At 39.7% G+C, this 288358-nt stretch overlaps 6 protein-coding genes, 1 long non-coding RNA gene and 1 pseudogene across 8 annotated transcripts in view; 5 read left to right on the top strand and 3 right to left on the bottom strand.

Annotated features, from left to right (window-relative positions):
- The first annotated feature begins 22885 nt into the window (after positions 1-22885).
- On the top strand, positions 22886-24565 carry LOC128606800 (uncharacterized). The gene is made up of 2 exons (XM_053623234.1): positions 22886-23691; positions 23794-24565. Exon 1 carries the CDS (start codon positions 22984-22986, stop codon positions 23611-23613), a length of 630 nt encoding a protein of 209 aa, XP_053479209.1. The 5' UTR covers positions 22886-22983; the 3' UTR covers positions 23614-23691; positions 23794-24565.
- A 12431-nt stretch (positions 24566-36996) lies between these two features.
- On the top strand, positions 36997-136798 carry alpk3a (alpha-kinase 3a). The gene is made up of 14 exons (XM_053623889.1): positions 36997-37498; positions 37787-38044; positions 39073-39194; positions 42457-42574; positions 42796-44203; positions 89489-91871; positions 128592-128739; positions 129000-129127; positions 129222-129257; positions 129344-129615; positions 129851-129939; positions 134766-134983; positions 136315-136363; positions 136456-136798. Exons 2-14 carry the CDS (start codon positions 37914-37916, stop codon positions 136796-136798), a joined length of 5445 nt encoding a protein of 1814 aa, XP_053479864.1. The 5' UTR covers positions 36997-37498; positions 37787-37913.
- Positions 136799-174206: 37408 nt separating this feature from the next.
- LOC128607199 (uncharacterized) lies at positions 174207-177075 on the top strand. The gene is made up of 3 exons (XM_053623890.1): positions 174207-174315; positions 175833-175982; positions 176385-177075. The coding sequence occupies exons 1-3, from the start codon at positions 174207-174209 to the stop codon at positions 176996-176998; spliced, it is 873 nt and encodes a 290-aa protein (XP_053479865.1). The 3' UTR covers positions 176999-177075.
- A 20827-nt stretch (positions 177076-197902) lies between these two features.
- slc28a1 (solute carrier family 28 member 1) lies at positions 197903-212483 on the bottom strand. The gene is made up of 19 exons (XM_053623235.1): positions 211837-212483; positions 211583-211662; positions 211396-211469; positions 211134-211225; positions 210860-211049; positions 210455-210596; positions 209876-209989; positions 209475-209567; positions 209294-209374; positions 209135-209215; positions 207784-207909; positions 206988-207118; positions 206720-206888; positions 206440-206625; positions 206292-206321; positions 206064-206145; positions 205034-205132; positions 198457-198562; positions 197903-198322 (listed from the first exon to the last, which is right to left on the bottom strand). The coding sequence occupies exons 1-19, from the start codon at positions 211940-211942 to the stop codon at positions 198208-198210; spliced, it is 2097 nt and encodes a 698-aa protein (XP_053479210.1). The 5' UTR covers positions 211943-212483; the 3' UTR covers positions 197903-198207.
- A 13050-nt stretch (positions 212484-225533) lies between these two features.
- LOC128607200 (uncharacterized) lies at positions 225534-228338 on the top strand (annotated as a pseudogene).
- LOC128607202 (protein NYNRIN-like) lies at positions 228098-230146 on the top strand. Its single transcript, XM_053623891.1, has one exon. The coding sequence runs from the start codon at positions 228518-228520 to the stop codon at positions 230144-230146; it is 1629 nt and encodes a 542-aa protein (XP_053479866.1). The 5' UTR covers positions 228098-228517.
- A 47815-nt stretch (positions 230147-277961) lies between these two features.
- On the bottom strand, positions 277962-279306 carry LOC128606806 (uncharacterized). 2 transcript variants are annotated; one of them, XR_008385748.1, is made up of 4 exons: positions 278656-279306; positions 278265-278561; positions 278134-278181; positions 277962-278049 (listed from the first exon to the last, which is right to left on the bottom strand). It is a non-coding gene; the product is annotated as an uncharacterized LOC128606806 (long non-coding RNA). The 2 variants fall into 2 exon arrangements; XR_008385747.1 differs by having other exon boundaries at positions 278265-278342; positions 278484-279306.
- Positions 279307-281150: 1844 nt separating this feature from the next.
- Positions 281151-288358, bottom strand: part of sec11a (SEC11 homolog A, signal peptidase complex subunit) — a 38331-nt gene continuing 31123 nt past the window's right edge. The window contains exons 4-6 of the mRNA XM_053623240.1: positions 281745-281864; positions 281611-281668; positions 281151-281515 (exon numbers count right to left, since the gene is read on the bottom strand). Of these exons, the coding sequence (XP_053479215.1) occupies positions 281465-281515; positions 281611-281668; positions 281745-281864 (229 nt within the window). The 3' untranslated portion in view covers positions 281151-281464. The remainder of the gene's footprint in view (positions 281516-281610; positions 281669-281744; positions 281865-288358) is intronic.

Consider the following 288358-nt stretch of genomic DNA (forward strand, 5'->3'; position numbering starts at 1 on the left):
AGAACTAAAGATTAAAAGTGTTAAAATCGGCATTTATGCATATGATTAAGAGGGACTGAGTGGCAAAGCAACATTTAATCTGCGATAATGTTGTAAAAATAAACTTTAAAAAAAAAAAAAAAAAGCTGACTGAGCTTGCGCTACAATTATAAATAAGATATGAGAATGGTGAGATTATTGTGGCGATAGGTCAGGGTGTGACTAAAACAGAAATGGGGTAACCCCCCCCCGTTTTAGAAATGTATAAAAGCCTGTGCCATGACTATATTCTTCCGATGATCTGCAGACGTCTCGACTTTGTTGCATTTTCAATAAAGTCTGATTTTTTAGCATCTTAAACCCCTTGACTTTAAAGTTTTTTTTACCTTTGGATAAGGAGATTTTCCACCACATAAAATTGGTGTTATCAGCAGGATTGGAAAAAAGGCAGAAGGGGTGAGAGGCCACAGCGGGCCGATTTGGGGTGATTTGCACAAGGCTGCCTGATGAAGGTAGATAGATAATTAGATAATTTGCTTGTGTGGTTTGCTGTGGGTCAGCCTGGGGCAGTAAGAACACACGTAGGCTTCTCCAAATTAAAGAACTAAATTGAGCAGAGGGGTTTTGGGTTTTGGTACAGCTGCATGCAGAAGGTATTTTGCTGTAAGAGGGCCTTGATCTATACAGTGAAGTATAAATGAGATAAAATACAGAGAAAAAGAGAATAAGAGTATTCAAAATCATGAAGCATGCAAAATCCTGTGAATGCCACTCTCTGCTGTGTAATTTGGTAAAGAGTGAGCTCGTGTACTGCTGTGCTAGTGGATAGAAACTAGGCAGAGGTTAAGTGGTTGGCACTGTTCCAAAAAGGGTACCAGGAAGAGGTCTGCATAGGCAGGTTACACAAGAGACGTGTATGAGTAAGATAATAAGGGGTGTAAGTCTTGTAAGTTTTGTATGTCTGATAAATGTTTAATGTTGTTTCTTTGACTGTTATTTAAAGTGTTTTTTTCTGCTTTGATTTCTGTCTTTTTTCTTATTTCTTTTGTGCTTGTCCCTAGCTTGGGGGCTGTGAGGTGGTTGTTTCTCTTCTGGGTGAGTTCCTGGTGGGCTTGGCCTACCTGACCCCGAACCATTCACTGCGCCTGCTGTGAGGTACTCTGTATCACCTATCGCTGGCTCAGAGTATTGTAAGCACCACATCGATCTAGCAATTGAATGCTCCAATGTGTTGGGTCAGCATGTCATTTGTTGGGAACTGATTACTCCATTTTGAGTGTTGTTCTCTTGTGTTAAAGATATCGGTCTCGTGGTGCTTGGCACTGTGGTGTATGGTGGATTGGAGTCATCTCAGTGTGTGAGTGGGAGTGCATGGGTGAGGTGTCCTTGCTTGGCAGGTTCCAGTGCCAAGTGTGGAGGACAACATGCCTGGAGCCTTACATTAGGAGACATCACTATCTTTTATAGTAAGAAAGATATGAGTTCTCAATAAAGGAATAAAGTGTGTGTGAGCGAGCTCCAGACATAAGGAGACAAAGTGTGAATGTATGTATCAAAAACTTTGTATTGGAGAAAGGAAGTGAGTAAAAGAGGTATACTTATATGCTGCTGTGTACATGAATATCAGACCGAAGATTCCTGTGTAATAGAAAGAAATGCAGTTGCTGTGTGTGTTCTGAAAATTACAGAGCAACCAAGGAGCTGGTTTTGTAAATATTTTGGAAATTTACCTGTCGTTGTTCTGATCCAAATTTCGATCCAGGTAAAGGGCCTGTTGTGTACAAAAATACTCCTAAAAAGTGGATGTGTTGATTTTTTGGACACTCTCCCAATTGCTGTCACTGACCCAAATAGGGAGACTCAATCTTTGTTGAGCAATCCATGAATTTATATGTAGTATATTGGGGAGGAAATCCATTTAGACCTCTTTTCAACCTCCTGATAACAGGAGAGATTCCGAGTACACTGTGCCTTATACCAAACATTACGCTGAAAGTCTGAGAGGACAAGCATTTAGAAAACATACTGGGTGTACAGTAGCATGTATTAGGCCAGTCCAAAGAACAGATAACAAATTTGGAAGGAAAAGATTAACACAGCATAAATTGGTAGGGGGAAACAGGGTAAAGAGAGTGACTCTCTTGCATTTTTACCCCTGAACTGAATTCTCAATACCCTTTTTCTCGTTAAGACTTTATGGTTTATTTTTCATGCCATGAAAGCATTGTAATAAAAAAGAAATAAACGCCTAGATCGACTAAGCAGGATCAGTTTACATAATTGTATAACATTTATATACAAGGTGGTCCTAGCCCAGACTGTAGAGAGACACTCACCTGACTTCATACAGAGAATTTGCACACTCTTGTGGAACAGTAGTGATTAGGGCTAGGGTTCATTGAGTGGTAGACGATAGGAGAAATTGGTTCACAGGAAATTTTAAAATAATTGAATTCCATTTGGGAGATCACATAATTTGGACAAATAATGAGGTGATAAGTCTGATAAATCAATTCAAATATTTTGATACATCCAAAGGGACACACCTGTGAGACCAGCCTGGAATTCTACTTTCACTGGCATCGAGCTAGAAGTCATTTTTGTACATGAGCATATACAAATTTAGAGGGAAGCCTATTTATGAGAGGAATTATTCCTTCAGCTATAGAGGCACATCAAACTGAGACTTAAGTATTACATGGCTGCAGAATTACTTCATTTATTGCGGGAAACACAGGGAGTTAACGATCATATCTGGAAAGAGCGATTTAATGAGGATATCTTGGGAAAAGACAACTACTGACAGGAAAAAGAATGAGTATTAAGTGCGGTTGACCAGGACCGGTTGACCAATCTAAGAGAGGTAGAAGAAGAATGGCCTTGTGTTAACTGGCAAGGACTGATGGAGAGAAGCTGGACAAATAAAAGGAGAAAGTACTAGAATAGTTTTTCACCCAAAGCCCTTACTACACTTTTTTAGAGCATCTATTGTTCAACATGTTGAGCCATATTTGAGAATAGGGGAAGAAAGGGGCTATAAGAGAGGAAGAGGAGAATCTGGCGAGGCTATAAGTAACCCTGAAACCATCAACAGTGCTGAGAAAAGTTTATTGGGTAAGAAAAAGAAGAACAGCAGAAGGAGAGTTAAGGCCAGTAGAGGAACTACCTTGAGAGGATTATTGGTGATCATCATACCAAATAGGGACAAGTACAGAGTGTCATATAAACCAGCAATAGGGAGTTCTAGAATTAGGGAAGAAACAAATAGGATAAGAACACATATGTGGAAGAAAGATTGGTATGATGATTTACTAGGGAGAAGGCATCCTCTGGCTGAGGTAAAAATTCTCTGCTGAGAAGTATAACAGCTAACTAACTTAGAGGATGTAAGAGAGGAAGAAAAAGAAACTGGAAGACATCAATCCTTGGTGACACATATAGAAAATATCTATGAAGTCTAATCAATATGTGTAACTAACATTTGGATATGTTAATGAAGTGTATTCAATATGTGTAACTAACATTTGGATATGTTAATGAAGTGTATTCAATATGTGTAACTAACTTTTGGATATGTTAATGAAGTGTACTCAATATGTAACCAACATTTAGAATTATTACTTAAGCATAATCGAATAATCAATATTGGTTAAAAAGCAGAATCTATATGTATAATCAATAGTTAGAAGCATAATCTAAATCCATAGAACAATGTTTGATCAAGTTATATTCTGAGTGTGTATTGAGTTGGATGAACTCTGGTGTCTCACTGTACACTAATTGTTCTTTCTGTACCAGCCTGTATCCTCCTCCACAGAAGCAGGTATAATTTTGAGGCCGATACCAATTAATGAGCTAGGGTAAGGCTTAGGAAAAAAAGGCGAGTGTGGATCAAGGTCAGGACACAAACCTGTGTGAAACCTTTTTTAAAAAATGAAGAAACCATGACCTCAGGAAATCGTAACTGCGCATGCTCCACAAATTTAAGATAGCATAGACATGGATATTTAATTGTGGCAAAGAAGATTGGTCTGTTTTAATGAAGAAAGGCAAAATCCCACCTACAATGACTACACTTTGGAGGAAGGTATATAAAATGTGTGTGTGCTTGCATAATTCGGACTCTCTGCAGACTGTCACACTTTATTGGTTTTCAGTAAAGTTTATTTACTTTTTGACATCTACTAAACTCTGTCTCTAAAGTTTTTGACTTAGGCTAAAAAGGTTGATTTATCCACGACACACACTTGTGGAACTAGCAGAGTCAAATCAATTGCATTGGGTAGTGATATCAGTGGGAGTTTTAGTAGACATTTACTTAGATTTGGGAGTGCAAGAAAGGTTTGAAAGAGGTAAAGGAATAACTGGAAGGCAGTTAAATAATCCAGAAATTGAAGTCTCAGTGGCATACCAGCAAAAATAACTTGTACACCATGTGAGCCAAATACTGTTGAAGGACTGACATTACAAAAAAATCTTAGTGACTCTTATTCCTGACTGTGACAACAAAACATCCCCCAGAAGGTTAGGAGTAGGAAGCCCTAGAATACAAGGACCAATTATGGCATCCACTCCTGTAGAACTGCTGGGGTCCAGATACCCATTATGCAAAGAGTATATAGTTAAGATCTCAGAAAAATGGCAGAACTAAATACAGAACTAAATATATGAAAATAAAGTGGCCAAAAGAAGTGCCATTTGATATGGTGTTGTGCAAAGAAATGGAAACACTGATAAAGAACTACAAGGCTAAGGATAAAAGTAAATTGAGAGAACTAAAGAGGGAAAAAGAACAGGGAGTCCTTCAAAAAGGAAGGGGACAATTTATGGAAAAGTATGAAACAGGTGAGAATAATACTGAAAAGGAGTTATTATAAAATCAGAAAAAAAGATGGAGAAAGCATTTGCCAGACCACCTCCCTATGCGCCACCTAATCTGCGTGCACCGCCCGGCTGCCAGTTCCCAATTATAGGAATAGGTTTCACGGGACATGCAGATCATAGAAAAAGAAGAGGTTGCATCTAGAGAAAGGAGAGGGAGTCCAGGTAAAAGGAAGGATGAAAAACAAACAAAAAAACAAAAAAAACCAGTAATAGAGCACTTGAAGGGTTAACAGAAAGGGAGTTACAATGTTGAGACTGAAAAAACTGAAAAAACACTGAAGATGAAGGAACAGATTATGAAAATGAAGGAGAAACTGAGCATGAGGAGATTGAGGAGGAAGACATGCTAGAAAGAGCTAAGAAGCAGTTAAATAAGGAGTTAACTGAGTCAGAAAAGTGTATATGTAAGGCAGAAAGAACACCCAGGGAATTACAAGCAACAGGGAGGCAATTAAGAAGCAGAAAGATCATTGAAGCAACAAATGTTACCAGAGCTGTGGCAAACAATGATAAGAATACAGACTGCGAAAAATAGAGCATAAGCAAATTAAAGGTGCAGAGCTGTAGTTTGAGGATATTGAGGAGAGAGAAAAAACTCCGTTGGGGGCACAACCCAGATTGAAAGATCTCACTCCGTTACATATTTGGAGATGAGAAGAGGGAGACAGACAAGACCCAGCTAACATGACAAAAGTACTCTCCATTCTGGCTAAGGGTGCTGTTATGAAGTAGACTACACACAGATGATGTTGAACCCAACAGCAGGAAGGTTTATTGATACAGCAATAACAGAATGATTGAATGATATGACGACGGAGAGGGAACAAAACTGAGCTGCAAACTCAACATCGGGTGAGTAACACAGAGCAAAAACAGAAGATGATGTACTAAACTGAGAGACAAAAGGGAAGTAGTAATCCACAGGCAGTTGAGGATGATAATATCCAGATAATCCACAGAAAGAGAAGTATTGGAGAGATATTATCCACAGGCAAATGATGAAGATAGTAAATGCATACGGAATGTGATTAATGACGGAAATGATACTTCAGAAAGTAACGCGGTCTATACTAGTCCTATATGAGACTTGACGGGAAACGAACGTGAGAGTGAGTCTTATAAAGAGTCCTTGATAAGTGTGTGATTGTGTGCAGGTGATTGTTACTAGAAGTCCGGCGATAAAGAGCGGTGCATATAAGGGGAGCCTGGTGTCGGTGTGACAGTCGGAGAGGGGGAGCCTGGTGTAGTTAGTGACAGGTGCACAGGCCCAGTATGTGCCTTAGGCCACACAGGATCTCGATGGGGCTGATCACTCACCTTCCTAACATCCACGAGGGGGCTGGGAAATGGATCACGGTGTTTGAAGAAGAAACAATGGGCAAACTGCTTGTGGTGGGAGATATTAAGGCCCTCCTGGCCAAAGTTCTTGGAGGAGCTAAGATAGCTGAGATCCTCACAGCGGCCTACATGAGAGGGGCTGTGGGCACTCCACAAATGGATGGAACTTCTTTTGATCAGCACTGCCCAAACTTGTGGCAAGCATTAAAAAATTACTACACATCATGAGTGGACCCCAGGTCTCTGAAGGGAGAACAATTGGAGGAAACAGAGAACCCCACCATTTATGTTCAAAAACAATTAAAGAGATGGAAGCAGGAAACAGAAATTGACCCAAAAGGAGATGCTGTAATGACCACATTGTTCAGAGAAGCAATATTGGATGCTATGCCACAGGCTGTGAAGAACAAGCTAGAAGATGTGGTTAGTCTAAACTGCAAAACACAGAAGGAGTTTTGTGACCATGTGACTCATGCAGTTAAACAGTATAGAAAGAATGAACAAAAACTAAAAAAAAACAAGAAAGAGAATTGCAGAGAAAGCTGGCACAGCTACAACTTAAAGAGGTAACAAAAAGAAGCAAGAAAAAGACTCAAGCTCCTGTTAAAGACAAAGACAAAGACAAAGAGGAGGCAGGACCATCAGCAGTGATGGCTCCTGTGAATGCATCTCCTCCACCTGCTGTTCAATCAAACCCTCTGGCAGCTCCTTCTGGTCTGCAGCAGTCCCCTGCACCTGTCATCAATGTCTACCAGCATCCAAGCAACATGAACTGGCAGAGAAGGCCACCGCTAAGAGGACAGAGAGGGAGAGGCAGACCCAATCCTGGTCCTCTAGTAGTATGCTGGGGATGTAGACAGGCAGGACACAACAGGAATGGCTACCCCACCAATCCATCAACTGGATTCCCAGGGGTAGAGGGGAGGAGTGTTGGTACCACCCTAACAAGAACCTCCACAAGGCCCAGTAAATCTGTGGGATGGGCCAAATCAGGGGAGGGTCAGCTTCCAATTTTAACAATTAACGCTGAACAAGAATCTGATCATGCTGTAGGTTAAAATAGAGGGCAAAACTACATCCATGATGGATACACTGGAGCTGCTTACACATGCCTCTCACCTTCCCATATCTGGTAAGTTCACCAAGATAGTAGGATTCTCGGGGCAAACACAACTAATTCCTCTGACTGTTCCAGTTTGTCTACAACCCAAAAATCACAAGTGTCAAAATACCCATTTTAGTGTCAGAACAAACTCCAATCAATTTGTTAGGGAGAGATGCGCTGTTTAATATGGATCTCCAAATTTGGTGTTCCCCAGATGCAGTGTATATAGATAGTAGAGGAGCTAAAATGCTAATGGTAGCTTTCAAACCAAATGCAAATGTGTATTGGTTGGGAAAATTAGGAACTAATGTAGAGAAAAGCATTTTCTTTTCAAAGTTTGAACTTTGCCGATGTTCAAACTTTCAAAGTGTTTGATTCTGGAAGTAGTGAAGAACAGACTCTGGAAATTCGGTCGAACCTTTTCCGATGTTAAAACTTTCGAAGTGCTCGACTTTATAAACAGGTTCGTATGCATTCGAGTGTGTGTGTGGGGTGTGTTTGTGCTCGGGAATGCATCAGAACGGGGTTTTTACGTTGTTGACCTTTTGACCTAGGCCTGACTCAGAGTGCTTCATATTCTACGTGAAAGGAAAAGATCGTGTGTCCCGGGACCGAGAACTTGAAAAGCAAAACGGTTCCTTTTTCTGCATCGAAAAAAAACCCGGCTGTACATCCGTTTGACATTACCCAATATTGAATCTTTTCATGTTCTAACATTTTTTCTATTCTTCCCAAAAAAGGGTGAGCTTTTTTCGGCGCGTTAGGACAAACATCAGCCATGTTGTAAGATCGCACACGTTGTTCTAAGTACAGAGTATTATAAAACCTAGAGGGATGCTCGACTTTTATAAGCAGGTTCGTATGCATGCGTTGTCTGTACGTGCACGTGTGTGTTTGTGCGTGTGTGTGTGTGTGTCATATTTTTGTTTGGATGTGGGATACACATGGCCGTACCATGTATGGTAACGTTTCTGTCACGAATGGATGGGAACCAGATTTAACATAACTATATATATTTTTATGACCTACCTCAGAGAGTTTCATATTCTATGTGAAAAGAAAGAACATGTGTGTGCAACGTGTGTGGGGTGGAAAAAACACGGCCGTACCATGTATGGTAACGTTTCTGTCACGAATGGATGTGAACCAGATTTAACATAACTATATATATTTTTATGACCTACCACAGAGTGTTAGAAAGAACATGTGTGCAACGTGTGTGGGGTGGAAAACATATGGCCGCACCATGTATGGTAACGAATGGATGTGAACCAGATTTAACATAACTATATATATTTTTATGACCTACCACAGAGTGTTAGAAGGACCATGTGTGCAACGTGTGTGGGGCGGAAAACACATGGCCGTACCAGGTATGAGAACATATGTGTCTGGAATGCATGGGAATCAGATTTAACATAACTATACATATTTTTATGACCTACCACAGAGTGTTAGAAGGACCATGTGTGCAACGTGTGTGGGGTGGAAAACACATGGCCGTACCAGGTATGGTAACGAATGGATGTGATCCAGATTTAACATAACTATATATATTTTTATGACCTACCACAGAGTGTTAGAAAGAACATGTGTGCAACGTGTGTGGGGTGGAAAACACATGGCCGTACCAGGTATGGTAACGAATGGATGTGATCCAGATTTAACATAACTATATATATTTTTATGACCTACCACAGAGTGTTAGAAAGAACATGTGTGCAACGTGTGTGGGGTGGAAAACACATGGCCGTACCAGGTATGGTAACGAATGGATGTGATCCAGATTTAACATAACTATATATATTTTTATGACCTACCACAGAGTGTTAGAAAGAACATGTGTGCAACGTGTGTGGGGCGGAAAACACATGGCCGTACCAGGTATGGTAACGAATGGATGTGATCCAGATTTAACATAACTATATATATATTTTTATGACCTACCACAGAGTGTTAGAAAGAACATGTGTGCAACGTGTGTGGGGTGGAAAACACATGGCCGCACCATGTATGGTAACGAATGGATGTGATCCAGATTTAACATAACTATTAATATTTTTATGATCATGACCTTTGATCTAGATATAGAGAGTTAGAATGTGTATCTTTTTGACCTTTGACCTATACCTGTCAAAACTAAGGTTACAATATATACCAACTATTTCTCTCTTATGTGTATGTTATATACAGGAGATAGGAGGCTGCTACCCTTGTCTATGTAATCTATTATCTAGGTTGACCATGTTAACTTGTTTGTTACGAAACAAGACTTGGGCAGGAAGTAGGCGCTGGAGTAAAGTCTTTATTTACACTCGAAAGTGACTAGTACAGGAAACGGGAAAACGGGGTCAAAACAGAAACAAGATTTGAGGCATGAAACACTAAACTTAGAACAAGACTATGAAACAATACAGCGTAGCACAATAATCCATCCACCTGTGTTACACCAGTACTCATCTAGCGTTTAGCTATGGCATGAAACAAGAAACTATATATGAAAACCATTTAACTAAGGCTATGGCACGAAGCTAGAACAAATCATGGAACCACTACCGTTTAGCACATTTACACAGATACACATTAAATAGAACTGAGGTGTGATACACGAAATAAAAGCATAGAAACATTACCGCGTAGCATGTTACACATCTAACTTCATTACCTCTAATACTCGTTTAACTATGGCATGCAACTATCGTGTATACACTATGACATGAAACTCTCGTTTAACTATGACTTGAAACTATCGTTTAACAATGACATGAAACTCTCGTTTAACTATGACATGAAATTCTTGTTTAAGTATGACATGAAACTCTCATTTAACTATGGCATGAAACTCTCGTTTAACTATGGCATGAAACTATCGTTTAACAATGACATGAAACTCTCGTTTAACTATGGCATGAAACTAGGAACAAGAAACTAGACAGGATATGGAAACTTTACTGCGTGACACCATTACACCTATCGGTCTGCACTTTAATACCACGCACGTGCGCAGCAACGCGAGGGGTTTAAATAACCAGTCACAATTACCTTAACTGTTGACAGCTGGTAACACTTGAAAACACACCCTCGCACCTCCGCCAATAACTGAACAGGGAGGGGACAGAACAGAAACCAAAACAAGTGCACATGTCCGTTGTAAACAAAGTCCTATCGTCCATGCGCACTTCAAGCACGTGCATGCGCGCTCTCCAGCTGTCCGTGCACGTCGTCGCCGCAGCACCATCTGCCAGCGATATTGTGACATTGTTCCATTATTTACTACTGCCTATAAGGAAAGGGAAAAAGAAGACAGACTCCTTTTGTTAATTGTATAAAACCAAAAAAACAAAAATGATATGTGTCTTATGTGGTTTATAAGTCTACTGCCTTGAGCTGTCAATCTTGCTAATATGCTCTTAAAATAATGTTTCATTATATTTAGGATTTTATTGCCGGTGGCCAAGGAGGTACCCAGCAAACACAAATGCGCTTTCGACGAAGTCAAGCGAACCCCTGCTGTTGAAATGAAAGGTACAGTTAGTCGAAAAGAGGCTTGATCACGACTAAAAAAATCATCGACATTGAATATACGTAGAAAAGAAGCTTGAACAATGTTAACATTCTTGAAACGCTATATTACTTTGAAATTATGAGAAAAAAACTGATTAATGAAGTTACTGCTGTATAATTTCAAAGAAATATATCTAGATGTGATGGTTCATTGTTCACTAAGATTTATTTTTATTTCATTTTTTGATAGTGTATTCTCCAATTTACGGGAACACGAAATCTCTTGCATACGAAACTGCACATACGAAACCAAACATACGAAGCTAAGCACGCGCATGCGCAGATATCGTCCCTAAACCACGTTGGATTTCATTGTATATATAGGCTATATCTTGAACTGGTATGTTTGTGTTATATATGAATGGATTGTTAAATAGATTATACTCTAGGCATTTCCATGACGTGTAAAAATGTTGTTTATTTTATATACCTGAATAAAAGATTCTGAAGTTGCAATCTTTTCATTGCTAATACGTGGTCGAAATCGCGTTTAATAAATACGAAAGTTGATCTGATAGTGGTCGATATCGTGCCTGAATGTAAGCGATAATAAGGGACAGTACGCGATGGTTTCGTCAAAATCACGTTTCGTTTCGACGTATAATATCTGCTTAGAGCTGTTACATTTAGAGGCTTAGTTTCGACGATAAAATCTGTATAAAAGTGTCCCCGTTTTACGGCTTGAATGCGGCTTGATTATACGTCATATCGACGATAATCTCTGTGATTTTTCGCTGACTATTCAACGTCGAATTGTTTGCTAGGTAATATATAATGCATATCTATTAAATATACTAGTTTCAACTGATTGCTGGATGAATAGTTGATCCGAAATACTAAATTAGCAAATTTCCCCTTCTGAGCTGATCTGCTAGTCTCTCCTACATATTTGGTGGCGAATGCAGATAATTTAATTTAAATATCTAAACTTTCCTTATATATAATGGTGGAGAACGCAACAGCTCAGTCTAAAACAGCTAATTTTCCCTACATGTATTTGGAATGTCCTACGTCCCTACGCTCAGACTGGCACAGATCTGGACCAATACAAGCAAAGCGATATATCAAGCAGAGAACAATACAAGTAGTGCTACCATACAAGATCCATTAATTGAGTTCCAGAAGAAGCAAAGTGTGCAGAGTAGAGTTTGTAAGTGCAATTTTTTTTTTTAATGAAAAAAAAAATATAGCAAATTATTCACCATTGTGCAACATGAATACCACGCCAAAAGAACTTACACTCCTCGACTTAGTAAAACATGAGTTACATTATTATTATTATTATTATTATTATTATTATTATTATTATTATTATTTATTTATTTATTTACTTAGTTAGTTAGTTAGTTAGTTTTTTAAATGAACGAGCTTTGTTAAGAGTTTTCTGACCTGGAGCACACAAAAGGCTACATATAGCATTGAAAACAGAAAAATCCATCTCCACAATTAAAAATAAAAATAAGACAAAGCTATGCTTGACAAGCATGGGTTTTCACAATTCCTTATGACAATTAAGTCATTTTCCAACTATCAAGATTCTAAGTAAATCATCATATAACATACCCCGTCTCCTTTTCTGGATCACACAATCTGGAAATATTTTTTAATGATACAGGTCTAGAAGTTCTAAGTGATTTACACAACGGGCAATCTGGTAGATGCCCAGAATATTTGCAATGCCAAGCTTCGGGCTGCTCCACAATTTTTTAAAAACACTTTTTTTAAAAACAATTTTATAAAACACTCACAGCAGTCAAAACAATTATGGTAGTATAATCAGTCCCACCGGGCTAATACCCTTACTGTTTGTGCAAAAGATGTGATCACCCACACAAGATTCAAACATCCAGTGAAATAGCAGAAAGAACTCTCCAAGTTCTGCACCACCCTGCTCAATCTGAAGATCACACACACACACACACACACACACACACACACACACACACACACACACACACACACACAGAGACAGACAGAGAGCTGTGTTTTTTTCTCTCTCTCTCTCACTCTCCCTTAATTGCAAGCATGTCCATGCAGATAAGAGCCCACACATACACTGAGGCCTTCACTCACACTTGTCTCCAAAAACTAATTTTCAGAGCTTATCTAACACACCTATTCTCCTTATTTACGGAGTATTTACACATACATTGGTTATGCAACATTCACACTTATCTCCAAAACTAATTTTCAGAGCTTATCAAACACACCTGTCTCCTTATTTATGGAGTACTTCAAATACACCTTATTCTAGTTATCATTCAGTCACATATGACTGAGAGTGATTCCCTAATGTAAGGCTCCCAGAACGCTGCCCCTCACCTAAGTGGAATCTCGCTTGGCATGGACACCCCACTCATTTCCAGCACCGGGGAGAGTCTAACAACTATACACTGCTGCAGCTTTAGAACCCCACAACACTGTGATCCTTGCCACAGGAGAATGTCACTCAAAAATGAAGAAATCAGACACGCTGATTCAACAGATTTGGTTGATCTGATCACGCCCACAGATCACGCCCACAGAGAGCCGTGGATGGATCAGAGTCACGTGGCCAGCCTGCCAGAAACTCACTCAAGAAAAGAACCGTACAGCCCCCAAACTAGGATCAACTGCTCAACAAAAGTAATATATAAAAATAAAATAATAATAAAAAAATAAAACAAGAGTCGACTTCACAGAAGAAAAAAAAGAAAAAATACTTAAACCAACATTCAGCACATAAAACTCTCAAACAGCAAATAGGCATAAATAACATATAGACATACAAGACTTACACCCCAGCGCATATAAACATAGACATACAAGACTTACACCCCCCAAATTACTTCATGCTATGTCGTTGCTAGGGTGTTCTGGGCGGTTTAACATGGATTAGCATATTGCTAGCATGTTTTAGCATGTTGCTAACATGAATGAGCATGTTTTAGCACACTGCTAGCATGAATTAGCACTTTGAGAGCATGGATTAGCATGTTGCTAATTCATGCTAGCAACATGCTAATTAATGTTAGCAATGTGCTAAACATGCTAGCAACATGCTAATCCATGCTTGCAAAGTGCTAATTCTTGCTAGCAACCTGCTAATTCATGATAGCAGCATTCTAAAACATGCTAGCAACATGCTAATTTATGCTAGCAAAGTGCTAAAACATGCTAGCAAGATGCTAATTCACTTTAACAGTCTTAAAACATGCTAATTCTTTCTAGCAATATCCTAATTCATGTCAGCAACATAATAATTCATGCTAGCGATGTGCTTATTCATGCTAGCAACATGCTAATTCATGCTAGCAATGTGTGAACATGTTAGCAACCTGCTAATTCACACTAGCAACATGCTAATTCATACTAGCAATGTGCTAAATCATGCCGCTGTAGCATCAGCTGAGGTGGGGATGAAGACAGTTATCACAATGACATGCGAGAACTCCCATGGCAGGTAATATGTCCACAAGATAACCGCTAGCAACTCAATATCCTTAGTGCACTGCTGCTCTTTATCCCTGATATGCCCAGGGTTACACCATCTCTCATTCACAAACATCGCTATTCCCCCACCCTTACTCTTACTGTTCTCCTTTGCTCTCCTGTCAGATCTCACAAGTTGAAATCTGTCCAGTGTAACCAGTGAATCTTTACTGAGTTCGTTCAATCATGTCTCTGTGAAGCACATGATGCTACACTCCTGGTACTCTCTCTGCAGCCTGGTTAGCGCCGTTAGCGCTTGCATTTTATTGGAGAGAGATCTCACATTCCCCATAATAATGGATGGAATGAACGGTTTGTATCGCCTTTTTCTCTCCGGCTCTGCTTCCCCTCCTTCTTCTCCTAATTTCCTCGGGGATCTCCCAGTTGTACAGTCCAAAAAACAGAAAAATAAATATTGCTAACCTCCACAATCAGAGCTGCTGCAACAGGCTAACACTCATGCGGCGCCTCCTCACCTGTAAAATTTGCATGTTTTAGCACATTGCTAACATTAACTAGCATGTTGCTAACATGAATTAGCGTGTTGCTAGCATGATTTAGCATGTTGCTAGCATGTTTTAGCATGTTGCCAACATGAATTAGCATTTTGCTGGCATGTTTTAGCATGTTGCTAGCATGAATTAGCATGTTGCTAGCATATTAATTAGCATGTTGCTAGCATGTTTTAGCACAGTGGTTCTCAACACAGACAGGGCATCATTTGGGTACTTGGTATATTTTAATGCTTTTCAAATAGAATGTGCATAAATGAAAAAGCCCCGCGTTCTCTCTCCCTCTGTATTTTCTTTTTGCTGGGGAGAGGCGGAGCTTAGCCTGCCTTTTATCTAGCTGTCAGTGCAGACCAGCGTGGCCAAGTTAGTGACTTTTCAGACTTTTTACCAGTACACTGGCAAAAGCGACATTTTCAATTAGTATAAACAAATTCATAATTTTATTGCCACAATTCTGGTATAAGTCATGACACTGTTGGCTTTCTGTGTGTGCAGTGACATGACTGTGTAACTGCTGGTGAGCAGGGGGATGGGAAAGGGGTGGGGTTTGACCCCCCTGCTGGGCAAACAATTCACACCTTTCCACACTAACACAGGTACCTAGATAAAATGGAGAGCACAACTAAAGCCTTTTTGATAGTAAAACACCGTATACAACCGCCACAATAAAATTCTAACATTTAAACGTAAGATCAGACTTTTATAAATTACCTTACATTACCTACACAGACGAAAATCCAGTTCACTCGTGGTTTTATAAATCATGCACATTTCCATCGGTATACAGTTCATCAACTTTATTGAAGAAAACAAACGCAAAGTTCCATATTTAGTCACAAATGTCTAAATATACATGTATCCCACCCCTCTAGAATTTAGTAATTAGTGCTGGCTCAAATTTAGCCTGTTACCCAAAAACACTTAAAATTCAACATAGAAGCAAATACTCACATCTATCTCCGAACCCAGTTGGAGATAGAAAAAAAAGACACCAGCCGTGAGTGAGAAGAAGCAAGGGTCCAGATTTATTGGTTCCGTTCCACCACACTAGATCCACACCGATGAGAATTCTCAGAAGTGATCTGACACCCAGAGCTCAAGCTCCAGTATTTATACTGTATTTACACAGTAGATAACCAATATATTTCAAATAGACTATTATATCAATACCAATAGGGTTAAAAAAGAGCTCATCTACATTACCATTATGTTTTGAAAAAGGCCTTTCCAATTTACCATTAGGTTCTGAAAAAGGGCTTTCCAAGTTACCATTATGTTTTGGAAAAGGGCTTTCCAAGTTACTGTTATGTTTTGAAAAAGGGCTTTCCAAGTTACCATTAGATTCAAAAGTGGAGAGACAAAACAATTTAGAGTGACCTTGGGGGGGGGGGGGTTGACTCAGCTACCCTTATAAATGGCTCCTCATGGTTTTCTCTTAAAATTAAGGCCTTCCTTGCGAGACAAGAATCTTCATCATCTGAATTATGAGTAAGTTACATTTTTCTGTATTTCTAGTTTATAATTTATTTTCATATTTGCTCTATATCTCTATTTTATATATAGTTATACTATACTGTACTTCCTACTTCATAATATCACCCTAATATCACCATAATATTACCCTTCTACTATCCTACATATCCTACTACTATTTATTTTTATATTTTATTATTCTAAGATATTACCCTTATAATATCTTAATACTCCTTTTTATTATTCTTATAAAGTTATAATGTTATGTGTGTGTGAGAGAGAGAGAAACAGAGAGAGTGTGTGTGTGTGTTATGTCTACATGCCCGCCCTTGACTGTACGAGAGTGTGTGTGTGTGTGTGTTATCACTCCTCAGCTCTTATACTTTTTTTGTCTTTTTGACTAATAAACCATAGTGTGTTACTCTTAAAAGATCTTTAAAGTGTGAATCCAATTCGTCAATATCCGCCTAATACTGCTTCTGTGTGTCTAGGTGCCCGTCGTCATTCCTTCTTCTCCCCTTTACTGGATCTGGATCTGGATCTCGATCTGGACACTCATTATCAGCTTGCGCATCTCACTGCTGATATCATGGTGCTACTTAACTTTCTTTGCAGCACCCCCTCTGGAAATGGAAATGCGGGGTCCCCCCCCCTCTCTGATACAGAATCTACCCCGTGAATGTGTGTATTGACGCCTCTACACAACCAGAACCTCCCTCCAGCTTTCAGTCTGAGGAAGATGTCACCTTCTCTGATCTGGGCTCTGACCATTCTTCCCTCTTCTCACCTGTCAGTCCGCCCCACTCTCAGTGGTCTTCTCACTTCACCTTTGCTGACTATCCCATGTCCCCAGGACGCACCCCATTTTCTTCCCCCTACCGCTCTCCTCAAGATTACGCACCCACCAGTCCTGTGAATTATCAATAAAATTACATATTACTCATACTAGGTCTCCCTCATGTTTAGTTCATGTCATTTTTATCCACAACATTAGCCATACACTAAAGGGACACACATTCAAAAATAACATTATCTGCCTTGGCTATGCTGAACAACCCACCTCCTAAATTTTAATAGGGCAGTCTAACTTGATTGACACCCACATGGACCAATTGTAGCCACTTCTAGCTTTCAAACAAAAAAAAGCGCCTAGCGACAAATCCAGCGACTTTTTGGACAAAGCTTAGCAACTTTCCAAATGTCGCCAGTATTGTCCTGCAAGCGCGAGGTCTTGCTTTCCTGCTGCACTCACACCTCTCTCTGCATCTGCATCTCTCTCTGTTCAGTGAGTGGCTGAGAGCCGGAGATTTAACAATGTCATGATTAACGAGATGTGCCCTTCATCCCAATTTCCATAATTTGTATGTGAATGTTTTTAGAATGCAAGATGAATGGAATGCAACATGTTTTACATGTAAAATGGTACACGTTTTTACTGGCTAGTTCTCTTATTCAATGTACTTATAGTGTTCAGAAACATTTTTGATAATTCATGTTCCATACCTGTCCGTTATATAGTTTTATAAAAGTCATAAGAAGGCTACAACAGGGGGAAGAGCTTTCTCTTACAAAGCCCCACAGTTATGGAACAGCCTTCCAATTAATGTTCAGGTGTTTAATTCTAGGCTGAAAACATATTTGTTTACTCAAGCTTACCATGAATAGAGTTTCTTTTACGCAAAGTACACAGTCTTATCCATCATGGGATAGTAAGTGTACCTAGCAATTTCTCCCTTTCTTTACCTCCTTCTCCCTCCTTCTGTCGAGCCACACATGATTTTATGGAGATGCCAGTGATCCTGACCCTTTCTGCTCTCTGGACCTGCCTGATCCATCCTGATGCCCCACAGCCTGGAGATGAATTAGCATGAATTAGATGAATTAGACTACATTCCCTCAATGTAAGTGAATGGGAGTTTTGGGGAAATTTTATCGTCCGCAACGGGAATACCGGGGGTTCGATCAGTTTGGAAAAATAGAGCCTGACCAGTGTGATCAGCCTGAAGGACTGTGCTGTTTGACTGTGAGTTTGGTGGAAGTAGCTTGAACATAATAAGCTTATAAAGAAAATCAGTATGTTGGCTTTCTCAAGCCAACATAATAATAATAATAATAATAATAATAATAATAATAATAATAATAATTACAACATTATTAAACAATTAAACGTTATTAAACAACAACAACAACAATAACAATAATAAAAAGACAATCAATTTTTATATGGCACCTTTTGTGGCCATGCTGGAAATAATTTGCATTTCCTAGCCATTGCTTCATCTTCACCATAACATCAATATAAAGGGTATCCCAACAGTCTCCATACTTGGGGGAAATTAAAAATTGTTTAGCAAAATTTGTTCCAAAATTTTTCATTCTTGAGTTTATTTATTTATAATTTTTTTTCAGATAGCCTCGAAGAATGCCTTTGACAAAAAAGGAATGCATTGAAATCATTCTCATGGCTGGATCAGGAAGCTGGCGCAAGGTTGCAATGGACAGGAAACATGGCAAGTGTGTCCTATCACAGCAAACCAGTGACTACATTTCCCATCCTGCACTGCGGCCTACAAACATGGCCGCCATGGACTGCAATTCCCATTCTAATCACGCACACCTGCATCCAATCTAACACACTTCACAGTATAAAGAAACTGGTTTCTAACAATGTCTTTGTGAAGTATTAGTGTTATCACTGTACCAAGAGATTATACCCGGTTCCTCGTTTTGGCTCATAGTTCTTGATCTTGGTCTCGTTTCTCATTCTCGATTCTAGCCTTGCCCAGTTTATGCCTGTTTACCAATTGCCTGACCCTTTGCCTGTGTCTTGACCTCACTATTGTCTCGTTTTGTCTGCCTGTCTCTCTCTCTCATTAAACTCTTATCTGCATTTGCATATGTCCTAACCTTCATTATGAGGAATACGTGACAGAATACTTTGCGACACGATGGATGCAACAGTAAGAAGGAGGAGACATCATGGCAAGGTAATAAGGAACACCCTACCAAGACTCAACTCTGTCAAGCTTCCTCAATGGGTTGCCATGCATCCCCCAGAGCCATATGATGGTTTTTTGGCTACGCTGAGTATTTTTTTGTTTGAATTCCAGTTGCATTTTTTGAGCCTGGCACACCCCAAGCCTGACCAGAGGCGGTGGCTAGGTTTCATACTCTCCCGGCTCGTTGGCCAAGCCCGCCAGTGGGCGGAGCGTCTGGCCTGTACAGATTCCAAGGGTCTGCACAATGTAACTCAGTTTGTGGGACTATTAATAAAGGAGTTTGGGAGTCCAGAGTATGCCCCCAGCCTGGAAGAGTGTTTGGGGAAGGCCTGCCTCAAAGATAAACCTGGCATGGCGTTCACCACCTATGGGTGACCTCCTCCCCAAAGCTCCTGTCTAAGACCCACTATGTGGTCTTAGCAGCCGAGCTCTAGCCGAAGGTCAACGTGGGGACCTCCTCCCCAGAGCTCCAACCTGAGACCCACGAGGTGGTCTCACCTGCTGAGCTCCAGTCTGAGGTCAACATGGTGACCTCCTCCCCAGAGCTCCAACCTGAGACCCATGAGGTGGTCTCACCTGCCGAGCTCCAGTCTGAGTTCAACGTGGCGACCTCATTTCCAGAGCCCCAGTCGGAGGTCAACATGGCGACCTCCTCCCCAGAGCTCCAGCATGAAATCAAGTTCCTGCTAGAGGTTAACGAGGGGACCTCCCAAGCCATGTTCCTGTCTGAGGTCGATGAGGCGACCTCCCACGCCACGTTCCCATCCAAGGTTGACGAGGCGACCTCCCAACCTACGTTCCCATACGAGGTCATTGAGGTGACCTCCCATGCCAAGTTCCTGTACAAGGTTGAAGAGGTGACCACTCAAGCCAACTTCCTGTACAAAGTCGAAGAGGCGACCTCTCAAGCCAAATTCCTGTCCGAGATCAAAGAGGCGACCTGTCAAGCCAAGTTCCAGTCTGAAACCAATGTCACGACCAACCAGGTTCTGTTCACGCCTGAAACAAACGTCACGAGCAACCAAATTATGCTCATGCCCGATTCTGTTGACACGACCAACCAAGTGCTCCTTATGCCTGAAGTCGACGTCACGACCAATGATGTTATGCTCACACCAGAGTTGCAGCAGGATTCTTGTGAACGTGTTTGACATGCGGTGTGTGTTTGGAAGTGTAAATTCGTGTCCCATTTGTTTGAATGCATCAAAAGTAGTAATAAGTTTTAAAATATGCCTGAAATTCTCGTCTGCGTTGGCTTACTGAGCGATTTGGTTAAATGAAGAGTCAGTTCAACTGATTCAGTTAATTCATTCAAACCATCGAAATAGGATAAGCGGCTTTGGTAATGATTCTTTAATTCAAAATCCTCTTCTTGAATCGTTTGAGTCGTAATCACTTGATCGTTCTGCACGTGTGCACAGACCGTTTTGGAAATCCCGACACAGTTGTAGACACTCGACAGAAATTTCATAAAGTATTTTATATTTTCTGGGTCTAAAGAGAGCAGAAGTAATGTTGTTCCAAATGTTTAGGCTAACGTGTTCTACATATTATATTCGACTAGTGAACTGTGTTGATTTGTATATTTAACCCAGTTTAATATGGCCTGCTTTGTTCACTCAAAGACAAGTAAATCTGTGTTATAATGTTCAACAGCAGAGTTCTGAAGAAAGATTTTGAATGCCTGTCATTCCCCAAACAAATTTGCAGTTGAACAGTCTGTCTAAAAGAAAAAAATTAAAACACACAAAATAAATTTCCTGCAGTGTGAATAAAGCCTTTATGTTGCTTTTAGCAATCATGTCTAGTACTCTCGGGTTCATTTGACACAATTTACTACATTTAAATGCATTTTGAAAATTGTTCCACATGGCCTTGAAAATGTGGAAAGTGTGAAGATGTATGCCAAATAAGTAATCTACAAATGTAAATGACTGTATTTTTTTTTTTAAAGGACCATTAATCACAATTATAAAAGATGACACATCAGGAACAAAATATCAAGGTTTTTTTTCTCCTTTTTATATTTTTCACAATGGTTGCATCACTTTTGCTACACCATTTCGACTGTGTGTGTGCTACAAATCACTTTGAGGTAAACATTTTAAGGAAGCCACTTTCATCTTCCTACAACAATTGGTGATTTGAGGTGAAGCTTCTTGTTATGTTACTGTGGTCATGGATAACATTGCAGGGATCTCTGTAATGCAACTTTGTTTCTGTAATTATCCTTACTAGCCTTTGCGCTTTTGTGCTTCTGCATCTTCTTTTGGTGCTTTATATTGCTTTTATCATTTTGTTTTTAAATAACAGTGATATAGTGTATTGGCAGAGCTCTAATCAGAAGAAGAGGGCAGGAGTTCTACACGGCCTACCTTATTTCATGAGGGAGAATCCAAGCAACTTTTTCTTAAAATTTGTGAGGTAAGATGGTAAATATTGTTTATTTTTAGGATTCCTCAACAACATTGTTGTTGGTATTATTATTATTATTATTATTATTATTATTATTATTATTATTTATTATTCTCCTCCTTATCTCCCTAAAGTGCCCAAAACACAAGATCTGAATGGTAAGTTTTGTAATTTGGCACATTGATACGACAGGCCACGAGTGACTGCCACACAACAACTGGCCCACATAAGCCCATAGGTGGTGCTACAGGCCACGGCCAAATCTACCTGATTTTCCCTTGGCCCCATAAGTCCAAAACGTCTGAAAATTGGTATATGTGCCTTATTTCTCATCGGGAACAAAAAAATCCATTGGGACCCATAAAGTCTGCCATGATATATTTTGTACACTTTGTCCAAAACTACAAAAATCTTCTCCTTGTGAACTATAGGTCCGATTGACTTGAATTGTGGTACATGTGTGGGATACATGTCTTTCTATAGGGTGATAAGCAATAAGGAATCAAATAAAAATTGGCCGAACTGTTTACATATTGGTGAATTGACATCTGCACACATTTCTTGTGTCCATAAATCAATGGGACATTAACCTTTGGACTTGATATGTGCCACACACAAGACACTATAGTATCTTTGATAGTTACATTATGTTTAATTATCTTTATTGTCCACTAGATGGCACTGTTTTTCTTGGATCAAGCCAAAGCACACTTCATTCAGATTTATGTTATAGCAGCAGGAATAAATTCAAAATGTTAAAGTAGTGTTGCATCAGCATGAAGTAATTCTCCAAAATTCTCAGACTCCTGATTTTTCTTGACAATGGTCATTTGTAGAAAACTACAAAAATGAACTTAAAATCTGGCATTGATCCAAATGTGTTGAAATGGTGCATCTGTGGGATATATTTCTACACCATGCAGCATCAGGGTGGAGAGTGAGAGTATCTGGCAACCTGAAGTGTCACTGAGGAAGCAGCACCCTTCGAGCTAACGCTATTACATTAATTTCTTCTAATCTCTATACTTTAATTATTTACCTTACGTTATACAAATATAACTGACACTACTTTAGATAAAACAATCGTAACGTTGCGCTGTCGCTAAATTTGATCTGTTTTTTACAAACATCCGCGACTAGCTTACGACTAGCTTGTAGCCCGTAGCCCGCTAGCATCACCTACCGCTAGCCTTGTTTACGTTTCACATTTCTCATTTACCGCTGTTCTGTTTAAAAAACAAATATGTCTGCTGTCTCTCCGGTTTTGAGTGCAGATGAGGACTCGCTCGAGCTTCATATGGTGCGGCTGGAACTGGAGGATGTGGGGAAGCAGATCCGCGGCCTACTCGACAAGCAGGCCCAGCTGCTGGAGCGACAAACTGCGTTGGAAACATCTTGTGCCTCTGCCCACATATCCAAGGTAAGCACACAGCGTGGTATTTCCACTCCCAGCCCCTCTACGCCGTGTGTTTCTCTGTGCAGGGACCGTGCACCTAGGACTTTCCCAGCCGTGGTCTCCGTCACGCCGGCGCCAACACACCTCGGGCCTTGGGTGAACCAGCGGCGGAAGGCGCAGGCTGGACCCTCTCCACCTCCGGTGTTCGAGATTCCAACCAGGAACCGCTTCGCCCCTCTCCGTCAGACCAGACCCAACGCTGTGATCGTCGGGGACTCCATTGTGCGGAACGTCCGTGTAGCCTCATCTAAAGGTAAGGTGCGCACACACTGTTTTTCTGGTGCTTGTGTCCTTGATGTCGCTGCGCAGGTATCCGGGATCCTGAAGAAGGACGAGTGCATTGGAGCGGTTGTGCTGTACGCGGGGACGAATGACACCAGGCTGCGGCAGACGGAGGGACTTCTCCAGCCTGATTGAGACGGTACGAGGCAGATCACCCACCGCGAAGATCATCGTCTCTGGACCTCTTCCCACATACAGATGTGGAGCAGAAAAGTTCAGTAGACTTCTAGCATTAAATGATTGGTTTGTCTCTTGGTGTAATGAGCAGAATCTGGTGTTTGTCAATAACTGGAATCTGTTCTGGGAGCGTCCTAGGTTGTTTCGTCCTGATGGCCTGCACCCCAGCAGCCTTGGAGTGGAACTGCTGTCAGACAACATCTCCAAGGCGCTACACTCCAAGTGACTGCCTACCATAAGTACATCTTCCAATAATAACAACATTCAGTATAATCAATGTTCAATTAAAAATCCGGCACCGGTAATACATACTATAGAGACTGTGTCTGTTCCCCGAGCTATACAAATATATAGAAAATCTCGGAAAGTCTATCTTCGTAACCTAATTAACATAAAATTAAATCATATTGAATGCACAGCCAGCACTTTTGATCTGAGGCTAGGACTATTAAACATTAGATCTCTTGCATCTAAGGCTCTTATTGTTAACGACATCATTACTGATCAGGAATGTAATTTAATGTGTTTAACAGAAACTTGGATTAAACCAAACGAGTACATAGCATTAAATGAAGCCAGTCCTCCTGGATACAGATATGTACATCAGCCTCGTTCAACTGGTAGAGGAGGAGGTGTTGGTCTCATCCATAGTAAAAATCTAGTCGTCACACAAAAACCTAAGCATAAATGTAATTCTTTTGAAATTCTTTATACCAGTATAAGTTATGTAGCCACAAAAAATAAGTCAATTCCTCTAATTATTATTTACAGACCCCCAGGGCCATATACTGAATTTCTTAGTGAATTTGCAGACTTTGTCTCAAACCTGGTTGTGTCTGTAGATAAAGCATTAATCGTCGGAGACTTTAATATTCATTTTGATAACCTGGAAGACCCTCTAAGATTAGCGGTTGTGTCCATCTTAGATGCAGTAGGGATTAATCAGAACGTAATTGGGCCTACTCATAATGGTGGTCACACTCTTGACCTCATACTAACATACGGACTAAGTATAGAAAATATTATAATTTTTCCGCAGTCTGAAGTTGTCTCAGACCATTATCTTATCTCGTTCATAATACGTATTGATCATAATATTGCCACCTCGCCTCGCTACCGCGTAAAACGTACCTACACATCAGCTACTGCACCGAGCTTCATAAATAACCTCGCAGAAACATCAATTAGATTTGGATCACCATCAGATCCCATAGAACTCGATCAGGAGACTGAAAGCTTGGAGTCAACACTCCGCTACACGCTAGATAGAGTGGCTCCACTCAAAAGGAAAATAATTAGAGAATAAAAATTTACACCCTGGTATAACGATCAAACGCGAACCTTAAAACAGACAACTCGACAATTAGAACGTAAATGGCGTCAAACCAAACTGGTGATATTTCAAACAGCATGGAAGGAGAGCCTACTGAAATATAGGAAATCTCTTGGCGATGCTAGAAAAATCTATTTCTCCACCTTAATAGGAGACAACAAAAACAATTCTAGATTCCTTTTCAACACAGTAGCAAAATTAACTAGGAATAAAACCACTACAGAGAGAAACACTCAATCATTACATAGCAGTGAAGATTTCATGAAATTTTTCATTGATAAGGTTGAAAATATTAGACGTGAAATACAGGCCATTAAATTAAAACCGGACAGTACTGTAACAAACCCATTACATGACAATGTAGCAATATCAGATCAATGTTTAGAGTGTTTTGCTCCGCTTAGAGAGACCGAACTAGCTACATTAATCTCTTCAGCCAATTCATCAACTTGCATACTAGATCCCGTACCTACATGTTTGTTTAAACAGATTTGTCCAGGAGTAATTGAACCACTTTTAAATATAATCAATTCTTCCCTAAGCACTGGCTATGTACCTAAATCACTTAAATTAGCAGTTATTAAACCCTTGATTAAAAAACCTGATCTTGACCCGTCTCAATTGTCCAGCTATAGACCAATATCAAATCTCCCCTTCATCTCTAAGATTTTAGAAAAGGTTGTAGCAAAGCGGTTATGCTCGTACTTAGATAGGAATAACATTCATGAAATGTATCAGTCAGGATTTAGACCTCATCATAGCACAGAGACAGCGTTAGTTAAAGTAGTAAATGACCTTCTACTGACCTACGATCAGGGTTGTGTCTCGCTGCTTGTGTGACTCGACCTTAGTGCAGCTTTTGATACTATAGATCACACTATTCTCCTTGATCGATTAGAAAATGTTGTTGGTATTAAGGGAACAGTCCTCTCCTGGCTCAGGTCTTATCTGACCGATCGTTATCAGTTCGTAGATGTAAATGGTGATTTCTCCATGCGTACTGAGGTTACTTTTGGAGTTCCACAGGGTTCTGTTTTAGGCCCACTGCTCTTTACTTTATATATGCTACCCCTAGGTCAAATTATTCGTAAACATGGAATTAGCTTCCACTCTTATGCTGATGATACACAGTTGTATGTTTCAGCGAAGCCAGAGGACAGACAGAAGCTTAGTAAAGTTGAGGATTGTGTAAAGGACATTAGACGTTGGATGTTAACTAACTTCCTTCTACTTAATTCTGATAAAACAGAAATATTTTTATTAGGCCCACGTGTAGCTAGAAGTAATCTTTCTGATCACATGGTTACTCTGGATGGTCTTTCTGTTTCATCATGTACAGCAGTTAAAGACCTTGGAGTGATTATTGACTCCAGCCTATCATTTGATGCTCATGTACATAATATTACTAGGATAGCTTTCTTTCATCTCAGAAATATTTCTAAAATAAGAAACATATTGTCACTACATGATGCGGAAATACTAGTTCATGCATTCGTCACCTCTAGATTAGATTACTGTAATGCCTTACTGTCTGGATGTTCCAGTAGGAATATAAATAAGCTCCAGTTAGTCCAGAATGCAGCTGCTAGAGTCCTAACTAGAACTAGAAGATACGACCATATCACACCAATATTATCAATACTGCATTGGCTCCCAGTAAAATCTCGCATTAACTATAAAATACTTTTATTAACCTATAAAGCACTAAACGGTCTTGCGCCACAATATCTAACCTTTTGGTTTTATATGATCCACCACGCCTACTTAGATCAAAAGGTGCAGGCTATTTGACGGTACCTCGAATAGTGAAGGCTACAGCAGGGGGGAGAGCTTTCGCTTATAGAGCCCCACAGTTATGGAACAGTCTTCCTATTAGTGTTCGGGACTCCGACACAGTCTCAGTGTTTAAGTCTAGGCTTAAAACGTATTTGTTTACTCAAGCCTATCCTGACTAGATTCTGTTCTACTACTTCGCAGTCATAATAATTTTTTTTCTCCCTCTCTCCTTTCGCCGAACCCCACACGAATTTATGGAGATACTAGAGATCCAGATCCTTTCTGCCTCTGGATGGAGCTCAAATCTTCTCTAATTCCAGACTGCTGGGACTACGGCTGCTCCTAAGGCCATACAGACTTCATATAAATCCATAATGAACTTTTTCACACTAACTGTTGTTACCCAGATGAGGATGGGTTCCCTTCTGAGTCGGGTTCCTCTCAAGGTTTCTTCCTCTTAAAACATCTTAGGGAGTTTTTCCTTGCCACCATCGCCACTCAGTGGCTTGCTCAGTTGGGATAAATTCACACCTTTAATATCTGTATACCATGTTGATATTTCTGTAAAGCTGCTTTGAGACAATGTCTATTGTAAAAAGCGCTATACAAATAAAATTGAATGGAATTGAACCATGTCCATTTTGAAATGGTCCACAATCTTGAGAAGGAATCTGCCATTGCTGCTTGCAGCTATATATATATATAGCTGCTTGCAGCTATATATATATATATATATATATATATATATATATATATATATATATATATATATATATATATATATATATAGCCAACTGATGTGGAAGTCACAGTTAGGGGCGTTAAGGTGGGCATCCTGACTGTGAGTGAGGATACCAGACATGATGGTCTCTTCCCAGCTGATGTCCTGAATGTTGCTGTGATAGTGGAAGGGGAGATTGTTTCAGAACTAAGATGTTCCTAATGCTCTTGCTATACTGCTTGGACTACTCTATTCTGAACATTGAGCATCCCAAAGAACCATGATATACCTTTTGATGTACTTCTGAGAATTTTCATGAAAATTGGAGAGCTGCACAGCAAGAGTTCACAATCAAACTAAAGTTTTAAATATTTTTCCTTTTTTTTTTTTTTTTTTTTTTTTACATAGATCTAACATTTGGCTTCAGAACACATTAATTTACATGGTGGAATTGCATGGAATACTTTTATGCTGCCTTTATCTGCTGATTAGACTGAAAGTTCTTTCATTTGCATTTTATGGACCTATATTTGTGTTTTGATGAAGACAGAAAGGCATTCAAATCATGGATGACCTGAGGTAAATTATCAGTAAATCTTCATTTTTGGGTGAAATAACACTAAACGACTTCTGATTATAATTACACATTAGTTTGTGTGCTTCAACAATATTTTATTAGTCAACTTGTGTACAAGGCTTATACTGTTTTTTGTAGACAATAAATGTAGTGAGCCTTTGAAGTGTGATAATGGTGTGTTTTTTGTTAGTTTGATATGTTTATTCTCATTTTGTATACAATTTTATTTATTTAATGTACTAATATTGAGCACATCTAACTTAAATGCTAGTTGAGGCAACTTAAATTGCAAAATGACTTAACTTAAGTTACAATGACTTTTTTTTGTTAAGTGAACTTTTCTATTAAAGTTAACAAAACTCAAAAAACCAATGGAACTGATTATATTAAGTTGAGTCAACAATTTCTTTCTTTCTTTTTTCTTTTCTTTTTTTTCTTTTTTTACAGTGCACTCCAGTGCAATTGCTGTTGATCTTGACCGTTTATTTGATTTCTTTGCCCTCAAACTGGAAATCTCATCTTCAGGGCCAAAAGCAATATAGCAAGAAAGAAGTTTTTGATATTAATTAGAAACAGATGCAAAATGGCTCTGTTCTAAATTATTTATTCCCACTGCTTAACCTCATTTCACAATGAATGCAATGACAGTGACATAATAATGATTTCATCTTGTGATGACTCACTTTCCTCTTGAACTGTAAATCAAAATGAGCATTTAAAGAAAATATGTAGAGACAATATGTATTTTGGCTTTCCTTGATTATTCCAACATCATTTGTTTATGTATGCTTCTTCTTCTGCAAGAAAAAAGTTAAAACCGAAATTGTCTTTCAATGTGAAGAACCTTATGTTATTTACAGTGTCAGCACAGATCAAATACCTCTAAATCGTCTTGATGGGATGATCTTTCCTACATGGTTTTCATCAGAGTCCTCAACATGAGAGGTTTCCACTGCTTTTTGGGCCCGGTGTTCAATTCAATTCAATTCAATTTTATTTGTATAGCACTTTTTACAGTGGTCATTGTCTCAAAGCAGCTTTACAGAAACATATAAACATGGTATACAGATTTTAAATGTGTGAATTAATCCCAATTGAGCAAGCCGGTGGCGATGGTGGCAAGGAAAAACTCCCTAAGATCTTAAGAGGAAGAAACCTTGAGAGGAACCAGACTCAGAAGGGAACCCATCCTCATATGGGTAACAATGGATAGTATGAAAAAAAAGTGCATTCTGTATCTTGCCAGATTGTAACTGTCTGTTCTCAAACTTTTGCTTAATATAAATTATATAAACAATTTATATGATAGGAATGGTATCCAGTATTTGTTCTTAAAAAGAACCTTGGTATTATTTTGCATACTTCACCTGTGTCAGAAAATACTCTGACTGCATATTTTGCCAATAGCTGTTTGTCTGGGCAGGCACATTTTTTTTTTAACATGTTCCCAACATTTGAATTCGGCCAGTAGCAAAACAATACCTGTCAGACAGAAACAAGAATGTTTGCTAAATTTTTATATGTATGTAGTTTACCTGGTTTATCATTTGTTTTATAAAAAACACACATGGACTAAATCCTACCCCATCGTTCCACTCTAACCACAAGGATGGTGCCACTTCAACCTCATTTTGCTCAATGAAATGAAGCACAACATAGCGCAGATGAACCTGTAAGTAAAGTTCAGATAAATCTGCATTTTCAGCTTGCAATACACAAATGAAATGTAGAGAATTACCTACTAAAAGACGACCATTGGCTACTTTCTCTAACCTCATGTTTAAATTAAGTCTTCTGATGTTTTTTCTTGTTGTACTCTAAACATCCAGCATGAAAAAATATGAGATCAATAGGAGTTCTTGTCTATTTCCACCACAGTCTTCCACCAACAGACGTTAAGGCCGTTATGTCCATTAAGTATCACTCGCATGGTGCATTCCATGCATTCAAATGTATTTTATTCCCGCGCTCAGTCAGGACCTATAATGATAATATAATACACATGACGATAACTTTCATCTTTCCTGTTACAACACAACTTGAGATATGCTTTCATCTTTCCTGTTACAACACATCTTGTTTCCTTTCTATATATTATACATATTAGACAGGCAGAATTTGATTATATAGGTACATAACAATGAAATGTCATAATTAAACGCAGCATATTGCTTTTGGTTTGGCTGAATTGTAATTTTATGTGACAGTTGAACTTGACAATTCATCAAAGTGTAACCAATGTATGTTTTCTATAAATGGAAAGTTTATAAATGTATGTTTCCCTATTAAATTGAGGCTTGTTGTTGTTTACTCCAGACTCTCAGGCTGACTATGAAACATCCTGTTTGTGAAGACACAGATGCATAACAGTGGAGGATTGCGGGCTAGCATACTGACATGCGAGTCAAAATACATAATTTTCAACCATATATAACATTTTCAGTTTAGGGACATTCAGTGTCAAATTTCCTGGCTAGATTGTTTGAATTTGGTAATATTTGTTCAGCAACTGAGAAGGGGAGCTTCTGGCTAGGGTTAAAATGAAGTTTAAAAAGTAAGCAGAAAGAAAGAATAGGCAACTTGGGCGATATATGGGGAAGGCATGAACTGAAGTTGATAAGCCATATGACACTGTGTGTGGCACGATACCAGTAGTGCACTGAGTAGGCCCCATAGTAACATTATGTCGCATATGGCAGGGCATTATGAAATACAGGTAAGTTATAGCTTGTGAAGGATGCCTGGATTGGAAGACAAGGATGAGAGATGTTAGAGGGGATCCCTTGTCCAGCTGAAGCAAGATGGATGCTGCCCCACCACCAGGAGATGTTCTGGCATTAATGGGTTTAACATCTGGTATGCTGATTACCCCGTAGCTAAGGTTGAGGCTGTTGTTCAGTGTATACATGCATAGTTTATGGGGAAATTGTTTAGAGAGAGCATTCACACACAACCTAACAACTGATGCTTAGTACTGTCTCATCTGTTTCTGTGTTCCAGTACCTAGTAACATAGGGTTTACTTCCTGGCTTGAAGGATGAAGCTTTAGGTAAGCAAATTCAAATGACACACCACTAATTGAAAGCTTATAAAATCAGTTTTTAAAATCCTTTCTTGATATTTTAATAGCATATTGGTTAGGGCTGCAGTGGTACATGTATACGTATCTGTGTAAACTAAATGGATATGGGGTGTTCAGTACGGAACATGCAGTCACACGAATTTAATACAAGTGTTAGTATTTATGTAACAAATATATGTATTTATGTAACAACTTCATAACCCTCAGAACCGGATCGGAGTGCCAGACAGACTCTAACACACAGATGAGAGTCCCACTCCAGAGCTCTTTTACGCAGTAGAGATAACAAGCCTCAAAATTTCACCACAGGAAAGACAGTATGTGATGCTAGCTTGCATAGTACGGACGACAGGCAAGAAATGGACATAGTGATTGGATCGCAATCTGGGGTTCCCCGTTGTTACTGACCGCGTTCCAAGGTACACCCTTTGTAATTATTGCATTTACAGACTCCCTTATACCCTATACCTATATGCAACTATATGCTTTCACTCACATTACACCCCTGCTATCTCTTAGAGCTGTGGAATATAATCAGTTTTGCTATGCTGATGTGAATGATTTTGCATCAATGCATAAAAATAAAAAGAATCTATTTTAATTTTTTTTAAATTAAATAGGCCTATCATACGTATTAATGTACTGTGAAGCATTCAAGTAAGAAATAATACAGAAATTGAATAATCAAATGTATTATTTCTTGAATGTTTCTGTTAAATAGATGTAAAATGAAAAAAATTTAAGTACTGATTATTTAATTTGTTTCTTTTTTATACTGTTTTTATTTTACTGGTTATTTACATTCTTTTTTGTTCTTTTTTTTATAACAAAGATTCAAATAATGCATCAAGAATCACTTTATAATTGAATAAGTTGTTAGTATTTTGTCTTCTGGCAGACATGTATCTTATTTAGCGTCTGAAAGACAGTACGAAATGAAAAAAAAAAGATCTTTAAACAAAATAATAACAATCCATTCGGATGCCCTACCTCTGGATGGAGCTCTCATCTACTCCAGTTCCAGATTGCTGGGACTACGGTTGCTTCTAAGGCCAAACAGGCTTCATCCGTCCATCCATCTTCTATATTGCTTTATCCTTTTCAGGGTCACGGGGAAACCTGGAGCCTATCCCACGGAGCATCAGGCAAACAGACTTCATATTAAACCATAATGAACTTTCCTTTACTTTTTCACTATCCATTGTTACCCAGATGAGGATGGGTTCCCTTCTGAGTCTGGTTCCTCTCAAGGTTTCTTCCTCTTAAGATCTTAGGGAGTTTTTCTTTGCCATCATCACCACCGGCTTGCTCAATTGGGATAAATTCGCAAATTTAAAATCTGTATACCTTGTTAATATGTTTCTGTAAAGCTGCTTTGAAACAATGTCCATTGTAAAAAGCGCTATACAAATAACATTGAATTTAATTGAACTGAATTTTAAAATGAGCTTGGTCTGTTTCTCCAAATAAATTGGAACACTTTAGAAGACTTGGATTCACTGGAGTTATTGATTGTGCTGCATTTTAAATTCTGGTCACTTTGGACCTACAGAGCTGAGACACTCTTCTGAAATTATTTGTATTCAGCAGCACAATGCAAGTCAGACCAATGTGGTAAGGCACGAGGGTAAATGAAGAGAGAAATTTTATTATTGGGACAACTGTTTTTTTAATTGTTTCTTTAATTGTGCTTTTACACCAGCATTTTTGGTGTTTCATCGTAAACATTTCAACCCTTTTCTGTGACATATGCCAAACAATTTGTGTCTGTAGTGTCAATATTTGTAGTTTTGTCCATATTTATAGTCTCATTTGTTTACATTTTATCAAGCTTATATTATTATATCTTTACCCTTTATATAGCTTTATACAGATTATTCAGAAAATATTTTGATGGGAATATTATACTTCCATCCATTATTATGCATGAAACTGTTATTCTTTATAATTATAATTATTATTTTGGTAAAAAAAAAAATAAAAAAAAAAAAAAAAAAAAAAAAATCACCTTATGTTGCAGCCTGATCAACAGTTTGTCAGTTTAAATGGTGGGTGTAGAAAAGTTTGCATGAGGATGTATGTCTTACCTGTAGCTTCTTCATTTTTCTTTTCCAGCAATTTCAGTATTGGACTCATTTCCATCCTTTTTGGCCTCTCCTTCACTTGCTGTTTGGAAATCATTGCTTGGCTCTGATTCAGCAACTGTCATTCTGCATTTCTATTTCGTTGCTTACATTTTGAACCCTTAGCAATAATAAAAGTTTTCCATTTGTGCATTCAAATGTGTTTTTCTTTGATTTAATGTGCTTGCGTGGGTATTTGCTACGTGACAATTATTTATTTCACAGTACTTCATATATAGGAGTATGCAAAGAATCTGCTACTTATAAACATTGTCATATTAATTAAAATTCAATTAATATATAACTGCACAGTGATGGATTCTTTCACTATTGCATGAATGTATGCACTGTGATTTAGATTATGAAGCACATATTAAATTGACAGTATTTATATGTCATAGGGAAAATTAGGTGGGGAAAATTATTTAATGAAAAAAATGACAAGGTGTCAGATGTTTTTATTCATTTTAAATACAATAGAATTATTATAGTACAAATATAAACAGGTTTAATTAGATCTTTGTAATATAATCGGTAATGGATAAATTATAAAGGCCATATTTTACACAATATTAAGTAGTTTCTAAACCAATATTAAGAAAAATATTTGTTCCATAGTAGCTATTAATTATTTTTATTAGTAAAACCATAGCAACGACAAATAGACATGTTTTTTTCTTCTATTTTTACTATGGTTTATTTGCACTAAAACCATAGCAATGTCAATCTGCAAAAAAAACCTTGGTTTCTGCATACAATCCATTATGAAAATTAATTTAAGGGATGTTTTTAAGGAATAACCACATTCCTTAAGGATAAATCCATGGCTTTGTCTGCCAGTGAACATTATAAACTGGACCAAACATAGACGTAAGTGGACGTCCTCGGAATGTCCGCCAGCTAATGTTATAAACTTGACCAAATGCGGAGGTCCTCGGTGCGAACGTTATGAAACGGACCAAATGCGGACCTAAGTGAACATTCCCAACGTCTGTGGGACGTCCCCTGTTTGCTGGGTGGAGACTTTGGGACACCCTGTACTAAAAGTGAGTGACAGGAGCACCGTTGCCAACAACGTTCAATGGAAAGTCGCTAAATGTCACTAGATGATGTCATGCGCTAATTAGCATATTCATTACATCATTGCATCGTATTTGCATTCTGCCTAGTGTCAGGTCTTTACATCTGTTTACTTCTTTCCTACTCTCTGTGCTCATAATTTATTTTTATACAACTGGCATAAAGTTTGCTTGATGTCGGAGGTTCGATATTTGCAGATATGCGCAAATCAAGGGACCGTCTCTAAAGTTACATACGACATTGGTATGCATGTTTCTAACTTCAATAGCTATGATGCACATCTTTCAGATTTTATATATTTACTAAAATAAACTATGAAATCATATATAAAATTTGCCATGTATTTCACTAGCAAATGGGCTCATACACAAAATATGCCATAATTTAAAGCTCAATAGCATTTGAAGAGAATGACTTACCTGTCACAAAAACAACTGTATAGTATCCATGCAGGTGTTAGCTGTAACACACACCTTTTAGATTTTTGTTATTTAACCCTAAAATGCACGAACCAAAAAACCTACACAAACTGACATTTTTGGTAACTGAGTGCAAGTTTTTTAAAAATGTAAAAAGGGAACTGTTTACAGTCTAATTTATTAACATTATTTACAGCATTTCCAGTCACTTTTTGAGCCCTGTTGAACTGCTTCTCTGACATGGAAAGGCGTGCCACATGGAACCACCTGCAGTGGTGACATTCAATCTGAAAAAAGATAATAATAAACTTATCAAATTGCTCAGTAATCAATTATTCTCTCTCTCTCTCTCTCTCTCTCTCTCTCTCTCTCTCTCTCTCTCTCTCTCTCTCTGCCCACACAGTTCCCTATACAGTTTTCAAAAATGTCGGTTAAGTCAGCAAGGCAGTTATCTGGTGGCCAGCTGACAGACATAAAATGCAGAAAACAAATAAACATCTTTGAATTATTAAAACATTTGTGTATTGTCAGTACTTTTACTTATTTCATTTTTTGTGTGAAGAAAACAATTAATTCCAACATGGGTCATTTTGACCCCCCTTTATGAATTAGTGTAGGTTTTTTTGGTTTATGCGTTGTAAGGTTAAATATTTAAAAAATCTAAAAGGTGTGCATCTAAAAGGTGTGCATCATTTCAAAGCTGTTGCTCTTCACTAGCAAAACCCAGATTGTTTTTGTAACCGTGACGTTGTCTGACAAAATCACCATACACATAAGTTAAACACAACGGCTGTGCTGTGATTTTGGCCATATTTACATGTAAAACTATCATTTAGAGGTTAAGTTAGAAGCAACAGAATGTCTTCCTTATTTTTTTCCTCTCACACTGAATGTACTGCTCCTCTCTGCCACTGAACAGAGTAGCTGCAGTGAGAGGTGCACCTGCGGGTAAAAATCGCTAAAGGGGCCTGAAAAGTGGACCGGACCTGTCCCTGTCAAAATGAGTGAGTGAATAGTGGGAGGAGGAAGAGGGGCTGCAGCAGGTAGTAAAAGTGAATGGATTATATTCGTGTTCTATCGAAAATAAACAGCGATCTCATATATATTTACTTTTTATTATTCAAGCACCACTAGATAAAAATGGCTATTTTCAAGGTTTTACAATACTTAAATTTCAAAAAAGCCCAATTCACATACTTCAAGCTCCTTGTACAAACCCTGTCCAATGGAGAATTTCACATGCATTGCAAAAAAAAATAAAATAAATAAAATAAAAAAATACATCTTAGCAACTGGAAATACCTAGAATATAGTCAAATTTATCTAGTATTTCTTACTAGAAGATTACAATAAACCAAATATAACATTATTAAACCTATTTCAAGCCATTTGTACTCATTTCAAGCTTGAAATAGTCTTGTTCTATTGACAGATAATTTTGGTCATTTTAAGCATGTATTTCTAGAAAGAAGCAAAAATATCTGCCAAGATAACTTGCTAAGATGAAATTTTTTTTGCAATATATTATACTGCTGTTAATGCATTTGTATCCATTTTAAATCCAACTTTAATCCACGAATGTCCATTTTGCGCATTAAGAGAAACTGTTTTTTTAATTATTGTTTTACCCAATGTCAGTGCTTAACATGTTAATGCTGTTTAATGGTTTTGATAAACATTTTAACTTACTGGTTTTTATCTCTGGTTTTCCATATCGCAAGACAGAGAGAAAAATAAATGTAAGTTGATAAATTTGGCAATTTACAATAGCAGAAGGAAAATGATTGAAGCCATGCAATATTATAATGTCTGCTATGTTTTTAAAAATCTTTTAAAAGCAAGCATATGGTTAGACTTAAAGTTTTATAGCTCTATGCAGAAGCTATGCAGAAGCTGTGCTTTGTACAATTAAAAATCATGAACTAATTTTTGATGATATTGTTTAACAAAATGTATGTTTAAACATGGGAACTTTAAAGGTCCAAGAAATACCTGTTTAATAAAGGAATGTTAAAATGCAAAGACTCTCTCTCTCTCTCTCAGTTTGTTTCTTTCTCTTGACCAAGTTGTTGACCAAGAGTGTGTGTTTGTGTGTGTGTGTGTGTGTGTGTGTGTGTGTGTGTGTGAGAGAGAGAGAGAGAGAGAGAGAGAGAGAGAGAGAGTGAGAGAGAGTCTTGCATGGAGTGCATGGAAAAATGTGTTTCTGATAGAGTCTGTAACCAGAGCCATTTTATGTTTGGAAAATGAAGCAACAGGTCTAGAGCAGTGGCCAAGTATGTTGACGCTGGAAGGGAGCTGAGGGTAGTGAGTGGCAGTATCATCTGAAAGGGGTTGCTCTAATTAAGGTTGAATGCTGCTTTTAGACAGGTCACAGTCCAATCCCCTGGTGAAACAGACCCCCTCCACCATCCCTGTATAAACTGTAACCTATGTTAGAAGGAACTGTCTGGTCATCTGGAAGACCAGATCATAGGAAAAGGTTATTAAGCTGCATCATTTTGCCTGTGATCAGCGGCTGTGTATAACACTGATTATAACTCTTCCTTAGAGTGTCCTAGCAAGTGGCTTTGGAACAGTGCCTAGATTCAGAAAATGTGATGTGCTCTTGCACCTATTTGTAGGCTTGCTATAAATAGGGCCCTTCTGGCACCACATGCTCAGCCATGATTGACAATTGCAGAGCTTTGGTCCAGCGAAAACAGACTCTAAACGACTAGAAAAACACACAAATGGTGAGTATTTATAAACGTTATAATGTATTTTTGTAAAGTAATGTAAAGTTAAAGTGGACATATATTTGTTCAAACTATAACTGCACACAACCTTAAAAGTAGCTATTCAGTTCTATTTATAACTTTTCCAAGTGCTCTGTCTGATTAAACTTGTATAGATTGTTTCTTAACCTGTGTAATTGTCTTATTAATAATCTGATGTTCATTTTATCACCATTACAATGTTTGAAAATTTGCAAGCCTAAAATTCCATTCACTTTGTTAAAACCGTACTTTTCCTATCAGCAGCTCCAGACTCAGTAGAGTGAAGTATTTTTTACTTGGAGTTCAGTAACAAATTCCAAAGCATCGGAGCTATTCTACAGGAAGCCACCATTTTCATTTGGATTATACAAACCAGTGTATTTTCTGGACAATGACATCACGGAGGCCAATAACCCATTCATATTCAGGCAATGGGAGATATGGTAGTCAAAATGGGGATGATGTCCTGTCACCACGTTTAGATAGCCGCAACTACCTCTCCAGTGTCCGGCCTGAAAACAGGTAGGAGAGCCTTTGTCTTGTCCAGTGTGGCAGAACAGATACTGGATTAGTTGATGTTTAGGAGCCAAATACCATACTATCATCTGATTATCATGTTATCAGTTTGGGTGGTCAGTTATTACTGTAATTATTGTACAACTATGTACAATAATTACAGTAACCTACTTGTACGAATTATTCTGCAGTTTCTAATAACATTTTCCCTATACACAGTAAAGCATAAATAAATATCTTGAACTGAAACTATGTTGGTCTTGTTTCGTTACTGCCCTGCTTCAATTTAATTATTATTTCAATACTAGAAACAGCATAATAAATATATTTAAAAATATGGTACTGCTGCTACTATACTGATACAATACTGATACAATGATAAAAATGATTTATATTAATGATATGTGTCTCTGAGGAATATCAGTAGCAATTATTTAAAATTAATACAGATTGCTGACATTGCAAATAATATACCCAAATAGCAATAGAAGGATTGCTTAAGTAACTACAATAAAATTTAGATTAAAGACACATGGAGATACCTATGTCTCATAAGTTGTTTGGTCTGCCATTTACTAAATAGCTACTCAATTCACAGGTATTCAAACTACAAACCAATGAGGTAAACCATACTTTAAAAATTATTTTTATACTAATGGCATCTAACAAAATACCCACCCCAACCCTTGTATTTCCTAAAACAAAAAGCAGACAATTTAATTTGAGCTGCAGCTGGTACTGTGGTTGCTATACAAATATTTAAGTTCCACCAAAAATATTTCTTGTTTTCTAATGCTGTGAAGGTATTTATTAACGCAACTTCAGTTTACTGAATTCACTACACAATCTCCCCAAAGCCATAGCAATGTAAAATCAATGACCCCCAAAACCCACCCACACCCCCATATCAATCCTCTATATCTAGTCATGATTGGTTGTAACAGCATTGCTGAGTGGTTTAAAAAATGCCTGTACATTGAAATCACAGATAACTTGTGAGTTAATGATCAATTTATATGGTTTTTCATGTTCAGGAGTACATTTTGTACTGTCATGTCCCAGCTGACAGAAGAGACTCAGCCATGTTTTGAGATGACCATCAAGTCCAAGGCAGTATCAGAGGCGTGCAATGTGAAATTCACCTGTGTGGTCACAGGTAGGCCTTCACTGCTGTTACGTACTACTGGATGTGTATGTACATAGATTGCTATCAAAAAATGTATATATCGAATTGCAAATATTTAGAGGTTTTGAAATGATAACTTTTGATCAGCAAATATGAAATGCAAACAAAATCATTATTTAGGTATGTGAATATGAAGAATCTTGGATCACTGTTTTGTAAATTTTTATTTGCATGTGATCTTTTGCAGTCTTTCACATCCTCTCTAACAAAACTTTCAAATGTGTAAGTAAGCGATCAAAAGCAAAAAAAGAACTGTAATCATAAACCACTGCAGGTGAGAGGTTGTTCTTCTAGCCCAGCATAAAAATGACTGCTGGGGCAGTGGTACTTCAAATGTTAAGGCTCTGGGCTACTACTCAAACGGTTCAAATCATAGCACAACTGACATTGTGCTCCGATTCTAGCTTCTCACAAAGCTAGGATACAGTGCCCCTAGAAAGTATTCACCCCTAGTGAATTATTTCTCTTTTTTCTGTGTTGCAACATCAAATTTAAGTATATTAGAATGGGATTATTTTTTCTGAACATAAAGCAGTCAGTCCGTCCACCCCCCCAAGTCTCTTGCATGAACTACAGCTTTGGGTTGCCTGTGCACTCTATTTGAAAGGATGGCCTGATCTTGGTAGTGTCTGTGTTTTGCCATAGTTGGGTTTGCCATACATATTTTGTTATACTGGATTTCACAGTGCTCTTAAGAAGGTTGAGAGCTTCGCTGACCTTTTTATAAACTTTTCTAGCTTCTTTCCCCTTAACAACTGCATCTCGAAGCTTCACAGGCCGTTCCTTGGTCCTCATGCCAGCAGGACTAATCTGTCAGTGATATTTATTGTGCAAGCATAGAATTGGACACAGGTGCATTTTAAATTAACACAGATGTACCTTCTTTAGCATATTTGGTGTGATCCCTCAAGAAAATTAAATACAAATCCCAATTTAAAGTATTAAAAGAAAAGGGGTTGAATACTTATTAAGCGTTAAGCATTTTTTATATTGTGTGTTTTTAAATAATTCTGAGGACATCTAAATAATTTACATCATTTTATTTCTGTAGAGAATCACTTCAAAAGGAGCAGAAAAAATATCAATCTAATATACTTACATTTCATGTTGCCAAACAGAAAAAGAGAAATAATCACTAGGGGATGAATGCTTTCTGGCAGCACTGTATGCGAAGAAAGAAATTCATTGTACTGTACAGTGGTGCTTGAAAGTTTGTGAACCCTTTAGAATTTTCTTTAAATCTACATAAATATGACCTAAAACATCATCAGATTTTAACACAAGCCCTAAAAGTAGAAATAGAGAACCCAATTAAACAAACGAGACAAAAATATTATACTTGGTCATTTATTTATTGAGAAAAATGATCCAATATTACATATTTGTGAGAGGCAAAAGTATGTGAACCTCTAGGATTAGCAGCCAATTTGAAGGTGAAATTAGAGTCAGGTGTTTTCAATTAATGGGATGACAATCAGGTGTGACTGAGCACCCTATTATTTAAATAACAGGGATCTATCAATGTCTGATCTTCAAAACACATGCTTGTGGAAGTGTATCATAGCGTGAATAGAGGAGATTTCTGAGGACCTCAGAAAAAGAGTTGTTGTTATCAGGCTGTAAAAGGTTACAAAACCATCTCTAAAGAGTTTGGACTCCACCAATCCACAGTCAGACAAGATTGTCTACAAATGGAGGAAATTCAAAACCATAATTACCCCTCCCCAGGAGTGGTCGACCAACAAAGATCACTCCAAGAGCAAAATATGTAATAGTCATTGAGGTCTAAAAGGAACCCAGGGTAACCTCTAAGCATATAAAGGCCTCTCTCACATTGGCTAATGTTAATGTTCATGAGTCCACCATCAGGAGAACACTGAACAACAGTGGTGTGCATGGCAGGATTTCAAGGAGAAAGCCATTGCTCTCCAAAAGGAACACTTCTACCTGTCTGCAGTTTGATAAATATCATGTGGACAAGCCAGAAGGCTATTGAATATACATTTTATGGATGGATGAAACCAAAATAGAGGTTTTGGTTTAAATGAAAAGCATTATGTTTGGAGAAAGGAAAACACTGCATTCCAGCATAAGAACCCTATCCTATCTGTGAAACGTGGTGGTGGTAGTATCATGGTTTGGGCCTGTATTGCTGCATCTGGGCCTGGACTACTTGTCATCATTGATGGAACAATAAATTTTTAAGTATACCAGCAAATTCTTAGGAAAATGTCAGAACATCTGTCGGTGAACTGAATCTCAAGAGAAAGTGGGGCATACAGGAAGACAATGACCCTAAGCACACAGGTTAAAAAAAAATAAAGTTAATATATTGGAATGGCCAAGTCAAAGTCCTGACCTTAATCCAATAGAAATGTTGTGGAAAGACCTGAAGCAAGCAGTTCAAGTGAGGAAACCCATCAACATCCCAGAGTTGAAGTTGTTCTGTACTGAGGAATGGGCTAAAATTCCTCCAAGCCAATGTGCAGGACTGATCAACAGTTACTGGAAACATTTAGTCGCAGTTATTGCTGCACAAGGGGGTCACACCAGATACTGAAAGCAAAGGTTCACACACTTTTACCACTCACAAATATGTAATACTGGATCATGTTCCTCGATAAATAAATGACCACATACAATATTTTTGTCTCATTTGTTTAATTGGGTTCACTTTATCTACTTTTAGGACATATGTGAAAATCTGATGATGTTTTAGGTCATACTTATGCAGAAATATAGAAAATCCTAACATTCAAGCACCACTGTACATCGGTAACTCTAATGGCAATAAATATTATCTTTCCCATTTCTGATACACTGTAGTATTAATAGTGTTTTATCATCATTCTGAAGTTAAATAATCGTTCATTTTAATATGCTTTCAATTCTGTATTTGCTGTATTTGAGGATAATGAATGGAAGAAAACAGCTAGCTTTAAAAACTCTAAGCACTTTTGACGATTACATTTAATGCTGCAAAAATAACAGACATGGCAAAAACTACAACAAACAAACAAACAAAAAACAAACAAACATGAAGTTTCCTTCTCATTAGTCCGTACATTTTTGGTTGTACAAGATGTTAATTTCTCAAAGTTCACTCTACTACATAAATATTGACTACACTGTCTGTTCTTTCAATATTGATTGATATTGGGGAAAAACAGCATTTTCCTGTTACATTTAAGTGTTCATGCAACAATTTCTTGGATTGTCTTCCTATTCATAGGCTACCCAGTTCCTGAGCTGACTTGGTATAAAGATGACATGGAATTAGACAGATATTGTGGTCTTCCCAAATATGAAATTTTCCGCAATGGCAAAATCCATACACTCCATATCTACAAGTATGTTGAGCAGAACTGACTTTCACAAATTTTCTAGTAGATGGCAATACTTATGTAACCTTTCTTATTTCAAAAATGAATAATCATAAACCTTTGCATTGTTTGACCTTAACATTAGCATTAATTTAACTGGATTTTGTTTAGCAGTGTGATATAATTCCAAATCTTGGTACATCATTCTTACTTAATTACTATATATTGATTTGTCAATTTCTTTTTAGCTGCACAGTGGATGATGCAGCTATCTATCAGGCATCAGCCAGGAACAGCAAGGGCATTGTCTCTTGTTCTGGGGTATTAGAGGTGGGCACCATGAGTGAATACAAAATCCACCAGAGGTTCTTTGCCAAGCTCAAGCAGAAGGCTGAGCTAAAACGAAGAGAGTTAGAACACAGTTACTGCCAAGAGAAGGAGAACATTCTACAGGAGCAACTGAGCAGCAGCCAGAACAATGTTAGATGGACTGATGGTCTAGTAAACAACTTATCATCTGTCCAGGTCGGAGAGGACAATAAAGAAAAAGAGGGGGAAATAATTGATGAACAGCCAGAAGCTCTTAATGACAAGTTGAATAGGCTTTCAGTGAAGGTCCACAAATATCCGATGAGATCTGATAGAAGTCAAGAAAATGACAGTCAGCATATGAGCTCAGATGTAGGTCAAAAGAATGTTAATCAACAGCTTATCTACGATTCGGAGAAGGCAGAAATTGGAGGCACCACCCTGTCTATGAAAGAGAAAGTAAGCAGAAATAGTATCATGATCTCCAATGGATTTGATGAGGCTTTTACCACTCAATCTAGCCAAGCTGCAGGAGAAGGGAAGGATACACATGAGGGAATGAGCCTGGCAAAGATCTTGGTAGAGTCCTTGCAATTAAAATTTGGTGAAGAACAGCAAAAGACTACACTTCAGTCACATGAGATCATAAGCATTAAAGCCAGCACCATTCAAGAAAGGGAAAGAGAAAATGAGGTTGACCCAGAGGAGGAAAAGATGAAAGCTGAAGGAAGGCATCAGGAGTGGGAAAGTTGCTGGGAAGGAGAACAAGAGAGATCATTGGGAAAAGAAGAAAATGTTAAACAGCTCGAGTCTGAACATAGAACTGAAGTTGCTTCTGAAACAAAGATAGTATACAAAAAAACAGAATATCAGCACAAGTCTGCACTCAGCTCAGTGTTTCATTCCCTAAAGGATATATTCTTTGGCAAGAGTAAAAAATCACCTGAGATCTCCTCTAAGAAAGTCACTGACATAAGTGTTGAAAAAGAAATCCTGGCTGTTAATACAGAAGCACATTGCCATTTCCCACAAACACTGCCACAAAAATATGACACAACATCAGGGGTCTGTGGTAGCATACCAGATCAGCTTGTACCTGTGGAAACAGAGCAGCAAAATCAAATTGGAAACCATTATGTAAATACACACTTTTTCCAGGAAACACCTTCATTGCATATTAAGACTGAGATGGAGAGTTTGAATTTGGATAATCACATTCATGGGTTTACTACGAATTATATCAAAGATATATCCCAAGCTTCTAAGATACATCATGAGAGCGTAGAAGAGGAAAACAAAGCTAGCCCAGAAACACTTCAAAAGAACACCTTGTTGACAAAGCTTGAGGTGAGTTTATTCCTACTTCTTCACTACATTAATATTTATGTCCATTATGGATATGCATTCCAGAATACACCGCCAATGTAAAAATACCAACCCAAAACAAGCTATGTGCTGTATTTACTTAGTGGCTTAAAATTTCAAAATTTCTGACTAATTTCAAAAGCCAACTAGCTCTTTAAGGCCCTCATCAGTAGTGAAGGGCGACTGTAAAATGTGACCAGTGAGAATACAGGTGCATCAGTGCATCAGCAGTTCTCATGAGCAGCCACTCAAAGGGCATGACAGGATCATTAGTGTCAAACTACCATATTATTTCATTTACACACACAAAAAGTATATATAACAACATGCAGTACTATGGCCCAAGTCGCTCTTTGTAATTCAGAGCAGTCATTCCATAATGACATTGATGTCCACTGGTAAGCACAAGTGAGAATGTTTAAAACTAATTTTGGCTCAGAGAAATGGACTAAAATGGAAGAAAAATTTTATATAATCTTAGAAAACAGTGACAATTCTATTTATTTCAAGAGCTTCTACTTTTATTTCTCTGTTTTTCTAAAATCAAGTATTATTTTAATCAATGTCTTTTTCAATGAAATAGATCTAACATAGAACAATTTTGATATCTTCAGTTGTTCCACTAGACACAATACACAAGTTTTCTATGCACTTGCTTCAACATAGCTCTATTATTTTATTTATTAAAATGTACAAAAGAAAAGCACATTTTTTTCAGTGCAAATATAGTATTTTCTTTTTAGAATTTCTGATAAAAGGTACTTATGATAAAATACATTAACTACAAATCTATGGGAACAACTACAAATCATGAAAGGTCTCAAGACATAGGCCAACAGGTCAAGCCAAACAAATATGTTCTTAATCTGGATTTCAGAATGGATTTGAGCTCTTATTAACAGAGTTTACTGGAACAGTAATCTAGATCTTAGGAGCAACATTATCTGAAGGGTCTCTACATAGGACCTTTATGACACAGTGATAGAATTGCATAAACCATTTATAAAGCAATGCTGGGAAATTTATTTATGCTATGGCAATACACTTGAGAAGACATTAGTGGTTTAATATGACTTTGTCTTTACATGTAAGAGAGTCTGGTTGAAATCACTATAATTTATTTGTCCTTTTCTTGCAAGTTCCTATTTGGTGTTTACTAACAGCATATTCGTGACACTGAGATCATACTCAGTGAGAGTATACATTGATACTTAGTGCTTTATAAGAATGTTAAAAATGCAAATTTGAGTATGATTTTACTTTAGTTTTAGTTTTAGTAAGGGCATTATAGTAATTAATTTGGCTGGCATATGGGTTTCGTAAATATGTGGAGTCATAATAGTTCCAACAGCTAACAGGCCAACAGCTTTCTGTTGAGATGCTTTTCTATATGACAATAATTAATTCCAAGACAAGACTGAAAACGTTACAGATTAAACAGAGGGGGTAAAATAGGGCAATAACAATAGGGTAATTTTCTTTTCTTTTTTTCTTACTGTCCCAAAATTTTAAGCACTGCATTCCATCGACCACTCACTTAAATGAAAGGACAGAAAAGTACCAAAATAGATCATGGTTTAAAAAGGTTTCATTTTACCACATAAACTATGATATAACTATTGTTTCTACCCATTGGCTGTATTTCATTATTGCCTTGTTGGAACACAATTTTTTTATGGTAAAATATTTGGTTTGTGATGTCCCAAATACAACCCCAATTCCAAAAATAAAGTTTGGACAGTATGGAAAATACTAATAAAAACAGGAGAGGAGTGATTTGTAAATGTACTTTGGCTTGTATTTAAACAAAAAACATATAAAGACAAGGTATTTGATGTTTTACCTAATCAACTGCATAGTTTTTTTTGAAGGTAAACATTTATTGTGAAATTGATGAATGCAACATGTTCCAAAAAAGTTGGGACAGGGGCAATTTAGGACTAATAGCGATATGACAAATTGAACTAAGAAGGTGATGTGAAACAGGTGAGGCAATCATCTAATCATAGTATATAAGGAAGATCCAAAAAAGGCCTAGTCCTTCAAGTGCAAGGTTGGGTTGAGACCAACAGATGCGTCAGCAAACAATCCAACACTTTGAGAACAACATTCCACAAAAACAAATCGGTAGGATTTTGGGCATGTCACCTTCTACAGTGCACAATATAATTAAAAGATTCAAGGAATCCGATCAAATCTCGGTGCGTAAAGGGCACGGCCAAAAACCACTTCTGAATGTGTGTGATCTCCGATCCCTCAGACATCACTGTCTTAAACACCGGTATGAGTCTGTAATGGATATCCTGACATGGGCTCGGGAATACTTTGGCAAACCTTTGTCAGTCAACACCATTCACCGCTGCATCTACAGACGCAAGTTAAGGCTTTACTATGCAAAGCAGAAGCCATACATCAACACTGTGCAGAAGTGCCGCAGCCTTCTCTGGGCTTGGTCTCATCTGAGACTGACAGTAGTAGAGTAGAATCGTGTTTAGAGGTCCGACAAGTCAACATTTCAAATTGTTTTTGGACAAAGCAGCCATCATTGATGTCGGGCCAAAGAAGAAAAGGACCATCCAAGCTGTTATCAGCATCAGGTCCAAAAGCCAGTATCTGTCTTGGTATGGGGGCCCATGGCATGGGTAAATTGCTCATCTGTGAGGGCACCATTCATGAAGAAAGATATGTACACATTTTGGAGCAACATATGCTGCCATCCACATCAAAATAAGGCAACGAAGGCCGCATACAGTTGGATGAATGGGGGAAAATTCCGCTTGCTAAACTTAACCAACTGGTGTCTTCTGTGCCCAAATGCTTAATAAGTGTTATTAAAAGAAAAGGTGATGTTACACAATGGTAAACAGTCGACTATCCCAACTTTTCTGGAGTGTGTTGCAGTCATCAGATTTGAAATGAGTGTATATTTTAAAAAATAAATTAAATTCACAAAGTAAAACATAACGTGTTAATAATGTGTTTTCAATATAGTCCAGGGTGAATTGAATTGTCAAATGACTCTTTTTGTTAGTTTTTTGCATTTTCCATACTGTTCCAATTTTTGGAATTGGGGTTGTACCTGACCACATTACACTGGGAGTTCTGGCAGGGTTTAAACAAGTTCTGAGGTGACACATCTGTTCAGCTTGTTCAGCTATTAAAAGCTCCACAACAATGTGAGACAGAGAAACCTCAATGTTCATATGCAGATAGATAATTTATTATGTTGAAAGAAGATATGCAGCTTTTGTTGATATTGTTGCTATTTTCTTTATACGAAAGCTAATTTCTGCACAATAGACAGACTGTAGTCAACACTATGGGACCCTAACAAACAAGCTACTAGACCCATAAAAACATTTTCCATCTCCAGTTGCAACATTAGCCTTACATAAATCATCCGGTATTACTTTATACAGAGGTGCTAATATCAACTGTTTAGCTACAGCACTTTTGACCCTTAGCTACGGCAATACAGAAGATACATGAAAAGTACACTTTTATTCTTTTTTCAATTAACCAAATGTGAATAAATTTCACTAGAAGTTTCATTCAAATTCTGCCTGGCCATATACATTTTTTGTGAGCCTTTTAAGGGCCATACAGTGGGGGAAATAAGTATTGAACACGTCAACATTTTTTTCAGTAAATATATTTCCAATGAGGTTATTCACATGAAATTTTCACCAGACTTTGGTATTAACTCAAGAAATCCACACATATAAAGAAATCCAAACATTAAAACCCATAAATGTCTAATAAAGTGGAATGACAGTAAAAAAAGTATTGAACATGCTTACTGAATTTTATTTAATACTCAGTGGAGAAGCCTTTGTAATGACAGCTTCAAGATGCTTCCTGTATGAAGAAATTAATTGGCTGCAGTATTCAGATTTTGATTTTATTTTTAAACATATTGTCTTTAAATCTTGTTCACTTGGATTCAGTCAGGTGATTGACTGGGCCATTCTAACACCTTGATTTTTTTTTTTTTTTCTGTGATACCAATTGAGAGTTTCCTTGCTGTATGCTTTGGATCGTTGCCCTGCTGGAAGGTCCACCCACATCTCATCTTCATCATCCTGGTGGATGGCAGCAGATTCTTCTCAAGAATCTTCCGGTAAAGGGCTCCATTCATTGTTCCTTCAATTATATGCAGTCTGCCAGTACCATGCAATGAAAAACAGCCCCACACCATGATGCTTCCACCTCAAAACTTCACTGTTGGTATAGTGTTTTAAGGGTGATGTGCAGTGCCATTTCTTCTCAAACATGGTATTTAGTATGACAGCCAAAAAGTAAAATTTTGCTCTTGTCTGACCAGACTACACTCTCCCAGTATTTCATAGGCTTGTCTAAATGAGTTGTAGCAAACTTTAAACGAGCTTCGACATGCCTTTTCTTTAGTAATGAAGTCTTGCGGGGTGAGCGTGCATAGAGTCCATGGTGGTGGAGTGCATTGCCTATTGTTTTCTCTGTGACGATGGCACCTGCTGCCTCCAAGTGTTTCTGGAGCTCTTTCTGAGTGGTCCTTGGCTCTTGGGCTACTCTTCTGACTATTCTTCTGACTCCCTGGTCAGAAATCTTGCGAGGAACTCCTGTGTGTGGTTGGTTGATGACAGAGTGATGTTGCTTCTACTTGCCGATCATTTTACCCATCATGAGATGTTTCTTGCATGACACCTTGGTAGCAAAAAGCCTTTTTATAGACCATCAAATTACTAACCCAGTAGATATTAATTTCCACAGATAGTAGGTATAATTACTTTCTAACTGCTTATGGATTTCAGATGGTTCCTTGCCTTACCTTGCCTTGGAGAACTGCTTTTTCTTAGCGTGTTTGATACTTTTTTCTGTGTCATTCCACTTTATTACACATAACTTTATTTATGGACTTTATTGTTGTGAATTCTTAATATTTACAGACTTCTTGAGTTAATACTGATGTCTGATTAAAATTTCATGTGAATAACCTTATTGGAAATATATTTACTGAAATAAATGTTGACGCGTTCAATACTTATTTCCCCCACTGTAAATTAAGGTGATTATTATTATTTTTTTGTTTAATAAAAGTATTATTAAACATCCTACTGATGACCAACAAAAATCTAGACTCTGACAGTAGAATAGGACTTTTATTTAGGAAAAAGAAGAGCTAGAAGAAACTGTTCAATTGTATGGTGAATTCAGATATACAGGGATATTTTTAATTCCAACTTCTCTTGGCTTATTAAGCTTTTAAACACATGATCCATTTCTAAAATCCTCAAGGTGTTGACTATCTACATATGAAGGAAAAATATTAATATCATATTCTGAAGAAGCATGGCTTATGCTTAGGTCACTTAGCACTGACTGAAAGCCATTTGGTAATTTGGGACATGTGTTCATTGGTTTATTCTTTTAATTTCAACCACAATTGCATACTTAAAACATTAATTGTTTGTAGCATATTTAACAATAACACCAATAAATCACATTTCATAACAGAACTTTTAAATCCTAATCCAAATCCATCAACATATTGTAATATTTTTTGAACACAGTAGATTAAGCAAAATTGACACATGGGCCAAATTCCCTTAGTCATTCATAACAATGGGTAAGACCAAGGAATATAACTGTGATGTGTGGCAAAACTTCTTGAGCTTCACAAAATGGGAAGTGGTCATAAGAAAAAATCACAAGCATTGAAAATGCCCATTTCCACCATCAGGGCAATAATTAAGAAGTTCCAGTCAACTGGAAATGTTATGAATCAACCTGGAAGAGGACATATGTCTATATTCTCTCAACGCACTGTGAAGAGGATGGTTCTATGGTCAGGTGAAACGAAAATAGATATTTTTGGCAATAAACACCAGAGACTGGTTTGGTGCACACAGAAATGTTGCCATATGGGGAAGTACCCCATGCCCATGGTTAAATATGGTGTTTTTTTTTTTTTAATGTTTTGGGGCTGTTTGTCTGCCAGAGGACCTGGACATTTTGTTAGGATTCATGGCATCATGGACTATCAAATATCAACAGACATTAAATGAAAACCTGATTGCCTCTGCCAGAAAGCTTAAAATGGGCTTTGGTTGATTCTTCCAGCAGGGCAATGATCCAAAACATACATCGAAATCAACACAAAAAAGGTTTACTGACCACCAAATCAAGGTCCTACTATGGCCATTCCAGTCCCCTGACTTGAAACCCATAGAAAACCTTTGGGGTGAACTGAAGAGGAGAGTCCACCAGCACACAGGGCGGTGGTGGGAATCAAAACCCAAGCCTTGGGGGTGCGAGTCAAATGTGCTAACTACTAAGCCTCTGTGCCCCCCTACTCTTGCTCCACAATATAATATTTGTGGCAAGAAAACTGGTTTGTTGTCAAAAGTGGAATGCTAGTTACGCCACCCACTAATAAATGTTACTGTGCAAACCAGTAGTAGGAACACCTACTCGCAACTTCATAGTACAATGACTGGTGAATTGCAGCGATAAAATCACTGTATGTGTGAACATACCTATCGTAGTAGAGATTGCTGTTGTAATATTACACAGTAGGCCTAAGTAATGTTCCCAGTCCGCCTTATTCCTCTGCTTTTTAATAAGTTACACCATACATAAAAACACGATTTAATGCATACAAAAAATTATCAATTCATCAAATATAGTGAGGTGTTTCAGGCATTCCTTCATGCATTTATTATATTTCTTCATTTTTCCTCTCCAGTAAAAAAATAATTAAATGCCCTCTACTAATATTGGCACCTTTGGTAAATATGAGTAAAGAAGGCTGTGAAAAATGGTCTTTATTGTTTATCTTTTTATCTTTTGTTAAAAAAAATGCAAAAAAACTCTCACGGATATTAAACAATTGCAAACACAACACAGGTTTATATAAAAAAAATATATTTGTTAAATATCGGTGTGCCACAATTATTGGCAGCCCTATGAATTCATATGAGAAAAATATCTTTCAGGTATATTCCCATTGATATTTTACTTTTTTTTAGTACTCCTGGGTGACTAGGAACAGTAAATTGTTCAACCATGACTTCCTGTTTCACGGGGGTATAAATATGAGGTAAAACATAGGCCAAATTCGTTTAGTCATTCATAACAATGAATAAGGTATTTATGTTCTTCCTCATCAATCTGGGCATTTTTCCCTACTTTGTGTCATATTGTGTGTTTTTTTTTTTTTTTTTGAAAATTGTTCAATAAAAATGCTTTTTAATATTAAACACTGTCACTCATGTGTTGTCTGTATAAGATCATTTAATTACTAGAATGACAGTAGACATTTGTTTAGACAAGTCTCAATATAATGTGAGCCAAAGTTGGTGAAGATTGGACAGTTTTTTTAAAATCGTTATTGTATCTATTGATGGCGATTCCACAAAATTTGTTGCATAGCCTCAGGACATGGTCCTGTAGATGCCTACTAAGATTTATGTCTTGTTTGTAAAGTCGTCGGTGAGATACTGCCTCACTTTCTGTTTGATGGCTTCAATATCAGATTTGTTGGCCCATTATGGGCAAACTATTTGGAGTATTTGAAATTCTTTTAATAACTTTTGTCCCAGTTGGTCTGAAAATGTATGCCAAATTTGGTGTTGATTGTACATGATATGTAGGAGGAATAGCAAAAATCCAAGGTGGTCAACAAAAAGTACACTTTGACTTCAAATGTTGGTTTGTGTTCACTTCAGCATATTCCAGGGAATTCTAGGAAAAAAGAACTGTGAATATAGTACAAATTACTCAAATAATATACAGAAAAAAATGAAGGTTGTTACAGTTGACCACCACAAGGTTGCACAGTCATGAAACGTCTTGGGTACATTCATGTCATGGTCCTAAAGATACATATCAAGTTTCATGGTGATACATATATACATTGCTGAGATATACCCCCACATCCTGTTTTCTGAATTTGCTAGCATGTTACAGGAGAACGTTTGGAATATCAAAATTCTTTTGATTCCTTTTGTTCAGACAGGTCTCAAGATGATGTGAGCTGAATTTGGTGAAGATTGGACAAAATGTGGAGGAGGACCAAAAATGGCAGTTAGATGTCTGCATTTTTAGCATGATATTGTACCTTTTGACCAGTAGGTGGCAATCGCACGAAATTTGTTGCACAGCCCCAGCTCATGGTCATGGAGATGCCTACCAAGTTTTGGTTAGTGCACAAAGTTGTTGCTGAGATACCTGTTTGGCAGCTTCACTTTCAGATTCATTGATCAATTATAGACAAACCATTTGGAGTATTCAAAATTCTTTGATACTTTTTGTGAGACTTACTCTGAAGTCTGTGTGCCAAATGTGGTGATATTTGGACAAAATTTGTAAAAGAAATGGTGAAAAAACAGCTTTTGACATAATCCAAGATGGCAGAAAATATGTAATTAGGCAGAAACTGAAATCATAGGATGCACTGAATTCATTTCAACCCAGGGAATACAGCAATGCCTGGCTCAAAAAGTTATGACCATAAATGTATTTCCAAATTAGGCCCAAATTTGACCCGAAGGTGGCGCTAGATCGTTGGGAGCACGTGGCCCAAATTTGGTCAGGACGTTCCTCAGACCCTACCCAATGAGGGTGTCAAATTTTGCAACTTTTTACAAGACAGTTCCATGGGCTCCCATAAACACACTAGCCAGAAGAAGAAGAAGTAATAACGCAATTATAGCAGCAATTACGAGGCCAACCACAACAGAGGCAGAGTAAAGAGATAAGCAAGCATCAGAGCATAGTCATGATTTTACATATCAAGTTTCAGTGTAATACGTTGTAATGTTGACAAGAAATGGCATAAAACACTTTGCTGCACTTATTGTCAATGTGTTATATGGAAACAGTTTTGCCAGCATGCTCTGATGATGATTTATGTGAAATTTAATGAAGATTGGATAAATGGTCTAGGAGGATTCTGAAAAAGTAGGTTTTTGACATGACTCAAAATGGCGGACAGATAAAATAGCCTACTGTGGAAAATGTAGATCACTGGTTTTAGACCAACAGTCTGGTCTTTCAACATGAAATTCATAAGTTATTGCATGGACTGAAGATGATCCTATTTGAAATTTGGTGAACATCAGACGAATGGTCCAAAAAGCAAAAATATACATTTTAATATGAGCACTAGGTGGTGCTGTTCCAAAACTGTGCAGATATCCTCACGTCAAGATGGCTATGACATTTACTAAGTTTGGTCTGAATATGTTAAAGCTTTACAGACATTCCGTTAATGCTTCAAGGCGTGCCTTCAAGAATTATTATTCAAGAACAGTTTGACTAATCAACTTGAATTCCATAACTTTTTATCAGCATTGTCTGAAGATTATCAAACTTGATTTTGGTCAAAATGTCTAGGAGGAGTTTGAAAAAGTAAGTTTTTCAGAAAATTCAAAATAGCGGAAAATCTAGTTGGCAGAAATTGAAAGCATGGTATGGAATAAACCTTGCCAAGGAATCAGAGGAAAAAAGAATTTTGTTTCTAGCCATTGTGGTTCAATGGGCTGCCATAGACTTGAGCAGAAGAAGAAGAAGAAGAAGAAGAAGAAGAAGAAGAAGCTGAATAATAACTTGAGGTCAGATGTGAAGTTTTATTTCATTATGAAGAAGCATTGCAAAGATATGGCCTATATTTTTATTTATTTATTTTATTTTATTATTTATATTTTATTTATTTATGGCCATTTTCTAAATTTTCTGACTCTTAGGTGGTGCCGTCACAAAACTGGGCAAAGACCCTCAGGTTATGGTCCAAATGATTCCTACCAAGTTTCATTTCAGTACGCAAATGTTTTGCCCAGATATTGCCTCACATCTGATTGGTGCCTTTGCCATAAGATTTGTTGCTGTGTCAGTCATTTGCATTATCAAAATTCAATTTGATAACTTTTGTGTGGCTTTGTCTGAAGTTTTATATGAGGAAGGTTTGGTAACAATTAGAAATACATTATAGGAGGAGTAGTGAAAAAAAAAAATAATTCAATGAGTTTCAAAATGACCAACAGGACGTACACCCCAATTTTTTTTAATGTTGGTGTGCATTCATTTTGGCCTATTCCATTTAGCACAAGTTCTTCAAAGGATATAAAAAAATTTAAAAGCTACTATAGCACTCCACCATTAAGTGGCACTAGAGTGAAACTTCTTGGGTATGATCAGGGCATGGTCATGAATATACATAACAAGTTTGGTGCTGATATATAAATGACTTAGGACTCTGTATTTTGCTTTTGTGGGCACATTGTGGGAGAATGGTTTTCAATTTTGTGCAGACAGGTCGTAAGATGATATGATCCAAATTTGATGATTTCTGGGTGTAATTCGTAGGAGGAGTATCGAAAATACTGAATAGATTCAAGCATTTTCTACATGTCATTGTAACTTTTGACCTCTAGATGGTGCTGCCATGAAATTTGTTGTGTCGCCTCAGGTCATAGTCCTGTAGACACCTACCAAGTTTCATATCAATGTGTAAAGTTGTTAATGAGACTTCCCTGTCATGTCACTTCCTGATTGGCGATTTTATCTGTGGATGTGTTGGCTTGTTACAAGCGAACATTTTTGAAAATCAAAATTCCATTCAATAACTTTTGTGTGGATTAGTCTGTAGATCTTATGAGCCAAATGTCATGAAATTTGGACAAAATTTGTAGAAGGAGTACTGAAAAAACTATTTTTTAACTTAATCCAAGATGGCCAAAAATCTGATTAGGAAGAAAGTGACACCATAGGGCCCATTGAACTCAGAAAGAGCCAAGGAGAGTAGGGAAATTTTGGCCACACAGTTAAAAAGTTATAGGCATAAACATACTTTGAAATTTGGCCAAACTTTGACCTGTTGGTGATGCTAGAGCGTTGGTAGCTTGGGGCCCAAATTTAGTGTGTTTGTAGTCGAATGTATCCTAACTTTTTAACACATGGTTCTATGGGCTGCCAAAGACACCCCAGATCAGAATAATAATAATACAGTGGTGCGTAAAAGTTTATGAACCCTTATATACTCAGCAAAAAAAGAAATGTCCTCTCAAATTCAACTGCTTTTATTTCCAGCAAATTTCTTAACGTGTAAATATTTGTATGAACATGTTGGATGTTTATGATTTCTGATAAATCATTTTGACCAAGTAAGAATAACTTATAATTAATATGAAAACATACCTTCTTTTGACTATTTTCAATGTTTATATACTTGGTATTGTCATGTAAAGGACACAGTGGAGGTCAGGACAGATGCAAGTGCAGATAGCTTTTATTAAAGAGAGGCAAGCAGACAAATCCAAATCATGAGACAATAGCGTGGTCAAAAAACAGGCAATAGGTCAGGCAATCAGCAAACGGGCATAGACGAGGCAAAACTTCAGGGTTACGCATGTAACCCTGTTCCCTGAGAAGGGAACGAGACGTTGCATTTAGCATGACAGTATGGGAACGCCTTGTGCGTGTGACCGGTATCTGAAGCTTATGTAAAATCATGCCTCTACTTATAGGCCTGCCATGATCAGGTGACGTGGCAATTAAGCGCGTCGCATGATATATATATGGCACCTGTGAACCACGCCGCCAGCCCCTATTATCTGAAGCGAAGACGCAATTCACAGGCCTGCCCTGGTATGACAGTGCTATGCAACGTCTCGTTCCCTTCTCAGGGAACAGGGTTACATGCGTAACCCCGACGTTCCCTTTCAAAGGGAACTTTGACGTTGCATTTAGCATAACAGTACGGGAACGGGAATACCCACTCTGTCATACCGAGGGTACGGCCTGTTCAAAAATACCCAATACCCGGGGTGGAATGGATATCCAGGCTGTAATAACGAATGACTGTGTGTGGCGTAGACCACCCTGCAGCCGCATACACATCCTGCAAGGATACCCCTTTGGACAAAGCCTTCGAGGAGGCGACCGCCCTAGTGGAATGAGCTCTTATGCCCAGAGGCGTAGCGATACCGCGTGTCGTAAGCCCTAGAGATTGCTTGCACTATCCAAGTAGAGATGCGCTGCTTTGACACAGCATCACTTTTCCTGTCGCTGCCAAAGCAGACCAGCAGCTGCTCCGACTTACGCCACTGGCCGGAGCGGTGGACGTAAGTACAGAGAGCACTTACTGGACACAGCAGGTGCATCCTCTCTTGTTCCGGTGTGAGGAACAGAGGAGAGCAGAAAGCCTGCAACACCACAGGGTGGGCAGCCAATGTAGGCACTTTAGGAATATAATCCGGCCTAGGATACAGGAAGGCCTTGGCTAATCCAGGGGTAAAGTCAAGGCAGGAAAGGGCAACAGAGAGAGCTTGTAGACCTCCCACTAGCTTGAGAGATGTCAGGGCCAATAAAAGAGCTAACTTTAGAGTCAGAAGCTTCTCAGAGGCTGACTCTAAGGGCTCAAATGGGGCCCCTGACAGACCTTCCAAGACCACAGCAAGGTCCCAGGAAGGTATGCATGGCCTGGATGGATGGGCCTTAGCCATCTGACACCACGCATGAACCTCGAAGTTAGAGGATGTTGCCCCACAGAGGCTCCATCAACAGGGGCATGGCTGGCCGAAACGGCGGCCATGTAACCCTGATTGTAGAAGGAGCCACCCCGCTGAGAAACGTTCTTGTAAGAACTCCAGGACTGTAGTTATTGCGCAGTTCACTGGGTCTAGCTGACGTTCCTCACACCACAAGACAAAAAGCTGCCACTTGAGTACATACGATTTCCTTGTGGATGGTGCTCTAGCATTTAACATGGTTTCTACAATCTCAGTTGTGAGACCAGAATCTATGAGCTGGTGCCCCCCAAGGGCCAGACCCACAGTTTCCATAGTTCTGGCCGAGGGTGATAAATCAGCCCTCCGGCTGGAGACAGTAGATCCACTCTAGGGGCTCGAATGGTGCCGAAATGGCGCCGAAATGGTGGCCACGTAACCCTGATTGTAGAAGGAGCCCACCCCGCTGAGAAATGTTCTTGTAGAAGCTCCAGGACTGTAGCTATTGCGCAGTTTACTGGGTCTACAGTGGATCCCTGCGGACATGAATCTCCCAAGGAGTGCCATCTCGCAGGGATATTATTCCTCAGAACCATGTTCGAGCTGGCCAAAAAAGGTGCTACTAGCAGACTGTCTTGGCGAACTCTTGCTAGAACTTGTGGGACCAGAGCGATGGGGGGAGCAGCACACAGATGTGACCTCGGCCACATGTGTGGACTCCACCCCAAAGTCTCCCAAGATCCAGCTTTATCTTGCTCAGTGTTGATAGGATTGACACTACGCATTTTGGGGATAGAAACGCCCTCATCATAGTAGAATCCTATAACCCCTAGAAAAGTTGTCCACTGCACCGGGGAAAGCATACTTTTCTGAGATTCAACCTGAGCCCCAAGCTCTTCATGTGGGCGAGAACAACATCTTGATGTTGAACCGCCAGCTCCCTGGATCGTGCTAGAATTAACCAGTTGTCCAGGTAGTTTGGTACACAGATGCCCTGGAGTCCCAGTGGAGCCAGAGTGACATCCATGCACTTTGTGAAGGTGCGAGGGGATAAAGCTAGTGATATTCCTATGTGGAAATATGCACCTTTTAGATCTATCGCCACAAACCAGTTCTCGAACTGAATCTGTGGCACGATAAGTTTGAGCGTCAGCCTCTGAACCTGTATGTCCGAAGAGTACGGTTCAGATGACGCAGATCTAAAATTGGCCGCATACTCCCACTTTTTTGTGGAACAGGAAATAACTGCTATAAAAACCTCCCTCCCTTAGGGAACGGGGTACATGTTCTATGGCCCCATTGTCCAAAAGGGAGCTTACTTCCTGTGCTAACGTCGGGCTCTGGTCTGTGCTGACTGCTGTGGTGAGCACACCTGTGGACGGGGGGGGGTCGAGCTATAACTGGACCCGGTAACCCTTTCTACGGTAGACAGAACCCATGGAGACACATTTGGCAGTAGTTGCACGCTGTCTGATGGTTTTTTAGTGACATTAACTATTCCACATTCTATTGGAGGGAAGCATCAGATTTTTGTTGCCCTGTGACAGCTCGCTGACCAGAGAACACTGAAAACTTGGGGACCGCCTTGGCTAGGGGAGGCCCTACAGTAGCACTGGGGGCTACCTGCCCTAACAACCTCATGGCCCCAGATGCATCCCTCCACGGCCCCTCAGGACCGCTCTTCTTTGCCTGCTTGGCCTTTATGACCGTTCTCAGATCAGGCCTAATAGCAGATCGCGACTGTGGCCGCCCGGTTCCCCTGGCTGTCTGCGGGGGTTGGCGGGCTGCCATACTTGCCTTCTGGGTCTCCCTCACACTAGTGCTGGCCCAGGCTCCACTCGTGGATGCCCGGGTGAGCTCGAGACAACAGGGAAGGAACTGGCCTTTTTTTTTTAATGCCGCCATATGTCGAGCTCACTCAGCAGGTCTGCTTGGTAGGCCTGCAACCCTGTCATTGTCTGCAGTGACCCCCAAGCAAGACCACTACTGCATAGGCTTGCCCACCAATGCCAAGGTGGCCTTACATGGCTTGGATGCAATCCGGCCCCCGTAATTATCTGCCATCGGTGGAGAGAGGTAGCTCGCAAGTGCCTCCTCCACCTTGAGCATAGCTAAATAGCCATGTCGTTCATTCCTACAATGGCCGAATAATCCAACATCGTGGGGTTATGAATATGGCTTATGTGTGGTTTTCCCCCAGAAGCCTGAGATTTTGTCATAAACTTTTGGAAGACAGGTGAGTTTCTGCAGTGTGAGGGATTTACTTTCACTGGGTAATCACTTCAACCAGCTCTTTATATGCTGCTCTCAGTTTTTAACACATCCTTCTAACTCCTCGGAGTCAGAGAGGAATTATTACCCTTTTGGCTTTCCATAGCGGAAGGAGGAGTCGCAATGCGAGCTCCAAAATCCAGCGGACAGCCGAACCTGGAAGACAGAGCAAGAGATAGAGCAGCGCTCGTCTCCGGCTCCTCTTCCGGATCCATAAGAGATCCCCCGAACCTGAGACGGCTGGCTGCCTCGGCAGTGGTCGGCCCAGATCCGCGAGGCTCTGAAACCCGACTCGCTTCGGCTTCCGTTTTTTTTCGAGTTGAGCGCGAGTCGCGAGCCGAGCTGCGTAATGTAGGCTTTACCATGCACAGCCTCTCGAGGCTGCCATAGCATACTACACCGCTAACGCTTCACCCAGAAAGTGTGCACTTTTCCCCGTGATGAAACGGGAGCAAGCCGTAACACACTTCTTGAATTCTTTCTCGGTCATTACTTACCTCTTTTTTCCTCTAAAAAAAGAGATAGAAAAGTTCAGAGATTTTGAGAAAATATAGAGCAGAAATGAAGCGTTTTTGTCACACAAACAACAGACATGCAGTCTCGCTGAAGATAATAAGGCTGGCGGCATGGTTCACAGGTGCCATATATATATCATGCGACGCACTTAATTACTTTTATTTTACCAAACAAAACAGTGAGAATCAAGAAGGTAATCATGTTGAATTAATGTTCAGTTTTGTTGATGTTGTAAACTTTATGTTTGTATTATAAACAAACATAAAAGTTTGTTTTAAGTGTTAACTATCATGAAATGCCTTAGTGCTAGCTATCATGAAATGCCTTAGACATTAAAGAGTTGGGCTTGGACTTCCGCCTACTGCTCCGCCTAATGCTTCCGCCAAAAACCTCATTATCATGCACCTTTCAACTATTCATTTCAGGTTAATGATAATAATAATTATTTTGTATTTATTATTGTTAATGGCAATGGTAAACATATTGTTATTTGTTATAATAATAATAATAATAATAATAATAATAATAATAATTCTTCTTCTTCTTCTTCTGCTTCTTATTATTATTTTTTACTATGATTAGAGGTGCACATTTACATTTTGAGACATCAAATGTCGTGCCCCTGCCAACCTCGCCGCACGACACTGGTTAGCATTGCATGAGAACAGAGTATCCAATCACACACTAGAATGGGGTAAGTTGAGTGGTTGAGTGGCAGAAGGAATTCATAGGAATCGTGCCCAATCCTCTGGGTTGGAGGTGCAGAAAGAGCAAAGAATTCGGCCAATTTCTTGGTTAGCCCATCCTACCTGGTCATTGGCTTGGGGGTGATAATGCGATGTTAAACTTATGGTTACCCCCAGTTTCTCCATAAAAACTGACCCAAACACAGGAAGTAAACTGTGGGCCCTGGTCACTTACAATGTCTTTGGGTATCCCAAAGTAATGAAACACATGATTAAAAAGAAGCTCCACACTGGGAAAGGCTGAAGGAAGGTGACTGTCGTCTTAACCTGAGATTCTGGCAGATCAGTGAGGAAGTCTACAGCCAGGACCATTAAGGTACTGGTAGTAGAATATAGTGGAGTTTACTGGCAAGTAGAGCTCGAGGCACTTTGGTTTGGTAGAACATGACAATATGGTTCAGTGAACATCTGCCAGCATATTTGGCCACCAATATTTGTCTCGTAGCAGATGATAGGTGCACTGGGTTCTGGGGTGGCCAGTAGCAATGGAGGTTTGAGTCAAGGTGATGAGTCTGGTTCTCAGAGAGGCTGGGACAAAGAGCTTGTTCAGAAGGCATGATGGAAGGATTCTTTCCTGATGTGTGTTGGCTATGGCCTGATCCAGGAACAATTCAATTGAGCCCATGACACAGAAGGGGAGAAGAATGCACTCTTTATTGTCTGCGTCAGGTTCAGCGACATGCAGGAGGGACGATGCATCAACTTTGGTATTTTTGGAGCCTGGACGATAGAACAGGTTAATCTGAAACTGGGCAAAAAACAAGGACCAGTGAGCTTGTCATGGGTTCAGGTGCAGGAATATTTGAGGTTTTTATGGTCAGTGAAGATGACAAATAGGTGTTTGCCCCCTCAAGCCAGTGCCTCCATTCCTCTAAGCCTAGATTTACTGACAACAGTTCTCTGTTCCCAATATCATAATTCTGCTCAGCTGAGGATAGCTTTCTGGAGATAAAAGCAACAGGGTGTAGCTTGGGCTTATCTAGACACCTACCCCATTTTCAGGATTGGGGCTGAGGTGAACACGGTCTTGAGGTGGGTCAGCTTGTTCTGCTGCAGGATTCCTTAACAGGTGGTTGGGTCATCGATGCAGCAATGAAGTGAGGGGGTGAGTACTGGAATTGAAGCCCTTAATGAAGCGTAGATAAAAGTTAGTGAAGCCCTGGAAGCATTGTAAGTTTCTAATAGTACTAGGCATGGGCCAGTTGACCACCGCAGAAACCTTTGGCTTATCCATTGACACTCCATTGGAGCTGATGACATAACCCAGGAACGAGATGGTGCTTTTTATTGGAACTCGCATTTTTCCCCCTTCACGTATACCTGGTTTTGAAGGAGGCACTGGAGGAACTGGCGGACATGGACAACATGGGTCGCATAGGATGGAGAGTAGACTAAGATGTCATCAATATAGGTGATCACAAATTTACCCAACATGTCCCTCAAGACATCATTAATCAGACACTGGAATACTGAGGGGGTGCTAGAGATCCCATATGGCATGATGCAATACTCATAGTGGCCAGAAGTAGTGCTAAAGTCAGTCTTCCATTTGTTGTACACCATCCCTCCCCTATGCCGGCAAATGTGTGCCAAATTACATGCATTACAGAAATCAAGTTTTGTGAAAAGCTGGGACTAAAGACAGAGGGTACCAGTATTTCATTGTATACTAGTTGAGTTCTTGATAGTCAATACAGGGCCAGAGTCCCCCTCCTTTCTTTTCCACAAAGTAGAACCCAGCAGATGCAGGGGGTGTAGAAGGTCTGATGTACCCCTTGCTGGAGTGCCTCACGGATATACATCCTCCATATCCCTTTGTTTGGCTATTAATAAAGGCTAAACTCGACTGCGGGGGGGGGGGGGGGTGTTTCCTGAAAGTAGCAGAATAGCACATCGTAGGGCCAGTGTGACGGAAGCCGACTGGCATTGGTTTTTCTGAAAACCTCACCTAAGTGCTGGTATTCAGGGAGAATGGTGACGTCCTGGTGACATTCTGGGCTTTCAATGGCTGTGAAAGCGAGAGTACGGTTGGGAACCTGGAGATAGTGGTTCTGACAGTAGGAGGACCAGTGAGTGAGTTGTTTCTCAGACCAGGAGATTTGAGGATTGTGTAGTTCCTTCCAGCAGAGGCCTAGAATCATCAGATGCTTGGGTAAAATTGTGACCATGTGTGGAAGGGCCATGTGTGGTGAGTACTGGTGCTGCCCCAGTTGGTTCTCCATCAATGGCCTGAATTTTCATGAGGCGTGCTAAGGGTTGTTTAGGGAGGTTGAGCTGGTTTACTGTCTCCTAGTCAATGAAGTTCCCATTTGCCCCAAGTCAATCAGTTCTGTCAGTGCAAAAAACTATACCTGAGTAGTTTATCATGACAGGCAAGATAAAAGCTTGGCATGAAAGGGAAGGAACTCACCGGATATGAGAGGGATTCGGAGCTCCTGCTCATGGCTGAGGTAGTCTTAGATCTATGGGGTCACTGTCCAATGAGATGATCTGGCTGGCCACAGTAAAAACAGCAATATTCCCAACTTCATTTCTCCCATTCTGCTTTGCTGAGCTGGGCCTGTCCCAGATGCATGGTTTCTTGGGAAGTGTTGGGACTCTGGGAACCAGTCTCAAATTTCCATGTTATGCCATGATATTTGAGGGATGTGGAGGTGTATGTAGGGAAATCCATTTCAGCTGCATTTATTTTCCCTTGGGTTACAATTAAGAGCTCCTCTCGTTTCCTTGCATTCAGGGATATGGTCAAAAGGTTTTATGCACAGGCTTTGACAAACATGATGACACATATTTCCAATACAAAGGAGGACCGAACGCAACTTTATGGGTCAAAACAAACTTATCTGCGAAAATAGCAGCTTTGGACAGTGTATCAATTTTCTGCTCATTCAAATACACCACCAGTGATTCTGGCAAACATGACTTAAAATCTTCTAACAATATCAGTTCCTTCAGTTGTTCAAAACTCTTCACACCGCTTGCTGAGCACCATTAATCAAACAAGGAGGATTTTTCCAAAGCAAACTCAACATAAGTTTGGCTGTCTGATTTAACAGAGTTTCTAAAATTTTGCTGGTAAGCTTCTGGCACGTGCTGATATGCGCAGAGAACCGTAGCCTTAACAGTGTTATATTCTAAACTCTGTTCTAATGTGAGGGCAGGACATGCTTCTTGTTCTTTACCAGATAGTTTACACTGCAATAACAACGTCCACAAACTTTTTGGCCAGTGTAATACCATGGCTATTCTCTCGAATATGCCTTGGAGAACTGCTTTTTCTTAGTGTGTTCATTACTTTTTTCCTGTGTCATTCCACTTTATTAAACATAACTTTATTTATGGACTTTAGTGCTGTGAATTCTTTATATTCCCAGATTCCTTGAGTTAATACTTATGTCTGATGAAAATTTCATGTGAATAGCCTCATTGAAAATATATTTACTGAAAAAAATGTTGATGAATTCAATACTTATTTCCACCACTGTATAAGTTTATTAAACTGCATATGCTTAAGAAAGTGCTAAATTAATTATTCAGATGACATTAATATGAAAATGGCTATCTATATAAATGCATAAAAATTGTTCAGAGTAAGTGCAATTTACCAAGTCTAACAAATAATACAAACACTGACCCAAGTATTGAATTATAATTTCTACACTCACTGTGAAAAATGCACAACTTTTAAATGCATAAACATAATAAAGAGTTTTAACTGCGGCTAACAAGAACAGAGCTGAAATCATAGCCTTTGGAAATCAATGGCCTGAGGGTGTGATTTCATTTTGATAACCCATAACTTTACTCAGTATATGGTCTTTGTGGTCATGTAATTTTGCGAGTTTTCTTTTCTTCCTTTTATAGAGTGTCGATCAAAATTTTAGTCTCGACTGTTAATACATATTGTCAGATTTCCCCTCACCCAGAGCGAGCAGCACCCTCAGTCAAGTCAATCACTTTGTTTAAGTTGACACGTGTGTGCAGTTTTGGTTTTTGTCCTGTCTCCACCCCTGTATTGTAATTGATTGTTTCCCAAATGTGTCATGATCACATTCACAGCTGTTCTATGTTTCCCCGTTGATTAGATGTATATTTATACCCCTCGTGTATCTTTGTTAAGTGCAAAGTATTGTGTTTCTGTGTTTAGCTGCCAGTGCTGTACAGAGCCTTTGTTCATTGTTTATTATTCATGTTTTTTTATCCTTCTTTTGCCCTCATATTTTCGAGATTCTTGTTTTGCCTAGTTTTGCCTGTCTGTTGATTGCATGACCAACACCTGTCTTTGGATTTGATATTGCTCTTATATTATATTGGATTTGTCTGCCTGGCACTCTTAAATAATACTTTTACTGCATTTGCATCTGTCATCACCGCCATTACATGACACATATACATAATGCCATTCTACCCAAATTTCCTTGCTCTCATCTTTCAGGAAATCACTCAATGAACACACATAACAAACAACACACATGTTGGCCACTGTTAACACACTACTAATAATCACACACCTATATTCATAATCAGTCATACTCATGCATGTTAAACAATCAAATGACTAATTGAAACTTTGTGGTTATAAGCATGACAATTACAGGATAACACATGGAAGGAAATAGGCAATTTCAGTTCTTGCAGTTCTACGGAATGTCTAAATGGTGATAAGGTCAGGGTGAACTGGGTGAGAGAACAAAGGGCTTCACCTTTGTTGATTGTTCTTGGGAAGTTATCAACTTTTATGGATGAGGGTCAGGAGGGTCATCCTGTAGGTCAGTCATCTGGTCTTGGCTTGTGGCTTAGATCAATTACTTTGACAGAGGGTTGCTAATCTGCGATGGTTCATCTTTGTGTCTTTCCTATCACTTGCCTGATTTTTCACAGGACAGTGAAAACCCAGCAGTCAGCAATAAGCTGTAATTAACTTGTCACCTCAATGTCTGAGCAATGGGACTCATGATTTATAATTCATGTGATGGGTGATCTATGCTGCTTGTGTGTTGAGGTTGTTGTAGAAAATCTCTTCAACCTAAGTTAAAAATGTAAAGAGACAATGGATTATGGATGTCAAAAGATCAAACTTTATTTGAAGTCAAATAAAGCTGAGACTGCAGAAAGTGTCAACTATACAATAATGCCATGGGCATTTTATATTGTCTTCCAACAGCAAGCTCAACTAGGCAGCTTGTACTTCTCCTTTTTTTGGAACAACCTGTCTTCTCACCACCATTAACCCTTTTTATTTATATACTGTTTACAGTTGTGGCGTAAGGCCAGTAAATTGATTTTTAAAATAGGTTTTATTCTTACAAAGAATAAATCATATGTCCAAATGTAGTCTTTGGCCACCACAGTGTCCTATTTTAACATCCTTAGCCCTTTACATTGTTATCATTCACTTTTTTCCACCTCAGGTCGGCCTTAGCTCCTTAAGCACAATGGCAGACTTTTCCTAAGCCAAGTCGGTCTCAGAGCTCAGACATAAGGGTATACTTTCCCTACTTAGGCTCCCTAAACCAAGTCTGCTTCAGAGCTCAGGCACAAAGACAGACGCTTCCTATTATGGCTCTCCTATGAGCATTACTATGACATAATCTTATACAATGATTACACATTACACAGGAGATTACACAGGAGTTGACTGAGGCATGAGGTATGGAGTCAAACATTTCCTTACATGACTATGCACATACTATGTCTTTAGCTGCCACGGTTAAATGAGGTTAAACATTCCTCTACTGGAAGATACAGGACTCTTTTAACTCAGTACACAAATCATTTTCCAACTCAATATATACTTATTTCATTTACTTGATTTAAAAAATACTCTATAAGGTCCTATAAACTGAACAATTAACCTATTAAAGAAATACATTGATGAAGTTAAAAAGTTGACACTGATAAAGTCAATGATAATTTAATTTAGAAGTTGACATTTAGGGGTTAAAACATATAGTAGTGACATACAGTAGTCTGTTCAATGACTGTCCTTTTATAGACTAGTCAAGAGTTTGCACAGTTACACTGGGTACACTGGGCATTGAAATGCTTGTGACAAGACTCAGATTTAAACATTGACAGTAAAAAAACTTATTGTCATGAACAAACACATATTTGGACATTAAGGCTGAGATAATGCTGTGATGTGATGGTAAATGAGAGTGATGTACAATGAAAGAGGAAAGTGATGTGCTAATAAATTATTACAATGTCAGAGTAAAAGTGACATGTGCTATTGAATTTTTCCAGTGGCAGAGTAAAAGTGACATGTTCTATTAAACAAGGAAGAACAGTAAATACAGGTACAGTAAATAGTAAATGGTAAATCTGAATAGTAAATATCTAAGTGTCTGGGAGTGGCAGTAATAAAGTGTTGCAGTGCTAATTGAAGGACTACTGGCTGTTAAGTAGTCTGATGGTTGGAGATAAAAACTGTTCTTCAGTCTGGTTGTCCATGATTGGATGCAACAAAAGTATCTGCCAGACGATTTGCAAACAGGAAATGAGCAGGCCTTCCTCAAAAAGTGTGTTTGGTAAATGTCCTGTAAGGCCAGGAGTTTGTTTCCAGTGATGAGCACTGCTGTTCTCACCACTTTCTGAAAAGTTTGGTCCATCATTCCATCAATCATCCCTGAATGATTTTAATCTAGCCCCAAATGTTTTTTTTGCCTGGAACTGCCCAGGGTTTTACTGAAAATGTGATAGGATTTAAGTAAATGTTAGTTGTTTAAACTTAGAACGGCACAATTGCTGTTTAACAGGATGCTGACTGCTTTGTTGTAATTGGTGCATTTTTATTTGAATTTCATAAAGGTCTATTACACTTATCTATAAACATGTATTTGAACATACAGAAAGTATGCTATTTTCTTTTCTTTTTTTTATTTACCCATGGAAGTCCATCATCTTCAATTTATATTTAGCAGGAATATTATTTCAACCAACACTGTTAGACTGAATCCCACATGGATTCCTTAAAAAAAAAAAAACTACAAATGCTATCTACATATAGTTTAAAGGCACTTCACTCTGTTTGGGATTTTCCCCGCGCATAACAGCCCGCAATGCTATGGCACATGCTTTCATGTTGTCATGTTTGTTTACTTTGTTTGCCATGTGTGTTTTCTTTTGATTCACGTGGACTAGCCTGAACTGCAGGCAGGCAGAAATGTTCTTTTTGGAGAGCAGTGGGTTTCTCCTTGCAACCCTGCCATCCACACAATTGTTGTTCAGTGTTCTCCTCATGGTGGACTTATGAACATTAACATTAGCCAATGTGATAGAGGCCTTTAGTTGCTTAGAAGTTACCCTGGGTTCCTGTGCGAACTCACAGTCTATTAGACATTTTCCTCTTGGAGTGATGGTCAACCACTCCTGGAGTTTCACACCATTGCTGCGAGAAGTGGATGGAACGAACCCGTGATGAAAGCAGCTTTTTGCAATGAACTGAACCCAGAAGTGCTGACGGAGTTAGCCTGCTGCAATAAACAACTCACCCTTGATTCACTCATTGACCTATCCATTCATCTCGACCGCCCGCTCCGGAGCCGTCGCTCACTATGGAGCGAGGAAGCCCCTACTACCACCAGCTCCACGTCTGAACCGATGCAGCTGGTGCATGCTCAACTCACTGAAGAAGAGAGGGAGAGGTGGTGCAGAGAGTTCCGCTGTTTGTACTGCGGACAGAGTAACCATCTCATTCGACAGTGTCCCCTTTGAGTCTGTTCTGACACCAGGTACAGTGGGAGCTCCAAACCCCGCTTCCAAAGGGTGAGTCCCTCCCAGTTTTTCTCTCACCAAGCCTTTGTTCTATCAATCATAGTATAGTACTCAGGTGTATCTTCTGTCCTGACAGCACTGATTGACTCCGGGGCTTCAGGGAACTTCATCGATCAGGACATCGTTAACCAGTTCAACATCCCCGTTTGCCAACTACTACAACCACGCAAGATCCAGGCCATTGATGGAGCTCCCATCAGAGGAGGGACCATCTCACACTCTGCAGAGCCTCAATCACTCCAGATTGGTGCCCTCCACAAAGAATTCATAACCTTCTACCTCCATCAAAAGCCCAGACCATCTAGTTCCAGTCCGGATTCCACCAGAATATTAGGATCTCATGGAGGTTTTCAGTAAAGAGAAGGCCAGCAGACTACCAGCACACCGCTCATGTGACTGCTATTGAGCTGCTCCCTGGAACCTGTCCACCTCATGGAAAGGTTTATCCTCTATCAGTGGCCGAACAACGAGCTATGGAGGATTATATTCAAGAGGCCCTCTAACAAGACCTTCTATGTCTCCTGCTTCTGCTGGTTTCTTTTTTGTGGAGAATAAAGGAGGCCTCAGACCATGCATAGATTACCAGGGCCTCTACCAGTGTACCATAGAGTATTGCTATCCTCTGCCTCTGGTTCCTGCAGCCCTAGAACAGCTCAAATCAGCAACCATTTTCACCAAACTAGATCTTTGCAATGCATACAACCTGGTCCAAATCAGAGAGAGGGACGAGTGGAAGACAGATTTCAGTACCACCTCTGGCCGCTATGGCGTATGGGCTCTCTAGCACCCCCTCTGTGTTCCAGTGTCTTATTGACATCTTAAGCGACCTATTGGGGAAGTGTGTCATCACTTACATCAATGACATCCTGGTGTCCAGTTCCACTGAAGAACACGTCCTCCAAGTTTGTCAAGTTTTACAAAGACTCCTTCAGCATCAGCTCTATGTCAAATCTGAAATGTGTGAGTTCAATCAGCACACCATCTTGTTCCTGGGCTACATCATTAGCTCTGAGGGAGTCACCCTGGACCAAAGCAAGGTGAAGGCAGTTGTGTAATGGAATGTGAACTGTAAATGACTTGCAACAATTGCTGAGCTTTGCCAAATTCTACAGACACTTTATAAGAGGGTTCAGCTCTGTAGCACACCCCATAACGTCCCTGCTGAGAGGAAAGCCTAAGCATCTGTCCTGGAATCCAGCCGCCGAAGTGGCACTAACTCAACTCAAAGAAGCATTCACCATGGCTCACATCCTCAAGCACCCTGATCCTTCCAAGCCCTTCGTCATGGCGGTAGATGATTCGGAGACTGGAGTGGAAGCTATCCTTTCATAGAGGTTTGTAGATAAGCCAAAGCTTCACCCAGTTGCCTTCTTTTCTAAGAAGTTGTCTCCAGCAGAACGAAGCTATGATGTGGGCAACAGAGAACTCTTGGCTGTCAAACTAGCCCTGGAGGAGTGATGACATTGGCTGGAGGGAGCAATGCACCACTTCATAATTTTCACAGACCACAAGAACCTCAAATACCTACGTAGAGACACCTCATCAAGCCCTCTTTTCACTGGTCTTCTCATGCTTCCAGTTCACACTCTCTTATAGACTGGGGTTCAAGAACATCAAGGCTGATGCCATCTCCCACCTGCACAGCAGAAGAAGTTCAAGAAAGCCATGAAGAATTAATTTTATCACCTTCATGTGTTGTAAGTTCCATGGAGCAGGAATTGGATCAGACCCTCGCATGCATACCGCAATCTCAAATCCCATCTTCAGGTCCTCCAAGTAAACTGTTTGTTCCTGAGCAACACAGGCTGGAGCTCATTTCCTGGGCCCACACTGTGGTCACCAGGGGCCACTCTGGTACCCAACGCACCTACCACCTGTTGTGGGAGAAGTACTGGTGGCCCAACCTACTTAGAGATGTGCATCACATATTGTCTTCATGCTCAACGTGTGCCCAGTCAAAGGTTTCTCGAACACTACCAGCCAGCAAACCCAACCCTCTACCCATACCTGAACACCCCTGGTCACACCTCTCCATCAACTTAATCACAGACCTGCCAGAATCCCAAGGCAAAATGACCTTCTTAGTGGTCAGTCACCAATTCTCCATATCCCTACATCTGATTCCACTGCACACCATTCCATCAGCCTTCACAATGGCTGAGCTACTCTTCCAACACGTTTTCAGATACTTTGAAATCCTAGAGGAGATTGTCAGTGATCGGGGACCTCAGTTCATGTCTAGGGTACGTTCCAGTTTCATGGAAAATTTGGGAATAACTGTCAATCTCACTTCAGGCTACGACCTGCAAGCTAACAGTCAAGTGGAATGAGCCAATCAGGAATTAGGGCGGTTTCTCTGGACATTCTGTGCAGTTAACCCTGAAGACTGGGCCATCTTCATCCCTTGGGCCAAGAATGCCCAGAACTCCTTACGTCACTCAGTAACTCAGCTCACCCCATTCCAGTGTGTGTTAGGCTACCAGCCTCCCTTGTTCCCATGGAACGCCAACTCCACCGACTCTCCGATTGTTGACCAGTGATTTCAAAGAAGCAAATGAGTCTGGGAAAGTACTAACAAACATCTAGAACAAGCCACACGCACCTACAAACAAAATGCTGATCGTTGTCACAGCGAACATCCCCAATGCCAACCAGGTGACAAAGTCTGGAAATCTGTAATATCACAGTGAACCAGCGACTCCATTTCCCAGAATGCACCGCAGACTACAAACATGGCCGAAGATGACTACAACTCCCAAACACACACAGACATGTTCACCTTCTCTAGAATACTTATGAGACACACCTGTTACTAATCACACTCACACTCACACCATGCTTTAAAAGAGACTGCTCACACATTACACGTTTGAGAAGTAAAGGTTCATTTGCCCTAGACTCTGTTGTTACCAAGCCTTTCTACTGTGTTGATGTTACTGGTTTTGATTCGGCTTTGCCATTGACTGTGATTATCTGCCTTACCTGCTCTAGTCTACTTGCCTGATTGTTTGACCTTTGCCTGTCCTCGTTTTTGAGTTTTGCCTTGCCCTTTGGGCTGTTATTTCTCATTAAAGTTGCAATACCTGCATTTGTTTCTGTCTTAGCCTCCATTACATGACACACACATTATATATATATATATATATATATATATATATATATATATATATATATATATATATATATGAAGCTACCATTGCAATGTTTTCTGTATTGAAATCAACTAGCTATTCACTGTTGGTGGTAATTTCTGTTTTCTTTCAAAGTATCTACCAGCAAAAAGATAGTGATTTACTTCATTGCAAAGTTTGGTAAGTATTATAGCCCTATTGTGCCCTGTAACACTGTTTACAGTTGGTTGGGTTTGGTACAGGACTGCTAAGTATGTTCGTGTACTGTTGTGGTCCAGTGTCTGTTGCGGGGTTAATTTTACTCTTCTTTTCACAGTTAGTGGGGTTTGATGTAGGCCTGCTAGGTACGTTCGCTTACTGATACAGGCCAATTTGTTTGTTTGTTTGTTTCATTTTTTTTACCTTTTACAGCTGTTTGCAGTTGGTGGACTTGTTTTTGGGGGACATCATGGCTTCTCCATGTTGCCGGTTTTGCCAATCAGCAGTGGATCCCTGTGATGGACATCAAGAATGCCCCTTATGCCTGGGGATTACTCACTTAAAGGAGGATGTGGATAATCCCTGCAGTGCAGCTTGTGACCTGCCTATGGAGGAGCGACTATGCTGCATTACCAGCGTTTACAGCTCTGTGCCTGAGTAGGTGTTTTTTCCACCTGATTTTTTTTTTCTCTGCAGATGACTACAACTGGGAGCTGTAACTCTATTAGCTGGAAACCACAATTGGACCACAGCATGAAGCCTTTCCCAGTTCAAGTTCAAATTTGATAACAATACCAAAGAAAAATGTAGCTACAAGCAGCAATGCTGGGAAGCACCATGAGCAGCACAAGAAGCTTTGTGACATGTTTTTGGTTAGAGTCCGATGAACAGTGCATGAGGAGTTAGAAAAAGTCATTTCAATCATATGTATATATATATATATATATATATATATATATATATATATATATATATATATAAGAACAGCTACTTCTTAGAAAATTTGTCCAGTATGTGGTGCTGTTCTGGAACTGCTCAGGTAGCATCTGAGCATGATGGTTTTCATGCAGGAAAGCATTTAAGTGTTATAAGCCAAAAAAAGTTTTTGCTATCTCCTTATCAGTAGATGGCAGTGTACCAAAACTCTGCAGGTTACCTCAGGGCCTAATGATGATGATTACATGTACCAAGTTTTGTCACAATCCCTCAAAGCATTGCGGAGATACAGCCTCGAGTTAAATTTTGTGCATTCTTCAAATTCGTTGAAAACACATTCAAAAACAGTATGGTACAGAACAGAACAGATATCCACTTCCTCTTGTACCCACACCACTAGAACAACTCCGAGGGGCACGTATCTTCACCAAACTTGATCTTTGAAGCACCCATAACCTCATTGGTATCCATGAAGGGGATGAATGGAAAACTGCCTTCCTCACCACTAGGAATACCAGGTTATGCCATACAGCCTTGCTAATGTACCTGCGGTCTTCCAGGCATTCATCAGTGAAATCTTCTGAGACTTCTTGAACCAGTTTTTCACTGCATACATTGATGACATCCTCATCTGTTCCCAAACCAAGCAAGAACACTTCCGACATGTCAAAACAGTCCTAACCCAGCTCCACCAGACCCAACTCTATGTCAAAGTGGAAAAATGTGAGTTCCATGCATCCAGCACTATGTTCTTAGGCTACATCATCAGCCACTGTATCATCCTGTAGTTGTTCTGGGGCTCAGTCCAGCTTAGGGGGCCAGTCTGGGCAAGGATCATGGGGATCTCCTGCCAATTCAATGTACTTATTCATGTCATTGTCCATAGTTGTCCCTTCCACAAGAGACATTTGTTTGACAGTGGCTTTAATCACAAAGGACCTTAAGATGGGCACAACACAACAAAACAATAGTCCTCCAACAATTATTACCAAAACCGGCATTATTCCCATTTTTGACAACCAAGCTCCCCATTTTCCAAATATAGACTCAAACCAGTCCCAAGAATGCATGTCTCTCCCCGCATTTTCAGTAACTTCATACCGTAGCCTTTTCAGTTTGTTAGGAATAAATGTGCAGCACTGATCCCCAAACATTACACAGATGTTTTCTGCTAGTAACCAGTCTAAGGTTTGTCAGTTTTGCCATGCCATTTTACTTATAGCATTTAACTGTTCTGCTAAAGCTGACAAGGCATCATCTGTGTAATTATTAAACATTTGCTGATTATAGTAAATATAATTAATCCATTCTATGTTTTTGCTGGGAATTATACAGACTAGTATAGACTCAAGGCCTAACTTTACTTCATCCCTAGACTTGAACTCATTGGGTATACCCCTTGCTTGCCCTATGGAATCTATGTACACTTGAGGATCTGGGGTGTAGGCCCTTTTCACTCTGTGATTTCCCTTTGCAGTTTCAGCAGGTTGTTCAGGATCCCAATTCATCATAATGATCTCTTGAATCATTCACACCCTAACACATATTTCTGTTCACCCTTTAGGTAATGTGGCCCTTAAATGCTTGCCTCCACAAAGCCACCAGAAATCTGCTACTGCTGCACTCTGCTCTTCATATGGGTGTATTGTAGGGAATGCCAATTTTTGTGGCATTATTACCATCATATTCTCTGGTACTGTAGCTGTTGCCTGATATACAGCTTGTTTTATCACATCTATCTGCCCAAAACAGTCATTACCTAGTAGCCATGTCAAATCATGTTTACCTTTAAAACATTTGTACTCAAGTGTGTAATATATTTCATACACTGAAGGAGTCTCTCTTTTCTTACTTGCTATTCGCACATCTAAGTGTTGTCACCAGCCTCCCCATACTGATGAATTAGTATTTATGAAACTCTGAATGCCCTAAGAGGGATAGACATTCAGCAGGACAGTAAAGCCTTTCAGAACTGTTCATTTGACAAAACTGCTGATTAAATTCAGCACATTGTCTGTAATCATACAGGTTGAGTACTACTACAATCCTTTTTAAGGGTTATGGTGTAGATAACAAACAATTATTGAGTCTTGACTTCCTTGCTGTTTATATTGCCCTCTTATACGAACCATTGACCTGTGTTGTTTTTAATAATTTCTCTTTCTTTTTACTTTGTGGAATAGAAGCTGATATTACCATAGTGGGAATGGTTTCTGTTTCGTTTGTGTTATTAGTGCTGAGTAATCTTATTATAATCTGTATGTCAATATAGGAATTAGTCATGGCTTGGGGGCCACTTGATGGCTGAGAAATCAATTGTAGAAAACCCTGCTGTAAGCTGATCAATATCAAACTCAGCACTAGGATCAGGCTCACGCTCCTGTTCAGTAGGGGCTGCCAATGGTTCTCCTTCCCCCTCTGCAGGCATAGCAGATACAAAAACAGGTACAACAACTGGATCAGTGTCTCTCTCAGGTTCTGCTGGGGCAGGTCCTGGTTCATCCCCTCCTCCTTCATGGCTTGGGCCTGCTTCTGGTTCTCTTTCTCCTTCATCTACACCTTCCCCTGCCTATTCCTGACTTTGCTCTGAAGTATCAACTGCCAGACCTTCCTCTTCTTCAGCAACCTGATCTTCTCATCTCCTAGGTCTTAGTCTAGGTACTCTGGTACAATGGTTCAAATGATACCAAGCAGTCCTAGCTTCCACTTGTACTGCTCTTGGGGTTCCTGCTACCACTTTTTATGGGCCTTTTCATCTGTGTTTGTTCTACTTCTCTACCTTCTCCTCTACCACCAGAACATCCTCCGGCGTCCGAGATACATCAGTAAAAGATACATCTGTAAATAATACAGTAATTGGAAGGCTCTTCCATAACTGTGGGGCTTTGTAAGAGAAAGCTCTTCCCCCTACTGTAGCCTTCACTATTTGAAGTATGAAAAAACAGCCTGCACCTTTTGATCGAAGTAGGTGTGGTGGATTGTAAAAGACCAAAAGTTTGCTCAGGTACTGTTGCACAAGACCATTTAGTGCATTATAGCTTAATAGTAGTATTTTATAATGAATGCAAAATTTTACTGGGTGCCAATGCAGTGTGGATAAGATAGTGGTGATGTGGTCATTTCTTCTGATTCTAGTAAGGACACTAGTAGCTACATTCTGTTGCTTGTTTATGCACCTACTGGAACATCCAGAGAGTAAGGCATTACAATAATCCAACCAAAAGCATGAACAAATTTTTCTGCATAGTGTAGTGACATTATATTTCTTATCGTATCAATATTTCTGAGATGAAAGAAGGCTATCCAAGTAATATTATCTACATGAGCATCAAATTAAAGACTGTAGTCAATAATCACACCAAGGTCTTTTATGGTTGCACATGAAACAGAAAGGCCATCCAGACTTACTCTGTAATCAGAAAGCTTACTTCTAGCTGCATGTGGTCCTAGTAGAAGTACGTCTGTCATAATTAAGTAAAAGGTAGTTAATAAGCATCCAGTGTCTAATGTCCTTTACACATTCCTCAACTTTATTAAGTTGGTGTCTATCATCTGGCTTTGCTGAAATATACAACTGTGTATCATCAGCATAACAGTGGAAGCTAATTACATGTTCACGAATAATTTAACCCAGAGGTATCATGTGTAAAGAAAAAAGCAGTGGGCCTAAAACAGAACCTTACTACACCTCAGAATAAAGTCATCATTTACATATATGAACTGATAAAGATCCGGCAAACAAGACCTAAGCCAGGAGAGGGCCGTTCCCTTAATGCCAACAACACCAACATTTTCTAGTCTACCAAGGAGAATTGTATGATCATTGGTATCAAAAGCTGCACTAAGGTCAAGCAACACAAGCAAGGAGACCCAACCCTGATCAGAGGCGAGTAGTATTTACCACTTTAACCAGCGCTGTCTCTGTGCTACAGATGTGCCCATTGAAAATGCATATCAAAAGTAAAGCCATCCTGCGATTTCATGCGGTATCACACACATGATGAGGGTACAGGAAAGACAAGACCAGTAGGGGCAGTCATGTTTCATTTGAACAAACATGGCTTGCTAGTAGATACAGTAGTTCTGCCAGGACATATACTGTATACAGCATATATCTTTTACCAACCAAACAGTGCTGTGTCTTGTACTGAACCCCATGATCTGCTTGTACTTGTCCTGCGTGCGTATCCATGATCCTCTCTCAGAACCGTTTTGCAAAAAGCAGAACAGGACATTAAACGTTGTCAAACCTGAAAAAAATGTAATGTGTGGTTGGTTAGATTTAAGAAAAAATATTATGTATTTTTTACATAAAAATATTAAGTTTCTCATCAAAACTTATGATAAACCTAATTTAAACAAGTTTTTAATTACAAGATCGAATTATATAAAATGAGCGTGATCGAGTCACGTAGAAAGTTACAATAACTATAGCGTTTAAATTAACATGGCTCAACTGTGTGAGCTGGAATAGCGCAGTGGTAATGTGTTGGGTGTAGTATGCCAGCAACTCAGCCTCAGCTCAGTTGCGTGTTCATTTAAAGAGCATTTTAAATTTCATTTTCTTTTTCACTGTAGAAAGTTCCTCCAAGTAGCATTGAATAAATTCCATCTTCTCCTTTCTTGCCAATGGAAACATCATTTGTTCTTTTCTTAGTTTCAAATAGTTTTAAATAGTAAAACTATTTAAAAATGGTTTAGTGATATTTTCAATGCCATGAATAAAATTAAACTTCACCTGAGCTGAGGATTGAATCCCTGGTGCTGGCGTTTTGCAATAGCCACATTAGCACTGCGCTATTCTACCACACACATTTTACCCATGTTAATTTAAATACTATAGTTATAATACCAGAACTGTGTGACTCGATCAACATTAAACCAAATATTCAAACATTTTATGTATTCATTTAAACATGTGACAACATTTATTAAATGTGTTTTACGGAAAGTGAATATTCACAGTGTGATCTACATATCCTGAATATCACATATAGTGAGAGGTGGGTAGTAACATGCTGCATTTACTTCATTACATTTACTTGAGTAACTTTTGAAAAAAATGACTTTTGATGGTATGTTTAACTGGCCGTTGTTGTTTAACTGAGCATTGTTGTTGTGACTGGGGTCTTTCTGTAGGTCTAGTGGTTCTTCATCAGTCGGGGTGTGTGTTGGCTTGATCTGTTTCTCCTGGGGGTGGTGTTTGGATTCCGGTTCAGGGCAACATCTTTTAACATCTTGGCAAGGACAGGAACAGTTGCTTTAGGTATGTGAGGTCCTGTATGGGGTGATGTGGTTCACGTGAGGTTTGCGTGCACAGGCTCAGTAGAGGTTTGCATTTACCTGTTGGATTATGTCTGGGTGGAAGTCTTTCCACTGTAGCAGTGTTGAGATGGGGATTTTGGCATTCAGGAAGGTGGGTGTGGCCACCGCCATGTCCAGGGACACACACACAAACATGCAAACAGAAAGAAGAGGGAGAGAAAACACCGGAACACTGGAAACATGGTGAAGGGAAACATGGGGAAATACACGAGTGCTCCGACCAGCACTATGACACCTGCAGGGATTGGTGTTGAGACCACTCTTCTATATCATCTACCTGTTACCCCTTAGATATATTCTCAACCATTATGGAGTGCATTTTCACAGTTATGCAGATGACACTCAGCTTTATATGTCCACTAAACCAAAAACCTCCCTGTTCTCACTACCTGTCTTCAGGACATCAAAACTTGGCTGGCTAATCATTTCTTAAAACTCAATGACAACAAATAAATAAAAGTGAAGTTCTTCTGGTTGGCTCTAAGTCCACACTCTCCAAAACTCCCCCTATCACTATTACCATTGACGACAGCACAGTTAACATTTCCTCTCAAATAAAAAGCATTGGTGTCATATTTGACAATTTACTCTCTTTTCATTTTCACATCAATAATATCTCATATATTGCCTTCTTCCGCCTTCGCAATATTGCAATATAATAAAAAGTTTTCATAATGGAAAATGACGTCATCGTCGCAACCAAATAATCTTGAGCTATTTGCCCTTATGGTTCAAATGTTATTATCATAAACATGAGTGCAAATTTGGACAGTTGGTGGCGCTAGATGGTTTGAGTTAGAAACTCCAAATTTGCAGTAGTAACAGATCAGGATGTCCTATATCTGGGTTCCAAGTGTAATAACTTTCCTGCAAGCAGTTCTATGGGCTGCCATAGACTCAAAAGTGGAAGAATAAGAAGAAGCAGAGAAAACTAATGGACACAATAGGTGCCTATGCACCTTTGGTGCTTGGACCCTAATAATAGGAACACTAATGAAAATAATAGGGGCCATCACCCATTCTGGGCTTGTCCCCTAATAAATATAGCTGCAAGGAGCAATTAAGGGGCCAAGCACTAAAGAGGCAAAATGAGGCGCTAAACAAGCATGGCAGGGAGCATCAAATCCAACTGTAAAAAAGAGCAATTTTAGACATTTGTATATGATTTTAGGCAAAATGGTTGAAAAGTCATAAATACAATCCATTGTTATATGATTTAATTGCTTATCATGTTTGACCAATAGCCAATAAATGTGGTGTGGTCAGGGTGGGGTGTCAATGCCACACACAAAGTTTGGTGTGATGCCAAAGGATTGCAGAGATACAGCCTCAGATTCAGTTTGGCATCATGCCATTATTTTGTTGATGCGTAAAATGAGAATGGTTTGGTCTATTAAAAAGCTTTTGATAACTTTTTGCTTGCATGGGCTGAAGATGATCTGAATCTAATTTGGTGAAAATCAGATGAACTGCCTAGGAGGAGTTCAAAAAAGTAGTTTTTTTTGGAAAATTCAAAATGGTGGAAAAATTTTTTTTAACAGAAAATGATGTCATAGGGTGCAGTTCAATTGTCTTGAGCAAAAGAATAAAAAAAAGAATCTTCTTTCTAGCACGTACGGTTCAAAAGGTATTAGCATAAACATGAGTGCAATTTTGAGCTGTTGGTGGCGCTGGTTAATGTTGATGCTGTGTGCATCAATTAAGGGGCCAAGCACAAAAGAGGCTAAATCTTGTGATTTTTGGCCAAACTGTTCAGAAGTTATAAGCAAAATAAGCCATTTTTCATATCTCATGACCACTAGGTGGTACTGTGTCGAAACAGTGCATGTACCCTCAGATCATGCTTGTGATGACAGCTACCAAGTTTCGTCTCAATAGGCTAAAGCATTGTGGAGATATAGCCTCACATACAATTTGATGTGCTGTTTGTTGAATTCATGCATGTTATTCAAGAATGGGTTGACCAATCAACTTGAATTCCATAACTTTTTGTCTGTATGGTGTGAAAATGATCTAATTTGATGTTCGTGAAAATCGGATGAACCGCCTATGAGTTCAAAAAAGTAGGTTTTTTGGAAAATTCTAAATGGCAGAATAATGGAGGAAAATTTTCATAATGGAAAATGACATCTGTGAAATACCTCTGATTTTAGATGGCGTCATTCGAATTTCTATAAGAACGGCAGGTAAAAGATCAGGTCAGGCAGTACTCCTTCGCCAAAATCCTGACGACAGTTTTAGCATTTTCCCTCGCGCATAGAAAAGCCTCAACCCATTTAGAGAACAACAACATTCTATGCGGCATATGGGTAAAATCTACCTGCAGACATTCAAAAGGCATCAAATGGCCTCTGCTTTACAGCAGAACTAGCAGTGTTGTTTTGAAGACATATTAAGCACCATGAGAGATGTGTCTTTATTTGAGGACGTAAGTCACGTTTACTAAATTTGGAGGTCATATCAGACAACACTCCTGATAGAGAACTATGTGAGACGCCGTCTGTTTTGACGATTGTGAGAGCTGTTGGTTTAGCACAGGAAGAGATTAGACTGTCGACTAGTGTGGAATTTGAGATTGGCAGGCTTAGAACACGATCCGTCTACAAAAGCATACTTACTGTTAAACAAAGGAGTATCAGACAGATCAGATCGAATGCTACATGAAGAAACAATTTCTTTTAAACAATCATGATTTTCAGGTAAAGGAATGGTGTCATCCTGTGAATTTAACAGACAAATTTAATGGTCAAATTTGCGGTAGCACAGAGAATAGTTTCATAACCACTTCTGCGCTGAGCCTTCATGTGTTGTGTTTCAGTGCTGGATAATACCTGAAGGGCCATGTGAAACACCAAAGGGTGACAGAAACCAATCATTCTGCATCTATTACCTACAGAGCAGCACTCCCAGCCACTGCCCAGCCACTGCCTGCAGACAGCCGGGTAATCCAGCATGTTCCTGTGCTGTAGAGTGTTCATGAGTGGGCAGATGGTAAAGGTTTCGTGTAGTCGGGCAGACCCAGGGCTGGAGAGGAAAAGCAGTTTTTAAATGTTTAAATGCAGAAACAGTCTCAGGTGTGTGTGTCACTGGAGTATGTGTCCCAGGAGTCAAAAGTGGATCGAATGTTCTACAATGGCCCTGAGCTGTTTTATAGCGGGCAGCTGAGAAGTCATAAACAGCAGACATCCGGCCGTCCGACAGCCTTCTCTGTCCTTTTGATAAGAGAAAACCCAAACATTTGACTTCTGTCTTACATAGGTGCAATGTTGTATGTGAAACCTTGAATACATTGTGAGCCAGATGTTCTAGCAGTCTCACGGTTGCAGTTCAGCAGCTTCTGACTCAGCAGTGATAAGGAGATCGTCCCGTATTGCAGATCTTGTCTGAGTCTCACCACACGAGAAAACACGGGGTCAACGTAGCCCTTTGACAGGCGTGTCCAGGTCAGCTGGCATCCCCTTGCGTAAATGCAAACAGTGGCTGAACACTGAAACAACAGAGCACAATCTACCATGCTAAACCACGCATGGTGTGAAGCTATTAATGTAATGCAATAATGGAAGGCACATTAGAACAATAGGAGAAATACAACATTGAAACACAACTTCCACCTGAGGTCTTGTGTTGAACAGGCTTAGGCCTTAACAGGCGTGTTATACTGACTTACACAGGGCTTCAAAACACCTTGCTGTAACAGAGAATTAACAATAATAATCAATATCAAGGGCTTTCGATTCAGACAAGGGATATTGTTTTACATATACAGGATGAGAATGTTTTGACTTAGCTGATAGGACATTGCATGTCCTTGTGGTCTGCTCAGAGAGTTAGACAGAGTCTGTAACCTTGGATCTGATCTTGAATAAGACACATTCTGACACATTGAACAGCTGATTTAGGAGATGTACTGCGTTTCCACAATCAGAGGTTTAGAAATTTAGAGCCCGAAAATGCAAAATTAAAAGGACACTCCACATTTATGCGTGAAAATTAATTAATGATCCAAATGTTATAATAATTTGTACTCATATTCAGAACAGTCCCTGAATATTATATACAATGGCAATAATAAGAAAGTCTTTCATTTACGTTAAAATGACGTATCAGCGTTAAAATGACATATCAACACGCCGTTCTATCTGCGAGAGCAGTAGCAGGGCCCTCTCTCGCGCGTTCTCCCCCTCTCTCACGCGCTCTGTGTTTAGATTAACATCATTATGGAATTCAAAACACTTTCATTTAGTTTCCAAACAGGGAAACACACGGAATTCAAATTAAAATTAAAAGAGCTACGTTTAAGTTTGATTGGCACACTGGGTCACAAGAGCTCTGTGGCTCTCTATTGATTGTGATAATAAGAAGGAGGTGGAGGTGGAAATGTATCTGATTGATGGTTTGATTGGGACCTCGCCCCCCCTGCAGCAGCGGGGACGGGAGATGGGCCATACATATGAGGAGTGGGCTGATATTGACCAGGCTGATAATATGGGACAGATTGTGCAGGAAAATACTGCAGGCCATCTCTTACCATAGAACCACGACCACGGCCACCTTGACCTCTCTTTTGCTGCTGATCTCGTTTTTTTAGCGTAACAGTTACAAGCCCAGTGGCCAGGTTTCTTACAACAATGACATGATGTGCCTAAACAATAATCCGGACCAGGCAATGGGAGATGAGCATGACAGGACAGCGCTTGCGCTGGGTGTGTGGGCGGTTTAGCATGAGTGGGTGTTTGCTTCGAAATTGGAGCAGCAGCGGGGCTGGAATTTAGGCTTGGAACTTTAGTTGTACATGGTGGTGCCCGAGGTGTCTTATCATTCACATGAAATGTTTTATAGTTTGTCTTTTAAATTATAATGTTTATTCCATAAAGGGGAGTAGGCGAAGCCATCCCAAATAACATTTCGCCATATACTCATAATCCCAATCTGGATCACCTTCCCCGTCATAAATCGTTCGTTTGATCTGAGCAAATACACGCGGCTCAAAGTAGCCACGGAGTGAAATAATTTGAAGCTGCGGTGCGCATGCAACTGATCAGCCATGTAAACAATCTAAATATGGAACCGTATAGAATCCCCCTAACACGGTCTCAATCCAGTCTCTTGGTGTCATGCCAGGAGACGGAAGAGCCGGGCTGGACGGAGACCCTCCTATAACTTGGAACACAACACGCACAATAACACAATAATACTAAACAAACAATACTACGACACAAATATAACACTCTCTTAGGCAAACCACACAGACAGTTTTGCAAATTATTCTACAAATATAAAATACAATTATTAGATTAGGTGGGCATAACGTTACAGAGGATCATAGACCAGAGTACAGATTATCGGCGACAGATAATCACTCACTTCTCTAGTTATAATTATGGGTATGAAATTACACCGCATCAGGGAGGAAAGAAAAAACACTCACCTGGCCCGGAGTAATCCCACATCTGACACCAAATTGTTAGATTTCCATGTATCCCAGGAATCTCAGATTATACCTGTCAGATCTTCCATCATGCCTTCCAGCCTGTTCTACAATTACTTCTATTAACATTTAGTTCTTTCTATGAGCTAGAAAGTGTGATTTGCCTCAGAGCATTTCAGATCGATCTGGGGAGCCTAAGTGAACACACATGGACACATGCATGCTCAAATAGACATCCGAGTTTATTCATGCAAACCAAGAGTATTTATACACATTGAAAACAAGCAGTGCGTGGATGATTTCTACTGGTCCAGGTGTCAGACAGATTTAAACAAAACACACAGTACATAGTCATAATACAAAATAAGTCCTGCGTCATGTTGACACGGAAATATATAATAATATAATCAAGGATAGCAGTTGATCAGCTTATTTAAAGAGGTAATTAAATGAATACATTAATCATAGGTAATTGATAGCAGTTCATAATATAAGAGATAATTTCCTTTCAACATCATAGGGTGCACTTGAATTATCTTGAGTCAAGGAATCCGAGGAAAAGGAATCTTGTTTCTCGACCTTACAGTTCAATAGTTATTAGTAAGATTCTTTTTCCTCTGATTCCTCTGATCCCTCTGATTTCTTGGCTCAAGACAATTCAATTGCATCCTATGGCATCATTTTCCATTATGAAACTGTTTCCGCCATTTTGATTTATTAGCACCGAATTTCATAAGTTTTTCCGCAAGCATTTCTATGGGCTGCCGTAGACCCGAGTAGAGGAAGAAGTAGCATTATAGATGCAAGCAACAATTAATGGTCCAAGCTCATTAGCTAAACAATCATGGCAGGGAGCAGTTGTGTCTATCAAAAAGTTTTGAATAAGTTTTTGCCAGCATGGTCTTAAGATGATCTGATTCAATTTTGGTGAAAATCGGACGAACCGCCTAGGAGGAGTTCCAAAAAAAGTAGGTTTTTCAGAAAATTCAAAATGGTGGAAAAATTTTCATGACGGAAAATAATGTCAATCAAATTGTTGATTGAAAAGAAGAAGAAGAATAAAGAACACTAACAAAAACAAAAGGTGCCTATGCACCTTCAATGCTTGGCCCATAATAATAATAATGATAAGAAGAAGAAGAAGAAGGTGCCTACATGCCTGTGGTGTTTGGGCCTTTATAACAATAAGAATCAGAATGAAAACAATAGCTGTTTACACACCTGCATTGCTTGGCCTATAAATATAGCTGCAAGCAGCAATTATGGGGCCAAGCACTACAGAAGCAAAGTAATTAGATAAGCAAGCATGATTTTAGCATGGTCATGATTTTATAACAAACCATTCAGAAGTTATATGCAATTTGCCATTCTGTTATGAAAGAACAGTTTTGAATATCAAAATTCCTTTGATAACTTTTGTTCAGACAGTTAGATGGAAGCCTTTTTAGCATGTTCTTGTTAATTTTGACCAGTAGGTGGCACTGTCACAAAATTTGTCGTACAGCCTAAGGTCATGGTTCTGAAGCTACATACCAAGTTTTGTGTCAGTGCACAAAGTTCTTGCTGAGATACAGCCCCAATTCCTGCAGATGATGTGTGTCACATTTGGTGATGATTGGACAAAATTTGTAGGAGGAGTAGCAATTTTTAAACAAAATCCAAGATGGTCGATTGGAAGTACATTTGAATTTCAGATTTTGGTGTGCATTTACTTCAGCTTAATCCAGGTAATTGTAGGAAAAATTAACTGTGAATTTAGCACAAACTTTTAGTGATATAATGAAAAATACTGACGACACATATCAAGTTTCATGATGTATGTTCCACATCAATGCATTGCTGAGATATATCCTCACCTCCTGTTTTTTTTTTGTTTTTTTTTTTGCATTTGGTAGCTTGTTACAGGAGAACAGTTTTGAATATCAAAGCTCTTTTGATATTTTTTGTTCAGATAGGTCTCAAGATGATGTGAGGCAAATTTGGTGATGATTGGACAAAAATTTGGGGGGGGGGGGGGGGGGTTGCAAAAATGGCAGTCTGTTGTAAGCATTTTTAACAGGTAACTTTTGACCAGTGGGAGGCACTGTCACATTTGTTTGTTTCATAGCCTCAGGTAATCATCCTGAACACGCCTACCAAGTTTGTGTCAGTGCGTAAAGTTGATGCTGAGATACAGCCTCACTTCCTATTTGGCGGATTCACCATCAGATTTGTTAGCCCATTACGAGCAAACTGTTTGGACTATTAAAGGTTCTTTTGATCCATTTTGTGAGGCTTAATGTGAAGATGATATGTGATGAATGGACAAAATTTGTAGGACAAGTAGTGAATTTTTTTTCTCCACTTTTTTTCATACCTTATGAGCACTAGGTGGCACTGTTCTGAAATTGAGCAGGTACCCTCAAGTCATGATGGCTATGCAAGATACAAAGAGTGGTCTGAATATGCAAAAGCATTACGGAGATATAGCCTCACATGCATTTTGGTGTGCTCATATTCAAATTACTTGGCACATTGTTCGAGAACAGTTTGGTCTATCATAAAGCTTTTTCGATTTTTGGCAGCATGGCGTGAAGCTGATTTGATTTGATTTTCGTGAAAATTGGATGAATGGTCTTGGGGGAGGTCGAAAAAGTAGGTTTTCAAAGCATTTCAAAATGGCAGACTGGAAGTTCGGCGCACCATTAGACCATTAACATAATTCTCAGCATTACCAAGGAATCTTGTCTCATGAAAATAAGCAAAAGTAGTCAAAAGCTATTAGCATTTAAAAAAAATTACATTATAATTTGTTACTGAAACTTGAATACCATCAGGGCATGGTGTAATGACCCATTATTATTATTTTAGTAACACTTTTTGTAAGAGACTATTCTAGATTTCTGGTTCACTTTTCTTATTGAACTTTATTTTACTTGTCTTTAGAACTGAATTTTGTGGTTTAGGATAATGCAAAGTGATGCTTTATTTTTGATTAATGCCATGGTCTGTGAACACTTTTTTGAGGCAGGAGAATGAATACCTAATCTTCCACTTGTCTTTAACCCTAAGGAGTCAACGGAGGCACCTGTGGGATCACTTGGATTTTTTTCTAATAGCAACGAGTTAAAATACTCTGTCATTTATGGTCCTACAGAAAAGAGGAAGACTCCAAAAGACTTTATCATTCGAAACTGTAAAGGGTCTACATTTATTCGTGTCCACTCACAATAAAAACAAAATGTTGTGTTAAAATACAGAAAACAAACAGGATGCACTTTCCACAGCATCCATCTCTGTGAACTTCTATCTGGAGTGTGTCATAAAAATGAACCGAAACACAGTGTATAATTGTTGCACAGAGATGAGAAATATGGCTATAGTAACCTGGAAATGTCTAAATTTAAATGAACCAATTCAAATCAAGAACAAGTATTCTCTGATTATGTAATGTGCATGAAAATAACAATAGGTACAGGTTTTCTGTCTCAGCTCATTAGCGCTGATCTAGACACACCCACCCGCAGTGTATACTATTCATATGGTAATGATGTGGGTGAGCCATACAAACTTTGTTAAAACCCCCTACAATGCAATAAAAATGGCATCAAGCTTAATCATATTAATTGAATTTTCATCACTTTTGGATGACGGCATGCTACACACACGAGGAAGCGCTCCAGATGGTCCTGGACAGTGAGGAAGAGTTCACCTTTTCCTTTCAGAGATTGACTCTGATGATGAACGGTTGCATTTTGAAGAGCGACTTGATCCAGCAGAGAATATAATTTCTGATGAGTAAATCAATTATTTTTTACTTACATTAGTTAACATGTTATTTTTAGATATGTACATGTTTTAGCAGTTGGGCTATTTCCCAACTATATTGCCTGACTGAAATCAGTCAGTATTTCGAGTGAAATACTTTGTCCTGGATATAGGCAATTTTCATTACATCTAAATGTCATACAGAATGTACAAAAATATTTCAATTTTATGCTGTATAATATGGTAAATATATGATATATAATATGATAAATAAAAAAAAATATGAATGTTTAGACTACAGTACCATCCACTAATATTGGAACCCTTAAATATGAGCAAAGAAGGCTGTGAAAAATTGTCTTTATTGTTTAAGCTTTTGATCATTTGATAAACAAAACCCCACAAAATACTGTGTTATTAGTGATGTCAAACAATTGCAAACAAAACACAGGTTAATCAACAAAAATATCTTTGTTAAATATAGGTGTGCAGCAATTATTGGCATCCTTTTACTCAATTTAAGCCTTGCCAAGATAACAGCTCTGAGTCTGAGCCTGTTGAGGTTGGAGAATACATGGAAAGGTATCTGAGACCACTCCTCCATACAGAATCTCTACTTCAAAATTTCGAGGTCCACACTGCTGGACTCTCCTCTTCAGTTTACCCCACAGGTTTTCTATGGGTTTCAAGTCAAGGGACTGGGATGGCCATGTCAGGACCTTGATTTTGTGGTCAGTAAATCATTTTGTGGTGATTTTTATGTATGTTTTGGATCATTGTCCTGAAATTGATAACATTTCCAGTTGACTGGAACTTCTTAATTAATGCCCTGATGGTGGAAATTGGCATTTCCAATGCTTCTGCTATATTCTTATAGCCACTTACCATTTTGTGAATCTCAACAACCTTTTTCCACATATCACAGTTATATTCCTTGGTCTTACCCATTGTTATAAATGACTAAGGGAATTTGGCCTAAGTGTTACCTCATATTTATAGCCCTGTGAAACTGGAAGTCATAGTTGAAGAATTTCCTTTTCCTTGTAACCCAGATGTACTAAAAATGTAAAATATCAATGGTATTGTACTTCAAATATATTTTTCTCATATGAATTCATAGGGGTGCCAATAATTGTTGCACATCTATAATTTTGTTTGGATAAACCTGTGTTGTGTTTGCAATTATTTGATACCCATGAGAGCAGAGTATTTTTGTGAATTTTTTTTTTTTAAACAAATGCTCAAAAGGGAAGTGGTAGCTCAGTGGTTAAGATGTTGGACTTTTGTTTGGAAGGTTGTGAGTTCAAATCCCAGTACTGTATGCTCTGTAAGCAGTAAGCTGCTACTATTGGGTCCTTGAGCAAGGCCCTTAACCCTCAATTGCTCAGTTGTATGAATGAGATAAATGTATGTCGCTCTGGATAAGGGCATCTTTCAAATGCTGTAAATGCAAAAGGTTAAACAGTAAAGACAACTTTTCACAGCCTTCTTTACTCATACAGTATTTACCAAGGGTGCCAATATTAGTGGAGGGCACTGTATATTTAATTGGCCTAGTTTTAGCTAGCTTATGACCAGTGTTTACTGTAAAATACTGCCTCATCAATGGAGCAAACCGCTCCATTTCCAATTTTTTTTCTCCAGAATGTGGCTGCATCACTCTTGCCTTTACATACACCTCGCACTGGGAGGGCACGCAAGTGCACCACAAAACTTATGTTTTTTTAAATGATTAATTTCAGTTTTTTTTTATGAGTGGGCAATATTTGTATTAGTCATTGTGCAGGTTACATATATGTTCAAATCTGTGTGCTCAAAATGACCCTCATGTTTTATTAATTTTTTTAAAATAAATTGCCCACTATTTTGTAAATAACAAACAAAAACATCTTTTTTTCATTTAGTCTCCTCAAATTCTTTCTTTTAGTTTCCACAGTGGCATTCCACCTTGATAGACCCATTAGAGGGTGGGTCATTATCTCCCCATTTCTGATAGACATCAATATTCATGACCATTGACACTCCCTCACATACATCCTTTCTAAAACAAAAAGTGTCACAAAAAAGTTAAATTATTGCATTGTTTTATGTGAATGAATGAACAGGATGGTTTTCACAGCATGTTGTAACAAAGACTGTGGTCTAAATAATCCAGTACTCAAAAGTCTTGTGAAAATCCCATGTCCATAATTTTTTTTTTTTTGATTTTCTCAAAAATATGTACAAATAGATGTACATTTTCTCAAACATGTACATGTTACTCACATATTATTGTAGTGCAATTTGTGCTGAATATAGTATAATGAGACTTTTGCTATTAATATGCTTTAAGTAACTGAAATAATAACAAATGTCATGACATGTCAAAACATATTCAAAAAAAACAATCCAAAAATCTCTGAGACTCCACACTGTGTTAATCACCAACTTTTCCTTTTTTGAACAAACCATACCACCACTTTCCTAATCAGATCAGAAAGTCTGTAATATTCAGTCCTTTCTGAGCAAATGTGTCTAGCGCTGTAATCTCTGATCCATTGAAAATGATTTACATAAATGCATATAATTACATAAATGTTTGAACTGCAACAGAGCATCTGCTATAGAAGTCTCAGTGGTTGAAATGTAGAGTCACTGAATTACGGCTAAATGTTTTCTACCAATCAGATCTGCTACAGTACTTTTTCAAGTACTCAGTTCGTTCAATTGAGGGATCCACATCTGGATCGCAGTCCCCCAATTGGTCTAAGTAGAAGAAAAAAGAAAAAAGAATCTGAAACTTTCAGATCAATTATGATCCACAATACAATTTTGATTTAGATTTGGATTACATTTATCGCCAAAATCCATATGTTTGACAAACCTGGTTTAGGATGCATGTAAGTGTTTGCAGTTTGCTATTACCAACTGTGTCTTTATGCCTCAAGGCTTCAGATGACCATGCAGAGCCCAACAATGATGAGCACATGGTTCAGGTGTGTCATGAGACTGCTGGGCAGGAATGCACTGTTCCCACTGATCAAAGAATGCAAGATGTTGGAGAAATGCAAGCTGTGAAGGAACAAGATGATACAGAAGACTTGTCAACAGCTACAGTGATGTCAACAGCCTCCATGCCACAGCCAAACAGGGCAGAAATGGAAAACTGCAAGAGCTGTCCAGAAGGTCAAATTTCAACACCAGTCAGCCAAGCAACTCTCCTGGTACCCAGTCAGTGTGTGCACAAGGATGGTATTAGGGTGGACAAGAGAGTAGCAGAATGTAACCCCAACAAAGAAAGTGAAGATAAGATGGATGTGGCAATAGCAGATTCAACAGATTCCACAAAGAATTCTGAGACAGACACTGTTGATGAGACAGAAAGATTAACCCCAGTACTTGACATGAGTCATGGGGAATCTTATATAATGGAGAGTAACATTACACAAAATAGAAATTCTTCTGTGGTTCTTAATAATTTTGTAGAAAATGTGCAAGGATTTGCAGCAGGCTCTGTTAGACATTATACTAGTAAGGTGGAAACTGTAAGTAGCATTGGAAATAAGGAGAATAACATTGAAACAAAGAAGGTTGATAGTATTGGAAAAATGAAGGAGAAGCAAGATGAATGTAAAGAGAAAAAGATAGGTAATGAAGCTGAGCAGAGAGGTCATACCAAAGGAGAAAGCACAAATTTTATCTCAGAGCAAAGTACTGGAATTTCTAAACATAAAAAGCAACCAGAAAGTGAAGGACTAGAGACTCATTTAAATTTAAGGGTAGTAGAAAAAACAAAAATACATACAAAATTACAACCAGAAAAGGATACGATTGAGTCTAGGGACCAATCTATTGTCTCTCCAATTATAATTCTTCCTGACACACGGGAAACAGTAATAAAAAATGTAGCAAAGATGAGAGCTATGCCATTTACCCCAGAAATCAAGGTTACAGTCCAAGAAAAAGTCAAACATGAAGAGCCTTTCAGTGTCCCTAGAATAGATGTTCTATTATCAGAACCTGAGAGAGTTATCCATCCACTGGTTCATGAGGTTGCACTTATGCAGAGAGGTAATGAGCCTTCTTCTGAGAAGCCAATGGGCATTGGTCCAAACAAAAATACCAGAGATGACAGAGTGGTGATAATTGCAGATCCTGTAGATGTTACACCTCCTCAACATGAAAAGAATGTTAACTGCTTTCCATCAGACCAGAGATCCATAGAAGTTAAAACTGAAAATTTAGAGGCTCAAATGGGTGATAGAAAAGAACCATCCAGAGTCAGTAGTGGTTGGAGTCGAGGAAATGATAGCAAAACTATCCCTATAATCAGTATAGCGTGTGCGGATGATATTACATCATTCTCAGAACAGGAGAAAGAATATGGAAAACCTGTCTTTCATGATACAGTTCATACAGACAGTGCAGCTCAAACATTTGTCCCCACAACACAAGCAGAAAGCAGTGCAGAAAACAGTATAAAAAGGGAGGTAGTACCAGAGTCTTTGACTGTGATACTTAGAGAGGTGGTGGGTCATTTTGACAGTGGAGCCAGTCATAAAAGAAATCAAGTAGTAGAAAAAGCAGCATTGCAAAAAGACGGAACTGAGAGAAGGAACTTGGTGGAGACTCAACTGAGCTCTGATGTCTCCTCAGCATTATCACCAAAAGCACTACAAAATACCACTGCCTGTGACACTGAGGTCTGTTCAGACAAAGAATTAAAAGTGGAAACTGATGCTGACAGGTTCCAAAGGGATAAACCTGCTATGGAGAAACTTGGCCTAACAACCCCTGTTGGACCAACACTTCCCCCACTCAGTCCAGCCAGTTTGCATAGGCTTATGGCAAAGAATAACCCTAACTTGGAAAGTCAGGTTTCTACTGTAACCATATTAGGGGATGGAAGTGAAAAGAAAGGAGAAGATAGTGGAGGCAGCACACCCACATCCACTCTATCCTGTGAGAGCAGCCCCAAGATGAAACGGCGAGACAGCCTCACTCTTATCCCCTCTGCTACCCCAGAGGAGCTGGCATCTGGGGCGCGCAGAAAAATCTACCTTGCCAAAATGAAGTCTGAAGACGAAGGCTCAGATACCCAAAGCAAGAGAGACAGCCCATACATGTCACCCAGCCAGGCACGCAGGGCTGCTTTTTTGCAACTTCAAGGTGGGCAACAAGCACAGTACATGGAAAAACGTTCACCTTTGTTAGGTCGCCGTAAAACCATGGTGGAGGGCCACAAACCTAAGGAGGAGCCTTCAGAGGATACTAACATGCCAAACACAGAGAGAAAACCAGCAGAAAAAGACATGCTGGACCCCTACAAAGGTAACAAACTTTTCCACTTTATAACAGTGCAAAGACAACAATATTATTAAGTCAAAGACTACAACATTGTAAAAATAAAATAACTTTGCTGTACAATCAGAATTCAGTTTGCTACCAAGTTGCTACCTTGCCCTATTGCATTACCTTGCATACATTTGTGTTTCACATTTACATGTCATTTTTACATTTTCTATGAAGTACTGTCATTCAACAGTAGAATGTCTGTTATATAGAGAACAGCCTGTGATATCAAGGAACAAAGAATGTTGGCTAGGAAATGAATATGTATTTACTAGACCACAATGATGTAAAAAAAATTCTGAGATTTTATGAAGGTTAAATAATATTCAAAATATTATGTTACAGTGGGGGAAATAAGTATTGAATGCATCAACATTTTTTTCAGTAAATATATTTCCAATGAGGCAATTCACATGAAATTTTCGTCAGACATTGGTATTAACTCAAGAAATCCGCACATACAGTATAAAGAAATTCAAACATTAAAGTCCATAAATGAAGTCATGTGTAATAAAGAGGAATGACACAGGAAAAAAGTATTTAAAAAAAAGGTATAACACGCTAACTGAAATTTATTTAATACTTAGTGGAGAAGCCTTTGTTTGTAATGACAGCTTCAAGACACTTCCTGTATGAAGAAATTAATCGGCTGCAGTATTTAGGTGTGATTTTGTCCCATTCTTCTAAACATATTGTCTTTAAATCTTGTTCAATTAGATTCAAGTCAGGTGACTGACTGGGTCATTCTAACGTCTTGATTTTTTTTTTCTCTGAACCCAATTGAGAGTTTCCTTTGCTGTATGCTTTTGATCGTTGTCCTGCTGGAAGGTCACCCACATCTCATCTTCATCTTCCTGCTGGATGTCAGCAGGTTCTTCTTAAGAAACTTCTGGTAAAGGGCTCCATTCATCATTCCTTCAATTATATGAATTCTGCCAGTACCATGCGATAAAAAACAGCCCCACACCATGATGTGTCCACCTCCAAACTTCACTGTTGGTATAGTGTTTTAAGGGTGATGTGCAGTGCCATTTATTCTCCAATCATGGTGTATAGTATGACAACCAAAAAGCTCAATTTTGCTCTCGTCTGACCAGACTACACTCCCCCAATATTTCATAGCATTGTCTAAATGAGATGTAGCAAACTTTAAACGAGCTGCGACATGTCTTTTCTTTAGTAATGGAGTCTTGTGGGGTGAGCGTGAATAGAGGCCATGGCAGTGGAGTGCATTGTCTATGGTTTTCTCTGTGACAATGGTACCTGTTGCCTGCAAGAGTTTCTGGAGCTCTTTCTGACAGGTCCTTGGCTCTTGGGCTACTCTTCTGACTCCCTGGTCAGAAATCTTGCGAGGAGCTCCTGAGCGTGGCTGGTAGATGACTGAGTGATGTTGCTCCCACTTGCGGATAATAGCCCCAATGGTGCTTACTGGAAGAGTCAGAAGGTTTTTAAATACATCTGTATCCGATTCCATCAATATGTTTCGCAACAATAAAGTTGCTAAGGTCTTGGGAGAGCTCTTTGCTTTTACCCATCATGAGATGTTTCTTGTGTGACACCTTGGTAATGAAAAGCCTTTTTATAGACCATCAATTTACTAGCCCAGCTGATATTAATTTGCACAGATAGGAGGTATAATTACTTTCTAACTACTTACAGATTTCAGCTGGTTTCTTGCTTTACCTTGCCTTGGAGAACTGCTTTTTCGTAGCGCCTTCAATATTTTTGTCCTGTGTCATTCCACTTTATTACACATAACTTTATTTATGGACTTTAATGTTGTGAATTCTTTACATGTACAGTTTTCTTGAGTTAATACTGATGTCTGGTGAAAATTTCATGTGAATAACCTCATTGGAAATATATTTACTGATTTTTATTTTTTTGACGCATTCAATACTTATTTCCCCCACTGGAGATTACTTTATACTACAGCACAGTTGAATTCTTGAATCTGAATAGTCAGAAGGTGTGGATTAATTTTATATAATCGCAGGCTCAGACAATAGTTCTGGCAGTAACATAAAAAAACAGGTAAATACTAGTTAGGTAAAGTTTGTTATGACAAACATTGATGTTGGCTTGACAAAGTCAGTCTGAAAGTTTGAAACTTTCATAAAGTTTCATAAGCTTGAAGATAGTTTAAAGTTGAAAGACTGAGAAACAGAAAGAAAGATGGTTACTGGTAGAAAGATAGATGACAAATAGTGTGATATAAGTAGAACGTTAGATGGAGTAAGAAAGTGACATGCAGGTGGATGGAGAGAGAGTGTTATTCGTAGAAAGACAGAAGTGGTGTGAGTTTTGACAGTTAGAGTTTGAATCAAGAACACTCTGAGCCAAGCTCTGAACATTCTGTCAGGGTAAGTGTATGGGAGTTTTGGAAATGTTTGATCATCTGCTACAGGGTCAGTTAGGATCAGTCCAATCAGTTAAAATAAATAAAGCTTGATAAGTCAGAACAGCCCGAAAGGCGGTACTGAGTTTGGTGAATGTAGCTTGAAAAGTTTAGGAATTATAATAGTCCAAAAAATTAAATGGACGTCAATGGGAATTTGAGCTTCCATAGCAGGAAACTTTTTAATTCTGATCAGATAGCAAAGTCATAGCACACTAAGTCAGAAGAGGCTGAAGGTCTGTGGAGAGTTCGGTGGTGCAAGCAGCTTAAAAGCTCTAGGAGGAGTTGCATTAAGTAATTTTTGCTCTCAGAATAACAACCAGAATTTTCATTTTGTGAAGAAAATGTGAGTGGTGTTTGCCTGTGCAAAATTTGACACCGACAGTCAGCTGCACATGCCAGTCAGTAGGGGGAGCTACATGTGTGTAAGCATTGCTGAAGTGTAACTAACTTGACCTATATCAGTAGCCATAATGATTGTATTTTAAACTTATGTTTTTTTATATAATAGGCTTTATGTCAGTCTGTTCACATGCATGTGACATCACTAGAATACCCATAATGCAGTTATCCTCATTGAGCCAGGTGTTTTAATGTATCACATGTCTATCTTGCAGTAGTTTTGTGATTCCACTTGTTATGCGGTTACTGTGCATGGAATATGCATGTGACATCACTTGAATGCCCATGATGCAATTTTCCTCATTAAACTGAGAGTTTTGATATGTTACATGTCTATGTTGCAGTAGTTTTGTGATTCCACTTATTTGGGGGCTTAACATGCACGTGACATGCATGTGAAATGCATGTGATGTCACTAGAATACCTGCTAGAAAATCTTCAGGTTCTTTTCAGAGAAGAGGTGTTTAGTCAAAGCTTTCATTTCTAGGAGACTAGAGCAATGAGAGAAAAGGTGTCTATCGTCCCGCTGCACACCTCCTGCTAAAGCACATTAGAGAGTTTCCAAATGCCACACACATAGTTCATATGGCAAGGTCTCTGAGTACAGAAAGATTACTCCTTATCATTCTCATTTATATATATATATATATATATATATATATATATATATATATATATATATATATATATATATATATACACACACACACACACACACACACACACACACACACACAAACTATCTGTGCCTAAGTATTGTAACAGTTGGAACAGGAGCAGACCAGTAGAGGAGATATAGAAACAGGAAGAGTGTGACCTGATTAATCACTGCCCTATTAGGTCCCAGTGGGACCTGTACACACTCTTCCTCAGGGAGAGAGTTTGAGGACAGGTGAAGACCTCATGAACCTTAGAGTCCAACGACAGTCACCTGGTGAGGCCATGCTTTTACGGTACTGTAGGTCTCAGATAATTGCATAAAGCTCTCTCCCCTACCGAGGGAAGAAAGCTTTATTCTAAGGGCATGGCAACATAGGCATTGTCAACAAGTCCTACCACTGAGCAGTCGATAAAGGAGCAGAGACAGAGTAAAGCACATGGGCCAAAGAGGCACATCAGTAAGAGTACAACAACAATAGGAATTATCATAGAAATATTTAGACCTAACCCTCCATAGAGAGAATGCATAAATCCCCATGATTGCCTACTGTGGTCGTTGAGATAGAGTTGGTGATTAACTGCTTAATTTTTTTCTAGAGCCTCAGTGATGTTACAATGAGCATCATCATTGGGCAGCACATAGGTGCAGCTCTGATCACCCACCATGGCACAAATGCCACCTTCTTTGACTAAGAGAATGTCAAGGGCCATACAATTATGAATAATGAGGCGGAGAGTAGTCAGCTCTTGTTTAATCGATGGCTACGGTGGTAACGTTAGCAAAAGTAGAGAGTCTATTTTGAGTTGTTTCAATTTGATTCCATGTCTGGGTTATATCAAACTGAGGGAAAAAAAGGAATCCAAGAACTTAGACCAGAGGTGGCCAAACTTTTTCCTATGAAGGGCCACAAATCAAACTTGATTGAGGGCCGTGGGCCGAAAGTAAACATTGCATTATACCAAACTGTATTATATTAAAATTAAAGTTGGCATGGTTCTCCTCATTTATGATTTCATAATATTTACAAATAATGAAATAAATAGGAAACATTAGTCTGTAATCTGCGTAACTAATGCAGTTTTATTTTCAGAGTTTTATAGTTCAATGAAACTTATAGTATATTGAAAACATAGAAACAATCCCATTTATAGTACAACATGTTCAATGCCTAATACAACTATTCAAGCTATAAGCAATACAGCCATATTCCTGCAATATCAGTGACCTCTAATGAAAGACATGAAGCTGGTCCTTATTTTTCAAAAGTTTTTCCAAATTGGGCTGCAGCTGACTTACTGACAAAGTCAGGATATTATGTAGGTGAGAGTCAGTTAGTTTGCTTCTCAGTTTAGAAGTTCATAAGACTGAAAGTCTGCTCACAGAGGTAGGTACTGCCAAACAGAGACAGCATCACTTGTGCCTGTTTGCAGTTCTTTGGGTACCTGTTTGCTGGGACACATTTGTAGAAGTCTGTCAAGGGAAGGGACCTGAACTTGTGTTTGAGTTCTGAATCACACTGAAGATCAATTAGTTCCATCTGAAGATCAACACTGACTGTGTCCACACTGATCGTGAAGGGTTGAGCAAGCAATACAAAGTCAGTAGCATTGTGTCTGAAGTCCTCAAAGCGACTGTCAAACTCCTGGATAAGGTTGCTGAGAACAGCATCATACTCGGGTATCTTCTCTTTCATCATGCCTGCCTCTCTAAGACCGGGAAAATGGGCTAAATTTCCTGGATGTGGGGATGAGAGAGAAAGAGAGGAACAGTGTGAGACTGGGAGTGAAAGAAGAGAAAAGCAGGCATGTAAAAACAGAGGGAGGCAAATAGAATAAATAACTGACAAAACAAGGAAATTAATCCATGATAATTTAAGAGAACTTTGACACAAATTTTATCAGCGTGATTAACAAAAAAACCCAAAGCTGACACCACTGGTTATAAATGCAAATTAAATATAGTATTAATAATAATAATAATAACAACTGCACATAAAACTTTTGTCAATATTATAGTTGTGAATGTTACCTGCTGAGAGGTGTCTTCTGAGCAGCAGTAGTTTTTGTTTGAAAGCTCTGACATGATCAATAAACTGGATGATAATCTGGTCTTTTGCCTGGAGCTGAACATTTAAAACATTGAGCAGCCCTGTGACGTCCATCAGGAAAGCCAGGCCAGAAAGCCATTTCTTATCAGTGGGCACTTGAATACTACCAATCTTGCTTTCCTGAAAAGCTCTGATCTCATCATGCAGATCAAAAAATATCCTGAGAACTTTTCCTCAGCTCAGCCATCTAATCTCCTGGTGGTACAACATTACCTTGAACTTCCACTGAGAGAGCACCTTGGAACGTATATCATTCACAATTTTGATGACGTCACCCATGACATCCATAAGTCCGATGGATTTGGCACATAGCTGTTCTTGATGTAAAATACAGTGGTACTAATTTCCCCCCACATTCACTGAGTTCCTGAGACACCAACATATCAAGGCCAGATTTCCTCCCTACCATCACCGGGGCTCCATCAGTTGTAATGCCAGCCATATTCTCCCACTTTAATTCATACTTTTTTAACACTCTCTCAACAGCGAAAAAAGATCCTCTCCTTTAGTAGTACTAGAAAGAGTCTCAATGCCAGCCAGCTCTTGTGTTACTTCAAAATTTTCATTTACTCCACGCAGAAATACCAACAGCTGTGCAGAATCAGATATATCGGTGCTCTTGTCACAAGCTATTGAAAAGGCAGCTGCTTTAGCCTTGATTTGCTCGCCGATGTCTTGGGCCATGTCCTTTATGCATCTGGTAACAGCGTTCCTTGACAAGCTGATTTGCGAGAACATGCATATCTTAGAAGGGCACACTGCTTCTGCAGCCACTGCAAGGCACTCTTTGACGAATTCTCCAGTAGCGAAGGCTCTTCCACTTTTAGCAATTAGTGCGGAAATCTGATAGCTGGCCCACGTGGCACTTTCTTGAGCTGATGAAGGACGTAGCAGCACGCCCTGCTCAGAAGGAAGTTTAGCAAGTAGCTCGTTAGCCTTCTGTTTTTGCGCCTCGCCGCTGTACTTTGAGAAAGCTGAAGAATGTTTTTTTCATAATGACGACAGATATTGTACTCTTTCAAAACAGCAACTGACTGTTTGCGAACTAGACACACTGCCTTTGAATTGATTTCAGTAAATAAAAAAATCATCTTTCCAAACCTTTTAAAATTATCTTTTGTCTGTGTGCCACTGCCTGGATCTCTCCATTATTACCTGTTTGTTGAATGTCGCAAAGCACGCTGGCCTTGAAGTACACATGTACATTAAATCAAATTCAAATTCACTTATATTCTCTACATTTAATTTCAATTTACATTTTTTGTAGCTCAAAAATAAATAAAAAAAATGTTATGTTAAATTAGAAATGAAGATCAGCGTCAAAAATCCCCCCCCAGCCCCCACCCCACCCCCACCCCCTCTCACATATGGCATGGCGGGCCAAATCAAAAGTAACCACGGGCCAACTTTGGCCCGCGGGCCCTAGTTTGGGCATCTCTGACTTAGACCCTTTAGATTTTATCTGGTGTTCAGGTGGAGGGAATTCATTGTCAGATTTTACTGAGTGCTTGAATCTACCAGCATGGACATAGGAGATAATGGTAATTGGATTACTTAAGGACGTAAAGGCACAGACACCAGACCAATTAAAAGGAAGATAAAAGTAGGCATTAGAGCCACAGACTCAGTACCAATCTTGGATAAATAGGGAGCCAACCCAATCGAGGTGGAGAAGTGAACACAGTGGAGTTGTTCGTGGAGAAGTGGCACACAAACAACTCTGATTATAAGCATTAAAGATAAATTTACAAGAGAACCTGGACAGGGTGCCCAGTTCCTTCTTTGCTCTTGTGCAGTTAATGCATACTGGGTAAGGGTCACTAGGCTTAGCTACAGTTATATGGGCTTCATGTGATCCAAATCCTGACCTTGAACAAGAACCATTGGATATGACGAGGAGTGATTAGCAACGATTAAGCAATTGCTATGAAAGTGGCCAAAGTGGAGACCCCACATGGTGAGACTAGCACCAGCCATCCTCACGAGCATAGAATTAAGCTTAGGTACAATCAGTGTTGGGTAAGTTACTCAAAAAGTAATCCACTACAAATGACTAATTACTACTTTAAAATTGTATTTTGATTACATTATTGATTACTGCATGTAAAAAGTAATCAGATTACTTTCAAAGCCTATACAACCTACAAAAATACACTACAAAGTGAAACTCATAGTTCTTTCAGTAATTTTAGCATGTGTTAATGTATGCCATGATCAGAAAAAGTTGGATTTGTCATAAAACTTGCCTTGGGTGTTGTCACTGTTTGTAGGACTACCAGACTGATAAAATATAAAACTTTTCTAACTAGGCTAGTTTGGTGTTGCTAGCCAATGGGTGGTTGTTAAGTTCTTCTCGGATACCAGTCAGAACCAGAATTTGAACACTGCTCTGGCTGATTTCCTCTTGTCTGTGACTACGACGCACAAATAAAAAGAAACTACATACCTAGGGTGCAAGGAATCCCAGTCACAACAGACAAGAGAAAAATCAACGTGCACGCTGTGACTGGACTGCGGACACGTTGATGGTGGGAAACAGTCCAAATACTCTCCTACACGCCAATAGGCATGCGAGACCGGAAAAGGCAGTAACTCTGTGACACGATTCTCAACAAGGCGGGTCTATATCCATTTATATTTACATTTTCATTTATTCATTTAGCAGACGCTTTTATACAAAGTGACCTACAAATGAGGAAATACAAGCAAAGCGATGTATCAAACAGAGAACAATACAAGTAGTGCTACCATACAAGATCTTTTAATTGAGTTCTAGAAAAGCAAAGTGCGCAGAGTAGAGGTGTAAATGCCAGAGTAAGTTTTTTTTTTTTTTTTTTAAATATTATTATTATTATTATTTTTTATAAAGGATAATGTGGGGTTGGCGTTTTAGGGGTTAGATAGGTGTTCACAGAAGAGGAGGGTGTTTAACTGTTTTTTGAAGATAGTGACAGATTCTGCTGTATGGATTTAGGTTGGAAGTTCATTCCACCATTGAGGGACAGTTAGTGTGAAGGTTCTGGAAAGGGACCTTGAGCCACGCTGAGTAAGCACTACTGAGCATCGGTCATTAATCGCAAATTGCATGAGGGAATGTAAGCCTTCAGGAGAGTGTTGAGGTAGGAGGGTGCTCTTCCAGACAAGGTCTTGAACACTACCTCTAGCCATGATAGGCTCACTCAGTAAACACTAATCAACCAATAGAAGCCAGAGATTAACACCCATACCGCCACACTTATAGTTAGCAATTTTTCTGGGATGAAAGAAGGCTATCCTAGTAATATTAGCGTCAAATGAAAGACTGGAGTCAATAATCACACCAAGGTCTTTTACTGCTGAACCTGATGAAACAGAAAGGTCATCCAGATTTACTATATCAGAAAGCTTACTTCTAGCTGCATGTAGTCCTAGTAGAAGTACCTCTGTCTCGTCAGAATTAAGTAAGAGGAAAATAATAAGCCTCCAATGTCTAATGTCCTTTACACATTCCTCAACTTTATTAAGCTTTGCTGAAACAAATGTGTGTCATCAGCATAACAGTGGAAGCTAATTCCATGTTCACGAATAATTTGACCCAGAGGCCTAAAACAGAACCTTACGGAACACCAAACCTTACCTCAGTATGCATAGAGAAGTCACCATTTACATCTACAAACTGACAGCAATCAGTCAAATAAGACCTGAGCCAGGAGATGGCCATTCCCTTAATGCCAACAACATTTTTTAGTCTACCAAGGAGCATAGTATGCTCGATTGTATCAAAATCTGCACTAAGGTCAAGCAACACAAGCAAGGAGGCCCAACCCTGATCAGAGGCCAGTAGTAGGTCATTTACCACGTTAACCAGCACTGTCTGTCTGCTATGATGAGGCCTAAATCCTGACTGCATAGCTGCTCTGCTACAACCTTTTCTAAGATCTTGGAGATAAAGGGGAGATTGGATATTGGCCTATAGCTGGACAATTGACAGGGGTTGAGGTCAGGTTTTTTAATCAGGGGTTTAATAACTGCTAGTTTAAACAATTTAGTTCCATAGCCAGTGCTAAGGGAAGGACTGACTATTTTTAAAAGGGGTTTGATTACTTCTGGAATAATCTGTTTAAAGAAACATGTAGGTAAGGAATCTAGCATACAAGTTGATGTTTTTGATGAAGAAATTAATTAAATTAGTTTGGTGTCTCTAAGGGGAGTAAAACATTCTACTTGTTGATCTGATATTGCTATATTATTATCTACAGCGTTAGTTATAAGACTGTCTGGTTTAAAAATATTAGTCTGATATGTCATATGTCTATGATGCAGTAGTTTTATTATTCCAATTATTTTGGCAATTAACATGCATGTGATATTGCTCGATATTCATGTGACATCACTAGAATACCCACAATGCAATTCTCCTCATTCAGCCGAGCGTTTTGATATGTCACATCTATGTTGCGGTATTTTTGTGATTCCACTTATTTGGAGGGTTAACATGCACGAAACATCATGTGATTGCATGGGCCATCACTAGAATAACAATAGGGCAATTCTCTTCAGTCAGCCAAGCGTTTTGATATGCAACGTGTCTATGTTGCTGTAGTTTTGTGATTCCACTTATTTTGGGGGTTAACGTGCATATGACATCACTAAAATACCCATAACGTATTTCTGCACAGAGTTGAGGGTATTTTCATCCACCAATGCTGATCGTTTTGATGTATGACATGGCTGCAGTAGTTTGGTGATTAGACTGGTGTTTATGTTTATGGCATGTTGGCTCCTGCTACTGATCTCTCAATTAATGTGTATGGAGTATATTTAATGCTATGCAAAATATGCAAGAATGGCGATAAAAGTAATCGCATACATCTCCCAAAAATTACGAGCAATTAGAGGTATGATCCATGTCTGAAAGTCAAACGGAGTGGAACTAGATAGGTGCTGAAGATTCCCTATGGAGATAGTAAATCTAAACAGTGTCTCTGTTAGTGTGTATTGCAAATCCCCACGGGAATTCCATGAGACATGCACATGGGGCTCAATTTCCAAATGGTCTTTCCTGATTCTCTGGACCAAGCCAAACACTTGGACATGATATTCATTAGAGATGCACCGATACTAAATTTCTCAGCCGATACCGATAACCGATTATTTAGAGTGATATCGGTTGATACCGATAACTGATACCGATAGTTCTGCCTTTTATGCCTTATTTTAAATTAATAATAATTAATTCCACAGATCAGAAATGAATGCAAATAAACACTTTATTCTCTCCATTTCAACAAGCTGTTTCATAGTAACTGGTCTCATAAACAAAAAACACATTACTCTAATTAACTCATTTCACTGCTGCTACTTCCGGTGTAAAATTTTTATCAGTGCAGAGCTTACAAACTGCAGTTTTGTCATCATTCCACACAAGAAACATCATCTTTACAAAATCAGTGTGTTTTCCCACCCTCTTTTTATTGACACGATACAATCGGCCCTGATCATCAGATGTTTTAGAAATAGCCTTTGTCGGCTGATACATCGGTGCATCTCTAATATTCATGTCTGTGTCACTGATGGTGTGGGGGTTAGAGAAGTCCAAAATTTCCCATTATTGCCTATGGGGCGAAAATTCCAAAACGCGACATAAATATGCCAGGTCTACCTAAGACGTATGAGAGGATATGTGATACGAGCATGTCAGCCGAACAACATCCAAGCTGTCACACCCGTGTTTTCTTCCCCATTCATTCTCTATGGGACAAAAACTAAAATAATAATAATAATAATAGTTGAAAAACAATAGCATGTGTATCAAATGGGGCCACAAACATGACACAAATGATGTGGGACTAGAAAAAAGTGTCCCAAAGAATAAAAAGAAGAAGTAGAATTTAACCCATTGTATTTAACTCATTGAGCCGAGTGTTTTGAAATGTCATGTCTATTTTGTGGTAGTTTTGTGATTCCACTTAATTTGGGGGTTAACATGCAAGTGACATCATGTGACTAGAATACCCATAATGCAATTCTCCTCTGTAGCAACTCAAGGTTGTGACTAGCTGAACACAGACACCCAGAGGCAGGAATAAGTGAAAAAAGTTCTCTTTTATTTACAAAAGTGGCATGGGAAAAGGGGTGCTGGTAAGGTGCGGTGTTCTTGTGGCAGGCTGCCCAGCATGGTTGCAGGACCCAGGTGCAGCTATGGTCATCCTAGAGAAGGCACTCAGCAGTCTGCAGCCAGGAGAGCATCATTCTAGGAGCTATATTCTTCATCTACATGACAGAGAGAGAAAAGTGACAGCGGGATCAGTAGAGGAAACAAAGCTCACCTGGCTGACTCTGCATTGCCCTTTTATACTTTCTGTGTTTCTGCAGGAGGGTAGAGAGCCACCGCTGCAATTATTCCTCGCCAGCCATTTGTGATTTTGCTACCTCACATGGCTGTGATTGCTTTGCTCTGCTTTACTCCCCAAAACAAGGGTGGTGCTGAAGTGGAACTGTCCTTTCAGACACCTCGGGGGCAGTTGTGCAAGGAGTGTGTTGTTTTTGTGTGTGGGGCTGTGTGCCTGCTGTCACAGTACCACAGTACAAATTTTGGTGTTAGAGAGCTGGAATCATTACCTTTGCTCCCCCATGAACTACATGGCCAACGTGCTTCACCTGGGACCGCCCAGAAGATGTGAGCTTGGAAACGGGGCCACAGTGCCGGTGTACGGACAAGAATGAAATCCCTTGGGCTAAGAAATCCGAAGCACAGCATTTTCCTGTCCAACACTGAGTCTCTGGACAACAAATTGGATGATCTCAGAGGACAACTTAAATTCCAAAGAGATCTACAGAATTGCTGTGTTTTCTGCTTCACTGAGATATGGCTTACTGCAGGTACACTGGACTATGCCATCCAGCCTGAGGGTTTTTCAATGTACCGCACAGATCGGACTGATTCACTGGGGGAAAAAAGAGGAGGTGTATTTTGTCATTTTGTCTTATAAATAACGCATGGTGTATGAATGTGGAAGTAATCTCAAGTCTTGGGAGTAATGGAATACATGTAATGGTGTTACGCAATCAGGATACAGGTTACATTATCAGGATACTGATAAATGTAATCCATGTAATCCAAAAAAAGTAATCAGATTATAGGTACATTTTGTAAAAAAAAAAAAAAAAGGGAATAATATCAGGATTATATATTTTTTTCATTTAAAACCAAAGAAATTAATCTTTTGACATAACACAATATAGACAGCTGTTTGATACAGTGGCTGTATTCCTTGTTCATAGAGGAATATCTCACAATCTCACAAAAGTGAGTACACCCCTCACAATTTTGTAAATATTTGATTATATCTTTTAATGTGACAACACTGAAGAAATTACACTTTGCTACAATGTAAATTAGTGAGTGTATAGCTTGTGAAACAGTGTAAATTTGCTGTCCCCTCAAAATAACTCAACACACAGCCATTAATGTCTAAACTGCTGGCAACAAAAGAATTGTTGCTGTACATAAAGATGGCCTAGGCTATAAGAAGACACTGAGCTGCAGCACGGTGGCCAAGACCATACAGCGGTTTAACAGGACAGGTTCCACTCAGAACAGGTCTCGCCATGGTCAACCAAAGAAGTTGAGTGCACATGCTCAGCATCATATCCAGAGGTTGTAATAGACGTATGAATGCTGCCAGCATTGCTGCAGGGGTTGAAGGGTTGGGGGGTCAGCCTGTCACAGCTGCACACTGCATCAAATTGGTCTGCATGGCTGTCGTCCCAGAAGGAAGCCTCTTCTAAAGATGATGCACAAGCACACAAACAGTTTCCTGAAGACAAGCAGACTAAGAACATGGATTATTGGAACCATGTCCTGTGGTCTGATGAGACCAAGATAAACTTATTTGGTTCAGATGGTGTCAACCATGTGTGGCGGCAACCAAGTGAGGAGTACAAAGACAAGTGTGTCTTGCCTACAGTCAAGCATGGAGGTGGGAGTGTCATGGTCTGGAGCTGCATGAGTGCTGCTGGCACTGGGGAACTACAATTCATTGAGGGAACCATGAATGCCAACATGTACTGTGACATACTGAAGCAGTGCATAATCCCAGCATGTATTCCAGCATGATAACGACCCCAAACACACCTCCAAGACGACCACTGCCTTGCTAAAGAAGCTGAGGGTGAAGGTGATGGACTGGCCAAGTATGTCTATAGACCTAAACCCTATTCAGCATCTGTGGGGCATCCTCAAACGGAAGGTGGAGGAGCACAAGGTCTCTAACATCCACCAGCTCCGTGATGTCGTCATGGAGGAGTGGAAGAGGACTCCAGTGGCAACCTGTGAAGCTCTGGTGAACTCATGCCCAAGAGGGTTAAGGCAGTGCTGGAAAATAATGGTGGCCACACAAAATATTGACACTTTGGGCCCAATTTGGACATTTTCACTTAGGGGTGTACTCACTTTTGTTGCCAGTGGTTTAGACATTAATGGCTGTGTGTTGAGTTATTTTGAGGGGATAGCAAATGTACACTGTTACACAAGCTGTACACTCACTACTTTACATTGTAGCAAATTGTCATTTCTTCAGTGTTGTCACATGAAAAGATATAATCAAATATTTACAAAAATGTGAGGGGTGTCCTCACCACTTTCTACAAGTGTGCTGTGAAGTCTGTCCTCACAGGGTATATTGCATCCTGGTATGGCAGCTGTTCCATACAGGACAAGAAAGCTCTACAAAGGGTTGTTAAGACAGCACAGAAAATCATTGGCACACAGCTAGGGTGAGTTAGTTATTTAGACTCACTGTCCAATATCATTATTGTATACTGTCATTTTTGCTACTTGACTTTCATTACTGGCACTCGCACTTTATTGTCTGGCAAACCTTTTTTGGGTTATTATTGTTATGTCTGTATATTTGGTTATTTTGTATTTAGTAGCACTGTCTATTGAATACTTTTGTCTTCTCTATTGTCTGTGGAGAAGCAATTCAAGCAAGAATTTTATTGAATTTTGTACATCATACTTGTACATATGAAAATAAACGTTGTGAATTGTGACTTGTGGCCAGTCACTAGTCTGAAATGCTGACCTACCAGGTAATAATGCAGGTCTTCTATTGCGAGGGCCTCTATCTCAACAACTGTGTACTTCTTCTCTGAGGGGATCAGCTTGTGGCTGATGTACAGGACCATGTGTTGTTCTCTGTTAAAGGTCTGCAAGAGCATGGTGCCCAGCCCCGTCTCTGAAGTGGCGGTGTGGACAATGAATGGGAGGTGGAAATCTGGGTTGTTTAGGACTGTGTAGCTGGCCAGTGCCTGCTTCAGTCTGCCATGGCAGACTATCACACCTGGTCTGGCTGTCCCTTCTTGGTGAAATCTGTGAGGGGGGAGGCTACAGAGGACAAGTTAGGCACAAAATGGTGGTAGTGTCCCACCAACCACAAAAAGGCATGTACCTGTTTCTTCGATGTTGGATGGAGGTATTCCTTGACTGTCTTGATCTATGTTTGTTGTGGGTACAGTAGTCCCCAGCCGATTCTGTAGTCCAGGGACTGTGCTTCAGCCCCAGATGGCACTTCTTTGGGATGGCCATCAGCACTGCCTTCTGGAGCTCCCCCTGGACCTCCTCAAGGTTCTGTCTGTGGTCTGATCAGGTGGTGGAGTGGATGATAACATCGTCCAGGTATGCGGCTGTTAACCATCTCTGTGAGCACAGACCAATGTCCTTCAATCGTTTGAATGTTGTGGGTGCTCCATGTAGCCCGAATGGGAGAACCAAGTACTGCCATTGGCTGCTGGCAGTGCTGAATGCAGTTTTTGGCTTCGCGTCTGGAGCTAATGAGACCTGGCAATATCCCTTCATTAGGTTGAGGGTGGACACAAACCAGGCTCTCCTGAGTCACTCCACCAGGTTGTCCTCATGGGGGAAGGGGTATCTGTCAAAGTCAGATACCTGTGATGGGTTAGCCATTTACTTTGATGAGCAGGGTGGGTGCTTTGGGGAGGTTACCGGCATGTAGTGTGCACCTGGCCAGTCAGGGTTTGTTGGGTGATGGGTCTGGTTTAGTGGGCATGACCCCAAGCTGGGTTCTTGCCGCCCTTCTTTGCCGAGTTCCAGGGTGGCTAAGTTGCGCTTGAGGGCCTCTAGCATCTCTCTGGGGTTGCTGGGGTTTTGCATCATGATGACTTTCTGTTCGTTGGGTGGTAGAGCTCACAGTAACCTCTCAGGGACCTTGGTGGCGGTTTGCTCATTGGGCTGTAGTCAGTTTTTGGTTGTGTGCAGCAGGCTGTCCATCTGGGAAAAGGGGTGGCTTTGGGCTAACAGGAACACAGGTGGAATGGATGAGAGGCTACACTGGACCAGAATTTTGTGCACAAGGATTATGGACCAGTAGCTCTTCTGTGGTTGCAAAGAGGCTCTGGACGAGTTGCTGGATCACTGCCTGCTGTGGAGGTTAGTTTCTGGGAGATGTTTCAGCATGGGATCCATGACTGGGTTGCGGTGGGCTGGGTCTGTGTTCATGTTCAGGCTGCGATGGGCTGAACAGAGACATGCAGAAACAGGAATACATGAAAAAAGTGCTATTTTATTTATAAAAGTGGCAAGGGAAAATGAGTGCAGTGTTCATTTGGCAGGCTTCACAGCATGGAGGCAGGACCCAAGTGCAGCTATGGTCATCCCGGAGAGGACACATGGCAGTCTGCAGCCAGGAAAGCATCATCATCGTAGCTGTCTTCTTCATCTGCATGAGAGTGAGAACAGTAGCAGAAAAATAGCTCACCTGGCTGTCTCTGCATTGCCCTTTTATACTCTCTGTGTTTCTGCAGGAGTGTAAAGAGCTGCCACTGCAATTATTCCTTGCCAACTGGAGGCAACAGAGGTCCTGAAGTGGTGCTGGCCTTTCAGCACCTTGGTGACAGTTGTGCAAGGAGTGTGTTTTTTTTTGTCATATTCTCATTGAGCTGAGTGTTTTGATATGTCACATGTCTATGTTGCGGTACTTTTGTGATTCGACTTATTTTGGGGGTTACCAAATATGTGAAGTCAAGTAAAATCATGTGAAATCACTAGAATACCCACAATGCAATTCTCCTTATTGAACTGAGTGTTTTGATATGTCACATGTCTATGTTGCAGTATTTTTGTATTTCGACTATGAAAGCTGACTGAGCAGACTATTTGGTTTTGAAAACTAGTTTTCAAAGCATTTCAAAATAGTGGATAGGAACTTCGTCAGACCATGTCATAATTGGTATTATTGTTCCCGCCATGAGCCAAGGAATCTTGGTTTGTTGACAATAGGCAGAAGTCATTAAAAGCTATTAGCATTTTTTGAAGTTGCATTATAATTTTTGACCACAAGGTGACACTGAAACTTTTTCAAAGGAAACGTCTGTTCCCTTTCAAAGGGAACTTCGACATTGCATTTAGCATAACAGTATGGGAGCGCCCTTGCGTGCGTGACCGGTATCTGAAGCTTGTGTAAAATCATGCCTCTACTTATAGGCCTGCAATGATCAGGTGACGTGGCAATTGAACGTGTTGAATGATATTTATATGGCACCTGTGAACCATGCCGCCAGCCTTATTATCTTCAGCGAGACTGCATGTCTGTTGTTTGTGTGACAAAAGACGCTTCATGTCTACTCTTATTTTCTCAAAATCTCTAAACTTTTCTATCCCTTTTTTAAAAAAAAAGAAAAGAAAAGAGAAAGAAAGAATGAGCGAGAAAGAATTCAGGAAGTGTGTTACTCCTTGCTCCCGTTTCATCACGGGAGGAGATGGACACGCTTTCTGTGTGAAGTGTTTGGGCGTGGAGCATGCGACTGCAGCCCTCGAGGGGTCTGTCTGTCAGCATTGTGAACATTTCACAATTACGCAGCTCCGCTCTCGGCTCGCTCTCTTCTCATCCGAAGGGAGTTGGTTTTCAGAGCCTCACGGATCTGGGCCGGCTACTGCTGAGGCAGCCAGCCGGCTAAGGTCGTGGGGTTCTGGAATGGATTTGGAAGAGGAGCCGGAGACGAGCGCGGCTCTATCTCTTGCTCTGTCTTCTGGGTCCGGCTCTCCGCCTGACTTTGGAGCTTGCGTCGCGACTCCTCCTTCCCCTATGGAAAGCCAAAACACTCTCGATGGCTCCGAGGAGTTGGTAGACGGTGCCACTGCACCAAAAACCGACAGCAGCTCTCAAGCATATAAAGAGCTGCTTGAGGTGATTACTAGGGCAGTTGAAAAGTTGAATATAGACTGGCCCAGGGAAGAGAAAGTGGCTCGTAGCAGGCTGGATGAGAGCTTCCTCTCCAGTGAAAATAAATATAAATCTCCCTCACACCGCAGAAAACTCCCCTTTTTTCCAGAAGTGCATGATGAGATATCACGCTTCTGGAGAAAACCATACACTAGCTGTGTTTATAACCCCGTGACGTCTGATTACTCAGTCATGGGGAGTGAGCAGCACGGCTATTTAGTGAAGGTGGAGGATGCGCTTGCGAGCCACCTCTCTCCATCAATGGCAGGTAATTTAGGAAGGCCAACTTTATCCTCTAAGCCATTTAAGGCCACCTCGGCGTTGGTGGGCAAAGCCTATGCGGCAGCGGGTCTTGCTTGTGGGTCACTGCATACAATGGCAGTGTTGCAGGCCAACCAAGCAGACCTGCTGAGTGAGCTCGATAATTGGGCCTGAGGCAGTGGCAGAGCTGCGCCGCGCCACAGATTTATCTCTCCAGGCGACCAGACAAATGGTCCGTCATATCAGCCGTTCTATGGGTAGCCTGGTTGTGGCAGAGAGGCACCTATGGCTCAACATCTCAGGGATGGGGGACAAAGATAAGGTCTCCTTGCTTGGATACTACTGCCAAATGTGTCTCCATGGGTTCTGTCTACCATAGAAAAGGGTTACCAGGTCCAGTTCAGAGATCGAACCCCCTGATTCAGGCGTGTGCTCACCACAGTTGTCAGCACAGAGCAAAGCCCAATGTTAGCGCAGGAAGTAAATTCCCTTTTGGACAAAGGGACCATAGAACATGTACCCCGTTCCCTAAGGGAAGAAGGTTTTTATAGCCGTTATTTCCTGGTCCGCAAAAAAGATGGGAGTATGCGGCCAATTTTAGATCTGCGTAATCTGAACCATACTCTTCGGACATACAGGTTCAAGATGCTGACAGTCAAACTTATCGTGCCACAGATTCAGTTCGAGGACTGGTTTGTGACGATAAATCTGAAAGATGCATATTTCCACATAGGAATATCACCCAGTCACCCAGAAGTTCCTGAGGTTTGTGTTTGAAGACAACGCATACCAATTTCAGGTTCTTCCCTTCGGGCTAGCTTTATCCCCTCGCACCTTCACAAAGTGCATGGATTCTGCTCTGGCTTCCTTGTGACTCCAGGGCATCCATTTACTAAACTACCTGGATGACTGGTTAATTCTAGCACGATCCAGGGAATTGGCGGTTCAACATCGAGATGTTGAACATGAGGAGCTTGGTGTTCAGGTTGAGCCTCAAGAAAAGTATGCTTTCTCCAGTGCAGATGACAACTTTTCTAGGGGTTATCTGGGATTCTACTATGATGAGGGCGTTTCTATCCCCAACACGCGTAGGATCGATCCTATCAACTTTGAGCAAGATAAAGCTAGGTCTGGGCATCCCCTCCAGTCTCTAGGAGAGACTGTTGGGCCTTATGGCAGCAGCAGCCAACATCATACCATTGGGCCTATTGCACATGAGACCATTTCAGTGGTGGCTGAAAAGTCATGGGTTTCATCTGAGGATGAAACCTCTGAGAATAATCAGTGTCACGCGGCGATGCCTATGTGCTCTGAGTATTTGGAGGTGTCCGAAGTTTCTAGCCTCGGGTCACACTCTAGGGGCGTCTCCTTATTGCAAGACGGTAATGACAGACGCGTCTCTCACGGGCTGGGGTGCAGTCTTAGTTGGTTGTCCAGCTCACGGTCTTTGGAGCGGCCCTCATCTGGAGTGGCATATAAATTGCCTAGAGATGCGGGCCGTATTCCTAGCACTGAAATTCTTTCTTCCTCAGTTGAGCGGTCACCATGTGCTAGTTGTGTCAAACAACACAGTGGTGGTCTCATATATCAACCACCAGGGAGGGTTATGTTCACGCCCCCTGTTCAGGCAGGCACAACTAATCCTTCTCTGGGCAGAGGAAAAGTTCTTGTCAGTGACTGCAATGTACATTCTGGGCAGCCGGAATGTAGGGGCAGACATCCTGTCGAGGCAGGGGCTGAGGCCCGGGGGTTGGAGGCTCCTTCCACAAGTGGTGGAGTCCATATGGCGGAGGTTCGGACAAGCGGTAGTGGATGTGTTTGCCTCCGAGGAGACAACACACTGCCCGCTGTGTTCGCCCTCACTCCTCCCGCACCATTGGGGCTGGACGCCATGGTGCACATGTGGCCGAGGTCACGTCTATATGCTTTTCCCCCGATCGCTCTGCTCACACAAGTTCTAGTGAGAGTTCGCCAAGACCGTCTATGTCTGCTGCTAGTATCTCCTTATTGGCCGGCTTGAATATGATTCTTGGAGATAAATTCCCTGCTCAATGGTACTCCTTGGGAGATTCCCATCCGCAGGGATCTACTGTCTCAAGCCGGAGGGCTGATTTATCACCCTTGGCCAGAACTATGGAAACTGTGGGTCTGACCCCTGAGGGGCACCAGCTCATAGATTCTGGTCTCACAACAGGAGGTTGTAAAGACCATGTTAAACGCTAGAGCACCATCCACAAGGAAATTGTATGCGCTCAAGTGAGGGCTTTTTGTCTTGTGATGTGAGGAACATCAGCTACACCCAGTGAACTGTGAAATAGCTAGTCCTGGAGTTCTTACAAGAACGTTTCTCAGCAGGGTTGGCTCCTTCTACAAGCAGGGTTTATGTGGCCATCGTTTCGGCCAGCCACGCCCCTGGTCATGGAGCCTCTGTGGGGCAACATCCTCTAACTTCGAGGTTCATGAGTGGTGTCAGACAGCTGAGGCCCATCTGCAGGCCACGCATACCTTCCTGGGACCTTTCTGTGGTCTTGGAAGGTCTGTCAGGGGCCCCGTTTTCAGCCTCTGAGAAGCTTGGTAGCTTGGTAGCTCTGGTAGCTCTTCTGCTGGCCCTGATATCTCTCAAGCGAGTGGGAGATCTACAACCTCTCTCTGTTGCCCCTTCCTGCCTTGACTTTACCCCTGGATTAGCCAAGGCCTTCATGTATCCTAGGCCGGATTATATTCCTAAGGTGCCTACATCGGCTGCCCACCCTGTGGTGTTGCAGGCTTTCTGCCCTCCTCCGTTCCTCACACCGGAACAAGAGAGGATGCACCTGCTGTGTCCAGTAAAGGCTCTCTGTACTTATGTCCACCGCTCCGGCCAGTGGCGTAAGTCGGAGCAGCTGCTGGTCTGCTTTGGCAGCGACAGTAGAGGTGATGCTGTGTCAAAGCAGCACATCTCTAATTGGATAGTGGAAGCAATCTCTATGGCTTATGAGGCATGCGGTCTCGCCACGTCTCTGGGCATAAGGGCTCATTCCACTAGGGCGGTCACCTCCTCGAAGGCTTTGTCCAAAGGGGTATCCTTACAGGATGTGTGTGCTACTGCAGGATGGTCTACGCCACACACATTCATTCATTATTACAGCCTGGATATTCATTCCACCCCAGGCTCGAGTGTCTTGCAGTGACCCTTGGCCTTGGGTCTTTTTGAACAGGCCATACCCTCGGTATGACGGAGTGGGTATTCTCGTTCCCATACTGATATGCTAAACACAACGTCGAAGTTCCCTTTGAAAGGGAACGTCTGGGTTACGCATGTAACCCTGTTTCCTGAGAAGGGAACGAGACGTTGCGTAGCTTTGTCATACCAGTAGAGGCATGATTTTACACAAGCTTCAGATACCAGTCATGCAAGCAAAGGTGCTCACATACTGTTATGCTAAATGCAACGTCTCGTTCTCAGGGAACAGGGGTAACCCACACGTTTTTTTTTTTTGTTGAACAGATATTGAAATTTTTTGTGTTAAAATGTTTTTATTTGGAATTACAGCAGAAAATCATTTGTAACTACACTTTTCTTTGATGCAAACACATAAAACTTACACACAATTACATACCAGACAGAAAACACACCCAACTCCTCCCCATAACCTCCACCCACAGTGCTCCACCCATTAATAAGAGCAGTTATATAAAAATAATCTGAAAACATATTAATCACCAGTTTGAAGAAAAGAAATAAGAGGATAGATTGTATCAAATAATAATATTTTATCCATTAAGATGTACATAATTCTTTCTAAGTGTAATGTTCCAGTTAATTCTGTCAGCCACATTTTAAGGGTTGGACCTTCCTTTATGGATAACTGGGTTGTGACTACAAAGTGAGCTACCTGTGGGTGATAAAAGAATTGTGTTAATGGAGTATGGAAGACATTCCTCCTGCTCCAACACCAGATAATTCTCCCCTACCTGTGGCAAATCAATCCATAGAGTCTTAGCTTTCAGGTCCGCAACCCAATATTAATAAAGAAAATTAGGTAGGGTGAGCCCTCCTTACTTTAAGTGTTTACAGAGGTGCCGTTTGGAAATCTTATGAGCTTTCTAGTCCCAGATAAAAGGAATCAGGATAGAATCCAAAAAAAAAAATTTAGGCAGAAATACAGGAATGTTCTGCACCATGTACAGAAATTGTGGGAGAAATATCATCTTAATTGCATTCACCCTGCCCAGAAGAGAGATAGGAAGCGTTCTACAGAACTTGACCATGGATTCAAGCTTAGGCAACAGGGGTTGAAAATTAGCATTTACTAAAGTGAAAACTTTTTTGTCCCCTCAATTCCTAAGTATGTGAATTGTTCTGAAGCAATCTTAAAGGGCAAGTGATAAAGCCACTTTCAGACAGGGACTGGTCTTAACACAATTTTCTAAATTAATTTTATACACTACAAATGTACTGTAGGAATTAATCATATTGAGGATATTTGGAATGCTGATATTGGGCTCAGAAATAAACAAGGTTATGTCAACTAAATATAACGCTACTTTATTATCGGTCTCTCTTGTTTTGTAGCCTTTAATACAAGAATGGACTGTAATAGCCTCTGCTAAGGGTTCAATGGCTAATGCAAACAAGACTGGCGACAATGATCAACCTTGTCTTGTACCTCTATGTAACTCAAAATGAGAGGATATTGTATGATTTGTGGGAATACTCGCACACGGACTAGAGTAGAACAACTACATCCACAAAATGAAATTATCCCCAAGGTTAAACCTCTTCAAAACCACAAATAAATAAGGCCATTCAATTTGGTCAAACGTCTTCTTCGCATCCAACAACAGAATGGCTAAATCCTGCGTGCATGATGTTGAAAAGACGCCTAAGATTTGAAGAAGAATTACACTTAGGTATAAAGCCAGTTTGATCTGATTGCACCAGGTTTCCAATTACAGCGTTTAATCTTCGTGCCAAAGTTTTTGCCAGAATATATTTTTTTAATATTTAGGAGTGAGATCGGCCTGTAAGAACGCACCTCCTTCGGGTTCTTTCCCTTTTTCAGAACCACAATAATAATTGCCTCATCTAAAGAGGGTGGCAGAGACTGATCTATAAATGCCTGGTTGTAAACCCTATTTAAATATGGTGATAGCAGCTCGTTATATACTTTATACAGTTCATTACAAAATCCATCCTGACCAGGAGTTTTGCAGCCTTTTAGAGATTTTATAGTATCCAATATTTCTTTAGTAGTAATTTCTGCACCTAGCTCGTCAGCTTGTTCTTGATTTAACAAGGGAAAATTCCATTGGGCTAGAAACTGAGCCATAACTGTAGGATCTATACTTCCCTTAGACGAGTACAGTGATTCATAAAATGTCTGGAACCTACTATTAATATCCCCAGAGGAAGTGAGAAGTTCTCCTGTGCTCGATCTAATTTTGTATATTGTACGTTCAGATGCTGTTTTTCAGAGTTGTCGAGCTAAAACTTTGAGGTTTATCACTGAATTCAAAATATCTCTGCTTTACATATTGAAAGGATTTTGAAATTTTAGAGGAAAGAATTTGGTTCAACTTATATTAAAGCAGACAAATTTTTAAAATACTTTTCACTACATGGCTGTTTGGCATTTTCCAGATCAATTTCTCAAATTTGAACTTCTAATACCTCTGCTTCAACCCTGCTTTTCTTTCTTTCAGATGCTTGATAGGAGATAATACACCCCTTAATGTAAGCCTTAAACTTGTCCCATAGTACCCCACAGATACAGTGCATCTGGAAAGTATTCACAGAATACACTTTTCCCACATTTTGTTATGTTACAGGCGTATTCCAAAATGGATTAAATTCATTATTTTCCTCAAAATTCTACAAAAAATACCCCATAATGACAACATGAAAGAAGTTTGTTTGAAATCTTTGCAAATTTATTAAAAATAAAACACACACACAAAAAAAAACAAAAAAAAAACAAACAAAAAAACATTTACATAAGTATTCACAGCCTTTGTCATGACACTCAAAATTGAGCTCAGGTGCATCCTGTTTCCACTGATCATCCTTGAGATGTTTCTACAACTTGATTGGAGTCCACCTGTGGTAAATTCAGTTGATTGGACATGATTTGGAAAGGCAAACACCTGTCTATATAAGGTACCACAGTTAACAATGCATGTCAGAGCACAAACCAAGCCATGAAGTCCAAGGAATTGTCTGTACACCTCTGAGACAGGATTGTATCAAGGCACAGATCTGGGGAAGGGTAGAGAAACATTTCTGCAGCATTGAAGGTCCCAATGAGCACAGTGGCCTCAATCATCCATAAATGGAAGAAGTCTGGAACCAGCAGGACTCTTTCCATAGCTGGCTGCCCGGCCAAACTGTGTGATCGGGGTAGAAGGGCCTTAGTCGGGGAGGTGACCAAAAACCCGATGGTCACTCAGACAGAGCTCCAGCATGTCTCTGTGGAGAGAGGAGAACCTTCCAGAAGAACAACCATCTCTGCAGAACTCCATCAATCAGGCCTGAATGGTAGAGTGGCCAGATGGAAGCCACTCCTCAGTAAAAGGCACATGACAGCCTGCCTGGAGTTTGCCAAAAGGCACCTGAAGGACTCTCAGACCATGATGAAACAAAGATTGAACTCTTTGGCCTGAATGGCAAGTGTCATGTCTGGAGGAAACCAGGCACCACTCATCACCTGGGCAATACCATCCCTACAGTGAAGCATGGTGGTGGCAGCATCATGCTGTGGGGATGTTTTTCAGTGGCAGGAACTGGGAGACTAGTCAGCATTGAGGAAAAGATGAATGCAGCAATGTACAGAGTCATCCTTGATGAAAACCTGCTCTAGAGCACTCTGGACCTCAGACTGGGGCGAAGGTTCATCTTCCAACAGGACAACGACCCTAAGCACACAGCCAAGATAACAAAGGAGTGGCTACAGGACAACTCTGTGAATGTCTTTGAGTGTCCCAGCCAGAGCCCAGACTTGAACCCAATTGAACATCTCTGGAGAAATCTGATAATGGCTGTGCGCCAATGCTTCCCATCCAACCTGATGGAGCTTGAGAGGTCCTGCAAAGAAGAATGGGAGAAACTGTCCAAAAATAAGTGTGCCAAGCTTGTAGCATCATTCTTAAAAAGACTTGAGGCTGTAATTGGTGCCAAAGGTGCTTCAACAAAGTATTAAGCAAAGGCTGTGAATACTTATGTAAATGTGCTTTTTTGTTTTTTATTTTTAAAAAATTTGCAAAGATTTCAAACAAACGTCTTTCATGTTGTCATTATGGGGTATTGTTTGTAGAATTTTGAGGAAAATAATGAATTTAATCCATTTTGGAATAAGGCTGTAACATAACAAAATGTGGGAAAAGTGAAGCTCTGTGAATACTTTCCGGATGCACTGTATATACACAATATACACAGAGCAGTTCAAGAACTGGCTCCAACCCAGAACAATGACAGTGGGAAATGTCTACTACCATAGCTTTAAATATATTTAAGAGGAGCAGGCTTCAAAGACTGAACACTGACATTTATTGTATTTGTTTACAAGGTGGAACAGGTTAACGGTGTTTTTTTTGCATACAGCCTGTAAAGTTAACTGAAAATATTAAATTTAGTTTATCAGAAGGTAATTTAATTTGTCATGGCTCACACTATGTTCCAAAATTCTGTCATAATTGACAAGCTCAAGTTTTCTCACGGCTACTTTTGCGTTATATTGTGGCACATTAACATTACCATCTCTAAAAACCTAAACTTCAACCGTACTCCTAAATTTTTGGAATTTGGTGCTCCTAAAAGAAATTGTTACTGTAGAGCCCTGGTATAATTCAACTTGGTATGCCTGACAGACTCTAATGAGTTTTATGGCTTTATGCCAAACTGTTCAGAAGTTATAAGCAAAAATGTCCTATTTTATATCTCATGAACACTAGGTGGTGCTGTTCCAAACTGTGCAGGTACCTTCAAGTCATGATGGCTATGACATATTAGTTTTGTCTGAATATGCTAAGGTGTTATGGAGATATAGTCTTATGTCCATTTTGGCATGCTTGTGGTCAAATTCATTTGCACATTATTCGGGAATGGTTTGACTTGAATTCCATAAATTTTTGTCAGTGTGGTCTGAATGAGGTCTTTTTTTGATTTTGGTGAAAATCACACAGGGCACACTGTGGCTTCGTGATTAGCACGTTTGCCTCACACCTCCAGGGTAAGGGGTTCAATTCCCACCGTGGCCCTGTGTGTGTGTGCGCGGAGTATGCATGTTCTCCCTGTGCTGCAGGGGTTTCCTCTGGGTACTCTGGTTTCCTCCTTAATTTTTTTTCAGAAAATTCAAAATGGCAGACAGCAAGTCTGGCCGACCGTGGCATAACTGGCATCATTCTAGGCATGACCAAAGTAGTCTATCAAGCCCAGTAGCATGACAATAATCAAAAGTTCTTAGCACTTATTGAAATTGCATTACAATTTTTTTGACTAGAAGGTGGCACTGAAACTTTTTAAAAGGATATGTCTGTTTTGCTTTGTTTTATTTTTAATAAATTGTCAGGGAAGAGAACTGCACAGGCTGTTGTTATGAGCCCAAGTGCTGGGATCTTTAATGATAACAGCAGACCCAGATGAGTAATAACAAACTTGAATGATAACAGCAGAATATGACAGCAACGGAAGGGTAGTAAAATAGTAGACTATTGATGAGTACAAACAGAGGTAAGTATATCAAACTGGAGAAGATAATAATCCACAAGGAGAATGAGGAAGGACTACTACTGAAGAGCAGTGCAGACTGAGTAATCCTTGTTGTGACTAGACAAAGGGGTGAGTTTGAGCTGATTATTGTTGGAGTCCTTGATGAAAATAATAATTGATGGCAGGTGTGTATGGTTAGTAATCCAGAGAGAGGGAGAGGAAAGTGGGAGGAGGCTGAGAGTCTGGTGGAGGCATGACAAGAATTGCATGGGTTATATGAGAATGGTGTCTCTGTATGAACACTTTTATGTTTCTACCTCAGCACATAACTGTTCATTTTATTATTGCTCTTGACAGAATAAATAAATGAACAATAGATTTAATCATGTCTGCTCATTTGACAGATGTGTGTTCAAAATTAAGACATAACAATTAAGATAACATTTAATCATTTTTGAGTATTTCACACATTTTTGCAAACTATTTTTTTTAAAAAATAAAACTCAGGATATTAAGAGTAACATGGTTCTATGCATTTGATGTAATTTCTATTCATACTTTTATTACATTCAGCCAATAAAATTGATGGAAACTGATGGAAAAAGATGAGACTTAAAAAAATGTATTATCCTGTGGCTCCCTCTTGTGGGAAACATTAGCATTACAGCCCTTATATGTCACTCAGATTTAGATAAATGGCTGATAATATAGAATTTGCGTTTAGCCCACTGAACATCAGAAATTCATGAAATTTCGCAATTTAATCAGACTGTCCTGTTGTCCATGTGTACCAAGTTTCATGAAGTTTGGACATTGCATTCACAAGATATAAGCAAATTAGTTATTATTTGCCACACCCACAAATATATGGGTCTATATCTCCAACGATTTCATGAATCAAAATTCTTTTGATAAACTTTTTCTGGGGTATCTCGAGATGGTGCATACCTAATTTTGAGTGAATTAGACAAACGGCCTAGGGTGAGTTTAAAAAGTAGCTTTTTCAGAAAATTTGAATTGCAGATACAATTTATATATAAAAATAAAAATCAGATATACATTTTGCAGTGTTTCATATGAAGCAAGAATTGTGTGCCAGCATGCACGGATGCAGAGTTATTAGGAAACATTCATCATATAGTTGTGGAGTTATAGTGGTTCTTCAGTTTTAGCACCCCCTATAGGCAGAATTTGATGCAACTTTTGTGTCCTCAGAATCTCCTGTTATCTGTTAATCAAGTTTTGTTAAGTTCGGACATTGTGTTCAGCAGATATAGATTAATTTGTAAAAACCTGACCAATTAATTAACTTATATCTTTACAATGCCTTGATGAATCAAAATTCTTTTGATAAACTTTTGTCAAAAGGGTCTGATGATGTATGGCAAGTTCCATGTGAATCGATGAACGGCCTAGGAAAAGTTTGATTTGAATGGCGGATAAACTTTATAGATAAACATATAAATAATAAACGGTTGTGGAGTTATTAGCTAAAATGTAAAGTTGCTTATTGTAGTGCAATCTTGTGACTGATTTTCACAAAGCTCTGTAAAAATATTTGTTTTCATAAGAGGTACGAAGATATACATTTTTGTAATGGTAGGCCATTTGGACTTGACATTATTAGACGCTGAATTTGATTGACTGCTGGCGGCCATGTTTTTTTATGTATCCGACTAATATTAGAGCATACATTAGGACATCCAACAACAAATATGAATACCAGTTTTCAACTTCATTGATCATATGGTTGTGGAGTTATAGTGAATTTTCTGTTGTAGCACCCCCTATGGGCACAATTTGGTGAAACTTTGTGAGCCTCCTCAGAATGTTTTGTTGTCTATGAGTGTTATGTTATATGGAAGTATGAGATGGAACACATGGATCAACATACACATTTGAGTTTAACAAACTGTTCTACCTACATATATGTCCGAGTAACAACAATTGTTCCCTTTACAGAACACCTCCCCTGTTAAATGAAGACCCCCCCTTTAACCATTTCTCTTTACAAGGCAAAATACCAACTCAACACATTATCTCTCAAACACATTTCAGAACCATTCTGTGATTCTCTGCATCACATATTGAGAATCAGTTGTTCTGTATCAGTGTCTGGTGTATTGTAGGTGTTACTATCAGTCTCTGTATCTGGTTGTGACACTTGTTCTGGCTGATGGGGATCATACAGAGGTGAGCATGGTTTCTCCTAATCAGTCCATCTTCTGTTCCAATCAGATACGATCATGGGGCTAGTGTCTGCCACATTACAGTCCCATGTGTTTCCTCCAACGGCAACCAAATTCTTTGCCCTGGCTGCAATACAGAAAGGGGTGAGATCTGTGACATTCATTATAATACTGCTGCTGCTATTTCTTTCCTTTTGTTTCCTGTTTGTGTTTGGGGCAGCTGTGGCTCAGGTGGTAGAACAGGTTATCCACTAATTGTAGGGTTGGAGGTTCGATTCCCGGCCCACGTGACTCCACATGCCGAATGTTGTTGGGCAAGACACTGAACCTCAAGTTGCTCTCGATGACAAGTTAGTGCCTTGCATGGCAGCTCTGCTACCACTGGTGTGAATGGGTGAATGAGACAGTGTAAAGCGTTTTGGAACCGCTAAGGTTAAAAAAGTGCTATATAAGTGCAGACAATTTACCATCATCTAAACTCTCTAATTCTAGGCCATTGTCGAGACAACATTTTTGGCAGCTGAGGTAAGGTAGTGCTTAACTGCCTTCCCATGAGCAGGTGCACTGGTGAATACCCATTCTTCAATGTGGAACGATATGTCAGCAGTGCTTTTTCCATATCTCCTCTTCCTTTCCACAGACCCTTGACTGTGCTCACCACCCACTCTGCTTCTCCATTTACTTGTGGGTACAACGGACTACATGTTATGCGATTAAATCCCCACCCAATTGCCAGTCTTGGAGAGAGAATAAATGTATTGTGATCCATTATCTGACACTACTGTCTCTGGCATACTGTGTCGACTGAACACCTCTTTCAGTGCAGATATGACTCTGATTGAGTTGGATACTTTAAGTCAAGCTAACTCAATATACCGAGAAAAATAGTCAGTGACAAGCAGATAGGTCTCCGTCTCCCAACAGAAAAGGTCAGTGATCAAGATCAGTTGATCTATTCTGATGCCCTACTTCTGGCTGGAGTTCCCATCAATTGGAAGTCACTTGCTGCTTTTGAGGTTGGCCCCAGAATACTGAGTGATGGTACCACTTAAAAAACATGAAGATGGCTTTGGACCTCAATTCATATGAATAGTGATTGCTAAGGACTACAATTGCTATGACAGCTTTAGGACTGCATTTGCCACAAGCAGTTTTGCACTCAAGTCTCCATCAGTGAACAGTGGATAAGTCAAACAAAACAGACTTCATGTAAAAACTGTAATGAATTTCCTGGTAACACAATTGCACTATTTGACCATGTAGTATTAGCACATTCATAGAAGGGATTTACTTATAATTGTACTATCCAGTTTCACCTAGGTTCCCTTTAGAGTCTGGTTATTCTCACAAATTCTTCCTCATATTGTCTGAGGGAGATTTTCCTTGCCACTGTCGCCTTTGGCTTGCTCATTATGAATAAAATCCATCCATCCATATCTTCTATACCGCTTATGCTTAAGGGTCGCATGGAACCTGGAGCCTATCCCAGGAGGCATGGGGCACAAGGCAGAGTACACCCTGGACAGGGTGCCAATCCATCGCAGAGCACAATCTCATACACATTCACACACTTATTCATACACTATGGACACTTTGGTCATGCCAAACAGCCTACCATGCATGTCTTTGGACTGGGGGAGGAAACCGGAGTACCCGGAGGAACACCCCCCAGCACAGGGAGAACATGCAAACTCCACCCAAACAGGGCAGTGGCAGGAATCGAACCCCCAACCCTGGCCGTGTGAGACGAACACAGTCCTTGTACAACATAAATGTCCTGTTTGATTCATTTATTTTTTATGTCTAACTCTCCTTTGAAACAACCTTAACATTGTGGGTTTGGTTCCTGGGCCCAAACAGGACTTTGTGGGGTGGCTGTATTGATCCGTATATGACTGCTGAAAAACTGCTATCTGGGATTGCAGTAACTGCCCTGCCTGTGTCCAACTTAAACTCTGTATTTTGACCATTTAATCTTACTAGTTCAATTTGTCACTAGATCATTTGTCTTTGATGAACTCACTTTTCGAAGAAAAGCAAGTCTGTCATACTCTGTTCCTCTCGCTCCTGGGTGATATCATTAACAGCTCCAACTGACCATCACTGCTTTGCAAAATGTCCCTTTTTGTGACATTTACTGCATTCTGCCTCACATGCCAGGCTCTCTTCCCAGTTGTTTCTCTTTGCATTTCTACATCTTCCACACCCTAATGATTTACAGTCTTTATCCACTTTACTGAATGCCATTTGTCTTGGCCATTTCACACTCTTCTGTGACTGTTTTGATTTTGTGCGTATTGCATGAACATCCCCTTCTGTCTGTCCTTCTCACAAACTGCTGTGCAGGATAGGTTGCTGTCTCTTTACAGCCTTACATTGCCTCACTTTAGTCATGGTTTTTGCCAGTGTGAGCTCAGGATCTAATTTCAAACTTTCAGACAATCTTGCATCCTGTATGCCAACTACAATTCTGTCCCTTATCAATTCCTCTCTTAGGGCTTCAAACTCACTGAAAGCACATGTACAGCAGTAATAAAAGCTTCTACGCTCTCTCCTCCCTCTTGAGTTTGTCTGTTAAAATGTGCTCGCTCAAAGAACATGCTGTGTTTGCTGACACAATGCTGTGTGAAAGCTGTTTTCACTCTCTCATATGACTTTTTCTCCTTAGCAGTTAAGGGAAGACCATTCAGGATATCTTCAGCGTCATCTCTGATTGTATACATAAACATATTAACTTGGTATTCTTGTGACTCTTTGTCTAGGCCTGACACAATTCTATGTCACAAATGCTCAAATATGCTCATATATTTGGGCCATTCACTCACATTACTGAAATCAAACTTGCCCGGCGGCATCAGTTGCAACATCAGATTCAGCACCTTTGCTGCCTCATCCATTGTCATTTTTCTTTCTGTCTTTGTTTAGCTGTTTCTCACCAGCTCAAGCTGTCTCACAGCCTTCCCTGAACTCTGCGTTAAACTCTCTTTCTTCTCGGCAATGGAGATGTGCTCGTACTTTCATCAGTGTGTCTTCTGTGCTATCTTTACTGTTCTCCACTTATTATCTACTTTTATTTATTTTGTTTATTTCTGACACCATGTTACGTCATATGGAAGGATGAGACGGAACGCGTAGATTAACATACGGATTTCATTTTACTTCCGATCAGTTCCACCTACATATATACTCAGCAAAATAAAATAACGTCCACTCAAATTTAACTGCCTTTATTTCCAACAAATTTCTTAACATGTGTAAATATTTGTATTAACATAAAAACATTCACAACTGAGACATAAACTGAACAAATTTTCACAGACATTTGACGAACATAAATGGAATAATGAGTCCCTGAACAAAGGGGGGGGGGGGGGGGTGTCAATATCAAAAATAACAGTCAGTACCTGGTGTGGCCACCAGCTGCTTTAAGTACTATAGTGCATCTCATCCTCAGACTGCACCAGATCAGTTCTTGCTGTGAGATGTTACCCCACTCTTCCACGAAGGCATTTGCAAGTTTTTGATCATGTCTGGGGGACACATGGTTACATGTAATTTTCCACTGTAAGGATGATTAGCTGTCTTAGGCATCTTACATTACAGACATCACAGTTTATTGCTTTGTCCATATCTGCAGTCCTCATGTCTCTCTGCAGCAGGCCTATGGCATGTTCACACAGGTGAGTAAGTACCGTATGCATCTTTCTTCTGGTTTTACAGTGTCAGTAGAAAGGTCTCTTTAGTATCCTAAGTTATTGTAACTGTGACCTACCGCCTGTAAACTATTAGTGTCTTAAGGACTGTTCCACAGGTGCATGTGCAATAATTGTTTATGGTTCATTGAACAAGTATGAACAACATTGTTTAAACCCTTTCAAATAAAGATCTGTAAAGCTTATTTGTATTTTTAAAAAATATCTTTAAAAAACAGATAAATGTCCAGGTAACATCCATGCATTCATCCATTTCCTATACTGCTTATCCTACTGGGTCATGGGGAACCTATCCCAGAGAGCATTGGGCACAAGGCAGGGTACACCCTGGACAAGGTGCCAATCCATCACAGGCCACAATCACATAAACATTCACACACCAATTCATACACTATGGACACTATAGACATGCCAATCAGCCTAGGGGAGCAAGCCAGAGTACCCAGAGAAAGCCCCCACAGCACAGGGAGAACATGCAAATTCCGCACATGCAGGACAGCGGCGGGAATCAAACCCCCAACCCTGGAGGTGTGAGGCAAACATGCTAACCACTAAGCCACGATTTTAGCATGGTCATGATTTTATGACAAACCACTCATATGTTATGAGCAAAAATATGCTTTTTTATATTTTTTAAATATGAAACTGTGCAGGTATTCTTAAGTCATGGTGACTATGCCATACACTATGTTTTGTCTGAATACACTAAAGTGTTTTGGAGATATAGCCTCACATCCATTTCAGCATGCTTATTGTGAAATTTGTTTGCATGCTATTTGTGAACAGTTTGACTTAGATAATTTTTTGTCTGGATGATCTGAAGATAATCTGATTTTATTTTCGTGAAAATCGTATAAACGGTCTAGCAGGAGTTAAACAAAAGTAATTTTTCAAACATTTCAGAATTGGTATCAATGATCTTGGTGCAAGAAATCTAGCAATATCAGTCGCAAGACAGTAGGCAAAAGTAATCAAAAGATATTAACATTTTTTGAAATTGCATTATAATTTTCCAAAACTGTACAGGTACCCTCAAGTCATGATGCCAATGAGAATGTGCTGAGTTTGGTCTGAATACGCTAATGCGTTCCGAAGATATAGCCTCATGTCCATTTCGGCATGATCGCCATCGAATTCGTCTGTGCGTTATTTGAGTATGGTTTGGTTTATCAAACAGCTTTTGATAACTTTTTGCCACCATGGTCTGAAAATGATCTGATTCGATTGTCATGCATGAAAATCGGACAAATTGTCTAGGAGGACTTTGGAAAAGCCTCTCAAAATGGTGGACAGGAAGTTTAGCTGACCATGGCATAATTGGTATGTTCTCAGGATGAGCCAAGGAAGCAAGACCAGTGTCATGACAACAGGCAAAAGTAATCAAAACCTATTAGCATTGTCTGAAATTGCATTGCTGTTTTGAAACTTTTGAGTGCCTTCGGGGCATGGTACCGATGACGCAACAAATTTCTTAATGATATGCCAAGTTGTTCATAAAATACAGCATTTTACATCTTATTTCAATTGGTTGACACCCAAAATGGCCAACATAGGACAAGTCCATATAAATTGACTTGTTATGCCTGAAAGAATCTCATGAGAGCAGTTTCACTATAAATTGACTTTATGATAAACCATTCAGAAGTGTGCTTTTTCATATCTTGTGAACACTAGGTGGCACTGTTCCAAAACTATGCAGGCACCCTCATGTCATGATGACATGACATATACTCAATTTTGTCTGAATATTCTACTGTGTTACAGAGATATAGCATCATGTTTATTTTGGCATGCTCACTGTCAAATTCATTGACCGATCAACTTGAATTCCATAACTTTTGGTCGGCATGGTCTGAAGATGATCTGATTCAGTTTTGGTGTAAATTGGATGAACGGTCTAGGACGAGTTAGAAAAAGTAAGTTTTTTAGACAATTCAAAATGGCGGACAGCAAGTTCAGCGGACCATGGCCTAATTGATATCACTGCTCTTGGCATGAGCCAAGGAATCTGGCAAGACAGTCTTATGACAATGGGCAAAAGTAATCAAAAGCTATTAGCATTTTTTGAAATTGCATTATCCAAAACAATGCAGGTACCTTCAAATCATGATGCCAATGACAGGTACTAACTTTCGTCTGAATACAGATTATGTATATATAGCCTCATGTCCATTTCGGCGTGATCACCATCAAATTCATCCCTCTGTTATTTGAGAATGGTTTGGTTTATCAAAAAGCTTTTGATAATTTTTGGCCAGTCTCATGATGTTCTGAGCTAATTTTGGTCAAAATCGGAGCAAAGATCAAGGAGGAGTTTAAAAAAAGTAGGTTTTCAAAGCATTTCAAAAAGGCGGACAGGAAATTTGGCCGACCATGGCATAAATGATATCCCTGTTCTCGGCATTACCCAAGGAATCTACCAATACCAATATCATGACAACAGGCAAAAGTAATTATCAGTTTTTTGTTTTATCTTTTGTTATATCTTCTGACTACAAGGTATGCCGGACACCTACCAAGTTTCATAATGATATGGTAATGCATTCGAAAAAAAGCATTTTACAACAAAATTCAAAATGGACAAAGCCCAAAATGGACGACATGGGAAAATTCGATATCGTTCGACCCAGTATGCCCCACCAAATCTAACGAGACCAATCTTGTGATTTTTTGGTCAAACTCTTGGGAAGTTATAAGCAAAAATAACCACTTTTTCATATTTCCTGGGTGGCGTTGTTCAGAAAATGTGGAGGTACCCTCAAGTCATGATGCCAATGAGAAGGTACTGAGTTTGTTGAATATGCTAACCCATTACAAGATATCATTCTGAGATATAACCTCATGATCGCCATCGAATATGTCTGTGCGTTATTTGAGAAAGGTTTGACAAATCAACTTGATTTCCATAAATTTTTGTCATGATTATCTGAAGATGATCTCTTTCATGCAAATTTTATTTTCATGCAAATTGGATGAACAGTCTAGAAGGAGTTTGAATAAGTAGGTTTTCAAAGCATTTCAAAATGGCAGACAGCAGTTTCGGCCAAAAATGGCATAATTAATATATTTGTTCTCTGCGTGACCCATGGAATCTATCAAGACCAGTCTCAAGACAATAGGCAAAAATAATTAAAAGCTATTAGCATTCATTAAAATTGCATTCAGATTTTTGGCCACATGGTGTTGTCCCTTCATGGTGGTGATGACACATACCAATTTTCGTAACAATACGCCAAGGTGTTCATAAAATACAGCATTTTACGTCAAATAAAAAATGGCTGACACCCAAAATGGCTAAGAACCTAAGAACATGACTTATAATTCTAACAGAATGTAACAGACCAGTTTCATGATTTTATAATACACTGTTCAGAATTTATAAGCAAAAAATTACTTTTTTTCATATCTCAAATATAAAGGTATCCACAGGTTGCAGGTGCCCTCAAGTCATGGTGTCTACGACAAATACTAAGTTTGGTCTGAATATGCTAAAACGTTACAGAGATATAGCCTCATGTCCATTTTGGTGTGCTTGTTGTCAAATTCGTTTGCATGTTATTTGAGAACAATTAGACTCAACTTGAATTCCAAAATTTTTTGTCTGCATGGTCTGATGATGATCTGATTCAATTTTAGTGAAAATTGGCCAAATGGTCTAGGAGAAGTTAGAAAAAGTAGGTTTTTCAAACAATTCAAAATGGTGAAAAATCTATTTGGGAGGAAATTGAAAGCATGAGCCAAAACTTTGCAGGTACCCTCAAGTCATGATGGCTATGACATATACTAAGTTTGATCTGAATATGTTAAAGTGTTATGGAGATATAGCCATGACCCCAAATAATAAGAAAGTTCTGTATACCTGCACAGCCTGTTCTGTGTTATTCCTTACTTATATAGCTCATGATTCTTAATGCTGACTAGATTATCATCTGACTGATCTTGCAAGTTGTGTCATGCTTAGAGTGGAATGAAGTTAGAATCTGAAGATTTATAGATGGAAGTTGAAACTCTAGAAAGTGTTGACCCAGTTCTTCACCCAGTTTTTCCTCTCCTTTCAGCTCCTCAGGTAATCCGCAAGATCAGAGGAGAACCATTCTCAGATGCCTTGGGCCACTTGAAGCTGTGGTGTCAATTCTTTAATGTGCTCAGTGACTCCATAATCAAGTGGTTCAAAGATGATGTAGAGATTGCAGAAATAAAAAGAAGGTAACTTTGTTTCCCTACCCCATCTGATCGCACATACTAGTATGTTCCCTGTGACTCAATTAGACTTTGCAGATTGCAGATAAGAGGAGATTGTTTACAGAATAATATTAATTTTAGATTCTACAGTTTAAATGCAATGCAATTGCAATGCAGATTGACAGCTTGTATGCTTATGAATCCCAAAAGAGATAAAGCTATTAGCACACAATGGGCCATAAAAGCAATCCTTTTTTAATAACATGAGAATATATCTTTCTCAGTGCAGGAGATGAGAGTCAAGTGGCACTGGCCATTGTTCAGGCATCCAGCAGAGACTGTGGAGTGTATGGCTGCACAATCAAGAATGAATATGGCAGTGACACAACTGACTACTTACTCAGCTCAGACAGTAAGTTTGCATTTGATATTTAATTTATCATTGAAATGACAATAAAATTGGAAAACCAAGTACAAATCTTCACTCTGTCCATACTCTTTGGCAGTACTGGCTGAGTTCTTCTTACGGGATGATTCAAAAGGTAGGGGCATCTTTAATAAGACATGCAGTGACAATTTAATGTTTTAGGAGTATTGCTCATCTACAGTTCTGTATTCTCCTTAGTAGGAGAAGAGATTGAGATGACACCCTTGCTGTTCACCAAAGGCCTGGTGGACCCTGGATACTGGGGTAATAAGTTCTTTGGTCGCATCATGATGGAGGAGCTGCAAATTGGGGAAGGATGTGCACACAAAAACAGCAGAGCCAAGGTCATCTATGGTCTGGATCCAGTCTTTGAGTCAGGAAGCACCTGCATTGTCAAAGTGAGAAACCAAATTGTGTATGGGACCAAAGAAGAAAACTGCTTGGCTGAGATAAATTTAGAGACCACCAAACAGGTGTGTGATTTCACAAAGAGTGAAGGGCACTTACATGACAATTACGTGAAGTACTCTCCTTATTCATTAAAAGTAATCATTCATTATTCATGAATTAATGCAGTTGTAACCACCTAAAGTTTCTTTTTTGTTTTTCTTCTTCTTCTTCTTTTTTTTTTTTTACTGTTAAATGTTCTAAAATTTGGACTAGTAAAGAAAGGTGTAAAAGGCTTTTTGTCCATTTCTGTTTTCTTAGGAATGTAAAATCCATAACACAGTCCGGGAATACTGCAAAATCTTTGCTGCTGAGGCAAGAGTAATCGATAAATTTGGTTTCGCATTAGAGTAAGTCTCTTTCTCTCTCTTTCTCTTTCTTCATTATTGAATCAATACAAAACATTTTAGATTTCCAAACATTACTTTTCTGACAAAAATGAAATCTTACAGAATTTTTTTTACATGTCAATATATTAAGTAACATATTACATAATACACCAATTTTCAGAGAAAAACATGAAGCATACACACATGGACATGTATACACACACACACACACACACACACACACACACACACATTCTGACCTGAAGAGATTCAGGCTTGAGCTGTACCTGGTACATGGGAGGCTGTGCTATCAGCCTCAACAAGAGCTGGACTTGGGAGGCCGCCTCATCAGCCTCAGGCGTGAGTAGGTCTTGCGCCGCTGCCTCAGGCTTGAGCAGGACATGGGAGGAAACATCCTTGGCCTGAGCCATGAACAGGTCGTTGGAGGCTGCACCGTTAGCCGCTGGCAAGAGCAGGATGTAGGAGGCCGTGCTGCCGGCCTCAGGCTTGAGCAGGTTGTGGGAGGCCGCTACATTGGCCACTGGCTGGAACTTTGCCGTAGAGGCCGCCCTGTTGGCATTTGACTGCACTTCATCTTTGTTTCCAGCCTTCCACTCCTCATAGTAGACAGTGAATGGCCAAATGGTTTTGGCAGACAAGCTGACCCTCCACCAAAAATTTTGTAGGTTGTAGGTTAAAGTCTGCCTCCCAAAGATCACTCTGCTAAGGCATGATCTCGGCATGAATTCAGCTATGCTTCCTAGGCCAAGGTTTCCTGTGGAAACCAGGAGCTCTGCCCACTGACCACTTTCAAGTAGTCTGTTTTAATACAATTCAATTCAGTTCTATTTGTATAGTGCTTTTAACAATGGACATTGTCCCAAAACAGCTTTACAGAAAAATATAAATTCAGCATATAGATTTTAAATGTATGAATTTATCCTTAATGAGCAAGCCAGAGGTGATGGTGGCAAGGAAAAACTCCCTGAGATGATATGAGGAAGAAACCTTGAGAGGAACCAGACTCAAAATGGAACCCATCCTCATTTGGGTGAAACCAGATGCAGTGCAATTATAAATAAATCCCTTCTATAATAATGCTAATACTATAGTGCTAATACTCCTTGGACAAATAGTGCAATTGTGTAAGCAAGAAATTCATTACAGTTTTTACATGAAATATGTTTTGTTGAACTTACCCACTGTTCACTCATGGAGAGTTGAGTTCTAAACTGTTTGTGGCAATTGCAGTCCTAAAGCTATCACAGCAATTATAGTCCTAAGTCGTCATAACATAACTGTTAATAAGATTGAGGTCCAAAGCCATCTTTATGGTTTTTAAGTGCTCAGCAATCTCAATGATCTTTAGGCTGCACCATGTGGGGACCTCCTCAGCAGCAGCAGGTGACTTGCAATTGATGAGAACTCCAACCAGAAGTAGGGCATCAGGATGGATCGCGCAGGTCCGGAGAGCAGAAGGGGTCAGGATTATTGGTATCTCAGGAGTAACATGTAGCTTGACAGAGATAGGGAGACAGGGGGAGAGATTATTAGGTATGTTTATTAGAGCTGCAAAAACTAATCGATAAATGATCGATTATGAAAATCATTCTCAACATATCTCATTATCATTAGTTAGTCTGACAATGGCACAGAGCATATTTACTCATTGTGTTACTTCTTTTCAGAAGAAAGTTGCGTCCCAAATGATGTACTATACACTATGCACTTACACTATGCACTCTACTGTCTAGTGCATGAATTTTAGAAGGGTAGTATCATCTCAAATGTTTTTTTACTAACCGGAAGTATAAGCCGTTTTCCAGTCGATGGCACATGACATCAAATGCACATAATGCTTCACCTCTAGCTTTAGCAGAGTACCCAGAGTCAACAAAAATTTATTTCTACAGTTTACTGTTTATGTAAGCATTACCGTTTATGGCCAATATGACTTCAATCACCATCAGACGGAGGCGTAAAAAAAAGTGTGAGACCCACTAAGGCATGGAAGCATTTCATATTAAATAAAGGGAGAGATCACAAACACATAATGCATAAATACTTATAATTATCTATAAATACTTATATATATGGTGCCCTCCAAAAAAAAAAATCACAAAAATACTCTGCTCTCTTGCATATCAAACAATTGCAAACAAAACACAGGTTTATCCAAGAAATATCTTTGTTAAATATAGGTGTGCAACAATTATTGGCCCCCTTTAATTCAATTAAATTTTACTTGTATAGTGCTTTTAACAATGGACATTGTCTCAAAGCAGCTTTACAGAAACATATAAACACAGGATACAGATTTTAAGAGTGTAAATTTATCCCTAATGAACAAGCTGGTTGCGACGGTGGCAAGGAAAAACTCCCTAACATGATATGAGGAAGAAACCTTGAGAGGAACCAGACTCAGAAGGGAACCTGTCATCATCTGGGTAACAACGGATAGTGTGAAAGTAAAGGGAAGTTCATTATGGTTTTTATATGAAGTCTGTTTTGTTGAACTAGTTCACTGTTCACTAGAGGAGAGTTTAGGGCAAAATTGTATGTGGCAATTGCAGTAACCATAGTCCCAGCAACCACAGCGAAAATGTACATTTGATATTGAGGTCCAAAACTCCAGTTTCCATGGTACTTGAAGCAGCACCATCCTCAGCAATCTCTAGGCTGCACTGCTTGGGGTTGTCCTCAGTGACAGAATGTAGCCTCCAGTTGATAAGAGCTCCATCCAGAGGTAGGGCATCAGGATGGATCAGGCAGGTCCAGAGAGCAGAAAATGTCAGGATCTCCATAATATCACGTGTGGCTCAACAGAAGGAGAGAGGGAGAGGGAGGTAAAGAGAGGGAGAGATTGTTAGGTATGCTTACTATCCCATAATGGATAAGACTGTGTACTTTGCATAAAAGAAAGTCTATTCATGGTAAGCTTGAGTAAACAAATATGTTTTCAGCTTGGACTTAAACACTTAGACTGTGTCTGAGTCCCGGACACTAATTGGAAGGCTGGTCCATAGCTGTGGGGCTTTGTAAAAGAAAGCTCTTCCCCCTGATGTAGCCTTCACTATTCGAGGTACCAACAAATATGATCATAAAAGACCAAAAGTTCCCTTTGGTACTGTGGTGCGAGACCATTCAGTGCTTTATTGGTCAATAGTAGTATTTTATAGTCAATGTGAAATTTTACTGGGAGCCAATGCAGTGTGGAGAAAATAGCGGTGATTTGGTCATATCTTCTGATTCTAGTAAGGACTCTTGCTGCTGCATTCTGAACTAACTGGAGCATGTTTATGCACCTACTGGAACAGCCAGACACTAGGGTATTACTATAATCCAACCTAGAGGTAACGAAAGCATGAACTAATTTTTCTGCATTGTGTAGTGACATTATATTTCTTATCTTAACAATATTTCTGAGATGAAAGAAGGCATTCCTAGTAATATTATCTACCTGAGCTTCAAATGAAAGACTGGAGTCAATAATCACACCTTCTGTCTAAGGGTTGAGGGGCAAATCGTTTATGGAAGGGGTGGGAGGCCTTATGCATACAGTGTATGTAGAAAATGTCCTAATCTTATGTTGGTCGTCAGGATGAGGTCCTCTGCAATGTAAACACCAACTAACTTGGTGCTCATCACCCTATCTACTGTGGAGCTGTTTATGCATGCATGAGTGATCATCACAGGACTTCCTTAAGTCAAAAATAATCTATTTTGTTTTGTCAGCATTCAATGATTGTTGTTTTTACACCTGACCATGAGCTGTTCTACCTCCTCTCTGTTTGATGTCTTGTCACTGTCAGTGATGAGGCCTACCACTGTGGTGTTGTGGTCTGAGCACACAGCACTAGGAGTGCCAGTGCTCAGAGTGAGAATGTTGGAGGTCCTGTTGTCAACCTGAACTGACTGTGCTCTCCCAGTGAGGAAGTCCAGGATCCAGTTAGAGAGGGAGGTGCTGAAACCTAGCAGGTCCCCCAGGCAGTGGCTGGGGGATGATAGTGTTGAATGCTGAACTGAATGTTGAATGCTGAAGTCTATGAGCAGTATTCTGATGTAAATATTCTTCTTGTTGAGTTGGGTTAGGGCCAAGAGAATAACATACATCTGTATAGTTTCTGAGAACTTGCCCAGGTATGTTGTTGGCTCCCGCAGCTTTGTATGGGTTGACTCTGGAGAGCATCTTTCTCTTGAGCACTGGGTACAAACAGAGTATGTTATAGTTCAAGGAAGGGGTGGATTTTCTTGCTGGCACAGTGTTCCATGTGTCAAACCATGCATAGTAGAAGTTAAGTGCATCTGCTCACATCAAACATCAGAATGGAGAAAAACTATGGCATGGATGTTTGTGGTAATCAGGCTGATTTGAGTACTGAGGCTGACGTTTTTTAACACGTCAAAAAGGGAGAGGATTGGTTACAATGGGCACAGTCTCACAGAAACTGGACAGCTGACAATAGATAGATAGATGGATAGATGTCACTGGTTGTTTTTGGCTTTTCGTACCATTTATAAACTTTATAATTGTTGTGCATGAAAATCCCAGCAAATCAACAGTTTCTGAAACACTCAAAACAGCCCCCCCGCCAAGCACCCCCCCCCCAAGTCAGTGAGTCAAGCAGATTACATTTTCCCCATTGTGTTGTTTGATGTGAAATTTACCTAAAGCTCTTGACCTCTATCAGCATGATTTTATACACTACATAAGTGATCAATTGGATAATTGCATGAATGTACTGGGGTACTGATGTTCTGATCACAGTGGCTAGTAAGTGTATGCTATATAGTTACAAGAGTTCAAAACAGTACTGATTTTATGTCTTTTTGTCCTGAAAAAACAGGGTGATTCCATTATATTTGATCTACCGGCCTGCCAACACCATCCCGTATGCGACAATGGAGGCAGATTTAAAAGGGGAGTTCTTGAAATATTGCACAATGGACAACTCTGGGAGACTGATCACTCAAACCACATCTGAAGTGGGGCATAAATGTTGTACATTTCAGCACTGGATCTACCATTGGACAAATGGCAATCTGCTCGTCACCCAGCTAGAAGGTTAAGTATCTCCTACAATTCATCCTATCATACATATGGAGATCAACCTTCCTGCAAAATATATAGTGTCCTCCACTAATATTGGTACCCTTGGAAAATATGAGCAAAGAAGGCTGTGATTTATTATTTTTTTAAATACTCTGCTCTCATGGATATCAAACAATTGCAAATAAAAGACAGGTTCATAAAAATATATATTTATTAAATATAGGTGTGCAACAATTATTGGCACCCTTTTAGTCAATACTTGTGTCTAAAAATTGTTGTCTTACCTCCCTTTGCCAAGATAACTGCTCTGAGTCTTCTCCAATAATGCCTGATGATGTTGGAGAATACATAGCAAGGGATCTGAGACCATTCCTCCATACAGAATCTCTCCAGATCCTTTAAATTTTGAGGTCCATGCTGGTGGACTCTCCTCTTCAGTTCACCCCACAGGTTTTCTATGGGTTTCAAGTAAGGGGACTGGGACATCCATGGCAGGACCTTGATTTTATGGTCAGTAAACCATTTTTGTGTTGATTTTGATGTATGTTTGGATTATTGTCCTGCTGGAAGAGCCAACTATGGCCCCTTTTTAAGCTTTCTGGCAGAGGCAGTCAGGTTTTAATTTAATATCTGTTGATATTTGATAGTGTCCATGATGCCATGTATCCTAACAAAATATCCAGGTCCTCTGGTAGAAAAACAGACTCAAAACATTAAAGATCCACCACCACTTTCAACTGCAGGCATGAGATACTTTTCCATATGGCTACCTCTCTGTGTGCGCCAAAACCACCTCTGGTGTTTATTGCCAAAAAGCTCTATTTTGGTTTCATCTGACCATAAAAATCCCATTTGAAGTTCCAGTAGTGTCTGGCAAACTGAAGATGCTTGAGTTGGTTTTTGGATGAGAGTAGAGGCTTTTTTCTTGAAACCCTTCCAAACAACTTGGTGATGTAGGTGAAACCTGTTTTGAACCTTTGTTGTGTCTGCAATTGTTTGATATCCATGAGAACAGAGTATTTTTGTGAATTTTTTTTTAACAAAATATCAAAAGGTTAAACAATAAGGACAATTTTTCACAGCCTTCTTTGCTCATATTTACCAGGGGTGCCAATATTAGTGGAGGACACTGTAGTTCCAACCCTAAAGACACCTTGCCCTACTATTCATATGAAAATCTTATTGACTGCATGTTATATGTTAGGCTAAAGGTGGAACTCCAAATTTTATTGGGTTGTACATCTCCTGGAGCACAGGCCTGGGGTCCTCACAGGTCTATAGCTAGATTGTTTGATCACAGTTTTAGAACTGCTAAACTAAAACATTATTTGGTCTGTTTACAGGTGTAGATACAAAGATCACAAATGTTAAGATTGCCACCAAGTCCAAAGGGTTTGTTATATATATTGTACTATATTATCATATTTTACATTATGTTATGGATGTTTTATTTTTATTTTCATTTAATTATTTGTATACTACAGCTATCAGAGTCTCACAGATGAAGGCTCCCCAAAGATACTGGAACAATTTGTCATCCAACATCAGTGCAACTACTACTGTGGGTTGCTGGGCCTGAGAGCCCTGACGACTATGGATTCTTTTCAGCAGTCAAAGGTAAAGACATCCAGGAGTCCAATGCTGGCTCGTAGGGTGGGTCTCACTGATTCATCCAGCCCACAGCTTCTGAAGAAAGGCTCAAGCAGCCCTCAAACAGCCAAGAATGTCAACTCTAGTCCCAAGGTAGACAAAAAGACTGACAAAGATGGTGAGAACAACACTGCTACCAATCATAAAAAATGGAGGTCCCCAAATCTGTCAGAATGAGGCAAATAAAATTTTATTCGCAAAAATGAAGAAGCCCTCAGGGCATTCTCTTTCAAATCTTTACTTTAATTTTTTTTTTCTCAATTACATTATGCTCTAAATTAGAATTTGTATGTCCAAAAACATATACTTTCTGAGTTCATCTGAAGCCTGGTAGCTTAAAAATAATGGTCTTTATTCATCAAAGTTGGTCAAATCCGATTGTAAAACAAGCATACAAAAAATTCCACTGACGGTTTCCTAATAATCAATTTTGTCTTTGGCGTGTCCGTACAATCAAACTCTTGTGTGGTCAGTGTCTGTAAATTTGTTAGTAACCAGAACCACGCTTGTTCTCCAGTTAAAAAAAATAAAAATCAATATCAAAATTATAAATAATTTTAGCAAGTACAGTAAGTCAAGTAGTACAAACAATAATAATAATAATAATAAAAAAAAACAATGGTGCAAAGAAACCTCATAGTAAAATACAGGTAATGGGGTTTAGTGTCAACATGACTCAGAGGGCATATGTGTATCTTACAAGGTACAAGAGGCAAAATACACTTACTAAACATTTTATTAGGAACAGCTGTACACCTATTCATTCATGCAATTATCTAATCACCCAATCATGGGGCAGCAGTGCAATGCATAAAATCATGCACGTACATAAAGAAATATAGGCCAGCAGCTTTGGGGAATGTTCACATCAAACATATGAATGGAGAAAAAAAAAGTGATCTCAGTAATTTTGACTGCATGATTGCATGGTGCCAGACAATCTAGTTTGACCATTTCTATAAATGCTGATCTCCTGGGATTTTCATGCACAACAGTTTCTAGAGTTTAATCAGAATAGTGCAATAAAAAAAATTACAGTGAGAGGCAGTTCTGTAGACAGAAATGCTTTGTTGACGAGAGAGGTCAATGGAGACTGGCCAGACTGGGTTGAGCTGACAGAAAAGCTACAGTAACTCAGATAACCACTCTGTACAATTGTGGTGAACAGAAAAGCAACTCAGAATGCACAACACATGGAAACTTGAGGGAGATGGGCTACAACAGCAGAAGACCATGTCAGGTTCCACTTCTGTCAGCAAAGAACAGAAAGCTGAGGCTGCAGTGGGCACAGGCTCACTAAAACTAGACAGTTGAAAACTGGATAAACATGGCCTGCTCTGATGAATCTCGATTTCTGCTGAGGCACACAGATGGTATGGTCAGAATTTGGCACCAACAGCATGAATCCATTAACCAAATCTGCCTTGTGTCAACAGTTCAGCTGGTGGAGGTGGTGTAAGGGTGTGGGGAATGTTTTCTTGCCACACTTTGGACCCTTTAATACCAGCCAATCATAGCTTGCATGCCACAGACTATTTGAGTATTGTGCATCCCTACATGGCCAACATTTACCCATCTTTACTGGCTATATCCAGCATGATAATGCAATATGTCCCAAAGTAAAAGTTGTCTCAAACTGCTTTCATGAACATGACAGTGAGTTCAATGTTCTTCAGTGGTCTTCGCAGTCACCGGATCTGATGTAGAACACCATGTCATAGAACGTGAGATTTGTAGTATGAAAGTCTGAAAAATCTGCAGGAATTGCCTAATGCAATTATGCCACCATGGACCAGAATCTCAAAAGAGTTTCCAACATCTTGTGGAATATATGCCATGAAGGATAGCAGCTGTTTTGAGAGCAAAGGGAGGCCCTACTCGGTATTAGTATAGTGTTCCTAACAAAGTGGTTGTTGAGTGTTTAGGACAGAACTGGACGTGGACACTTAGGCAGGTGGGCTGTTCAAAGACATCTTCATAATGCATTTTCTGAGATTATAACCTAATTTCATATCATTAAACTAAAATGGTTTGAATCATTTTTGGTCAATTGATTTGTTTTAGCATTTTGTTTATGTCATGTAAAGGACGTAATGGAGGTTAGGACAGATACAAATGCAGATAAAAGCTTTTATTAAAGAGAGGTGGAAAACAAATCCAAATCATGAGACAATAGCGTGGTAAAAAAACAGGCAATGGGTCAGGCGATTGGCAAACAGGTATAAACTAGGTAAGGCAAAAGCACCTAACAAAAAACAAAAAACAAAATCAAAGACTATGAAACAAAACGAGGAACAAGGTACAAACGATGCAGGGTACAATGATAACACTCAATACTTCGTGATGTACATAGATACACAAGGGTTTTATATAACAAATGTAATTAGGGGTGAAACACAAGACAGCTGAAAACAATGGTGAAACACATACGGGAAACAACCACTGAAAATACAGGAGCAGAGACAGGACAGAAATCACAGATGCACGTGTAGAAAGTAAACAAAGTCAAGGTCTCTGAAAACCCAAAAGTGTGCGCTCGCCCTTTGAGCTTGCGCATCGTTTTTCCAAGCATGCTGCATGCTACAGCACTTAGCTCAAGGGGAAATTGTGACAGTTTATGTGAACTAAGGAATTATTCACTTGTTATGGGTGGAATTTTGGTTCACCTACACTCAAACGTTTTTAAACCTTTTATTAAGATTTATGATTAAATTTCCATAAAAAGGGTTCAAGTGAAATATACTAGAATTAGAAAATCTAAGTAAAAAATAGGTATTAGTGAAAAGAGAAATGGAACTATTTGATAGAAAACTTTTTTATTGTTAAAGTGGGTAACTTTAAAGAAAACTTTTAAAATTTGAGAGCCTTATAAAAAAAAAAAGAAACAGGTAGAAAATGGAGCACACTTCCATAACTCTGTCTGTCTGTCTGTGTGTGTGTGTGTGTATGTGTGTGTAGAACCCTGGTCTCTGAGAGTGTAGAGGAAGACTCGAGAGACAGGCAGAATCTTAACTGAGCTCCAGGCTCAGGTTTATTCAAACCGTGCTTTTTAGAGCATTTTCAAAGGTCAACAGAAACAAAAAAAACTCACTCCCTGTCTCACACTCTGTCTTTCTTTTACTCATGGGTTGCAAACAGACACAAATAAGTAAACTGGCGGTAATATGACACAGGTCAGAATAATCATGCATTACCTGCCGGTTCGGCCTGCCTCCTCTTGTCCACAGCCGATGCTCGACCACACTCCTGCCACCACATACCCCCACCGGAGCCATCCAGCCTCCAAACAGAGTGGAAAAGGTCATTTTTTGTGAGATATTGGAGTCAATAGAATCTGCCAATACCCCTTGGTTAAATCCATTGTTGAATAAAAGTGAGCTGCACCTAACCGATTGAGCAGTTCATCAATGTGAGGCATTGGATTTATGTCAAATTTAGACACCACATTGACTTGTCCACACAAAAATTGGCCGACCCATTGGTTTTGGGCACCAAGACCATCGGGCTGCTCCAGTCACTGTGGGGCTTCTCGAGCTTAGCCTTGAATTCATCCCGCTGTGTTCAGGCAACCGGTATGGGCAGCTGTGTACAATCGCACCTGGAGGAGTCTCAACGTTATGTTCTGTGAGGTCCATGCGACTGGGTAGAGGCAAAAATACATCAGAAAATTCCTCCTGCAACCTGTGCTCTCTGGTACAGTGAGAGGTGGTCTCCACAGGGGACTGGGATGAATTGAGCTGCAGTTTTTAGACTTACCTCCAGTCCCAGCTCCTACCTATCAGGAACCACCTTCGCCAGAGGCACGGGAACCTCCTCTCTCCACAGTTTAAGGAAATTGAGGAGGTATATTTGAAGTGCATCATCTCTATCCATTTGCCTGACCTCATAGTTGACTTCTTCAACTCACCATATGACCTCAAAGGGTCCGTGCCATTTTGCAAGTAATTTAGCGCTCAGCATGTGTAGTAAACTGAGTTCTTTATCGCATGTTGCATATTCCCATAGCCGAGTACCCTGTTATACAGCCGGGATTGGTGTTCTTGTGCATGTAGCAAAATTTCCTGTGTTAATTGCCCCAATGTGTGGAGTTTTGCTCTCAGGTCAAGAACATGGACATCTATGACGCCACGAGGCTTGCGCCCATACAACAATTTGAATGGGTAAAACCCAGTGGAGGCTTGCAGGACCTTGAGTGTGATTAAACCGTTTACCAGCCCATCCGCCTGTGGATGGTAAATGCTGGTTCAAATCAATTTAATCCACAGTAGATCATAACGTTCACGAAGTGTCCATGATATAAATGTAGTGCCCTGGTCAGTCAGGATCTCTTTTGGGATCCCACCCAGAGATAACATGGAAGAGTGCCTCCGCAACACTGTGTGCTGAGATGTTGCACTGAGGCACTGTTTCTGGATATCGTGTTGGACAATACATCAGAACTAACACAAAGTGATATACTCATGTTTCTAATGGCCCAATGAAGTCCATGCCAATTTTTCTCGAAGAAGACCTCGATTAATGGAAGGGGGTGCAATGGCACTTTTGGGGCCGGCGGATTCACCAACTGCCATTTTCAACATGCCGCAAACCACCGGCAAACATCTCTGTGAATGCTCGGCCAATAGAAACGAGCCATGAAACAGTTCAGTGTTTTATCCTGGCCCAAATACCCAGCCATGAAATTAAGATGAGCCACATGGAACAAAATTTCCCTACAGTTTTTAGAACCAACAACTGGGTCATCTCTTCTTTAGTTTGAGTGTCCTGCATCACTTGATATAACCTATCTTTAATAATTCAAAAATACAGGTGGGAGAGCACAACATTAGGCTGAGTTTTCTTACAGTCAGTTACTCTAACTTGGTCGAAGGCATGCCTCAGGGTCTTGTCGTGGTCTGCGGGGAAGAGGGGCAGAGCCCTCCCCAGAGCTGAAGTCAACAGCCCTGGCACTGCCTCTCCAGCTGTGCACATTCCACACTATGCCTCGCTACTGCAGGACCCATCCACCAACATTTTCTGCACTAATGCTTGAAACCCAGGCCAATTTGTCCCAAGAATGGGTGATGGGTGGGGCAAGGACTAACCACCGACTCCACTTTATGATTCTGACCCCAGAATTTAATACTGATAGGCATCAGTAGATACTGACAGTAGATAATGACAGGCACCTCACCTTCACCAGTCGTGTATTCCCCAACGCACTACACTGAATCAGGCTTTGATGGAACATGGACTGATTACACTCCTAGTCCACCAAGGTCTGATGTGTACTCCCTTGTATACTCACTGACACGTGGTATGTGGGCCAGTGGCACTGGACCCACATCGCCATTCCTGTCAGGAGTCGAGAACTGCTCCAATATCACCATATCTATGATACATTCTGCGTCCTGCTCCTCTGCCATCTAAGACATCTAACAGGAGTGCTTCAGCTGCTGCGCATTGATGAAGGGGCAGCTGACCTTGGGGAGCTGCAGTGACCAGAAGCATCTGCAGTGCTCCTCAGGTGTCCAGCTGACACACTGCAGAACTGCCCTCTTGATGTTGGAATACTCCAGCTGTGTCTGTAGCAGCAGCTGCTGGGTGGCGAGCTGGGCTTCCCTCAGTAACAATGGGAGGAGTCGCAGAACCCTTTCCTCCTGTGTCCATCCCCACATAGATGAGGCACACTCAAAGAGCTCCAGGAAGACCTCTGGATCATCTGTGGAGGCCATCTTAATGAGCATCACATGTGGCATGGTAGCAGAGGACACAGCTGGAGGTGTGCTGGTCTGCAGCACCTTCTGGAGTGCACGCTGACTCTTGGCCTTGCCCTGTGCAAGGCCTTCGAAGCATAGCTGCTGCCCGTGGCACAGGCTGAGGAGCCCTTGATGTTGGGTTTGGTGAAGGGTGGTGAGGAACTTGATGATCTTGGCTAGAAGGTTTTGTTGTTTTTGTTGTGCCTGGGAAGTTAAAAAGCATGGTTTGAATAAACAGGAACCTGTAGCTTAGTTAAGATTCTGACTGTCTCTTGAGTCTTCCTCTACACTATCCCACACCGGGGTTCTACAGTGCTAGAAGTATCTCCATGGCAGCCTCGCAGTTTACCTCAAATCCTGGGTTTTGGCACCAGTGTAGAACCCCAGTGTGGGAGAGTTTAGAGCAACAGAAACAACAAAACTTGTGGCTTTTGTGCCATCAGGTTCAAGTTCATGCTTTTTGGGATGTGTGTGGGTGTGTATATCTCGCCAGCTCTGCCATGCGGTCTTGCACTCTGTCTTTATCTTTTTCACAGGTTACAGGGGTCACTGAAAGCCACATAATGCCTATGTAATACCATTCATTTCACTAAGACAAAGAACTGAAAGATAAAATGTTGACTATCCTTTCCTCCCCTGATTTTATTTTATTTTATTTAAGCTTTATAAGGCTTTTGCAGTGAGCATTTTCTTTGCTGCAACCTTTGAAATTTTTAACTTAGTTTGGCGTAAATAAATTGATATTGAATAATCTATTAAATGATTTCCTTTTACTGGCTCACTACTGCAAAACCTGCATAAATTATGGCATGCTTAATGTAAATTAGATGTACATGAAGTTAAACTGGAGAATGTTGTATGGCTACTGGGCAGGGGCTTGTTTCCACACAGATGAAGCTGATTTATTAACTGCACTCATAAAACTGCTCATTATTGATGACTGTTTCATGTATTAGACACAGATTTGTTCATACGCATTCCAATGCAACTTTGATGAATAACGCCTAATGTTTTTTCTGTGACTGATTTATTTGTGACATGATTCTGTCCATGGACTGTACCTTATTATTGTGAAAGAAAGTAAGATGAATATATAGTTTTAGTAATAGGCAGAGTAATGACCACATGAGTGTAGTATACAGTAATACAGATTATCACCTTTGAATGCCAAACTCAAGTCACTAATTGTTTTTCATTATAGACAGTAAAATCACGTATGTTTAAAAAAGATGGTACATTAATGTTAAAAAGTAAAATGTTATCCAACAACTGCCACTTCCAGAGCATTGCAGCATTTATTACAGCTAAAGTGAAATCAACAATATATAAGGATGAATGTTTTAAAATAGAATAGATTATTTCTAAATGTAAAAAAAATAAAATAATAATAATTAAAAAAAAAAATGCATCCAGTGAAGTTTGACATTTTAAGATGTTTTTGGATGCTTTACCAAATATTATTTCATGATACCAATGAACTGAGAAAAGTGAGAAATTCTCAAACATGTATGATTTACATGATGTACTGATGATTAAATTCTGATTTTCCTTTGTTCATTATAACTGGATTTATTAACACTAGCAAATTGTTTTGTGTTTTTTTTTTTTTTTTTTTTGTAATTGTGGTCCTTTAGTCAACTCCAGACTTATTTACACTCTTTAAAAAGCTATGGAACAAGACACTTTTGTTTCTGCTGTTTTAGTCACAAGACCCTGCTGAATGCTATAGGTGCACACTAGAAGTCCAGTGGAAAGTTATTATCAATGGGCTAGCAGAGAGTTATTAAGTTCAGCGTGATTTCCAAACAGTTTCTCAATGATTACGTAGTTTCCGGCTAGGGAAATTACAGTCTTGGGAAAAAGAAAGTGCACCCTCATTCAATTTTATGTTTTTATTTATCAGGGCCTAAATAACAATTGTGTGGTCCTCACCAACTTCTATAGACAAACAAATGGTTCATTCCATCTCAAGTGGTCCAGTAATTGCATAGTTGGTAGCTTGTTCTTTTTTATTTTTCTAATCTTTTTTAAGTGATTCAATGTATTGGCATTGCAAAACCAGTTTTTTTTTTCTTTCCATTTAAAAAAAAACAAAACAAAACAAAAAAAAACCTGGTTTAATTATGATGGCCAACTCTGTGTCATGGCACACAACAAATTTTTGCTTATATAGCTTTTTATGGAAACCTCAATATCTCAGCTTAGGATGCTCCTGGAACAAAAACTGATCTCTAGAGTACATTACAAAGTACATGAACATATATAAATGTAGGGAGAATTAGCTGTTTAAATTAAGTTGTTGCATTCTCCACCATTATATGTAATCAAAGCATTAGCTCTTAAGGAATCTTGACTAATTTAGGGAAATATTGCCAGAATCAAATTACAGCAACTAACCAATTTATTCGTCCACCAAAACTTTTGGTGAGGGTGTGCACTGATTCTGAAAGTTATTACTCTCGTAGCCTTTGACAGTAATACCATATGGTGATGACCAAAATATTTTGTAGCGAGGTAACAAAATCGGCAAGTTTAGGGACACAGATCATGAACAAAATAACTCACACATCAACTTCACTTCAATATAGATGCAACTTTAAAACACTAATTTAACTACCATACAGAGACTAATCTAACACACACACACACACACACACACACACACACACACACACACACACACACACACACATACATACATATGAGCATGACAGAGGGCAGTGGAATTTACACAGAGGGAAACAAATCCAAACATGTTCAATGTTTGGATTTGTTTAAATAAAATAAATAAGTAAATAAATAAACAAAAGATCATTGTCCCTGATGCGGGTAACATTACATCACAAAATCTAGGGTTACCCTAATCGGGTCACTTTTTGGGGGGGGGGGTTAAATAGCGTTCAAAACAGTGTTACTATGAATGTAGCCTTTAATACACTGAAAAAGACACACTATTAGCATCACATAGGTATACATATAAATAAAATTGGCTTCATTCTGCCCACATTTTACATTTTTTCCTACATTCTTTTGAATATCCATGGAATAAAATATAATATTAGATGCCATGAGTGTACCTTCTGCCATCATTCACACATTTGAATGACCATGAATTTGAATGACCACGAAGCAATGTGATAACATGTAATTAAAAATTACCTTATATGGTCATGGGCATGAGCAACTCAGGACAGCTGTCATTTGCTGCTATGTTTGACACCATACAGTGTCAAACAGCGCTTCGCCTTCACGCGTTCACTGAGAGTAGGCTAATGGTTGAGAGGCAGGAATTTGGCCAGTAGTTGCTGCAAGCCTTTTATAATCGACCAATTGGTGTGCGAGAAGGCTAAAGCCGAATTCTAGATATTTTCTCAAATTTAGATGCTTTTATAAGGTCCAAAAAAGAGGACATGTCAAGGAAAAAGTGGATGTATTTTCACCCTAACAAAAGTATTTTGTTCATTTTTACCAAATTAATTTTGTGCAAAATTTATTTGCGTATACACCAGGAGGTTGCTCATGTGAGTCACGACTAATTTCTTTGGTTTTAAATGAAGAAAAAATGTAATCCTGATTGTATTCCCATTTTTTACTAAATGTACCTGTAATCTGATTACTTACTGATTACTTGATGTAAGTGTAACAGATTACAGTTACCAGCTTTTTGTATCCTGATTACATAACGCTGTTACATGTATTCCATTAATCCCCAAGCCTGATTACATACATCGGTACTGTTGTTTACAGAGCCTAACAGCCAACTTTCTAAGTATAATAAATAGTAAATAAAACATAAGGTTTACAGTTTTGGATTATAAACCTGGGCAATGTCAGTATACAGATCATAATAGTAAATTTGTAAGGTATGTGGTATGAACACAGATGCACAACAGCATGATGATTATAAATTTTGTGTTATAAAACTTGTATACATGCTACATTGACGTAGACTCCATGTACGAAAGTTAAGCATCTCTGTCCTTTGTTCTGTGGTTTGGTGTGGAGAGTGGTTTAGACAAGAGAGGCCTGTTAAATTTCACAATCAGGGTTCTCCCCCTTTCCTCCTCTTCTCTCTGTTCTACTCTATGAGGGTTAACACATGGTCATGATGAGTTGTCTGGCCATTTGGTCCTGGTGCTTGGTCTAATTTAGCATTAGAAAGGCAGGTGGTTGATCTGAAGTGGTAGTGGCACATACTCCAGTAGGTGATCAGCGAATTAAGGTCCAGAGAGGTGTTCGCAGACTTTGTGTCCTTTTAGGAGGTGGCATGAACTTAGAGCCCAGGGATTCTCTGCTGTGGTCCAAGATAGGGTTTATTTCTCAACCCACTTTTGGCCTTCCAGGGGGGTGATTTATGGCTTTGTTGCAACATTCTGGCCCTCTTACAAAGACTGTTAGTGTTACTCAAGATAGCACTCATCTGCAACCAAATTAACATTTTGTTGTGGTCAAAATGCTTGATTTTGCTGTGGCTTTTTTCAAATTTTGCGATGCAATTTGCAGAGTTTTTGTGCTTTTTTATGGAAAACTACTTGGTGAAATTGCAACTGCAGAAAATTGTTTCCGCAGTGATGTTTGTTCGCAAATGAGACCTTTTAACTGAACTCATGTTTGATGCATGTGAATCGAAGGGGGTGAATGTGCATTGTGATGACATCACATGATGCATCTTGGCCCAAATCTGCGGTTATTTAAACAAATTACTAGAACCTGCAAATATTGCAGAGTTTACTTGATTTTGTATTCATTTCTGCGATCACAAAATCCTGGAGGGACTGAACATTGATCCCAAGTACACAAGCGAATCAACATCTGAATGGCTAAAGAAGAAAGAAAGTCCAGACCTCAACCCATTCAGATGCTATGGTGATATATAAATGGAATGTATGTTTCATTTCACTAATTGGTTTTGACAGGTCTAGGTCAAAGGTCATCAGTAATGATCATCAATCATAATTATTTGACAGCATAATTATTTTGACAACTTTGCAATTACTGGACCACTGGAGATGGAATGACCCATTTGTTTATCTATAGGAGTTGGTGAGACCCACACAATTGTTATTTAGGCCCTGATAAATAAACACATAAAATTGAAGGAGGGTGCGCTTTCTTTTTCCCATGACTGTAATTTCCCTAGCTGGAAACTACGTAATAATTGAGAAACTGTTTGGAAATCACGCTGAACGTAATAATAACTCTCTGGTAGCCCACTGATAATAACTTTCCACTGCACTTCTAGTGTGCACCCATAGCATTCAGCAGGGTCTTGTGACTAAAACAGCAGAAACAAAAGTGTCTTATTTCATCAGCTCAATGAAAGTTTGGAACTATATCCTCAACACAACATCAATATCATCTCGACTCCAGAAATCGCTCAGGAACATAGACCATTATCAAGATTTGTTTTATGAGGTCTTATGAGGTTAAATGACAGTCTGGTTAACTGTTAGAAAATCTTTTAAGGATGTAAAAAATATAAAATATATTAAATTGATGAGCAAGAGAATAAAAGGCACCGTCACACTGCCACAGCTATATCAAGTTTCAAGGCCTTGGGAGAGTTGCCATAAGACACAACAGAGAGGAATAGTTTGTATATATTGTAAACTTGTTTTGACAGGTCTAGGTCAAAAAGACACATATTATTACTCTCTATGTCTAGGTCAAAGGTCAAGATCATAAAATTTAATGACCTGACAGGTCAAAGGGGTCAGGATCATAAAATTTAATGACCCTGACAGTTCAAAGGGGTCATCATCATAAAATATATTTATGTTGGCATATTTATGCTGGCATCATAAAAATAGTTATGTTAAATCTGGATCCCATGCATCCCGGATAAACACAGATGTTCTTTCCTTTTATGACACACTCCGAGGTAGGTCTAGGTCATAAAATATAGTTATGTTTGCATGTCAACATAAAATATATTTATGTTTTGCATGTCATTATAAAATATATTTATATTGGCATCATAAAAAATAGTTATGTTAAATCCGGTTCCCATGCATTCCGGATACACACAGACACACATGTTCTCATACATAGTATGGTCATGTGTATTCCAGACACCCACACACGTTGCACACATTTTCTTTCCTTTCACATAGAATATGAAACACTCTGAGGTAGGTCTAGGTCATAAAATATATTTATGTTTGCATGCCATCATAAAATATATTTATGTTGGCATATTTATGTTGGCATCATAAAAAAATAGTTATGTTAAATCCGGTTCCCATGCATTCCAGACACACACATGTTCTCATACATAGTATGGTCATGTGTATTCCACACACACACACACACACACACACATACACATCAAAACAAAAATATGACACATGCACACACACACACACCCACATGCACAGACACACGCATGCATATGACCCTGTCTATAAAAGTCGTGCACCCCTCTAGGTCTTATAATACTCTGTACTTAGAACATCGTGTGCGAGCTTACAACATGGCTGATGTTTGTCCTAATGCACGAAAAAAGCTCACCCTTTTTTGGGAAGAATAGAAAAATGCTAAAGCATGAAAAGATTCAATATTGGGTAATGTCAAACGGATGTACAGCCGGATTTTTTTCTATGCATTAAAAGAAACCATTTTGCTTTTCAAGTTCTCTCACATCCACTGGAGCCGTGCTACAGAGAGCGTAACTTTTAACGAGGGTAACTAGAAAAAATTCAGAAAATGGTGCAAGGATTTTGACTACATTGTTAGAATGGACTTCTTTTCCCTGGATGCACCTGCAGGCAACGCAATTCTGGCTGAGTGGGTGGAGGAGAATGTGCAGATGAGCGACACCATATCTAATGTTGTCCAATGTGCTTTCACAATTCTGGAAGTGTACAAACTCCAAAGGAGAGAACCTGGCGATGAGCGACCTATCAAAATAGGTGCTTATTTAGTTCTACATGCAGAATTTAGTGTCTTTATATTTGATAGAATATTTACATGTTGTTCTTGTTTGTGGTAGCATTATCAGCTGGGGGGTTCACCAAAATGAGACTAGGAGATGAAGAGAGTCAGGTTGGCGATTGTAACTCAGATTTTGACAAGCGCTTCCGAGCATGGTGAATCTAATCGTGTATGTCAGTTTCGACAGTATTCTAGAAATAAACAATCGAAGAAACGTGCTCATCGATTACCAGTAACTCATGGATACCAGAGAACTAACAGAGGTTATGAGAAGTTGTCCTGAAATAGATAAATATTTCACGGCGTGATGGCCTGTGACGAGCTACCTATGAGTGCACTGAGAAAGTTTCCTGCTTTGTTCATCATAAACACGCATCCGAGACACATGCCGGGTGAGCACTGGCTAGCTTTATGCCTTAATGACGAAAACACCGGATAATTTTTTGACTTGTATGGAAACCCTCCAGACTACGAACTCTTTCCTCGATTGATTCATTATTTTTTGACAAAGAGCTGTTGTAAAATAAAATATAACCCTGTACAAGTTCAAAACTTTACTTCAGTTTGCTGTGGGCAACACTGTGTTTTTTCTGTGTCACAAGACTAAAGGTTATTCGTTTAACCGTATTATGTCTATGTATAGCAAAGATTTAAAAAGAAATGATAATGCTGTTGTGTCTTTTGTTAAAAAAAATGTACCCTAGATTAAATAAAAAGCATTCATTTACTTGTGTACAATGTGTTAACTCTCCAGATATGTTTCATTTGCATGTGTAGTGAAATTTTAAATGACGACGCTTCACAAGAATATTGTTAAACAAAAGTTATTTTATTGAAATAAAGGGTAACATGATATAACATTCGTTGTCCCTCGTCAATTCAAAAACCAAACCAGTCAGAATGGTTAAAAACAGGGGATTTGAAAACTGGCTCAGAATCATAGTCTTTGATTTTAGGTGAGGAAACAAGGTGAGAGGTATCTTTAGATCTTTTTATGTCAGATAATTTGCATCAAACACCTCCATTAGGTATTGCTGAAAAGGGTATATTTAGGTTGGCTACTGTCTGTAAGAACTCTTTCCAGCCTAAAGGCCTCCGTTCGTCGGATACTCGATGAGGGGCCGTGAGATTTTAAGCAAATCCACCATGTGTGATCCTTTGATAGTGTTTCGTTTAAAAATAAATTTACCGCTATCGTTCCACGAAGCATCGGCTTTTAAAAGTTTTTCCATAACGTACAAAGCGTTTCTTTTGTTTCTCGCAGAAATGTTAGCGAGCACCTCTTGTACGATCTTGTCTTTGGGCGGTTTGGTCACCGCTGCTTCTGTTTTGCTTTCTGGTATTTTAGGTAGGGACAGGGTCAGTTGAGCTGTTTCCTGCTCTCCTAGTTTAACCAAGTTTAAAAAATTTTGCAGCGCAGACGTGTAGAGTTTCGCCTTATCGTAATCGTTCAGATCAGTCCTTGATAAAATACTTCGTATTTCATCGTCCAAGTTGTTTTCGACAGTCTTTCTTAAGCTTTCCTTCTCTGCGGTGATGTTTCTAAGTTTATTGAACTGATGTTGAGGTACTAAATACATTTTCTTCTCGGTCTCCATGTTAATTGTTGCAGGATACAATTAAGCTGCTTATAAAAGGAATGGTTACACTGAGCAAAGGCAGAAGAAATCCTCGATTGATTAATAACTTTCCTTTTTCTTTTTACGGATGCTCTTTTATCCGCAAATAGTTTGATCCATTTTTTTGTTTTTTTAAAACCCGATACTGTTTTGTTGTCAGCGATATGTTCCCTCTGAGCACGTTTAAAGCTAGTTCACATATGCTCAGGTTGAGATCTGTGGGCACATCACGTAATATATCCTTTCTCCTTCGGGGTGGAGACCGGTGTGATGAATTCAGCAACGGGAGGTTTTTTTTTTTCTTCAATTGATCAGACATTTGTTGTCGATACTTTAAAGTTTTTTTTTTCTTCTTCGGAACATACACAACCGGTTTCTCTCCCGGAAACAACCCTGACCGGAGATGAAGTTTTTCTGGTGTTTGTGCTTTCAGGTCAACAAATAAATTAAGGTCTAGAGACGGCATTGAGAAAGCATTCTAAAAAATACTTGCTGTTACCCGGATACATCTCATGAGCCAGTATGCTGATCTGTAATTTATCTCTATCGTTTTTAAAGAGAACCATATTGTTGGTGTTCAGGCTGATTGTTCTGCTAGTCTTGCTTGAAAAAACAAGCTTTGAACGAGGTAGATGATGTTCAGATTTCTGTGCTGGGTGTATTTTGTAAAAGCCTTTTCTACTTCGTCATTTTTACTGGCGGATTCCATCAAGTCATCGATTACCAACAAGTTTTTTTTATTGGGAGGAAATAGTTCATCATCACACAAAGAATCAGGGATTCCTTGAAGAAATTTTATATTTATTCTGGTCATCAATTCATCGTACAGAGGTTGCCAACACGTATAATACCAGACAATGTTTTCGGGAACTACCGACATTGCCTCTTTACAGTTTTCTAACAACATTTTGATAAATAAGATTTTCCATTATTACTCGGACCACATACGATACATGAAAAGGGAAGTTGAATCCTAGCGTCAAAAGGAGTCACGTTCATATTTTCCATTACAAAACACATCAACAGAAACTATATACACATATATACATGAATAGTCTTAATATCCGTAAGGGAGAGTTATAAAATCAGGTAATAAAACACGCTTATCATACACAACCCTGAACCTTTTCAACTGTGATTTGTTTCTCAAATGAAACCCCTTTTTATTTCTCATGATTTGGTTATGCGTGGTTACGAGTTGACCGGTTTGATCTGGATTTTTCACTTGCTCGTCCACCAGATCTGTCAGTGTTTTCAAATTGACAATTTCAGAATTGATACAATTTAAAGTAATGCCTTTAGCCTTCATGGTTGTTTTTCCTTTTACGGTTTTGTAACCATAGGTTTTAGGACCTGCGCTTACAAATTCTACGATTTGATCGCCATCATCTAGTTCGCTGGTAAGCCCACCCAAGTAATCGCTTAAGGGCGGCATCCAGTCACCTTCCTTACTTTAAAAAATGACGCTGTCAGTGTCTGTGTACAAACAATGCTGATCCAATCGATCCATCAAATTGTACAGCTCAAGTCTAGCGTATGCTGTAGTGAAAATGGCGATGAAAACATTAGCGTTCAGCGGTGTTATCAGTCTGCGTAACACCACTGCACCATCGCTACTTTCTCATTCAAAAAAGTGAACTGACTCACATTATAAATATCGGAGACCATGAAAGGTAAAAACTTGGCAGGATCGCAAATTAAGTTTGTGTTTGATCTGTCTAGTCTTTGACACATCTTACCTCACAACGAATATAGTGCAAGTTTAGCCACGGATCTTTTGGCAGGATTAACGGTGATAAATTTCGGATCCAACGTGATCCCTTCGTTCTCCTTATATTTGTGAATGTACTCACATTTAGAGGATCCATCAGCGACCCAGGATGGATAACCTGAACTTTCCTGTTTGGTCTTGAGGAACATTTTAATATATCTCGTAAAAAGCTTATCAGACCTTTTAGGAAAGTGCCACACTTCAAACACTTTTAGAATTTTGTAACCTTTTTCGACAGCTTTCTCAATTTCGATAGATGCCCATGGTCCGGTAAGAGCTCTCTCCTAATCCGTATGATCACATTGTTTTAGATGATGCTCGGCGCACGTTCTACATAGAGGAAAGAGGAGTTTGCTTTTTACACGAAACGATAGAACAGGTGCCCACAGACCCCTAGGCGGTAATACTTTTGCTCTGATGATACCGAAGCAAGATTTAAGAGGTTTAAAGTCATGATAAATGATGATAGGGTGATCGATCAGGTACGTCTTTGTCTTATTTACGAAAAAACTTAGGGTCAGGATACGGTCCTACATAATCCTGATGTTCTACGGTGTTCCAGAAATGGGGAAAATAGCCTTTCTTGCTTTCCGAAAACCCCATGGCTTTTGGGATGCTGTTCAACTTCATGGGTAAGAATGATAAACTATCAATGTAGGACTGTTGAAACGCGGTATCGATGAAACACAAAATTTTACCGCCTTGCGCTATGATTTCGGGTGTGATTCCTTCTTTCACTAAATGGTTTAACAAAAGGTGTGAATCGAACCCTCTAGCGTTATGCGTGATAAACGTATAACCGTTGTATGTATTACATCGAAACTTCTTAAAGAAGGCACTGACACAATCATCCCCTTCAGCCACCCACTCTTCTCCCTTAAAATCAATACAGCATATGAAATTAGCTACATGAGTTCCTGTTTCCTGCCTAGTCTCGAAATCGTAAAACACATAATCCTTATTTTCGCATTCTTTCCTAGCCCGCTGTATAAAACATCTATGCTTGATATCCTCTTCGAGTTTTTGGCCACAGAGTATGAATTTCAAATGCGCACACACGTGTTTCTCATGATTAGAAGGTTTATCCTGTATCACACGTTTACATTTACCGCAGTAGAATCCCGTTTCACACATAGAATATTCGCCTTTGCTCAACTGAATACATAATACATAAAGATACATAATTATAAAAATCTGCAAATCTGTCGACATTAGCGATCGAAGAAAAATTCACTCTTCTCCTAATCTCAGTGTTGTTGAATCTTTCACGATTAATTATTCTAATATTAGGATCTAACCCATCACCATCTTGTGAAACTTGGATATCAGGCGATTGCATGTTTTCCATTTGAGAATCTTGGATATCGAGCGATTGCATGTTTTCCATCTGAGAATCTTGGATATCGGGCAATTGCATGTTTTCCATTTGAGAATTCTGGATATTGGGCGAGTGCATGTTTTCCATTGGATGGTTGTACTCATTATCGTTTTCCGAATTTTGTGGAATATTGGCGGGGTTTTCGAATAAGTTAACCAGACTATCATTTATCCTCATAAGACTTTGATTAAGTTTGTATATTATATCATGAGAAGATAACGGTCTAGGTTCTTGAGAGTTTTCTGGAGTTGAGACAATATTCTGATCGGGAGATAATGCCATATTTTCATTGAGTTGATTCACCGCATCTATTAAACAAGGATTTATATGCATAGATTCTCTTTGTTCGATTAGGTTATTTTGTAACTCTAACAGACATTGATTTAATTCGAAAAATATGTCGTGCGACGTCACCGGCGTACTTGTTACAGTTTGGAATTTCAGCTGGGGTTTTCATTTTGAGCATTGCTCTGGTCTGACGATCTTAAATTTTCATTCAACTGATTGACTCAATTGATTAGATCAGGGTTTAATTGTATTGAATGACTGTGTTCATTTAGGGTATTTTGTAACTCTAGCAGACATTGATTTAATTCAGAAAATATATCGTATGGCATCACCGGTGTGTTTGATACGTCGTAATTTGGACTCTGATTAGGTCTCTCACTAACAACCTGGTGTGACAGAATTAAACTTTCATTCAGCCGGTTGATCGCTTCAGTTAAACATGGGTTCAGGGTTGTGTACGGATCATGATATAACGGACCATTTGAAGAACTCTGGTTTCCATCATAATAGAAATCATTGGGTAATGGAGAATTTTGGATTCTCATTTTTTTAGTCACTGTATTCAAACTGCATTTCAGTCGTTTCTGCGCCATATCTATCATACAATTTTCTAATCAACTTTATGTTCACTGTGAGGCATCTATTCACATTTTCAAGTGTGTTGTACAGTAAAGGGACAAAATCTGTACCTTGACCAGATTCAATTATATTATCAATCTGTCCAAAGTTTTCCAATAAAGCAGTCTTTGCTTGGAAGAATTCACGCAACACTGTGCAGATCTCCTGTAATTCGAGGCCGTGTTGAATGTCGGCTTCCGAGTTGATTTCCTCTTGGTCTTCCATTGCATCACTCATATCTATAAGTCACAGAACATGTGAAAGAGTTTTTTTTTTTGGTTTGTTTTTTATTTTTGTGCTGGGTAAATAGAAGGTAAAATATACGTCAACTCACCTGAAATATCTCCTTCGTAAGCACTGATAGTCACAATGCCCTCAACTTCAGAATATGACATAAACAAAGTTACAATTACGTATGAAAGACTTTACAGCATGAAACATTCATGATTTTATGTTATGACTTACGTGTGGAGCTCAGATTCAAAAGGTCTTGAGCAGTTGTTTCGGGAATCTCATCATCACAAATATTCACAACGCTGTTGTCTAAAAACAATAAAGCAAATAAAATATACTATTATTAACTTAACAGTCCCCCTTTTAGCTCGCTACACAGATCTAAGAGACAAATTTTAATTACCTACTAGAAATGCATTCGCTTGATACAACCAAATATATATATATATATATATATATATATATATATATATATATATATATATATATATATATATATACACACACACACACACGTATGAAAGACATTACAGCATGAAACATTCATAATTTAGTGTTATGACTTACGAGTAGAGCTCAGATTCAAAAGGCCTCGATCAGATGTCTCGGAAAATTCGTCATCAGAAATAATGCTTTTGTCTAAAAACAGTAAAGCAAATAAAACATACTTTTAATAATTTAACATTTCCCTTTTAGCCCACTACACAGATCTAAGAGACAAATTTTAATTTTAATTGATTTTAGATAAAGTATCGTACCAGATTACATAATGACCAGATAACGATGATGATTGTTTAGTAAAACTAAAGATTAGTTTTAGGTTTATATCAATATCATTGTCAAATGGATAATTACATAAACATTGTATTTTAATTTATAATTAACTATTTTAATTGTTTAAAATACGTCTTCTTACCTGCTGAGAAATCCATGGTGTCTGGAAGTTTTAATGGATAGACTCTGGAAATTCTGTCGGACCTTTGCCGATTTTCAAACTATCGAAGTGCTTGACTTTTATAGACAGGGTCGTATGCATGCGTGTGTCTCTGTGTGTGTGTGTGTGTGGAATACATCGGAACAGGGTTTTACGGGGTTGGCCTTTGACCTAGGCCTGACTCTCGGAGTGCTCAACTTTTGTAGACTGGAACGTATACATGTGTGCAACATGTGTGGTGTCTGTGCATGCGCGTGTGTTTTGTTTGTGTGTGGAATTGAACCACTGACTAGAAAGAACATCTGTGTGGTGTCTGTGCATGTGCTTGTATAGACAGAGTTGTATGCATGCGTGTGTCCGTGCATGCGCATGTGTTTGTGTTTGTGTGTGTGTGTGTGTGTGTCATATTTTTGTTTGGATGTATATGTGTGTGTGTGTCTGGAATACACATGATCATACTATGTATGAGAACATGTGTGTCTGTGTGTATCCGGAATGCATGGGAACCGGATTTAACATAACTATTTTTTATGATGCCAACATAAATATGCCAACATAAATATATTTTATGATGACATGCAAAACATAAATATATTTTATGATGACATGCAAACATAAATATATTTTATGATGACATGCAAACATAAATATATTTTATGACCTAGACCTACCTCGGAGTGTTTCATAAAAGGAAAGAACATCTGCGTTTATCCAGAATGCATGGGAACCGAATTTAACATAAGTATTTTTATGATGCCAACATAAATATGCCAAAATAAATATATTTTATGATGATGGCCCCCTTTGAACTGTCAGGGTCATTAAATTTTATGATCCTTACCCCTTTGACCTGCCCGGGTCATTATATTTTATGATCTTGACCTTTGACCTAGACATGGAGAGTAATAATATGTGTCTTTCTGACCTTTGACCTAGACCTGTCAAAATAAGGTTACAATGTATACAAACTATTCCTCTCTCTGACACACACACACAAGGTCAGATAGCAAAGTCTCTCAGTTTATTCAAATGAACGAGATTGTGTGTGTGTGTATATATATATATATATATATATATATATATATATATATATATATATATACACACACACACACATATATATTACATACGTGGGCGACATTTGACTCTCGAGTTGGGGGGCTAAAAAATTAAAAAATTAAGAGTCTTTTTGTATCTGCCTTAACAAAATATTCGCAGAAATTTTAAGCAAACAAGTTTAAGTATCAAAACAACGGCATACCTTAGTGAAGAGCTAAATGGCGGCCACCAGACATGGCATCAAAGCGCTTAACTGTTTTATCCAAATCCACATGAATGGTCCGTTCAATGTTCAGTACTGCAATGTCCGAGAGTCTGTCCTGTCTCATAGTGTTTCTCATGTATGGTTTCAGTCGACACAAGCAAGAAAAATTTCTTTCACATGATGCAGTGTTCATGGGCACATGCAAGAATAACTTAAAGAGGTTGCCAACATTTACAAGACTGTGGACTAGCTTTGACTCTCTGAACCGTGATAATCGTTGTTCAAAACTCACTTCTCCAGTTGACATAGCGTTGAAAAGTGACAATTTTGCATCCGTCTCCTCTTCTGGAAATCCATAGTGACGACAAATAAATGTCAGGTCCTCTTCGGTGTCCGTATTAGAGCTGAGGATGTGATTAAGTGCAGTCAAAGTGTTAATGTAATTTTCCTGAAATCACTACAGATCTCCTTAATAGTGCTGTTCAGTATGCTGAAATGCAATTCCTTGTAATAGTCCTGAGCTGAGGCTGAATTCGGTCCAGGCACCGTTGCTTTGGTCGTTCTCCTCCATGGACGTTGCGGGCCGCGGTAGTTGTTCTTATCACACAACTCGACTGTGAACTCCAAAAGCTGATGAAAGTGATGATCAGTTCTCGTTGCTAAAAGAGCAGAGATTGTGGAAGATGCTAGGTTTTTTACACTGACATAATGTAAGGTGGATGACTGTAACGCTTTGGACAGTACATTACACTGTATGAGAATTTGTTGCATCAAAATGCAAGGGAACAAGAAGTGAAAATCGGTCACAGATGTCAGCAGACTACTTGCCTGTCCCCTGACTCTCACATCGTTTTCAGAAATTTCACTAAGAGTGTCAACGATATATATATCAGACAATAGCTTTAATTCTTATTCTTTAATTCTTATGATTTGTGTTTAACCAAATCATCAGACATTCATGTTCCTCAGCAACAGTGTTTGCTTGTTCAAGGTAAAAACAGCAGGCCGTTGGTACCCAGGTGCAAGACAAGAGAAACTAGGAGGGAAAGACACATTCCTGTGATATTGTTGAGGAGACGAAAAAAGGTCACAGTGTTCTCAAGAGAGAGAGAGAGAACTCACATATATTCATGTGCTAAAGTAAGAGAGCGTGCCATATTAATATTCATCATTAACTTTATTGAGCCCCCTACCATTATTCCACAAAATTCGGGAATTAATAATGAGCACAATCCTCCATTGCCAAATGTTCAAATGGAAAATGTTTTGCCTCCTAATAGCCAAAATATGCAAGCTGTAATGGGATAGATCCTAATATTAGACTAATTAATTGTGACAGATTTGATAACACAGAGATTAGGTGGAGAGTGAATTTTTTCTTTGATCGCCAATGTCAATAGCTTTGCTGAATTTTATAATTATGTTGTAGAGATTTTAAACAGTGTGATAAATGTGGCAAATTAAATATTTGCACCAAAGGATTCTGGCACAGAAGAAATCAGAGGTGATATGCTTAATGTTTCATCGTGCATTTAATTAGTCAATGATGCCATCGATTTGCGATCTTTTCTGACCATGCTTGAAAATACCATTCAGAGTAAACATTAAATATTTACAGATGATACCCTTGAAATAGTAATCCAAATAGTCCAAACACCTCGGGGTGGTGCAGCTAGAAGGAAAATAGGTAATAATTTCAGTTCAGAAGCTGTTCAGAAATTCTTTTTTACATCTATACATTTTTCACAACAGAGATGTATTTTGCCTTATGTGTTATCCAACTTTTGAATCCTGAAAAAAAAATTCAAATTGAACAAATCGCTCAACAAATCCAGCATTGTGGCCGTGAAACCAGCTAACGTTATGCTCCATGTAATGTTTGCGATAGCCTGTTATTTGTTTAAGAGGCTAACGCATTGCAATGTTATAAGCTACCTCCGAATGGGCCTCCATGCATCGCCATTCAGCCCGTGTCCTGCCAACTAAATGTAGCCTAATGTCACTAATAATTATTCAAACGTTCATGCTTTTAATAAATCATTTTGGCTTGCCAACATATCAGTGAATTTAAACTAATGCTTGCATTCAGAGCATAAGGTGTGTGTGTGTGTGTGTGTGTGTGTGTGTGTGTGTGTGTGTGCACGTTTAAGAGTGCACTTAAGGAGACTCATTGTCAGACAGTGTTTGATAAGTAAAATTCTCTCTCTCTCTCTCTCTCTCTCTCTCTCTCTCTCTCTCTGCCAGAGGAGGATGTCCTCCAGGAGAGGTTTATTTATTTATTTATTTATTTATTTATTTTATTTTTATACCACACCGTGGTATCGACTTTGGTATCGAGTATCGTGTACTTTTGGTGGTATCGGTACCGACTACTAGATTTTTGGTATCGTGACATTACTGTCTGCATGAAAATCTTTAGAACCATGCTCCTTCCTAAAAACACTTCAGCTAGTCCACTACTTGATAATTACATCATCAGAGAGAAATCTCAACACCTTTCATACAATAGGTCGAATAGATCTCTGCCACACAAAACCTATCCATTCAACATGTACTGAACGAAGGTGAAGCTAGGTTTGGTAAATATTTTGTAGATGGTTACTGTGAAGTTGGACGGACACATAAGACTTTTGAGTTTCTTGGTTTCTTTTTTTATATCATGACTGTGAAAATGTTTTCTCTCAATGATCCCACATCCTCTTAGCTCATCTAATATTACCTTCAGAGATGTCTGTCAAAAATCATTGAAAAAAAAATTATTTGCAAGGACACAATTTTCAAGTTACACTGATGTGGGAACACAAGTGGAATGAAATGAAAAAAGTGACAACCATGGGATAAACTTTCTAAAAGACTTTGACTTTCCTGAGCATTTAAACCCATGAGATAGTCTTTTCAGCAGCCGAACAACTGCATTAAATTTGCATTATGTAGTTCAGTCTGACAGAGGTAGATAGTAACACGCTATATTTACTTCGTTTACTTGAGTAACTTTTTGAAAAAAAAAAATTGTTTAAGAATAGATTTAACTGGCCATACTTATCCTCTTACTCAAGTTCATTTTTAATCACAAAAAATTACTTTTACTTTGCAACATTCAGTGGCATTCCTCCATTACTGTTAAATGTTAACGAATATATGTAGTTTTAATAATTAATTTATATCACGTGTTATGAGATCACGAGTCTCTCGATACGCTGCAGTAGTCTGAATGCGGGTGCAACAACCACTCACTTTTTTAGCAGCTCAATCCTGGAAGATATTGGCCAAAGAAGGGGAAGAACTGAGTTTGTTGATGAAGGCAGGACATACGCACACACACACACACACACACACACACGCACGCACGCGCGCACACACAAACACACACAAAAACACTCAGGCTGGGTCCGAAATCGCATTACTGTGGTACTGCATTTGATTCAGCACCTACTGCTCGGCCGTTGACACAGTACGTACTGATCAGTATATATGGTAATCATGAATACAATCTGGACGTACTACATGGCACTGATCCTGACAGTGCCAGTCCAGTTGCCTTATTGCATAGCGCAGTTTCCACAGTGTCTAGTAGTTCTGCTCAGCAGAAGCAGTAGGCCATCCTTGTATTTCTTGCCTACTGTTTTATCAATACTGAGAATTCGGACATACTACTCCTTTGGACTACTACTTTTCGCCTACTGTGTAGTAGGGTAGAAGGGATATTCGGACATAGCCTCACTCTCTCTACACACACTTTGTTTTCTGTTCTGTCCCATAGTCTGTTCTTTTGTTCTCTGTTGTCTTGTTTACCATTTTGCTTTATAAGCTTCTTAGTAGTGGTGCTAGCTATGTAAGCATCACAGGCCCTAGTAATAAATGGAGTTTGGCTGGAGATAGCCAACATACTGTTTTGCTTTATAGGCTAATTATTATGTTAGCCAACATACTGTTTTCCTTTATAAGCTTATTATTATGCTGGCTTTGGAAAGCCTACATACTGTTTTCCTTATTAGTGGTGCTTGCTATGCAAAGCATCACTACTGTTCTCTTGCATACTTATTGCATGCAAGCCAATATAATAATAAGCTTATAAAGCAAAACAGTATGTTGGCTTTCTCAAGCCAATAAAATAATAAGCTTATAAAGCAAAACAGAAAGTTGGCTATCTCAAGCCAAGCCCCGTTTATTTCTAGGGCCCGAGCACAGCTGTAGCAAGGCCCTATTGGATCTGCTCCATTTATTATTATTATTATTATTATTATTATTATTATTTTCTCAAATGAATCGCATTTTAGTGGGCCTAAACATGCCTGAAAACTCACAAAACTTTGCAGATGTGTCAGAACTGGTGAAAATTTACATCTAATAGGGGTTCCAGAATTGATTGTGGCAAAATGGCTCGATAGCGCCACCTACAAAATGCGCTACTTTTAACCTACATGTACAAAATTCGGTAGACATGTGTAACATGCCAAAACGTACAAAAAAACATGCCCTAAATTCAACAGGAAGTCAGCCATTTTGATTTTCCTCTTCAATTTTTGCTGTGTTTTTGCCATATCCAGGCCTCATACTTTAATGAACTCCTCCAAGAGATTTCATCAGATCAACATCATATTCGGTCAGTATTATTTAAAGGCCTGGGGAATGCTAATTTGCAAAGCTTTTGAGTTTTCGTTGCATGGTGTGGCGTGGCGGTCTCACAAATTTCTATGTTTCGCCATGATAGAGAGAGAAATAGTTTGTATATTTTGTAAAACCTTATTTTTACAGGTATAGGTCAAAGATCAAGATCATTATCATCAATCATATTTATGTTGACAGGTCGTGACAGATGTAGGTCAAAGGTCATCACCAGCTGTCATTATCTTGACAGGTGTAGTTAAAGATATAAACCGTTACACATTCTTTCCCGTAGATTAATCATTGATTTTGACAGGCGTAGGTCAAAGGTCATCACCAGCTGTCATTATCTTGACAGGTGTAGGTCATTACAAACCGTCATTATTGTAACAGTTGTTGTTAACGGTCATCACCAGCTGTCATTAATGTAACAGGTGTAGGTCATTACCAACAGTCATTTTCTTAACGGTTGTCATTAACAGTCATCACCATCTGTCATTATCTTAACCGTTGTCATTAACAGTCATCACCAACTGTCATTAGCGTAACAGGTGAAGGTTAAAAATGGATAATGTTACACGTTCTTTCCCATAGATTAATCATTGATCTTGACAGGCGTAGTTAAAGATATATAATGTTACATGTTAGGTTTGTTGTAACCTGTTGTGTTCCCACACATCTGTTTAAATATTTAGGCCATAGATAATTGATTATTATCAGTAGTAAACTTTAAATTCGGTTCTGGTGCATTCCCGCACACACATACACACATGTTCTTTCACATAGAATATATTCATACATATCACGTTTCGTGACGTAACGGAGATATGACGGATGCAAGTGCAGTATGAACGGTTTTATTTAGGAGAGACACAGGCAGGAAAATCCAAATCCTACTCCGTAAACGTAATCCAAAACATGCAAAGGTCAGACGATCGGCAAACAGGCATAAACTGGACAAGGCAGGGATCAAAGTCGCGGTCACGGGATACAGGATCGATATACCAAACATGAGACATAAACAACAGCGAGGGACTGGTAGCGGAGAAACCAGCGTGGACTAAATCTAATGTTTAACCTAACTAACTTTAACAAGGAACCTAACATGGACATAAACTAGGACTATGAATAACTATGGTAACGAATCGAGTCTAAACTAAACTTCTCTATGCTATTCTATCTAATATTCCACGCTGTGTGCTGGGAGGCGCGCGGTATATATACAAACCTACTCAGCGTCGTAATAGCTGACGGCTGAGGGCAATTCAGACACACGTGAAACAATAGCCAATGACAGAACGGGGAGGAGACATAACAGAAACATAAACAAATGCACGTGTAGAAATGTCACGATTGTCCACAAAGGAAAAGCAGGTGCTCGCGCATCTGCTCGTGCATGCGTGCTCACATGCTCCACAGCGCGCTGCTTATAGGGGAACTCGTGACAATACATAGTATGGTCATGTGCATTCCACACACACACAAACACACACACACACACACACACACACACCCCTGACCAATCAGAACAAAATGAAATTAAAATTGCTCCATCCGGTAGGTATAAACACCATAAGTTTATAGAAGAAGAAGAAGAAAAAAAAAAGGAGAAGAAGAAGGACTCACCCACCCTTTAAAATACTCTGTACTTAGAATAACGAGTGTGAGCTTACAACATGGCTGATGCTTGTCCTAATGCACCAAAAAAACTCACTCTTTTTTGGGAAGATTAGAAAAAAATTTAGAGCATGAAAATATTCAATATTGGGTAATGTCAAACAGATGTACAGCCGGATTTTATTCGATGCAGAAAAAGGAACCATTTTGCTTTTCAATTTCTCGGTCTATTATCAGTAGTAAACTTTAAATCCGGTTCTGGTGCATTCCCGCACAGACAAACACACACGTTCTTTCACATAGAATGTATTCACGCATAATATGGTCATGTGCATTCCACACACACACACACACACACACACACCCAACCAAAAATATGACACACACACACACACACACACACACACATCCAACACATCCAACCAAAAATATGACACACACACACACACACAAACACACACACACACACACACACATACATACACATACATACATACATACATAAGGCTGATGAAGAAATAAGTAAACACACACACACACACACACACACACACCCAACCAAAAATATGACACACACACACACACACATACACACACACACACACACACACACACACACACACACATCCAACCAAAAATATGACACACACACACACACACACACATACATACATGCATATCCCCAGTCTAACACTCCTGAGCCAGGTCAAAGGTCATCACCAACCGTCATTATTTTAACAGGTGTAGGACAAAGATTAATATCGGTGGTCCTTCACATAGATCCATATGTTCAACATTTAGAGATGATGTTTTAAAAGAAATGGGTGTTTCATCCATACTGGTAAAAAAAAAATGGTTGTACTCCAATGTGAAATAAATAGGTGGAGACACACTGAGTACATTTCTATTCCACAGTCTATAATCCCCACCATTAATGTAGTGTGACAAATGAACATACCCTCCGTGACTACATTACTTAAGGTTTAAACATTTTTATTTTGTGATGGCAGCAAGACAAAACTGTAGTACATTTGGTATCTGGTGATTTTAGAATTAGGCCCCAACTGTCAAATATGTTTTGTGAATGGCTTTTTCAGGCAAAGAGCACGATGGCATGGAAAGAGTATACAAGAGTATTTGGGGTGATCTAATGCTTAGGAGTTCTATAGTACTTTGACTTGGGAACATACCAAAATGGCCCTCAGAGAGGCATTATCTAAGGTACATGTATATAATATAGATCAGATCACCAGATGTCTTTACCCTCTCCTGATCTGGAGTGAAAATTATTACTTTTTATTTCCTTGTATGGGTTTATGACAATGAGCAGTCATATACACTATAAGTCAAAGGTATAGAAGCAGTCGAGTTATTTTTAAAGGTTCCAAAATAATTTAACAGTTAAGGCATATTTCCAACAGAACAGAATACATTTGACATTTAGTGTAAACTAGTGTAAAAAAATAAATAAATAAAATTCTCTCAAATATTTCAGTGAAAATATTTTTCCATGTTAAATGCATTATATTAGAAATGATAGTACAGTCTTTGCTGATCAGTTACCAACTCATACTTTATGATAATTTTTTTAGGAGCATCTGAATTATGGCAAATAACTTTTATTGCATTTAGGCATACAATAAAAGTTAGTAAACAAATTAGGAAGAAATGACTTGTACACTACTGCTCAGGATATTAAGTCAAACCATTTTGTTCAAAATTCAGCATGATCCATAGAGTAGCAGAAACTTATGGCACCTTATGAATATCATGTGAAGGATTAAGTTGACTAGTCACTTACAGTTGCAAAGACATGTCCTTGTGCAGGCTCACCTTTGCAGCAGCATTGGCCCCTCTTCGTCCATGTCAACGTATAAGAAAAGGCAAAAAGTAATATAAGATATATAAGAATATATTTATAAAATATAAGACATTATAAGGAAGAAACATAATATTATTTAACAAGGTCTGCCCTTCAGCCCTCTTAAGTGTTAGAACATTATCAGTATTGTACGGCAGTTGGGACAGTAGTTAGCTTTCAGATGTAAGATGAAAAACAACTTTTTGAGTCACAGTGCCAAACTACTGGCAGAATATTTTGATCCTTATTTTTCAGCCTGAAGGACTGGCATTTATTTAATAGACAGATGGCACAGCCATATACTTGGTCAGAGGATTTTAGGAATTTCTTTAAGAAAGGGTCATTGTTTTTGTTCTTTTATCATAGCTTCAGTTTGTATACTTACTTTGGTTAGTGACTTAAACTGTTTTATTAGGTGGTGACAGATTTCGTTAACAGGGAATGATGATAGGTGAAGATTAAGTTGGTATGCGTGTACGAAATAAAACTGTATATATGTATATTTGTCTGCTATGTATGTGTTTAAGCACTACTGTAATAGCAATATAAACAGACAGAGAGATACCCATTAACTAATTCATATAACTTTTCTACCTTTTCAAGATCGTTATACATGTTTTTTTTTCAAGCATTGTGTTCAGACATTGCAAATCATTAGTCTGAAGGTTAAGGGTTCCTTAGATTTTTGCTTCTTCAGCATCAAAAAAGTCTAAGCATAGACTAAACTCAGAAACAATATAACTGGCTGGTTATGATCATAATAAAAGGCAATGTGAAAGGTGACTTAATTCCCAATGAGATTTCTCTATGTTCTATATGACCTTTCTACAGTATATGCCATTAAGTACTAGTTTCCAGCCATCATTACAGCACGGGAGAGGAAATATTGTTCATCAGATGTACATCTAGACAATCTGATAACAAACTACACAAAAATTTATGTTGAGAAACTTCAGCTTGCTCTTTGTTCCCAAATAACATTGGACCAGATCCATAGTTTACATCATCTGCCCACACGTATTTAATCTGTATTACAGGTACTGAACACGTTAGAGGAAGAGAACGTATAGCTTTACTGTTCATTGGAACTTTATTGTTTATTTGGATCTGTCTTGATTCATTTTCATATTCAGGTTTTTTTTATATTCATTTTATTGTTATTATTTTTTTAAGTACCTTCAACATAGGAGAGTCTGGCATCTAACATAACGTATGAATGTAGGAACACGGATTTTCACCATGCGCTCCACTGGCATCCTAGTTGAAAAGAAAGTAAAACATGTTAAATCTTCAATGGTCAGGCAGTGCAGGAGTAAGGAAAATAAAAGCACATCACCTATTTAGATTATATCTATGATTAAGTTCACATTCAGTTAAGAAATGAAGCTCATGTTAAGGTTATTTCTTCCACAGATGTCTTCAGAAGAAATTGATGACAATTTCCCTAGGCATTGTGCCTCAATTTAAAATAAACACTCGCATGCAGATACAGAAAGTATGATATTGTGCACAGAGGCAAGATAGACAGGAATATTTGAAAGGAAATTCATCATATCTATTAACTATCATATCTATTTAGATACGTATTAAGATTACTGTGCTTGTAAGTGTTCCTTACCAGCTCCTGACTATGGCTATCACAGATAGTTGTGTTCATGTAATTTTGTGCAGATGCATGTTGTAGTATTGCGTTTATGTTGTTTATAAATCTGATTAATCTCTCATAGGATGCATTTGGGTGTGTTAATTAACCACTAATAAAGTCCCGGCCTGAAGACTGAAGATTGAAGACATGCCAATTATCAGTTGTAGTCATAGCGCCACCTACTGGCAACAACCATTTCCAGGCCTCGTATTTTACCGAGCTCCTTCCAGAGATTTCTTCCGATCAACATCATATTCAGTCAGTCTAATCTAAACGCGTTAGAGATGCTAAATTGTGAAGCTTTTAAGTTTTTGTTGGAGGGCATGTCCGTGGCAGCCTGACAAATTTCGATATGAAAAAAATCACGTTTTTGAGGCCTAAACAGGGTCAAAAACTCAGGCAACTTTGGACACACCTCAAAAGTGGAGAACATTTACATTTTATACAGGTTTTAGAAGAAATTTTAATTTCAGTTAAAACTATGCAATCTAACAAAGCTCCTGGCCCGGACGGGTTTCCAATTGAATTTTTTAAAACGTTTATTGGAAAATTAGCTCCATTGCTTTTGGCTATGTTCAACGAATCCTTGGAATGTGGGTCTTTGCCTCCAACTCTGACACAAGCCACGATAGCTCTCCTTCTTAAGGAGGGTAAGGATCCATCCTCCTGTGGTTCTTATAGACTGCTGTCTCTGCTTAATGCAGATGTAAAGGTGTTGGTGAAAGTAATGGCATCTCATTTAGAGAATGTACTCCCTTATATTATATCTGAAGAGCAGAACGGTTTTATAAATGGATGTCAATTGTTTTTCAATACCCGTACAGTCTTTAATATAATTTATTCAAAGCATTCGGCTGAGCTTCCTGAGATTGTGATTTCTTTAGATGCTGAAAAAGCATTTGATAGGGTTGAGTGGGAGTATTTGTTTGCAGTCTTGAGGAAGTTCGGATTCGGGGATAAGTTTATATCTTGGATTAGCCTCCTTTACTCATCCCCTAAAGCCAGGGTTCAGACAAACGATATTTATTTGGATTATTTTGCTCTTGGACGTGGGTGTCACCAAGGCTGTCCTTTATCACCTCTGCTTTTTGCTGTCGCTATTGAGCCTCTGTCTATCGTATTAAGATCTTCTCCCTTGTTTAAAGGAATAGTTCAATACGGTGTAGAATACAAATTGTCGCTATATGCTGATGATTTGATATTGTATGTAACTGATCCTATTGCCTCTATGCCTGCTGTCTTGGGTGTTCTGGAGACCTTCGGTGTTGTCTCTGGTTATAAAATAAATTTGGACAAAAGCGACTGTTTTCCCATCAATACTGCAGCATTTTCTCTCCAACAGTCAGATCTACCTTTTCGATTTAGTCAGTCAGGGTTTAAATACCTAGGTATCAACGTGACACGTTCTTTATCTAATCTTTTATCAGCTGATTTCACTCCCCTTATCTCAAAGGTTAAATCCAACATTCAGAGTTCTTTCTCTAATTGGCAGGATCAATGTCATCAAAATGAACAATAAATATCGTTTGTCTGAACCCTGGCATTAGGGGATGAGTAAAGGAGGCTAATAAAAGAAATAAACTTATCCCCAAATCCGAGGGATTTGGGGATAAGTTTATAATATAGATATAATTATAATAAAAGATATAATAAAAGATATAATAATATTATATCTTATAATAAAAGATATAATATAAGGGAGTACAATGGCATCTCTAAACGAGATGCCATTGTACTCCCTTATATTATATCTGAAGAGCAGAACGGTTTTATAAAGGGACGTCAATTGTTTTCCAATTCCCGTACACTCTTTAATATAATTTATTCAAAGCATTCGGCTGAGCTTCCTGAAATTGTGATTTCTTTAGATGCTGAAAAAGCATTTGATAGGGTTGAGTGGGAGTATTTGTTTGCAGTCTTGAGGAAGTTCGGATTTGGGGATAAGTTTATTTCTTTTATTAGCCTCCTTTACTCATCCCCTAATGCCAGGGTTCAGACAAACGATATTTATTCAGATTATTTTGCTCTCAGATGTGGGTGTCGCCAAGGCTGTCCTTTATGACCTCTGCTTTTTGCTGTCGCTATCGAGCCTCTGTCTATCGCATTAAGATCTTCTCCCTTGTTTAAAGGAATAGTTCGATATGGTGTAGAATACAAATTGTCGTTATATGCTGATGATTTGTTATTGTATGTAACCGATCCTATTGCCTCTATGCCTGCTGTCTTGGGTGTTCTGGAGACCTTCAGTGTTGTCTCTGGTTATAAATTAAATTTGGACAAAAGTGACTGTTTTCCTGTCAATACTGCAGCATTTTCTCTCCAACAGTCAGATCTACCGTTTCGATTTAGTCAGTCAGAGTTTAAATACCTAGGTATCAACGTGACACATTCTTTATCTAATCTTTTATCAGCTAATTTCACTCCCCTTATCTCAAAGGTTAAATCTAACATTCAGAGTTGGGGTAACCGCCCCCCTTCTCTAATTGGCAGGATCAATGTCGTCAAAATGAATATATTACCGAAGTTTCTTTTCTTGTTCCAGCAAGTTCCTCTTTCTCTGGCAAAATCATTCTTCGATTCATTGGATAAGATAATTAGTACTTTTATTTGGGGAGGGAAGCCACCAAGGGTTCGTAAATCTTAATTGCAGAAATGTAGACTTAGTGGAGGACTTGCATTACCCAATTTTCAATTCTATTACTGGGCTGCGCACATCCATAAACTTTGCTACTGGGTTAAATCTCCTGGACTTTCTTGGTGTAAATTGGAACTATCTTCTTGTAGGGAATCCTCTTTACCTGCTTTACTTTATTCCTCTCTACCTACAAAACTCTCCCTATATACTGATAATCAAGTTGTCCCCAACACACTTAAGACTTGGTATCAATTTAGACGGTGCTTTAAATTTGTAGGTGCATCCTCTTTGGGTCCTTCAGTCAACAACCATCTATTTCCTCCATCGTGTTTGGACTCCACATTTTCAGTGTGGTATGAAAAGTTTATTAAACAAGTTAGAAATCTGTATGCCGATGGTGTCTTTGATAGCTTTGCCAATCTGTCATCTACTTATGACCTCCCTGTGATGCATTTCTTTCGGTATTTTCAAATTCGGAATTTCGTTTCTAGATGTTTTCCTAATTTCCCCTCTGCACCTCCTGGACAGGCTTAGGAAAGCTTGTTTTCAAACAATCCACATCAGAGAGGAATGATTTCTAGGATTTATGATTTTATTCTGGCGCTAGGTAGTGAGGCGAGTACCAAAATTAGGAATGCGTGGGAAACGGAGTTAGGAGTACAGATAAGTGAGGAGTGTTGGGAACATGCTATAGGGAGGGTACAGTCTACTACTTCTTGTGCTCGTCTTGGACTTATCCAGTTCAAAGTTTTACACAGAGTCCATCTGTCCAAGTCGAGACTTTCTGTAATATATCCAGATGTAGAGGACAAGTGTGATAAACGTACTTTTAATTTTGTTTTCCTTTGTTAGTATAAAAAGAAAAGAAAAAAAAACTGTGAATGATTGTTGCTGTGTGTTACTCGGTTTGTTTTTTCTTCTCAATGAAATATTTGGGAAAAAGAAAAAAAAGAAATGTTCAGCAGAAATGTTCAGTAGAAATGTTCAGCAGAAATGTTCAGTAGAAAGGTTCTGCAGAAATGTTCAGCAGAAATGTTCAGCAGAAATGTTCAGTAGAAATGTTCAGTAGAAATGTTCAGCAGAAATGTTCAGCAGAAATGTTTAGTAGAAATGATCAGTAGAAATGATCAGTAGAAATGTTCAGTAGAAATGTTCAGCAGGAATGTTCAGTAGAAATGTTCAGTAGAAATGTTCAGCAGAAATGTTCAGTAGAAATGTTCAGTAGAAATGTTCAGAAGAAATGTTCAGCAGGAATGTTCAGCAGAAATGTTCAGTAGAAATGTTCAGTAGAAATGAAACTGGAGATTGTTTGTTTGAGCTGAAATAAAAAAAAAGGAATGAAGCAAGCAGTTCTTGTGAGGAAACCCACCAACATCCCAGAGTTGAAGCTGTTCTATACTGAGGAATGGGCTAAGATTCCTCCAAGTCATTGGGCAGTACTGACCAACAATTACCGGAAACGTTTAGATGCAGTTATTGCTGCACAGAACTAGCCACAATTCTTCTGGAGACTTTGACTGTCACACTTGCATCTTGTTTTTTCAGCAAAACCCAGCCGTCTTTATTCTGTTTTTTTGTCTGAAAAGTGGTCTTTTATGTAATATGCTGCTTTCAAACATTTTTCTGTAACATTTAATTTGGTGTTTGAAAACAGATGTTTGGGAATCTAAATGTTTTTCGTACTGATTTGATAATGTAGATGTAATAAAATAAAAAAATATATACAGGTTTTAGAATGGAGTGTGGCAAAATGGCTCTATAGCGACAAAATTTCCATGATGTGTGCCTCGCGCTACGTTTCACCTACATGTACGAAATTTGGTACACATGTGTAATCTGCCAATGCGTACAGAAAAGTCTCTTGAAACTATGCCCTAAACTCAACAGTAAGTCAGCCATTTTGACTTTTCTCTTAAATTTTTGCTCAGATTTTGCCATTTCCAGGCCTTGTACTTTAACGAACTCCTCCTATAAATGTCATTGGATTGACATCCTATTAGGTCAGTCTCATCTAAAGGCCTTGCTGATGCTAAATTGCGAAGCCTTTGAATTTTCGCTGCATGGCGTGGGGGTCTCACAAATTTCGATGTTTCGCCATTGAACAGGAAGTTGTTATAAGTCAAACATACAATGTCCAATCTGCTCCAAACTTCACAAGTTTGATGAAAGTCCCAGCCTGAAGACATCTACATTCCAATATTCAGTTATAGTCATAACACCACCTGCTGGCAACAGGAAGTGACATGTTTTACACTAACTCAAATCCTTGCCTGAAGACATCCACATGCCAATATTCAGTTATAGTCATAGCACCATCTGCTGGCAACAGGAAGGGACATGTTCTACACTGATGTATTCCTAGCAACATATAAAAATATGCCATCAAATTTTAAACATGCTAGCAACATGGTAGAAACATGCTGAAACACTTAGCTAAGTGAGAAAGCATGCTATTAATGCTATTAAATAGGAAGTTGTTATAACTCAAGCATACAATGTTCAATCTGCACCAAACTTCATATGTTTTATAGTAATTCTGGCCTGAAGACATATACATGCCATTATTCAATTATAGTCATAGTGCCACCTGCTGCCAACAGGAAATTACATGTTTTATATCATGATACATTCCTAAGAACATATAAATGCTAAAAAAATGGAACAGAGTGCCCCTGGCAGAGCAGACCCAACATGCAGCCGTGCGAGGGCCCTACATCCCCCCTGTGGCAGGGGGACCGACCTCTCCTTCTTCTTCCTCTCCTCCTTCTTCCGTTCTCAAATGAATCGCATTTTAGACTAAACATACCCGAAAACTCACGAAACTTTGCAGACCCGTCAAAACCGGTGAAAATTTACATCTGATAGGGGTTACAGAATTGAGTGTGGCAAAATGGCTCGATAGCACCACCTACAAAATTTCAATGATGTGTGCCTCGTGCGTCATTTCACCTACATGTACAGAATTCGGCAAACATGTGTAACATGCCAATACATACAAAAATGTCTCTCGAACCCATGCCCTAAACTCAACAGCATGTCAGCTATTTTGATTTTTCTCTTAAATTTTTGCTCCGTTTTGGGCCATTTCCAGGCCTCATACTTTAACGAACTCCTCCTAGAGATTTCATCAGAAAGGCATAGCTTTTGAGTTTTCACTGCACGGCGTGGGCATAGTGGTCTCACAAACTTTGATGTTTCGCCATGAAAAAGGAAGTTGTTATAGCTCAAACATAGAATGTCCAGTCTGCTCCAAATTTCACATCTTTGATAAAAGTCCCAGCCTGAAGACATCTACATGCCAATAATTTGTTTTAGTCATTGTTCCACCTACTGGCAACAGGAAGTGATATGTGTTACATTGATCTATTCCTAGAAACATATAAAAAATATGCCAGCATTTTCTAAATATGCCAAGGGAGAGCTTGTGGTGCTTTGGCTTGACCCTGCTAATGCATATGGCTCCATTCCCTACATGCTCGTTGAGATGACTCTGGATCACCACCGCATACCTAGTAAGATAACGGACTTTGTCCTGAATTACTACAGGAACTTCAGGCTTAGAGTTACTTCAGTGACCTCAACATCAGATTGGCACTGGCTTGAGAAAGGGATCATTACTAGGTGCACTATCTCAGCTATTCTCTTTGCTCTTGCCATGAATATGGTGGTTAAGGCAGCAGAAGTCAAGTGCAGAGGCCCCCTGTCCAAGTCTGGCATTTGACAGCCCCCTATTAGAGCCTTGATGGATAATAATAATAATAATAATAATAATAATAATAATAATGATAATAATAATAATAATAATAAGTTTAATTTATATAGCGCCTTTCCAGAGATGAAGGATGCTTTACAATAGTAATACAATGATACATATACAATGAGCAATTATGGACAAACACAAAATGTGAAAAGCAATGAGCAATCAAACAAAGATGATGAAATACACAGTACAAATAGTACGGTCACTGAGAAAATGCATAGTAACAGATTAGGACAGATAACATTGAGAAAACAGATAAGTTTTTAATTGGGATTTGAGCTCGGAGATGGGTGTGATGCTGCGAAGAGTCAGAGGGAGTGAATTCCAGATTGTAGGTGCTACAACAATGAAAAACCTGCCACCCATGGTACAGAGATGATATCTAGGGACAGAGAGAAGTCCGAGCCGAGAGGACCTGAGAGAGCGGGTCAGGTTGTAGGGGAGAAGCAGTTCACTAAGATAGAAAGGTGTCAACCCGTGAAGTGATTTATATGTGAGCAGGATTATTTTATATGTAATGTGAAATGAAACTGGTAGCCAATGTAGTTCAGACAGGATTGGAGTAATGTGAGCTGAGCACTTGGTATGTGTGAGAGGTCAACCTAGCAATAGAATTAGCAATAGAATTAGCAGGTAGACCAATGAGGAGAGCATTTCAAAAGTCAAGACGTGAGGATATAAGTGCATGAACCAGTGTTTCAACATCTTTGAGGCTAATGAAGGGATGGAGGCAGGCAATGCACCGAAGGTGAAAGAAACCAAGTTTAGAAATGGAGTTTATGTGAGCTTCAAAGGTGAGGGGGGATCAAAGATCTTTTTTTTTTTTTTTTACAGTACTTGATGGTTTAACTCAAATGAAAATTTGAGTTAAGCCATTCTTTTATTTCATTGACACATGCTGATAGTAAATCGGTCAGGAGAGTGGGAGCAGATTTACTGTCATGTAATGTAGGCCAAAGGATCAGGCAGAATTCAAGGTACATAGTCAGGCAAGGGTCAATCGATCAGGCAAACAAGCATAAACTAGGCAAGGCAGAGAATCGAGGTCAACAGAATACAAAAACCAGAAACGCAAACATAATACAAGGCTTGGAATAAGGACAGAGACTAAGCAACTGAGCATAATACTTCACAAAGTCATAGTGTTCAAATAGTATCTTATATAACGTGGAGTGAGTGTGAGATTGGCAATAGGTGTGTGTGATTAGAATTTCAGAGAAGGTGAACGTGTGTGTGTGTGTGTGTGTGTGTGTGTGGGAAGTGTAGTCCTCTTCGGCCATGTTTGTTGTTAGTGGTGCATCCTAGGAAATGGAGTTGCTGGTTTGCTGTGATATGTGATATTGCTTGTGATATCTACAAGCTGTATAGATTTGAATGTCATCAGCATAACAGTGGTAACTGAAACCATGATGGTGAATAAGTTGACCCAAAGGCATATATATATATATATATATATATATATATATATATATATATATATATATATATATGTATATATATATATATATATATATATATATATATATATATATATATAAAATAGTAGTGGTCCAAGAACTGATCCCTGAGGGACACCTATTTTTAAAGATGGATGGAATTACAATACATCCATGATGTAGTTACAGTGAATGACCTCACTGTAACTACATCATCAATGCCAGGAGGCCGGTGGATACTCCAGGGCCTAGAGAAACTTATATCCTGGGCAAGGATGGGTTTCAAGCCAGGTCCATGGTGCTGAAAAGAGGTAAAGGGGTGGACAAGTTCCTCTTCCAGGTGGATGGTATTTTAATTCCATCAATCACTGAGAAGCCTGTCAGGAGCCTGGGCAATGTCTTTGACTGTTGCCTCAGGGATGTTAGAGCCATCCAAGCCACCATCAGAGAGCTTGAATCTTGGCTCACCACAGTTGATAAGTCTGGCCTACCAGGCTGATTTAAGCTCTAGATATACCAACATGGCATCTTACCTCAAGTCCTCTGGCCTCTGCTGGTGTATGAGGTAACCTTGACAACAGGTGAGACCATGGAGAAGGTCAATAGCTATCTCAGTAGGTGGCTTGGTCTGCCACGCAGCTTGAGCAGGGCAGCACTCTATGGGAAGAGAAACAAGCTCTAGCTCCCGTTTAGCAGCCTCAATAAGGAATTCAAGGTTACTCGCACCAGAGAGGCATTACTCTATCAGGACTCCAAGGGCTCAAAGGTGGCATTCGCAGGCATCACGGTGCGGACAGGCAAGAAGTGGAGAGTGCAGGAAGGCCTAGAGATTGCTGAGTCCTAATTGAGAAACAGGGCTTTGGTGTGCACCGTAGCTATGAGCCGGGCAAGGTTAGGAGCCAACCCACAACCTTGCTATGATAGGGCCCATGGTAGGGACAGATGCCAGCTAGTTCTGGAGGAGGTGCTGAAGAGGAAAGGACCTACTGGATGGTGGTCATGCAGCAGCAGGGAGCATGGACGAGGTGAGAGGGTGTTCTGGAGAAGATCTCCTGGACTGAGATGTGGCAGGCAGATGCCCAGCTGATCAATTCTTGGTTCAAGCAGTCTATGATGTCCTTCCTAGCCCAGCAAATCTCCACATCTGGAGTAGGAATCACTCACCAGCATATTCTCTGTGCCCTGGGAGGGGTTCCCTAGAGCAGTGGTTTTCAAAGTGGGGGCCGCGGCCCCCTTGGGGGCCACCAAGGGGCGCCCGTGGGGCCTCAACAATTTGGTGTGAAAAATGAATTCTCACTCTCAGACAACCACACACACACACAAACAATCAATTCCTAATGTAATGTAAAGATGTAAGATGTAATTATTATTAAAAAAGGGGGATATATTCAGACATCTTTAAAGACATCTTGCGAAAAGGGGGCCTCGGTCAAATGTTAATGCCATTTGGGGGGCCTTGCCCTGGAAAAGTTTGGGAACCCCTGCCGTAGAGCACATCTTAAGCAGCTTCCCGACAGCCTTGGGGGAGGGCCATTATCACTGCTGGCACGATCAGGTGCCGAAGTCAATTTCAGTGTCCGTCTCCAAAGCTATGGCCAAAAACAAGCATGGTTGTCACCGGAGGAACATCATCTTTGTCAGGGCCGGGAAGCAGCTACATTCACAACCCAAGCCGGGAGCTGGGCTATTTACCTGGGCTTCGGATTTGGAACTACAAGTCAATCTGGGGAAGCAGCTCAAGTTCCTGGTCTACATCGTGACACCTGCATTGAGGCCAGACATGGTTCTAACATCAGCCACTTATAAGCAGTTGCTCTTGTTAGAGCTCACGGTTCCCTGGGAGGACTGCATTGATGAGGCAAATAAACGGAAGCAGTCCAAGTATCAGGAGCTGGTGGATGAATGCAGAAGGGCGGGCTGGAAGGCACACTGCAAGCCCATTGAAGCTGAATGTAGAGGCTTTGTTGGTCGGTCTCTGTGTAAGGTCTACACGTTGCTCGGCATTACTGGGGCTGTGACGAGACCTCAAGAAAATCACTGAACATGTGTCTTTGATGACTCACTATTTGGCATCTAATTATCCACCATTGCTACAAGAAGTAACATTCTTACTTTACTCATCCAGGGACAATCACCATCTCCATAAATATCCATGCTGTAAAAAATACTTTTCTTTTGTTTTTGTGTATATCTCATACTAAATTGTTTCAGAAATTAAAACAAAATTTAAGATAAAAAGGCAACCATTTTTAACACAATCATTTTTAAATGTTAATCTTATTTATTGCAGCAACAAGTAACACACTATGCCAAAGTTGAAAGAAATTCCAGAAATGATGAAGAAAAAGGTGATTGAGATATGTCAGTCGGGGGGGGGGGGGCTCAAAGGCTCAAAGGCTCTGGGACTCCAAAGGTGGCTTAGTGGTTAGCATGTTCGTCTCACACCACCAGGGTCGGGGGTTCGATTCCAGCCGTGGCCCTGTGTGTGTGCGCGGAGTTTGCATGTTCTCCCCGTGCTGTGGGGGTTTCCTCCAGGTACTCCGGTTTCCTCCCCCAGTCCAAAGACATGCATGGTAGGCTGATTGGCATGTCCAAAGTGTCCGTAGTGTGTGAATGTGTATGTGATTGTGCCCTGCGATGGATTGGCACCCTGTCCAGGGTGTACCCAGCCTTGTGCCCGATGCTCCCTGGGATAGGCTCCAGGTTCCCCATGACCCTGAAGAAGGATAAGCGGTATAGAAGATGGATGGGACTCCAAAGAACCACAGTGAGAGCCATTATCTCCAAATTGAAAAAAAAAAACTCGACACATTAGTGAACCTTCACAGAAGTGGTAAACCTTCAAAAATTCCTCCAAGACCATAGCAACGATTCATCCAGGAAGTCACCAAGAAGTACATCAATGGAACTACAGACCTCTCTTGCATCAATAAAGTTCACTGTTCGTGACTGTTCATCAGAAAGACACTAGGCAAAAATGGCATCCATGGAAGGGAGGTCAGCTGAAAACCACTGCTAACTCAGAAGAACATTAATGCATCATCTGAATTTTGCCAGAACACACCTTGAAGATCCTCAAATCTTTTGAGAGAATGTTCTGTGATGAGAATGTTCCTGATAAGTCAAAAGTGGAACTTTTTGGAAGACAGGGGTCCCATTACATCTGGCTTAAACCAAACACAGAATTCCACAAAAAGAACATCATACCTACGGTCAAGCATGCTGGTGGCAGTGTAATGGTGTGGGGATGCTTTGCTGCTCCAGGGCCTGGGAAACTTGCAATAATTGAGGGAAACACAAATTCTGGTCTCTACCAGAAAATCCTAAAGGAGAATGTTCAGTCTTCAGTCTGTAAGTTGAAACTCTAGTGCAACTGGATTATGCAGCAATACAATGATCCAAAGTATAGGAGTAAATACACCTCTGAATGGTTAAAAAATAAATTAAGTTTTGGAATGGCCTGGTCCAAGTCCTGAATTGAACCAATTGAGATGCTGTGGCAGGAACTTAAACAAGCAGTTCCTGCTCAAAAACCTTCCAGTTTGGCTGAACTAAAGCAGTTCTGCAAAGATGCGCGGGCCAAAATTCCACCACGGTGCTGTGAAAGACTGATCTCCAGTTATCTGAAGTGTTTGGTTGCAGTTATTGCTGCTAAAGGTGATTTTAAGTTTAAGGGGGCAATTAGATTTTCCCATGGGTGTTGGATCACTTTTTTGCTTAAATAAAAAAATTTAAATAAAAACTGTACTTTGTGTTTACTAAGTTTGCCTTTGTTTTATGTTGTATTTCATTTTTATATTTCATTTTCAAAACTTTTTAGTATGAGATATACACAAAGTCAGAAAAAATCAGTAAATACTTTTTCACAGTACGTGTATATTGAAATACATTCCTGAACACTAGGGGTCGTTGATACTGGTTGCCTAGTGAGGTGCACAGGTGACATGAAAAAGGGTTGAAGAGAACGCTATAAGAATAAAAATAATGAATATTACCTACTGTAGGAGTCCTGAAGTTTTGTTCTAGTTAAATACACAACATACCCCTCCTGCTTTTCTAGAAAAAATGGGTGTGCCAGCTATACCATTTAATTCATGGATTCGTATGTTTGATAACTACGTGACTGTGCTGTCGGCAGAGGACACTCCGGAGAAGACAAATATAGAGTAAATAATCATACCAAGGTCTTTTTCGGTTGCACATGATGAAACAGAAAGGCCATCCAGAGTTATTATGTAATCAAAAAGCTTACTTCTACCTGCATGTGGTCCTAGTAGAAGTACTTCTGTCTTATCAGAATTAAGTAAAAGGAAGTTAATAAGCATCCAGTGTCTAATGTCCTTTACACATTCCTCAACTTTATTAAGCTGGTGTCTGTAATTTGGCTTTGCTGAAACTTAAAACAATGTATGTTTGACATGGTAGCATGGCAAGGTGCATATATTATGATCAATACACAATTTAAAAAAGATGAGATAATGATCTGAGATAGCTTCAGACTGTGGAAATGTGACTATATTTTCTATATTTCGTCCGTACGTTAGTATAAGGTCAAGTGTGACCACCATTATTAGTTGGTCCTACAACATTCTTCAGGGTTATCAAAATGAATATTAAAGACACCAACAATTATTTCTTTGTCTAGAGAAACAAGGTTTGAGATGAAATCTGCAAATTCAACAAGGAATTCAGAATATGGCCCTGGGGGGCTGTAAATAATAAGTAGCAAAATCGACTCGTTAGACTTATTTTTTGTGGCTACATATGTTATACTAGTATAAAGAACGTCAAAAGAGTTGAATTTATGACTAGATTATCATTATAAATCAGTGCTACACCTCCTCCTCTGCCAGTTAGACAGGGCTGATATATATAACTGTATCCAGGGAGACACGCTTCATTTGGTGCCATGTACTCATTCAGTTTAATCCATATTTCTGTTAAACACATTATATTAAACTCCTGATCAGTAATGGTTTCATTAACAATAAGTGCTTTAGTAAGAGATTTAATATTTAACAGTCCTAGCTTCAGATCAAAGGTGCTGGCGGTGCATTCAGAATGATCACATTTTATGTTAATTAGGTTACTAAAACAAACTTTCTGAAAATTTCTACATTTTTTGTTTAGCTCGGGGAACAGGCAGTCACAATATTGTGGAACCTATGTGATGACTCTCAGAAGGTCAGTTTAACCTGTTTGTCTGCTCCCTGGCCTTGACTCTGGATTGTCAATGATTAACTAGGCTTGTTCTGAGACTATGTGCTATGCTGCAAGTAATGAGAGCAGCACCTTCCCGAGTGGGGTGGGTACTGTCCCACCCAAACAGGTCAGCCTTGCCCTCAAGACTACTCTAATTATCTATTAAGCCCACATTGTTTTCGGAGCACCACCTGGACCTCCAGCAGTTCAGCGACCATAACCTGCTGTAAGCTACATAGCCATGCCACACTGGGATGGGGCCAGAGCATACTACTGCATCGGACATCACCTTCACGAATTTACAGACCTCTACAACATTACACTTAGTAACCTCTGACCGATGAAGGTATATATCATTAGCTCCTACATGAATAACTATCTGTGAAAACCTGTGCTTTCCTAAGACCTTAAGATTACCTGCTATGTCCGGCACCCTAGCTCCTGGTATGCACCTAACTAAAGCTGCTGGAGCCCCTAAAGGCCTAGCTAATTTCATATGCCTTAAGATAGAGCCTCTTATAACCAGAGGTCTTTCAGGTTTCTCAGCGAGTGCTTCACTGAGGAGAGCAAACCTGTTGGACACGTGAAGCAGAGAGGAGTGGTGCTCCCATGGGCAAGCCTTAGCATTAGCTTTGGCTTTGCGATTATGTCGCCGAGTCATCACCCATTGTGAGGGCTCTAATGTCAGAGTTGGGGGATTGCTATCGCCTCCTGAGGTATCCAGACTTTCCTCTACAGAAACTACATTTCTCTCACTCTCACTAAGCCTATCTAGAGTCTGGATGCACACCTTTAATGCTGTAATCATCTCTGTCAGAGAGCTAACTAATACACACTTAGCACAAATAAAACTATTACTAATGACAGAGGAAGAATAACTAAACATCCTACACTCAACACACTGAACAAGCTGAACATTTGCCATATTGAGTGTTTAATGTACACTTAGTCAAAGATTAGTTCATATTATTTTAGATGGATCCAACATGGATGGACTCTGCTTGTTGTCTTTAGTCAAAAAACAAAAGTGTTCTTCGAAAAAATGTGAAAACTACAACAAATGAGAATGATAATGCAAAATTATTAATGAAAAGGAAAAGAACAGTATAATTTAAATGCCAACACAAGCAACAAGCTCCCGGCAAATGATTCAAAAATAGGAAATATGTCACAAGAACAACACAGAGGCTTCAGTTAAGGTTGTTCATGCTGGCTCAAGTGACGGTGCAAAACAGTGATGGCAACAGAGAGCTACACCACGCAAGTCCAGTTTCTCATCAGACACCATCAAATGAGTCACACAGAAAGATGCAAAAACATGTTTCCATTGTGGCTCTACTTCAAATTTAGCGAACTACCCCAAAAGCCCAGCTAAACAATCTAACTGCAGACAGTGTGGTAAGGTTGGACATTTTGCTAGAGTTTGCCGCAATTCTGCATCCACATGCAGTGTACAAGCATTTGCTTCACTGAGCCTTTGGGTGTGGCTGCTGGCTTTGTAGATAAAGTGAATGTCCATTCAGATGTGCTGCCAGTCCAACAGAAATTGCGTAGATTGCCATATACAGTGCATGATGCACTCTCACAAGAGTTAATGAGGCTGGAATCTGAAGGTATCATAGAGAAAGTCAATTCATCTCCTTGGGTGCCTCTACTGGTGGTCATTCAAAAGAAATCTGCGAGAATTCAACTTTGTGTTGATTTAAGAGAGCTGAACAAATCTGTGGTCATAGACAGCCATCCCTTGCCACATATTGAGGAAGTTTTTATGGAGCTATGAGGGGCTGCTATGTTCTCTATGATAGACCTCCAGAATGTTTACTATCAAGTGACTCTAACCTGATAGCTTTTGTCTCCTTTGTTTCACACATGTTCCATATGGTCTGGCATCGGCACCAAGTGTATTTCAAAGAATGATGACAAAAATTCTGGTGAGCCTATGTTGAGACTCCAGAGGTACATGAGAAATGAGTACAAGCCGTACTTCAGCAGTTGCAGAAAAGTGGATTGAGGCTTAATGTGCAAAACACATTTTCAGCTTAAGGCTTGCAGCCAAAAACCCAGAACATGTTCTAACTATGACACAAGCACCTCAGCCTCATGATGCACAGACCACCTTTCTTGGGTTTCACCAGCTGGTATTCCAAATTCATTCCCAATTACACAACATTGGTGGAACCTCTCTGTGCATTGCTCTACAAGTCTACTGGCTTTCGCTGGACGGATGAGGCTCAGGAACATTTCAGATCTATGAAACATCTCATTACTGCTAGTGAAGCCCTTGCATTATTTGATCCTTTTCTATCGACAATAGTCTCTATGGATGCTTCAGATTATTGCATTGGTACTGTACTTACCCATGTATTGTACTTACCATGTATTTACTGTCATGGTATTACAGAAATGACAGTTGCTTTTGCATGTCTGTCTGTGAAAGAAAGTACTCTACAATAGAAGTGGAGCCTTAGCATGTGTTTGGGCAAAAGAAAAATGGCATACTTATCTCTGGGTGAGCCACTTCACTCTACGCACTGACCATAGTCCCTTAACTACGCTGTTTTCCACAAAGGGCCATTGATGAGCAGGCATGAGAATTGCCAGATGGTCTGTGCATCTCTATGTTTTAATTACAGCGTGGAATACAAGCCTGGCTGAGACAATGTTACAGCTGACTGTCATGACCTCCGCTTCCACCAACTGATTACAGGCAACATCAAGAGCCTGAGATCTTTGCAGTACTGTATCCTGAATTTGCAGCAGGTACTGCAGCTGAACTGAAGTCTGCTTGCGATGACTGCCCTATCCTTCAACAAATTAAAGCCTGCATTGAAAAAGTATAGCCTTGAAGCACAAACGTGTGGATCCTACTTTTTTACCATATCACCATCTTCGTCATGAACTGCCTGTACAAGATGGCTACATCATTCATGGTACACATTGAGTAATCATTCTGGCAGCTTTGTGATCAAAGATCATCCAGTTAGCTCATGCTACTTTCCAAGCTCCACTCAATCCTGTGCCTACTCCAACAACTGCTTAGGAGAAACTGTCTATTGATGTAGTTGGGCCCTTGCAAAATGCTCCTCAGGGTTGTTGCTTTGCCGTGACACTCATTGATTACTACAGTAAATGGTCAGAGATTGCTTTGCATCTGATGTTTCCTCAGTGACTGCTGTGAAGTTCCTGTCCACTGTGTTCTGCCGTGAGGGAAATCCGCTTGAACTAGTAACCGACAATGGCCCATAATTTGTTTCAACTGAGTTTGTCATTTCTTGCTGAAAGGTATATTAAACACTAACAGAGCTCTGTCTAGTATCCGAATGGTAAATGGTGTCTACTAAGCGAATGGTAAAATTGAACATACAGTTAGGTGTTAGGACTGTTTACAGACTGCAAGCATTGAAGGTAAAGAGTGGAACTCTTTTGTGACTGAGTTTGTACATACCTACAGAGCAACTCCACATGCTGTGACAAAACTGTTACCTGCTGAACTCCTGCATGACCATCAAATTAAAACAATTGCACGTGAGATGCCTTCCGTGCATGGCACCACCAACAGACCAAAAGAATTAACCATCCATTGAAACAAACTACCCAACGATCACAGAACAAAACAAAACAGTACCCAGATCAAAGAGGTAGTGCACATCCTCAAAAATTCAAGTTGGTTCATTTGTGCTTATTAGGAAGCCGGAATTATTAAGAAAGGACATTTCAAGGTTAGTCAGCATTTTAAGGTTGTAGCCCAGAAAGGTCCTGCAATGTATTTCCTTTCAGATGGAAAAGCTTGGAATGCCGTTCATCTGGTTCCATCTTCATCCTTTGTCTCCACCTCTGATACAACTTCCCTATCAGAAGACTCTTGCGTGTCACTTCAAACACCCCAGATATCTCAAATATCAACTTCTCCTCCTTGTAGAGTGTGTCATGCCCCAGTATGGTCTAAGGACTGTGTTACATAAATGAACATAAACAGTTGACTAGGAAGGGGGAGGGAGATACAAGGTATTGAAGGATATAATGATATTTTGAGATCTTGAGAAGGTATTTGAGACATTGTATTGTAATATTTTGCTTTTACATTTCATATAAAAAATAGAGCTTGTTCATCTTGGACAGAGATCGGAAGTAGGTTAAAACTTTTGTGAAATATATAAATAAATAACAATATATGCTGTAAGGCTGGTACCGAGATGTCTGAACCTGGAGAGAACTACTCTCTGAGGACAAAGGACTACTACGAGAATGAACACTCGAGCTCTCTCTCACAGAATTAGCATCTCCATCTGAATTAGCACATCATGCTGAGTGGAGACTAGGAGATCCTCACTACAGATAGATCTCCCGCATGGTTACTGTGTATAGTTCTTCTGCAAGTTTTGACTTTCTTATATTGTATCATTATGTTTTGAATTTGACTGGTAATGTAATGCTGCATGTAATTCTTTCTTTTTATTATTAATAGTAGTATTGGATTTGGATGTGTTCATACCTGATTAAATAAATTATTAGACTTGATTATATTCTGACTTATTCTGAAATTATTGTCTCTAATAGAATACATTAAATCCTTTTTACTGCAAATCTGTGACCAGGTTAGTACAGGCTAAAATCCATTTTTAGGTGGAGCATTGGGGCATGCCAACTGAGATTTTAGAGTCCAGGCTAACAACTTGGCTTTAAGTTAAGTGTACTTAGTTAAGTGTATGTATATGAAATTTCCATTTAGGACAATGTAAAGTTGATCAACCAAGTCTAAATAGGGTGAAGTCTAAACCTGTGGTTATGGAAATATTTTTCTAGTTAAGTTTACATAGGAAACTGTGGCATGATTATATAAAGCTAATTTTACTTAGATATTATTGGTCTATCGCTGTAAATTTAGTGGTCCTGACCTCTGGCTAGAAATAACATTACTATACCCTATCCCTAACCATAAATAACATTACTATGTTAGGGGACTCAACAAAGTACTTTTTAGAAAAGGGAAAGCATGGGCAGCCATCTAAATGGTATTAGTCAATTACCTCTGGCTAATGACCAAGACTGGTGAGTTTGTGACCATGAGATCCGCACATGACCGGCGCGAGACTCTGAGCGACGTGGAATCCGAATGAATGAGCACAATTTAAAGTATAGAATAAACTAGAATTAATCAAATGTAAAAGATCAAAAGTATTTACAGATATGTGATCTACAAATAAACTAGGAAACAACTACAATTGGTTTTTACAATTGGAGTCAGATTTAATTTAAGAGAGAGTCAAACAGAATTGGAAAGACACATTTAAAAGTCTAAAAGTACTCACATCGTTTCAAAAAGACAGAAACACGCAGGACTCCTTCTACCACATCATCGGATATCGTTGTTGGACCAGTGAGTGGACCCTTACAAAGTGGTGACCTCGACGTGATACTCCCAAACCACAGGTGAGTGATGTCTTTTGAAGCACGACATTCAATCCAACATACACGGGATATAAGGTTCGAACTAATTCTCAGTCTCCAATTGCTGTGGTAAGTCCATTCTTTTTGCCTTTTAGAAGTGTTGAGGGAAAGTTGTTTACACCTCTCATCTAGACACATTTTGTAGAACGGGTTGACATACCCAGTGCTAGACCGGAGACTGTAGAATTTCAGTGGGGCTGAAGAATTAGACGGGAAAACATGGCTTTCCAGGGACATTGGAGCAGCAGTGTAGATGAGGAGATAATGGAGACTGTGGCTATACAACTAAAATACCTCTTTGTTCGGTTGCGTGACAAGGAGCTAAATTTTAATTGGAACAATAATGAAATCATATCCTTGTATTCTGCTGAGGGCCAAAAGCTAATCCAAGTCAAAATATGAATGGAAGACAGACATGCTAATTGCATCTGCTGTGAGTGTGGTTCAGGCTACTCCAATTGACATAAAACAGTATCAATAAGAATTATGGATCTCTGATGGAGAGCTTGCACTGTAATTAAAGCAGACAGTGTCACAGAGGGCATGATTTTAAGGGATGGAAAATACGTCGTTCCAGAGGCCCTCCAGAAACCACTGAAAAAAATTATACGATTATGCACATCTATCAGCTCTAAAAACACAACAGCTGATACGACATAATTTCTGGTGGCCTGGAATGGCATCAGATATTGTAAGATGGTGTGATACATGCATTGTATGTGCCACCATCAACCAAAAGTAGACCTGGTTGAACAAAATTCTGCTCACCAGATCCACCAAAAGGACCTTGAGAATTATTACAACTAGATTTTCTTGGTCCACTACTCAGTGCCAAAGGGGATGTCACTATTGCCTAGTGATAATTGATAAATCCTCTAATTGATAAATTCTCTTAATGGGTTGAAGCAATTCCCACTTGCAATAACAGCGCAAACACAGGGGCACGAGTGGTAGCGAACCAAATCCTCCCACTCTGGGGAGCGCCAACACTTCCATGCTTTATGCACTTCTGTCCTGACAAAGATTTGAGATGTACAAATAGCAATCTGTTGTAACCGGCTGGTTTATTAAATTCTTTTCATCTGAATTAAGCTTATATTGTTAAAATTACAGCTTCTCACATCAAATACAAACACAATTGTTCTTATAGAAACACATGCCATTTAGACTAATGTGGCTTTAAATGATGTTGAATAGCTGTTTTAATGTACTGTAGTACAGTTAGACTAAAGTAGTTAAAATTTTCACTTAAGACTGGATTTGGGTAAAAGTGTAGCATTTAGGCCTACCCAAACTGTAAATGTTAACCACAGCCAGTGACAATCATTAGAGTATTCAAGTATAATGTGTTAGCTATGTTCAACTTGTTTCTGATCTCTCCTAATAGCATTGTGTGGTTATTTTTAACATAAATATCACCAACAATGCCCTACAAAGGAGTAGCACTGACGGTTTAATTTTAACTTAAAATGCTTTGTAAGAGATTACAGACTGCCTCTCAGCACATTCCACCCCGAACTGTGTTAGGATAAGCTTGTTCCCCAAAAAGGCAGAACTATCAATGGGACAATTTATTTGAGTCTCAGCAATATGTGTATAGTGCATCCGGAAAGTATTCACAGCGCTTCACTTTTTCCACATTTTGTTATGTTACAGCCTTATTCCAAAATGGATTAAATTCATTATTTTCCTCAAAATTCTACAAACAATACCCCATAATGACAACATGAAAGAAGTTTTTTTTTTAAATCTTTGCAGATTTATTAAAAATAAAAAACAAAAAAAAAGCACATGTACATAAGTATTCACAGCCTTTGCTCAATACTTTGTTGAAGCACCTTTGGCACCAATTACAGCCTCAAGTCTTTTTGAGTATGATGCTACAAGCTTGACACACCTATTTTTGGGCAGTTTCTCCCATTCTTCTTTGCAGGACCTCTCAAGGTCCATCAGGTTGGATGAGGAGCATCAGTGCACAGCCATTTTCAGATCTCTCCAGAGATGTTCAATCAGGTTCATGTCTGGGCTCTGGCTGGGCCACTCAAGAACATTCACAGAGTTGTCCTGTAGCCACTCCTTTGTTATCTTGGCTGTGTGCTTAGGGTCATTGTCCAGTTGGAAGATGAACCTTCACTCCAGTCTGAGGTCCAGAGCGCTCTGGAACAGGTTTTCATCAAGGATGTCTCTGTACATTGCTGCATTCATCTTTCCCTCTATCTTGACTAGTCTCCCAGTTCCTGCCACTGAAAAACATCCCCACAGCATGATGCTGCCACCACCATGCTTCACTTTAGGGATGGTATTGCCCAGGTGATGAGTGGTGCCTGGTTTCCTCCAGACATGACTCTTGCCATTCAGGCCAAAGAGTTCAATCTTTGTTTCATCAGACCGGAGAATTTTGTTTCTAATGGTCTCGTAGTCCTTCAGGTGCCTTTTGGCAAACTCCAGGCGGGCTGTCATGTGCCTTTTACTGAGGAGTGGCTTCCATCTGGCCACTCTACCATACAGGCCTGATTGGTGGAGTGCTGCAGAGATGGTTGTTCTTCTGGAAGGTTCTCCTCTCTCCATAGAGACACACTGGAGCTCTGTCAGAGTGACCATCAGGTGTTTAGTCACCTCCCTGACTAAGGCCCTTCTCCCCCGATCGCTCAGTTTGGCCAGGCAGCCAGCTTTAGGAAGAGTCCTGGTGGTTCCAAACTTCTTCTATTTACAGAAGATTGAGGCCGCTGTGCTCATTGGGACCTTCAATACTGCAGAAATGTTTCTGTACCCTTCCCCAGATCTCAGCCTCGATATAATCCTGTCTCGAAGGGCTACAGACAATTCCTTGGACTTCATTGACTTGGTTTGTGCTCTGACATGCATTGTTAACTGTGAGACCTTTTATAGACAGCTGTGTGCCTTTCCAAATCATGTCCAATTAACTGAATTTACCACAGGTGGACTCCAATCAAGTTGTAAAAACATCTCAAGGATGATCGGTGGAAACAGGATGCACCTGAGCTCAATTCTGAGTGTCATGGCAAAGGCTGTGAATACTTATGTACATGTGCTTTTTTGTTTTTTATTTTGAATAAATTTGTTTCCTTTTCAAACAAACTTCTTTCATCTTGTCATTATGGGGTATTGTTTGCAGAATTTTGAAGAAAATAATGAATATAATCCATTTTGGAATAAGGCTGTAACATAACAAAATGTGGAAAAAGTGAAGCGCTGTGAATACTTTCTGGATGCACTATACACATATTGCTGAGACTCAGATAAATTGTCCCATTGATGGTTCTGCCTTTTTGGGGAACAAGCTTATCCTGGGTCTTGGAAGGTCTGTCAAGGGCCCCATTTGAGCCCTTAGAGTCAGACTCTGAGAAGCTTCTGACTCTAATGGCAGCTCTTCTACTGGCCCTGACATCTCTCAAGCGAGTGGGAGATCTACAAGCTCTCTCTGTTGCCCCTTCCTGCCTTGACTTTGCCTCTGGATTAGCCAAGGCCTTCCTGTATCCTAGGCCGGATTATATTCCTAAAGTGCCTACATCGGCTGCCCACCCTGGGGTGTTGCAGGCTTTCTGCCCTCCTCCGTTCCTCACACCAGAACAAGAGAGGATGCACCTGCTGTGTCCAGTAAGGGCTCTCTGTACTTACGTCCACTGGTCCGGCCAGTGGCGTAAGTCGGAGCAGCTGCTGGTCTGCTTTGGCGGCGACAGTAAAGGTGATGCTGTGTTGAAGCAGCGCATCTCGATTTGGATAGTGGAAGCAATCTCTATGGCTTACAAGGCGCGCGGTCTCGCCATGCCTCTGGGCATAAGAGCTCATTCCACTAGGGCGGTCGCCTCCTCGAAGGCTTTGTCCAAAGGGGTATCCTTGCAGGATGTGTGTGCTGCTGCAGGATGGTCTATGCCACACATATTCATCCATTATTACAGCCTGGATATTCATCCCACCCCGGGCTCGAGTGTCTTGCAGTGACCCTCGGGCTTGGGTCTTTTGAACAGGCCGTACCCTCGGTATGATGGAGTGGGTATTCCCCTTCCCATACTGTTATGCTAAATGCAACGTCGAAGTTCCCTTTGAAAGGGAACGTCGGGGTTATGCATGTAACCCTGTTCCCTGAGAAGGGAACAAGACATTGCATAGCTTTGTTATACCAGGGCAGGCCTGTGAATTGCGTCTTCACTTCAGATAATAGAGGCTGGTGGCATGGTTCACAGGTGCCATATATATATATCATGCGACGCACTTAATTGCCATGTCACCTGATCATGGCAGGCCTATAAGTAGAGGCATGATTTTACACAAGCTTCAGATACCGGTCACGCGCGCAAGGGCGCTCCCCCACTGTTATGCTAAATGCAATGTCTCGTTCCCTTCTCAGTGAACAGGGTTACATGCAAAACCCCACGTTTTTTCTAAGAGAACAGCTCTTAAAATTGATCTTAACCAGTTACAGTCTACAGTAAACAGACTGAGCAAGGAGAATGAGGAACTGCGTGCTCACATGGAGAAGCAGAGCTTTAAAGCCATGCCTTCTTCAGCATAGGGATCCCAGGCCTCCATTTCACATGTAGCACCCATGTCGCGAGATAATCATGTTAGACCAATTATAAATGTCGCTGTTGGAGGCCAATGGGATGATTGGTTAGTTGATTCTGGTGCTTCATTAACAATTCTTCATTTCAACAATCCAACACAGAATGGTAAAGACACAATAACATTAGAAGGTTTTGACGGAACAATTTCTCTTGCATCCCAGACAGAAAATATGCAAATCCAAATTGGCAAAGATGATTTCAAAGACAAAGCCTAGCTCAGTAGAACTGGTGATGGTCGCAGTATATTAGGATCAGACATTATGACTAAGCATGGCTATATCATTGACTATGGCAACAATTGCATTTTGCATAATACTCAGAGTAAAGATAAGGTTGTGGAGATATCTGATGTACATGCTGTACATGCAATCAAAAAGGCAGAGGATTGTGACTTACATACCTTGTTATCGGTGGAAGATTCTGCGTTATCAGAACTATTGGATCAGAACAGAGGTGTTTTTGTTAACTCAAAGCAGGATTTTGGCTGTGTCGATACTAGTGTGATGGAAGTAAAGACTCACGGAGGTGACCCACCCTCTCTCAGACAGTACAATTATCCAGATGCGGCAACGCCCTACCCACAGTGTACTGTGGATTCTCTGTTAGAACAGAGTATTAATAGGCCTTGCCTTTCTCAATCATTAGCCCCAATTGGGCCTGTCCACAAACCAGACAAACATGCTCATGGTAATTTAATAATTGATGAGCTAGAAAAGAAAGCTGCTGTGGAAGGAATAACATTGTCAGGTGTCACAGAGCTAGAATCAATTGCAGCTATCAACATTAGAGAACCAGTAGGCCTGAAAAACACTTAAAAGCATGATCCATCAGTAACAGAAGCAATCAGTTCAAAGAACAATGGACAATCTATTGTAGACGGTCCGTTTGCCAAGCATGATGCACAGCTAATCATACATGACAACATGTTACTGAACAGATGTGGTGACACTCCAGTGTGGGTTCCACCTATAAGACTGCGGCATGATAGTTTGTATCATATCCACAATCAGAGGAGACACTTAAGTGTAACAAAATTGAAGAACAGGATAGAAAACATGTTCTTGTGGCCAGGCATAGACCAGGATGTGAGCAAGTGAGTGTATGCGTTTGTAATATTTTATTGATTATTTTATTTATTGTGTGTGTTTAGAAGGTGTTGTGTGATGTGTTGTGTGGGACTAAAGGGGGCAATTCTTTCTGTTTGCATGTGTTTTTCGGTATCTCCAAGCAAAAGGAAATAAAGATGTGGCGATGATTATGATGGCAGCCCTCCTGATAGCAGTGAAGATGCAAGAGTGCCAGAGCAACCAGTTCCTTCATTAGGTGTGGTGACGAGACCCTATCCCGGAGTGCTAATTAACAACGTCCAATGGATCCATGTTCTAGCCCTAGTGAATCTGACGGTGTGGTCTCCAGATTTGGATGAACGATGCCAGGGAGTGTGTGACAGGAAGGTATAAAGACTTCTCGCCAACAGCATTCCTGAGGTATCGTGGTGCTGTAGCAACCAGCTCATCCACGGACCACCTAACAAAAGATCTAAAAGTAAATCATCCCAGGGAAGCCACCTTCAGGCAGAAGTTATTAGGATTTGTGGATAGGGTACTTGGAGTCATCTGGAAGAATCTGGGAATATCCAGTAGGATTAGTGCACCAGAACTTGTGAAATGAACTCAAGCTTAAGGCCCTAGTGAGGCTGCAGGTTTTGCAAACAGATGATTATCTACATGCGGGACTACGGGAAGAAGAAGAGACTGTACAGGATATGATGTACACCATCACATCTGCCCCATCTTTCATCTCTAATCAAAGAAAAAAACAATATGCAAATATGACCCTTCATGATCGCTTCTTCTCTTTCACTTCTCTATCCTTGTCAACTGTAGCCAGACATTTTGCCTGTTAAATTTCACCCCATTTTATGTGAGACTAGCGTCGACATGGTCTATAGGAAATTATTACTTTCCATATGTAAATGTTACCCAAAAGACAAGCTAATTCAATCCATGACTTTGTGCCTGTATCTATTGTTATTCAGGTTTAATTTAGAATGTAACCTTCAAAACTGTTGTTGCATATGTATATTCCTCATTGTTTGCCCATGCATTATGTTATGCTGTATGTGTTCTTTATTAAGACACCAAATTGCAGATAACTCAGTGGTCACGTTAGGACATTCCGGCTGTGATGGTTCTTGAATGCCTCTATTCCTAACCCAAGGAACATTTTATATAGTACCAAATTATAAAATAAACCTTATGATAAAGTTTTGCCTAATTGGAGGGATCAGGAACCAGTGTGCATGAGGTGATGACCCAATTTTTATTTTATTTATTTATTTATTTGTATAGCGCCTTTACAAAAGACATTGACCCAATGACGGGTAAGATTCTCCAGTGGCCAGAGGAGGACAACCTAAGACAGGGCTTCACCACCACTGGGCACCTGCCCAATGCAGGAGGTGTATAAAAGGGAATAACATGTATAAGGGGAATAAAAGGGGTGGATGTGATGCCTCTTTTGGGCCAAGAGCATCAAAGGGGGGATTGTAAGAAATTACAGACTGCCTCTCAGCAGATTCCACCACAAACTGTGTTAGGATAAGCTTGTTCCCCAAAACGGCAGAAATATCAATGGGACAATTTATTTGAGTCTCAGCAATATGTGTATAATACCACCTAAAGTGACATTCAGACAGTTATAGCATGGGCGCCGCAGTGGGACATCAAGAACCATCCCTGAACAAAGGGCAACATGGCCGTAATTAGCATTCAGAAAGACATTTGTCTCGATAATCCTATCACCTCACCATTTGGGGTCACACCTGTAACAACATCCATACTGTGAGAAGGGAAAGTGATCGCATCAAATGCTATCCTTAATTTACATTTAGAATGAAACGTCATTTACATTACATACAGAAAACCTGGTTTGAAACACAGTATAAAATGTCATTGCTGATATTGTTCGGGGTTCACTTCATGTACTTTGTCACTGCCACGCTGTAATAAAGTTATTCTTCTTTGAGAGCTTCGACATCCTTTTCATTTTTTCTTACAGCTTCTCTCCACAGAATTTATAAGTGCTATGCCTCTGTGGCTAATATAACATGCTCTCACACAGCAACAGGATAGCTAATAGAGCCAGTTCATAACTTGCACATTATTATTATTTTAAATTCTGTTTCCCTGGATTAGCACCATTTTTTTCCCCAAAATTTCGCAGCACAAATTGATAAAAATTAAGTGTCATATTTCCTCTTGCTGGAGCATTTTATTTATATTTGTCTCACATGCTGCTAAATTTCCAAATGTCCTTTTTCCAAAGCCATTGATACATTTTCTATAACAGCACACCCTACCATGTTTTATTGCATATGCTTAAGTAAAACACAGTCACACTCAGCAAAAGACACACACAGAAAACATAAACTATATGTCTTAATACATATATAAATTAGAAAGCCTGTCAGTAGCTGTTTTAACCACCCTGCATTGACATTAGGTGTGAATGTATGTGCGTGCAAGTACGAGTATGTGTGGTGCCTTTGTAATGGGCTAGCACCCCATTCAATGTTTATTCTTGCACTGTGCCCAGTATTTCCAGAGAAAACTCTGGCTCCACTGAGACAGTTATCTTCACTTTTGTTTTGTTTATTTCTATAGTGAGATGTCTACATTTACAGTAGAAAATATCTCTGATAAATTTCCAAAAACATCTTCACATTTGTCTGTTTTTGTTTGTTTCAGTTCACAAGTAGACTATATTAGGCCACTTCTGTTACAAAACAGGACTCAAACAGGAAGTAAGCGCAGGAGTAAAGTCTGTTTTTTCACTTAAGTCAATGTACGAGGAGGCGGGAAACAAGGTCTAAGCATAAACTTACAGCTGAAACAAGAAACATGAACTTAAACAGGGCATGGAAACACTACCACTTTTACTAACTGAGACTTCTCTCATTTACCTAGAAATGAGGCATGAAACAAAACTTAGAACACGACTATGACATAAAACTCTCGTTTAACTACGGCCTGCAACTCTCGTTTAACAATGACTACGTTTACATGGACAGCAGTAATCTAATTATTGACCTTACTATGAGTAAGATAATAATGTGATTAAGGTGTTTACATGAGTCACTTTTAGAATACTCCTTTCATGTACCCGTTGTACATGTTATAGAACATAATTAGATTAACGGCACACGTCATTACATCACCGCGCCACGCCGTCCGACGGCCCTCCAGAATTTCACGTATCAACATACAGTTCATCTTCGTTATGGTACCGTATACAGTTTTGGGTGTTTTTATTAATTTTTTTACAAATGCTTTAAGTGCAGTTAATTATTTGTCATGCTGTACATGCAAATACACAACTGCTTGAAGCCATGGGCTGCGTCCCAGTCCGTGTAATTACCGTCTATATAGTAGCCGAGATACATGTATTTTTCCCCACTACAGGCCTATAGTAGGCAAGTATGCGGTTTGGGACGCAGCCGTGCTCTCTTGTTCGCCGTAAAATGTTGAGCCCTGCCGTGTGTGATCATGTCCTGTCGCAAAATGTGGTGAAAACTCTCACACAACGTTAATAATGTGATTAAGGTGTTTACATGTCTGTAATACACGTCCATAATGCGACTAAAATAGGAGTACTCCACATGTCTTTATTCGATTAGTGCTTACTTCGAGTATGACTTTAATCAGATTAAGGTAATTAAAAATTGCTGTTTACATGGTAGTAGGTCAAATTAGGATTTTTGACAAATTCGTATTACAGAAGAAAATTGTAATTTAATTTAGGTCTCTTAAATTTCTCAGGTCTGTTACCAAGCAACCAACAATGCACAAGCTGCAGCTGTGAAGTAAATATTAGAGTAAAATGAAGAAACAAAATCAGTGTACTTTTAATTTCAGTGTTGCAGAAATATATGTTTCGAATAGCTCGTTAGAAAAGGCAAAGCCTACTCTATTCGTTAAGCTTTCACCTTCACTCAGTCGTGAAGACAAAGACAGAGTGTGGGAAAGAGTCACCAAAAATGTGTCTCATAGCCACACATCCCACTGTGGGCCCTGTCACCAGCATGAAATGCGGGGCACATGTGGGCCCCAAACTATGGGGCCCAGGTTGGTCCCCAGTGGGACAGCCCACATCCAGCTCAAAGTGGTCTGTGGGCATGTTGTGGGCCCACAATGGGTCTCACTGGGGGCCCAGTCTATTTAGTGTGGGCAGCCCACACTCAGCCCACACTTTGGGCTGTCCCACTGGGGCCCCACCTGGGGCCCACACATACCATGCATTTCACTCAGATAATGGGGCCCACAGTGAGCTGCCCACTGCAGGATCAATTTTCTGCCCGCAGTGGTCCTACACAGGCCCCAAAGGGGCATGTTTGCTGGCTACCACATTTCTGCTGGTGTTTGCTCATTTATCACAGGGGTCATCAGGAATGGCTTCAAAGGATATCCTGAATCACCTAGCAGCCAACTATTTTGTCCACTTTCCTGCAGACATGCATTGATGTAACTGCAATAAAAGCTTTTGTGTTAAGGATTCTATAGTTAACACATAAGGTTGTGAGGTGATCATAATCGTACACTGTCAGGAACAACTAATAACAAAATATCTTAACTGTATTCCAGTAATTTTATTAATGAGTTGTAATGGTGTATATTAATCATAATTGTATAAATCATATCATCCTCTCCACTAGAGGACTTCATTGTAAACAGTGAGCCATCCACCTATTACCCCCGACATCCTAGTTACTCAGAAAAGCTCAGTTTTGATGGCTCTTCCTTTGGAATGTAAGTAGGCACTACAGCACTGCTTGCCTTGGCCACTTCTGTTAGATTTTTAGATATGCTAGGTTGTGACATGTTTGCCTTAGAAGTGACATTGCTTGAAAATCAGCTTTTGCAACAACAACAAAAAAAACACAAGATGTTAGTCAATTGCACTATGAAAGCTCTGTGACAGTTCAAGTTGGTCGCGATTCTTCTGCTAACTGCATTATCATATTTCCTGGGACTCTGACTTATTTATCAGTGATTTGTTGTCAAAGTGCAGCACATCATTTGGGTCTTCCAAAAGTCTTTCCACTATCAAACATCACTGTACTTTATCTTGTATCTTTAATAAATGTAAGGCCATTCTTGGACAGGTCTATTGTAATGTTATTGTTACTGTTGGCTTTCAAATAATTTTTAAGTTAGGACACTAGATGGGTTATCCTAAAGTTAAGACACTTTTTCCCAATTTTTTTTTCAAGTTAGGATGCTTCTGTAATACCCTTTTTCTATCTGTAGTTAAGATAATATAATGCACTTAGGAAATGTTATTCTGTAATAGCTTTTGTCCTAAATGAGGTCCTAACTGAAATTGCCATGGTTACCAAACAGATAAAATAGGATTCTAAAGTTAGGGCCTTTGTGTAATATACCCCAGGTGATTTTTTCCCCCTAATCTTCATCTGTCCAGTTTTGTGCATGCTGAGATGATTTTCTGCTCAGCATGGTTATAAAGAGTGATTATTTGAGTTATTATATACTTCCTGGCAGCTCAAACCAATCTGGCCATTTTCCTCTGACCTCTTGTGGCTGGGTGTTTTTTTGCCTTTCTTGTATTAACATCCATGCCAAAATCACATTTTTCTTCCTTTGAGCATAAGCATTATCATTTGTCTTTAGCACACATTATGCAAGTAATGTATAAAGTGTACACAAGGAAATATTTATTTTATAGTTTAATAATAACTTTATTAACATTTTTTAAACTTACTTCAGTCTACTGAGCCTGACACAATCAAATATGCCAAACATTTCTTTTTTTTTAATCAAGCCTGAAATTGCAATAAGATTTTATTCTTAAATGTCATGGTGAATTATTTTTTTCTGTGTAGTTATGCATTCAATCTGTTCATTGTACTAATGTTTCCTTCGAGACATGCTGCTTATGCTACATCAGAGGGCAGTTGAACACACAAAATGCTATAAGTGTTCAATAGGGATCCCACAGGATCTAAAACAAAACCTGAGGGAGTCGGTTGTTTTACTTTTAACGTTCTCAGGACAAAAAGTGGCCACGTTGAATAAAACAGGGGCAAATTGGATGTAGCAGATTGCTGGCAGATTGTCAAATGCATTGTCCATGTTTATTCATTTATCCTCAGTAAATGCTTTATCCTGGTTAGGGTCATTGTGGTCTGAATTACTAACTTGTTCAAGTTTTGCTTAACAGTCCCAATTAAGTTTATCTGAAAATGTTATGGGCAGGTGCATGAGCATGCAAGATTGGTCAGAATTATTTGGAAGTGGACAGGAATGGGATTAAATAATAAAAAAAAAGTGGTCCCTTGTGGCCCTGCGATGTGACCCTGTCCAGGGTGTACCCCGCCTTGTGCCCGATGATCCTTGTGATAGGTTCGCCGTGACCCTGAAGGATAAGCAGTATAGAAGATGAATGGATGGATGGATGGTCCCTTGTGCATTTCTACTTGCTGGAAAGCTGCCCTCTTCCACATATATGTGCTCACACATGCCTACAATAGGATAGTGTTGATCTGATTGACAATTGAAAGAACATCATCCCTCCTATCCAGAGAAGGACTACTTATGGTCTCTTGAAGCCCTATGCAATAGCTATGCAATGGCTATGCCATCTTGAGAAAATCAAAATGTTTATAACCAACTAAAATAATTTTGTTTGAGTGCAGTACCAGCTCTAATACTTTATTGTAACTCTTAATAATTAAATAACTTTTTATTTAAACAACACTACAATACAAAACACACCTGAACTTCTATAATATTGCCAACGTACTGCATACTTTATTTTATATCTACATATTTTTTTTATCAATATGATCCCTCACATAAGCAGAAAATTATAATATTTAATTTTATAATATAATTATGAAATTATGAACTTTACAAGTATAATGTGCTATGTAAATCAAACAATACAGTACATACAATGCAAAGTTTTCTTTGCACTTTTAAAAATTAACATGTTCCTAAATGCAAACAGTTTCATTATAAAGATCGCAACACTGTGTGAAATAAAGAGTGGCATTTTTCACCATGCTCCAAGATCCCCCAAAAGAAATCACTGTTTCATTCTTCACAGCACTGTAACACAAAAATTGCATAGTAATACTCAAGGCATCTGGGTAAATACATTCTCCACTATTCAAACATTATTTGGGATAATAATGGGAGGAAATATTTGCCTACTTGCTTATGCAGACATCCTTTGACCTTACCTTTCATATAGGCCATAACAGCAAGTTTGGAAGTTAGTATCAGTGGTGTTGAAGACAAAATTTTTAAACACCTCTATACAGTCTAGTTGTGGAAGACAAAGAAGGCCTGGAAGTAGACAAAGAATTCAATTGTGATGTTAAAAGTCATGAACATAGATACCAAATTGACTAGCTGAGTGCTTCACACCTCAAGACTTCAAAGGATCTGCAGCATTTTATTTATAACAATATAAACTAAAATAACTTTATACATAGTTTTCAAAAATTAATTATTTAATTTAGCTGATTGAAAGAAAATAAATACATAAAAGAAATACATAGTATCTGAATATTTTGTTTGCACTGCATTTTGTTTGTTAAAAACAAAAACTGTATGAAACATCAGAATCAGATGATGCTTTATTCATCCATTAAATATACTATGAGCCAGATTTATGTCTGTTATGCTCTTGTAGTGAAGAGAAAATACTGAAATTGCAAATACAGACTTAAGTGATGGCCAGAGAGCTCTGAGACACACAGGACAGATGCTGCCAAACACTGAGGTAATATTAAGTGATATTTTTAGCATGATATTCACCCTGGCAAATAGCTGTATTAAGACCATCTCCACTGTCTGACAATTTGTCTGACAGTATACTAGACAGAAATTGCTGTTTTTGACAATGTAAATACAAACAAAAAATTATGTCCACTGCAGAGATAGGAGAACCTGCCAAAAGGACAACCATCTCAGAAATACTCCATCAATCAGGCCTTTATGGTAGAATGGCTCGATAGAAGCCACTCCTTAATAAAAGGGATATGGCAGGAACTTAAACAAGGCTCATATTAGACAGCATGAGGAAAAAGACTGAACTCTTTGAGTTGAACTCCAAGTGCAACGTCTGTCAAAAACCAGGTACTGCTCATCAACTGGCTATCATCACCATTATGGTGAAGAATGTTGGTGGCAGGTTCATGCTATGGGGTTGCCTCTCAGCAGCAGGGATGGGGAGACTAGTCAGGATTGTGTAAAGGATGAATGCAGCAAAATACAGAGTGGTCTTTGAAGAAAGCCTGCTCCAGAGTGCATACAACCTCAGACTGTAGCAAAAGTTCCTCTTGCAGCATGACAACAACCCAAAGTATACAGCCAAGAAAACAAATCTCTGAATGTCCTTCAGCGGCTCAGCCAAAGCCCAGACGTGAACCTCACTGAACATTTGATGGTATCAGAAGATGACATAGACATTTCCCATCCAAAAGTACATTGCACGAACAGACATTAAGATTTATTGACAGTTATTTAGTATGTGATGGTCACCCTAATCTATATTGCGTAAACAGTTTCCGGTCACATAGGGCCATTTCAATTGATGGATGGGCATTATTAACGTAACAGTGCCCTGTTGTGAATAAATAAATACATACATACAAATAAACTATACCTAACATATTCATTGTGAACAGTGACATTGCAAACAAAGCATGATGGCAGTTTTACATCACAGTAAAAAGCAATTGCACCAGTTAACAAAAGTTTCTTCCTGGAAAATTAAGCTTCCATGCCCCTTTTCTTCTTCTTTGATTAGAACCACTGCCCAGAGCATGGCTTAGGTCTCTGATTAGACAGTGATTCTAGTTTGTTGTGGCACAACTTCAATGTATTAATGAAAGTACATTGAAGAGTATAATGAAGAGCAACACATGGAAGGTTTAGTTTTTCAGTGTGGAATAGTTTCTGCATGTTACTAATGTTTTTCTATCCTATACTGAATTGCACAGTGGATTCAGCTATTCAGCAATGTGGATTGCTGCTAAAGTTGCTGCTAAAAAAGTGTCACATTCAATTCTGACACTTCTGACAAGTTCAGCATTGTGTTAGTACTCATGAGAGTCTGTGTCTGTCCATTTTGTTGTCTGCCATTTCTAGCATCAATCAGGAATCCAGACATGTTTGCAAATGCTTACTGTTACACTCTAAGTGATAGTAAAGCATGATGCAAAATGTCTATGTTTACATGCAGCCTAATAATCTATTGATAACCTCAATTAGAATAGAAAACATTAATGTAATGTCTGAATAGAGTAAAGCGATTGAGGCCAAACCGAATGAAATTTCTAATTAAATGAATGAGGAAGGTAATCCTTTTAATCATCTATTAATAGCCATGTAAACTTGTCCTATTACTGCCACTACCAGACTGAATTTGTGCATTCTCCACCTGTCCTTTGTCAGGCTGTGGAATATAGACGGATGCAAATATAGGTGTGCATGCTTAAAACAGAGTTTATTAAATAATCCAGGCAGAAAAATCCAAAGGGCAACTCAAACTCGTAGACAATGAACAGGCAAAGGTCAAGTAATGAACAATCAGGCTAAACTGGGCAAGGCACAAAACAGAATCAAAGGGCAGAAACAGGATTCAAAACAGTGAAAGGCAAACATGAGAGAATCAAGGCATGGTAACGAATATTACACAGGTTACACAAGGTGACTAAGCATATACTTAGCAAAGAGTGAATGCATGGAAAGTCCTTTTATGTTGTGCTGGGATTGTACTGTGAATTGGATGCAGGTGTGCATGATTAGAATGAAGGTGATTGTGTTCTGGGAATTGCTGTCCAAGGTGGCCATGTTTGTAGGCAACAGTGCAGGATGGGAAATGTAGTCTCTAGTCCTCTTCTTGCGGAACCCCCCTTTTAACTTGCGGCTCCCGAAGTGCGTAATAGGTTTAGGAGGGGGTCCTGGACACCCAGACCAGATGTTCCTAAGGATTTCTAAATCCAAATGAGTGTCTTCCTTTGTGGGGCCAGAAAGAGGATGCTTGCCATGTTCTCTGGTATACCAATGCGTGGCGGTCTCTTCCGTACCACAGAGAGATGACACAATATCCCTGGCCTGGCTTGGGCATGGAGCAACGGCTACCACGCAGCCAGCAGGGGGAACATGATGTAGCTCTTAAATTTTTCTTTACATCCCTGAGCGTCTGACCGTTGAAGGCTCTCCATTTGTAAACAATCCTTCTTAGAATGGTGAATTTTAAATGGTTTGGAGACAGCCTTATAACCTTTCCCAGAGTGACGAGTAGTAACAGTTGCTTCTCTAAGGTAATATCTTATGTCCTTTGTAATGATCGGCTATGATGATGTCATGTGGGGTCAAGGGGCGCGGTCTCCGCCCTGCTCTCTCTCTCTCTCTCTGTGACCTCCACATTGTGTGCTGACACGCAGTCTCATGTTAAGGTACCATTTTTGGGATGTTTTACTTGGTTAATCCTCTTCTAATGACCGACCTGTAACCATGCGTAAGCCTATGGTATCCTTCAATGTAATAAACGAAGAACAGCACTTTCACTTTGTGTCCGGCTGAGTTATATTAACTTTCCTGAGAAACCCGTGAGGGTCTAGCTGGATCCTTATACCTTTCTTGTTGGGATGATGTAGACACACACCTGAGTGCTCCAGAACACCAAACTGCCAAAAGTACTGCTTTAACTCATAGTTCTTGATGATAGTTCAAGATTTAACAAATCTTGTGCATTTCATTTGTAAACCCTAGCCAGGTTTTACAAATGAAATTGCTCATTTTAAACTGTTAAAAGCTAATTAATCTCTTAATGCTTGTGGAAATAAGAAGGGTGAACTTATTTTTTCCCAGCTGGCTTCTGAATGTTGGTCTACTTTTTGAGAAAAATAACTACATATCAAAATCTGTTGAGTTGTGGTTTTTGTTTTTGTAGTCATCTGAGGGAACCAAAGCACTGAGGAGGCCCTTGATAAATTGAAAACAGCATTCACCACCGCCCCATCCTCAAAGATCCCCATCTGCCATCAGAATCAGACAACACCATTTGCCATCTGTCAACTCTGTTTCCCAAAACTCACTGCGGTCTATCCGCCCCGTACTACATTTCCCAAATCACATGAACTCTGTGACACTCACAGTCACCAGACTTCTGATTACACTCACCTGTTGCCTATCACACACACACACACACACACAAAGTACACACACTCGCATACACATTGCAAAGTAATATGCTCAGATTGAGAGAGAGAGAGAGAGAGAGAGAGAGAGCAGGAGAATGGGGAGGGGGTTCGCCTGCCTCTGGATATGCTGCCAAGTGGTCCTGTGCCAGTTGGACCACCTCTTATAGCAGTGCAAGACAGTGGCACTGGACCCATTCCGCCATCCCCTCTGGTAGCCAGGTGACGAACTGGTCCAGAACCACTGTCTGGCATTGCTAGAAGAGGCAGTCCAACTGGCACAGGACCACTTGGCGGCATAAGAGTGACAGATATTGTCGCTTTTTTCATGGAAAAAAAATGTAGGAACAAGCAACATAGCTCATCTGATGCTGTAACACGTTTGCATGTGGGTGAATTAGCCTGTTAACTGTAGAAAAAAAGAGCTTTGGGTCAACAACCTGCATTTCTGATGACAGAAGACAGATATGAGGAGCGTGTGGTATTTATGGTATTTAGGTTCAGATAGGGCTAAGGAATGCACTGTGAGGCCTGTTTTTCTGTAAAGTCATTCTATGCGATGACATTTTGATTTCATGGCATGGAGTTCCAGGGTGAACCATGGGGAGGAGTGGATGGTACCAGCCAATAGGGGCTTGGTCTTCAAGAGCACTGAGTAGAATTATTCTGTGAGAGGATCTCAGAAGGACAGGTAAGGTTCAGTGAATCAATTAGATTGGATGTGCAAACATAAGCAAACAAAGAAACAGGGTCAACAGCATTGCGATATATATTTATATCCGTTGGGAGTAAGGAGGTTTAGTTGTAGGTAATCGTGCGGTATTCGGTATTTGCCAGGTTTCAGTCAAGGAAAACATGTCAAGACACCTATCAATAATTAGTTCATTGAGAAATGATGCTTTGTCCCTTAAGGAATGACAGATTAACAAAGCATAGTTTTGATAGGGGACATTAGGACATTCTGTGTTGCAGTGTTTATCTGGAGTAATAGTGATCAAGTTTCTTGGAAGAGTTTAGACATCGCTGGGATGAAGGGTGAGCATAGAGCAGTCTATTTGTCCAAATGGTAGGAATTGCAGTGGGAGACATATGGCAGGCGAGAGGGATTTTCCGGGCTGACCGATGGATGTAACATGGGTGAAGGCAGATTCCGAGCTCAACACAAAGCTGGTCTAGATGCGAGTGGAAGTTCAGGGCCCTGAATTGTGAAGTTAGGAGATTAGTTTCCATGATTTGCACAGTAAGCACGAGCGCAAGACTGAGTAGTGGCATAATAAGGGGACAGCTCCAATGCATGATCATATACAATGTACAGCGCACAATTTACTACCACCCCACCATTAACCAGAACTCAACAACCTTAACACCACCCAGTTAATCAAGAGGAAGGCCAAATTATTAAATGTAACGTTTCAAGAAACTAACAAAAATATACAATGAGAAAGAAAAAAACACTCTGAAACTGAAAACAGTGAACTCAGTGGCAAAAATTTAACATGGTCTTCAAATAAACAGCATTCTTTGTTAATAGTTTTCTAAGCTGTGTTTTCACTAAGCATGGTTTATGAATGCAATGCTAGGATTTTCATTTATGCTTTCAAACTTTTTGTTTACGTTCCGCAAGTTTACGTTTGCCATTCTGGCACAAGTCTCGCATGTGGGTGGGCTTAACAGTGCTTTACTCTCATTGGCTAGTCAGATTTGGAACAACAGTTCCCTGACCAGGAAGTAGAAACTTCAGTGATGCAAATTTTGGAGAGCATTCTGGATGCAGTTCTCTGTATACATAAACCCACAAAACATAAGCAAAACAAAATATAATGTACCATGACAACCATGATTTTTTTTATATGAAACTCTTTCTTTCAATATGTTACTCTTTTTGTTATCAGTATATGTATCAGTATCAACAAGTTCCCAAAAAAATTTACTCATACAAAAGAATTATTGATGCATCCCTACTTAGTATGGTTCTAAGATTTTTAAGGTTATTACGTGATTACTAGATGTAGTAAGCACTTTTATGTTGCTGTATCTTCAGCTATTTTATGTGCTGTCAGTCAGTTAATGCAAGTTGAATCCCAACTGCTAAACTGAGATGAGATCTAAAGTGTCTAGTACTAGAAAATTCTTAATATGTTAGACTTATATTAGCAATTTATATGAAACCTGGCCTTCTAATGTGTAGCTTAAGGTATTAATTTGTTATTTTTTAAATAGTATTTTTTTGTCTCTTGCTGTTATACTACATTGTATTGCAATTAACAGGTTATATTCGCTATAAAATATATAAAATTCTTAATCTGATTGGTCCGGTGGATGAAAACGAGCAGACAGTATAAAGTGAACAGAATAATCAACATAAGGGTACAAAGAACACAGAATAAAGAATCATACTGGCTCTGTTGTTATGAGGTGTGTACACAGCTTTGTAAGTAGTTATACAACTATGACTAAAGTCCATAATGACACAACTAGAGATTGCAGAGAGGGGAGGTGATGTGGAGGTCAGATTACTATTACCCACAATATATGATACAAAACTGAGGTGTGGCTATGAAATTGCACATGATTAGGATTTACATTGCTTGTTTGGATTACTTACCAGCAACAGAAGCATTAACCAGGGACACACAAGTGCCTGTGAGCAAGGCTCTTAGTACTAAAGCAGAAATATCACTTTTTCTTGAAGGACAAATGGAAGCTGTAACAGACATAATTGACATGGACATTATTAACACATAATTCTCATGATTCTCCTGCATCACTACATTTTGTTACATAATGTTAATATTTACCACCATGCCCTGTGGATTCTTAAAAAAATCTCAAAACATTTTGAAATGTAAGGTCATAAAATGTTTTAAATATATTGTTGTTAACTATTAGGTATTTAATTCTGAGCTTACAATTTAAGGCCAATTTAGAAAACATTGAAAGCTAAATTGGGTTAAATTGAAAACTGGAGCCAGAGTCTGCACAGTAGGGACCGTTGGAGCCAGAGTCTGCATGGTAGATATGGCCAGTTGGACAGTGTGTCTGCATCTAGCCCACCTTTATTGGCTGTGGACTCCGCCCAGCTTTATATTGGAAGTGCGCACAATGACAGGCATGAAATAAGTGCAAAACATAGCAAGTGCAAAATGGGAATTATGTGTTAATGATGCATCAAATAACGCTAGCTCAAATTGGTAAGTATAGGGTTTTATATATATATATATATATATATATATATATACAGTATCTCACAAAAGTGAGTACACCCCTCACATTTTTGTAAATATTTGAATATAACTTTTCATGTGACAACACTGAAGAAATGACACTTTGCTACAATGTAAAGTAGTGAATGTACAGCTTGTGTAACAGTGTAAATTTGCTGTCCCCTCAAAATAACTTAACACACAGCCATTAATGTCTAAACTGCTGGCAACAAAAGTGAGTATACCCCTAAGTGAAAATGTCCAAATTGGGCCCAATTAGCCATTTTCCCTCCCCGGTGTCATGTGACTTGTTAGTGTTACAAGGTCTCAGGTGTGAATGGGTGAATTAATTATGACCATTTATGAAATCTTGTCAGTCATGTGAATTTAAGTTTTCTTAGCTTGGATGTTTACGTGCAAGTGGATACTCACACAATCCTCCAATCACGATTCCAAGTGAACTGAAGTTGGCAAAGCCACACAGAGCATAGGTGCTGATGATTTCTGATCTCACCTTAAATGACAAAGACTATGTACTTAACGAAGAATTGGGCAATTACATATCCAAATGTAATATTTCTACTGCTTTGTTAATAATTGTTTTATTATTAATCTTAAGATAACTTTAAGCTTTAAATAAGTTCAAAGAAAAATTCATACTTTTCTTTGTCCAGCTAGTATGTCATGAGCCTAAATGAATTCAGACTGTATTCCGTAACGTTATATTTACATTTGAAACACAACATACTGTGGTTAGATTACAATGTATTTCAAATTCTAGGCTTTAGAAAAACAGAATAGAACTCACTGAAATGTAATTTCCCACTTCTGTGATGCCATTTAATCGATTGTTTTTCAATTTTGACAATTTCTCATAAGCTATGAACTCATTGAGGAACAGTTTTGTGCCAATAAGTTCAGCCACAATGAAGCTCTCCTCAAATGGTATGCCCATCATGAAGGCCACCGGCATGAATACATATGAGCAGATGAGCTAAAGTGTTGGAGGTAAAAGTCACTTCAATATACTTCTTATTACTGCTATAGCTATTATAATGAAGGACATAGTGATTTTAATGATGCTGGACCTCAAATGTGATGTCTGGATATCCCACCATTCCTCCTAGCCAGCTCAAAGCTGCATTGATGAAAGCCAAAATGGAAAGAAATCCAATCAAGTTGGCAGCTATGTTAGCCACAAGCCCAACAGATGCAGATGCTCCATTAGAAGCAGCCTCCAGGATATTCTGTTCACCACTAATAAAGAACAACAAATAGATAGACAAATAAATGCAATCTTTGGGCATATTTCACATATTATGAACATTATTGTGTCACTGTTTTATGGGAACTCACCCGCCTTCTACTTTGATATTGTCTTCAGATTTAAACTTACTCTCTTCTGTTTCAGGATATGAGAGTTTAGACATGGCCAATGCACATGGGGCAGCCATTACAGAGGCAGAGATCAAATAGGATGCATTAATCTGAGGAGGTTAAACTTTAAATCAATACAAATGATTATAAATGCTAAACCGTACAGTTTTTGCCATTTTTGTTCAAGTTATCGTTATCCAATTTTTAAACACTGGAACCTCATTGTAAATTTGAGTGGTTCTAAAATAATACATACACTTACCATCCACTTTAATAGGAACACCTGTGTATATATATATATATATATATATATATATATATATATATATATATATATATATATATATATCTTGCGGTGTAGTTATCAAATGATCCAATCAGATGGCAGCAGCACAATGCATAAAATCATGCAGATAAGTCAATGTTCGCAAAAAATATAATAATGTGGAAAAAGTGTGATCTCTGTGACATTAACCTTATCAGGGTTGTTGGTACAGAATGGGCTAGTTTGAGTATTTCAGAAACTGATGATTTCCTGGGAATTTCATACACAACAGTCTCTTGACCTTTATTTGCAAGATTTTATACATTGTGCTGCTACCACATAATTGGCTGCTTTGATAAGTGCATAAATGAGCAGGTATACAGGTGTTCCTATTAAAGTGGATAGTGAGTGTATTTTCTGTCCTCCAGTGATGTTGAAAAGATGCTTGATCATTACCCAAAAAAAATATTATTGTGGATTTGCATCTTTCAGAATGACAACCTTTCTCACCCCAAACGAAATGAAAGCTCCCATCACACTGCCTGCGATTGTGGCAAAACCTCCAACAATGACAGCATGTATCTCAGACCTGGTCATGTCTTTTAAATAGGGAAGAATCAGCAGTGGTGCTTCTGTCTGATACAAAAAAAAGCAAAGATGTTAATGTCAGAATAATAATAATAATAAAAAATTAAACATACAATGTGATTTTCTTTTATTCTGAAGGTTTGAGAATAATCAAGTATTGCCTGGATATTCTGCACCACTCATACTGGTGGTTTCTTTGGTGGAAAAAAATATTGATTTCACTTCAAAATCAGCAAATCGTAAAAGACACAAACGATACATTTCTGGCTGTTAGATTACATTTATTACATTAATGGGTTAAATGAGGAGATTACTGGATTTAAAAAATACAAATTATTAGTGCTAAACATTAGGTCAGATTTTAGCATTTGCAAAGCATGGGATTAGACCAAATTTAATTTCTTCTCATTCAATTAAATGTTGAAATTGTCATGAAAATGTGTATATTCTCAGAATGTTTTAATTCTGAAACATAGACCCCTAGGCTGCCTTTTTTTATCTAGTGCATATAATAATACTGAGAAATATTCAAATAATTCTCAAATTAAAAATAAAGATTTAAGATAGCTGCAAGCAGCAATGGCAGATTCCTCCTCAAGATTTCAAAATTGACATGGTAGAGAAATGTATCCCACAGATACAACATTTCAACGTATTTGGATCAGTGGCAGATTTTAAGTTAATTTTTGTATTTTTCCACAAATTATCATTGTAGAGAAAAATCCATCATGGGGACATTATGGGTTTCCCCATGAGCAACCAGGCATGCATACTAACTTTCAGACATTTTGGCCTGACGGAGTAGAAATACCATCATTTTGAATGTGTCAACTTTCTACACTTCATGAGTAGAAGATTTATGTAATTTTGGACAAATTTTCAATGTACTGGAAAATCTATCATGACAGACTTTATGGGTCCTATTGACTTTTTTGTTCACCATGAGAAATACGGCATGTATACCAATTTTCAGGCATTTTTGACTTATGGGGCGAAGGGAAAATCATGAAGAATTTGGGCGCTAAACTATGGGCTCATGTGTGCCAACTATGGGCTCATGTGGGTCATTCGTGGTGTTACTCATGGCCTGTAGTATCAATGTGCCAAATTTAAAAACTTTTTACCATTCAGATCTGGGGTTATTGGGCACTTTATGGAGATAAGGAGAATAATAATAATAATAAGAAGAAGAAGAAGAAGAAGAAGAAGAAGAGGAAGAATACTAACAATAACAATAGGTTTCCTCCTGATGGAGGAATCCTAATTATATTACCTGTCCAACAAATATATTCCCTGCAACACTCAATGATTCTGTAGGAGAGGTTCCCATTGTTATCTGCATAATCCAGGAAATCTGAAGAAACAGACAAAATGTTCACAAATACATTCAATCCAAAGATATCACATACTGAAAGATTATAATGACTCTCACCTTAATGATAATCCATTGCATCACACCAAGGAAGTAGAGTACTGACATAATACTGCTGAAAAATATCACTATAGGCAAAGCCTGCAGAAAAGTAGACAAAATCAAGTCTCAGTTGCTTTATAATATAGATCACACAAAAGCAGTTCACTGGGTATTCTGCAAAAAGTTGATCCTCACTCACCTGAAATGCAAAGATTGTCTCTTTTTCTCTGTCTGATTCTACCAGACTGCCAAACACAAACTTAGAGCCAGTATGGGTGTAGTTTAAAAATGTCTAAAAGAATGTAAGTAATATAAGTGATATAAGTAATATGAACAGGAACTGTTGCAGTAAATGTTGTATGAGTGAATTTTTTTTTAATGCAAATATCACATGCCTACTGTTTCACATGCATGCCTACATCTTTGTCTCATACAGTTTAATAATTTATTTATTTATTTATTTATTTATTTGAACTTCCTTTGAGACCTTTTTTGTCAACAGCAAAAAATAAAGATCTGGTGTCATTTTATTTGAATCAGTCAGCCTTTCACTAATCAGCTACTGATTCACTAATTCATCTGTGAAATCATTTGTTAAACCTGGATTTGTGCTCCTAGCCAGTTGAAAGCTATGAAACCTGGCTCAGTCCTTATGACAAACAGGCCCATGGCAAATTGTAATCCAAGCCCCCAGAGGATTGTCCTCCAGCGCACCTGAGGAGAAAGGCCCAGAGTTTGTGTGCATTCATGGCGTATCAATCTATCAGCAGTTTAATTTAAAAAAATAAAATAAAACCAGGGTTTATTACCAGGAACTTTTAGATAACCGCAGTGTGATAAGATTCCCAGGAAATCTAAGGAAGATATGATTCTTTCTATAAAAAGACCTACCTCTTCAGACGTTGTTAAGGATAATGCTTGATTGTATTTTTGTACTTAAATTGATCACTTTGATTCTGTACTCAAATTGATCATAAATTGATAAATTGATTTAGCACTTGCGTCAACCTAACATTAATCTCTAGTGTCTTAGTCTGTTATAAATCCTTCTAGATATTTTAATAATTTTGTACTACTCTTCTTGTGACTTTAAATGTAATCCAATCATAAATGAAAATATTTGGGGAAAAAGTCATTAATACATGCATATTTGTATGAATGTATGATATCAGTGCTCACTGCATATCTTTTTGCAGAGAAGATGAACAAGCTGAGGATAAAGAAACAGACACCACCAAGTGAAATTAGCTGTTCAGGGTTTTGCCTTGTGTCAACTGCCAGCCAGGCCACCAACAGTCCTACCACCACTAATATAAAAACCCTGCAACATACCAAGAAAAGAAAACAAGCCTGGTTTGTCTTCCTAACATCCATTCATTATGGTAATTGTTTGACAAAGCAACATGCCAAACAAATTTTACATTTTGAAATTTTATTTAAAGAGGCTGAGAATAATTAAACATTATTCATTATGGCAGGTTAGGAGAGGTTGGCAATTATTGTGCAGTTCAAAGGTAAACTGGGTGTTGCCAATTCAGGTTTCAAATCAGAGAACACAAATCATGTACAAAGTGCAATACCTACCATTTTATCCACCTGATGTTGGCTTTAAAGCATCTTCCAGCAGGCTTTAAGAAATGTTTTATAGTGTCTCCTTTGGACCTCTTCACCAAATCATACAATGTGAAAAACACCGCCACACTGGTTAGGACAACAAGAGCAATGGCTTTCTGGAAGTTCAGCCAGCAGGCAACAGCAAAGTATGCCACATAGCCTGTGTTGTAAAATGAAATACAAGACCCTTAGTATTAAAGGAATCCAGTCCTATTAATAAGATGACATAATTTGCATTTTGTACCTGCACTAAGTATCCCCAGGGCAGTGTATTTGACAATCCGAGAGTGAGCCTTCAAGATGTTTTCAATAGCAGTGATGGGTTTGAATATTTTGCTACATTGTCCACAAACAATATATAATTATTATGTTCTTTATTTATGTATTTATTGTTATTTTATATTAAGTGTAAATAAAAAAACTTTGTGGCACTTTCAGGAAGGTACAACAATAGGTTCCAATAGACTGTAACCAAATATATATTTAACTGTACTATCCATACACACCTTATAAATGATTTGGACTCTTTTTCTGATTCTTGCTCTGCTATCTCACTGTTGCGATCTGATATTTTTTCCTCCTAGAGACCAAAAAGAGCTTCCATTGTATTATTTTGTAAATAGGCAAAGTATAGAATCAAATCACTGGCTATCTTGGCAAACTGCACAAATGGCAAATTCCCAAAGCACCTACCTCTGCCTCAAATCCTGGATTGTCCACTCCATGTCCATTACTTTGAATGGCATTTTTCAACTCTATGTCATCAATATTCACTGCAGGAGAAAGATGATTTTAAAATCCCTTACCCATAACCTCCAATCATAAGATGCAATAACAGCCTAATAAAGTACAATTGCAATTTCTTAACACTCAGTGAAATAATTCTCATTGTTTGATCCCTTTATAAAGCAAGACGCAACACAGCAGAGAAAGAAGTAATGGCTTACTCATTGTGCTTCCTCTTTGAATGAGTGGCAAATGCGTAGTTGTAAAACCTTTACTAGCAAGTATAGTCAGAGCTTTAAGTGGGATCTTATTACTAATTAACTGCATGGTTGTGAGCCCATGTTCTCTCACTTCCGTGTTATCACTTTTTTTTGTAAGTGTAGCAAATAAGCCACAGGTTCATAGGGAGGGATTAAGAATAGGGAAATGAACACAATAAACTTCTGGAGTCACTTAGGTTCGGCTGTAAATTATAATTTAAATTATAACATCTGTTTGGAAGACAGGGGGGCTGTAACATCTGGTGTAAACCAAATACAGAATTCCACAAAAAAAGAACATCATACCTATGATTAAGCATGGCAGTGTCTGTGTGATGGTGTAGGAATGCTTTGCTGCTTCAGGGCCTGGGAAACTTTCAATATTTGAGGGAAACATTCAATTAAGTTTTATTTCTATAACGCTTTTAACAATTGACATTCTCCCAAAGCAGCTTTACAGAAATATATCAATTCAGGATATAGATTTTAAATGTATTAATTTGTCCCTAATGACCAAGCCAGAGGTGATGCTGGCAAGAAAAAACTCCCTGTGACGATATGAGGAAGAAACCTTGAGAGGAACAAGACTCAAATGAGAACCCATCCTCATCTGGGTGACAATGGATAGTATAATTATAAATACGTCCCTTCTATAAATGTTCTAATACTACATGGTCAAATAGTGCAGGTGTGTAACCAGGAAAATTCATTATAGTTTTTACATGAAGTCTGTTTTGTTGAACTTCTCCACTGTTCACTGATGGAGACTTGAATACAAAACTGTTTGTGGGAATTTATAGCTAAGGCTATAAATAGCCATTGTAGTCCTAGCCATCACATAACTGTTCATATGAATTGAGGTCCAAAGACATCTTATGGTTTTTAATTGGTACCATCCTCAGCAATCTCAATGATCTTCAGGCTGCACCATGTGGGGCCATCCTCAGCAGCAGCATGTGACTTCCAACTGATGAGAACTCCAACTAGAAGTAGGGCAACAGGATGGATCAGGCAGGTCTGGAGAGCAGAAGGGTCCAGGGTCACTGGTATCTCAGGAGCATCATGTGTAGCTCAGCAGAAAGAGAGAGGGCGAGAGAGGGAAAGAGAGGAAGAGATTGTTATGTATGCGTATTGTTCTATAATGGTTAAGTTCAGTGTACTTTGTGTGAGTGCAAGCAGCGATGCCGGAAAGACTAACTATGACCGCATAACTAAAAGGGAGAGCCAGAAAGTAACAGACATGAGGGCTCCCTGGGACATAAGGCAGCCAGATACTCCACCATCAACAAACCTGGGTGAACGCATGAAAGTGGTGGGGACGACAGCATCCAAACATCCCACTTCACCACAACACTCCTGTGAGCCCTCTAGATCTGCTCCTTTACCCAAGAGAAAAACTATTCACAAAAAGCTTGACTAAACAAATATGCCTTCAGCCTGGACTTCAGTCCTGAACAATAATTGGAAGGCTGTTCCATAACTCCATAACTTTGAGGTACTAACAAATAGCCTGCACCTTTTGATCAAAACATGAATTCTGCTTTTGTACCAGAAAATCCGAAAGGAGAATGTCCAGTCTTCTGCCCGTAAGTTAAAACTCAAACTCAACTGGATTATGCAGCAAGACAATGATCCAAAGCATAGGAGTAAGTCCTATTCCTAGAATTAAGTGAAAGACTGATCTCCAGTTATCGGAAGCATTTGGTTGTAGTTATTGCTGGTAAAGGTGGCACAACCAGATTTTAAGTTTAAGGGGCAATTAGTTTTTCATGTTGGTGAATGTTGGCTAAATTTTTTTTTACTTCAATAAAAAAACAAAAAATAAAAACTATATTGTGTGTTTACTCAAGTTGCCTTTGTTATATGTTGTATTTCATTTGACTATCTAGTCAATATACACAAAAAACAGAAAAATCACGATGGGGCAAATCCTTTTTCACAGCACTGTATAACCTCAACATGACAGGCTAGCATACTATAATGAACCCACATATCCAAGTAGTGCTGGCGCATAGTCGCGTTCTGACTCAGTGTTCAATGTTGGCCCAAAGTCAGCAACTGGACTTGGCCTGATGTCATTTTGAACATTGGCGTAATGTCAGCCTAACCCACTGGACCCAACCTGGTGAGCGACTCTGCGCTGACTGATGTTTTAATTGTTCCCAATGGTCAGTTTTTAGTGTTCTAGAATGTTGCATGCCTTTTATTGTAAGTTATATTATACAGTGGTAGGTAATTTGCTTTTTGTTAGGGTAATAGTTAAATTAATTTAGTATACCAAAAAAGACAAAGTTATGTTCGTTTAAATATCTTTAAATGGAAGAGCACAGTGTTCGATTTGTGTGCCAAGCATGTGATTATTAATTATACCCATGTGCCATCTTCCTGCTTCTTCTGTTCCACTTTCCAGCCAGGTTAAACAATCTCATTTTGTTAATGTACATGTCCATTGCCCTTTGTAGACCCCGCCTTTTTGGAGTGTGCATCATCAGAAAACACAATGCCAGTACGGTTACCATATTGTGCTAGTTTTGGAACAAAGTTGAGGGTTTGAATAGCAAGGCCGCTGATAGCATTTCTGGGCTGATTTAAAAACAGTCTGCAGCCTCCAAGATTTTGTTTTAAAGCAAATCATCAGAATTAACATTTGCTATAGCAAATTTAAAGGCAATGTACAGTGTATATCTACAATGTACAAAACCATTTCTGTTTGAAGTCCAGAAAAGTCAAGAATTATTTTTTTGGTAACACTTTCTATGGAGCCCATGCTTATAATGAATTATAGTCCCACTTATAATTATTTATGAGCAAGTACTACTGCTCTATAAACACATTTATAATGACACATAAAGACCTGTACTTCAGTATAATAACAGTTATAGCTACATTTATATTATTGTTGCAATTACTTATAAATAATACACTTCTTTTTTTTGTGCCCATGGTCATAATACACCAATTTATAAGTATTAATTAGTCAGTCTTATGGTTCCATTAACGTATTCATAAAATGCAGCCTGTATTTTTATAATGTTATTATATTATACTTACAATGACTGATTAGTAATACAGATCTATTTCTATTTCCAATAAGTGAATTATTATATATTGTTGTTGATAGTTGTGTGCTTTATAAATACTCATTATGAGCTATAATACAATTACTAACCTTTATAAATGCATCATTGATGGCTTTAAGTAAAGTGAAAGCACAGCATGTAGTTTCCATAATGCACATGTTAAGAAATCATGAAGATGAGCTTATTATGCAAATAGAACATGTCCAGATGGCACAAACCAACAACAAAATACACAAAACATATATCCAAATGGCACAAAATGAAATAAGAAATTGGAAAAGCATGAAACTCTTAGCTACAAAATGTGCAATTTCACAAATAAAAAAATCGAAACTTTTAGCCTTTACTGAAATCAGCACCAGAGCCCTGTCAGCACGGTCACATATGTAATATAGACTGTTTTCACCTCCTATGACAGGGACATGGGATTGGATTTTAAGAGGCAAAAATTATTTGACATTATTATTATTGTTATTATTATTATGATTATTTGACTCTACTCATTGTCTTTGACATTGCAGAGACTGTGGATTTACCAAATAACTAGAACAGCTCTAGAGAAGTGTGCTGCTGGTGGCTATCAGGCTGTACACCAGGAGTGTGGGCAGGAGAAATGTGACATTTTACAGGAGGCACATCATCGTTGTTAATATTGTGCCACCTGTCCTGTTCAGGTTGTGTTGCAGGTGCAGGAGCACTGGCTGCCCTAATGGTTCAAATGAGTGACACACGAGTGATCCCTCTTCTCTGGGGGGTAGACAGAGCTGTCAGTTTTGCAGTGGAAACCTCCATGTGGTTGTTGGGGGAGAAGGCCTCAGAAGGAGTGTGAGGAGGAGCAGGAGTATTTTCTTCTTCTCTGTAACAATAAATAATCATGAATATAATTTAAAATAAGTACCCAAAATCACCCATAGTAAATGTTAAATTGGCTTTTATATTTATATAAACACAATAATAATTCTATATTTCTATTTAGCTATCAAAGAATCCATGCTGGTGAATTTGCTGTTGTTTATTAGTATACAAAATGCAGTACCATGCTACATGTGGAAAAATATTGTTCCATTCTACATGCAAAAATGGATTCAGATACTACATGCAAAAAAGGCATTTCCACACTACAAGCAAAACTTAAAAATAGAAAGCAACATAATTCCGAGAATGACAGACCGGAAACGCAAGTTCGCTGTGTGATGAAAGTTCAAATTTAGTGAACTCTGACCTGCAATCGCATCACATGAAGACGTGTGGCCAGTAGATGATTGCGACGTCACTGCGTGGTCGTTTTAGTAAAAAATAGAAATAAAAAAATGGAAGCGCTAATTTTAGCGGTATCGTGCTATCCTGTAGTTTACAACACAGCTTTGAAAGATTATAAAAACAACTTAAAAAGAGCGTCTGCCTGGTTTTGACAGATGAGGTCATATCCTGTTCCCACCCATATTCGCAACGGTGGCCAACAAAAATACGCATGTTTACTTGTAAACATGTGAACGGCCGTCATGACACTGCATACACAGAAAGCTAATCTTATAACAGACTTGTGGCGATAAAATAATTTGTTTATACTGATTGAAAATGTCCGATAAGTTGGTTTCCATTCTGCCGGCGAAATGGAATGCCAGTGTACTGGTAAAAAAAAAAAAAAAAAAAAAAAAAAAAAAGGGTTTAAATTGTTTATTTGTAAAATGTTGCTACTGAACAAAAATGGTTTTAATAAAATAATGGGGGAAAAAAAAACATATAAAAGCAACAAATCATATTAATGAACTGAAATGAGCTGCTCCTGGGGTCTTTGACACCATGGAATGAATGTGTGGAGAAGCTCTCCTTATTTACTGATAGATGTCCTGCTGCAATCAGCAGTGCCATCATAGAGACAATCTCCCAGATGAAAACTGATGGAGAACTTTTGCCAATAGCCAGCACCTATGTCAGCCACTTGTTCTTAATGCACTTGTTCATCTCAGGCATTGCTTGATGTCAGGAATTTGTTTGTCAGGTATTTGTTTCACTAGAATGTTTGAATTATTAAAAGCCCTTGTTCCTCAGCCATATGCATGGAAATGCATATACCGATTTCACATTATATTTAAAAAATTAATGTTAAAATGTCTTGCTGGTATGTAACATTAACAAAAACAACCTTGCAATTGTTTGCATTAATATTAATATTTCTGTTTTTTTTCATTACTTTATTAATTCAATTATTGTTCAGTAGTTACATTTACAAATAAACAATTTTAAAGGCATTTATAATGCATAATAAGCACATCTTTATGATTTCTTAACATTTGCATTATGGATACTGCATCCTATGCTTTCACTTTACTCAAAGCCATCAATGATGCATCTCTAAAGGTTATTAATTCTATTATAACTCTGTATTTATAAACTGTTTATTTATATTATAAACTGTATTTATAAGGCAGCACAACACAGCTATCAACAACAATATAAAATCATTCACTAATTTCACCTAGAAATAAATCTGCTTTACCAGTAAGTAATTGTAACTATAATATAATAACATTTTTGCATTATGAAAAGAAACCAGCATTTAAAGGGTTAAAATTCTGAAAATTAACTGTTATGATCAGAACTGATGCTGGTAAAAAAAAAAAAAAAAAAAAAAAAGTCAGTGAAAGTGGAAAAAAAACTATTAATATATAATATTTCTATGACGGTTATTTGACATGGACAGTTCTGTCCTTTATGGACCTGAGTGGTCAGGTTTTTTTTTTTTTTTTTTTTTTTAAATCTGACACTGCATAAAAAATTTGAATGCATCAGAATTAATGTAGTTGTTAATCACTGACATATCAAAGACTGTAATACTCAAAGAAAAAAAATTCTGTTTAGCATTTACTATATGGAAAAGAATGACTATTTTTCTTTTTTTCGTAAAAAAAAAAAAAAAAAAAAAAAAAAACTCTGTGGCTTTATGTAAACAAACCAGCATTTAAAGTGTCACAATTCTGAAAATGAATGAATGTTTGGTAATTATGATTAGAACTGATGCTGGTGAAAAATGTACGTCAGTGAAAGTGGAAAAAAAATATTAATATATTATTTTTTTATGACAGTTTTTGGACATGGACAGTTTTGTCCTCTATGGACCTATGTGTAACTTTTGTTAATTGACACACAAGGGTTAAGGATGATAGTGTGTTTTGACAAAGAAGTTTACCTTTTGAAAAACAAATTGTAATATTTTCGGTAATTTGACAGGCTTCAGGTAAATTAACTCACCCAAACGAATCCTATATGAGATTAATCAGATACAGACACAACATAAATGAAATATTACAACTCACATCTTCACAAAATGAAGCGAGTGCAGAAGTGAACTTGCAACAAGTTATGTGCTATTAAGAATGTGTAGCTCACATTTTGAAAATGGTCTTTTCTTTTTTTTCTGTCTTTAATTTATTTATTCATTTTCATATGGTTCATTTACATGTGATTCATTTACATGAGATTCATTTTCATGAGATTCATATTCAAGTGATACATTTTCATGTGATTCATTTACGTATGATGAAAATGGTCTTTTCTAACAAGACACTGAAACATGAAGAATGAATCATAAAGCAATGGATTTCCAATCTGATCAAGAATTATTTAACAAACATGATAAATGTTCACTTAAGGAAACAGGAAAAAAGTTCCCATGTTAACAGGTTAGAGCATTCACACTGCACAGTGTGAATCCATTACAGGAGCGGTGCAAAATATTTTAATACAGTAGCGATGCAGCAATTGTTTCTGCACAGAGTCTATTTTTGCTGTGCTGCACGCGCAGAAGTAAGGGGTAATCCATGGCTAGGTGTGCATCAAACAGTTTTATTGCACAACATTGAGGCGAAGAACTAACCAACATGAAGCTAAGTTTAATGCACACCTAGCCATGGATTAACCTGCTTATACCATAGTCTTGCCACAATTAATAAGATTAAAACTGTCATTGATTTTAGGAAGCACAAATTTTGATTAGAAGGATTAAAATAACCATTCATTTCCATTAGTTAGGTTGTTAGATCTGGAATCCTGCCTGTTATAAATCAGACATAGAGATAGTGTGCCAAGATATTTTTGAATGAATTAACATAAATATACTTACAAAAATATAACGTATATACTACTATAATACTATTCAATAACTATATTCATTAATTAGTTAATAATAAATGTAAACTTCATAAATATCTTACCTAGAGTGGAGTAGAAAGTCAGTCACGTGTTGAAGTTCTAGTGTTAGCACTTGAGAAATTAACTCTGTCAGTGTTAGAAGCTAGGTTTATATCACTGTAAAATCACAGAGTTATAGGTAATCAACACCTGCCAGTGTAACTTCCAACATCTGGGCATTTATGTAGCTCTGTTGCTGAAGAATTATCCAGACGCCATATTTTTCTCACTTCACAGAGGATGAAAAAAAGCAACTGGTGAGTAAAGCTACTTAAAAAAGTTTGCATTTGATAGACTGTCTGTGTGGAAATATATTTATATATATGGACTGTTAATTAAATTATTTCCGATACAGTGACAAATTTTAATTTTAACAGATTGTTTGTCGTTGTTTGTGTAGTTGCTAACTTGAAGCCCGTCAAACTATCTGAAACTGTCCTTAACTACTATACATTACTGACCGCTATAAAAATGTGTTTTAAAGTCATTATAATGTCTGTGAGTATATTATATCATGTCTCACATTTTCTCAAACATTAAGAAGTTGTGTGGTATGTCTCGACATGTTACGTCTACTTTTTTCCGTGTGGTGCATAAAAGCATGAATTTCACATTTACACCACATTTCTGTCTCAGTGTAGGCTATTTTTGTGCAATGTAAGCATAATACTTTTTGAACCACTTAATTCTATCAATTTTAATATTTGATTTAAGTTTCACAAAATTTCTAATAACATATCTAAGTTTTCCAAAACTGCCAGATTGCTAATATTGTTTCCTTTTAAGATAATATGGCAGAGAACCGAGAGGAGCCACGAGGCCAGCTAGCTAGATAGCTAATTATCTGGCAAATTGAGGTAAGGGTTCTAAAAGTATTTTAAATGTTTAGGTTTCCTCACTCGTCTTGGGTTTTGTTATATTTTAGAATTTTAGCCGGGGGAAAAGTAACTTGTTAATTAATGTGATTAATGTTTAACATGTTAAAACAACGCAAATAATGCAGCATCTAATTTTCCCCACTTCCTGTGGTGCTGGCAAATTATGGCCATGAAATGCAATTTGTCTCATATTTTAATACAGTCGTGCATTATTATCGAATATTCGCTGACAGTTTAAGTGCAAGTGAACAGAACTAAAAAACATTCGATATCTTGTTTAAAATTAAATTTGCCCCCTGCATGCGCGCAGCTTAATATTATGTGAGGAATTTCCGTGAAGTGCGTTACACTCTAAATTAAGACAGTACAGAGAAAATATCAGCCAACCCAGCAAGAAACAGCTGTGAAGAAGCGCTTTGAACGTTTATTTCCTTGCCAGGTATGATATTAACTGTTCATGTTCACTTATCATGTTATGAACATGTGTTTGAAGCAGGGCTGGACAGTGTGAGTATTTCTCTCACATTTCCAACTAAAAATAGATGTGTGCAAACTGTGCAATGTTTTTAGGAGCATGTGAGCAAATAAAAAGTATTACAAAAGTAGCCCCTATTTTTTTCAACAGAAAGGTTGATAACAATGACTCGGTCACAGCACTTGCTGTAATTAATTTAACACATTAAATAAAGAAAAGCAAGAGAATGACCACAGGACACGGAGGGTAGTAGTATATTGCCGCATTTATTGGGAATAAGGGGGACTAGTAGGAGAATAAGAAGGACTAGCAGGAGAATAGGAGGGAGAAAAAGACGGATGGTAAGGAGTATGCCCTGGTGAGGGAATTGGGCTCAGCGGGTCATCAGAATAGTCAGTACTGGGGGAATCCATTGCCTCATAATCAGCAGCAGAATACAGAGAAGGCGTGTTGGCGACAGGACCCGTCTGAGTGGAGGCATCAACAAGGGTAGCAGCTGGGCTCAGCCGATATCGCAGAGGGGGAGGAAAGGTAGACGTTGTAGACAGAGTGCGTAGGACGTCAACCAAAAGAGCGAGGTCTGCAAATAGGTGAGACAGCTGGTATCTGGTGTTAAGATCAAAGCCCTCCAGTCCCTCTAGGGCAGCGAATAGGAAACCAAGTCTCGCGTTGTGAGCTGCATACCAATAGACATAAGAGAGGCATGTAAAGAAGGGCATTCACCATGTGCACCTGGTCAATAGTAGCCAAAATAACATGCAGCACTAAGTAGCAAATGGGCCACCAAAAAAGGAAGGGAATAAGGCAAAAGCAGGGAGCTATCTATAGGTCTATGAAAAACACACGCACATACACACAGGAGGTAAGGGAGAAGAACGTATGAAAAACAACATAGGGAAAAAGAATAAGTAAACATGGACAGTCACAGTCAAAAGTAAATAATCTAAAACATTCACCCATGTTCAAATTAGTGGAAAAATATCCAAAGATGAAGTAACAGAGATCCTCTTTGTCCTACGACCAGAAGCCAAGTGATGAACAAAACAGGAAGTACGGTTTTAAAAAACCCAAACCGGGCTGGGTCGAATCTAAGTGGATTGGGAAAAGGCTAAAAAAAGGAACCTAAGGGGTTAGGGAAATAGATAAAATACGATTATAAGGGTTGCTGAAATAGGGTGCTGATGAAACATAAGGGTTGTTGGAACCTGTACAAATATGGACATAAGGGGAAACGGGAGGCAAAAATAGCTAGACATATTGGTATTTGGAAATAGAACAAGGGGCGGAGGCTCATAGGACAATTGTATAAAAGGGGAGCCCCGCTCCAGGCTAGTCAGATCACTCTTTGGGATATCTCAAACGGTTTGGATCTCATGTATTTGGGCTAAATAAAATTGGACCTTTGCTTTTCCTCACTCACTGATTCTGTGTGGTATTTCCTGAACCTGAATGAAGACTCAACTAAATTAGCGTGAGTATATCTTTGCTGAAGTAACTCTTAACTCGTGTTATATCTGTACTGCATAGTGGACAAAGAGTTGTTCCACATTTTGGCACCCCAGATGGGACTGGGCTAAGACCCGAATATCCTGAATCCGGGTTGTGGGGTTCGGTTCCGAGGGACAGCAAAAAGGGCCGTATAGGGAAAAGGTATGACAGGCACCTGTTTAAACAAAGTCCTGACTTAGATACTCTGCTGTCGCTCGGGTCAGGCCCCGCAGGACGGAGGAAGGATAGAGTTGGTCTCCAAAAGAGCCCAGCTTAACTATACTGTGCTACAATTGGGACACAGTTTAAGGAAGTGAGTGAGAAAAGGCAAAAGATGATGTGTCATGAAAAGTGCTTGATTTAATGTAACAAAGAGAATAAGTGAAATGTGTGTTTGAGGTGCATGTGTGAAAGTCCTGCGATACCGCTGAATTAATAGATTCAGGTCTGCAATAGAGGCAGGTGGTGAGGCCTCACAACCCCAGATACCGGCCACGTAAAGGGTGGTGACTGCTTGGTGGGGACCCCTAATACCGCTGGAGTGAGTCCAGGTCTGCTTAGAGGGGTATAAATCCTGGGCCCAGGTCTGGGTAGGACAATACCCGGTGAGTGTGTGAGTAAAAATAAAAGTGTTTTTTGAATTAGGGAAAGTCAGGAGAAAATATGAAATGTGTTATGTGTGAAAGTGTATAATAACGTGTGAGCATTATAGCATACAGTCAAAAGAAAAAGCTGGGCCGAGAGGACGAAGAGGAAGGGGAAAAAGGAAAAGGATGCATAAAAGGAGGGTGAAAACGGGAGCAGCTAGATAAGGGAAACGCATTCGGTTGCCTAGTATGGCTGCTGAAACGGAAAAGGGAAGGACAGCGCTGGACATTATTGTGGAAAAGCATAAGACGGATGAACAAGATATTAGACATTATTGCAAAAAATGGAACGAGAAAACGTGTGGACTATGGAAATGGCCGAAGACGGGTACGTTTGAAGAAAAAGAGTGTCAAAAGATGAAGGACCGAATTATCATCTGGGGAGAACAAAAGATGGGACAAAAGGCGAGAGAGAAACAAGTCAAACAAGAAAAGATAGCAGACTGGTTTTACCGGGAGGGAAGGGAAAGAAGAGACTGAGAAAAGGCTTGGAAGGAGAGAGAGGAAGCGGATGAAAGGGAGAGAAAAGAAAGAATGGAGAAAGAGATAGCAAGAAAGGTGCAGGAGACGATGGAAAAAGAAAGATCCATGATTGAAGAAGAAGCAGAAAGCAAAAAAGGGGACGTGGTGCCCCAAGCTGAAAAGCGGGGAGAACGGGGACCCCCGCCCACATACAACCCCCAATTTAGAACTGAGATAAAACCAAGGAAAAAGAACCCGCCGGTGGGAATATACCCGCTGTTGGAAACACGATTAGAGGGAGAGGAGGAATGGGAAGAAGCGGAAGTAGAAATGCAAAGAGTTTTCAAAGGACTGCAAAAGAAAACTACGCCAACCTGAGGAGAACAAATGGTGGCTGAGAAAACGGAAGGTAGAAGGAACTTACACGGAGCCACCTGTGTAGAAGAGTGGAGCATGGACTTTAGCATGCCAAACGTTGAGGACCAAGAAAGGCAGAAAATGGTAGAGGATTACCTCAGAAGCCAACAAGGGAGACAAGAGGAACAAGAGCAAAAAGACAGGTGCGAGCAGTATCTACGGGAAGCGAAGCAACACGAACAAGCACAAAAGAAAAGAGTGGAATGATACCTAAAGGAAGTGAAAAACGAAGGCGCCCCTATGCCAGGAATGAGTTATGGGGGGGGCCCTACCAGCACCCCGAAACCTAGTGTTCAGAATAAAAGAGGGGAAAGGGGGCAGCAGGAAAGGGAAGAAAAGGAAGGGGACCAAGGGGGAAAGGAAGTCAGAAGAAGTGAGGGACGACAGGACTTTGTGGATGGAGCATGGGACCGAGTGGTGGAGAAAAGATGGATGAAAGGGAAAGGAAGGAAGGTGAGACTGGAAGGGGATGTTATAATAAATCCCTACCTGGGACCAGATGACGAGGAGATGGAAGATCGGATGAAGAGAATGGAAGAGGTGATCATATATGACGAAGGAACAATGAATAGAATTGAGGAGCTGGCCGATCGGTCTAAGCAAATAGCAGATGTAGTCACAGGGTTAAGGACCCAGCAGATGGAAGAATTAAAGAAGTTATGGGAAATGGAGCAGGTGCTGAGCCGATCCATGGCCCAGCAGAAGGAAGGCCAAAAGGTATCAGTAGAGGGAGAGGAAAAGTTGGACCGGTTTCGGCCAGTAGCAGAGACGGATGAAGAAATTAGAAGGAATACCGGACGAGAGAGTGGGGCAGAAAACGACAGGAGTGGTAAGGACGAGTATGGAGGAACCCAGGGAGAAACATCAGAGGAAGAGGAGGATAAAAAAGGGAGGCAGCTGAGAGACCGAAAAGCCTGAAACCTCCACTCAAATATCGCACATATCCTGCCAGAGGGGAACACGTGAGCAACAAGCCAGGGGATTCATCAATAACGCAATATCGCTTGATGGTTAAGGGAAAAACATTACAGTACACTCCATGGAACTTCATGGATGTGACTGGATTAATACAAAGGTTACCCAGCATGTGTGAAGGAGGTCAGAAATGGATCACGCAGTTCGAAGAAAAAACAGCAGGGCAACACCTGGCTGTAGGAGACATTAAAGCCATTTTATGTCAAACAGTGGGAAAAGGACGCACTGAAGAGATCTTGAAAACAGCCGGTCTAGACGACTCACTGGATGACCCGACGATAGATCCCGTACCTTTCGGTGGAATGCGGACGACGATATGGGATGCTATTCGAGCAAAATATCCAGCTAAAATGGACCCGGGGAGACTAGAAGTGATCAAGCTAAAAGAGGACGAAAATGTGTTAGCCTTCGTTCAAAGTTTCCAAGACAAATGGAGAGACGAGACGGGAGCGAAATGGGATTCCTCGGTAGCGAGTGTAGGACTGTTCAAAATGCTGTTGAAAAAAGCCCTACCGGATGAGGTACAGAAGAAGCTGGAAGAAGTGGTAGGGCTAAGTTCAATGGAATGGAATACATTTATGGCACACGTAACGCACCACGTAGAACAGCATAGAAAGATGAAAAATGAGGCTAAGGATGCCGCAGAGACCCTCTTGACCCAATTATACAAGGCACAGCTTGGAGAAATAGCCAGGACCAAACAGGAGGAAAAAGAGAAAAGAAAAGAGAGTGCCAAGCAAGCAGCTATGATGGTGCCTGCACAGCCCACAACAGCTGTAGAAGCAAAGGGAGTGGACACCCAGGGATATCCCCAAGTGCAAGTGACGCAAGGGCCTGTGATAATGCACCCGACCCCCTATGATCAGACGTATCCAATGGGTCCCCCCGTGTATACCGGACAGCCATATTGGAACAAGGGGAGAGGATATGGCAGGAGCAGGTTCATGCCCCGAGGAGGTAACCAGACTGAGGGATGCTGGGAGTGTGGGGACCCTAGCCATTTGAGAAGGAACTGCCCGCACCTCTCCAGACCAACATGGGGTGAAAGGGTGGACAGGGCTGAAAGGCGAGGGCAGGTGTTGGGACCTAGAGTTCCCCAACCAATGCCTGAAGGCAGTAGGACACAGCTGCCCTGGCAGCCCCAGGTCCCGGTACCTCCGGGAGGCCATATGTATGGCCCCAGTGTAGGACAGGGACCAAACCAAAGTTGAGGAAGCCCAGAGAAGCCAACGGGGGAGCTGATGCAGTATGCCACCACACTTCACCCCGAACAGGAACCCACAATAACGGTAAAAATAGGAAACATGTTTAGCACATCTTTCATGATCGATACAGGGGCCACCTATTCAAGCATCGGGAAAGAAGGCTCCCAGCTCCCCCTCTCACGTAAGGCAATACAAACAATGGGCTTCTCGGGGAAAACACAAACCTTACGATTTACTGAGCCTCAGGAATTAACATTGGATGGGGTAACAATTCAGGCCCCGCTTCTGTATGCCCCAGACGCACCTGTCAACTTGTTAGGAAGGGACACTTTGTGTAAACTAGGGGCACAAATACGGTGCGTAGCAACTGGCATGTGGGTCACGTTTCCAAAAGTTAGGGCTATGCAGTGCCTCATTGTACCTAAAGGAAAACCAACAATACGGGAAGTGGACAAGGTGTACTGGTTGGAAATACCAGACTTACATCAGTCGGAACTATGGAAAAAGTATCAAGAATGGCAACCGTGGGTCCAATATATGCGACCAGAGTACAGGGAAGCGAGCGTTCCACTGCACTGCACCATCAAATACGATAGAGGCGGGCAGGATCAGGACTACACACAATTATGGGAAGAAATGGAACAAGGACAGAGAATGAACATCAAGATGCTGGATGTGATCTGTGGACTTCAAGGAGTGGCGGCAATGATTAAACTCCCAGACAGAATAATGAATTGGTACCAAGAAGAAGAAGCCGCTCCCCACGTCACCCTTATGGTGGCGCACGGTTTTGAGCCAAAAGACTTGGGACCCATGGTGAAACAAGCAAAGGAGGTAAGGGAATGGAAACCCACTCAAAACCAATATCTACATACATCACCAGATGGGAAATACATCCGCATCTCGATAGCAGCCATTGACATGACGGCTGCAGGAAGTATGGAGATACACCGGAGGATGGACGAACAGAGTAAGCAAATGGCTATAGTGGAGCCGGGCAGTGACATTACACAGGATCTGCTGCACGATATACCCGAGCAACTATGGACCAAGCATGAAGCGGACGTAGGACTAGTAAAATCAGCAGGACTAGCACAAATAAAGGTCAAGAAGAATGCAAAGTTACCCCATCAACGACAATATCCGCTTTCGGTGCAGGCCAGGGAAGGTATAAAGCCAACCATACAGGGACTGCTGGAAGCAGGGGTCCTTGTTCCCACCAGCAGTCCTTGCAACACACCTATTTTCCGGTAAAAAAGCCAGGTACAAACAAATGGAGGCTGGTCCACGATCTGCGTGCCGTCTACCAGATAGTAGTGCCAGAAACGCCCATAGTACCGGACCCTCACATATTGCTGACGAACATCCCAGAGGGAACAAAGTGGTATACAGTCATTGACTTGTGCTCAGCCTTTTTCAGTGTGCCTTTGCATCCAGAATCGCGGTACCTATTCGCCTTCACGTATGAGGGGAAACAGTACACCTATACGAGGCTACCGCAAGGATACTGTGAGAGTCCATCAATATTCAACCAGGTGTTGGCCCAAGATTTGGCCACCCTGGACTGCCAGAGCACGGTCCTGCAATATGTTGACGAACTCCTGATATGCAGTTCCTCGGAGGAAGAATGTCAACAAGATTCGCTAAAAGTATTACGGCTACTGGCAGACAATGGCCACAAAGTCAGCCGGGAGAAACTACAGTTTTGCAAAACCAAAGTAGAATACCTCGGTCGAATATTAGAGGGAGAAAGCCACACAATAGCTCCCAGACATGTGGAGTCCATTAGTAAGGCCCCTAGGCCGCAGACAGTACGGCAGATGTTGGCTTTTTTGGGAATGGCAGGATTTAGTCGTCCGTGGGTATGCGAGTTTGCTTTGAGGGTCCAACCATTACGAGACATGATTAAAGCAGCAGACCATACGCAACCGAATGCTAAGTTGGAGTGGACACCTGAAGGAGACGCAGCCTTTATAGATATAAAGGCAGCGCTGGCCACGGCACCAGCCCTTGCTAATCCAGATTATAGAAAACCATTTCATTTGTATGTTTCGGAAAGAAAAGGATACGCGACTGCCGTACTAACCCAGCAACAGCAAGGCAAGGGAAGACAAGCTATAGCCTACTACAGTACAGCCCTTGACAACGTAGAGAAAGGCATGCCACTATGCTATCGTTCTTTGGCGGCAGCAGCGTTCGCATACCAGAAGGCATCTTCAATTACGATGGGGCAGCCGGTCACCCTGTATACAACCCATGCTCTTCATGCACTCTTGACCAGTCAGAATTTTGTAATAACAAATTCGCGATGTACAGGGTATGACTCCATACTCTCGGCCCCTGAATTAACTATAGAAAGGTGCACTACGGTTAACCCAGCAGAAAAAATGATGACGCCCCTGGATGGAGAACCACATGAATGTGTCAGTGAGTCTGAGAAATTCTTAAAAGCGCGGCCTGATTTAGAAACTGATGCTTTACACAATGCGGAGCGCACATTCTTTGTAGATGGGTCCTGTTTCCGTACCAATGAAGGGAATCGGGCAGGGTATGCCGTGATAGAAGCAGACAAAACTCCCCCGGCGTTTAGGGTAGTTTTGAGTGTTCCCTTCCGCAACCGTGCTCGGCCCAGCTGGCAGAGATAAAAGCCTTGACAGCTGCTTGTAAACTGGGCAGTGGACGACGATGCAATGTGTACACAGACTCTGCCTATGCACATGGGGTATACCATGTATTTGGTCCTATATGGGCACAGAGGGGATTCCAACGAGCCGATGGGTCTACTGTGACCCATGGAGAGGCGATCTCGGACTTATTGTACGCCATGAACTTACCGTCAGTGGTAGCTATTATCAAATGTAAAGCACATAAAACAGATGGCTCTTTTATTACTAAAGGAAACGCGTTGGCAGACGAAGCCGCCAAGAAAGCTGCAGTAGGACCGGCCCAGATGATGGCGCTCACGCAGCCAGAAGAGATCTCAGTCCGTCACCCGATGGAGGACAACATAGCACAAATAGTGGAAGTGCAAAACACATCCGGGGAAGCAGAACTCTCTACATGGATAAAACGGGGGGCAAAAAAGGATAAGGGAACTGGCCTTTGGCGTAGCATTGATGGCATGTGTGTGGCCCCTGCTAGTCTCCTACCGCTACTGATAAAAGACGCCCACGGTCTTGACCATACCAACAGAGCAGAGACGATCCGGAAAATAAGACAAGAATGGTGGTCACCGTATTTGGCAAGTGCGGTGGACCAGGCACTCAATAACTGTGAAACGTGCATAAGAAATAATGTGCGGAAGAATTTTACCGCACCTCTAGGGCACATTCCGCCGCCAATGGGTCCGTTCAGACATTTGATGATGGACTATGTGGCTATGGGGGCCGAAAATAGAAAGGAATCAAAATGCTACATATTTGTAGTAGAGGATCGGTTTAGTAGATGGGTAGAGGCTACGGCCACTTCTAGAGAAGACGCTAAATCTGCAGCCAAGTTTCTCTGTCGAGAAGTCATTCCACGTTTTGGTATTCCAGACTATCTGAGCTCTGACAATGGCGCTCACTTCGTCAATCAGACCACTGAATTGATTACCAAGGCACTGGGGATTGAGCACAAATTGGGCGGTGTATATCATCCTCAGTCCCAAGGTATGGTAGAACGGGCTAACGGCATATTGAAGAGTAAATTGGCAAAAATATGTGACAGCTCACGACTAACCTGGGTACAGGCCTTACCCCTAGCCCTGCTTAAAATGCGCTCCCAAACTATCCGCGTGACGCACCTTACGCCCCACGAAATGTTGACAGGGCGCCCGATGCCCATGGCATTTACACGTGCCCCGTACACGGGCCCCTCATTAGAACAATTGGAGGGTGAGATGAAAAGCTATATACGCACCCTCACACAAATCCACAGACACTTGTATTCGCAGGTCCAAGAGGCGGTCCACGGCGAGGAAGGGCCCCGGGTGAGGCAAATCGATCCGGGAGACCACGTCTGGATCCGAGTCTTCAAGAGAAAGAACTCTCTAGAGCCACGGAGGGAAGGGCCATTTGAAGTGGTGGCTGCCACACCAACAGCGGTAAAAGTAGCGGGACGACCCCATTGGTATCACCTGAACCACTGTAGCCGAGGTGGATTTGCAAAGGGCCACTGCTTCGTGAGTCAGCTGACGAACAACCGTTGCCCCCCGGTGAGCAACCCTCGACATCAGGGAAGACTCATCCGGCCCAGCCTCCTGAATACTCGGCTACCGACTCCAGCACGGACAGTGATAGTGGTACTGAAGAGGACCGTAGTCCGGCGCAAGGTACAAGGGCGCAGACCAAAAGACGGGCAGACCGGCAGACCCCTAGCCCCATCTCCAGTCTCGGTGAGGGTTGGTCGAGCGACGAACTCACCACAGTTGGAGAAGCAGCTGGGCCATCAGGTACTGGGGAAACACCAGTAAGCCAGGAAGCGCTACCGATTCCCCCCACAGAGGTTGAAGACTTGAACTCTATCTCAGCTGATTTGGCCTCTATAGTACAAAGTCTAGCCGACCCGCTTGTCCAGTCATCTGTACCATACGAGACTATAGATTTCACGGATTTGGGCGGATTGAGTCCCCCGACCCTACTCTCGGACAACACAGCAGGACCTTCCCCGGTACATGACCATGCCGGGCTCCCGGATAGCAGCCCCTCCATATAGACTCATGAGCAGCGACAAGGCAATCATTATAGTATGGGCTGTGGTCCTGGTAGCCGGAATAACCATGGCTCTTTTACTCGTTTATGCACCTTTCCACAAACACGAGGATACCCATGACTCTACCCCTGGCTGCAGCTACACCCCGACAAGCACCATGTCACCTAGGGCCGAGGCACCTGTTGCTACCTCATTTCTCCCTCCTACCACACCCACACCGGCACCACCCCAAAGATGCAAGAGAAACGCACGAGTAGGTCGTATCTCACCAGATGACCTTGACGATGACCCAGCAGAACGCCTGGCGGAACGCCTAAAGGACATTCTTTCCTTGTCTATGTTTAGCCAAAATCTCGAAAGCGTCGAGGCACGTCGCATTGCGTCACGTCATCAAAGCCGACCTGATGGCGTTTTTCGGCCAGAAGGTCCCCCTCGACCTGCAGCAGAGGTCCCACTCCAGTATATGGCCACCCTGTCGACTGTTCACTCCCGCAAAATATTTTGTGCTTTGACCCTGATTACTCTCGCCTATCAGGCACCATTGCTTTGGGGTAGCCCACATGTGGCCTTCTACGGCGCTGGTTACAACTCCCTGAACCTCACCATAGGCCACCTCAAGATCACGGGGATCCCGACGAGTTGGTGGTGCTGCTTCAACAAGTCGCACCCCGCCTCCTCGAATGCCTTTGGTGCCTTGCCCCGTCTCCCCTTTCGTTGTACAGTCGACGCTTGTGTTACCCGCGGACCTGAGACTTCTTTGTTCTCTCACCATGCTTCTGTCCCCATAGCTGTGCAACTTATTCACGCCAATGCCTTCATGAAATTGCAACGTTACTCCAAGTCTGCGGCTGACATACCTTTAACTGAGGATCAGACTAACCTGTATCTCAACTGGATGTTCCATACTGCCCGCGCTGTCACGGACCGTTCCTGCCTGGTCTGTCATGACTGGGCATCTGCCCACATTTCATGTTTCCCCTAGGCGACATCGCCGAATGTCTCTCTGCCCCCTATACAGAGCAGTTCCTGTGTCCCACGGTTTGTTTACTGGGATCCCTATCTATAGACTATGGTCCTGATTGGATGTGGAACGCTAGTTCCTCGTGTTTGTTTAAGCCGCTGCAAATGCATGACGCTGCTTTTGTGTCCGTCCACCAGGAATTACCCCCACTCTTTCCCCTGTGCGTGTGCTCCCCGTTCGGCACCTATGACGTCGGTAACCTGTCAGCCCGCTGCAACCTCACCCTCCCCTCAGAGGATTTGCGTATCCCCATGCTTCTGTCACATAACTCCACGACAGACAATTCTAGTATACTGCCAGCATATGGTGACATCCCTATACCAGACCTGGTCTTCGGCACCCGGGCGGTAGCGGATGTGTTCTGGTATTGCGGGGGGAACCGGGTCCGCCAAACATTACCAACTGAATGGCAAGGGTGTTGCACCCCTGTCCGACTTGATGGAAAGACATGGTTAGACCTAAGCGAAACCAAAAGCCAATCTAATCTAACCTTATCCTAACTGAAATCTCAAAACCTGCCTGCCAAACTCACATGTCAATAACATTTTACATCAGCAATAAAATATGACAGGAATGGTATAATTATCGTTTCATACATTCATATAGCTGAAATATAGTATATTTCCGGTCGTTTCAGTCAACGTGCATGTGCAGTGCTGATTGCAAGTCTCACGACACCAACCATTTTACAGGTGTTTTTATGGAGTATCTAAGAGCAGCTGCAATGACCCTGTAAAGACCAAGCAATGACTTTGCCAACTGACACTCTTCTTTGGAATGTGTGACTATCTTTAACATTGCCTAATGTTAGAATTAGAATTTTTCTTCCCTAGCATTTTTCATCATGTTGGTGAAAGTTCAAGAAACTTCTACAAAAATTGATAAATGATTTTACATTCCAAGACTTTCTCACTGAAGGTAAGCTTGTGCTACTGCTTAAAAATGCGCTGTAGATGGTCATGTATCAACTATGCTTGAGACATAAGCTGACATCAGAAGTCTACATGACTTGTCTCCAAGTTTCAAAGCTGTGTTGTTTGTACTTGATAAGGTATTAAAGGGATTATGACATGATTTTTTTTTTATCTTCCCTGAGGTGTAATTATAATATTAGTCAAGTTTTTGCACAAAAAAAAAACATACAAAATTTAGTCATTTATGACCTTTTTCTACTCTGTCTCTGACCCTCTGACTGAAACGATCAGTTTTTTGTCCTTTACTGTTAAGACTTCATTGTAACCACTCACGGCTATGGATCACGTGCACTCTACTGTTTTCACTGCCTCTGGTAGTCGCTACACCAAGTCTTGCAAATGTATTTGCCCGTGTGATGTCACAAATCCTGCCACATACAAATGAGCCGTTTTTGGAGCTTGGTTAAATAAATGCTCTTTTTGTACTGAAAACGATGTATTAAACTATGAAACCTGCAGGATGTTTTGGTAAATGGTCTGCACTTTTATAGTGCTTTTATCCAACGCGCTTTACACTGTGTCTGAGCTGCCATGCAAGACGCTAACTTGCCATTGGGAGCAACTTGGGGTTCAGTGTCTTGCCCAAGGACACTTCAGTATGTGGGCCGGGAATCGAACCGCCAACCCTACAATTAGTGGACAACCCGTGACCCCTTTTAGGTTTGATTTAAATATGAACAAATAAATTTAAATGTCTATGTTTGTCACAATACTCACGTAATGGAGATTAGGATGGATACAAGTGCAGTTAAACAGTTTTATTAAAGGAGACAAAGGCAGACAAATCCAAATCAGTAATCCAAAGCGTGGTCCAAAAACATACAAAAGGTCAGGCGATCGGCAAACAGGCATAAATAATCAGAATCGAGAAACTATAAACGAGGTCAGAGATCATGAAACGAAACGAGAACAAAGGACAACCGCTTGATAAGTGAGTTAAACTCAATACTATGCAAAGTCAAGGTGTTTGAGCAGTGTCTTATATACTGTGGTGTGAGTATGTGTGAGATTGGAAACAGGTGTGTGTGATTAGTATTCCAAAGAAGGTGAACATGTATGTGTGGGAAGTGTAGTCCATGGCAGCCATGTTCGTAGGCCGCTGTGCAGGATGGGAAATGTAGTCACTGGTTTGCTGTGACATGACAATGTTCATGCCATTAATAAAATGACTTATCAATTAAAAGCAAATTCGGGCTTGCAACAACTGCAGCTCTTCAAGTCTTCGATGACACAGACACCAATGTAGAGGAGGACATCTTCCACGAATTGATTGAAGGCAGTCCACATTTATGCTTAACTGTAAAATGTCCAGAAGAAAATATTTTTGCTGGATTTCCTGAAGGTAAATAAATAATAACACTTCAGACATTCTTTCAAGGGCTCCAGTGTAACAATAATCTGGGGACAAAAGAAAATGCGTTTGGGACAGAGAGACAAACCCAATGTTACATTGGTGGGGCATCCTTAGTGTTACTAGTATTATTGTTGTTGTTTCTGTTGTTGTTGTAGTACTTTGATTTGTAATGGAAAATCCTTGCCTTACGGCAGCAAAGAACACTCATAGGTGTTTGATGGTTGTCTAAAAGGTGTATCTGTATGTCTGATTGAATTTTATAGAAAAATGAAAATGATGTTTTGTTTTCTCTGTCATAGTTTTCACCCACAACATCCTCAACATCCAGTACATGCGCTGATACTCCTTCACACTCGTCAACTGATCATGAAGAGACAGAGAGGGCAGGGCAGAATCAATCAGCAAGGACCTGCAGCAGAGAAACCATAGATGCTGAAAAGGCAAAACTGGTAAATATACACATGTTTTTACTCATGGTTAATTTGTCCATGTAATACATCACTTTAGATCTACATTTTATAAGTCTTAAGTAGTCACCTGTATAATTGGAGAGCCGATAGCGAAGGGCGCCAATACTTTTGAGAGCCGGAAGCGCAGGGCGCCAATACTTTTGAGAGCCAGACTCGTAGGGTGCGAATACTTTCGAGAGCCGGACAGATAGGGCACCAGCACTGTTAGAGCTGGCCGTGTAGTGCGCCAATACTTTTGAGAGCCGACGGCATCAGGCACCAATACTTATGAGAGCCGGACAGATAGGGCACCAATACTTTCAAGAGCCACCCGCGTAGGGTGCCAATACTTTCCACTGCCGACCGTGTAGGGCGCCAATACTCTCCAGTGCCAGACGCGTAGGGCGCCAATAATTTCTAGAGCCAGACGAGTAGGGCGCCAATACCAACAAGTTGGGTACTCTGACAGAGCTTTGGAGGCATAAACTACCATGTACTGTTAGACAGCATAGAGTTCCTCCAGGAGACAAGCCATGCCTGCAGTATTTGCACTCTAACCTCATGCAGCTTTGCACACCACTGAATTTATGTGATTGGAGGCCTCCACGGCCCGTACTGAGCGAGCCAACCAGCTTACAACATATTGACCTGGAAACAACGACAGCATCAAATGTTGAGCAGCAAGCACTTCCAGATCACAGGAAGGCTGCTAGTGCAGATTGGGTACCTTGGACAATTAATAGCCCTCTTGCCAGACAGGGCAGTATTAGATCATGCCTTCTGGAGTCAAGGAACCGGGCTTCAATAATGACTATGCAACAGCTGGCTTCGAGGCGACTGTGTTGTGATCCCATGTCCTCTGACCGTAAAGCCTTGCAGAATCTGTTCATTGTCTCCACTTCAGCTCCTCTGCTCCCACGTCCAGGTCACTCTTACACTCTCCACAAAGGCCACTGCAAAAACTCTCAACAATGACACAGCAACTGATGTGGGATACCCTCTTGCTCAACGACCCAGTCTAGGGTTCTCTCTGTGCAGTATTTTAATTCCCAGTCAGTTTGTATATGAAATACAAATATATTTTAATGCACCTGAGAGCCTGGGATTTTCTTTGTTCAGGTATTGTGTACTTGTTTTTGGAGTATAAGATGGCCTGGTTATAAGTGACATATTTATTTTTTTTTATGAATATTTTTGTTTAAAATATTATATTTTATATTACATTATATTTTAATAGAATATAAATCAATTATAGGTGAGCCATCATATGTTCTGAACCAGAAAGCAAAGAAAATATTTAGAAACACTTATTTGCTTGCAATATTTTCTGAGTTGAATTGTGGGCAACTAATTTTCTGTTGTGTTTATCTATTTTTTTTGTTATAAAAGTACAAATCACCTAACAAAAAAAACAAACAAACAAACAAAAAAAAATTGGAATAAATGGCAAACTGAGTGGGACCAATGCAAACCCTATTGTTGGCTAAAGAAATGTTTCTCTGTTTTCAAATCGCTGGGACCAGATCCTCTACACCCATTGTCAAATTCAAGAATGACACACAAGTTTTTAATATTAGAAGAAGACTCACCAACATGTACCTTTTGCCAGAATCCATTATCCTTGAAACATGTTTTATTAGACTGTACTGGTCTTAGCCCTTTGAGAAACCTTTTTTATTCAGTCAGCACTCTGGAAGAAATTTTTAACAAAGTCAAACCTAATGCAATTTTAGAGTTTTTAAGAAAAATCTATTTTAAAAACCTTATATAGTGTCCCTTAGACATTTCTCGCCATGAAAATAGACATAGAAGCTGGCATGGCATTAAAAAACAAACAAACAAACAAATCCTGAAGAAAAGCTTTAACAGTCTTTGCTAAATGGCAAGATGCATTATCATTCTGCAAAAAGACTTCATTATCACCAAACCTATTTTCAATGGAATGAGAAATGTGTCCAACATTTCAATGTACACCTGTGCATTGACTGTTGACGTCTCCCCTGGTCCTGCACCTGACATGCAACCTCATATCATTAATGAGTAGGGGAATTTCATTGTTTTCTCCAGGCAGTCATCTTCATATGTTTCATTAGAACGGCACCAGACAAAAGTTCCATTTAAGTGTTAGTGCTGGTTTTCATTTGGCTTTTCTATATGTAAATCCCATTTCATTCATCTGATTTTATATAGTTCTGTCACAAACATTGACTTCTGTTTCCGCCCATTTCCAAAGAAAGGAAAGTCTATAATGCATACGCTGCAGAGGGCCTGACTAACCCCAGGATGCCATTCATAGACTTTGCAGACACTCCTTTCTTTCAGTGGGAGCTGGAGGCCTTTAAGCAGAGGGGGGCAGAAAGGAAGAGGGTGATTGAAGAGAGAGACAAGAGGAAATCATTAGTGGACTATCCTTCTGGTCGTCTGTGCAGGTTCTCCCACCAGCCACTAAAACAAAGACCCAATAGCCCACATATCCACACTGGTTTCCCTGGAGTGGCATGTAAATACATTTACTGTTCTGCTAAAATGCTCTCTCTGTATCAGGTGGAGGGAACGAATGCACAGATGATGGACAGAGTTTCAGCAGTCCCCATTCTATGAGGCTGAGAGGCAAAGGTGGACTGTTGAAAAGAGAAAATAACTTTGTTGTAAAACAGAGCATTTAAGAGCTGTACATGGCATGTCCGATTCCAAGCCAAGCATAATGTTGGATTGGTAGTTTATTAACAGAGGTAGTTTATTTTTGTAAATAGCTACAAATCCACAAACAGTTACTGTGTAATAATGTTGTGCATGAATCTCATTCTGTTTGATCTGTGCTCTCTTTCTCTTTTTCTTTACTATGGTGCAATTGTGTACAGACATCTTTGTATTTTTTAAGTTATTTGTCTTTGTAAAGATGTATTTTATCTTGTATTTATCTTGTATTGTAGCATGTATTTGTAAATGTTTTAAAACTCTTAGTCCTTATTTGCAATACATTTTAATAACTTACTATTGCACACTGTATATAAGTAGTTATATCATACACTTTCTGTCAAACTGTCAATCAAGGTAGTGTGTTGATAATTTATGGCCTCAGGCCGACGTTTCTCTAGGTACACTTAGTTTCTGATGGGGTGGGGGATGGGGTGGGGGGTGGGGGGGGTAACCCTATTGAGTGTATCAGGGGGTCAATCTGGCTCCTGTGTGTCTGGGGTGTGTTGGAGAGGGGTGTGTGTGTGTGTGTGGGGGGGATAGTGCCCCTCCCAACAAAAGGTGTTTATGTTAATGAGTATGGTTTTTTGGGGGGTGAAATACATCTGAAAAGAATAACAATGTTTAATATTGGGGATGTGTTGTGTGTTACTATGTGGTGTTATTTGGTTTGTGTAAACACATTGTTAGAAAAGCATGATGTTTGAATGTGTACATATATGAGTAGAATGTTTGTTTTGTGAAATAAATGAAAACAAATGTTGATTACGTTTTTAGGGAACCCCGGTTTGCCTTTGAATAAAACATTTAGGAGGTAAAGCATTTTTTAAAAAAAGAATCTGTTTAAAAGAATCGCATGTATTACATACCTTCTAAACATAAACCGTTAGGAATTAAAAAGATTAAAAGAGCTGTTTAAAAGAATCTGTATTACATGTCTTCCAAAAATTAAAACCTATATAACCCTTTAGGAGGTAAAAATGGTTAAAAGAGATGTTTTAAAAAGAATAGCGCGTATTACATGACTTCTAAACAAAGATCCTTATGAGATAAATATGTTAAAGTGCTGGCTAAAAGAATTGCCATAATGTTTTAAACTAATAGATAAGTTTTTTCCAGAGATGTATTCCATTCGCTGTTTTAAGCATTAATGAAGTTAAACTGAATCACCTCTCTCTCTCGCTAAACCCCGCCCACACATACATGTTTTCAGACACGCCTCTCTCTCTCTCCTCTCTCTCTCTCTCTAAACACGCCCATACACGTGTTTTCATCGTAGACCGTACGTTCTGTCAAGCTGTCAATTCTCAGGCCGACGTCTCTCTAGCTAACCTAATTTATGGCGCTTTGTTTTTTTCCTGACCAAGAGTTTATGACCAGGGGTCGTGGTGTGATCCTATCAGCTTGTTTATGATAATGAGTGTCTGTGGGGGTGTTAATGGCTTTACGACACACTCCACAATAGGTGTGCTTTATGTTTAAAAGTAGGGTCAGTTACGCAGAAGTCTCTAAGATCTCGGCTGTGTAACAGAGCGCTGTGTAATTTAGACGAATCGGCGATTCTCGTTTTAGCTCACCACTAAAATTTTATATTTTATTTTGGAGAATACTTCAAAGAAGAGATGGCTGTCTATCGTAACAGTAAGTGTTTTATTATTATTATTATTATTATTATTATTATTACGCATTATTAAGAATGTTTTATTTTAAAACGAATTTATGAGGTTTTATTGTAATGGATAAGCAGGGTTGGGGTAAAGAGACGTCCATTACTGTTTTAAACGAAAGAGGATTCACCCTAGCCTGTACGACAGCAAACCCAGCTTTATTCCCTGTATCAGCTCGAAAGCACGACCCATCTACAAAGAAGACATGTTGTGCCTTTGACAAAGGTTTGACTTGATTCTCTAAGTCGGCTCGCACTTTTAGGAATTTTTCTGATTCAGACACGCATTCATGGGGCAACCTCTCTTGAGGAGTAACCATTTTGTCAGCGGGGTTAACTGTGTTACACCTTTCTATGGTTAACTCTGGGGCAGACAGAATGACATCGTACCCTGTGCATTGTGGGTTTGTAATGACGAAAGACTGACTGGTCAATAATGCATGCAATGTATGTGTTGTGTACAGCGTGACAGGATGCCCCATCGTAATGGAGGATGCCTTTTGGTATGCAAATGCGGCAGCCGCCAAGGCATGATAACACGGTGGTATTCCCTTCTCAACGTTATCCAATGTGGTACTGTAGTACGCTATAGGTTGTTTACCTACCTGGTTGCTGTTGTGTCAATACAGCAGATGCAAAGCCCCGTTTTTCTGAAATATACAAGTGAAAGGGTTTACCATAATCAGGGTTTGCCAATGCAGGTGCTGACATCAATGTGGCTTTGAGTGATTCAAATGCAGCTAACGCCCCAGGGGTCCAGGTAAGAGGAGCATTTGGCTGTGTTTGGTCTGCGCTTTTGATTAAATCACAGAGAGGTTGAACTATTAGCGCAAAGTCACAGACCCATGGTCGGCTAAAACCCGCCATTCCTAAGAATGCTAACATTTGTCGTACGGTTTCCGGTTGGGGTGCTTTCCTAATGGCTTCCACGTGCTTAGGCGAAATTTTGCGGCTTGCCCCTTCTAGGACACGTCCCAAGTACTCTACTTTAGGTTTACAAAACTGGAGTTTTTCTCTACTCACTTTGTGGCCATTTTCGGCTAGCATAGTTAACACCTTTACAGAGGTGACATTGTTGACATCCTTGACATTGTTCTTTGGTCGGGCTACAGAGTAAAAGGTCGTCCACGTATTGCAACAAGGTACTACGACAATTCAGAGAGTCAAGGTCACGAGCCAGAACCTGCTTGAATATAGAGGGGCTTTCACAATATCCCTGGGGAAGTCTCGTGTATGTGTATTGTTGTCCAGCATAAGTGAACGCAAATAGATGCTGTGAATCTGGGTGGAGAGGTACACTAAAAAATGCAGAGCACAGATCAATTACCATATACCACTTTGTTCCCTCAGGTATGTTTGATAACAACGTGTGCGGGTCTGGAACAATTGGCATTGCAGGTATCACTATATGATTTATAGCTCTCAAATCATGAACTAACCTCCATTTATCTGAATTGGGCTTCTTGACAGGAAAGATTGGAGTGTTGCAAGGGCTCCTGGTGGGAATCAATACACCTGTTTCAATTAGCCCTTGTATGGTTGGTCTTATACCTTCCCTGGCTCGTGAGGACAATGGGTATTGTTTTTAATATGGAAGGTGAATGTTCCCTTTGACCCTCTGATTCAACTAACCCTACATCTGTTGGGTGCTTTGTTAGTAAATTTTCTGGCACTATCCCTTGGGGCCCACTTATTACATCCAAAGTCTTTACTGCTACTTTACATCCTTCTTTGAGTTCTTCCCACAACTGGGCAAACTCCTCATCCTGTCCTCCCTTGTCATACTTCATTGTACAGCGTAACAGAGTTTGTGTTTCATGGCACAATATACTTCAGCCAGAGTTTCCATTCTTCAAACTTTTCCCATAATTCAGATTTCTCCATGTCCTCCACTTCCAACCAGTACACTTTGTCAGTAACTGGTGGAGTCGCGTCTTGTTCTTGGAGGAGCAAGTACTGTGTAGCTATGGGCATCGGAAAGGTAACCCACAGCCCAGTCGGGTCACATTGTATCTTTGCCCCTAGTTTACACAGGGCGTCTCGGCCTAGTAAGTTCACTGGTGCCCCTGGAGAATATAGCAGGGGTGTCTGTATAGTAACACCATCGAGTGTAAGTTCCTGAGGCTCTGTAAAGCGTAAAGTCTGTATTTTTCCCGAGAAGCCCATAGTTTGAATTGCTTTACGGGTGAGGGGGAGCTGTGAGCCTTCTTTCCCGATGCTTGAATAAGTAGCCCCTGTATCAATCATGAAGGGTACCTTTAATCCCTTCCCAACCGACACCGGGAGCGTTGGTTCTTGTTCCGGGTGCAGTGTGGTGACGTACTGCATCAGCTCCCCCTCTGACTTCTCTGGGCCTTTTCAACTCTGTTGCGGGTTTGGCCCTCCATTAGGGCCAAACATCGACCCTCCAGGAGGCACTGGGGGCTGCCATCGTTGTTCCATCCATTGGTTCCCTCGTCCCTGTCCCATGGCGTGTGTCCCTAGGGTCTGTGTACCTGTGTGCCTGGCCATTGCCTGTGGACAATTTCTCCTGAGGTGACTTGGGTCTCCACATGTCCAACATCCTACAGCAGACATGCTCTGTCGGGTGGGTCCTTGCATTGAACCTCCACAAAAGAACCATCTGCCTCGGCCCCTGTTCTGAGGCATCAGTCCATGGAATCTGTAATCCTGGGGAGCTTGGGGCCTTCCTGCATACATGTATTCAACAGGTGCCAGCTGCACTGTAGGTATCTGTACAGGAGCGTATGTTACTTGTGCTTGTGTCGGTGCGGCCACAGTTGGCTGTTCCTGAGGTGCCGTGGCTTGTGGTGTCACCATCAGCACAGCTTGTTTGGCACTCTCTTTCTTCTTTTCTTTCTCTTCTTGCTTTGCTCTTACTATCTCTCCCAGCTGTGCCTTGTACAGTTGGGTCATCAATGCCTCGGCTGCTTCTTTAGTTTCCTTTTTCTTTTTCCTGTACTGATCAACATGATGTGTTACATGTGCTATGAATGAGTTCCATTCCATTGTATTCAGTCCCACTACGCCTTCTAATTTTTCTTGCACATCCTCAGGTAGGGCCTTCTTTAGCATCATCCTGAAGAGTCCTGCACTGGCAGAGGACTCGTCCTATTTGCCTCCTGTCTCGTCTCTCCATTAGTCCTGAAACTCTTGCACAAATTCCATTATATTTTCTTCCTCTTTCAGTTTGATAGTTTCTAGCTGTCCTGGATCTAACTTTGTGGGGTACATTTTTCATATTGCTCCCCACACAATATTCCGCCTCAGGCCAAACGGCATTGGATCGCACCTGGGGTCATCCATGTCTTTCTTCAAGTTGGCCATCTCCATTATTTCTTCAGTTCGACCTTTGCCCACAGTCTGACACAATATGGCTTTTATGTCTCCGATGGCCAACAGTTGTCCTGTTGTTTTCTCCTCAAACTTGGTTATCCACCTTTGACCTCCATCGCACAGATTTGGAAGTTTCTGTACCAATCCTGTTAAGTCCATAAAGGTCCACGGTACATATTGCACTGCCTTACCCTTCATCATCAGTGGGTAAAAGGTGGCAGGGTTCCTGTTCTTTTTCTCTTTCTGCATGGTTCTTGTAGCAGATCTCTTGCTAGTGCCCTCATTTGTAAATCGATTTGGAGCTTGGAGTGAATTTCGGTCACGTAATGCCATCCTCTCATATTGGCCAGAGCCACCTCTCTCATCGTGTTGGGCATTTACATTAGTAAAGTCCATATCAGCTTCCCCTCTTTCCTCTATTTCATCTTCCTCCTCCACTGAGGTCTCCGTCCCTTCTAGTTCGCGCAACCTTTGTTTAGATGCCTCCAATAATTCCGTCTGATCTTTTATGGCGTGGTCCATCTGTTGTTTGATTAACGCTATTAATTGCGTACTATCCAATTGTGCGTGACCTACATTGTGACTTTCTGCAGCAGCCTCGCAGGCACTTCTGACCAATTCTCTCACTTGGTGGAATTCTCTTCCTTTTTCCTGTACCAAACCCTCCAGATTCCTTAGTCTTGTCTTCAACCATTCCCCTTCCTCGTTTCTCAGTGCAGTTATTGTCACGTCCCCTTCCATGTGGACGATCTGGCCTCTGTTGGCTTGTGAGTCCAACTGTTCTGTTTGCGTGTCTGCATCATTAGTTCTTACAATTACGATCTGCCTTTGTGGTTCTTGTTGTCCATTTGCCGCATCTTTCAACCCTTTGCTTACTTTGGGAGGGGGATCTACCATCACTTCTTCTTTGAGTGTCTTTTTCCTTTTTCTGTTTTCTTCCTGACTTTGTAGCTCCCCATCCTCTTCTTGGCGTACGCACTCTGGGAGAGCCCCCCTACTGGTTGTTTCCCATATGGGGGTGCTAGTATGTTGGAACCGATGTGCCTCTTCCCAGTATGCTTGCACCGCTTTGTCCTCAGCGTGTGTGTTCATACGGGGTACAGACAGCGTGCTTCTCTGTCTCTGTGAGACATAGACATTGTCTCCCCTAGCTTCCTCTTCGTCCAGTGGCCTGCACATCCCATCAAATGTTCCATGCAATTTCATCCTAGCAGGTTCCCTGCTGCATCCCGTATGGTGGCGCCGTCCCTTTTTCCCTATCCTTTTCTGACTTTTCACTCTCCCTCTCAGCTTCCTTCAGTTTCGCTTTGTGTTCCTTAACTTCCATCTCCTTAGCATCCTCCTGCTCTTTCTTCTCTTGCTCTTTCCTTGCTTGTTCTTTCCTTTTCCTATCCGTCTTTCCTTCTAGCTCAAACCACCCCACTATCTCCTCCTTTTTTTCTAGCCTGGCCTTGGCTTTTTCTCCCTTTTTCTTTTCATTCCAGCAAGCTAACGTCTGCATAATCTTTTGGCACATCCGTTCATCAAATGCTCCCTCTGTTGGCCATTGCAACTCTCCAGCTGTCCTGTCATGCCATTTCTTGCAACACTGCCTTATATACTTTTCATCTTTTTTATGTTTTCTTATTATTATCTCTATTGGAGACTCCATACTCTACCAATCACGCCTACTCCCTAGTTACTCCTAGGTTACTTATGATGTGGCTTATCACCAAAATATATCAATTAGGTATTTTTCTGAGGCTGTACCTTGTGACCCACACCCCGTCTGCCGATAGCGTGTTTGCTAACCGATCAACTCCTAGCAATAGCAATAATAATTATACTACAAAGTTGTCTGAACTGACTATACTGTGAATTTCCTCTAAGCCTTCTTCAATGCTTGTATGACTGGTGTTCGTGATTATAAATATTTACTCCCCTTACCTTTTTCCCTTTTTGTCTGTTTTTTATGATTCTTGCGCTCTTTATCTGTTTTTCTTTTTCCCGGTGCGTAGAGGAATGGTAGGTCTCTCCTCCCTTCTGCCTCTCAGCTCCACCTTGTTTCCTTGGGCCTCAATAATATTCGTTAATTATCCATATAACCTTCCAAAAGAATGACCACACCTTTTTACACATTACTTTCCAGTTGAAAGAACAACACCTCATGTTCTTTCTACTACCTAATATATTTTCATATCTTCACCATGTGTCCAATAACCCAATATTATATCAACTCTGTTATGTATTTATTTATTTATTTATTTACTTATGCATTCATCTGCTATGCACACACATCACACTAATACATACACTGGGTCTGCTTTCACAAAAAGGGTGGGCTTTTATTGCTCTTACCCCTTCTCAGCAGATACCCAGACCTGGGCCCAGGATATTTTCCCTCACCAAGCAGCCCTGCCTTACCTTGGCAGCGGTATTCAAGGGAGTGAGGCCTCATGCTTCCTGTCTCCAAGAGGCCCTGTTGAGGGGGTTCCAAACCCTCGTCTCAACAGCGGTATTACAGGAATTTTTTATTCACTTATTCATTACAACTGAACCTTTACATAAATCATACACATATACCACAGAAGCACACATTAAAACATTAAAAACATTCACATAATCATCTGGTTCTTTTTTTACCAGAGGCCCAAACTTAATTTATTTTACTTCTCCCATCCACTGCTCTCCCAGAGGTTTCAGTTTTTTATCCAATTATTTATCTTTGAGGTACCTATAGGCTCGTGCAGAGGGGACCGGCTCCTCTCTCCCCTCCCTGGGGCCTCTCCCTCCCAGACAGCAGGTTCACTACAGCAGAGCTTTGAATAAAACAGGTGTCTGCTTACCTTCTCCTATATGGCCAGTATCTGCTATCCACGGAGTGGTGAAGTCCCACCGGACGGGATCAATTCGCCAGCCGTAACCCTCCTGGCTGGCTCGCCAAAATGTCATATCTAAAACGACTAGGTTACTGAATTTCCTCTAGTTAGTCAATACAGTAATCCTCAATTTACTGGTCAAAATGAAGCCATGAGCAAGATAGATGAGAGAAGCAAAAATCCAGTTTATTGTTCAAAAAACAACATGAGATCCCCTCATGAGATGTCCCAAAAGTGATCTGAATCTAAGCACAGATTCAATGCCCTTTTTATACAGTCTTATCTGTAGGTTACGCCTACTTATCTCATTATTTTGGAATCCCAATATGCTTTATTAACATCTTTTTTTGATTCCCCTTAAATCCAACTTTCCCCAAAATGAAATACGGTTAGAACAAGCTTTTCTCATTCTGAATTCCCCTTAGAACACATTTTCAGTCATTGGATATATCCTTATCTCCATGTTTTTCTTTTGGGTATTTAAAACAATTTCCACGCCTTCACTGCCATTCCCACTTCCGGTAACCGAGCTGTGTGCATCTCATCGCTCATTGTCCTGAACAACTAATTTGGATATTTTCATCACTTCTTCATTATGGGTAAGATATATTTTTATTATTGCTTAATGTTATATGTGTTTCTACTCTTATTCTAAGTTTGTTTATGGTTTTTGGTGCCTTTTAGACATTCTGTGAGTATATGTGTGTTTGTGCATTTCTTTTGACCATATTTGTGTGTGTGTGCTCGTTTTGAACATTTTTGAGTGTGTGGGTGTGTGTTTTTCAAAACATCGTATGAGTGTGCTTTTCTCAAATTAGTGTGTTTTTTCCTCTTTTTCATGCTTTTATCCATGTACTGATACCTTTTTCTTACATTCTTTGCATGTGCTTGTACATGTATTTATGTGAATATATTTTAAGTATTACCACTATATACTTTTATCTAATTCCCGTCTTTTCTCTGATCTTCATCCAGGTAATCAACGCCCTGCTGCAGCCAGAATCTCTCTCTCTCAGCTGCTCAACCCCACAGGCCTTGGTGGCCAGAGTGAATATATATGTCATCAGCTGGTTTATTTGGCCATCGATGTTACAGCTCTGCTGGAACGTCTCTGCTCCTTACCTGCACCTACCGGGCCTCCCTATTCGACCGCCTATCGTATCATTCCATCGGTGACCTATGTTCATGCTTCCACTCAAACTGAAGTTCAGTTTCTTCCCGTAACTTCTGTGGAGGGCCCGTTTATTATTTCCTCTGATGATGATGATTTGTAGATTTGCTACAAACACATCATATGACCTCTCACCTACAAATTATTCACCTACAAGCCCTATTCCCTCCCCAGAATATGTGTATGATAGTGATTCTCAATAAACTACATACTCTTTTACCCTCATGTTTTCCTGTGTTTTAAATTTATTTCTACATGACGATCTTCCTTCAAATCAAGAAGCTTATGGTTGCGAGTCGCCGGCTATTATAGACAATAACAGAGACTTGTTTGAGCTGATACAAACCGGGTTCAAGGGCATCGAGGACCGTATTGCTGGATTTGAAAAGAGTTTTGCTAGCGTCGCAGAACGTCCGGACAAGATTGAGAAGAATCAACATCTTTATAAGCAAATTGTGGCGGATACTTTACAAAGACATACCATCACGCATAAACATATTATAGCAACCCAGAGGCTCCTTGCTGGGGAGATTCGCCATGTTGGTCACGATCAATAACTGACGACGGAATTGTTAAAACAGCTTGTACAATTGCTTAAAAACAAGACGCTTGGGTGAGTTGTATAATACGTATTTTATACAACTGTGCGTGTGTGCGTCTGTGTGTATGCGTGTTTATTTGCTGGTTCGTATCTGTTTTACTGTGTGTGATGTTGTTTTTGTTTTTGTTTCAATTTAAAAATCTGTAAAAATGTCAAAGCGGTGTGGTGAAAACCCTTGTAATCAGGGAGCAGCAATTAAATTTAGAAGACGCGATGACGATGGTCTGTGCCCCTTTGAACAGCATGGTAACACAGAGATATTACAGTGTTTAAATCGAACAATGGAGGATCTGAATAGACCTCAGTCTACCACTGATACTTTGTTGGGGTTATTAAACACTGTTAGATCAATGGCTGAGGTTCAAACAGAACCAATGCCTAATTCGTTGTTAGACCGCGATTCAAATTCACAGCAGATGGGTTGGGGGTCAGACAGTCAATCGTTTAATCCTTGGGAGACAAATTTTGGGTTATCCGAATCTGCTATTGAGTCTATTGTAAGCGAGGGGGGTTCTGTTGGTGGTTATACGGTGGTACCGAGACGCAGATTTAATGGATTGGAGATACGGCGTCGTATAAATATGCGTGTGATGACCTGGCTGCGTACACTATATTTCTGCATGATATCATGTCTGAAATAGTGTCGTTTTCCAGACTGCTGGTAATGGGGGCTTAATCAACATTACCTTGAGAGGCCCTAGTCTACCCTCTGATGTTAACGCCGTCTTGTCACCTGATAACGATTATGATTTGCACATATTCACACATCAGCTTGAGAACATTATGCAAAGTAATTCTGATGTACGGGCTGATGAATGTCTGGATCTGAACGTGTCTATAGCTCATGGTAAACACGGTGGTGCTTGTCTTTAATTTATTTATTCATTTTCCTATGATTCATTTACATGTGATTCATTTAAGTATGATTCATTTACATGTGATTCATTTACTAATTTGCTTCTCTTTAAATCCAGTTTTAGACTGTGATATTACAAAGGTCTTTCCAGATTATTACTTGCTGAACTGTATGAGATAACCCCAGTAAAATTGCCTGAATCCTATAATATAATTTGTACACCATGTTAGGTTTAAATCCTCTAAAAACAGATTCGCAATTAAATAACATTACTCTGTTCCAATTCAAATCCTTCAAAGCATTGGCATGTTCTGCTTACTCTCACGATCCACCAAACTCCCACACATAAAGTCTCCATAAACAAATGAGACAGCAGTGTATCCTACAAAAACCGAACGTTGTCCACAATGTGAAAACAACTCTGAGAGTAAGCTGAACTAACCAACAAAATTACCAAGACAACACGGTGGTGCTTATCGAAAGATACGTGATTTAGCTCATAACGAAGTAATTGCCAGAAACAGAATGAACCTGTTTTGCCCCAACAACATATCTAACAATCTGTGTTTTGTGATCTGTCTGTCCCATTTTCTACATCCACATACGGCGTGTACTGATCTAGAGCCGATAGCCGAGTCTCTACAGAAAACTGCAGGGTATTCGGTACAGCAAGAGATAGGGTTTAATGACATCACATGGTTTGAACGGTTGTTACATATTAAAATAGTGGTGTTCCACAGAACATGTTCTGGTCTGTTGGAACACTTTACGAACAATGACGAGCCTCATAATAAGACCGTGTTCTTGTATCTACACAACGAGCATTATTTCTTGATTAAGAACCTAAAAGCATTCATTGGTACACCATACATGTGCGAATACTGTTACCATGATTTTACTAGCCATAGAGACCACAGGTGTAAATACGTTTGCGATGTTCGTAATGCACCAGATTGTCATAAATACGTTGGCAAAACGAGGCAATGTCACAATTGTTTGCAGTACTGCAGATCAGCCTACTGTTATAAATCGCATAAACAAACACAAACAGGACAACAGTACGCTCAGTGTGATGTCACTAAACACTGTCAGAAATGTAATAGGCGGTAATTAATTAACGCTTTTTGATCATATAATATATTTTGACTTATTCTACTTCGTTTCCTTATTTGCACTTTTAACTTTGTGGCACGTTAAGATGTCTGGAAAGAACACGAAAACCCGTGGTAGCATTCAGACACGACTGAGACCTAGTGTGCGCGCTGTGAGAGAGTCCCCTTCTCCCCCTGAATCCGCGTCCCCGAGCAGTGACCCTGACTTCGCCGCACTCAAGCTTGAGTTGCTTGCTTCACTGAGGAAGGACATTACCGATATTTTTAAAAAGGAGTTTCAGGCGATGTTCAGGGATGTGCTGTCTACTATCCAGCTTGACCTGCAGGCCGTGAAAACGCAGCAGGCTGGTGATAAAGTCACTACCGATGCTAACATATCAACACTGAAAGGTACTGTTGGGGAAATGGGGCACGCTCTCTCCGGTTGCACCGATGACATAGTTCATATGAAGACTACTATCGAGTCTCTCACTGCGACCGTGACTCAATTAGAGAATAAATTTGAGGATTTGGAGTCGAGGTCACGGCGCAATAACATTAGAATAGTCGGAGTTCCAGAGGGCACTGACACCTGTACAGCCGCTGCTGTAGCAGCCTTGTTAAAAGAGGCGTTTGGTCTGGAGAAGGAGCCGGTTCTGGACCGGTCCCACCGGACCCTTCAGCCGAAGCCAAAGCTTGGTGAATGACCACGAGCTATTGTGTGCAGATTCCACTATTACAGTGACTGTGTTGATATTTTACGCCGTGCGAGAGAGCTCCAGCAGATTAAAACGAGGGATTTGACCATCTCCGTTTTCCCTGACTACACAGCCAAGATAGCCTGGGCCCGGGCCGCGTTTACCGAGGTTCGGCATCAACTTCGTGGTATTGAGGGCGCTCGCTATGGAATACTTCACCCAGCTTGGCTTCGCATTACATATAACGGTGTTCAGAAGGACTTTATTTCAGCGGAGGAAGCAGGAGACTACGTTAAACTCTTGATATCGGGGTGAACTGCATCACCTATATAGTGGAGTTTTTTAAACTTTTTTTCTTTTTTTGCACACGGCCTTCCAGCTCTACAGAATTCGGATTCTTATTGAAGATACTGTCGGTGCATTACTTTGTCTAGATTTTGTGGACTCACTCCTCTTAAATTTACTTCTGTATTAATGTGCTTTTCTGTTTTGATGCTCTGACTGGGTTAGAGTTTATTTCATTTTATTAATGTTGTTTCCTCATCTTTACGTGCTACACTGTGTTATATTATTTGTTACAAGTCTTTAAAAGGTAAGGACATTATATTTGTTAAAGTGCGCAGACTATTTATCAGATTTGAAGTCAGTAGGGGACTTTTACTGGAATTTTTTTTTGTTTAGGTAATTTAGTTGGTTAGTTCGGCTTATTTTTTGAATTGTTTTCACATTGTGGACAACTCTTGGTGGGAAACACTTCTGTCTCCCTTTGTTTTATGGAGACTTTGGGTGTGTTGGGGGGTAGGGGGGGTCCCACTCCAGCTGGGACAGGCACGCCTTTAAGATTTATTTGTTGGAACGTCAGAGGTAATCCTGTCAAGAGATCTAAGGTTTTTACATATTTGAAACGTCTTCCATTCGAACTTTAATTTGAAAGTAGGAGGGGTCGCTATTTTAATTGACAAAAGGTTTTTCGTCCACTAACGTTATCGCTGATGCGAACGGTGGATATATTATAGTTGCTGGTACTCTAATGCAAAGACAGGTATTGTATACGCTCCTAACTTAGATGAATTTTTTATTTATTTATTTATTTTAATTATTTATTTTATTTATTTATTTATTTATTTATTTATTTATTATTTTTATTATTATTTTTTTTTTTATAAATGGCATCCCTTTATTGTATACTTTATGGAGTTACAGACACTTCCCACTTAAATTTTTGTGCCTGTTCTTGGGTTTTATAATATTTATATAACCAGCAACAGTTATTGAGTAGCCATGATGAGCCGGGGGGGTGGGGGGTGGGTTTTTGGTACTTTTAATTTTTTTTTTTTTTTCCTCAATCAAATATTTGGGAAAGGGAATTGAGGAGAGAAGAGAAAAGGTAAATGAATCACATGAAAATGAATCACATGAAAATGAATCACATGAATATGAATCACATAAAAGTGAATCACATGAAAATGAATCATATGAAAATGAATAAATAAATTAAAACGGAAAAAAAAAGAAATGTAATAGGCAATATCACGTCAATGGAGCCGCTCCAAAAAAAACACGTGCCCTACAGAACACTGTATCCATTGTAACGCTGAATTGGTTAATGACGGAGTACACCAATGTTTTATACAACAGATAAAAATGGAACCACCTAGCGACAAATACATATATTATGATTTTGAGACACAACACACAGACGGTAAACACGTTGCAAATTTCGTATGCGCGATTACATTTAAAGGGGAAGAGTTCACAACCGCTGGTACAGACTGTATAGATCGACTTGTTAAAAAGTTTAGACAGCCTCATTATCAGAATTTCACATGGGTTGCACACAATGCTTCAGGGTTTGACAATTTTATACTATTGGAATATTTTGCAAAAGCAGGGCTAACACTCCAAATTACTATGCAAGGCTGTCGGATCATTTTAATGTATGACAAGACATTCAAGCAACGTTTCATCGATAGTTACTTGCTCATCCCTATGTGTCTGTCTCTGACATCCACTGCATTAAATCTAACCTGTGCTGAGAAAGGTCATTTTCCACACCTGTTCAATAGAATAGAAAATGAAGACTACGTAGGCCCATACCCTGACAAGCATTACGGCTATGAGACAGTGTCTGACAAAGAGAGGGCTCTGTTTGATGAATGGTATGTTACGGTATCGGGTAAGGTTTTTGATTGTGCATGTTTCACGGGCATGAATGTCACTATAACCCAAACCATTTACATCCATTATCAAAAGTGCCCTACGGTTTGCTCAGAAGAAAGTTTGATGATACGGTCAAAATTTTGGAAAAGGCATATGGTCTCGATGTTGAGGTGATGTGGGAGTGTGATTGGAATAACACTAAACAGACCAATGTCGCTGTAATGACATTTATGTGCACATACACACATCCTGAAAGATTGAAATCGCGCAACGCACTATTTGGTGGTCGTACTAGCGTGTACAAATTGTATCACAAAGCCGACAATAGTGAAAAAATACGATATATCGACTTTACAAGTTTGTACCCCTTTCGCCAGGCCAAAAAATGTTACCCCATAGAACATCCACAAATAATTATCAAGGATTTTGAACCTCTTGAAAATTATTATGGGTTTGTCAAGGCTACAGTACTGCCACCACGAAAACTGCTTCACCCCGTCCTTCCCTATAGGACTGGTGGTAAGCTTATGTTTCCACTCTGTCGTACATGCGCCGAACAACAGAATCAGACAGACCAGTGTGGTCATACTGATGAGGAAAGAGCTATTTCAGGGTGTTGGGTCAGCATCGAGCTGTTGAATGGTGTGGAAAAGGGTTATGTTGTAACGAAAGTGGACGAGGTGTGGCATTTTCCACAACGGTCAGAAACTTTGTTTTGTGACTATGTTAAAACATTTTTACAATACAAACAAGAGGCCAGTGGGTTCCCCGCACACGTTGTGACAGACGCAGACGAGGAATCCTACATCTCAGGTTACTTTGAGAAAGAGGGGATTAAGATGGACGTTGATAAGATAAGTTGCAACCTAGCACAGCGTTCTATTAACAAACTTCTGTTGAACTCACTTTGGGGTCGTTTCTCCATGCGTGAAAACTTGCCGTGTACAGAGCTAATTTCGGACCCGGAACAATTTACACAACACATATTTGGCGATGGTTACGACGTTAAACACTTTTCCTTCGTGTCAGACAGTGTGGCTCTAATTCAGTGGTGTTATGCGGATGGGAAAGGGGGGTCAGACTCGTAACATCAACATCTTTCTTGGGGCTTTCACAACAGCTCACGCCCGTCTAGAACTTTATGACTTGATGGATAAATTGGGTGACAGGTTATTGTACAGCGACACAGACAGTGTGATCTTTACATCTAGAGAGGGCGACAGGGAACCTCCGTTGGGCCCCTATCTCGGTAATTTAACTGATGAGGTTGAGAAGGTGATCATATTATCGAATTTTGTTCAGGTGGACCAAAAACATACGGCTACTGCACTGCGAAGGGTAAGGTATGCATGAAAGCCAAAGGTATCATGCTCAATGCTGTAAATTCAAAAGCCATTAGATTAGACACCCTGATTGGCCTTGTCGACCACTACGTCGTGGGGGTGGATAATAGTCGTCATATACTAGCATACACAGATACCACTGTACATAATAAAAAAACATTTCACATTACACAATAGGTCAGTCGTTAAAAAGATTAAGGTGCTGTACAACAAACGCGTGCTGCTCCCTGATTTTACAACGCTCCCATATGTCTTCTGACAATCTTTTTGGACATTGGGGTGTGTGAGACACAGGGGGGGTTGATTTCAGATTACAACACCCTTTTTCATGTGTGATAAGCGGACCTTCAAACTCGGGGAAGTCATATTTTGTACAAATATTGTTGCAAAATGCTGTACAGTTGATTTCTAAAAAAAATTGAAAATATTGTGTATATTTATGGTTGTTGGTAGCTGTTGTATGATGAATTGTTGAAAATGTACAAAATAAAATTTGTTGAAGGATTACCACAGACTCTGAATGATGATGCTCTGTTTCCGGCCAACACAATTAATTTGTTAATCCTCGACAATCTGATGAAAGAGGCCAACGGGAGCAATGAGGTTGAAAAGGTCTTCACACAATATGTACATCATAGAAATCTTAGTGGTATTTATATTGTGCAGAATTTATTTTGCCAAGGGAAAGCCAGTAGGACCATCAGCTTAAACACAAATTATCTGATGTTGTTTAAAAACCCCCGGGTCGCTAATCAAGTCAGTGTTCTAGGAAGACAAATGTATCCCGGCAACACAAAATTTTTTATGGAATGTTATCAAGACACAACCAGCAAACCTTTCGGGTATCTGCTGATTGATTATAAAACAAAAACACCCGAACACTATCGGCTCAGAACAGATTTACTTGCATCACACCCTGTGGTATATCTCCAGAAAAGAAGATAGCGAAATGTCTGCCAGATTTTTTAGAAACCTGCCGCTTTTAAAAATATTATTAAAAGCAACACCCAAACAAAGACGGATTATTTTACAAACTGCCACAGACGAACTCATTGCGACATTGTGTGAAGTAGCTCTTAAAGTTCTCTATGGTAATATACTGCTCACATCACAACAATACCACAAACTCAGCAAAAGGAAAAGCGTAATCAAATTTGTAGCGGATAAGACGGTTGGTGTTAAAAGAAAGAGGCTTGTAATAAACCAACAGGGGGGCTTTCTTCTACCGCTCTTAAGGGTGGCTATTCCTTTCATCTCCAGTCAGATTGCTTCTAGATAACAAAGGGAATGGAGCACGCAGAGAAAATGTTTTTAGTCCCGCAGCACCAGTTGGATAAGCTAAAGACCGGGACAATACACGAATCTATTCAGCAAATTGTGGAGAATGATTTGGACATAGCTATAAGAAATATTTTGCACTGCACTGACTTGGACAGTTATGAAAAAGCGAAGCTGTACACAAGCGTTTTACAGCGCTTTTTAACAATTGCTAGACAAGGGGACCGTGAAAACAGTACATTAACATTGACACCTATGCAGACCGAGCATCCTGAAAAAGAAAAGCCTTTTGAAGAATGTTCCGCAGAGGAGTGTAAAAAAATGCTCACTACATTTTAGACAAAATGTCTAAAATGAAAGATGTCATATCTTGGGGCGATTCGGGGGAGTTTGTGTTTAACGGTAGAACTATTCATGGCTCACATATGCTCGATTTAGTTAAAAGCATCACGGCTCTGCAAAAGATATCTGATGCCCGAAGACCTGTCGGCTGGCTCGAATTTCGACGCTTTTGCAACATTAAACATACCATACTCAACGGTGCCAAACCATTATGTCAGACACACAATTAACTCTTTCAAAACCAAATCGACTTCACCTATAACCAACTCGTCTAAGAAGCGTCAAAAACAGAAAATACTTCCGAGCACGCCATCAGCACAATCAAATTATTCAGATGGCCCTGTATTCAAATCACCCACTCTTGACGCGAGTCAGTGGCTATGTTTTTAATCCACTAGTTTTCTATTGTTTATGATCTTGTTATTATCTATATTGCTGTATGTGGTGTATGTATAATAATAATAATAATAATAATAATAATAATAATAATAATAATTATGTTAATAATAATAAAGAGTCAAAAGAAGAAATGTTCTTTGTTTTTATTGAAAAAATCTAGTGTTAGACATAAACATTTCACCTGTCTGAACACAATGAATACATTTGAAAACATTTTCATTACAACGACCTTTTTTTTAGTTTTAGTTTTTTCATAAATGCTGACACCATCTTGTCATTTTAAATAAAATCGCTGGTGTACATCTTCAACACACGGTCATAATCATACCCCTTTACCATGTGATAGAGAAAAAACACACAATGCTGCCTGCAGGTCTCTGCCGAAAAATCTTGGACTTGTACTGCTGAATGCTGAATCACTCTAGAATTGCGGTTTAGAAAGTTTTTGATATTCTGTGGAAAATGATTGTCATCTGGTTTATTACCAAAGCTGTCGAAAAAACAATCCACGCTGACCTCGTTTATGTAGATGGCTAGCCAGTGTTCACCCGGGAGTCCTGAAGGATGCGTGCTGATCACCACTGATGGTAATCTTCTTAAGGGGGCTTTTGGTAGGTGGTCACACGGGAGTACGCAGAGAAAATGGGTATTACACGAGATCTTATCCATTAGAGTCGTAAGCTGGATGGTGTCCATTTTGCCTATTAATAGTAATCAACCAGGATCTGTCTGCGATTTGACACTTTGACACTGTCAAAAATGGCATAAACAATTAAGTTGATCATTCGGGGTAGAGGCTGTCTAAAACATGCTTCTAGCCTAATATTTCCAGACTTGATAAGCGATACATGTTGACTGCAGTCTTCGTCCGGAGTGAGATTAAACGCATAAAGGGTATACCCGTGCAGAAAATCTGAAAAAGTCTTTGTAAATGAGCCCCACTGAGAATAGCGTTTCAAGAGCGTCTTTACCATAATTGGTTAGACACTCTATTATGCAACGATAAGGATATGTGTTGTAACTTTGTGATATGAGATGGTCTCCAAGCGACACGTCCACTTGTGAAAATATTGTAGATCCGGCATAGTTAATAAGCCCCACGGGGGCTCCGTCTGCTATGTCTGTACCGTCTGCATTAGTGATTTTGAGACGTAAAAAACAAGGGTGTTGTTTAGGTCCACATAATCCTCACCAGTCCCCGCTATAAAAAACTCGAGAGGCGATGTTTCTGATATTGCTCACAACGGAGGTACTTCTATATATGTATTTTTTTCAATAACAGTTTGTGTTAATGGTACTGTGAATAGGTCCAGTTTGGTTTTTAAGCATTCTTCTGACATATTGTGTAGTAAAGACATGGTCTAAAATATTGTTTTAACACAGGTCTTTGGTCTTTTTGCTGTAGAGCTGGTTGGTGTCTTCTTGTGCTTGTGCTCGATGATTTCTTGGTGTTATGTTTTCTTTTCTTCATCGTTTGGCCACTCCTCCGAACCCCTGGCGGTCTAGATGCTCTTCTGCGAGCCATCACCATTAGTCCGGACCCGTCTTGAGCGTTGTTATTGTTGTTATTATTAAATGTATGTGATAATGTATCACTAACAACATTGGTTAGTATGTTTTTTGCAGCTGATTTAAGATGTGGTTTGGCTATGCTAAAAGCGAATTTTAGCAAAGGAATAGCCATTCTAAAAAGTCCTCTAAACCTACCTCCTAACCCGGCTCCATACATAACACCACCACCAGCATAACCGGGGAGCCCATTCCCAGCTTGATTCTGGTAATATTGGATAGAACGCAGAGGGTCTGTGTGGTGATTGTTGAAATATTAAAAATTATTATTTTTTATTCATTTTTAAACAAATTGTTTCACAGGCCTAAAATGCAGTTTGGCACACACCTTCCCGTAACTGGAGCGCACGTCTCGATTTTGATTGTCTTTCACTTGTATGGTTATCTCACTGACGGATGATTTATTAACCGATACGTAGTGTCGGGTGTCGTATCTTACACTAACAATCTTGTGGTTCTCCCCCTCTTTATGTACACATCTCAGCAGTGGCACATAGAAATCACCCACGGTCTGGTATTCTATGATATCGGTATAAATATACATACTGTAAAAACCCGCATTAATGTCAGCCTGAAAAGGCGCATAAGTCATGCCAGACCTTTCAAGAGCATGGTCCGTAGTTTCAATAGCAACCCCCAGTTTTAATCCTAAAATATTGGCCACCTTTCCATAAAATGTCAGTGATGTCTTCGGAGGGCCTTCAAGAAAAAATTTATTTTTAACATGGTCATAGCCGAGACTCGCATATGGTGTCAGTTTATCTCCCTGATCAAAAAAACGACGTCGTCATAATATCCAGTCTTTAACCTGTAAGATGCGTTTGATATATTGCCTTCAATATTATATTCGGTCACCCGATTCTCTGTCTTTGTTGTTTCACCATAGTTAAAAAGGAACGTAGCATCTTCCTCATTAAATGTGTACCATGACAGCGGATATTCAAATTCGATTAACCCGACTTGCCACTCTCCTTTTAGATTGATAGTTTTCGATAATCGAGTTGTATAACACGAGATACAATTTCTGGATAAACAGTCATTGAGGCATTACAGGGAAGTGTTACATAAAAACCACCCTCAGTCATGGTTGGACTTTTACGTGAATGTGTGCTATCTACGAAGTTTCGTTTGTTTTATGGGGTCTGTACATCGACCACTTCTTTCTGGTCAATCCATGATGTGAATTTTGAGGGCCATCCGAGCCATCTAACCAAAACCATTGTTTTTCGGCCTTGTTTCTTGTGGTCTAAAATTTTTTCCACTTTAAATGTTTTGTTTTTGTTCACAAATATTTTTTGTAATTCCTCTTCATAAAAAACACCATCGATGACATCGCCGTCATAATTACACAATCTATAGACGGGACGTTCATGTGATATGCATAGTGAAAAACTTGTGCGTATAGTTTTCTTTATAACTTTTTGTGAACGAACCTCTTACTTTAGAAATTCTAACAATGTCGCCAACTTTATATTTAAATTTAGGGGTTACACCGGGGCTGTCTTTAGGACCATATAGGTTTTTATACAACGCAGATTAATTTTCTTTGTTTACATCAACAGGTCTCATCTTAATGCTCCTGTGATAGCTGGCGTTGTATCCATCCGTGATGTCTTGTAGAATATCGATATAGCATTTGGAGTTTGTAGCAGTTAAATATCTCCACATCCACCCTTTTAAGGTTCTCTTAAAACGTTTGACGATGCACGCTTTTAAATCGGTGGCTGTTGCAAATTGTTGTATGTTGTACTTTTTTGTCATGCTTTGAAAATGTTTATTAAAAAATTATTTCCCATTATCTGTTTGTAGTTTACGGGTCACCCTGCCCTCATCCAGTATAGATTGGAAAGCTTTAGACACCTTGACACCGGATTTATTTTTTAAAACCCGAGTCCACGCGTATTTACTAAACATGTCTATGCATGTCAACAGAAAATGAACGTTGTCGTTTTCCTTGGCGTATGCAGACATACCGACCAGATCGGCTTGAAACTGCATATCAATACCATAAACAAAATCACGATTAATTTTATATTTTAACGGGGCAGTTCTGTGTAAAGTGTAAGCATCCTTGCCGGCGAGCCAATCCGAAACTTGTTTATCTGTTAAATGAACCCCTGTTTCTTTTAAAACGCCGTCTTTTAAACGTTTTTTTTACCACCAAAAGACCCCGCATTTGAAGGTGTGTAATTAATTTTCTTAAACGTCATGGTATTTATTTCAGTAAAAGATCACAAACGTTATCATACATCATCATCGAGGGAGTGTAGGAATTTTATACACATCACAGTGTTTTTGTCAACCATATATGCTATAAATGTGTCGATTATTTCACAGACAACAGTCTGCTCATTTCTCAACAGCAGAATTTCACACGTATCATACACATATTTATACATACGTAAAATGTCTACAATTCTAACACGTCTGCCACATTCAGTCACAAGATCTAGTATTTTTGTGATAGAAACCAAAATCGGATCTCTTGCATTAATACACAAATGTTACAAAGCAGTCCAATCACACACCGTACCTCGCACAAGACACATCTGATTCACGAGATTTGTTAGCTGTCTCGGGTCAACATCACATCCATTTACAGCTACAGATACACCAGCACAGTCCGTAAGGCATTTGTACAATAGACTGGACATCTCACACCTAATACAGCATTTAAAGAGACTCTTTGCTAATCCTGTAGCGCTACAAGCATTTCCCATCTCAAACGGTTGGTGTGACCCCCTTCCAACTGTCCACGGCGTCGTAGACGATCTGCTCGCTGCTGACATCCACAAGTTTCTCTCTGACCTCGTTAAGCCTTTGCACGATGTACACCTCGTCCCGCAGCTTAAGTAGAATAGCATCCACTGATCCTTGAATTCTCTGGGGGTTAACCCGCAAACCACACCAACTCAATGCTTGAGCGATGAAATATTTAAGTACGGGTTTGAGCAGATCACGCGATAGTTCCACAAAGTATTTGTCAAAGAAATACGCATCAGGTTCAGACAGGAGTGTCTAATCTGACTCGGATGATCCACTTCGCACCCCAGAGTTCTTTCAGCTTTTTGTTGATAAGATGTTCCAGAAGGACCACGACTGTCGCTTTTATAATCTTGAATGCGTCAGATCGAATACAGCCGTCTGTGTCATCAATACCGATGTAGGCTGAGGCGCCAGTTAAAGAGCCACTGATTCTGTACGGAGATGTGAGGAAACTTAGGTTGTGATATCCTAATTTCTTGCAGAAATTATCTAGCCACCTGTTGTCGTATGTTTGCGGCGAGGATTCTAGCGTAGTTGCGTTGTCATCAGGCAGAGCTGGCGCTGTTTCCGGGGTGTTACTGTAGCACGCGTATGTAGAGTTTTGAGACATCTTTGTAATATGTGTTTTTGCTGTGACACAGGCCACCCTGTTTTAATCATCGCAGCATGAGGGCAGTCTTAAGAGAGGTTCTCCGGAGATGGTAACGCCCTGCTAAGGGTTAAACATCAGCTCCTTTACAAGGTCGACCCCATGAAGAATTTTTGACAAACTAATACATTGTTTTTTTCTTGGAGCAAAAGTTAACTCCTCACGCTTTTCATCAGAGTCTCTTATAGGTGTGATGCAGGACAGTCTTCTAGACATATTAGGAGTTCTCGGTGTAGCCATTGTATCAGTAGTTGCAGACTGTCTTCTGTGTTTTAACCGTAATGTCTTAAGATGCTATTTAAAAATCCATTAACACCCTCACAGACTCATTATCATAAACAATCTGATAGGATCACACCACGACCCCTGGTCATAAAAACTCCTAGGCAGGAGAAACACAATGTGTCATAAATTAGGTTAGCTAGAGAACTGTCGGCCTGAGAAGGCCAGGGGGCCATAAATTAGCCCTCTACTTTCTACCTCAGTGATTGACAGCTTGACAGAACGTACTGGCTACGATGAAAACACGTGTATGGGCATGTTTAGAGCAAGAGAGAGAGAGAGAGAGGTGTGTCTGAAAACACATATGTGGAGGTTTAGCGAGAGAGAGAGGTGATTCAGTTTAACTTCATTACTGATTTAACACAGCGAATGGAATACATCTCTGGAAAAAACTCATCTCCTAGTTTAAAACATTACAGCGATTCTTTTAGCCAGCACTTTAACATTTTTACCTCGTAAGGATCTTTGTTTAGAAGTCATGTAATACGCGCTATTCTTTTTTTTAAACATCTCTTTTGACCATTTTTACCTCCTAAAGGGTTATGTGGTTTTTTTTGGAAGACATGCAATACGTTTCTTTTAAGCAGCTCTTTTAATCTTTTTAGCTCCTAAAGGTTTATGTTTAGAAGGTATGTAATACGTACGATTCTTTTATTAAAAAACACTTTACCTCCTAAACGTTTTATTCAAAGACAAACCGGGACTCCCTAAACATAATCAACATTTGTTTTCATTTATTTCACAAAACAAACATTCTACTCATATACGCACACATTCAAACATCATGCTTTTCTAACAATGTGTTTACACAAAACGAAATAACCCCACACAGTAACACAAACATGCCCAATATTAAACATTGATGTTCTTTTCAGACGTATTTCACCTCCCAAAAAACCATACTCATTAACATAAACATCTTTTGTTGGGAGGGGGACTATTCCCCCCACACACCCCTCTCCAACACACCCCAGACACACAGGAGCCAGATTGACCCCCTGATACACTCGATAGGGTTACCCCGCCCCCGTCATAAACCAAGTGTACCTAGAGAAACATCGGCCTGAGAAGGACAGGGGCCATAAATTATCAACACACTACTTTGATTGACAGTTTGACAGAAAGTGTATGATATAACTACTTATATATTCTTTAGATAATTATTTTAATTTTGACAAACTGTGAATATCACATCAAACTTTAACAGCTAATTTTACATATTGAAAGTGTATCAAAATAGTAAATGCCTATTTAAAAAGGTTACATAGTTACAATATGTAACATAGAATACAATAAAACATACTAAAACATGATCAAAACATCAATGTTGTATGGAGTTTTCATTTTAAATATAAACATTTAAATATTTGAAAACATTAACTACTAATGACAATGTCCCTTCAAAAATTGTATATTTATTATTATTGATCATTTTTATACTTTGCACTTGTAGGGAAAAACTCTTATTTCATATTGTGTTAAGGTTTATCATATTTTTTGGGACTCAAAACAAGTACAAATAATTTTTTTTAGCCAAGGTGGAATTCGACCCACCTCCTGGATTTTTCTCTCTTATATATTGGCTAGACAGCGCTCTACACCTACGTGTGACTGGCCTTCGTGGGAAAACAAAAAGTTTTAACCCATTGGTTTCTAACATCCCTGATTATTGGGGTCTCCAGCATGTAATGGTGTTGTCAAAGGGCTTTGGCGCATTCTTTCAGCATGGAAAAATGCAAGGATTCCATGCTGAGTGTCCTCACGTGGGGTGGAGTGGTGGTGAGTGCAGTGCCAGTGCCCCATTGAGTTGCGAGGGGTTAAGCCTCTGTAATTGTGATGATGATGGTATGATGTGGTTGGTGGAGTTTCATCTGGCAAAACCACCTGGATTTCGCAGCTGGACAGAGATAATACGGGCAGTGCAACACACTACCTGGGTGAGTTACAGTGCGGAGTGGACGAAGTTCACCTGTTGACTGTTCATAGGTGAAGCTGATTCTGATAGTACCTCATACTGGTACAAGAGGTTGTTGATGAGGTGCGGGGGTGCTGTCAAAGGGTGTTTTTAGTCACCATTCACTTCTCCCATATGACAGACCAGGGTTCCCTCTGAGGCACTCCGGGGGTGGATGACATGATTAGCTTTGGTTTTGCACCTACTTTGTCCGATCGAGTTGAGATCTCTAAGTTAGTGCTGAAACCGTTCCAAGGAATAGTGGCTTCAGATTCAGCCACCTGAGTAGATGGCATGAGCAATGAGTCCAGAAACAATTCATTCTCCTTAATTTGATAGAGTTTAAAAATCCTCCCTTCGAGTTCACCAACTTTTGTTTGAGTCTGTGGCATTTAAGACAGCTGGGTGCAGAAATAGCTGTTTTTTTGGCATCCATCTTGACTCACTGATCCTCCATCATATTTGATAATGTTTGTAAAAGTATCTCAAATTAATGAAGTAGAACTCAGAAAAGAAAAGAGGAGGGAAAACAGGCAGAGGAGAGAGAACAAGCTGCTCACTCCTCGAAGGTCAGTCCTCTGTGTCCAAGTTCCCATTCGGTCTCCCATCCAAGTACTAACCAGGCCAGACTCTGTGTGAGAGTGTATGTGTCAGTGCAACTTTTGCTGTCTGTGCAAAAGACTGCAAAAGCTGGACAATTTGTGGAGTTCATGTAGAAGGAAGAGAAAATGGAAAAATGCAATGGAAGTTACATTTCTGACTAACATCACATCTTAATGACATGGATGTCAAACACCAAGGCAGAAACAAAACTCTGTATGACTGGATGTCAGTACTGGGTGCTACAAGAGGTGTTCAGAATTGACATACAGGCAGGCATGGTCCAGTTACCAAAACCTTTGGAACAAGGCAAGGGACAATGTCTCTCAGAATCACGCTCAATTTCTTTAGAAACTCATTAAAAATGTCAAAACTTGCTTTGAAGACTTTCTCAGTGGAAGCCCAATGAGCCAATAATCCTTCTCTGCAGAGTTCATTGAGTTTCAAGAAGACCTTGCTCTGCATGAATCTCACTGTGATCCTGTAAACTTCCAGACAAAGATGTTCCTCTCCTGCAGAAGGTAGCCATTCACATTCTTAAATGTGCATATTCAACTATGAATATAGTGAATAATTCATACTGCAGGAGGCTCACAAATGAACACAAGTGTTTCCACCTAGCCATTTCATCTTTTGACCCCAAGTCTCCCACTAAATTCACTGTTTTTTTGGGTTTTTTTTTTTTTAAAGATAGTTCTGGAGATTGGGGAGATCAGTTTGTACATGAGCCTCATCTTATACTGTACTTTGTGGGATGCGTTGGATTTGTTTCAATCATTTGTCCTCTATGGACCTTCAGTTTCGTGGAAATTTGATGGACCTAGGATTCATATTGGAGTACCCCTGGTGTAGGGAATGTTCCCTTGGCATACATTAATACCAAATGAGCACCGTTTAATACCCTATCAGAGTATTGCTGTTGTCCCTGTGCATCCCTTTATGGCCACAATTTACTTATAATCTTATAATGGCTACCACCAGCATAATAACGTGCCATGTCACAAAGCACAAGTCACCTCAAACCGGTTCCACGAACAAGACAATGAGGTCAGTGTATTTCAATGGCCTCCAAGTCACCTGTCCTGAATCCAATAGAACAGCTTTGGGATGTGGTAGAACGGGAGATGTGCATCATGGAAGTGCAGCTGACTAATATGCAGCAATGATATAAGGCAATCCTGTCAAGATAGACACGAATGTTTGATGGAATCCATGCCATAAAACAGGTTTTTTTCTGAAATGTTTTAAATTAATTTATCATTAATTTCATTTCAATTTCATGAACTGCTACTGTTTTCCAAGGATGTTCTTTTAAGTTTATCCACAGAATATAATTTGCCTTATTTATATTGGAAAAAGTTTGATGTAACAATGATTATGCATGCTGATTATGTATGATTATGATTTAACATTGATCTGTTAATTCTGTAATGCAGAAAAGGAAACTTTCTTTTTTGTGGTGTGGCTTCCTAAACATTTACCTGAATAATGAATGAAAGAATACAATTGCTAAGAAAAGAAATGTTTATTAAAGCATCCATATGCATCATTGTCGTGCTTCAAATTTGCAGGTTATAGTCTTCTTCGCTGCATTTAATATAAAATGCTCCTATGCCTTAGAGCAGAGGTTCTCAACCTTTTGTAACTAAAGCTCCCCGAAGCCTCTCCTATCTTGTGGCATGCCCCCCCCCCATATTGGAGGATACCAGGTATAATGATGATCTATTCCATATAAAATCTATCTATATCTAATCTAATTTATAATCTGTTTTGATAAATAGATAGATTTGTGCTTATGTACTTTAAAAAAAAAAAAAAAAAAAAAATCTTCATAACTTATGATTTAAAAACAAAAAACAAAAAAACAACAACAACAAAAAAGACCTTTTATGACTTTTATAAAAACAGACAGGTATGGAACGTGGATTATCAAAAAATTTTCTGGACACTATAACTACTTTGAACAAGAGAACTAGGCTGTAATAACATGTCCTATTTTACATTTAAAACATGCTACATTCCATTTGTCTGGCATTCTAAAAACATTCGCATACGAATTATGCAATTTGGGACGAAGGGCGCGTCTTGTTAGCCATGACATTGTTATATCAATTAGCAGGACACCTTTGCTTCTTTTTACATTCATGTCCATGTCAGCTGCCATGCGATCAACGGAATGTGGATCCCGCTCTCAGCCACTCACCGAACAGAGCAGATGCAGAGAGAGGTGTGAGTGCAACGGGAAAGCAAGACCTCACACTTGCAGGACAGTACTGGCAACATTTGGAAAGTTGCTAAGGTTTGTCCAAAAAGTCACTAAAGGGGTCTGAAAAGTCGCTAAGTTAGCTACACTGGTCTGCAGTGACAGCTAGATAAAAGGCAGGCTAAGCCACGCCTCTCCCTAGAAAAAAAGAAAATGCAGAGGGAGAGGGAACACTGGGTTTTTTCTTTTATGCACATTCTATTTGAAAAACAATAAAATACACTGAGTACCCCGTCTGTGTTTTTTTTTTCTTGAAAACAATTTGCGACTTCCAGGCACACACACACACGCACACACACCCACACACCACACGCATGCCCGCCCACACACACACAAACGCTCACACATACATAACGATGATGAAAAAATAAGTAAATGATTAATAATGAATTTCCATACACATCCAACCAAAAATATGACTCGCACGCACACACACACACACACACACACACACACACACACACACACCCTGTCCAATCAGAACAAAAGAAATTAAAATTGCTCCGTCCGGTAGGTGTCGGTATAAGCACCATAAGTTTATAGAAAAAGAAGGCCTTACCCACCCTCTAGGTTTAAAAGTACACTGTACTTCGAAGATTGTGTGTGAGCTTACAACATGGCTGAAGCTTGTCCTAATGCACCGATAAAAGCTCACTCTTTTTTGGGAAGATTAGAAAAAATTTTAGAGCATGAAAAGATTCAATATTGGGTAATGTCAAACGGATGTACAGCAGGATTTTTTTTTCGATGCAGAAAAAGGAACCGTTGTGCTTTTCAAGTTCTCGGCCCCAGGTCACATCCACTAGAGCTGTGCTACTGAGAGCGTAACTTGTAACAAGCGTGACTGGAAAAAGTTCAGGAAACGGTGCAAGGATTATGACTACATTGTTAGAATGGACTTCTTTTCCCCGGATGTGTACAGGCGTAAATGGAGCAGTACATCTCAGCAATGCAAATATCACATCAGAGCAACAAATTTCTCAGAGAACCAGGTTTCACTGCACTGCGTTGCTGTATTAACCAGTGACGACGCACCTGATAACAAAGAGACTGTGAAGTGAGGTATGAACGAACCAGCTGGCTTCAACGCTACAACGCTACTTCCATCAAATCGATGAACTGTTCCAAAAAATTGGAAGAGACAATGAAACAGTGATAATAAAAGTAATGCTAGAAGATCTCTTGTGAGATCGTCAATATACTACTCCTGAGCAGAAACTCCACCTTCCCCAAGACTCCTCCCACATGATATATAATTGAGTCTGAATACATATCGAGTCAATACATTCTAAGCATCAACATTCGATATGGCTTGTGAACTCAGACCCATTTTATACAACTCTGATGCTTCCCTGTATGATGATGTGACCAGTTCGGGTTTTGAAGATGGCGAAAACCTAGGAAAAAGAAACCTGACCTATCTGACAACGAACGATGAAACCGACGGGTGTATAACCAACACCGTGCTAGCCATTATACGTTACGGGAGAACTGCTGGACAGAATTATCCAACAAGATCTGAAGGACAACTGCCACGGCTGCGTGATCGATCATCCGAGTCAATTCCAACACGCGTGTTTGTTTGATCCTGACGAGTACTATCTGCACCTAAACACCTACAGATTGCTGAAAAAACTGTTTAAACCGTGGTTCAAATACACGTTGGCAAGAGGTCTGAAATTGTGTGGGATCAAACATACTCCATCCCTGGAAAAAATTCAAGGTATCGCTGAAGCCATCGTGTGTGAATGGCGAGATGAGCCTCACATCAAACCGTACTGAAAGAGGTCAAGGAGAAAACCAAAGACATTTTCAATGAGCAGGTGTACGAAGACGTGGACTACTGGACCTTTCACTCATCTCTGGAACCCGCTGACCACCTGCATACATGGGAAACTTCAAAACACGCCACATCTATTCTGACTGCGAGAAAAGCCTGAAGCCAAACGCTGAAGACATTCGTAAATAGAGTGTGTCCTTAACACGTTGTGTGTAACAAGTTTCATGTATGTATGTATTTACATGTATTGCTCAAACATTTGAATGTAAAACTAATCATGTGTCTAAACCTGTGTGTGATTTAAAATTGTTTAGAATGCGAAATGTTACTTTGATTGAATATGTATTGCCATGCTCATGTGTTTTGAGATAAATGTTTAATCTACACTTGCGTTTGATCATTCTAGTGTTGACACTCGAAAATGACTGAGCGATTGATGAAGAATATATATTATACACCATCAGAACCTGGCTCATATGGTGGCGTTGAGAGTTTGCAAAGAGCTATTGTTGAGAAAATAGGTAAAACAGCTAATGATACTGAAATAAAAAACTGGTTAGCAAAGCAGGATGTGTACAGTCTACATAAACCAGTATCTACAAAGTTTAAAAGAAACAAGGTTTTTGTAAAGAACATGGATGAACAATGGCAAGCTGATTTAGTCAATATGAGCAACCTGTCAGAAAGTAATGACAACGCAAAATTTATGATCACGTGCATAGATATTTTATCCAAATATGCCTGGGTACGTGTGTTACGAAACAAGACCGGATTCGAGGTAACTAAAGCCTTTGATTCCATTCTAAAGGAAGGTAGAGTGCCCAAAAAACTACAAACTGACCAAGGGAAGGAGTTATTTAACAGAAATTTTCAAACATTAATGAAAAAACATGACATTGTTCACTTTGCTATGGCTACGGGGCAAAAAGCATCGTTGTGTGAAAGGTTCAACAGAACACTAAAGACCAGGATGTGGAGATATTTTACCGCTTTTAACACGATAAAATACACCGACATAGTCCAGGATCTGATTCAAGCGTACAATCCCAATTACCAATCCAGCATCAAAATGAAACCCGCCGAGGTCAACGAAGCCAATTCCTTGTGAATTTAGAGTATTTAAAACCCTCTACGGACTGTTCTCACCTAAATTAAAGAAACTAAAATCCAAGTTTAAAGTCGGTGACATTGTTAGAATTTCCCGTTTAAAAATACAGTTTGAAAAAGGATACGAGCAAAACTTTACGGATAAATATTTTACAATCTCCGAGCAGATACCAAGAGATCCCCGGTATATAAACTACAAGACTATGATGGTGAAAAAACTGAGGGAACATTTTATGGACCCGAGTTACAAAAGATTATTATTGGGAAGGACAAGACGTTTAAAATTGAGAAAATGTTGTTTGAAAAGACCAGAAACCGGAAAAAAGTCTGCCTGGTGAAATGGGTGGGGTGGCCCAATAAAGTTAATTCCTGGGTTCTGGTCGAAGACGTAGTTAACATAACAAAAGGATCATCGTGAACAAAGCTGAAATCTATATTCATTAAACCATGGAAGAGTGTGGGTTCTTTGTGACACTTCCAAGCAACGCGTCACTGGATATTTACCCTAATAATAAGATCGTGCACTACACTACTAAATTCGCCAAACCAATCGATTTGAACGGAATATGGGAAGTCTCGCTCACGGAGGTTCAATATATCCAGAGTTGGTACTCGTTAATGTCACGTATGGTGACGCAACGGAGATAAGGACGGATGCAATCGCAGTTTGAACAGGTTTTATTGAGAGACACAGGCAGGTTAATCCAAACCGTGATCCAAAAACGTAATCCAAAACATGCAAGAGGTCAGGCGATCGGCAAACAGGCATAAACGGGGCAAGGCAGGAAACTATGTCGTGGTCACGGAAAACAGGTTGAGATACAAAACATGAAACATGAGCTATGACTATGAACTGGGAGCGGAGAAACCAGCGTGAACTAAACAAACGAATCTAAAACATGAAACTATGACTATGACTAACTGTAGTAAGGAATCAATACTAAGGTTCTAATCTAAACTAAGTATCTTGACTATCTCTAACAAGGAACCTGACTATGACTATGACTATGGTGACGAATCTAAACTAAACTTATCTAATATCCCGCGTCGTGTGCTGGGAGGCGCGCAGTATATATACAAACCTAATCAGCCTCGTAATGGCTGACGGCTGAGGGCAATTCAGACACACGTGAAACCATAGCCAATGACAGAACAGGGAGGAGACATAACAAAACATAACAAATGCACGTGTCCAAATATCACGGATGTCAACAAGGGAAAAGCAGGTGCTCGCGCACCTGCTCGTGCATGCGCGCTCACATGCTCCACAGCGCGCGGCTTAAAGGGGAACTCGTGACAGAACCACCCCCAAAGGCACTCCTCCCAGAGTGCCATGAAACATCCATCTCCATTGGCGGCATCGGTCCCCTGGGCAAATTGTCCCAAGCAGAATCAGGAGACCGCACGGCATTCTTAACGAAACAAAAAAGCAGAGTGATGATCACAGCAGAGCAGGAAAGCAGAGCGACGTCCTCGGCGGGACAGGCAGGCAGAGCGACGTCCTCGGCGGGACAGGCAGGCAGAGCGACGTCCTCGGCGGGACAGGCAGGCAGAGCGACGTCCTCGGCGGGACAGGCAGGCAGAGCGACGTCCTCGGCTGGACAGGCAGGCAGAGCGACGTCCTCGGCTGGACAGGCAGGCAGAGCGACGTCCTCGGCTGGACAGGCAGGCAGAGCGACGTATTCAGCAGTGCAGGAAAGTGGAGAGAAGTTCTCAGCAGAACAGGAAAGCAGAGTGACCCGGGCTTGAGCAGAGCGTGGTCGGCCGTGTCGGTAGACCCGGGCTTGAGCAGAGCGTGGTCGGCCGTGTCGGTAGACCCGGGCTTGAGCAGTGCGTGGTCGGCCGTGTCGGTAGACCCGGGCTTGAGCAGTGCGTGGTCGGCCGTGTCGGTAGACCCGGGCTTGAGCAGAGCGTGGTCGGCCGTGTCGGTAGACCCGGGCTTGAGCAGAGCGTGGTCGGCCGTGTCGGTAGACTCGGGCTTGAGCAGAACTTGGTTGTCCGGGTTAACAGACACTAACTGGGCTTTACAGTGGATCTGAGGCTTTTACATGATGTATGTATATACAGACGTTATCGAGTATCAACGAGTTGGTGACAGATTTGCCCCGTTACTGAGATGTGTACATATAACGGGTGAAAACAACAAAGTCATCACAATTACTTATGATAAGCTGCATTACGTACCTATAACCACATTACCGATATAGTAATTGAAGTCAAAACGGATCAGAACAAGCCTATACTTTTTAGTTACGGGAAATTTATAGCTAAACTACACTTTAGACCCGCTAAACATTCGTTCAGTATGTAAAATGATGGATAGGGGCTACGTTCATCCACAGACGTACATGGATTATTATATCCACCAGGCTGGAAATGGCCTTCCGGGGTTTCAAGGCACCCCCACCATGTGTGGGTCAGGGCTAGGAGGTCTGTTCAAGGGTCTTTTTAGAATGGCGGTTCCACTATTGCAAAACCTCATTTAAAAACAGTGGCTAAAGGTTTCGTAAGCGACGTAGTGAGCAACATTATGAGCAAGACACAAACTCAGAATCAAGACGGATCGGGGCTTGTGTTGATTGCGGGTAAAAAATCTAAAAGGCTCCCAGGACGTCGACACGTGATTCCGAATAAAAGACGCAAGGTTACTAAAATCAAGACCAGTGTGAAAAAGACGGAGCAGAGAGGCAACAGGCATCCTTCCATCTCTCACAAGAGAAAGCGGCTGAACATTTTCTAACATCATGGCTTTCTTACACAGTCTGTCCTCAGAGTGTACCAAGACAGAATTAGATATTTTCACATTACCTTATACCCAAACGAGTATCGAAAATTACACTTATGTTGAAATACCTCCACTTTCCGCTCTTACGGACAACGGGCCCCTGGAGTTCTACGTGGCTGGAAACGGGGAGGATTACCTCGACTTGAACAACACTTTTTTACATCTGGCCTGTAAAATCGTGAACCCCGACGGTTCCAATATAGCTAACGATGCAAAGGTTGGGGTCGTTAACTATCCTGTAGCCTCACTTTTTTCACAAGTGGATGTCATGCTCGGGGACGGTCTTATTTCTCAGTCTAGCAGTACATACCCATACCGTGCCACCTTTGAAAGTCTTCTCAACTATGGAAAAGACCCTGGAAACACAATTTTGCACCGGGCTATTCTACAAAGACACAGCTGGGCATATGGATGCCACAGACCCAGACGGCCGAAACGAAGGTCTCAAAAAAGGGCCAGTTTCAGTGCTGAAAGCAACACCTTTGACCTGATTGGACACATTCACTCGGATATATTTTTTCAGGATAAACTTTTACAGAACGGTATTGATTTGAGGATTAAAATGGTTCGCAGCAAAGAATTCTGCTTGATGAAGGAAGGAATTGCAAATTTCCTTCTGAAAATACTCAACACTTCTCTTTTTGTGAAGAAAGTATCCGTCTCACTGTCTGTAAAAATCGGTCACGGGCAAGCACTTCTCAGAGCCAAGTACCCGATCGAAAGCGTCTGTTTGAAGACCTTCAGTCTAGCTGCAGGGAGCCGCATTTGTTCACAAGAGAACCTCTTCCTTGGAACCTTGCCTAAAATCATTATCTTTGGGATGGTAGACAACGATGCCTTCAGCGGGTCGTACAATAAAAACCCATTTAATTTTAAACATTACAACGCAGAGTTTATCGCTCTCTATGTAGACAGTGCTCAATATCCTGCAAAACCGTTTCAGCCTGTTTTTCAGTCCGGTAACGTGGTCCGTGAATTCCATTCTTTAATTTTAGCATCAGGAAAGCAGCTGAAAGATCAGTTTTTGTCAATAAACAGAGAAGAGTACCTGAACGAATATACTTTATTCCCATTCAACCTGAATCCTGACGACGATTGTGGGCAACATTTGTCATTAATAAAGTCGGGAAATATGCGATTGGAACTCCAGATTTCGACAATCGTTTCCGTGCACAGTGAATCTAATTGTGCACACCAGTTTCGGCAGTATTCTAGAAATAAACAATCGAAGAAACGTGCTCATCGATTACCAGTAACGCATGGATACCAGAGAACTAATGGAAGTTATGAGAAGTTGTCCTGAAATAGAAAAAATATTTCACAGCGTGATAGCCTGTGACGAGCTACCTAGGAGTACGCTGAGAAAGTTTCCGGCTTTGTTCATCGTAAACACACATCCGAGACACATGCCGGGTGAACACTGGCTAGCCTTATGCCTTAATGACAAAACCACCGGAGAATTTTTTGACTCGTACGGAAACCCTCCAGACTACGAATTCTTTCCTCGAGCGATTCATTATTTTTTGACAAAGAACTGTGGCAAAATAAAATATAACCCTGTACAAGTTCAAAACTTTAATTCAGTTTGCTGCGGGCAACACTGCTTGTTTTTTCTGTCACAAAGCTAAAGGTTATTCGTTTAACCATATTATGTCTATGTATAGCAAAGAATTAAACAGAAATGATAATGCTGTTGTGTCTTTTGTTTAAAAAAGGTTCCCTAGATTAAATAAAAAGCATTTTTTTTACTTGTATACAACGTGTTAACTCTCTAGATATGTTTCATTTGCATGTGTAGTGGAATGTTAAATGACGACGCTTCACAAGAAAATTGTTAAACAAAAGTTATTTTATTGAAATAAAGGACAACACAATATAACATTCGTTGTCCCTCGTCATTTCAAAAACCAAACCAGTCAGAACTGTTAAACGGGGGATATGTAAACTGGCTCAGAATCATAGTCTTTGCTTTTAGGTGGGGAAACAAGATGAGAGATATCTTTAGATCTTTTTATGTCAGATATTTTGCGTCGAACACCTCCGTTAGGTATTGCTGAAAAGGGTATATTTAGGTGGGTTACTGTCTGTAAGAACTCTTACCAGCCTAAAGGCCTCCGTTCGTCGGATACTTGATGAGGGGCCGTGAGATTTTTAAGCAAATCCACCATGTCAGATCCTTTGATTGTGTTTCCTTTAAAAATAAACCTCACCGCTATCGTTTCACGATGCATCGGCTTTTAAAAGTTTTTCCATAACGTACGAAGCATTTCTTTTGTTTCTCGCAGAAATGTTAGCAAGCACCTCCTGTACGATCTTGTCTTTGGGAGGTTCGGTAACCGCTGCTTCCGTTTTGCTTTCCGGTATTTTAGGTAGGGATAGGGTCAGTTGAGCGGTTTCCTGCTCTCCTAGTTTAACCAAGTTTAAAAAATTTTGCAGCGCCGACGCGTAGTGTTTCGCCTTATCGTAATTGTTCAGATCAGTCCTTGACAAAATACCTCGTATGGCGTCGTCCAAGTTGTTTTCGACAGTCTTTCTTACGCTTTCCTTCTCTGCGGTGATATTTATAAGTTTATCGAGCTGATGTTGAGGGACTAAATACATTTTTTCTGCGGCCTCCATGTTAATTGTTGCGGGATGCGATTAAGCTGCTTATAAAAGGAATGGCTACACTGAGCAAAGGTAGAAGAAATCCTCCGGATTTATTAATAACTTTCCTTTTTCTTTCTAGGGACGCTCTTTTATCCGCAAATAGTTTGATCCATTTTTTTTGTTTTTTTAAAACCCAGTACCGTTTTGTCATCAGCGGAATGTTCCCCCTGAGCACGTTTAAAGCTACTACACATATGCTCAGGATGAGAACTGTGGGAGCATCACGTAATATAGCCTTTCTCCTTTGCGGTGGAGACCTGTGTAATGAATACAGTAACGGGAGGGTTCCCCCCCCCCCCCCCCAATCGATCAGACATTTGTTGTCGATACTTTAAAAAAAATTTTTCTTCTTCGGAACATACACAACTGGATTCTCTCCCGGAAACAACCCTGACCGGAGACGAAGTTCTTCTGGTGTTTGTGCTTTCAGGTCAACAAATAAATACCTGTAAGGTCTAGAGATGGCATCGAGAAAGCATTCTAAAAAATACTTCTTGTTACCTGGATACATTTGACGAGCCAGTATGCTGATCTGTAATTTATCTCTAAGGTTTTTAAAAAGAAACATGTAGTAAAAAGTAACATGTTTTGAACGAGGTAGATGATGCTCAGATTTCTGTGGTGGGTGTTTTTTCTACTTCGTCGTTTTTACTGGCGGATTCCATCAGATCATCCATTACCAACAAGTTTTTTTTATTGGGAGGAAATAGTTCGTCATCACACAAAGAATCATGGATTCCTTGAAGAAATTTTATATTTATTCTAGTCATCAATTCATCGTACAGAGGTTGCCAACACGTACAACACCAGACAATGTTTTCGGGAACTACCGACATTGCCTCTTTACAGTTTTCCAACAACATCTTGATAAAATAAGATTTTCCGCTATTACTCGGGCCACATACGATACATGAAACGGGAAGTTGCATCCTAGCGTCAAAAGCAGTCACATTCATATTTTCCATTACAATACACGTCAACAGAAACTATATACACATACATACATGAATAGTCTTAATATCCGTAAGGGAGAGTTGTAAAATCGGGTAATAAAACACGCTTATCGTACACAACCCTGAACCTTTTCAACTGTGTTTTGTTTCTCAAATGGAACCCCTTTTTATCTATCATGATTTGGTTATGCGTGGTTATGAGTTGACCAGTTTGATCTGGATTTTTCACTCGCTCGTCCACCATCTGTCAGTGATTTCAAATTGACAATTTCAGAATTGATACAATTTAAAGTAATGCCTTTAGCTTTCATGATTGTTTTTCCTTTTACAGTTTTGTAACTGTAGGTTTTAGGACCTGCGCTTACAAATTCTACGATTTGATCGCCATCATCTAGTTCGCTGGTAAGATCACATAAGTAATCGCTTAAGGTCGGCATCCAGTCACCTTCCTTACTTTTAAAAATGACGCTATCAGTGTCTGTGTACAAACAACGCTTATCCAACTGATCCATCAAATTGTACATCTCAAGTCTAGCGTACGCTGTAGTGAAAATGCCGATGAATACATTAGCATTCAGCGGTTTAATCAGTCTCTTGTCCGTGTACCGCCACTGCACCAACGCAACCTCCTCATTCAAAAAAGAGAACTGACTCATATTATAAATATTGGAGAACATGAACTGTAAAAACTCGGCAGGATCGCAAATTAAGGTCGTGTTTGATCTGTCTGGTCTTTGACACATCTTACCCCACAACGTTTTTAGCGCGAGTTTAGCCATGGATCTTTTGGCTGGATTAATGGTGATACATTTCGGATACAACTTGATCCCTTCTTTCTCCTTATATTTGCGAATGTAATCATGTTTAGAGGTTTCATCAACGACCCAGGATGGATAACCTGAACTTTCCTGTTTGGTCTTGAGGAACATTTTAAAATATCTCGTAAAAAGCTTATCAGACCTTTTAGAAAAGTGCCACACTTCAAACACTTTTAGAATTTTGTAACCTTTGTCGACAGCTGTCTCAATTTCAACAGAATCCCATGTTCCGTTAAGAGCTCTCTCCTGATCTGTATGACCGCATTGTTTTAGCTGATGCGCAGCGCACGTTCTACATAGAGGAAAGAGGAGTTTGCTTTTTACACGAAACGGGAGAACAGGTGCCCACAGACCCCTAGACGGTAATACGTTTGCTCTGACGATACCGAAGTAATATTTCAGTGGTGTGAAGTCGCGATAAATGATGATAGGGTGATCGATTGGGTACGTCTTTGTCTTATTTACAAATGGGTAAAGAGAGGTAAAATCGAAATAATCAATTCTCTCTGATTGATGATGATCTCTCTGATGGCTGAGCTACATAATGCAAATGTAACGCATTTGTTCGACCACCGTAAAGAGCATCTCGCGGGTTTAAACGCTCAGGAAAGTCAAAGTCTTTTAGAAAGTTTAGCACGCGGTTGTCGTTTTTCTTCATTTCATTCCACTCGTGTTCCCACATCAGAGTAACTTGCAAATTGAGAGTGTCTTGCAAATTCTTAATTTTCTCCATCGATTTCTGACGGCCATCTCCGAAGGTAGCATTGGATGAGCTAAGAGGATGTGGGGTCATTGAGGGAAAACACTTTTCACACCCGTGATAAAAACATCCAAGAAACTCAAAAACCTTACAGTTTCCCCCATCTTCACAGTAACCATCTACGTAATAGTTACCAAACCTGACTTCACCTTTGTTCAAAGCGTGCCAAATGGGTAGGTTTTGCGTTTTAGAGACATATTCGAGCCATTGTATGGAAGGTGTTGAGAAAGATTTCTGTCTGGTGATGTAATTATCAATCGGCGGAATAGCTAAAGTGTCTTTACGCAGGAACTTGGTTCTAAAGATTTTCATGCACACAGAATCAATCGTTATGCATTTAAAAGGATCAATCTTTGTACTTTTCAGAATTTCTTCTCTGAAAGCTAAACAGCCCTTTCTCAAAATTTCTACGTTTTTCACACAGTATTCAGCCATCTCTTTCTTGAAATCAAAGACTTTGTCAGAAACCGTTCTGTACCACTTAAAGAATTCTTCTCTATCCTTAGGCATCACGCCATCTACAACGTAAAACTTAGGGTCAGGATACGGTCCTACGTAATTCTGATGTTCAACGGTGTTCCAGAGATGGGGAAACTAGCCTTTCTTGCTTTCCGAAAAACCCATGGCTTTCGGGATGCTGCTCAACTTCATGGGTAAGAACAATAGGCTATCAATGTAGGACTGGCGAAACGTGGTATCGATGAAACACAAAATTTTACCGCCTTGTGCTATGATTTTGGGCGTGATTCCTTCTTTCACTAAATGGTTTAACAAAAGTTATGAATCGAACCCTCTAGTGTTATGCGTGATAAATGTATAACCGTTGTATGTATTACACCGAAACTTCTTAAAGAAGGCACTGATGCAATCACCCTTCAGCCACCCACTCCTCTCCCTCAAAATCAATACAGCATATGAAATTAGCTACACGAGTTCCTGTTTCCTGTCTAGTCTCAAAATCGTAGAACACATGATCCTTATTTTCGTGTTCTTTCCTAGCCCGCTGTATAAAACATCTATGCTCGATATCCTCGTCGAGTTTTTGGCCACTGAGTATGCATTTCAAACGTGTGCACACGTGTTTCTCACGATTAGAAGTTTTATCCCGTATCACATGGTTACATTTACTGCAGTAGAATCCCGTTTCACACATAGAATATTCGCCTTTGCTCGACTGAATCTTTGCTTTATGCCTCTCGAAACAGTATCGTGATCTACATAGTCTCTGGCACTCTGGACATTTAGTTACGTTCTCAGGGTGTTTTCTGACAATCGGGATCGTGACAAACGTTGCAGATATAATCGCATTTGTGATTCCATAAAACGTCAAACCCCTAGTGACAGAAATGACAAACATGGCTCGTTACTAAAAGTCCGGTGATACTTTTAATAATAGTGGTTGTCATGCAAAAACAAGTAAATCGTTTTTTCGTGGGGAGTCTTGCTAGTTTGAAAGAAAGAGTATCCGGCTTTGCTAGAACAGTGTACGATTACGATTTTACAATTCAAATGTCTCTCAAATCTCGATACGTCAGCGAAGCTGACTGCTGTGTTTATGGATAATCCCACATCCTGTTGCAATTGTCTAGCGATTTGTTCGGTTTCAAAATCTTTTTTTTCACGATTCAAAAGTTGGGTAACGCACAAGGCGAAACACATGTCTCTGTTGTGAAAAATGTATAGATGCTTCATTTTCTTCTATATGGTATCTGAATTGAATATATGGCCTATTTTCCTTCTAATTCCACCACCCCGAGGTGGTCGGATGATCTGGATGACCATATCAAGGGTATTATCTGTAAAAATTTCGCGATGAAACATCGATAGCGTCACCTCTGATTTCAACGGTGACTGCATCCCCAGCAGAAATTAAATTATTAGCGATTTCAATCACACTGTTTAAAATCTCTAAAACATAATTATAAAAATCAGCAAAGCTGTCGACATTAGCGATCAAAGAAAAATTCACTTTTCTCCTAATCTCAGTGTTGTTGAACCTTTCACGATTAATTATTCTAATATTAGGATCTAACCCCTCCCCATATTGCGAAACTTGGTTTCCATCATAACAGAAATCATGGGGTAATGGATTATTTTCAGTTCTCATTTTTTTAGTCTCTGTATCCGAACTGCATTTCGGTCGTTTCTGTGCCATATCTATCCTACAAATTTTCTGACCAACTTTATGTTCACTGTGAGGCAACTATTCAAATTTTCAAGTGTGTTGTACGGTAAAGGGACAAAATCCGTACCTCGACCAGATTAAACTGTATTATCAAGCTGCCCAAAGTTTTCCAATAAAGCAGTCTTTGCTTGGAAGAATTCACGCCACACTGTACAGATCTCCAGTAATTCAAGGTCGGGTTGAATGTCGGCTTCCGACTTGAATTCCTCTCGCTCGTCTACTGCATCAAAATTTTCGACATCACTCGTATCTATAAGTCACAAAACAGGTGAAAGAGTTTTTATTTATTTTTATTTTGTGCTGGGTAAATAGAAGGTAAAATATGTCATCTCACCTGAAATATCTCCGTCGTAAGCACTGATAGTCAAGACGCCCTCAACTTCTGAATATGTCACAAACAAAGTTATAATTACGTATGAAAGACTTTACAGCATGAAACATTCATGATTTTATGTTATGACTTACGTGTGGAGCTCAGATTCAAAAGATCTTGAGCGGTTGTTTTGGGAATCTCATCATCAGAAATATTCACAAAGCAGTTGTCTAAAAACAGTAAAGCAAATAAATATATTATTAGTAACTTAACAGTCCCCCTTTTAGCTCGCTACACAGATCTAAGAGACAAATTTTAATTACCTACTACTTTACAGCATGAAACATTCATAATTTAATGTTATGACTTACGAGTAGAGCTCAGATTCAAAAGGCCTCGATCAGATGTCTTGGAAAATTCACCGTTAGAAATAATCACGACGCTGTTGTCTAAAAACAGTGAAGCAAATAAAACATACTTTTAGTAACTTAACAGTTCCCTTTTTAGCTCACTACACAGATCTAAGAGGCAAATTTTAATTACCTAGTAGACTCGCATTCGTTTGATACGTTATCCTATACACTAGAATCAGACGAGCTTAGTTTGGTCTTGCTCTGTAATATAAGTGTATTGAACATTAAATTTTAGATAAAGTATCGTACCCGATTACATAATGACCAGATAAGGATGATGATTGTTGTACTCAAAGATTAGTTTTAGATTTATATCAATATCAAATGGATAATTACATAAACATTGTATTTTATTTTATAATTAACTATTTTAATTTTTTAAAATACATCTTACCTGCTAAGAAATCCATGGTGTCCGGAAGTTTTGAAGGATAGAGTCAGGAAATTCTTTCGAGCCCTTCGAACTATTCGACTCTTTTTTCAACTATTTTCCAGCTGATTTTCCAACTATCGAAGTGCTTGCTTTTATAGACAGGTTCGTATATGTGCGTGTGGAACGCACAGGAACCGGATTTTAAGGGGGTAACAACGGGAAAAGCTATAGGAATGAACATGCATCAATAATTATCATTGACCTTTTTTGACCTAGGCCTAACTCAGGAAAACGAATAACAACCTAAGCAGGGGGGTATGCGTGGGAAAGCTATAGGTAAAGAACATGCTGCAATAATTATCATTGACCTAGGCCTAACTCATGAGTGTATCACAATCTATGGGAAAGGAAACAACTTTTGTGTGTGTGTGTGTGTGTGTGTCTGGAATACATCTGGAATACATCAGAACCGGATTTAACAATTATAATTGATTATGATGACCCTTTGACCTGTCGTCATCATTATATTTAAAGATGATGATTATGACCTTTGACCTAGACCTGTCACATCCAATTAGTAATTTTTAGTGGCTCTTGGGTCACACACTTTTTTCTGCTGTCACTTGACGATTACGCCTCCATCTGATGGTAACTGAAGTCATGTTGGGCATAAAAGGTAACATTGACAAACAGTAAACTGAAGAAATTCATTGTCATTAACTCTGCTAAAGCTAGTGGCGTTGTATTATGTGCATTTAACATGTGCCATTGACTGGGAAATGGCTTAACCTCCTGGTTATTAAAAAAATGCTAGCGTTCCATTTGAGATGATACAACCCTTCTAAAATTCATACACTACACACGAGTGCATAGTACGTCATTTAGGACACAACTTTGTTCTGTACACTCTGATGCATATTTTTGGAACAGAAGTAACACAGTCAATACGTTTACATGGACAACAATAATCCAATATTAACCCGATTAAGACAATACTCTGTTTAAGAAACTACCATGCAAACAGCAATTTTTTATTACCTTAATCCGATTAAAGTCATACTCGAAGTAAACACAAATCGAATTAAGACATGTGGAGTACTCCTGTTTTAGTCGCATTATCGACGTGTATTTCAGACTTATACACTTATAAGGTGTAAACACGTTAATCACATTATTAACGTCGTGTGAGAGTTTTCACCACATTTTGCGACAGGACACGATCACATATGGCAGTGCTCACCCGTTTTATGGCAAACAAGAGAGCACGGCTACGTCCGAAACCACGTACTTGCCTACTATAGGCCTGTAGTAGATGAAATACATGTATCTTGGCTACTATATAGTAGGTAAGTACGCAGTTTGGGATGCAGCCCACGGCTTCAAGCAGTCGTCTATTTGCATGTACAGCATGACAAATAATTAACTGCACTTGAAGCATTCGTAAAAATGTTAAATAAAAACACCCAAATCTGTATACAGTACCATAACAAAGACCAACTGTATGTTGATGCGTGAAATTCTGGAGGGAACGTCGGACGGCGTGGCGCGGTGACGTAATGATGTGTGCTGTTAATCGAACCATGTTCTATAAGATGTAAAATGGGAACATGAAAGGAATATTCTAAAAACGACTCATGTAAACATCTTAATCACAATATTGTCTTAATCAGAGTAAGGTCAATAATTAGATTACTGCTGTCCATGCAAACGTAGTAAGTGAGGTAAATGTGCCCCGTGCCATGAGCAGACCAACTAATCGATAATGACATACGTCAACAACGATTTTCATAACAATTATCGATTTTTTCGATTAGTTGTTGCAGCTCTAATTGAGCCTATAAAGGGCTTTCCTTTATATAAACAGTAACATTTCATTGAAAATGACACTCTTAATTTAATGAACCAATTACTACTACTATTACTAGTAACCAGTGCCACCCAGATGTGAATTGTTTCCAAAGTTTGTATGCAACACTTTCTCTATTGCTGCCACCCTTTTTCAAAATTGGACAAAACAAAAGTCCAAAAGAATTGTGAAATACAATTTTTTATTTTATATTAGCCCTATGTTAATGTAATGCAAGAATTTCATCCACGATTCAAGTAAAATTGAAGTCTGGCTTTTATTTTCTTTAATCATTTTTCTTTTCTTTTGTGAACACAAAGGTCATAATGACAGTGGGCAAAGTCTTATTTTCTTCCAAAAGATCTTGAGATGCTAGTCCTGTTATCGCAAAAACCTGAACACCAAATAAGAGAAGTTGTTTTTATTAATTTTTTTATTTTAATTCAATAGAAAAGTCTGAGCTGTAGAAACAGGTTTGAGACTTGAACATGATGAAAGCACATCAGAAAGAACAAAGAAAAACTTTTTTTTTTTTTTTTTTTAAGGCTATAGCAAGACAAACAAAAACAAATATTACCAGTGTTATTTTAAACTTTAACAGCAATTAATGACGGTTACTTTTTTTTGTTGGTGCAAAAACAGAATATTAACACCAGCAAAAACTGGCTTGGGAAGGTTGGAACTGCCTTGCTTTATCATGTTGTCCTTGGTGGAGGAGGATTACTCCCTATGTACCAAAACAAAAAGTCCCAGCATGCACAGAACAGCATACTGTATAAAAACAAAATAAATTTTTAGAATGTAATATCAACTTAAAAGATACATAAAAATGCATCCTGAATTAAATGCTTCAAATATATGCCTACCTTAAACTTAGGGTAGTCATTCATCAAAATTGTAACAATTCCTATGTAAGGTACAAACCTAAAGAGGGAAAATGATTAAAAATGGTTGAATACCACATATAAGAATGTTTGTATGACATAAATAACAAGCCTACCCTCTTGCTCTGCCCACCACATCCTTCTTCTCCAACCAATGCTGTCCCCTCTTGTATAGGCCTCGGTCATCCACTGAGTTATTATCACCTTTTGTCAGGAACTTGATGTCTCCATTTTCCCTAAAGCGGGCGCAAATACTATCAATCTGGTTTAATTTTTTTTTTTTTAACTCAATAATGAAAACATTTCTCATCAATACATTAATTAGTTGTAAAATTCACTAAAATATTTTATAGTACAGTAGAAATTAATCTCACGGAAAACATGTTTATTCTTTTAAATAAAACAACAGAAAAGACATTCCATAAAAAGTTAGTGAATACAGACATCACAGGAAAAATATGAAGATGCATAACAGGGGTCATAAATTAGATTAGAACTGGGGCCAAACATCTAATACTTTCTACCATTTGATATGTACCCACTGAAAAATGGAAAAACAAAGACAAAAAACCCCACAAATTAATCCCCATTAAAACTACCCTTATAAGTATAACAATACGGTTTCATAAAAAAAATATTTGCCCCTTCATGACTTCTTCTGTTCTTCTATTAATTGTTTCAGATCTTCAAACAAAATGTAACATAAGTCTTAGACAACCTGAAAAAACACAAAATCCATTTTTTAAACAATCATTTCATATATTGAAGGAAAAAGGGTGTCAGATGAGAGAAATGTGTAAGAGTGGAATAACAGGACATGGGGTTAGTGACCACTATATCACATTTTGTGACAGGAAGCTCTACAGATAATTTCTTAAGTCATAAAACAGTATGCACCATAGTACTCAAGGATTATAATGTAGAAACATTTAAAGTGGAGGTCAACCGATTAAGTGGTTTTGCTGATAATCGCCACCGATAATCAATTGCTGTAACTATATACATCGATAGTTTCTAAGTTGCATTCGTTGCGGAAGTGGCAGCGAAGGGTCTGCTGTCATTATACAGTATGAGAGCAGCTTCTAGAGGCAAAATAAAATCTATCACTGACCAAATTTTGTTTGTTATTTTAAGTGTTTTTGCTTCATTTTTGGATCTCTCTACATTTATTTGTTATTTGGAGTGTTACTTTTTTGTTCAGTTTGGATGTATATATTTTATTTACTTTAATATATATTAATATTTCTATATTTATTTAATTTTAAAAAGTACAGTATATTTTAAATGGTGCAATCAGTACTGTTTATTTTTGTTCAGCAGTATTTTACTTTGAGTGTTTTCATTCAGTATCAGTAATCAGTTGATTAATCTGTTATCGGCAGGTACTGCCCAACTAAGTTGTCGGTATCGTTAAAACCCACTATAGGTCGACCTCTAATTTAAAGAACACCTAACGCATACGATCTGTTGACAAGGGACGGGAACCTATTTAGATGTTTCTTTCAGTTGTGAAAAGAGTAGCCTCAGTTTATATAGTTAAACAAAAGGTCCAGTCCGAGGATTAACCATGTCATTATAGAAACTATTGATTTAAGGAATAGGGCACTGTCTATCTTGAGGAGAACACAAATACTTTTTAAAAAAAAAAAAAAAAAAAAAAAAAAAAAAAAATCTAAATTCAGTGCAGAGAAGTATTAAGTAAGCAAAAACTATGCATATTACTCATCAGCTAAAAGAATACAAAAATGATCCAATAAAACGCTGGAGAACATTAAACAAATTACATTTGGATGGGAAAAATAAATCGAGTACATCAATTATTAGCATGACTGTTGATGATTATTAGGATTTGATAAAAACTAAAAAGTGGCTAATAAATAGATTCTTTTCAATTATTGCAAACATGATAATTGAGAAAAGCTCCTTCCAAGCTTGGGATTGTATGGAATCTAGTAATGACTTTACTCACTTCATGGAGTGAGACCAGGTTCATTTTCCATTAAAAACATTTGTTTCCAAGAGTGCCAAGATGCTAATAGAATTGTAATTGTCTAAAGCATTAGGTCTGGGTGGCATTCAAGCTGGGTTTTTTGATGTACTATGAACATTATAGCTCCTAGTATTACACAGTCAATTTATCACTTGAACAAGGTATTTTTCCACTTTATATGAAAATTGTAAAAATTATTCCATTCAAAAATTATTCCATACAAACAATGGAAAAGAAATGAAATGATGAACAATCATCAACAATGTGCAGGTCCAGCTAGGTAAAGCACTATTCAAGGTAGGCTATCTGAAAATAAGTAGGTAAAGGAAAATCAATTCTTTTTTGGATCGAAACCTAAATTACATAAAACAACTGAATTAATATTTGTTTACAGGATTATATCATTTCACCTAGAAGCTCTGTTAATTATCTTGGCTATGTCTTGGATAATAGTCTAAGTGGCGTAAGAACCGAATGCGCTAGGGAAAGTTAATGCCCAGGCTAAATTCCTTGCCAGACATGCATAGTTCTTGGGTAGAGTGGAATTGTTTGATTTTCCTTTACTTTCTCTTATGCTTAAAATCTGTTTTTATTCTCATTATGTGGATTCTCATTATTTGTGAATGTATTCTCTACCAGGGTGTTCTGACCTGATATGTCACACATAAGTGGATATAATGTACGTAATGAGATAGTCAGGTCCATAAGTATTTGGACAAGGACAACATTTTTGTACATTTTCCTCTGTACACCACCACAATGGATTTGAAATTAAGCAATCAAGATGTGATTGAAGTGTAGACATTCAAATTTAATACAAGGGGTTTAACAAAAATATTGCATTAACTGTTAAGAATTAGTCATTTTTTGCAGTCCCTACATCTTCACAGGCATAAAAGTAATTGGACAAACTAAATCATAAATATTAGGATTATTTTTAATACTTGGATGCAAATCCTTAGCAGTCAATGTCTGCCTGAAGTCTGGAACCCATGGACATCAAATGCTGAGTTTCATCCCTTGAGATGCTTTGCCAGGCCTTTACTGCAGCTGCCTTCAGTTGCTGCTTGTTTGTGGGTCTTCTTACCTTCAGTTTTGTCTTCTCTAACTGAAAAGCATGCTCAGTGGGTTGAAGTCACTGGACATTTAAGAACATTTAATTTCTTTGCCTTAAGAAGCCCTTGGGTTATGGGTCATTATCCATCTATACTTTGAAGCAAAGTCCAATCAGTTGTGCAGCATTTGACTGAATCTAGCTCTATATGGTTCAGAATTCATCCAGCTACTTCCATCATCAGTCAATTCATCAATAAACACCACTGACCCACCTCTGTTGGCAACCATACAGTAGGTAGTCAACCATAATGTCTATTACTGTTGCGTGTACCACCGCCGCAAGGCCACGGCAGTAAATAAAAACCAGTCACAAGTGGAAGTCATTTGCAAATTACCACCAGGTTGCGCAAAGGGATGGTTTTCAAAATAAGTGGAATTGTGACGCTTTCGCTTTATGATGACTGTTTGTAAATGGAAATCAAATATAACAGAATAAAATTAATAGTCATAAAAATGACTTGTCAAATTGAAAAAAAATCATCAGGGACTGATCTCATTATTCCTAGTTTCAAAGCTTATTAGAACAATGTACTAAAATCAGAACGAAAGTATGGCTTAGGTAAGTGCTACACAAGTTGACATTTTTGGTTCAGAGTGTTGAAAAAACAAACTCATTTTGAGAAAACAGCTGTTAAAAATATTGATTGCAGAATTTCATATTTACAAATGAAATATCAAATAACACTTTTTTTGTAACATTAATTGATTTACCATTGCCCCGAAAGCCATACCACACAACTGACTATATATAAACTGTATGTGACTTCTTTGTGTGAATTATATTATAGACAGAGATGTAATGAAAGAAGGGCAAATAGAGGAGATATTACTATCGTTATTCATCGCATGTATTTTTACACCTTGAATGCTTGTTTTCTCATTCTCATAAACAGTCTTTTTTTCCATGTACTTTCTTTACTTATTTGAGCAATGGACATCTGCTTACATCTGTTTTTCATGATTTTGCACAGAATTTTGGCATTTTTGGCCATCATTTTTTACTGTATTGATGGCTGCATCCGAAATCGCGTACTACCCCATTACACAGTAGGCAAAAAGGGGGTAGTATGTCTGAGTTCTCACTAGGTGAGAATAGGTGAGAACAGTAAGCTAGAAACACCCGGATAGCGTACTGCGTCCAGCAAAATTTTGCAGTATGCAACCGATGGACACTACGAGAGTCAAAAATCCCATAATGCAACAGGACTGGAGCGGACGAGCTCAGAAAAAAACCCCGGAAGTCCGCACGTTGGCTCTATTTAACCGTTAAACCTTGGTTAAACAAGACATGTCTAACAATACCCAAATAAATGTTAACTTGAACAAGAAAACAGTTGTCACAGCGTTTGAAACTTTTTTTTTTTGTGATCTTCATGATGCCTTAACTGGCCAAGGTAATGGCAGCAAATTCACCTCAGCCAGTTAACACTGACCACATTAAATTGCTAATTCAGTTAACTTTCCTGATGTGCATTTTGCAGTCAGTACGGTTGCTTTAATCTGGTGGTCCCTTTAAGATTTTTGTGTTTGATGAGGACATCAACAGTCACATGACAATGCCAACATGGCGGATGTAGTATGTCCGGGATTGTAGTCATACTACACACACATACTGATTAGTATGTACGGTTTCAAAGGCCGTGCAGTAGGTACTTCATCAAATGCAGTGCGTACTGTCACAGTACGCTATTTCGGATGTAGCCAATGTCTCTGCTGTAAGATAGCGGAGCATATCACGTGACGCATTTTGACAAATCACATCACCAGAAATTTACTTTAAACTTCCTTATCCAATGAAATTCTGAAGTGTGAATGCTTCCTGATATTTGTTTTTTTTATTACATTTTAAAAAATTTTATAAATACATCCCCCCAAAAAACCCAGCTGTTATATCTGCAGTGATATTACATAATTTCCCTCTGCTTATCTATCTTTCCATCTATCTACATATCGTCCACAAGCATTTATGATCAAGTGATTGTTTCATAAAAACAAATTACACAGGGCATAACAGTCCAAATGAAAGTACTCTATAAGTGATTAAAACTTATACACCCACTTAGTGCTGCACGATTATGGCCAAAATGATAATCATGATTATTTTGATCAATACTGAGATCACGATTATTTATCACGATTATTCATTGATTTTAGGGACAACACATTTTTATAGCACTTTCACATTTAAGTAAACAGACCACTGCTTTCACCTCTATGGTGTGCTACATTCCTGTTAATGTAAAAAATCATTGCATCAAATTAGACTGATGCTTAAAGCGCATCATCTCATAGAAGCAAAATATAAATAAAATTGTACCCAAAATCCAAGTCATTTTGTACCGGAACCCGGAAGTTGTGTGACCACAAAGACAATGGACTGAGTAAAGTCATGGGTGAAGAACGTAGCTACACCCCACCCTTCATGTTGATTGAAGCAACATCTGCAAGAGTACTCTGCAATCAACATCTGTGTGAGCTGGTTCCTGCAAAGCTTCCTGACTCTAGTCATGAAAGAACCAGAAGAACCGCTGCCAAGCTCATCAAGCAACCCACCTACAAGACTCCACTCCATTCATCATTCTGACTGGTCTTCCTAGACGCCACTCAAAAGCAACCAAACCTCTGATGAATACCCATCGCCGGCATCCCTTCTACAAAAAGACGTAATGAGGGAATCCCCCATCTAGAGTAACTTATATGCAAATAAGGCACCTCCAGGTCCTAGCTGAAGCTGGTGTAGTTAATAGAGCCGTTCTAAAAATAAGCGAAAATTAAATTAATTATCGATGGTTCATTTAAGTCAAGGTCTAAGCATACGGTGTTAAAACTAGGGAGCCATTCATTTTCCCTATTCAAAGCTATTTTCACCCTGTTTGTGTGTGTTTATGTGTTAGATTTTTTCTATATATTACAATAGTTTATTAAAGTCACATCTGATTTTAATAACAAGGGTCTCTCGTCTATATTTAGGATTGATTGTCTTAAGTTGTCCGATCTTGTTACTGTGCATAAATCATGTTTAACATCTGGATATTATTACCGGTGGCTACGGGAAAATATCCCAGCCAGACTTAAGATACATTAAGTTCAGCTTATAAGTGGACGAATAGTTGATAAACTGTTGAAATATTAAGTTTACAGATTTCCCCCTTTGAGCTCAAACTAAAAAGAAAAAGCTAATTTCCTTACAATTTTTGTACCAAAATGATGGCTCTACTGGAATGTAACAAATTGTAATGCTGCCATTATGTATTAAACCAAAAGCTTGACCATAATAGTCTACTGTCTCTTAGACTGGAGAATGGAAAAACAAACGCTGTCGGTCAACATTGGTTAATAGCAAATTAATGTTTTTAAAATTAGTGGTTTTATTTTGTTTATTTATTTATTTTTAGCAAAGTCTAATCTGGATTTGCATCTTGAGGTAAACCGTCTGTATTTACATTCATGAAGATGTCTCTTGATTGTAGATTTTGACAATGATACGCCTAGCTCCTCCAGAGTACCTTCTTTCTTTTCAAGAACACATCAAATTGCTGATTGGGCCACTTCTAAAAAGTTTGACACCTCTTTGGACTTCCCATGAAGTTATCAACTTAATGTGTCATGAAATAATCCTTTGTG

Source organism: Ictalurus furcatus, chromosome 4, assembly GCF_023375685.1.
Source record: "Ictalurus furcatus strain D&B chromosome 4, Billie_1.0, whole genome shotgun sequence".
NCBI lineage: Eukaryota > Metazoa > Chordata > Actinopteri > Siluriformes > Ictaluridae > Ictalurus > Ictalurus furcatus.

Excerpts from the sequence above, each read along its gene's own strand:
- alpk3a (XM_053623889.1), top strand. The coding sequence starts at position 37,914 with ATGACATCACGGAGGCCAATAACCCATTCATATTCAGGCAATGGGAGA. Across the intron at positions 129,128-129,221 it reads CTACTTACTCAGCTCAGACA|TACTGGCTGAGTTCTTCTTA; the intron begins GTAAGTTTGCAT and ends ACTCTTTGGCAG. Across the intron at positions 129,616-129,850 it reads ATTTAGAGACCACCAAACAG|GAATGTAAAATCCATAACAC; the intron begins GTGTGTGATTTC and ends CTGTTTTCTTAG.
- LOC128606800 (XM_053623234.1), top strand. The coding sequence starts at position 22,984 with ATGTCTGCTGTCTCTCCGGTTTTGAGTGCAGATGAGGACTCGCTCGAG.
- slc28a1 (XM_053623235.1), bottom strand. The coding sequence starts at position 211,942 with ATGCAGTTAATTAGTAATAAGATCCCACTTAAAGCTCTGACTATACTT. Across the intron at positions 210,597-210,859 it reads AACATCAGGTGGATAAAATG|GGTTTTTATATTAGTGGTGG; the intron begins GTAGGTATTGCA and ends GGTATGTTGCAG. Across the intron at positions 209,216-209,293 it reads TGCAATGGATTATCATTAAG|ATTTCCTGGATTATGCAGAT; the intron begins GTGAGAGTCATT and ends CTGTTTCTTCAG.
- LOC128607199 (XM_053623890.1), top strand. The coding sequence starts at position 174,207 with ATGAACCAGTGTTTCAACATCTTTGAGGCTAATGAAGGGATGGAGGCA. Across the intron at positions 174,316-175,832 it reads AGTTTATGTGAGCTTCAAAG|CTATGAGCCGGGCAAGGTTA; the intron begins GTGAGGGGGGAT and ends TGTGCACCGTAG. Across the intron at positions 175,983-176,384 it reads CAGCAGGGAGCATGGACGAG|GGTCAAATGTTAATGCCATT; the intron begins GTGAGAGGGTGT and ends AAAGGGGGCCTC.
- LOC128607202 (XM_053623891.1), top strand. The coding sequence starts at position 228,518 with ATGAACTTACCGTCAGTGGTAGCTATTATCAAATGTAAAGCACATAAA.